Here is a 255,762-nt window from a genome sequence, read left to right on the forward strand (position 1 = left end):
TGTGGAAGTTGCCTGGCTGAGTTTGCAGCTGATGTTCTCCATTTCCAGGCTCTTGTGTTAGCAAAGTCTGAAGGTGATTTATCCAGCACAAGCATCGCTGATGGCTCTCTGGTCCCAAATGAAAACATCTGTCATCTCCTCCTTTTGTTTGCCTGTTGTTAAGGATATTTCTTGCTGGAAAGCTTATTTCCATGGTGCTAGAGCACCAGCGTCAAGCCCTCATTAGATGATATTTACAGCCCCTTTGGTGGGGCTTCGTACCTGCAACCCTTCAATTCAAATGGAGGGAGAACATCACATCCATCTTCTGGCTGATGCTGCATGTCGCGGTGCAAGGCTGTGATCCTTCCTGCCTTCCACCTCGTAACAGCCATTCTTTCTGCTGCCAGGCATGTGTGAAATGGTACCGCTCTCAATCTCTGCCTCATTTTTCTTCTGCACTTGTCATGCATCACATGTGCATTCGCGGTCTTCAGCAGCAAGCTGGAGAACACAGGTTCTGCCCTGCAAAGCCTCTGCTGTGCAGGGGTTGTGCTCTGCCCTGGGGACAGGCTGCAGTGTTGCACCAAAGGTCTGCACTGGTAAATCCGCCCAACGCATTGTGCTGCCAGCGGTGACACTTTATTACCCCAGGATCACCCTGGGTCAATGTGTGTGCTCCAGGTGCATGGTGTCTTCAGCCTGCGTCTGGGCAGAGACATCCTGCTCCCTCGGGCCATCCCCTCTGTGGGCTTCTTGGTAGAAAACAGGCAAGCCGCTTTCTTGCTGGTAAAGCAAATAAATCGCTCGTGTGCAGGTTGTGTGGATGTGAGCCTGTGACTGACAGAGTGTCACTTGTTGAGGTCTGCAAAGAGCGGTCTGCCATAGCTCCCCTCCAGCCTGGCATTGCCTCTGTTTATGCTGCCTGGTACGTCTCCCCGCCAGCAGCTCCTTACTTTCTTGCTCCTCTTGTACGATCCCACTTTCCCTGCTTAACGAACCATTTCCCACAGGGCGCCCTAGCAAATGCTGTGCTGAAATCCAGCTTGATGCCAATATAAGCGGGAGTGTTGTCTGGGGCTCTCGTAATAAAGTCCACGATTGCAGGTAAACACATCCCCACCTGGATCTGGTTGTCACATCTCCTAAGTCCAAATTCATCAAGATGCTGCTGAAATACAGTTATCTGCTGGCTGCCAGAGGGATGTGTGGGTCCCTGGGGTCCGGCAGGAGGAATCAGTCAACCTGGTCCGTCCCCTCCTCATCTGACCCTACTTGGAGCAGCAGGTTAGACACTTGGCTCCCAGAGGTCCCTTCCCACCCAAATCCGGCAGTGATTCAAGCAGTGGCATGAGCCATTAGCTGCACGAATGCTCGGTGTGCAAAGCACCCTTCTGCTGCGTGGACAAGCAATGGCTTCATTTCACTGGGAGATGTCAGGGTTAATGCCCGCACATGCCCAGCATATTTTATCTCATTCCTGTTTCTGTGCCTGCGCTTCTTTTAAAATGATGGCTGCCCCAAACCTTTCTTAGAGCCCTACCGCCATAGCCTGTACACCCACTCACAGGGAAATGCCAGGCAGTTGGTTGCTCCCGGAATAAGCGTCGCTACAGGCAGATCCCACAGCAGAGATGAAGTGCAGGGTTTCGCTGGCACGTGAAGTCCTCGCAGTTGCAGAGGTCGCAGCCCACCGTACCCCCTGCGCTGCTCCCAGCAGCCTCGGGAACCGGACCTGCCAGGAGGCAGAGCTGACCTGTGTAATTTGCCTTGCTTAACTACCTCCATGTTAATAACCCCTGGAGACATCCCCTGTGGTACTCTCTTATGCTGTCCCCTTCTTTTTTCCTCCCCTCCAAGGATGGGATTCTTGGTTTCCTCTTGCTTCCTTGTGACTGTTTCATCCTTTCTGTCTGTATGTGATCGCTGCCTTATTGCTTGTTTTGATGTAAAAGCCGAAAATGCATGTGGGAAATAACCGGGTGAGGAACATACTCGGGTACGAGGAGCATTGCAAACCAGGCGGTGTGCGGGGGGGTGAGGAAGGCAAGTCGCTTCTGGCCCTTTGCCCGGGTCACCCAGGAGCCTGATGCCGACTGCTGGCAAAGCAGATGTCAACTGGCAGTTACTGGCTGGGGAGGTTGTGGAGGGAGTTAATGAAAGCGTTAACCCGCAACTGGGAGGAGAGAGGACTTGTGCATTGGATCGGGGGCAGATCAGAGCCACCGAGCCGGCTGGGAGGTAACACTGGGTGCAGGCAGGGGCACAGGCAGGAATGCAGGCAGGGGCGCAGGCAGGGCCATGGCTCTCTGCAAACGGCAGTTGTGACTTTCTCTTCCATCTGCTCTTACAGCTGCTCCTGTAGACATGCGCTTGCTTGGGACCAGGCTGTAATTATGGCTCTAACGCATCTTTCCTGGTGTTTGCACTCCGTCGTCTGCGGATCCTAAAACGATAATTATCTACTGGCTCTTGCTGTGCTTCCTGGCGTTCTCCTTTTCCCCAGCGTGCTGGAGGGTGCAGAACTGCTCCCGTGCCTGTGTCCAGCTGGAATCGGGACCAGCACATGTAGCCTCACTGCGCTACTGTCAGCTCAGTCCTCTTCGTGGGGTTTTAAAATTTGTGGGTAGCGACAGACACCTCCAAAACACCCACTTACACCTGATGCTGCAGATACACCAGGGCTGGGTGCAGGCACTGCCAGCCCTTCCACGGGACTGGGACCGTGCGGGTGCCAGACAAGGGCACAGCCATGTTCCTGGTGAGGCACCGGCTGCGAGAGGAGTCAGCTGAAATCCTGCGTGTCTGATTCACATCATCGGGTGCAAAGTCTCGTCTCGAAGGAGTGCTAGCAGAAGGTGATCATGATCACAAATGAAAATAAGTGCTGGTGCAGAAACAAAAATAGTTCCCATGGAGCTCCCCGGGAGGTCTGATCGCACACACAGGCATGTGTCAGTCCTCCAGACCTTGAACAACGCCTGGCTGGTGTTTCTGGAGGTGCTCTCCATGCCTGACCCTGTCTCCTCCATTGGCAGCGATACCTGCCTTCCCAGTTCCCCAGGGCACTGGAGGGAATCCTCCGTCTTCTCAGGGATTCAGGCAGAGCTGGATGTGGAGGGGGAAGGCTTGTCTCTGCATTGTGAAACCTCCAGGAAGGCCACATGGGTAGCAGCAGAAGTGGCCCCAGCTAGAGGTTTCTGGCTGAAGAAGGTAATGGTTTTAGTACTGGGAAGGTCGGCGTCTTGCATGTCTCAGTGTTGCAGAGGAAGCCGGTAACTGCAATACCCAGTGCAGCCGGTGCACATTCGGAGATGTGCATGATGTCATTTTAACTCTTGAAAACCCTTAGAAGACACCAGTGATAGACGGGGCTTTGTGGCGCTGGTCGGTGGACAGTCCCCGTGTTGCTGCTGTGACTCGTGCTCTGCAGTAGTGTCCAGCCCAGGAGCGTACCAGGGAGGACCTACTGCACTAGATCGAGTGTTAAAACAAAGAAGTAGCCCTCCCGAACAAGTTCACTCTCTACAAACCAGTGACACAGCCTAGTCCTGTTGGAGAGCCCCCGTGTCCCTTGGTGCCAGCACTGCACGGCCCCAGAGCTTGTCCCTGAGCATCCCTCTGGCTCCCCACAGTGCGGCTCCGAATTAATCTGTTGGGAGCTGCTCTTTCATCTCCGGTCTTTCAACTTCCAAACGCTGCTGTCTCCAGGAAAGCGCATTTTTGAGTGAGAAACTCCTGACTGAGGCTTGCTCCTCGAGCACGGGCGGGCAGCGCTCCCCGCTGCCATGGCATTTGCTCCCCAAGGACCCGGCGGTGGGAACACTGCAGCAGTGCAGCGTCTGGAGATGCGGTTCAGCATCTCCTACACCGAGACCCGGGGACCACTACCCACCACCCTCACCACATACTGGTCACCACGTACTGCCATACCTCAGGCATTCATCTTCCTGTGTCCACATTCAGGGGTTGGGTCTGCTTCCCCCAACGGGGGGCAGCTGCTGGCAAAGCCCCATTATAACAGAGCTGGGGAGCTAGAAAACATCTCTGTCCCTGAGGATGACCTTTGGGGAATAAGCCCCAGAGGTCTTGTTTAACACCGATGACAAGTGGATTATCCGAAGGGGAAGTGAAAATACATATGCAGAGGTTTGGGGTGGTTTTGGTGGCAGGCATTAGCTGTATTCAGCAAAAAGGGGCAGTTGTATTCGTCTGTAATTCGGGAAAGGAGAGCCTGGATGGTCCTGGCTGGAGGTTGCGTTGCTGTGATGGCAGTTCAAGGGCTCAAGCACGGCCAGGCGGACAAAAGCATCCGCTGCTCGGGAAGCCCCAGGCCCCATCGTGCAAGAGAAAGAGAGGAGGATGTGTTTTCTTAAACTGCATTTATTCTGAATGAAAGGTGAGATGTGCGATGAGCCCTGTAACTCTCGCACTGAATGTGGATGCACGCGTGCGCTTTATATCGTACTTAGGAACAACTGGCAAGATAAAGGGGAATAAAGGAAGCTTCTTTCCTCTCCCTGCAGTCAGACTGTGCTTTGCAGCCGGCTGCCCCGTGGGACCGGCAGTGTGGCTGCTCATACTGATGTGCTAATCATCCTTGAGAAGATGCTGGGTAGCTCAGCATCCCCACGTGCAGTGACACCCAGAATGGGCGGGTTGGGGGGAGCTTTCTGCTGGGGACGCTCGGGAAAGCTGGAGACCCTTAAAGCAGCATCACGGAAGGCTCCGGGTTCTGCAGCTCTTCTTCCCAGCGCTGGAAAGCATCACTGCTCCTTACACTGGGGGCTTATGGCTTGCTTCTTGACTGTTTTCTGAGCTCTTTGGCACCAGGCAGTGCTGTTGGCTGGTGATTGAATTAGGGGAGCTGCAGCCCTATCTTACTTGGCCAGCTTTGGTTCCAGTAAGGAATAATCACCAGAGTGTTTTTGCTCAGTCCCGCAGAGCCCAGAGAGGCTGAAAACAGGAGCGCAGTCAGCGGAGGGCGGCAGGGACGAGCCGGGCTCTCTCACGTGAAGCCCCCGTGCCTCTCGGCTCCGCGGGCAGCCCCGCTGCCTCCCTGCCCTGGGCACGGCGCACGGCGAGGACTTGCTCGTTTGCTGCGCTCCTGGGATGCACTGACGTCCCCGGGTCACTCGTGTGACCCCCGTGTTTGACGCAGGGGTTAATCACAGCCTGTCCATATTCCTTGGTGAAAGGGTGATCGTTCCTTGCCTTTTTTTAAGCTCCCCGGCTGTGTCCGTGGACCAAGGCGTAGCCCACCGTGGAACAGCTGTAAAGCGTCTCCTGCATCAGCTGAGCAGCCTGGTGCTGCTCCCAGGAGTGCAGGCTTCTTCCTGGGTGAGGTTTGCAGTATCCAGCCCAAAGATTCTAAGAGCTGGTGGTGTCCAGGGAACAGAGGGAACGGTGGGTCAACACACTGGGGTGCTGGAACTGAGTTGGTAGCGCCTTGGCGCCTGCAAGCGAGCTGAAATCCCTGTGTCCACGGTGAGGACCCAGTGGGCAAAGAGGGTGTGCTGTCCCTGTAGGTCTTTGAGATCAGGTTGAGATGTAGGTGAGCTAAACTTCAGGCAAGCAACACACTGGGTGACCCTTCAAGGTTCCTTCCATTCCTGTTTTTCAGGACCTCTCCTCAATAGCTTTGAACCTCTCCTCAAATAGCTCTCTTTGAGCCACAGCACGGGCCAAGGCACCCAGGATCATTGTTGCTGTTTGAAAATCTTGATGGCAGCGTGTTTGTGCATCAGCAAAGTCCCTGCAGCAGAGGAGGTGATGGGCAGGGACAGCACTGACCAGCTCTGCTCTCTTTCAGGTTTCTTGTCCTTCCTGTGGTTTGTAGCCTTCTGCTTCCTAGCAAACCAGTGGCAACAGACGACGATGAGCACAGGGGTTTTGCAAGGAGCAGACGCCGCCCGGGCAGCAATCACCTTCTCCTTCTTCTCCATCATCGTCTGGGTAAGTTCAGCTTCGGAGCTAAGGTGGGAAGAGGAGAAATGAAACCTGTCCTGGGCTCAGCGTTGAGCTGGGAGGAGGAATCTGGGGCACGGTTTGGAGAAGTGAATCCTGGTGGGCAGCAAGGGGCTCTACTGAGGAAACCCGCAGTCCGTCCAAGTAGAGATGAAACTTGTGGTTCCTTACCCAGAAGCGTCAGCTCTGGTCCCCTCTCGCTGGGGAATTCCAGACTTCCCCTTCTCCAGTGGCTGGAAAGTTGCGTTCCCATCGAAAACGTGTTGCCAGCCACGAGCTGCCCTCATTTCACGGCCTCATTAGACCCCCAGGAATGGTTTGGTTGGAAGCGAATGAGTCCCCAGGAGCAGATCACCGCCATGAGCCGGTCTCCTGGGATGGCAGGGGGATTTTGGGAGCTCTCAGGCTCATCAGCTCACCCTCGGGGAAGCCAGGCTGGCTCCTCTGCTGCCCACCCCGGAGGCAGGGGCTTGCAGAAACCCCCTTTACTCCTGCTTTTAGGCTCTGTGCACCCCTGGAGCTGCACAGTGGCAGAGGGACATCTGCCAGGGGTGTGCAAACCCCACGGGGCCCCTTGCCCACAGCTGCTGGACCCCACATGTATCTGGGGGTGCCTGCACCACTTGGGGGGCTCCTGCTCCGGAGGCTGTGCGTGGAGGAGCAGGGATGGCCCCTGTGTCACCTCCACCACCCCACTCCAGCTTTTGTGGGCAGATGGCACCCAATTCCATATTGCCTTAAAAGAATTGGGGCAAAAGACAGTCTGGGGCTTTCCAGCATCAGGTCTGCCTCCAGTTACTCGCCAGTTTAACTGCTCCCTGCTCTATGATTATCCAAATAAATCTCTTTTAATCCCAGCTCCCTCACAGCTCTTCTCCAGCGCTCTGTTGCCCAACTGCCCGTTTAATGCAGCCACCGGGGAAGGGAGCTGGGTGGGATGCTCTGCCCCATCCCATCAGCATCTGCTCCCACCCCAGGGAGGACAGTGGGGACGCCGGTCCCCTGCCACCGGCACGGAGCCTGGCCGGGCTGTGGGGTTGCACCGGCAGCCCCTCCACTGGTACCAGTAATACCAGAGGCTCTTCATGATGGGCACGCAACCAGCGCCGGGGAGCGGGCGCTGGGCAGTGGCTGGGAAGCCATTCTCAGTGTCTGCGGACGTTTGGTTTTTTTTTTTTTCCCCCTGAGCCTGTCATTTATAAACTAATTGAATTGTTAATGAAACCTCCTCAAATAAGAGCGAGCGTGGTGTGCTCACAGCTCTGCCACCTGCATTCCCCACGGTTTGCGACCTGAATACTGGCAACCTGGAAGAGGGTGAAGGAGTCTCGGCAGAACTGACCTATTTTGCTGGCCTGGGACTTGGCAGCTTTCCCTCCCCGCAGCAGATGGGTTTATTGGTGCCAAATCTGCATGGATGGGGACCCGAGCCCAGGCTGTGACCCACACTCCAGACAGAGATTTTGCGGGGGTGTCAACCTGTCACGTGGAAATGGCATCTTTAGCATTAGGTGTGGTGGTTCGGGGTTGTTTTAGCTCTTGGCTGTAATGGAGAAGGGTCAGCAGAGGCTGGGGATGCTGCAATGTGCTTGGTGCTTTGCAGTGAGCTGGGGGGACACGGGGTCCTGGCGAGACATGAGGTCCTAGGGGGACATGGGGTCCTGGGGGGAGGCAGAGTCCTGGGGGGATATGGGGTTCTGGGGGTACACGAGGTCCTGGGGGGACATGGGGTCTTGGGGGGACACAGGGTCTGTCTGTGGCGTTGCCGTCCCCCCCTAACCCTCCTCCATCGGGCGGCAGGTCGCGCTGGCGGTGAAGGCGCTGCAGAGATACCGCCTGGGGACGGACATGTCGCTCTTTGCCACCGATCAGTTCGCTGCCGACCCCAACGCGGCGTACCCCGGCTACCCCACCGGCAGCGGCATCGAGAGCACAGAGACCTACCAGAGTCCCCCCTTCACCGAGACCTTAGACGCCAACCCGAAAGGGTACCAAGTGCCAGCGTACTGAGGGGCGAGGGCCGTGTACCAAGAGACGGAGTCCTACGGTGCAGTACACTTAACCGGTTGATCGCAAATGTATTCAGTCCCATTTCCTTAATGTGGCAAGTCAGTGCTGGGTTCCTTACTATTAGCTAGTTGTGCAGTGAATTCTGTACAGTGGTATTGGTTCTTGTCTTACCTGTCCAAGGGTTTTTATAAAAGCAGTGTTCCCTCTAAGTTGGAAGGAAGGAAGGAAGGTTGCTACCACATCACCTGCGCGTGGCGAAAGACGAATAAATGCCCTCTTTGAGGCTTGACACCGGGCAATCGGTGGTTGGATTCTGCTGAGCGCCCATGAAAGCCCAGAAAATAACCTTTTCCTGTTAGAAAACACAGTAGCTGAGGGGTTGTTACTTATCTCGTTCTTCCAGAGCTAACACAGAATCGGTCTCGCGGTGGCGAGGGTGGGTGGGCAGCGCGGGGGAGTTCAGCCCCGTGCCGCTCCCGCTGCAGAGCTTTCCTGTACACGTTCCATGGAAAGTGCCAAATTCACAAAGAAATAAGTGGCATCTGTGTTACTTTTATTTGTATATATTTACTGTACAAAAGAAAAAAAAAAAATCCAAACAGGTGTTTCAAACTTAGCTTAGGATGCAAGCGGCATGGGGGGGGCGGCACAGCGGGCTGGGGGTTATGTTAAATATCCGAATTGCTTCTGGGCTTCAACAGGATTCTGGTTGAGGATGTAAAAAAGTTACCGTTTGAGACTGGAAACCAGTTCAGCAGCAGTTGGCTGCTAATTAGGAATAGCCTTTTATCAGCGGAAAGTACGGCGCGTTGCAGTTCCACTTCTTCACCGGGGCGGGGGGTGGGGGGGGGTGGGGTTGGGAAAGTTTGCAAATTTACAAGTAGTTTCTGGTTGGCAATGCTGAGCACTTACTCACGCTCAAACTCCGAGCTGCCAACACAAAAAGGGTGGGTGTCTCAGCGGCTCAAAGTCCAAGTCAATTAGGAGTGGCACCGAACTCGTGTGTTTATACTGGGAGCAGCCGCCATCTGTCGTCGGCTGCAGCAGAACCTCAGGTGCGGATGTACGTTTTACCCCGCGGTCTCTAGAAATGAGGAATTCAGCGACTTTTTAGCGGCCGTTGAAGTCCATCATGTGGGGGCTCACAGCCCCGTGTTTGCAAATAGAAGAAGAGAGTGAATGAGAAACGCCCGGGAAAGAGGCTGCGTTTCGGTTTTCGGCGGCAAAATTCCTGCCTTCTCAAAAACAACTCGACGGGCAAAATCCGGTAGGTCCTTGTCAGCGGCCTGCCTGTTTTCCCCGCCCGTCTGCCTGCGCGGCGGCAGCCATCGGAGCTGTTTGTCACTAAGCACTGAGCAAAGGAGCTGAAACTTGAATTCCCGACCACCTCGGTGGCGGCTCCATCCTTAGAGGCCCCCGGCTCTCCCGGCTCCCGGTGGCTGTTGAGTCGGGGTTTCGCCTTCCCGGTTTAACGCCGGCAAAAGTTGGGTGCTGCCTTCTGACCTCGTGACAAGCAATAGTTACCGGGCTGCCCCAGCTCTCCTTGTAGCAAAACCATCCAGCAGGTTTTTTTTGTTTGTTTTTGGTCATCATTAACACAGCTCATTTCTGCTGCTAAATTGCAAATAAATGCATGAATTCAGAAGCAGCAAATCTCATCACGAGCAGTGACAAAGTGCATTACCCGACTCCCCTACGATTCAGGCCGGGTTAAATTGTGGATTTGCAGCGCGGGCGAGTTTGCTGGCGCTGAGCTCCTCCCGCTCTCCTGGCAGCACCGCAGCCACTGGAGCTGGACGGGGATTTTTTTTACGGCAGCGTTTCCCAACACCGAGACCTGCCGTCCCCCCCGCGGTCCCCACCATGGACTTGCCCAACAGCGACAGCAGAGGCGATGTCTCGCCCTCTGGACACCTTTGCACCCACTTGGAGGTCCAAACGCTATCAGGGTACGTAGCGCTCAGCTGCCTGGTCCTGCTGCCCGCAGCGGCGGCAGGAGCATGAGCAGGAGGTGTCACTTGCTCAACTAATGCAAGGAGCAAGGAAGAGGTGACCCAGGGGCATCTGCCGGTGGCCTGTGCCAGCTGGGCTTGGTAAACAGCGAGACATCCTTGCATTAAGTAGACCAGGGACACCCCAACCCCAGTCGGGTATAAGCCTAAATTAATTACGTGACCCTTGCGATTTTTCTAGAGTCTTGCTGGGAAAAAAAGGCAAAGGATTTTAACACAGGGTACGGTAGAACTGTAGCAATATTTTCCTTAGAGGGAACACTGAAATTTTAGCAGCACAAACAGTACTTGTGTTAATATTTTAGCAAAATTATAATCAATTTAAATGTTTAAATTGATTGTATGTGAGATAATGTTTGTTCGGTACATTGTATTTTTTCTAACTATATAACTGTTCCAGAGTTTCCTTGTAACCGTAAAGAACTAAAGCTCTGTCTGACTGCGGGACGTGTCCTGACCCCTGGTGTAACCATGCTGAATATTACAACATCTGAATGTACGCACCGAGGCCTGCATTGCCTTTCTTTCCTCCCCACCCTCCCACCCGCCGGCGGTGGGACGCAGAAGGGACACACACGCACCCCCCACGCACACTCTCACGCCGGCCCCCACCTTAAGAGCCGCAGCGGTGAAACGGGGACGACTTCAGCACGTCTTCATCCCCCTGCCCAGCCGAGGCACCCTCCTTGTTCTTCTCAAGGTCAGCGGCTTTTTACAGCTCCCCAAAAGTCAGTATTAGCTTTAACTTACAGTGGGCACGGCGAGCGTGCAAGGACCTGGCTGCGTTTTGCTGGGCAGGAGAGAAGGAGGAGGAGGAGGAGGAGGAGGAAGGGGCTTGGGCGCCTGAGAGGTTTCCTGGCAGCGGGAAGGCAGGACAGATTGCTCCTTGATTAAACTGGAGCCAGGAATAACGTGTCCAGCCGCGCCAACAGACGCCTCAAGGAAGCTTAACCCTGCTCCCTCTGCCACCAAAAAGGCCGGTCCCCGTCGGTGGAGGGGAGGACGTCCCCGCCGGGGCGGCGCTGGGAAGGACGGGGGCTGCAGGGGCAGGCAGCACCTACGGGCAGGCAGCCCACAGTTGTCGTCTTTTTTCCAGGCACTAGTGATGGGTTTCTGTATGTAGCCGCCCCGCCGGGGCTGCGTCAGCCATGCAGGATGGGACAAGCCCTAATTAATGTGGTACCGCACCGTCTGAGACACACACGCCTCGCAATGAGCATTTCCCCATCTCGAACTAAACCCATTTTCTGCTTTGTTGGCGAGGCCGTTGCCGAATGCCCGTGTAGCTCCCCAGCCGGCAGCCGTCGAGGCTGAATTAAAACGTGCTCGGAGGCAGGGCGAGAGGCCCCCAGCCCGGCCCGCGATGCCACGTGCTGCCCGCTGTAGGAAGCCCTCTCTTTGCCAGCCCGCGCCGCGTCCCCGCCGGCTGTTGGGTGCCAGCGGTGCCCTGCGTTAACTGTCGTGGCACATCGGCGCGTCCGTGGCTCGTCAGGCAGACTAGCGTGTACAGGTATGGACTGTAGCTAAATATAACCGTGCGGGCTTATGGTTAGAGAATTAGATCCATCGGTGTAATAAGTGTAGTATATTATTTGGGGTTCAAGTATTCGTAACATCATCCTTCGTACTTCTTTCTCCCACATTTTTTTCCTCCCCACGCATTCGCTGCGGTACGGTAGCACTAGCAGCTTTCCTTGTCACCCTCCGCACCACGTCCCGAAAAGCATGCCAGGATTGTGCCGTGACTTTGTGCCACGCCAGCTGCTCCCCCCATGCTGTCCTTGCAAGCTGTTTAATATCTCCTCTGTTCTCCTAGAGATCGCAGAAGCCCAGCAGCTCGCTGGAGCTTGCGGAGGGCAGGAGCCTGCTGCTCTCAGGCTAGCGTGCCGAACGCTTCTGCGTAGCGTCAGCACTGAATTTGGGTGTAAAGAACAGAATTCAAACAACCCTGGACCTTTCCTGGAGATGTATTCTGCCAAATCACCTGGCTCCGGGAGGTTCTCTGGCGACAATAGATATTTCTCAGCACTGAAGTTAACCACATCATGGGTTTCGCATATTTATTTTAAGCATGTTAAAAGATTTGAAAGAATTGGGATTTTTTTTTTTCTTCCAACATTTTAAGCTATTCCTAGCAAAGCTGAAGTTTTGCTTAACTGATACTTAGTAAAAACATCTCCCCAGTTACGCGCTTCTGTATCTCACGCAGCTTGAGCGGAGCCCTCCCGCTCAGTCACCTCTACGAGCAGTTGGGATCTCACTGGCTGTTCTGCATGGATGCTGTAGGACGAGTTTCCCATCAGTTCATGCTACAGCAGCAAGTGACAACTGTGGCATTTCTTTGCTACTTCTGTCAACCAGCAATTGCCTCCAGGGGTAACTCGCACCCTTCTCTCTCCCCGCAACCAGCCCCCCAAAGGGCAGATGGCTGGCTCTTGGTTCCGCCTGCTGCGGAATGTCACTGATGTTGTGAATGCTGATGTCACTTAAACAAAACTAAGCTAACTGTGGTCATTGTCTACTCATTATTAAATGACATTATTACATTTTGTGGGATCAGTATTTCTCCTGATACAGGCTACTGTACATAGTTGCAGAGTTTCTTTCGGCCACCTTTGTGTTCCCCGAGGGATGGGTCTAGTTCCACTCCGGTTTATTCCTGGTACTTTTCTAGGAAGCACGTGGAGGCCGCGCGTGTCAGAAGACCCTCTCCCACGACCAGTGAGGCTCGAAACCAGCCTTCACTCTATCAACTTGAAACCCAAGTTCAGCTGCCTGTATTTTGTTGCAATATGCATTTAAACCTCAGATTCTTTAAGAGTTTTAATATCAAACCAATACCAAACTTAAGTTTTTTTTGCAGATACCTCTGTATAAGCAGACCGCTTCAAAGAGTTGCAGTTGTCACTAATCATCTTACGTGCATTGTAGTATAAAGTGGACTGTGTATGGAAATAAGTTAAAAATGTTTACAACTTTTGTATATATTATATATATAAAAATATCTTTTGAGAGAACAATCTGTGACTATGTATTTTCGGTGTCTGTGTACCAGCTGCAACTTATTTTCAATAAAGAGTTAAAAAATGAATAGAAGCGGCCTGGAAAAAATTTGGTAATACTTTATTTAATCAGGTGAGCACAAGGGACAAAGAAACTGCATCATCAGGCCAGAGAGATCGATCGCCTCGAGGAAACTTACAGCAGCACCCGCCCGGTGGGAACTACATATCTGCTAACACAGAAGAAATTAACTGAAAATCATGGGAAGACGTAAGATGCTCCTGCAGAGAATATGCATTTCATTGCCCCCGAACTTTACAAACCGAAGGAAGAGCCAGGGAAAAGAGCTGGCAGCGTAGATCAGTTGCTGACTGGAAGTATTGGGGGCAGCTGGCATCAAACCAAAGCGCTGCTGCCGTGGGTCGTATCACGGCGGTGTCACGGGCAACTACACCCCGCTCTGCTCCGGAGGAACCTGACTCGAAGCAGGAACACGGAAGCGTTACTACTTGTCACGTACTCATGCATTTTACAAACAGCCATGCAGCCAAATAATCCTCCCCATCCCCATTTTTTTCAGGGCGTGCAGCCTGGCCCCTGTGCTGAACACAACACGTTCAGGTATTCAAAAAACCCCAGTCTTAATTATTTGGAAAAAGAAATCAAAAAGCACTTTGCAGCCTGACAGCAAGCGAAAATAAGAAGTGTAAGGCAAGGAAAACTTTCTGTAGCCAGCACTAGCTCTTCAGCACTACTCTGAGCTCAATTTCATAGAAATGATGCTTATATAAAAGCAGTGTTTTTGTCACTAAAAATTACATAAATTAATTTCAACTTTATTCCCACACGTTAAAAATAACTAAACCTGGTCTGCCAGGATGGGAGAGAATCAGACACTGAATTCCAGCCATGAAAGTGCACTGCAGGGAGGACTCTTGTCACTCCGTCCCGTCACAGCTGCTGCTGGAGGAGTCGCTTCAAACCGAGGAACAGATTCCCCTCTTGCGTCCGAGAGGTGGAATTTAGAGATGCCGAGCAACGTAAGCAAAGCTACTTCAGACCGGTATCACCAAGGGAGGGACAGGATGTCAACGCTCCGTACAGTCTGAACAAATCATCCTTGTTAGCGCAGACCACTGTAAACAGATAAATGCACTTCAAGGCACTGCAGATAAACACGGTCAATGATCAGCAGCATTTAATGTCCCAAGATGATGCTGTCTGGAGCTACCACCATTAATACATCCAAGAAATTAGAAACATGGCAGTCATTAAATAAAATTACTGTGAAGTGTGCTTTACAGAAAGTAAAGCCTTACTGTTATTATTCTACATGCAGTGCTACAAAATAAGTTTCTTTAAAGAGCACGTTACATAAAAGGTCAGAGGCAACTTCAAATCTCACGTTCAACTCATCGCACAGATCAGTCCAATTCTTCAAGTAGTAGAATTAATTCCGTTTTCAGACAGGAATTTTCTTTGCTGTGTGAGCAGCCCAACGTTTACAGACACGCAGCTGTAACGGTCTTACTCACCAGTGAGTAGCATCTTTTCCTGTTCTGCACCTTTGTACCCCTGACTACTGTGATCTTCGTGGTCACAGAAATAGCACAAAAAAAAATTAAAATAATCAGAATATTATAAGGGAAGCCATTTGTGCTTCCTTTCATTTCAGTGATTCTTAATCTTCCCCCACCCCCCAAAAAAAGAAAGAACGAACCCAAAGCAGATGCTTATTCCCCTATTGTGTCCCCGTCAGTTTTCAGATCAGAAAGTATTTTCTCAGCTATTGCATGTTACAGGAGAAAGGTGGCCCCCTGCCTGCCCACCCTGCCACTTCAGCCTAATTCTACTCAGGCATTTCGGAAGCTCAGACTTTGGATGTTAATTAGCTATGGCGCAGTCCAGTGATCCCTTTGCACAGTATTTATGAACAGCACGGAGAGGGCTCTCTAACGGTTACCCGACTACTCAACTGGCACCGGCTCTCAGCCACACTACACTGCCAAACCTCATTCCAAAAAGTGCATATTCATAGACAGACTCTTTTATTGGTCTTCAGGAAAGCTAACTGATGATTCTGCTGATTGCTTGTAAGGAAGGGAACTCCTCATCCTCAATATGCAAAGCTTTATGGGTGACAACGTCCTGCTGAGTCAGTACTTGCTTACACGTTGGGCAGATATAGCAGTCGAGATCAGAGTTGGAGTCCGTCTGCCAAACGTTCTTTTTGTTCTTTTTGGATTTGTTTGAGCTTTGTTTTTCTTTGATTCTGAAATCGTTGTGAGCAGAAAGCAGTTCTTGTTGCTTAACTGTGTCCGGCAACAACACCAACAACTCGTTAAAAATTTTCTTGAAGTTATCTCCAAGCAGTTCTCGGCAACTTTTGTAATACTGTGCAGCAGAAATCAGACCCTTCAGTGAAAAGAGAATTGGAATAATTAGAAACAAATAAATAAATATATATTTAAGAAAATCCCACTGGGATTCACTTTCTCCCAGGCCACATCATCCTCACTGCTTTCACTCCATCCTCACGGCTTTTTTGCTACCTTAGCACTAGGGAAGAGCTACAGTGGGGCTCACAGGAGGGGAAAAAAAAAAAATATATATATAATCTCTATCTAGTCCACTCACTGACAGCAAAGAGTGAGAGATCACTACATGAACCGAACATAGAAAGGTTTCGGGAATCCGAAGGTTCTTGCCCACTCACCTGTCTGAATTGCCCAGAATGAGTTTTAAATTTATTGAACTTGGACTCATCGCTTTGAAGATATTCTTTAATGGATTGTATTAGCTGAATGTTCCTTTGCTGAAAGTTTTCAGGAATCAAGTATGATCCGTGAGAGGATTTTGGCCTGCATTTGAAAAGATCAAAAGTGACTCCGACATTGCTTCGTGGCATACAAAGATGCTGTGGGATATATATATTATATGGCTACTTTCTTCTATAGGATGCACTCCCTTTCCCCACCCAACTACACATGCAATTACGATAAGCAGCAAACAGGTATGTTGACAGGAGGATGAAACGCGTCCTGTGGGATTCCCGCTTTACCTAGGCAGAATATTTAAAATGCAAGTTTAACATAGTCTTGACGAGCTGTTTTGTAAGCTAGGTTCACTAAAAAGACGTGAGCAACAAAGACTGCACCATGAGTAAAGCTGAACAGATTAATACAGATGCCTGTATTAAAACTTACACAAATTTTCCCCTCCCTTTTTTCTCATAAACTCATCTCTCTCGACCCGAAGGGCCCCAGCCAGAGGCCAGCTACTGGAAAGATCAGAGCAACGAAAGCATTTGGAGGTCACCAAGGAAAACATGCTTCCGCACCTTGCTTCTGGGACTCAGACAGAATCAATGGAAGGGTTAAGAAATATGCCGAAGCTGCAGATTTCCAAATAAATCTAGAAGAGACAGCAGCCCGCAACGGCCACGGGACCCCCCAACAGTGGGGAAGTGGCTGGCCTCTGCGGCAGCACCTGCTTAAAATAATCCCCTAGGAGTATTTCATGCATTGTTTAATGCCCGTGTGACATAACTGAGATGTAATGCGTACAGTAACTCCAACTCAAACGACTTTTACTTACTCTTTCAAAGATGTAGTGACAGGTTCAGAGATATTGGTGGATGGAATAACAGCAAAACCTGGAGGGGGTTTACTAACAGGCACCGACAGTCCCGGAGGCGGAGGAGGACTCTTTAATAGCACCGCAGTGTTAAAGCCTAAACGAAAGCAGGGAAGGGGCAGGAAGTCAGAGCACATATCTGTGGCACCCACATACCACTGTCCAAAATTAACACCAGCGGTGTGACGTACTCTCCAGATGCACTAAGAAGTAAGAGTCAGCAGTGCGGACATCACTATACTGGAAAAAACCTAAAAATTAGAGAGGTGGAAATCTGTTGCCTGAACACTCGGGTCAAGAAACGCTTCATAGTGGCTGACGTTACTCTACAGAGAAAGCCCTTTAACTATTAATTTACTTTTTCAATAGAAAATAATTAAAAAAACCCCCCAACACTCCAACTCACAACGAAAAACACTTTTACGTTATTAAGGTGAACAGAAGTCACTCCAGAACTCACAACAGCACCAGGCATCGTATTTCTAGCACACTCCACCCAGCTGTATCTGCAGAGCAGCACAGAACAAAATAGCTAGGCAAGAATCTCCTGACGCGATGCTACTTTCATTAAAACCACTGTAAGTCACGTTTGTTGCCATGTTACTCCAGTTTTACAAGATTATGGCACCGCTAAAAGCAAGGGCATTAAATCTCTGCAAACACAGAACAAAAGGGACCCATCAAGCCAACTGACAAGTACCAGCAGGCACAGGTCACAGCTAAAGAGAGACTCCCTTTGCCCGCGGGGGCTCCCAAACTAGACCTTAACGCACAAAAGCGGATACGTGTCAGCCATGACTCAGAAAAGCAGCGACAGGTAAAGACCAGCTGCTCGTCTGTGAGCCACCCCCAGAGAGCAGACACCTGCAGCCGCACAGAGCAGAGGTCCCCCAACATTTCCACCACTTCAACCGTGATTTACAGAGGACATTCGAGCCTATCTGTGTCCCCCAGACTGTCTTTTTAAACGTCAAAGGCTAACCTAGCACGTGGTGGCAGAACTGCTACTCCCATGAGAGCCAGAAGGAGCAGTTTCTACATCTCATCCAAGCTACCTCCAAGCAAAGCTGGCCGTGCCCTGCAGTGCTCACCTGGTGGCGGGGGCATTCTAGCTGATCCTGAGCTCCCAAGAGCTGGGAAGTCTTCCTGAGGTAAAGGGCATTTGTTAGTCACTGTGGGCTTTTTAAGGCCAGGGGGCTCTTTGGGTGTACTACAGATCGCTAATGATTTTTCCGAATGACCATTCACGACAGTTGTGGATCTGTCAGGGGCGTGAAGAGCAGAGGATGCGTTTGATGTCCGCTCTGCTTCTGGCAGCTTTTCAGTAGATGACCTGGGAAACGATGTCTCCTGTAAGAGGTGTGGGGACGACGGCCTCTGCTTCTCAACACCCATCTTCTTTTTCTTGCTCACTTTTGTAAAAGTTTGTGAGGTAGAAGCTGCCAGCAAGGACGAGACATCAAACATTGTTGGTGTGTTTCTGATCTCCTGGGTTGTCAAGCCACTACCGCCATCTTCATCGTCTGACTGAGAGAGTTTATTGCTCTTCTTACTTCCTTTAGTGCTATTCAAGGAGGATGGTTTTTTGGCTATCTGGTTTACACAGGGGTTGCTAATGGCTTTGACCACATTTTTACTGGAACCGTTGTTCCATGCAGATGTGATGTTAGTTACTGTTTTATTGTTAGGCCTCATTTTGGACACTAGAGCTGGAAAATCCTCTTCTTGGAAAGCTGTTTTCTTTGCAGTCGCTGTATATGTCAAAGACATCCCAGAAGAGATGGTGGGCGCTGCAGAGGACGACAAGCTTGGGAAATCTTCTTCTTTAAGCTTAACCGCTGCGAGCTGGGCAGAGCTGCGAGAAAGGAAAAGCACAGCCCGTTACACCGGCGCTGCAGAGGCAGCACAACTCCGACAGGCAGAACGAGCTGCATACCTGTCTGCACTCTTCCTCAAACCATCGCTTAGGGTGGCACAACTGACCCAACTGTTAACAGGATGCAAATGCACTCAGGCTTGTAAACTGTGTCTGGAATGGGTCTCCTCAAAGAAGGCACACGAGCCTTGCTGTGTTGTCTCTACTGTCTTAGTACACCTCACTTTGACCAGCAAGCTGTACACACACATTCTGGCTGCCAGAGCCTGCAAGGACATTATTCTAATCATCACCAATTTCAGGAGATGATGAATTTTAAAACTCACAGTATACAGCTCCTTCAAGGTAAGCTATCAAGTTACAAATAGCTAAAATGGAGGACATCGAGGACTTCCCTGAAATTACACCACCAAAAGATCAAGCCGTGAACTGAAGCAACAACTAAAGCCGTTCATGCAGGTGACGAGCACAGAAACAGCTTGAGGAACAAGGGGGCCAGGGCAGGGAGGAAGCATTTGTAGTTTAAGTGATCTGTAAAACTATTTTCTCCAGAAATGCAGAACATAACTAAGTTTCTAAAGGTGCTTTCTCATTGCTGCAGCCTTGCACAAACTTACCCTTGTAGAGGTCCCACTGCTGAACCAATTGCTGGAAAGTCATCTTGGCTTAAAGCACCATTAGCAGCTGCTTCTTTTGGAGTATGGACAAAGAGAGCAAAGAAATGTTTTCAACTAAAATCCATTCATTTCAGAGTGGAAGCTATCAATGAACACGACAGCAGCATTAACAAGTCCTATTTTCAGCAGATGATGATGTCATTAACAGTGACACTCCAAAAGGACAATTTAAAACATGCATCACCCTTTCCTTCAATTAACTGCGTTCATCATTATGTCATCGCGTGCTGGCTGTAGCATACAGGAAATTCACACCACTTAACATGAGCAAAACATTAAGCACTTTGTGAGGGAACCCTCTAGAGACCGAGATGCCTTTGCCCCCAGCTGTCTGCTCCATGCTTCTACCAGAGGTTAGCGCTCAACTGCCTGCACAGCGTCAGGATGCTTTTCAGAGCCTCAGTGCTCTGACTGACGTATGCTGCTGCTTCACTTGGAAAGCTGCTCCTCCGAGCCGCCCATCACACCTCTGCTGCACGGATGCCCAAGCTGCTCAGCAATTAGCTCCTGGGCAGTCATTTTACATTGAAACATAACTCATTCCCTGTTTAGAGTTGCCTTAAAATCCAAATCCAGTGCTGCGGACCGCAGCATTTCAGGGACAGATTGGTAACAGCTTTGGCATGCGTGCAGCAAAAGCTGGGCAGGCAGCTGGGGGAGATAACCTTGCCCATCATCCCCAACTGAGCCGTACCCATTAACCAGAGCTCTCAGCAGCTCTCAGTTCATAATGAAAGCATATAATCTTTAAGTGGGAAACCTGTTGTAGGAGCAATAAATCAGTGGAAAATGGATTTGAAGCAACACTAATATCAAAACACCACTGCATCATATTTATTTGCCCCGAAGTGGACACGGTTCAAAACAATTAAAGGTTTGCTTTCACCCAGTATTGCCTTTACTGGGAATACTTTTGTTCCCCAAAAAGGGGAAAAGCAGCTCACGCATCACAATAAATCAGTTCTTGCATGCTAGAGTAGGAAATGGCACATTCTTAGATTATATTGATTTGGATGGAACATCACATACTGTTGTATGTTAACTGCATTTGATATTTCTACCCGGCTGCATTTCAAGTATAACCTGCTGCAGGAGCCTCAGCCCACTCAGACACGTTTTAGTGCAAATCCGTGTTGCTGGATTACGATTCTGCATAGCTCTATCCACATCCACCAGCCTTTGAGAGCAACGCACGGCCATCCCCACTTTTGCCGGGCTCATCTCCAGACCCACCATGTCTCCCTGCAGCTGCAGAACGTGTTCAACACTAACCTGTAACATCATTTGAAGACCTGGGCACACGTTTGGAGCTGAGCACTTCAGAATCCCTCAAGTCCTCCTTTTTACCTCTACTGCTGCTGTCATCTTTGTCTTCTACCCGTTTTTTCTCTTCTTGCCGTTTAGCTGCTACAGACGCCCTGACTGCTGCCGCAACATCTCTGTCTTCTTCCTCCCTATAGGACAAGGCAGACTTTCTTGGTCAAACAGTAAGGATTACCGAGCAGCTTTGCCTCACTCCAGCTCCCACCTCTCCAGTGTCAGCTCCGATGACTGTCCCTGATCTTGTGCTGCCACCTGCTGAGAAGGCTAAAGCAAACCCACCACTCCAATACACCCTGGCGCCGGCTGGTGAGACAGGCAGCATTCACCCCCTGGATTTGCAAGTTCTACAGGTGGTAATAACAATCCAAGGCAGAAGAAACCAGGATGAACTGGGAGAGACAGTACCAAGGATGCATGGCGACACCTGTCTCTCCCATTCATTTTCAAACATATGAAATCATACTTTTAGGCCACAGTAATTCTTTGAAACATGGTTTGTCATGAACTCTCAACACATGCACGATCCACATGCGACACCAACATATAAGTGTTTAGAGATGGACTTTTTCCCCCCCGTGATATCACCAGTAATGAACCAGCTGACCGTCCGGCGAAAAAAAGAAGAAAAATAGATGTGCAGTATGTACAAAGCGCTCAGGTCTTGTGTGGATGAAGAGACATATAAATGCAAAGTTTCATTTCAATACTTAACCCTCTTCTTTTTCCAAAGCACTCAGTCTGGCCACACAGAGATCTGTTAGTTCAATGAAAAGCATGGTCCTTAGAATAGGAACTTCACGGTTACCCAGACCAAAGAGTCCATTAAACCTTCAAAGACTTGGCACTTACTTCAGAAAATCCTACTCAGAAAAGTTAGCATAAAAACAGTTGCTGATATTAATTTAGGATTCTGAGTTTACTTAACTCACAAGTTGAAGATTACATTGTTTGCTTCCTGCGTCAAGTCCAGAGAGCTGAAACTTCACATAAAATAATTTCACTTTGATCAAGCATGGAGTCAGCACCCAGGCTTAGACTGAAAGCTGGTTTTACTCTCAACCAAGGATTCACTATGGAAGCTTCCAAATTTTGTACTGACTTCCTTCCTTCCTACTGATCCACTGAAACATTGGTAATTGGCAAGTAAAAACCAACACTAAGCAGCAGTAAAAAATCCACAAAATGTTGTGCTACTCACCTCTTATATCTCCAGCTGCCTCTTCTGTTTTGCTGACTCCCTCGGCCACCCAATCTGCCTGACCTCCCTTGCCTGTTATACCTGTCAACTTCTTCATAGTCCTCTCCACCTATAACACCTAAACAGGAGGGATGGTTGATTACTCTCAAAGTTATTTCTCTAATCTGGGCATCACATTATACCTGAAAAAAGCAAAAATATACCAGTACAAACAAAACTGCCTTGATTTCTCCCTGATGATTAAGCAGTCTATGTAACCTTGCTACATTAAAATCCATTTTACAGTACATGGATTTGATGTATTGTAACCCGTGAGTTTTGAGTAATTTTGTATTTATGCAGAGAGATTTCTACATACAGTTCCACACAGAAGAAAAGTTCCTCTGTATGTTCATCTCTGCACTCCTACGTGGACATGCTACTGTGGTCTCATGCTCCACGCTCATCTCTACTTTGTACTAACTGTAATATAAGTCATTTGCATAAGTACAAATCGGAGAAGAAAGTCAGCAGTTTTCCTAAAATTATGTACCATCATTAAATCCATACATGGGGGAAAAGATTGTAAAACAACTTAAATAGGAAGAGACCTCTGGATGTCATCTGTTTTATCTCCTCACTCAAACAAGGCCAGCTCTGAAACTATATTAGGTTGCCCAGGGCCCTGTTTGGTCAAATTCTGGTTATCTTCATGGACAAACTACAACCTCTCAGGGTCCTGTTCCAGGGCTTGTCCGCTCTCTTCATAAAGAATTTCTTCCTGGATAGGAAACGTCCACCAGATGTTCTCAAAACCCTCAAAGCAGTAAGAATGAATATGTTTCGGTCCACGTCAGCCCCCAACCACACTTACCCTCGTTCCTCCTCTGGTGCCTAGGAGCATAGTTAAACTGAAGGTCTATCTGTCGGTTCTGCCTGGCCTCTGCCCTGTTCTTGCTGTGGAAGGCCGTTTTGTGTGCTTTATAGTCTATTTCTGTGCGGAAAGCATGGGTAAACTGTTCTGTGCTGCACCGACCCTCTTCGCAAAGGAAGTGCTTTTCGCGGAAGTGTTCACGAAGGTATTCATAATCACTGGAAAGAGAAAAGAGGCTAAGCCGCGACCTTTCCAACAGATCTTACTAATGGTACAGGGCTACTTTTAGAAGATGAAGTGAAGACAAGCCTAGGCAGTTGGTTCTTTCTTTATCCCCAGACAAGCTTTCCAGCTGAAACCACTTGTGTACAGTCAACGTAGCCCTTAATGCATGATCCCAGATGTTAAAAGAAGCCTATTGCCTGATACTCGTCACATCCAGCTGTACATAAGACATGTATTTTACAAAAGCAACTTTACTTCTATCTGCTTTGCACATGAACTTTGGAGTCTTAGTCAAACACACTAGACATCTGCTGTCATGCTGCAAAAATGTAATTTTTAACATTTAACATTAATGAAGACTTTAAAATACAAACTAGTCAGAAAGTGATTATTGTGGCTGTTGGTTTGAGGAACAAAAGAGGCTGCAGCCAACCTGCTCACATCCTTGCCCTCTGTCTTCAAGCACTACTTTCCCCAAAATTCAAAGCAGATTCAAACAATTGTTCTTAAAATTAAAGGTACGGAAACAGAAATAAACTGCTTTCACAAACCTGTAGTATTCCTGAGCACCGTCAGAGTCACAGAAATGACAAAAATAATGATCTCGTCTTAGGTGTTTCAGTAACTCATCATTATCCAAATAACGCTCGTCACAAAATTTACACAGGGGATGCCCACGATGGGAGGTGTCATCTGGATCTCCATGGATTCGATGACGGGCGAGGTCCTTACGAGAATACCATTTCCGTTCATAAGTAAAAATCTGAAGAGAAAAAATAAGAAGTGTATTACTTCTTGTGAACAGAGAACGAAATGGAGTAAGATGGGTTGCGCACAACTTGTTCGTTTGTAGGAGTGGAAGACTTGCTTCAGAAAGATGCAATTTTATAACCGACACCTAGTATTTTCAGTGAATAGGAAACAAAATTCAGGTGATAGGTCCAAATTAATTTTAACTTGCATTTCACTCAGTCTGAACACTGAAAACAGATCTAATTCACCTTTTTCCCTTTCACATTTTTTTTTTGTGTATTAACATAATGCAACAAACTTTAAATTACAATCTGTGGTAGGGAAAAAAAATCCTAAATATGTATTTATGAACATATAGTTTTTGCCTACTCGAACTGAAAAAGCCCATAAACCAGAAGTGAGCCATTTTACTTTCCTCGGATAGCAACTACCCCAAGATAGCTACACACAAGGGATACAGTTCAGAGAACAAATTCTGCATTGTAAGACAATCTTCTGTCCCTACTAATACGCGAGCTACTTCGGTAGGAAGAGTTCTGAAGATGCCAAAAAGATACACAGCCTCGAGAACAGAACATCCTTTATTTCTCGCCTAGACAAGGAGTGTTAACTCCTTCTGGGAACAGGTTCATTTGGCTCAGCTAGGGTTCTGCAAGTTTAAGAACTTCTTTTCAGTAGGCACTAGTAACACGGAACCTTTTCCTGTGCAAAAAAAGTCTCTGCAGTGTTCTGAAATTAAAAGCCAAGAAATTCTACTACTGTTTGTGAGTTCTCCAGGAGGGACAGTGACAAACAAGCTCCTGCAGTGGTGGCTACTTAAGCTGACCGTGGAAACACCTCTTTACCAGAACTCAAAGGAAACAGCAACCAAAAGAAGTGGTCTCGCCCTCCCCTGACTGCTTCCCTTGAATTCGCTCTGGCGATTGCACGAGCACAGGCGGAAAAAGAAAAAAAAAAAAAAAGCATTAGTGTTCACTCAGGCCAAGGTGACGACTTCTGGATCCTGTCCCTATCGGCAGTAAACTACAGTTCAGTTGGCATAAACCAACTGGCACCACAGGATAAATGCATTTCTCTGATTTGATACTTAACTGGTTTCAGAGAAAACAAACACACATACAAACCCATGTGTAACGAGTTCTAAAAACATGCATTTGTGCACTAAATTCCCTCCTACAACAATAAGGAATGCTGACAGCTATCAGACACAGAGGTTAGCAGCCCTAGAATTCATTTAACAGTAACTGCTGATTTTGTTTGATGTGTAATTCAGAAATACAAAACCCACTCTAGCTCCAGGGAAAGGTGGAATTCTGACTTTCAGACTGTGAAAAAGCATCACCTGACTGACACAACACCAGCCCTTCTAAGTGAAATTTGGGTGGGATTAAAAAAAAAAAACAACAAAAGATGATGGTGGTGAAGGTAGTTTTAAACGCTCAATACACATCGCCTTTTCAGACCTAGACAACTCAGCTTTCCAGTAACCGTTTTATCTTTAGTGGGTTGTAAAATACATTTTAAAACAGCCCCGGTCACGTTCTACATGTGTACATCAAACACAGCAGCCTCAACTGCAGGCAACAGTGAGTTTCGTTTTCCAATCGAGTCAACAACCCACAGGAAATTTGCTCTGAACAAATATTATGGTTTCAGCTGGGACAAAGCTGACTTACTTTCTTACTAGCAGCTGGTACAGTGCTATGCTTTGGATTTGGGATGAAAATCGTGTGGGTAAAACACTGATGTTTTGGGTTGGTGCTAAGCAATCAAGGCTTTTTCTGCTCCTCATATCGCCCTGACAGTGAGAAGGCTGGAGGACACAAGAAGTTGGGAGGAGGCACGGCCAGGACAGCTGACCCCAAATGACCAAAGAAATATTCCACGTTATATGATGTCACGCTCAGTATATAAAGCTGGAGGAAGAAGGAGGAAGGCAGAGACATTCGAAGTTATGGCGTTTGTCTTCCCAAGCACATGTTACACATGATGAAGCCCTGCTTTCCTGGAGATGGCTGAACACTTGCCTGTCGATGGGAAGCAGTGAATGAATTCCTTGTTTTGCTTTGCTTGTGTGTGTGGCTTTTGCTCTACCCATTCAATCGTCTTCATCTCAACTCACAAATTTTTCCTCACTTTTACTCTTCTGATTCTCTCCCATGTCCAAACCTGGGGGGTGGGTGGGGTGTGAACCAGCAGCTGCTTGATTCTAGTTGCTGGCTGGGGTTAAGCCATGACAACAAATAAACAAGGTAATGAAATATAATTATATTTCATTAAACCAGGAAGATGGATTCTCATCCCGTACAAGTTCCAACTGTAAATGCTATGCTGACTCTGATCTGAGAAATAAATCCATCACTCCATGATACATTCTGCTTTGTGAACTGGAACCAAATTATTTTCTTAAGTTACAGTTTTAGCTCATAAAGTCATTACGAGTATAAGTCTTAATAGACTTCGGGTCTCTACCGTTACAGGTGTAACAAAGTCTGCCTACAACTCAGGATTAACTTCCTATCAGACAGTTAGGGTTTGGTATTACACACGTTGTGGCAGAGGAGCTAACATCTGAAGGTTATTAATATGGTCATGCTTAATTTAAAGTATAATCCACTAAGAACCTTCAGGCCTCCTTCATTAATCAGTTTACAGAAGAAGAAAGACAAAGCAACTGGCCTCACTGCTGGCAGAAAGAGGAAACTTAAAAAAACCCAAACACATCAGTGCTGTTCAGCCACCCCCTTCTTCCCACCTCCCCAGGTACTCTTGCAGGTCATATTAAGAAGCACCCCTCCTTCCCACACACTGAAGCAGAGAACTAAGCTCACCTTTAAGTGTTTAACACAGAGCTTGCAACAGAAGAGTTCATGCTGCTTCCTCATGTGCTGTTCCAGATCTGCAAAGGTATTGAATGGCTTCGCATCTGGACACAAAGAGCACTCATGCTGCAGCAGCTTCCTAAGGGAAAAGAAAGATTTCCTAAAAATTATCCGATTCCCTCTCAGCAACCCAATACCTTTATCGAAAAACAAATGTTCCGTCACTGGCAGAAGGCTGCATTTTTATAGCTCCCCCAGCAATTTGTAATGAGGTTAGCCTCCTGTTTATTCCAAGAATACTTTGTCATCTGTCACGAACAGAACAGAACCAAATTACACAGACGCTTCAACTGTAAGACAAGAGCTGAACAACCACAGTGTAAGTAATACACTGCCACTATAAAATTTTGAGTGGACTGTAACATGTCCGTGCAACAAATCCCCTTCTTATTGAAGATTCAGCTGATATGCGCAACACTCGCATGCAATTTAATTACATTTTCTACTGTCAGAAACTGAAGAATGTGGTGAGGGAGATAAAAAATTGTAATAGAAAAGTAGGGAGGGAAGAATAAAACAAACAACCCTCCCCACAATGATTCCCAACAAGAGCTGAGGACAGAGCACTGGTCTCAGTGGGAGACCCCGCTCCCTCGCACTTGATTGCTGCCCGCGGAACTGTAATCTCAGCAACTCTCCAGAAATCGTATCATCAAAAGCAATTCCCAGAGCTGGTGTATAATTAATCAGAACATGCTTCCAACTGATTCTGCTCACTGAACCCACTGCCCAATTCCTTAAATATGAAGTCATACAAAACCAGAAATGTATCAGCAGAGCTACATTCTCAGCCCAAATCAGGTTGGACACAATTTGCAGTTCTCTAAGAAAGAGGTACCATTGCCTGCATGGTTTCATCTTTTTTCGCTCTCCTTTCCTTTTAACTGCTTTTAATTATCTTAAAGCCTCTCAATTAAGCACGTTATGAAAAATATTTTTAGAACATTATGCTGATGCCACGTTTTTTACTCTGCATTGGTTTTTTACTTCACCCTTTTCCTCTCCCATTTAGAATCAAGATCTTTGTGGGCAGACAAGGTTGCTCTTCTTTTCATACAATGTTTGGTACAATTGGTTTTGATTAGTCCTTATGCAGGAGGGCAATAAATACAATTATAATAGTAATTCAGTCTTTACCAATTTCCAGAGCAGCTATGCAATGGATGAAAAGCCTTTCAGCAAGTTTGCTGTTGATAAAGAAGCAAAAAGCAACTTTTATTGGCAGAGCAACGCTTCTGTATTATGCATCGGTGAATCTCACACTCCTGCCTTGAGGAGCTGCTCCCTTTGCCGACCGTGGTACTAAGCATCCACGCCAACCGCGCTGCTCCAGGCTCTCATGCTACCAAAGCCACCTGCATTGCACGGTGACTAACGTACACAGCATGGCAGCCACTCTATTCCCACAGAACAAAACCACGCTGTTGTACTAAAGCATGCATTTCCTGCCACGTAACACAGATAAGAATATGCTGGATATGTGCCCACCTGTACAGTGCATAAACCTCTCCATCCATAAAATAAATGTCATATTTCTTCTCATGCTGCAACTGGTTAAGTGCTATCGTCGAGAAAGACGTAAGCTTCCGTCCGAAGACAACCTGCAGGCAACACAACACAAGAATCAGCAAGAGCACACTGAGGCCACACAGCCTTTGGGATTCCAGCTGAACTCCTCAGCACAAACTTTGTCTGCCAGGGAACTCGCCATAGCCTGAAGCTTGGACAACACTTGCCGAGCTCTTTGTTCAGTCCCAGCTGCTCATCACCACCCCCAGTTACTGCCCCCACAACTGTCAGCAAAGCCACTGGGACTGCTCCTTATCAACTTCCAGCAGGTGAGCCAGCTTAGACAAAGGTGGACTGGACTAGCCTGGTCTTTGGATTTTGAACTAGATTAGGAAGCTTTTATGGTATGTTTTGCTACCACAGCTGTGCTATGAGTAAATATCTTCAACCCTCTCTGTAGCAAATGCCTGTCAAGAGCCCTGCTCTCAGCTCCCTCCTGTCTCCTGGTAGATCACACAGAAACTTAGTCTGTAAGTGGAAAGTGACATTACTCAGAGTCTGACTGGGAAACCACTGTTTCTTCTTTCCTTAACTACCAGGAAAGCAAGAAATAAAATACTACATCACTTCCCAAATTATATGTACCACATATCCCTTCTAAGGGAACCTGCTTCCTCACCGTTGCTCCCCCTGACCTCCAAGCAGCCTGGGTCTCACACAGCAGCCATTTACGATATTACATCCTTCTTCAGAAGCCACCTACCACCGGTCTGCTCTGGCACACACTCCCAGTTTGGGAAGTGCTGGGGTAGCAGCGACATTTATGAAACAGCCAGAGCTACCTGCACCAGCTCAGAAAGGCTGAGACACAAACACAATAATCACCTGTTCATCTAGAAATACTTACAACCTTAATAAAACCGTTCAATTATATAATACACATGAAGTATAGTCTTGTTAAATCACTCCTCTTCCCTTATTGGGGTGAAATACCATGGAATAAGTCTTTTGTGTCTGGTACTGTGGGTTTTTTTTTTAAAGCTTTCTTTACAGTGGGGCTACTGTTAAACAAAACAAAAAATATAGACAACTTGCTGAAATACCAAGCTTAAAATAAAGAGAATACAAGTTTAAGTTTGTTGGATCAATGACAACTATGTCCAATTTCAATTATTTTAAAAAAGTTTGTTTTGGTGAAATTGTAATGACATTTCATTTCAGCCTAAAGTGAGTTTTAGAAGAGAGGAATGGACTGCTGAAAAGCAGATTTTATCACAGGAGTCCATCACAGTTTCCTACAGCAATTCCAAGAACAATCTCACACGTATATATAAGAAGTACACTGACAGATCCACCAAGCCTGAACCAAGTATATGTCAGGGTTAGTTTACAGGTCAACAGGTAATCTTTCCTTAACTTCACTGCAGCAATTATGCATCACTGAAAGCACATATTACCATAACAAGTATATCCTGCTTTCTCCTCCGTCATGTCCTGTGATGCCACTCATCTTTATAGTTATATTTCCTTGTACATTCTGCTGTGACGCGTACCAGTTCGGTCTACGCTACTCTGTACAACACCATCTGAGATTTGGTAGTGTTGTGCTTGTCTCCGCTAATTCCACGCACAGCATGCAAATTAAGAGACCCAGTTTTAGGTCCTACATATATGTTCAGTTCATTCAACAGCAGTTTTGATGTGATTTATGCACCTCAGTATCTTTTTTTTCTTTCCTTGGGGCATCTGGGTGAAGAAGCAGAACAGTATTATAGTGGCACTTAAAGACAAGGTGGGGAAAAAAAGTACAGCCATTAAAAATGACCTCTCAGTCAATTATAATAAAAGGATCATTTTAAATGGTTAATAAAGGAGGAAGAAAGATGGCTGAATGAACCAAAGTTCAGGCCACAAAATATACCAATATTACAATATTAAAAAGCCTGTGAGATTAACAGTCCATTGGTGACCCTAAAACAAGCAGGTTTATGGACAAAGAGCAACATCACAGCTTGGTTCTTCCTAAGACAGGAGAAACGGAGCAGCATTTCCTCAGAGGATGATCAGAGATAAAATTACTTTCACAGAGTCTTTTTCTGTACACGGAAGCTACTCATGTGCCAGTAAGCGCAGTCTAAAAACCACATCGACCTTCCCAGCCTCCAGAAAGTATGAGGATCCTCAGCACACAGCCTAAGATCTTCAATTCCTCCAACCATCTGAACAACTTCAAAAGCAGCCAAAGCAAACAGTTTAGTTGGGGCGGGGGGCTCTCCTTTCACCAAGGGGAGAGCCCCCTCCCCCTGATATATTTGTTTTATTTCATTTCCTAAACCATCTCAGAGCATTTCTTTCAGTGCCAGTACCAATTCTTTCCTTCTTAAAGGGTTTGGTTTTGCCTGCATCACTTCTGCAAAAAACAAATTCACGTATGAGGACTCGTTTTTATAAACATCCTCGAACAACTTTTCTTCATGCAGCTCACCACTGCAGCGAATCCTCAGCTGCCTCCGCGCAGCCCAGCCACAGCATCAGAGCGACTTCCCCTGAACTCCACAACGGGGCCCGGCACCACACCAGCAGGCCGTGTGGAAAACAGAAATCTATCAGAAAAATTAAAACTGAGAGGAAATTACTTTTTAAGTATATGCCCAAGAGATGGCTCACGCCAAAAGGAACTGGGGGCAAAGGCAGCATGGTGTGCTGTAACCTAAGGCATGAGCAAGCCCTGAAAGAATACAAAATATGTCCTCCCCCAAGCGTAAAACCAAGCCAGGAATTCGGCAGGAAGACAGAGTCATCTGAGATCATGCAATACCAACTCTGAAAAGCAAGCCCTGCTGGTTCAAAAACTCAAAAAAAATATTCCCTTTAAACTCCATTTTCTTCATATTTTGTTTCCAACACCCCTCCCGTCTCCTCTGAGCAGCACTCGCCCCACCGGGAGCGAGACAGACGGCAGATAAACCCGGAGAGCCGCCGGCTGGGGGACGTCTCCCCGCCCCGGCTCCACTCAGCAGATTCCACGAGTCGCTCCGTGCCCGGCTCCTGCCCCGGCCCGGCCCGAGGCCTCCCCCCGCCCAACGCCCAGCTCCCCGCGGCAGCCGGCCCGAGCCCCAGCCCCAGCCCCGCGGGGCGCTGACAGACCCCGGCAGCGGACGCGGGGGCGCCGGTCCCGGCCTCACCTGGCCCAGCTCCTCCCGGCACACCGCGCAGTACCGCACGCCGCACAGCGCCCGCATCCGCACCGAGCACCGGTAGCAGATGGGGTGGTCGCAGCGGCCCAGGGCCACCACATCCAGCTCCCCGCAGCACAGCACGCACGACCCGTCCGCGGGCCCCGCCGCCGCCGCGCCGGAGGCCGAGGCGGCCATGGCGGCGCCGACCCGCCGCGGCCTAGGCCCCGCACCGCCTAGCAACAGCCCACACCATAGAGAGGCGGCCTAGAGCGCCGCCCGCACCGGCCTGCGACTCTCCGCCCGGCTCTTCACCATAGAGACCCGTCCTCGCAGATCCCCAACAAAGCCACCATCGAGTCTCCCGCCTAGAGCGGCGCCTCACGCCCCGAAGTACCTCCCACCACCGCCAGGGCGCCACGCCCCCCCCGACGTCACCCCGCGTCCTCCAGCGCCCGACCATAGAGACATAACCCAGAGCGTCCCCCTGCCGCGCTAGCCCGGCTTCGGCTGGCCTCTGACCATAGAGAAGGGCTGCCCGGAGCGTCTACGCGGCGTAGCCCCTCTAGGCGCCTCTCGCTGGTGTCCCCTCAGGTGGAGGCGGCCCGCGGGAACCATTTGGTGGCCCCTTGCCCTGTAGCTACTGAGCAGGCCTCGGGAGAGTCTGGGCAGTGCCGGGCGGCTGCGGCCTGCGCTGTTGCACCTCGGGACCTGTCCCTGTGGATCTGGAGACCCTGGCTGTGGGCAGACTGGGGACCCCAGGCCCCTGGCTGTGGGGAGGCTAGGGAGCCCGAACCCCTGTCCCGGTGCCCCTGGCCGTGGGGAGGCTGGGAACACCAGGCCCTTGCCCCGGCACCCCGTCCATGGGGAGACTGGGGACTCCAGGCCCCTGCCCCAGCGTCCCTGGCCATGGGGAGACCAGGGACCCCAGGCCCCTGGCCTGGCGCCCCTGGCTGTGGGGAGACTGGGGACTCCAGGCCCCTGCCCCAGCGTTCCGGGTGCTGCCCTCCGCCTCCGCAGCCACCGGGTGGGCGGCTGTGTGGCAGCACAGCACTGGCTTTCCCCTGGACAAGGCATTTTGGCCACTACGTGTGCAGTAGTGGTGTCCCACAGACGTGGCAGTGTGGTGGTGACCTGCCAAGCAGCGGAGGAGACAGGATTGTGATTTCTGTGGGATTTTTCCAGGGCAAACACCTACCCTGGTGGTGCAAACAGCACCAGAATGTATACATCGGGGGCAGCTCTGCCTCTTGATGTGATTTTATAACACAGGTGTCCTGCGGCCTGTGTAAACTAGGTGTGATTGGGAAAAAAAAAGTGTTAAAAAGTGTACACTGTGTAAAACAGGATATTGCATCCATGAGGACAGTACCACAAATGGGCTCTGTTGGTGTCAGTATGTTAAGAGCACAGTGTGTTAAAGAAATCTTTGTGTATGTGCTGCAGGGTGTGATTCATGTATTCAGCGTGTGAGCATGTGACAGCTGTCCGGGGTTGCAGAGTGAGTTAAGGTGAACTCGAGTTAATCATTGATATGCCTGGTTGGTTGGTAAAGAAATGTATGTTCCCGCACTTGCTTTGAGGGCTGATTGCATATTTTAAAGGTCTGTGCTGCTGAGGCTCAGAGGTAAGAATTGCAGCTCCTCAAACAGAAGAGGGTGCTCCAGGAGCACGGAGAGTAGTGTTGACGGGCTCAGCAGCCATGTTCCTCTGGAAGTAAATTAAAAAAGCATAAAAGCTTGTTTGGGGGCAGCACTGAGGAAGAGAAAGAAGCAGTTTTTCAAACTTTAGGATCTCCCACCTTTTTTTCTCCCAGATTACCACTAAATGACCAACGTGGGGTCACTTCCCTTTCCATGTGTGAAAAATCAGAGCTGATCCCTGTAAAACACGGACACTCTGCTTCCAGATCCACCCAAAAAGCCTCAAGAAACCCCAAGATCTTGGCATGAGGCGCTCGTTCTGCCACATCATCGTATGTGTCACCCGATGAGCAGCACGTCACTCTGCTCGGCAAACATTCCTGGAGTCCTGTCCCCTGAGTCAAGGGCTGCCATCTGTCCCAGAAATGACAAAATGGCCCGATTATTCACGGGCCTCTCTCGTCACCCGCAGAGCTGGTATTAGAGGGTGATGGAAGAATGATTCCAGGGCACACCGTGCCTCGATGAAGCAGGTCAATGCTGGGGTTACTCACTGGCACAATATGATAACCCTTAAAGACAAAACATCTCCAATTAAACTAAATTTTCTAGGAAAGGAAACGGAGGCAAACCACGCTAAATTACACATTGAAATGTACCGTAAATTCCTAGGATCTACTTGTGTGCATCATGGCTAGCTGGAAAACTGGACAAGCAGCATCCTTATCGTTCAGCTCTGCTTTCTTTTCACGGAATTTCCTGTCATTTGACTCGAAAGGTGCTTCTTGAAAGATATTAGTGGTTTAGCTTAAATAAGTGAGTTTTAATTAGAATAAATTATTTGGGGCTATAATATGGTGTGATTTATGCTGTTTGCCTAGCATTACTTGGCATGATTTGCTGAAGCCTTTAGGCCGCAAGAATTTTCTTAGTAACTTTCCTAGCAGCTGGTACAGTGCTGCATTTAGTGGTTTAGTATGAGGAAAATGTCGGTAACACACTGAAGTTTTGGTAGTGTTTTCCCTAAGTCTGGGACTTCTCAGCTCCCCACGTTCTGCCAGCGAGTGCACAAGAAGTATAAACTAGAAGATAAGGAGGGGACAACCCTCAGCAGAGACTGCGAATCATCCAGATATGAGCAGTCACTGGCCGGCCTGCCTGGACACAGAAGAAGAATCCAAGAAGGTGTGAGAAGACCCCAGACCAAAAATCACCATTAGACTAAAAGACGCATGAAGAGCGTGTGAGGGGCGGGTGTAGAGATCACAAGGGTATCGTTGCCCGGGGATTTCTTTGTACAACATCAGCCCGGGCTGACCCTGCTGTTGAATCTTTCACTTAAATTACTTATTTTTATAAAATCTGATGCCTGAGACTCTGCTGCGGGAAACCTAGGGTTGAGCCTGAAAGAGGGAGCACACCCAAGAGTAAATATATATGTGTGTGTGTGTGTGAGGAGTGGAAAGGGGCACCCATGGGCTCCCCGGGGTCACCCGCTGGGAAGGGACCCTGGTCCGAGCAGTGACAGATTGGGGTGGTGTGTGCGACTCCTTGGGTGGGAGGTGAATGCTCGGGCAGCGACTTCTCCTTCCACATTTTCTTTGAGACATAAATGATCATTTTAGGACAAAGGAGTATATAAAACATAGTGAGTTCGTTAAAATGTGTCATGATGTTATCTAGTCCAACACCAGCATCATTTAACAACATCTGTGCCATAAAATCAATTAAGTTTTAGGTTTGATAAGTATTTTGGAAAACAGCGAAATTAAGTATTTCAACGTTTTGCATCATTGCCTACAACAGGTAATATTTACTTTCTCCTAAAGAGACCCATTTATCACACTTCAAAGTAGAGTAGATAATACATGTCTTTCTGATAATCAACATTAAAGTGTGTTTGGGTGGGGCTGTATTAAATAATTAGGAATAACTAAGGATGTTGGCTGTAATTACTTCAGGAAATGTTCCCCCACCCGATCCCCCCCGAATTAATGATACTGTTGAAAATGTTTTTGTGTCAAAACTGCATCACACAATTTTGGAGAGCAATTAGCATGAAATGAGATGGAAGCTGCTGACAGTAATGTACTGTCTTAAGTGTCACTCGTCTGTGAAATTACGCCAGTACCCCAGCGCTATGGCCGAGCATAGGATAATAAATATACCTGCATAATTAGGCTTAAAAGTGACATTACTCATCACAAGGGACATGGTGACAAAGCAACTGGGCAGAACTGGAGTTTGTACTTTCCATGTTTCAGTTGTGTGGGTCGGAGCGGGTCGGTGGCACCGCTGCCCGCGGGTCCCAGAGCGCCGAGGACCTGATCCTGCAAAGCGTGTTCCTGCCAGCGTGTTTTCCCCAGCGGCAGCACGGGCGATATTCCCGGGGAAAGGAAGCACTGGCTCTTTTCCAGGGTGCTGCAGGCAGGCAGCGTTGCTGGCGACGCGTCAGCTGGGGCATTTTCTGCGTCTTGGATAATATTTACTGTAGTCGGCGTCTGAAGGGGGAACCGCTGAGGGTTTTGGGTCCCTTTGTGGTGCAGCTAAACTCCCGTCGGCAGCGAAAGCTCACACCAGTCAGATTTCTCACAGATTTAAACTAGACCCAGGAAGTTTATTTGGAATAAAGAACACGTAAGCTTATAAATCCTTCCAGTGCAGGCTGGGAGGCCACATCCAGCCCTGTCCTCTACCTGCAACCATACGATGCCCCAAACCAACCCAGTCCCCCAGGTCCTGGCCTGCTGCCGAGGCAGAGGTTGGGTTTCCGTAACTCCTGCCTCTTGCTCGCCCTCCGTGGCACGCCAGGTAGCGGGTCTGAACAGTCCTGCAAACTCCTCTGCCTAAAACACGCCTTTTCCAGTGGTGTGCCAGGTTTTACACGGGTGTAAAATGCCAAAAAACCCCCTCTGTGCCATTTTGATGTCATCACGAGACTTGATGCCTGCACCTTCAGGAAGCCGAACAAAGAATTGCTAAAAAGCCAATATTCCAACTATTCAGCAACGCCTGTTTCCAACTCATCGCTCTGAAAAACCATCCTGCCGGTATAAGTGAGTCATGGGCTTAGATTCATTTATTTCGTGGTGCAAAGAGGTTTTTATAATACTCTTTCAATGGATTGAATCATTCTCTGCTGATGACTTAAGGATGCTGTTTTATTTCTCTAGTGATTGCAAATGGAAGCTGGATCTTAGCACTAAGTGTGACCCCAAAACATAAAGAAATATAATCATATATAATTAACTAGGCTCCAGCATGTGTTGTAAATATCTTCGTTGGTACTTAGTTCTGGGCGTTGGCAGACAGGAAATTTTTTCTTCCCAAGCTAAAGGGTTAATATTGATGGTCGGGATAGTTAATTTCCATGTTTGCTCGCTAAATATCACATAATAACACCAGAAGAAAACGGCACTTTTCAAGTCATTTAATCAGCAATAAATATACTTTGGAATAATTGATAACCCTGCAGATGAGCACCACAAATCCATTTTACTCAGAAGAGCAACAGATCAAATATTTATAGTTCAGCACTAAAACATTGTCAAAGTGTAGAGCTAAAGGTTATGCCTTAGATTAATTTCATATTCACAGCTTGACGCGGATGCAGCTCATTTGCAGCCAAGATACTTTGTGCGTAATAGCAAAATTTGCTTTCATTTGACAAAGTTTCTGTTAAAAGCGATCATTTTCTCAGGGCTCCTTACTTAATATTTATTAAAATAAGTCTCAGACACTCTTAATAGCTGTGGCTTCATACCTTTGAGGGCAGGTTTATACTTACAGCCTTGACCATCCGTAGTCTTTAGAGGCCAGAGTTCATTAGTCTAAGGCTGAAAATAGCATTTTAGGTTGCTATAAGCATTGTTTGTCCCAGAGACGCTGCCTTCCTCCGTGGCCTCCCTTCCTCTGCTGCGCTGTGCACCATCAAACCCGCCTGCGGCGTTTCAGGCCGCCCAGGGGTTGGGGTTTGCACCCCAGGTTTTGCATCGAATACACTTGACCGGCCCCTCCGTGGGACTGGAAGGAAAGTGGTCTGTTATTTTCCTGCCTTTAAGAAATATTCCAGTCTGCGATTACGAATCACATTAATTGTTCGCCTTTTTTTTGTAACCGAGAGCATGTTTTTCTATTTACAAGTTCAGTTGCAGAGAGGCGTACGCATCCTGCAGTTCTTTGGCTTACCAACAGGCACGATGCGCTTTGCACAGCGCACAACTCCAGACTTGATGAGAGAATTTTCCTCCAAGATCTTTATTTGTGGGAAAAAAAAAAAAAAAAAGGTAATTTGGTGCTACAAGCTTTTCTGAAAAGCAGCGATTCCTCAAAGAGGGGGAGGATGAACAGGGAGGGGCAGGATCCTTAAAGGCTAAAGAGAGACGCACGCTGGGAAGCAGAGTGGTATTTTAAGGCATTCATAAACAGCAGTCAAGTGATAGAGTTTTCTTTAGCAACGGCTTGTTGGAGGATGAGAGCAGGGTAAGTGCAGCTAACAGAAAGTATAGCACCTAGACGGGAATTCAAAGGAACAGTGCGGGGAAAGAAACGGCGTTAGGCTTCCAGGGTGCAGCGCCGATGTGCAGATTCCCAGAACAGGATGAGGACCTCGAGAGAGCTCGGTTTTCAAATAACATTACGGGAGCTCACGTCAATGGACAGAAGCGAAGCAGCTCGGCAGTGAGAGCTCCCTCGCTGCTCCTGCCCCAGTTTTCGTCCGGGGGAGGAGAGCTCGTGCTGGGGGACGTCAGAGGGGACGGGGCAGCCGACGCGGGGCACGGCGTGATGCTCTGGGCAGGGTGGGAGCCTCCGTGGAGCCAGGCTGGGATCAAGCCTTAACCACGCTTAATCCAACCCAGCCCGGCGTCAGACTTGTCAAACACAAGGTGATGAGGGTGTGCTTTTCAAACGGCAAGATACAGTTTCATCCCCATTTCTGTATTCAGCAATACTAAGGCTGAAGAGATCAGATAGCAAATAACCGATAACTTCGGGAGTGCAGCTCAGAGCTCCTGACTCCCCGTTCGGTGCCCTGCAAACCCAACCACTCTGCTTTCAATAATTTGATTTTTTTTTGTGTCTGCTGCTAGATTTTTTCGGGGGTGTCAATCCCCCACCTGCAGAGACTGCACAAACAGCAGTAAGAATTGCATGCGGTCAGTGTGGGAAATTGGCCTTCTTGTCGTAGCGTCGTGCCTTCTCGCAACACAGTTGTAGCATATTTAATTCTGGCTGTAGCGCTGGTCCAGAAATAGGACCGCTAATGCGCCTCCTGTTTGCTATCTCGGAGGGTTTTACAAATCTAGCTCTTAATCTGGCAAAGCGTTCATGCCAAGCAAAACATACTCTACCTGTGCAGATTTGCTTGAAGGCAAATGTCGTTCTCATCGACACGCCTTAGAGCCCTCTGCTCCAATTATCTTCCACGTATATGATTGTGTGTACAATGTAGCCTCACCTAATTAAATTTCAAGAAAATAGGAGAGCACTTCGGGGTTGTGTGGGATTTGGTTAAGAGATCTCAGAGCTGTCAAAGAAAAGATTCATCTCACAACTCTTCCTCCTTACAGTAAACACGCTTCAGATCAGAGCCAAATATACTCTGTACTTCACACATCTGGGTATTAGCTGGCTTTCATTATTGTAAATTACTTCCAGGAGAAAGACTGAATCATGGACCGGAGGGGACTGAGAAATCTGCTTGCATTAGAGACAGCCATCCGATGGCGTCTTTTTGCCCTGCTCTTTTACCTGCATTTCAGATTTTTGTGTTTGCGGCTTCCTTGCTGCTTTTCTAAGGCACCGCTGTCATGCCCTATCCTTGTGATTTTTTCATCACGATTCTTTGGTGGTGTGATGTCCTGTTCAAGCCACTCTCTGATGACATTGCTCCATCCTTTGAGATGCTTAGAGATGTTCTCTAAATATTCTGCCAACCACAGCTGGTAGAGGCAAAATACAGGGTCGGATGGATGGGCGATGCGATGGTTTCTGACAGTTCGTCCTTTCACCCAAGCAGCCCCATCAGAGTCAGGTTCTCAAGTTGATGAGTCATGTAAGAAGTGACGGATCATGCCTGTTGCTTGGAAGATGATGGACTACTTCATTAAGCGTGGATAGGTGAGGACCGATTAGTGGAGTTTGGTGGGTAGGGCTCGGGTCTGTACCTCGGCTCAGTTTTGGTCTCCAATCGGTGATTCAGTTATTCCCTCTCCATACCTCAGTTTTAAGCAGAAATAATTCCACTGACTCAGCTGGGTGCGATGGGGCTTAATTATTGCCTACAAAGGGCTTTGAAATCCTAAGTGATCGATGCCTTGAGAGTGTGCGTGATTAGTAAGCTGGGTGCCACGTTGTGAGCTCAGCTGCAGAATTCGAGTGAACAAACAAGTTCATTTGGCTCGGAGCGGCAACCTCTGCGAAACCGTGCAAAAGTATCGCGAGTCCGTGTTGTTTTTTTTTTTTTAAACTTAGTGCTAATGGATCCATTGTTTCGTGTAAAGGTTTCCACCACTCTTGTTATATCGTGTGTGACATTTACAGTACTCTTTGTTCCATTAGCAAAGTAATTTGAGATAGTTTATTATCCTTTGGAGACTTCGCTGCTTGCTGTTTAACTTCCATGTGACTGGACCCTGGAAAAAAAAAACAATCCTCTTAAAATAGTACACGCGGCTAAAAATAGTGAGGAATTTGTCATTTCTTAGGAGTAAAATAATTAATTTAGTGCACATTAATAAGAAGATCTGCGACATTAGGAAGCACCACTTATTGTTTCCTCTTTCTCTTCAGAGCCACCAAAATACGAAGCAGCTTTATTGTGGAGTCAAGGTGTGTCTTGCCTCACAGTTTGAAACCGTAATTTGTTTGTGTCAGCTACAGTTCCTTTATTTCAGAGGAACAAAGAAATAGCATTTAATCAGCATGTTCTGAATCACTGGTGAAAGGAATCGCTCCGTAATCTGAATTTATTACACGAGGACACACTCTAGATGCAAGAAAATGGCAAAGGTTGTTATTTCTGGGAGTACCTGCCCGGGGGGGCTGTCACTGCGGCACCCGAGGGACCGAGCTTGCTTGGGTCCCGCTCGCTAAGTGGCTCATCCCCACTCCTGAGCAAAACACACTCGTTCTGATTCACCGAGAAAACTCAGTGGTGGGTTGTGTGTTGGAAAGCATCAGGGTTTGCTGAGCCACATGAGTGGGAATATTTTTTTTTTTTTCCTTGCCATTAAGACTTCACTCACTGCCGGGCTGAAGTAATGCAAGCGGCAGCAGGGGTGTGAACCTGCGAAAGTAGGTGAAGGGTAAACGGCAGAAATTCGGCGTGCAGGCATTGATGGAGCGGCGGGGACCCACACCACTGACCTCCTGGGCAGCCAGGCAGGGTATTTAACACGATCACCTTCTCACATGGGATCTTCTGTACCAGGTCGCTCAGATGCTGAGCTTCGAGCCTTATCCATCCCTGGAGGTGTTCACGGCCAGGTTGGACGGGGCTTTGAGCAGCCTGGTCTGGTGGGAGGTGTCCCTGCCCATGGCAGGGGGGTTGGAACTAGATGATCTTTAAGGTCCCTTCCAACCTGAACCATTCTGTGATTCTGTGTTTCTATCTAAAGGAGAACTGCCGGCAGCAGCACCAGGCTTTGCACCGGCTCAGGATGAGCGTGGCGCTGCCCGGTAAGGGATGGGCAGCAAAACTCATCCCTGGTGCAACCTCTGACTTCAGCTCCTTTGCCACTTTTTGTGCCTCCAGCAGATTTCACGGCAGTGCAGCCTCTTTTGCCTTTTGGCTCTTTTGTGCCCATCTCCCCGAGGCAAACCTGCGCCCTGCAGAGCCAGGCGGAGTCTCCAGGCAAGGGACCTCGGAGCAGGAGGCTCCGTTACTCGGCCAGACCTGCCATTCACTTACATGGTCTTTGGCAACTCACTTGAACTCTCTGGGCCTCAGTTTCCCAACCTGAAAACCAGGATGATCCCAATTAATGCAGGCGGTGTGAGTTTGCAGAGCGCCGCGTAGCCGAAGGAGGAGGAGGCAGGCTCTGTACCAGCCTGCATGAGGCTCTTCATCCAAAATGATGTTGACTCCATCCTCTCATCACACTCCCACGGGGACATGCTGTAGAGACCAAATGGCCAAGTGTCATGTCTAGAACGAGCATTAATGACCAAGCGTGCACAGACCCCATCACAGGGCTGGCCTCCTCAATTGCTTTGTTTTCATGCTCTGCTGAGTCGCTAACCTTCCAATAAACACCAGAGTCATTATAATAAAAATGTGGAAAATGCTATCATTAAACCACACCGGTTTATTTTTCAAGTGCCTCTTTCTGGGACATCAAATTCATTTAGATCATTCTCAAAAGCCACAAATCCTGAATGGGTGCAGTAATGCGTGTGGTGGGAGGCGAGAGCACAACACGCATTAAATCGGGTAGAGAGTCAGGGCTCTGACAAGAGGGCTCGGCTGGGTTTATTGCAGGGGTTTAAGACGTGATGCCTCCCGCTGCTCACCCCCCTCACCTCCCAGCTGTGCAGATTTTCACACTGAAACCCCAGTTCGTGCTCTGGCATCTCAGCTTAGAGCTGCGGTGGAGGTGGCTGGTCCAGCGGAGAGGAAGGAGATGACTCCCGGAGAGCCTGAGCATCCGTCGGGATGGGGAGCTACAGAGGCTGCAGCTGCCTCTTCGGCAACCGGGAGCCAGGGTCCTTCCAACAGCAGAGTCTTCCTCTTACAAAAAGATGAATTTTGTTCCAAAATAAAAGAAAAAGGCCTTAAATCCTTTCCGCAGTAGAGCCGTATGGTTAGATCCCACTCCCCTTCGCCGTGTCACATTCGGAATAACATCACTAAGGATTCCTCCAGTGATCACTAAGGATTTCTCCAGTGCTACTGGGGAACCTGAGCAAAGTCTCAGCTCAGTGTCCATGTAGTTGGCAAATGTGATGCTGGAGCTAATAATTGCATTTATTAAGTGAAAACATAAAAGTGGGGTTTTTGGAAGGGCTTGAGATCAGCTGCTCACAGACCTGCAGTTCACAGAAGTGATTCGAGAGGCTGAAATCTTAATCTCAGGGAAGTCTCTAGAAAACTTCCACAGGAGCCAGGATTTGTTCAAAAGCTTTTTATCTACCGAGAAGAACGAGGATTTTGTTCCTCTGGAGGCATTCCTGGCACAAAGACCACCTCGGAGCAGCACGGTGCAATGTGTCCGCTGATGTGCTACGGTGTTTGGGGGAACATCAGCTTCTGCAAGGGGAATAGGAATCCTAAAATTATATTTTAGTGACTGAGAACATAAATAGAAGACAAATTGCTTGTCAGCTGTTTCATTCGAAAGATATTTAAACATACTTGGGAGAGGAAACGTGCACTCTGCCTGAGATCCGGAGCCTTACTGTATCAGGCTGAAGGATCTCGAAGCGCCGTGCAGACACAACAGCCTGGCTGTAAGCAGGAATCATTCAATGCGCTGGGAGGAAAGAGTTCAATTCAGTTCCCGGAGAGTTTATCAGCGTGACAAGTTATTCAAGTCATGCCAAAAATACACGTAAAAGACACTTCAGGCAGATCTCTAGGAATGAGAAAATCTTCCACTCCTGGGTGGGAAGGTTGAGCCCACGTCGGCGTAGTGCTGCAGCGAGACACGAGCTGCAAAACCGCCTGTTTTCTTCGGAATGGGGGCAGAGGCAGGAACGAGCCCCCGCCTGCTGCAGGCTGAGCCTCAGGTCGTTCAGAATTGATCCGTCTCTCACGGGGAGAAGGAAGACTAATGGCTTTTTATTGAGTGAAATAAACCCGGCAGCGCGTGTGTCCCATCGTGAACTGGGGTTCGGTGAGGGAGGGATGCGATGTGATTGTCTGTGTGCTGTACCGATGCCATTCATTAATGGCTCTATTAAAACATCAAAGTGGTGACACCATTCACAATGTTCGGAGCACTCAAAGGGTGACGAAAATAGCTCACCCATCAATGATCTCCTCGGTGGGAGACGGGAGCCCGGCTTCATTTTCACTGTGAGTCTGGGTTCTTCCAAGAAGCAGGGCCATGGGTGAGTTGGACTCTCTGGGTCCAGTTCTTCAACAGCAACTAGTCAAGCTCTGCACAGACATAATTTCCAGCAGTCTGCTTGGGAAAAGGCCATGATCCCCTTCTTACCAACTGGGAATTTCACTCGCTCCAAGCTTTCCCAGAAGAGGAAAATCATAAGGCTCTGCCCTGACCTTTCTTCTCTCCTTCCCCAGCCCCACTCTCCCTGGCCCCTGCCTGGCCAAGGGGCTGGTTCCTACAGGAGGAAGTTGTTGCTTGGCCGAGATGAGCAGAACCTGCTCCCACACGCCGAGGGGTCCCCAGCATGGATCTGTCTCCTGCTTCAACGTGCCACCACGTCCCCATGCCTGAGCAGAGGGTCACAAAATGCTGGGGAGACTAACGGTGGGAGCATGTTAAAATAATATCAGCAAGGAGAAGGAGGCACACAGGAGCATGCAAAATGCTAAGAATAAAATTAATCAAGTTGCTGGGTGGCCTGAAAAAAAAAAATTATTTAGTCATAGTTCAGTGTATAAAGCCAAGAACTTGGCTAATAAACAAGAGGAACTGGAATTGCTCCCCGATGAGCATAAATTGGACCTGCTTGGTTTTATTAAGGAATCTGGGGGGGAAAGTCACCTGACTGGAACAGCAAAATTCATGGTAATATCCTATTTAAGAAGAACGGAGTTGCAGAAGAGGAGGGGAAACAGCCTGACAAATCCCCTGCAAATGGTCTTGAGCACTTTGCTGCAGGAGAAAGTGCAAAGCGGCTGCTTCCTCCTGTCCACTGCAGGCTCCCGAATCGCAGGAGGGAGGAGAATGACCGGCTCCTCACATCCCTCCAAAATATCCATCAGCAAAACATTGTGTAGTCACAAGATTTCGATCCAGGCAACATTAAGGGGCTCTCAGCAGGAGGCAGCGGGGATGGTGTTACTGAATCCCTAACCCTCCATTTCGTTAAGAGTGTCACCAGAGGGTGTTGGAAGGGGCTAGAAATACCAGGTCCTGTAATTTCTCTGGATTACGAAGGCAGTAGGCTTTGGTGAGAGGGAGACAAGTTGGCAGGTGTCCCATGGGAATCAGGTATTCATCTCCTGGGTCATCTCTCTTTTCCTAAAGAAGAGGTGAAAGAGCAGGAGTTACTGAAGCAGCTGTTTGGGTAGGAAGGAGGCAGCTGGCCGGTTTTAACTGTGATGGAATAGTGACCAAGAGCAGACAGAGATCCGGGGGTAGCATTCATGCAGGTGTGAGCTGTGCACGAGCACAGCAGCCGTCTGGGCCCCCCGCACGGGTTCGGTGTCTCATCTCTTCCTGTTGCTTTGCACCTCTGAAGCAGTCACAACGATGCCCTGCACCAAGGCATGTTCACAGGACCTCCGAACCGCAGGTGGGCTACTAGTCTGAGCTGAGAGAGAGGGGAGTGGAATCGGGGTCTCAACACTTGGTGGGCTCTGCAAAGGTGGAGAGGAGCCAGTCGAGCTCTGCGCAGCAGGACAGCCATGCTCCCTGGGACATGTGGGCCCTCTGCTCCCCCCCAGCAGTGGCATCGTCTCTGCATTGAGGCAGGTATCCAAAGCAGGACTTCAGTCCTCGTTGCCCACCTCCATCTGGTACCCCACTCAGGATGAATTTTGCTAAAAAAATCACTGTGATTTGTTCTTACTTAGGGTTCCTCCAGGGAATATTCCTGTGCTTGTAGTCGGTCTCTCTCTAGGCAGTGAGGCTGGGGGTCATACCTGAAGGAGAGAGGGGGTGTAGGTCCCCTCTGAAGGTCCTCACTTGCAGCCAGTTTACACCATCTCTTCCTCCAGCAGTAAATCCTGCAGATCCCGAGGGGCCGGGGAGGATGCTGGGCTGCGGGGAGGTTTGTGGGGCTGCAGGGGGATGTGCTGTGGGGGTTGCTTAGGGCCATGGGGAAGATACTCGGGGCTGCAAAGGGGACCACGGGGAGGTTGCTTGGGTCGTGAGGAGGGTGCTCAGGTTTGCAAGGAGGATGCTCAAGGATGCTCGGGACTGCAGGGGAGATGCTCGGGGAGGCAAGGGGGATGCCTAGGGCTGCAGGGGGATGCTCAAGGATGGGGGGGATGCTCAAGGGTGGGAGGGATGCTCGGGGCCACGGGGCGGATGCCGGTCCCCCGGGGGGAAAGGTTGCAGGGGGAGGGCGGGGGGCCGTTGGGGGCGGCGGGTAGGAGGTGCGGGGGCCCGGGGCTGGCAGCCGGGCGGCCGGGGGCTGCCGGGGCGGAGCCGCGGGGTGCCCCTCCCGACGGTGGTATAAACCGGCGGGGCGCGGGCGCGGGGCAGCCTTCGCTGGGGCGCCCGGGGCCGGGGTGCACCCCTGCCTGCACCCTGCCCGCCGCCTGCCCGCCGGGAGCCCGGAGCGATGGCGAGGGGGCAGCTGTCGGGGGGCGCCTGGGGAGCCCTGGTGCTGCTGGGGCTGATGCTGCCGGCGGCACCGGCGGGCGCTTGGTACAAGCACGTCGCCAGCCCGCGGTACCACACGGTGGGGCGCGCCTCGGGGCTACTCATGGGCGTCCGCCGCTCCCCCTACCTCTGGCGCCGGGAGCTGCCGGCCGAGCCCCCCCGCCGCCCCGGGGGAGCCGCCCCCGCCGCCGCCCCGCCGCCCCCTGACCGCCCCGACGGGGAGACCCCGCCGCCCGCCCCGCCGCCGCCGGCTGGTCCCGGCCGCCTCCTGCAGCGCCTGCTCCGGCGGGGCTGGGGATGGGGGGGTCCCCGCCCGGCCCCCGCCCGGCCGCCTCCCGGCCCCCGCGGAGCTCAGGTAACCCCGACGGGCGGGCGGGGGGGGGCGCAGTGGAGCCCGGGGGTGTCGCCGGGGCCGGGGGGCATGGTCTGTCCGCAGCGCAGCGGGGTGCTGGGGGGGTGACACCCTGCCTGGGGTGCAGGAGGCTCGCTGCGGTCTCTCTGCGGCACCCTGGGGTGCTGGGGGGGGTGTCTTCCCCTGTTGATGGGGGATGCACGGAGCCGTGGAGGGGTTTCACCGGGTAAATGGTGGGGCATGGAGCCTTGGAGGGGTTTTGCCAGGTTAACAGGGGTGCATGGAGCCATTGGGGGGGGCTACCAGGTAAATGGGGGTGCATAGAGGGGTTTTATCAGTCAACAGGGGTGCTCAGAGCCATGGAGGGGTTTTCCCAGGTAAATTGGGTGCGTGGAGGGGTTTTACAAAGTAATTGGGGGTGCACAGAGCCTTGGAGGGGTTTCACCAGGTAACAGGGGTGCACGGAGCCTTGCTGCGTTCTCCCATCCCGCAGGAACCAGGATTTCAGGGTGCCCCAAGCAGAGAGCTGGGCTGCCCCGTGGCATCACCCAGATGTGGGGAGCTGCCCCCCGACACCCGCACCGCCTTCTGCACCCCAGCCCCGGCTGGTCCAGGAGGGTGTGGGGGAGCACGGGGAGCTGTGATCCCACGGGACAGCCCCAGTCCCGGGGCGGGGGCAGTTTACAGCCCCGTCACCTCTCCTTGAGTGTGACCGCATGAGTTGAGTCTCTCTGGCATCTTTGAACTTGAACCACAAGGTCGGTTGCACCCAGCAAAGCGGGTCGGGGACGGTGGGGAGGGATGTTGTTCCTCCCCTCCATGGGCCATGTTTGGAGGAGCTGTGCTCTGGCTTTAGGGCAGAAAAAGGAGCCGGATGATTTCTGTGCCCCCTGTTTGGTGCATCTCAAACCTGCACCCAGGGGGGACTGAGTTCACGCCAGTGGTGTCCGTGGGGCTGGCAGGCTGGTGATGCCGAGGCTTTCCCGGCATGGCCCCTCGGCGGGACCCCCCTCCCTGCCCGCTCGGGGCTCAGCCAGGCTGCGTGGGACTGGCTCGGGGCTGGATCCAGACATTAAATCTCTTTCCTCTTATGTAAAGCTGGAGCCAACATCCAGCTGAAATCCATGGAGGCTTTTAGCTGTTGGATCAGCCCCTGAAACACGTAGCTGTATTCCTCCCCCTCCTTCCTTTTTTTGGAGGAAATCTGGGATTGGTATCTTTTTGGGAAAGCCCAGACAGGTCCCGTTACCACCCGCAGCCTGGCTGTGCGCAGGCAAAGCAGTCCTGGCACCGCGGTTGTGGCTCTGGACCCGCGTACGTGCGTGCATCCCTCTGATTTCACAGCAAAATTTCCATGAGAGCCTCTCAGGCAGGTCCAAGCCCAGCCTTTGGGTGCCTGCATGGGGTTTATCTGCGTGCAGAGGGGCAGAAAGGGAGGCTGCAGTCACCGCGGGTCAGATCTGAGCCCACGGAGGAGAATATTTCATAAATATATCATAAATGCAGCGGTGGTTTAAGTGCTGTACGGAGGGGAAATGCGGTCCCAGGTGGGAGGGAGGTGGTGGCGGAGCTCAGGTGCACGGCCAGATGCTCAGGTGAGGCCCCGGAATAACCCATGCCCTCGTCTCCTTTCAGCTTCTCCCGCTTGAAGATGTGGCTCTGTTCCGCTGAAGGGGCCCCACAGAGATGCTTCAAGCGCCGGAGGAGCATTGACTGCCCGAGGTGGAAACCGTTCACCCTAGCTGGCGAGGAAGAGTCTCATCGGCGGATTTCCTGGTACTCTGACCTCTCTGAAACCATATAGACAATTGCATTCCAAAAAATCTGATTTTTCATGGCCGCTGTCCAGGCGCAGTGGTAAATTCATCTTGTTTTCAGGTCAACCTAGTGCTATGAACTTGGGGAGAAATAAACAGGGAAGATATTTATTTTTGTTTATTTTTTTTAGATTTCTGTACTAGCTTGTTTGCAATATGATACAAACATGTACTGTTTGCTTCCTAGGAACCTGCCCTCATTAAAATGAGAATTGATCAAAGGAAACTTTGGCTTCGTTGTGCTGTGCTTTTTTTTTTTTTTAAAAAAAAAAAGCAAAACCTGGTACGGCTCTGCATGGGGCAGGCACTTCATCCGCCGGGTCACTCCCAGATTTTTCTGACATGATTTAACTCCTTAACACAGTTTCTTCTGCAGCTTTACAGTAAATCTCTTTTACTGCCCGTCGGGGAGTTAATGCCAGGCTAAGTGTCAATTAAGATGACGAAGTTAGAAATCTTTGCTGGACTGGGCTGAGTCTGTGCGAGTCCTCACTGCTCTGGTTGTTTATTTGCCTGCTTGGAGCTAAATTTTACATGTCTCTGCTGATGAAAATAAATGTTGTTCCCCATGAAAGCAGGGAGAAGCCTCGGGGCCGGGGAGGAGCAGGCGGTGAAGGTGTGCTGGAGCGGGTGGGATCTGGGCTTTAGAGAAAACTGAGATTTGGGGGCTGAGTCTGGCTCCCGTGAATTGCTGAGCTCGCACCCGCCAGCGCTAGAGGATTTTGCAGGAAATCTGGCAAAAAGAGCTGTTTCCACCCGCCTTGCATGAACCGCCTCCTCCTGCCAAGGCCCTGCGGCCGACCGTGGAGCGGGGACGGCAGGGTTTGCGCTGCCTTTGGTTGGGATCTGAAGGAAAAAAAACAAAGCATGGTGCTTGTCGGGGGAGCCGAGCCCTGCCCACCGCGCTGCCCCTTGCACCCGGGGTCTCAGGGAGGATTTCAGGTGCTGTAACACCCAAAGGATTGTTCTCTCCCAGCTTATTCCCAACCGGTCTCTCCTCCGTGTCCCCTCTTCCATCCCCACTATGACTTTCCAATTTCCGCTCTTCGTTAGTGCAGCGCGGGGCTCAGATGGGCCAAATGAGACATGATTGCCAATAACCCATTAGGCAGCTGCACTCGAAAGGGCCGTGTCCTGTCAGGGTGCCAGTCAGCCAGTGGAGGGGCCGCCGAGGCCGACTGCCGTTCTTGATGGAGGTAAGTGATAAAATGAGGTAGAAAATGTAAAGGTCAGCTTTGCGCAGGGGGAAGCACAGAGAGGGGGATGAAGGGTGATGTGATGAGAGACGTGACTCGAGTGTACGCTTCTGCTGCCGTCTGTCGGAAAGAAACACTGATATGTGCCAATTACTGGGGCAAAACCAGCGAGACACTCAGTTAACCACAAGCCCTTCACTTTTCACCTTGTAAAATAATTTTTCCGGCTGCTGTTGAGGAGCATGAGCTGATTAACCACCGGGGCTGTAAAATAATTTCCTCTGTGCTGACAGCTCTCTGGAGAGGTCTGGGCTTTCCCCGGGGGTCAACAAGCCAAATAAAACTGAAGAAAGCTTAAAAAGGTATTTAATTACCTCTCCTGCCTTGGGGCAGGACCCAGCCATCCCTGACGGACGTTAATCTAATCCCTTCTAAAAGACTGGTCCCTGAGGGACATGCTGCTCTCCCTATGGTCTGTCTCCCGTCCTCCTTGCTCCGGGGGGCTGCGTACCTGGACCACAGGGAACCCCTGTCCTGGCCCCGGGGGTTGCCCCGAGATGAAATGCAGCCCCAGGGATCACTGGGGAGGATGCTGGGTCCCTGCCCAGCATGGGCTGTGTTTGCAGCCAGGAGTAAAGTGGGGGGACAAAAGCTTTTGGGGGGGATCATGGACAGCAGCCGTAGCACCACATCAGCTCCTGGCCCTGTTCAGGGTCCTGGTGCCCCCTGACCCCCGCAGAGCAGCTCTGAGGAGTTACCTGCAGATGAGGAGGGTTATTTCTGGCACCTCTTTGGGATTTGGGAGACGTGGGGGGGTTAGAAAAACCCCAGGCGACAGTGGGACACATCACCCCTTCCCTCCCACCATGTCACTGAGGCTGTGGGGTGGTGGGCAGGGTTCAGGGGGTGCCGGGAGTGTGGTGGTAGCCGGGTGGCTTTGCCATGCCATCTTGTGGCCATGCCGATGCCAGGGGATGGAGAGGCACGGGGAGCTGCAACAGGGATGCGGACAAGCCCTGCCACCATGTCCCCATCCCTGCGTCCTTGCAGTGGGGGGAGCTGCCCCCATGGGTGCTCCTCTGTCTGCATAGCCCCGGCCAAGACCATGGGCCTACGAGGGGATGGGAGCTCTGGGCTAAAGCCTGTCCCACTGCTCTGGATTAAGGCCACCCAGGGACGAGGCTGCTCCTGGGCTCTGTATCCCTGTGCAGCACACCTGGGGTTTGGACCTGGATCCTGCCCCTGGTCCAAGTCTGTCCCCGAGGTGCTGCCTGGGATCTCTGAAGATCCATCACCGCCGGATGGGGCCGGGGCCGGCTGACGCAGCGAGGCTTTCCCGGACGGGGTGCGCCATCACCCAGCCTGCCGTGCCAGCGGATGCATTTTGTTCCAGTCCAAGAGGCGGGCGAATCCCAGGGGCTGCGGCGGGCAGGAAGACGTCCCACCCCGACCCGGTCTGAGCCCAGGGCGGCTCCCTTTCCTTCCCGGCTCCCCAGCCTCTCCCAGAGGACCAGCAGCATCCATGGAGGCAGTTGGGCACGCCGGGGCCAGGGGCTTTGGGTAGGGCAGCGTCTCGGACAGGAACCGGCAGCCCCGGGGGAGTCGGCGTGAGCTCACACCGGAGCTGTCCTGTGCAGATACAATGGCTGCAGGGCCCCTGCGTGCACCAGGAGGAAGAAAACTCCCCAAGGAATTTCCTCCATCGTCGGCTCTGCCCCGAAACTGTTCCTCGCCCCGCCGGGATGCAGGCGGCTGTGGCCGGGGTTGAGCTGGGCCAGGTCTGAGCCCCTCTTGGGTGGGTGGCCCTTGTTAGGTGCAGGGGTGGCTGGGGATGGAAAACCCTTGAGCAGTGCTGGGTATCCCAGATGGTCCCTCTGATGGCCCCGGACGTCCCTGCGGAGACCCCCGGGCTGCAGGACCCAGTGCGGAGCTGGGGTCTGCCCGGGGTCCCATCCCGCCAGGCTGTCCACACCTTCACGCTGATATCACCCAAGGGAATTGACCGAGGCTGGAGATAAGGGGTAAGCGCTGCAGAGAGCAGGAGATAACATTATGTCTGTGCCTGCTGCTTTCCCTATTTCCAAGCTGTCCAGAGCGCTGATAAGGTGACAGCGGCTTAGAGACACAGACAGATATCTTCCTGGCCAAGCTGCAGCAATGCAGGGCTATTCCTGGGGTGCCTGAGGGGAAACACTGGGTCAGGACCCTCCTGCAGCCCCCACATTCCCATCCCTGAGTCTCCCCCGAGGTGTCCTGAGGGCCATGCCAGCTCCTTCCTCCCCCATGTTGACTGTACACAGGGCTGTATTTGGGGAGTGCCTGGCTGCCTCGCCGGGGCAGCTCACCTGCCGTGGGCACGTGCCACCGGCAGTGGAGGTGACCCGTGCTGGAGCTGCCCTGCCCGCCCTGCCCGGCTCTGCCTGCTGCTGCCCCCGGGCATCCCGCCAGACCCCATGCGCCTCGCCTGGGGATGTGCACACACACCGCTGGGTCCGGCACAGGAGTGGCTGGTGGTGCAGCAAAGATAAAATGTCCTCTCCGTGTCCCCTCCAGCCCCACTTCACCCCCTCCCGGGTGATGAGACGCTGGGCTACAGGCACCTTCCCAGGCCTGAGCACTTCCCCTGTCTTATTTTCTGGTGGATATTCCTTCTAATGTGTGCAGGAGAGAGCAAAACCCAGCTGCAGCCCCGTCGGGCAGTGGAAGGAAGCCATCCTCCCCCAGCCCGGCCATGCAGCTGCGGCAAGAGAAGCAGCCCTTAATCAAACTGCACTCCCTGAACCCCATCAAGAGCTGCAAACACCTCGGGGGGGCAGCGAAGGTCCCTGGGGTTGTCCTAGCCCTTCTGCTCATACCAAGAAGATGTTGCAGCAATGGTCCCAGCCCTTCCAGGGTCCCCTGGATGCTGGGGGTGGCACCCAGGGCCAGACATGTCAGCAGAAGAGCTGATGCCTCCAAAACCCTTAGCCTGGGCCAGGACTTTCACAGCACGGTAGGATTAAACCCAGGCACCGTTGTTTGAAAACACCAGCACAGACCATCTGCACCCCCAGCCCCCCGGGGCTGCTGTGGCGGGGCTGGCCGAGGGGGTGTCCCAGCTGGGTGAAGCCAGAAGCCACCCCCCCATCTCCACCCACCTCCAGCCCTGCAAGAGCCTCTCGAGGTGCTTCTGCCGCTCCCTGCTCAGGCCACCACCGCCCCTGGGCTCGGGTCCAGCTCCCACGTCTGGCGGTGTGGGGCCTCCACTCTGCTTCTCTTGCTGGCAGGAGGGGAGGTGGCTGTGCTGGCATGTGGCGTGAACGAACACCGATGCTTTCCTTGGGCGGCAGCGCTGCCAGCCTGGCCGGGATCCGGCAGGGACCTCGCAGGTGCATTCCTGCCCAGGGAGGTCCCCTCCGCCCTGCTGGCACTTCGGTGGACGTGTTCACCTGCCCTGCTTTGCCACCAGCCTCACCTGGGGTGGGTGCTCCGGGGCGTGAGTGCTGCTGGGGATGGCTGCTACTGGAGATGGGCGCTGCCATGGATGGATGGTCCTGGGAATGGGTGCTACTGGGGATGCTGGAGATGGGTGCTTCCAGGGATGCTGGAGATGGGTGCTTCCAGGGATGGCTGCTGCTGGGGACGGGTGCTGCCATGGATGGGCGCTGCCATGGATGGATGGTCCTGGGAATGGGTGCTGCTGGGGATGCTGGAGATGGGTGCTTGCAGGGATGGCTGCTGATGGAGATGGGTGCTTCCAGGGGTGGATGGTCCTGCGAATGGTTGCTTCCGGGGATGCTGGAGATGGGTGCTTCCAGGGATGGCTGCTGCTGGGCATGGGTGCTGCCACGCATGGGTGCTGCCACAGATGGATGGTCCTGGGAATGGGTGCTGCTGGGGATGCTGGAGATGGGTGCTTGCAGGGATGGCTGCTGCTGGGCATGGGTGCTGCCAGGGATGGGTGGTCTCAGAGAAGGGGGCTTGCAGGGATGGGTGCTGCTGGGGATGGGTGCTCCCGAGGGTGGATGCTCCTGGGGACAGGGGCTCTAGAGCCAGCTGGAGGGCTCGGTGCTGCTCTTACATCCACGTCCTTGTTGCAGCAGGCACAGTGGCACACTGGCGTGGCACCGGCACCAGCCCCAGCTCGTGTCCAGTTCAGGAAATGAGCTGTGCCAACACCAGCCTCTCCAGGAGCAATCCCTTTGCATCACTGCTTGCACACTTGTCCGTGGGTGTGCTGGTGTGTGGGAGGTCTCGGGTGTGCCCAGCCTGGCTGGGGACCATCACCAGCTCCACGCTGGCTCAGCACCAAGTTGCCACCGGGCCCCTTGCGGCTCGGTACCTCTCACGCTACTATCTGTTGCAAATAATAAAGGACCTGGGTGGATTTCTACCTGCCAGCTTGTGCAAGAGGGATCTCCCAGCTCTCGGCAGCGTAACTGAACTTTCTGGATTTTCACAACCCATAAAGCATGTTATTAATCCTCCTAATGATCAGTTCTCCTTCTATCTCTATAAATCTAACCTGGAAAATGTTTACAGCTCAATAGTGCCACACACAGAGGCCTAAAGAAAAGGAAACTGCTTTTTATAAGTGCTCCTCCCATTCCCAGTTCCCCTGGCAGCGCAAATAAATCATCGTCCTTTCCCCACTCTGCGAGAGTCGCTGCTCCCCGAGAGCGGACGGGACCCAGCAGCCCCATGGTAAGTGATGGTGAAACGATGGAGGAATGCGTACGGCCGTGTCCATGCCAGGCGGAAAGCCCAAGACTTCATTTATTAATAGTCAGAGCCAATTACTGCAGTAGCAACGTCTCTCTGCAGCTCCCAGCGAGGACCATCAAGGCCTGACAAGGGTACGTCCCTGAGCTTGGGTAGAGGACCTGGGTCTTCTTCCACACCCAGGCAGAAGGTGACATGGGTGGCCAAGGTCTCCTGGAGGCAACCAGCCCAGCCAGCCCCGGCTCCGGGGTGGAAAGCTGGGTGTGGAGCAGGGGGCGGATAAACACCGGCCAAAGCGTGCTGACGGGGAGGAGGAGGCTGCGCAGGAGGAAGAGCATCTCCCTGCCAGCGGCTCCCACGGCTGAGGTGGAAACCAGTGTCCCACGAAAGCCGAAGGGAGGGGTGTCCGGCAGCGCCCAGCCTTTCCCTCGCCCTCCCCCTGCCTTTGGCAAAGCTCCCATTCCCGAGCAGGACAAGCACAGGGGAGTGACCCGCATCCCGGGAGAGGGCTGGGAGAATGGAGACACCACAAGATCTGCCCAGAGCCTTCCAGCAGGTGTGAGGTGGAGCCACGAGTGAGACATGGGGCTCCTGGTGTCTTGAAAACATGTGTCCTCTTTGGCAGAAGGTGGCCCAAAGGCACTTGTGAAACCTCTCTTTTGTCTGGAAGCACCCGCACAGCCCAGCGACTCCATCACCAGCAAACCATCCTCGCCCTCAAAAAGCCCCTCACCCTGACCCTCCACCCACCTTAGAAACAAGCCAGCCTGAACAGGTGTAAACTAGATGTAAGCAGATATAAACAAACCTAGATACAAGGAAGAATTTTTTTATGCTGAGGGTGGTGAAGCACTGGCCCAAGTTGCCCAGAGAGATGGGAGAAGCCCCGACCCTGGATACTTTCCAGGTCAGGTTGGATGGGGCTCTGAGAAACCTGATCTAACTGGAGATGTCCCTGCTCATTGCAGGGGGGTTGGACTAGATGGCCTTTAAAGGTCCCTTCCAACCCAGACCATTCTATGGTTCTATGAGTCTATGAACAGGTTCAGGTTATCAGCTGAGGTTTTGCCCGTTTCTGAATGAAGATGGACTTTATGGGCTCCAAAAATCCCTCCCTCCGACACACCAGGGAGCCTGCCAGGCGAGCCTAATTTCTGTAACTGTGAAACTTTTCACAGCATCTGTATGTTGCGTTAGTGATGCAACAGGATCAGGCCCAAAGCAAACAGGGTTCAGGACACAGGTGTAATTCTCTGTTGCTGCTCAACCAAGTGCAATGACGGAATTAGAAGCAGATGTCAAACAGAAAGGGCTTCAAACCCTTCCAAGCCGGTAAGCACACAGATCCCCTGAACTCCCTCAGCCTCCGGGCCGACCCAATTCAGACTTAAATATCTGCCGAAATCAAAACATGCAGAAATTTAAATGGAAAAACCTCGCCTGTGCAGTGTCTGCTGGATTTAATCACGGCTCTGTTAGACCAGTAAGTGCAAGAGACCTCCTGGGCTCCCTCTTTTTTTCCGACAACGGGCTACAGATGGGAAATGGCAGGATGGCCTTGAGAACTGAAGGAGTTTTGTATCGTGTGAGGATGAACCTTTGCACAGCGCATTTTCAAGTTCTTTCCAGCTCCTTTACACGAAGAAGCCTTCCCCATCAGCTGCAGTGGGGAAAAAAAAAAATACAGCATTTCTCTTGGAACCATGTCCGTGCCAAAGCAGGCACTGAGCTGTGCGTCCCAAGACAGGCAGGACATCCCAGACCCACGCACAATCACAGCATGGCTCCGTCAGTCCCCAGAGCGGTGGGATCATGAAATAAATGCTCCATTTTTGGCTCACAAGGTGTGTGACCAGCAGCAGGCAGGTAAAAATCCTGTGTTGAGTTGGGACTCTACCAAATCCCCTACGTGTCCCTGCAGGAGAGGGGACCCAGCAGCGGCTCATCGGGGGTCCCGATGCCCCAGGGAGCGAGTGCTGGGATGGTGCTGCCTCCTGTGCCCGGGGGAGACGGGCAGGGATGCTTGGGCACAGGAGGTTTGCTAAAGCCATCCCAGGAACGATTTGCAGATCCGGGCATCTCTGCTGGGTTACATCCTCTTGCTGGAGAGCTGACACTCAGTACCTGACCCTCCTTAATTCCTCTACAATAAGAGATGGTTTGGGGGGAAAAAAATGCCTTTTGGGAACACTGAGGTTGGAAAAAAAATCCACAAATTCAGGTCACACTTGAGCAAATGCTTGTACAATTTTTTTGTGCACAACAAGCATTTTTTTTACAAATTCAAACATCCCATTTTTGCCTTTTTAAAATGATATTTCCCCCTCTTTTTGTTTTGCAAACTACCAACACCTTTAAAAAGACGTTCAAAAGGGTTAAAACATTCTGTCTGACCACCCAAAAGATTTTCTCCCTCGTGTTTTTATTACGCTGAATAAAAAGAAAAACTTCTTTTGTTCAAATAAACTTGAAACAATTCCTTCTCCTCCCCGCCTCCCCTCCGGTTTTTTTTGGTTTAGCCAGTGAGTGGAAAAATCAATTATTCGCACTCCTCCAGCCTGATAAAAAGCTTCAGGGCTCCACAAAGAGGCTCAAGGGAGTGCTCGCCTTGTACAGCAAATAAAACAGTCTCCGAATTTCCCGGCTCTCTGGCCTCCTCTCGTGTCACCCAAGATTTTGTGCTGAGATGGGTGCCTCTGCAGCGCTGCAGAGGGTAAAGGAGTGTTGGAGCAAAGGCAGCCGGCGTCCTCCCTGGTGGGACCTCGCTCCGGGGCTCAGCCCGCTCCCGGCAGCGGGTGACAGCCACCTCGAGGGACAGCACCAAGCGTTCACAGGGCCGGTGCCCACCACCCAGCCACAGCCACGCTGCGCTCTCTCCTTGCAACGTCCAAACAGCCACATTGCCTTTGGAAATGAAAGGGGGAAGAATTGCCGGAGATAAATAATGCCATTTTTTACCAGCATAGCGACTCTCCTCTGAGACACATCACCACGCATCTTTTTGGTTCAAGCATCTTTCCTTTGAAGAATGACTTTATGTCTAACTGCAGTGGAAGTCTTTTTTTTTAAGAACAGACTACAAATTAAAAGCAAATCAATATTAATTTCTGGAGTCTTAGTTACTGCCTCAAGCTGGCCACTGCATTTGCTTCAGCTCTATAAAAATCTGTTAGGAAAACAGTTGAGGAAGGAGAAGTGCCACTGAGGAGGGCTAGAAAATCTGTGACACAGGAATGCGACACGCAGCACCAATGCTGTGACAACTAATCTGGGTCATTTCCTCCTTGTAAGAGATTTCAAGGAAATGAAGACCAGGAATGCAAAAGGGTGAAGGTGGGGATCTCCGTGTTCCATCAAAACAAGCTCATTTCAGGTGAAACCTGGATGGCCTGTCTGCAGGGGCACCCAGGATGGAGCAGAAGCTTTTCCCTGACGGGAACGTCTGGGACTGGAATGGCAGAGCTGCCCACTAATGAAACCTGTCCCCGACCTGGCATTCAGGGGGACACAAAACATTTCTGAGCTCCTCCCCCACATGAACGTATGAAGTGCATCAACCCAAGAGCTCCGTGTGTGCCAGGCTGGCTGGCTCAGCAGACACAAGGAACTCCGCATCTCCCCATGGTCATGGGCTGGGGCTGGGTGGGCAGAGGAGCTGCTGGGCTGCGTCCTCCCCTCTCCGGACTGGTGGAGGATATCCCAGCAGATCCCAGCAGTTCAGGATTAACTCTCTCTGGATGAGTGGCCTCTGCTCCAGGCCCCACTCCCCATCGCCTCCCCTTCACGGAGTGGTCCTTGCCCGTGTCCTGGAGAGCTGTGCTGCTGCCCCATGGATGTGCCTTGGCCTGGGTGCCCCTTCCCGGAGGGGAACGGGGATGGGGGGCCTGGCTGGCGGATGCAGGGGGGCACCCAGCTCAGGGGTTTTGTGCCGGCAGCGGTCCCCAGGCTGCCCTGGAGGGCGGTGGGCTCCGGCCAGCTGCCGGGGGGGCCTGCCCTGGCCCGGTGGGCTCCGGGGCTGCTCTGTGCTGCACCGGAGGCGGGGGAGCACGGCAAGGGGAGCCATAGCGGAGTCCGCAGAGCTCCGATCCGTGAGTCCGGGAGGCCGCAATCAGCCGTCGGCCCCGGGGCTCCATCGGCTCTGTCCGCCCGGTGCCGGCGTCAACCCCGGTATCGGTACTGGTGCCGGCGTCAGTCCCGGTGCCGGTGCCGGCTCCGCCCCCCCCGTCCCTCGGCCGTCCCCGTCCCCGTTCCGGGCTGCGGCTCCGCCCCGGCTCCGCCCGGCCCGTCCCATCCCAGTCCCCGTCCCCGCCCGCCGCGCTCCCGGCGCCGCGGGGCAGCGCGCAGCATGGCCGCTCCGCGCAGCGCCCCGGCCCCAGCCCCAGCGCCGGCCCCGGCCCGCCCCTCCGCGCCCCGCCGCTCCGCGCCCGCCCCGGGCCGCGCATAAAAGGGGCCCCGCGGCCGCCCGCCCCCGCCCGCCGCTCCGCTCCGCTCCGCCGCCCGCCGGGCGCCCCGGCCATGGCTAAGGACCAGCTGAAGCCGCGGCTGTGCCGCATGTTGAAGGGGGAGAGCGGCTACGGCTTCCACCTGCACGGCGAGAAGGGCAAGAGCGGGCAGTTCATCCGCAAAGTGGAGCCCGGCTCGCCGGCCGAGGCGGCGGGGCTGCGGGCCGGGGACCGCGTCGTCGAGGTGAACGGGCTCAACGTGGAGCAGGAGACGCACCACCAGGTGCGGGCGAGGGGTGGGAGGGCGGTGGGCTACCGGCCGCGGCACCCCTGGGCTGAGCACCCCGGCTCCGAGCCTCCCCGCTGGATTGGCTCTGCCCCGGCTCCAGCCTCCCCGAGGCTGGGGTTTGGATTTCTCCCAAAATATCTGTGCTGGAGCATCCTTGGTTTGGTCAATGCTGGTGGTCGGTGGGGTGGGATGGCTGCACCACCCAAAATCCTAGGCCTGGGCTGCAGGGGGACTTTGCATGCCGGGGACTCCAAGCTCCCATGAGAATGGTTGCGTGGTGTGGTCTGTCTCGTTGCTGGGGAAAGGATGTTGTAATTGTGTAGAGGTGGGAAAGCCGAAGGTGTTTTGGCATGGGCAGGGCAGCAGTGCGTTATGCAATCTGTGGTGGAAAGGAATGGGGAGACCCGGGCTTTATTTCTGGCTCTGCTGTGTGTTTTCTCGGCCGCTTTGGGTGAGCTGCTCCTGCCTATGCAGCCTAGAGTGTATAAGGATGCCTTAAAATCTACTGATAAAGCTCTGCAGATGTTCAGCAGTTGGGCTGGCTGAAGTGAGATAGGGCTTGTAGGGAAATAATGGCTGTTATTAGACCACGGCTGTGACTGGGGGGGATCCAAGTGAGCTGTTTCTCAGCTCTGTAACAGAAGCCGCACGCTTCAGGCCATGTCATTTTCTGCTTATAACACTGAAACTCGTGTTTGTTAAACAGTTTAGTCCAAAAAACCAAGCAATAAGATTCCAGCTGCTCCTGTCCTGCTGGAGACACGGAGCCTGGCAGGGGCACAGTGCCGAATGTGCCCATTTGCCTAATGGCTTGCGGGGCTCTGCAGGGCTTGGTGCTTTAGTAACTTAAAACATATGGCTGGTTCCCTGCTGCCAGCACTTTATTGGGGCAGAGCAGGGATGTGCCTCGTGTAGCTTGCGGACCCAGCAGTGTTTCGGGGGGTGTGGGCTCACAGGCAGGTGCGGATGCGCTCGTGCTCAAGGTGAGGCAGAACCTTCCAGGGCATCACGGCAAGCCAGGTAGCTCCAGTGAAACCTCATGGACCCCTTTCTGTGGGCTTGGTGGGTTTTCATTGCAAACTGAGCCTGTTTTGATGATCTGAGCCAGCTGTGTAAAAGTTACTGTTTGTCTTGAATGTGATTTCGAGACCCCTGAAGGAGGATCCACGTCTTTTATCTGGCTGGGCAGAAGGGAGGGCTGTGTTCCTGGAAGGAGCTGCGTTGTATTGGAAGCCATCAGAACTCCCTGCTGAAACTGGGATGCTGGGGATGGGTGATAGCGGAGCTGAGGCAGCCAGCTGTGTCTTTGAAATGTGCGGGGGTTTTCCAGTAGGTCAAGTAAAATGGGAGAAATTTTCCTGTCTTCCATTTTCTGCTGGTGGAGGCAGGATTCAGCCCTGGCACTCTGCAGAGCGGTGAAGGGGATGGAGTGTCCCATCTGGTGTGTTGCGGAGCTCACAGCCATGCTGTGTTCCTGCTGTGGTGGCATTAGTGGTGTGTGAGAAGGAGCAGCCCTGCCTCAGGACACCCTCTGGGGTCGCCCTTCCTCTCGCCTCAAAACAGGAGGAACCTTCTCCCCCCAGTAAAATACCCCGACCTTGAATAAGTAACGCTTCTCCATCTGCATCTGAAGCTGCGGTGGGACGGGGCCCGCAGCAAACAAGGCCTTGCTGTTTGGGTGTAACTGTGTTTCGAGCTGAAGCTGGCGGCATTTGTGTCTTTGTTCTCTGTTTTTTCCTGGCCTTACCCAAGGAGCGAAGGCAGAACGTGTTCTCAGGGCGTTTCATGTCTTGGATGCAGAATGACATCCTGGCTCCTCGGTTCCTCACCCGGGCGGGCAGTGGGTGCGTGGGGCAGAGCAGTGGGCTCCTGCCCTCCCGCTGTGCCCAGAACAAGGAATGCCACCCGGTCCTTGGCTGGCAGCACAGGCAAAGGCATCTCTCTTAGAGCAGGAGGGATGAACTGAGCTGTTCCCGGTGGCACCATGAGTCTCCTTCCCAGGCAGCTGTTGTTTGGCAAGGGTGGAAGGGTCCGGGACGGCTCTGCTGGGCTGGTGCTGGGGCAGCCGGGGGTGAAAGTCTGTTTGGGTGGAGCTGCGGAAATCATGCGACTGGGACCGGTGCTGAGAAGGTCCCAAGGTGCCGGATGCACAGGGAGGCTGTGTCGTCTTCAGAAAAGCTGTGGACTGGAGGCTGTGACCATGGCTCGGAAACGGGTAGGGTGCTGGGCTCTGCCCGCGTCGGGCAGGACCTCGCCATGTGCCTGGCTGCTGCTTTGCCTTTCACCTCGCTGCTCTGTCCCCAGAGCGACTTGCTGCCTGGGAAAGTTGTCACAGAAAGCCCCTTCTGCTTGTCCCTGCTAATGGGGAGAGGGTGAGGGGCTGCTCTGTGCCCCCTCTCCATCCCTGCCTGCCTCAGCCCCCAGCACTTGCGGGGCTGGGGGGACGCTTGCTCCATCACTGCTCTTGCCATGGCTTTTGGGGAGCTTGGCAGCGGGTTGAGTCCTAGCACCGTTTCCCGCTGGCCAGGGGGCAGCTCATCCGTTCTGCCATGCCATTGCTGTGCAGCACCATGGTGAGTCGAGGCGTTTCTATGATCCCTCTGTTTCGTTGTCATCTCTGGGACCCTGCCAGTGACTAACTGTGCTGCCCTAATACCTGGAGAACCCAAACTGTGGGGTCTGGGGAACATCGCTGTGCAGGACCCAGCATGTTTCTCCTGCACGTTCCCCGCAGGCATTGCCCATCTGCATCTCCCGCCACCGCTGCGTGTTGGCTGCCTGCTCCCAGGTCCCCTCCAGGAGAAGTGGCCTCGCACGGGCACTGCCTTGCCGGTATCGGTAGCCCCGTCTGATGCTGCTTGTAAATAGATCTGAAAGGGAACAGATGGATTTTCTGGGGCTTGATGGAATAGCATCCTTCAGGCTGGTTATGGATGGGAGCCCTCGGCATGCCGCTGCCCAGTGCGGCGCGTGGAGACCGAGGCTGCAGCCTGCAGTACATTAGTCGGTTCATGACAAGCAGCCTTGTCTGCAGTCTATAAATTTCTTGTTGGTTGTTTTCTTTTTTTTTTTCTTTCATTTGCAGATACTGGCTCTGTTGACCTTGAATGGAGCTTGCAGGGGAGTAAATAAATGCTAGCTAATTGCGCGTTAGGCTCGTTTGTCGCTTATAACCTTGGCGGTTGCAGCGTGTCTGGCCAGTGTGACCTAGATCAGAGCAGGAGCACTGTGAGGAAGCCCAGAGCTGCTTTGGGGGTTTCCCAGGACGCCTGGGTCTGTGATCTTCAGGGCCACCCCATGACGGGGGATGGCTGCTGAGCACCATTGCCAGCGATACCGCCCCTCCTTGTCGGAATGAAGGCCTGTGCAGGCAGAAGGTGGCCCAGCAGAGCCAGCCTTCGGAGGCTGCTGGCAGGGTGTCTGGAGGTGGTTTCCCTTTACCTGTCTCCTGTGTGTGCCCTGGGTCTGCCCCATTTCCATCACAGCCTGCCCTGGTGTGATTTACCCCCGCTGGGAGCTGGGATCGGCTCCTCCCGGCTCTCCACGCCGCGCGGACACCACAAGCTCCTTTCAGAGTCTCTGCCAGTCACCGAACCCTGGGAAGGAGCTGGGCAGTGGCAGGACAATGGTCCCCATTCAGCACTGCCTGGAGCTGGATCCCAGCAGGGACGGGCCCATCTCCTGCTCCCAGCACTGGTTTCCCTTATATCTGGTGGCCACTGGCACAGACCAGGGATGAATGCACAGATCGGGTTGTTTCTTTCATAAATCTGACTGGGGCGTGTGGTAGCTGGTACACGGGAGTGGTGGGGAGCACCCAGCAAAGGCAGCCCAGCCACTGAGTGCATGCATGGGTGCCTCCCTGTGCACCCTGCCTCTCCACCCTGCCCTGGGTATGGGGGAAGAAAGACCCCAGATCAAGGAAATGATCCCAGATCAAGGAAATAAGGGTGTATTAGACAGTTTGCTTGGTAGGACAGATTGTATTGTCCCTCAGAGGGGACAAAACCAGGCAGCAGGGTTTCCGGTGCTCGGGGGGCAATGAAGCAGCCGCTGTGAAAACTGCCATCTGAGCAGAGCGGGTGATCCCGGGTGGTCTGGGCAGAGCTGTCATGGGGGGCTGCAGGACATGGGGTGGAAAGAGCCATCACCATCATCACCTGGGGCTGCAGGCAACATGCACGCCATCCTGGGGGTCCCCTAAAGTCACGCTGTGCTCCTCTCCCCCATCACCGATGGCTGGAAGTGACCGGAAACTTGCACCCTGCAGCAAGACCGAAGCTGCAGGAGAGTGTGGGGGAGCTGATGGTTTTGGGGTTTGGCTCCTGCCACCACTGAGAGCTCTCTGGGTTTCTGCTCAGTTGTTGTTCTCCTTTCCAGGTCGTGCAGCGCATCAAAGCTGTGGAGACGGAGACCCGCTTGCTCGTGGTGGACAAGGAGACGGACGAATACCTGTGCAGCCTGCGCCTGACGTGCACGGAGGAGATGGTGCACAGCGGGATCCTGCTGAACTCCAACATTTCGCCCACCAAGTCGGTGGGCAGCGACAACGGGGAAGTCTGGAAGCCGCAGCTGGATCTGAGCGGGGACAGCCTCCAGCGGCACTCGCACAGCTTCTCCTCGCACGGCAGCAGGAAGGTGAGGGCAGAGCTGGGTGGCGTGCGGGGGCTGCTGGGTGCAGAGGAGGGGGGGAGTGGGTGAAACCACCCTGGGAGCACCTCCCTCTGCGAGCACGGCTTGCTTCCCATCGGAGGAAAACCTGTACGTGGCTGTCGGACCCTGCTGTGTCCCGAAGCAGTGGGCGAGCTGCCCCTTGGCCTCATGGCTCTTGCTTGAAGCAACATCAGCTGCTGCGGGCTGTGCTGCTCTCCCCCCTCCTGTGCCCCTTGAGGGTCTCCAGAGCCCTGGGAGCTGCTGGTGGGGGATGATCAGCCCTGGGCATGGGTGACCCTGGCTGGGTCTCCCTCCCCCACGGGGACAGGCTGCGCAGACCAGGGACGTGGTGAAGCTGGAGCTCATGAATGAGTTTCTCTCCCCTCCATTATTTGCAGGAGGGAGGGAACATCTGGGGCGAATGTTTTCTCAGCTTTTTGCTTAAATAGGAAGGAAATTAGCTCTTTTTCAAGTGGCCTGGGTCTGGACTGTGATTCTGCAGTAAGTGCCTTTTATTGGTAAACTCCTTTCCAAAAAGGAAAGAATTTGGGGTGGAAAACGTCCAGTTTCCATGGCTGCCTCACTGCTGAGGCCGGGCTGGCGGAGACGGCGCAGCCTTGCGCTCGGCAGATAGCGGAGCTGGGTCCTGGCGCTGCCCTTGCTCGGGGCGTGGATGTGGCAGGAGCCGTGCGGGTGTTGCGTGGCTGAGCTGGTGACTCCGGCACCTCTCTGCAGCCGTCTGTCCCCTTCCCTGCTGTGTCCCCACCCTGCGACCCTCCTGTGGGTGCTGGTGTGTCCTACTGGGCAGGGAGCAGCAGTGCTCAATCACCTCCTCCAGCATGGAGCTGCCATGGATGCACTCCTCCTCCTCCCTGGGGAGCTTGCAGGGGCTGCGGTGTCTGGTCGGCCTCTACCCCCTCGGAGGTGAGGTGGTCGCTGGATATTGGTCCCAAAATGGCTGTGGGGCTGCGGGGAAGACATAGGTGGGAAAGTTGGGAAGGCTTCGTGTCCTCAGGAGCTCCCACGGAGTAACAGCTGAAGAATTTCCCCAGAGCAGATAAGAGGTGATGCTGGTATGAGGCGGAGGCACGTGCATCTCCAGCGATAAGGACGGGGTCTCGTCTCCTGTCCTTCCTCCAGAGCTGTTTGGCATCTTGTAGAGGTTTTTCTGCCCTGGGAGGAACCCACCTTTTCTGGGGCTGGCAGGGGCAGGGTTGGAAGCAGTATTTTTTTTTTTTTTCTTTTTAACTTATTGCATGATTTGAAGCTGTTTGAAGGTCTGTGTGATGATGATGGGTACATTTCCCTTGGGGGTCAGTGCGGTAGGGGGGCTGGTCACCCCAGACACAACCGGTGGGAGAGGAGCCGTTCCTGGGAGGGGGTGGCTGGGCATGACCGGGGGCGGCTTTCCAAGCTGGGGATTTCCTATCCTGTCTCTGTTTCGTTTGCTGGGCGCAGTCCAACGGCGTGTGCTGACGGGAAGTCAGGCGAGGGGAACAGGACGGTCCTTTCCGGCCTTTGGGTTTCAGCTCCTCCAAGGAGAGGGTGGGACAGGGAGAGCCGGGCAGGGCTGGGGGGCAAAGGGGGAGAAGTGCCTGCACTTCCCCTCAGAGAGGCTTGGCTGGGGGCTTCGCCTGGGGCAGCCTGGCTGGGGCATCTGGGGAGTTGGGGCTGGTGTTCGGTGGAATCTGAGCTGGAACAGACTTTGGGGGCGATGCCCAGCATGTGAGGTGGGGGACGGGGGCTGCTGAGTGGGCAGAGCTGAGTGTGTTGGGTGTTTGCAGAGGCTCAGGTCAGCGGCTGGTTTGCTCCTGCCTCCTCTGGGCGGCAGCTCTTTGAAGAGCTGGGCGCTGCAGGCTTTCCTGGCCAAAGTCACTTCTCTGTGGCGGGGCAGTGAGTGACCCTGCCGCAGGGTCACGGGTGGCCAGAGCAGCAGGACTCGCATCCCGCTCCTGTGCCTGGCAGTCCTGCGTGCTTCAAGGCGGTGATGCCTGCTCCAGGCTCTTGGTCTGGGTGATGCGGCTGTCCTCCCGGGTCTGTGGTGGTTGGAAGCTGGGGGAGCAATGGTGCACCTTAGTTCCTGCAGTGTCCCTCCATGGGGCAGCTCCAGCCTGACCCTAATCCTGCAGATCACTGGCACTGGGTCGTCCTAAACACATGGGCTATTCAGGAGATTTCTGTCCCCGCAGTGGGGCTGTGGCATCTGGGGTCCAGTTAGAGGCTTGTCCCCAACCAGATTTGGGGCTTTCGTGTAGCTTCCCTGCAGGTATTTAGTGAAGGAGAAGAAAAGGCTGCTCCCTGCAGGCCCTTGGCCCCAACCTGCCCCTGTGGGAACTGGTGCCGACGCTCCAGGCTGCTCCCGGGGAGCAGCATTTCATTTTTGAGCAGCATTTGTTTATGTAAAGGCTGCAGTTTTCCTTGATTTGAGGCCGGGTTGCTCGGCGCAGCCCGAAGCAACGAGCAACTGAAACAAAGAGGAGGGAAATCTGGTGCCTGGGGTGGCCGTAGGGGTGGGCAGCGGGGGGGCAATGCAGCAGGCAGGGTGGGCAAGAGGAATGACTCTCCCCCTCTCTTATTTTGCAAAAGGAGTGACTCCCCCTCCCCACCCCGGTGAGCCGCCTTGGGTGGGGAGGTCAACACGCACCCCCGGCAGAGACCTGGTGTCCAGGACCTTATGCTCCAGGAACCACGGTAATGCCATGAATAATGCAGCACGTATTTAAAATGGGGCTGCCTGCCCCGAGAGCAGGCCGGCAGGGCTGGCTGCCAGCGGCTGCGCCCGTCACAGCACTGCCATCCCCGGCGCCCTGGGGACTCATGTCCTGCATGGCCGTGGTGACAACGGGCAGCAGGGTCTGCCTTGCCCTGTCCCACCCAGGTCTATGCCTGCCTGTGCTGAAGGCGTTTGCCTGCTTGCTGCCTGCCCCATGCTGTGTCCCCTGGGAGGGGACGCGGCAGGGCGCGTGTCCCCATGCCATCCACTTTCCTGTCCCAAACATGCCACCGGGCTGTTTTCTGTTTTTCCCTGGTGCTCTGGCACCCAACATCGAGTTCCCGGGGGTTTGGGAGGCAGCGGGCATGGCTGTGCTGGAGGGCAGGGGGTCTCGGCATGGTGGGGGCTGCCCCGGGTGCGTTGGGTGCCTGGTGGTGAGCTGCTTTTATTGCTAAGGTGCCTTTGGGGACAGCGGTGCGAGCCGGCGGTGGCTGTTAATTAAATGCCTGGCCTAAAAGCGTGTAAAAAGCTTTTGTGTTGCGGGGCCGGGCTGGTGCTGAGCGGCGCTGCTGGGCACTTGCCTGATGCTATTAGCCATCCTGGAAGTGTTCGTGGCGCACGGGCAGTGTGGCCCAGGGGGCTGGCAGCTCCTGGATGATACCAGCAATCCCGGCGGTCGGTGTTCATGGTGCATGGGCAGCGTGGCGCCGGGGCTGGCAGCGGCTGCAGCTCGGCTGCCCCCTACTCCTGCTGCATGGAGGGAGGGATGTGCTGTAACTGGACCCCCGTTACGGTCACTCAGGCTTCCTGAGCCGCGTTAGCGGTGTCCTTGGGACTTGCTGCCTCACTGCTTTCTCCAGGTGTGTTTGTAGGAGAAACAAGAACAACAGTAAAGTCACCGAGACGAGTTTGGGGTGATGCAATCCCCCTCCATCGCTGCCCCAGTCGCACCAAAGCGTGACTGCAGGGGGGTGGGTGTGCAAAGGGACCTTTGCAACCAGCATTTATTTTTTTTGGAAAACAAACCTATGGCTTGCTTAGTAGCTCCTGGATTCAAGCAGCCTGTTGGGTCCGGATATTTTATTGTGGGGGGGGAATTAGTGGCAGGTTGTTAATCAGCCCCTGCTCAGGGAGGGTGAGGGACGGTGTCGCCCCTAGAGTTGCTGCTGGCAAGAACCGAACAGCAGGAGAATGGGTGTCCCTCCGCTGACGCGGGGTTGTTTTTGCTGGCTCTTTGGTGTGACAGAGAGCAGCCGCTGAGCCTCCTGCGTGCCACCAGCCCATGCTTCAGAGGAGCTGGTGTGCCTGGGGACAGACATGTTATTTTTCTGGAAGAGGATGGATGAGCGCCTGGGTGCCTTTTGGGACCTGCAGGTGTGGGGGGCCAGTGCTGACATCGAGGTAGTAAATATTTACACTTCTGTTTGGGTCAGGAATAAGAACTTTTTCTGTTGCAAATAAAACTCCGCGTTGCAACATCTTCAGCCGCCAGCTTTCTGCCGGAGCGCTGGAAGGGGAGTAACACGGGACAGATGTTTTCGGAGAAGTTTGCCAACTCAGTTGAGGCCCAAAATTTAGGGCTTGTAGAATAACCACAAAGATGTAATAAAACCTAACATGAGCAGAAATGTCTGCAGTAATTATGCGATTTAAAAAAAAAAAGAAACCCAAAAAATAAGTGCATGGTTTAAATTAAAGCACTTCCCTGCAGCATCCTGCGCTCCCTGGGCCCCAGTGGCAGGCTCAGACCTGTGGGGAGAAGGGTGATGGGGGAGGACAGTTGGGTACAACCTGGGTGTGATGTTCCTGCTGTGCCAGCAGAGCCTTGGGGAAACCCTCCAGGACAGAGCCCCGGGAGCTGTGGCCGTGTCCTTGCAGCATTCCCCGCTTTTCCCCACAGCGGCTACTTTTGAGGATGCTGCCAGCTCGGCGGCGCTCGCGGCAGGTCTGAAAGGGCGAAGCCGAAAGGAAGCCGTGTGCGTGCCCCATCGGGGCAGGGATCTGTCACTGCCTGTGCTCTGTTTCTCTGCTCAAAAAACCCATCGCAAAGCCATTTCTGCACCCGCAGCGTGGAGCTGCACCAGGGCTGCCGGGAGCTGGGGCTGCCTGGCTGAGGGCATGGGATGGGAGCGCTGCTTCCCACATCCCTGCTGGGAAGGGGAAGAGGAAGATGCGGGAAGCAGGACAGTGGGGCTGGGGACGCCCTGCCTCCCCGCAAAGGGCAGTGTTGTAGTGGGCACCGGGCTCCCCGGGGATGGCGAGAGGTCTGGTTACTGCGGGAGCTCAGCCGAGGAGCGGCAGCAAAGCCGTGCTCGCTTTCGGGATTAGCGCTTCAATCCCGTCCTGGAGGCAGCAGTCGGGCTGGCGTGCGGCGGGGAAGCCGGCGGCCCTGTGCCGGTGCTGACCCTGCTGCATTATTGATAGCGCTGGGCTCGCCGGCATCGTGTGTCACGGGGCCGGGCGCAGTCGGTGCGGGTGGGCTCTGGAGCAGCTCCAGCTCGCAGCATCTTGGGGATGGAGGTTGGGGCATGTGGCAGCCAGAGAGACCCTCTCCGGGGGTGGTGGTTGTGACGCTTCTCCCTCTCCTGGAGCGGTGATGGGGTGGTGGACCGTGCTGATCCAGGTTGTGGGGGGCTGCTATGCCATGGGTTTTGCTTGGAGGAGCACGGAGTGTTTTTCCTGGGGGCCTGCCCCTTTCCCGTGCAGGCAGTAATAGACTAAATGGATAAAAATAACTGATTTTTCGGACCATTGGTCCCTCTGACAGCCCAGCGACTCGGCGCTTGTTTAGAAGGAGCAGGATGAGACCTGTTTTTGCAGAGCCCCCTTTGTGTGAGCATTGAGGTGTTTCAGGAGCAGTCCTGCCCCCCGGGGTGCGCAGGCGGCTGGGAGCAGCGGGGTCTGCGCCGCTCGAGGGGTGGCAGGCTGGGGGGCTCTGCATCCCACAGCCTTGTGCTGGGACCAAGGCAGCCCCAGCCTCGGCCCCCATCCAGTCCTGTCAGCCTGCCCCTTGCGCATCGGCAAGCTGTTAACTTCTGACTTCTGTTAGTTGGGTTTTGGTGTCAGTTCGGGGCTGGTATCGCCGTGCCGCAGTCTGCAGCGGGGTTTGCTGGACCCTCGGCTCGGGTTGTGATGGGCCCGCGGGGGACCAGCGTGTGCTGGGTGTTGCCACAGCACTTGGAGGAGGTGCCGGCAGGGATCTGAGCCTCCTCCTGCTGGATGCAATCCAGATACAAGATGGGACGCTTGTCCACGCTGTTGTAAGGTGAAGGGAACAGTGTGTTGCTTGCTGTACTGGAGCATGGTGGGGTCAGCCCTGGCTCCTGACCCCCCCAGGTCCCACACACATCCTCCCAGTGCTGTGGGAAGGGGGTTTGTATGCAAAACGCTGCCTTTTGTGTGGACTGTAGCTGTGTCCCGTCACCCAAAACTCCTGGGAGCTGCGGGTGGGCTGTGGGGACAGAGGGAGGGGGCTGAGCGGGTGCCCCCCAGCTACAGCTCACCTGCCCCAGCTCGGTGTGGGCAGTGGGTCCCACAGACCTTGGCTGGGGGGTTATTTTTGTGCCGGGGCAGTGCAGGAAGCCCCTCCCGGGGAGGAGAGCATCCACCCCGCAGCAGAAACTTCCTCCACCGCGATATTTTTAGTGAAACACAAAGCGAGTGGAAGGGAGCGGGAGGCAGGAGGCAGATTAACATCGGGAGGAGCTGCACCCTGCCAAGAGCCTTTGTTCCCAGGGCCATGCGCTCCCAAGGGACCGCCGGTCCTGTGAGGGGACAGTGGGGTCACCCCTGGGACCTGCCGCCTTCCTGGGAGCAGGGCAGGAGTGCAGGGGGGGTGTTTGCATCCCAGCCCATTGCCTGGCTGCGGAGCAGTGATGCTGCTGACACCAAGAGATGCTGCGTGTGGTCCAGCCGGTGATGTTCCCCTCTGCATCCTCAAGTAATCAAAAGCTTTCCCTCAAAATGATTGGAAAACTGATATTAAATGGAGCCATTCAAAATGCAGCTTGTTCCAGCACAGCCGGTCCCGGGCCCCTCTGCTCGCAGGGATGCGCTCAAGCAGCTTGCTTTAATAACAGCCCCGCTTACAAGTGGGCTCCTCGCCAGCTGTTTAATGGTTCTGTTCAATAGTGAAAATATTAAATGGTTTCAAATAAATTAAAAAATCTTCTGGCAGAATCAGGGCCTTCTGCATGTGCCCTGGCAGCTGCACAGAGCCTCTGCCGTGACTGTTCCGTGCCTTGGAGCGTCTCTGGGCTGGTTGGGCTCATGGTCCTGTCATGGTTGAGGAAACCTTAAAACAGTGTAGGTTTGGGCTTTTTTTTTTTTTTTTTGCATTCTCTGTTTACTCCCAACACCTAAATTAGTTGTGGAGAAGGGTGCATACCACGCATTTCCAGCTCTCTTTATCCAGGACTGTCCCTGGTGCCACCGTGCAGTGTGGCTGGATAAAACACCTCTGGGCGTTTCACCCCAGACCTGGTGATGCTGTGGGTGATGCTGTAGGTCTGAGTGAATCCCACCTCCTCCTCCCCAGCTTTGCGGGCATAGGGCTGCTCCCAGCCCGGGGAGAAGGTGCTGGCATTTACAGTATTGCTTGTCGGGAGTAGAAACACACGGAACAAAGGTGCTGTGCAAATGCTGACTTCGAGCGTGCGTTCCCAGGCTGGAGGGGGACAGGGCTTCCAACTGCCAGCTGGGCACATCTGACTTCCAAACCAGGTTTTAAGGAGCTCCTTTTAATCCATAAGGCAACATCGCTTTACTGCTTGCAGCCCTAGCACCATGCAAGTGTGATGTGATGGCCGTGGCATCGCCTCTCCTTCCTGCTTCATTCCTGCCCTTCGGATGGGGAAACTGAAGCAGTGAGGTTGAGTGATTTACCTCGCACTCTAGAAAAACTTGGTGTGTAAATTAAGGTCTGAATCAAGCTGGTTTTGGCTCCCAGTCCTTGGCTCTGTCTCTAGGTATGGAGATCTTACAGGCAGTGGTCTCGGGAGACTCCAGTTTGGGATATAAGGGAGAGAAAATTAAACTTGTAATCAGCAAAGGGTTTCTCCAGATCCACAGGTCTCTATAAATAAGGAATTAAAACCCAAGTTGTCGACATAATTATTTCTGGCAAGATCCATATCATTTAATTTCATTACAGCTTTTGCCTGGACTCCTGAGTGTTTTGGTTCCACTGCTGTGTACGTTTAAACCGTAACCAGACTTGGAGCTGGATTGTGTTGACTAAACGTCTCTCTTTTCCCACTAAAGCCTTGCAAGATTTTGTTACCAGGTGAAATGAGCCGGTGGTAGATGTCTGTTAGTGGTGAGCCTGGGAAAGCCAAATTGAAAAGTAGTTTTATGAGCAAGGGGAAGGTAAGAAAGATGATTCCCTACAGGTACCGGTGCCGCAGTAGCATACAGGGCTGCTTTGTGGGTATCTCGGGCTCTGGCTGCCTGGCAGGGGGTCTTTCCCTCGGTGGGGTGTCCATCCCCGACACTGAGCGCTGCTGCGTGGCCGGGGGCGCTCGAGAAAGGAGCGGGGCAGGGAGCAGCAGTGAGTTGGTGTCCGGATGCAGTCCCGGGCCCCTCCATCACCGTCTGCGCTAAACCCCGTTAAGTGATGCTCAGTGCTTGCATGGACCCGGCAGGAGCCCCGCTGCTCACCCCGTGGCGTTATGTGATTAAACCCTCTTACAGACTTACGGGGACTAATCCCGTTAAAGAAATGAGCAGCACAAAAGGCAGCAGGAGGGATAATCCCTCTGCTCCTGCCTTGGTGGGCCGGGCTCCCACCCTGGGCTGTGCGGTGGCAGCTCTTCCCACAGCCCTCGGGGACGGGGCCATACCACCCAGCTGGACTGGCCCCCCCGGGCTGTGATGCCCCGCCGTGGGGCAGGTCTACGGTGGCTCTTCCCAAACCCCGACAGCTCCTGCCTTGCCCTGTCTGCAGCCACCGTGGCCGGCACAGGGCTGCCTGGCTCGCAGGAGGTCCCTTGTGAGCGGCCAAAGGCCATCCCAGGTAAATCAGTTAATTCTGGCCCTGCGGTTGTTCATGGTTAGCAGGATTTAATTAAGACAAGCCCTAATTAGTTCTAAGCAGGGTGAATAGTCTGGTTTGCCTGGAAGAGTTCCCCGCTCTTGCCTGGCAGCTGTTAATGAGCGCAGGGCTCCCACTGACGTCGGGAAGCTGAGTCTGTCCTGGGGATGGGGGCACATGGGAGACCCCACAAGGTGCTTGGGGCAGCCCGAAACGGGGGATGAAAATTGCCTCGTGCCACTCCTAGAAGCATCTGCTGGGTTTTGCTGGGCACCCGGATCCATCTTTTTGTTTGGCAAGTGCCACGTTGGACACATTCCTGGATCAGCTGCTTTCCCTGTGGCTTTCTGCTTCTCTTCAGCCCTTCCCATGGGCACGGATCGCAGCGTGCTCGGGGCCCTGCAGCCGGCACCGGAGTATGCCCGGCACCGCGCACTTGCCTTTGCCCAGGGTTTATCAGCAGGAGCAGCCGGAGTCTGGTGCTGGCTCTAGGGGTTATCGTGGGAGATCCTCCCCCTCTGCATTGGAAACGCAGTTTGTGCTGGACCACCCACTGCTGCGCAGGGCTTTGGCAGAGCCACCTCCAGACCTCCTTATCTGCCCCAGCACGGAGGTGCCGTTTGGCTGCCCCGGTTGGAGATAAGCACCAGCCCGTCGCCCAGGGAGCAGCAGCTGGGAGGGTGCCTGGCTCCCCGCAGCCTTTAGCAAGGAAGGGGCATCTTCTGTGGTCTTCTCGTTTTTTTTTTTTTTATTTTTTTTTATTTTTTTATTTTTAAGGAGCTGGGTTTAAAACATGTCATATTTGGAGCTGAGCATCGCAGTGACATGGGCTGAGTGAGCGAGCCCTGCTGTTCCCCGATTGCATCAGGTCACACTTCGACCCCGTGTTCTCCAGCAGCGTTGTGGGATGGAGCTGGCGCCGGCATTTTGCAATGTTCGCTGTGGAAGGAGGGTTGAGTTATGGAGAGGAGGTTAAGGAAAGCCCCAGGCAGAGCTGGGGGCTTTGGGTGCTGTGTCTGGATCAGCTCTATGGGCAGATTTTGTGCAAAAGCTTTGAGGTGTGGGTTTTTTGGGAGGAAGAGGTAGCTCATGTGTCACACCGATGGCTGGGACCGGGGCCCCTCACTCCTCCTGCTTTTTGGAAAATTGCACCCCTGGATATTTTATTGCGGGATTTTTAAATACAAAAGGCCTTACATTGGGTTAACCCCAAGCGCGGGTGCCACAGCGCTGGCTTGACTTACGTTATAAGGAATGCAGAGGATGTTTGGAGCCCTCCCCCTGCCCCGTTTCCTCCAGCAAGCCGTGCCGCCCGGCCAAGACAAATATTGGTAGTAAACTATTGAACTTCCCTGGTCCCGATGCTCCCCGGCACTCACAGAGCAGCGCCTGTTCTCCCCCCTTCCCCGGGCAGGGGCCAGGCTGGGGAGGCACAGATGTGTCCCCATGCTGGGGACAGCCGGGGCAGCGAAACGCTGCTGAGCGGCGGTGGGAGCTGGAAGGCGCGTGGCGAGCGTGCAGCGCGCTCTGCGGAGCTGAAGCACCTGCGGGGCTGCACCCAGCTCCTCCTGCCCTGCGTCCATTGCACCCCTCGCCCCAGCCTGGGCATGCCGTGGGCTTGGTGGCAGAGCAGGGGGAGATCACCAGCCCCAAAGGGCCAGTACGATGGCTTGCCTGGTTTCTCTCCCACCCTGCGTGTGCTTTATTGGGCTCTGCGAGTCTAAATATAGCACCCATAAGTCTAAATATAGCACCCATGATCCCTTCCTCCAGGGTCAGGGGAGGCTGCGGGCGCTTGCGGGGAGGACCAGGAGCCGCATCCTTGCTGGCCCATGGTGCAGATCATGACTTTGGCGTCCCGTGTCAGACATCTCGGCAAACAGCTGGCTTTCTGTGGGGCTGGGGGTTATTTATTGACCTGCTGGGGACTGCACCCTGTCCCCAGAAAAATCAGTCTCTTGGGGCAGCTCTCAGGTCGGTGCTGGCCCCCATGGGAAGTGGATCGCAGTGGGCAGGAAGCAGCTGTAGGATGTGGGGTTTGGTCCATGGTCCTATGATGGTGTCCCCCAGGTCCCACACAGCCCTGGGACGGGTGCTGCAGCGGGGCCATGGGGCCCACAGGGTGAAAGCCAGGAGTTAAGAGCCTGAGCAACCTCAGCCCTTGAGAAACTACCGTTTCTTCCTTGGGTGTGTGGCTGAGAGCGCCCTGCGTGTAACGGGGTGTACGGTGTTCTCTGGGGAGGGAGCGGTGCCCGGTGCATCGCCTGAACCCCTGGTGCTCCCTGGCATGTCCCACAAGAGCCCCCACCTTCTCGAGGGGGATTTCCCTCAGCGTCGGTGGTGCCAAGCTAGCCGCTGCGGGAGCGCAGAGCTGGTACGACTGGATTCCTGCTAATGGCCCAGGGTTATTAAAGGCAACGGATGGGGCCAGCATTAATGAATGATTTGGTGATTGCCCAAGGCTTGGCCTTGGCGAGAAGCTGAAGAGTCCAAAGGGCAGGTTGATACGGCATGGTCAGCGGTTTTATGGTGCGTGGCTCTGGCCAGAGCCTCCAGCTGTGAGCGAGCGTGAGTTTGGTGTGCTTTGTGTCCTGCCCTGGGCAGGAGGGTCCATTTGGGATCCATCGCCTGTCCTTGGAGTGGTGCTGAGGATGTTGAGATGTGCTGCCATGGGTGGCAGTTGTGCCTCTGATTTGGGGCGCTGTAGAGCGGAGCCCGTCTCTCCCCCGGGGCTGTGAGCTCTCCGCTGCAGCACGATCCGGGAAACTCATTCCCAGCATCTCCTGCTGCCTTCCCATCGCCCGCAGCAATCCCTCCCCTCACCCAGGGGGGTCATGGTGAGCGTGGGAAGGACTCTTCCCCCTGTTCCAGCGGCTCGAGCTGTGGTTCCAGCCCTGCACAGAATGAGACTGATGTTCTTTGCCTCCTTTCCCTCCTACCCACCGGAAAACAGATCCCTCTGGGTCTGGTGAGATCCCTTTGCATCCAGAACGGAGATCCTGTGTTTCTTCTCTTGGACAAATCCCAGCCTGCCAGGACCCACGCTGCTGCCCTGTGTTGTCCCAGAGCTGATCCCCCGGAGCAGGGGAGCTCGCTGGCATCCCGGCTGCGTGTTCTCTTGGCAGATGGTGCTGGAAAAGTTGTCTCTCTTAAAGAAAACATATGCACGTGGCGGTTTCGGTCTCCTCCATCCTCCCTCCCTCCGTGTCTCTCCTTGGGCTGGGCCAGCTGCTCCCTGCTCCCAGCCAAGCCTGAGCTGCTGTTCCTGGCTCCAGCCCTGCCCGGGGGAGAGCGCGGCCGCCTTCGCTGTCTGAGTCTGCTCAAACGCCAGCAAAGCTGGGGGGGGGGGGGGGAAAGCTGCTCCTCGCTCGGCTTGCGGCTGAGAAATTCCCCAGCTGTAGGATTGCTGAGGAATGGCGGGGACAGCTCGGCTGGTGGCATCGCTGCTGGGGGGAGGCGGGTGGGATCAGACGGACCCCATGGAGCTGGACATCCCAGCGCCATCCAGCTGCCCTTGTGCGGGGGGTGTGCCTGTTGGGGACCCTCGCCCGGGGTTGTCCCCACTGGGGACGCATGGTCCTCATCAGGACGTGGCCCTGGACGCAGCCCCTCTCCTGAGAGGCTCCTTTGTGCTCAGGGATTTCTGTAATGCCGTGGCTGGAGCTGCGGCATGGTGTCGGGGATTTCGGAGAGGGGCAAATCTAGGCTTACCCCCTCGCCTTAGGCCATCAGCCGCTGATGAGGTCGGGCTCTAATTTCTTTGGCAGCAAATCACTTAAAGGTGGAACACCAGTGGGAGGCCATAAGCGGAATGCTTTTCCCATTACCCCGCTCCGGTGTGGGGTGCCCCCGGGGAGGGCAGGAGCTGTGCTGTCCCGTGGGGCAGCTCAGCCTGGCAGGCACTGTCACCGCGGGCTGGAGATCAGGCGTCCTCCCCACCCTTCACATCCTTCCTGCTCTTGTTTTCTCCTGCCCGGCAGTTTCTCGGGATAATAACCTTTTGTTGTGTGTGGGGCCGTGGCCGAGGTCTGTCTCTGCGGCGGGGTGCTGGCATGGCCACCCAGCTCTCCCAAAGGGTTTGTATCCCACAGTGCCTGCAAGGGACCTGGTTGGGGTACATGGGCTTGGAGGAGACGTGGACGCTTTGGTGCATGGCTCAGAGAGGGTGCGTACCTCTTCTTCGTGCTGCTCCTGCAGTGCCAAGGGACAGTGAAGAACCTCATTGATTTTTTGGTGTTTTTTTTTTTTTTTTTTTTTTCCTGATTGCTTTTGTGTTGACCTGGAAAGGGCTGCTGGGGGCTGAGGGTCACCAGCGATGTCGTGGTTTTGGACATGCCGTCCCCTCCGCTCTGTCTGAAATAGCTGCAGGGCTCAGGGTGAGTGTCCCCTGAGGATGGTGGGGCCCTGCCGAGGCTTGGTACCTGCTGTGGCAGTTTGTGGGCATCATCCTACCTCTCTGCTGCTGGAAGGAGCCATCCTGCGGGCGCAGGGTTTCCATTGCACGTCTAATCTGTCGGGCTGTGACTAAGGACAGAGCAGGAACCTGGCATCACCCCATCCAGCACAGCCAGCCCCCAACTCTGTTCTCCCATCCACTGCAGCAGACCCGGCAGGGGCTGGAGACTCACCCACTGAAAATATCCAAATTACCATATCAGCTGCGGTTTGGCTGTGGCTCCTGCTGAGTACCCGTGGCTGGATGCTTTCCACTGCTAATTGGGATCGCTCGGCTGTCTCCTGGCTCGCCTGCCATCCTCCATCGCTCCCTTTGTGCTGCGTGTTGGCAGGGAAAGTGGCGGGATGCATCCAAAGGGCGCTGGGTGTGCGTGCCGGTGCAGCCCCCGCTCCTCCAGCAGCCCCCCAGGTGGAGACACAGATGCCTGGAGGAGCCCCCTCCCCAGCCAGCGTGAGGATGCTGGGGCAGCAATGCTACAGCTGTTAGGGCAAACATCACAAATCTTAATGTCTTTTGTCCTTTTAAAAATATATATATTTTTTTTTTAATGATTCTATCACTCAAACCCAGCTGGAGCAATTTAAATAATTAGAGCAATTTGAATAATGGAAGCAATTTTAAATAGGCTACAAAAGGCCAGGCCTCGTGTTTGGGGCTGGCAGGCGAGGTGCCCGGCGCTTTGGGTCGGTGGAGACATGAAGCTTTGACACCGAGGAGAGGGACGGTGGCACCGCGGCACAGTTTGTGCCAGCGTCAGGAACCTGCAGCACCCCTCCTCTCCTCCCCGTGATCTTTAAGATGACTCTGCCCATTTCAGGGTGATCACAGGCTCTGCCAAAAGGTATTTCGTGGCAGCTCAGCCGTGTTTGTTTGAGCCCCTCCTTGTCTCTCGGGGCAGCGATGGCTGTGGGTGCTGCCGCGGTCCCTGCTCGTCCCTGGGGAGCACCCAGAACTTTCTCCCGGTTTGGGAGTTGCGGTTTGGCCACTGCCCAGGAGATGCTGTGAAGCAACAAGTGTCAGTCAGGCTGTTGGGTCTGTAATGGAAGAATGAAGTCAGGTTTTTCTATTGATGGCTGGTGTCTGAGCCGAAACACCTCCTTGGCTAACGGGGCGGGTGGTAATTAGAGTTGTGGCTGTATAAAAATGGAAGCAGGTTGTTTACTGAGCTGGTCCTGACCAAGGATTTATTCCTGGCCTGGCTGGTGGAAAAACCTCGGAATTGCCCCCTCCTTCTGCAGGTTCTTGGGGGGTTCTGGCCAGTCAGGGCACCTTTGGGTGCTGGAACTGCCACCTTTCTCCCCAGACACAGCTGCGGATGGGCGCAGCTCAGTCCTGCGAGGAAGGGGAACATCTGCTTGTGTTTCGGCGCGCCTGGCGTCCCACCAGCCGCCTCTCCCCTTCCCCCTCCTTTATTTATAGCATTTCACCAACATCTGGAGTTTGAGCCGATTCGGCGCTGGCTGACTCTGAGCTGGGGGACGGAGCTGGGTGAAACGTGTGCGGCCGGGGAGTAGGGGGGGAGCATTGAGCCCTTCCGAGCAGCGTAGCGGGGGGGGGGCCGCAGCATCCCGGTGTGGAGCTGAGGACCATCCGGGGGTTGGGAAGCCCCAGGAGCATCCTTGCTCTGCTTTTCCCAGCGATGGGAGGAGAGCTGCCGCGTCCTTGCCCTGTGGCGCAGACCTGGGGGTGCTCTGCCTCCCCCCTCGCAGCACTGCTGGCCCATGGTCCCACTTTCTGGCTGGGTTTCGAGGCTCCTTTGACATTTGCCATCAGCAGTCAGCACACACACACCCGCCCCCCTTCCCCAAAGTGTCACCAAGGTCCTCCTGGCCCCGGGGGATGCAGGGCTACAATAGCCCCCTTTCTGGTGCTGCGTTATTGGGAAAACTTGAGTCATTCCTGGGGGAAGGGGAATGAAAACCAGCCTGGCTGTAGCAGGCGGCAGCTCCCTGGCACGGCCGCCAGTGGAGGCAATAATCCCACTCCTGGCTGTGGTACCAGCCCAAAGCCTCCCCGGTTCTCACGGTGAGCAGGGCTGTGGGCAGCGCTGGCAGCCACGGTGAGGGTTCCTGCTTCTCCCAGCTTTCCTCATCTTTGTAGTGTGAAAGACAGCAGATTTTCACATCTGGGAGGTGAGGACCCTCCCTCCCCTTCCCAGATCAGGGTGATAAGCATCTGCTTAAAGTTAAGTGCATCCCAAAATCTGAGTGAAGGCAGCTGGCTTTGAGCTTCCAAAAAAATTGTAGTAATAATAGTGGCAATTAAAGCTTGCCTGCGGGTCAGCTCGGCTCCTAGTATAACCATTACTGACAAGGGAGGGTGCCTGTGTTAGGGCGGGTGTAAATGGGCCCCTTGTTCTGGCGGTGATGTGGCCCTGGGCCCCCTTCCTGCATGAGTTTCTCCCCCCATTCGGCTCTTTCCCGGCTCTCAGTGTTGCCCTTTGCTGCTCTGCCTGCTGGTGTTCGGGCTTTGGTCAGGGTCCTGCGCTGCTGGAGCTGCCCTTCTCTTCTGCAATTCCCAGAGGCAGCCCTGCATCCCTCCCCTGCATCCCTCCCCTGCATCCCTCCCCTGCATCCCTCCCCTGCATCCCTCCCCGGAGCAGAGAAGCCAAAGTGCAGGAGTTGGAGAGGTCCTGGCTGGAGGCAAGACAGCAGGGATGGACACCAAAGCCCTGAGCAGTGTCCTTTGTCCCCTAAGGACATCTTGGTGTCCCAAGGCGGCCATGGGGCAGGACAGGAGCCTGGTGTCTCCTCGCCCTGGCAGGCTTTGGCAGTGGTTTTCTTTGCAGGGAGCAGGTGAGCAAAGGAGCCATTTTCTGACTGAAAACACATGTGAGAGGAGAGGAAACACCACGGGAGCTGACTTAAAAGAAAATATGTTAACAATGTAAATTAGGCTCCTGCCTGTGCTTTCTCCAGCTTGGCTGAGCAGAGGCGGAAAGGCTTGACGTGTCGCAGGGTGATCTGGAGCCTGGAGTGTGTCCGGGAGGTGCAATTCCTGACAGGGCTGATTAGACCCTATTTAACTGCCCCCAGGGAATGGCAGAGCCCACGGGGCTGGGCCGTGGAGGCGATGCCGGGAGCAGCCCCGAAAGCGCCGGTGGGTGCAGAGTGCCAGGGGTGAGGTGGTCCCAGGCAGGGTTGAGCCGATTAGGTGACAAGCCCTGATCTCCGGTGATTACGCACTGTGACGGGGCCAAGGCGGCCATCAATGCCCCTGGCAGATAAGCTCAGCTTGGTTTGAGCAAATCCCCATTCCGAGGGGACAAGTGGGGCCAGAGCTCTTGTTCTCCTCACAGTGTGGCTGTGGGACGCTGTGCGCTTCCCGGCTGTGCCGAGAGCATCCCTTCAGCCTTGGAAGAGGTTCAGGGGTTGAATCCCCTTGCTGAGGTGCACAGCAGCATCGTGGCTTCGGCGCGCTGGTCTGCAGGAGCTGCTCCGCCCCGCGGTGTGCCAGGACCCACCGGGCTCCTGCAGCAGATGGTACCGACCTGGCTTCGGCTGCTAGACTAGCTCTGTGTCTGTGCATGTGTTCCTAGGATCGTAGAATGGTTCGGGTTGGAAGGGACCTTAAGGATCATCTAGTTCCAGCCCCCCTGCCCTGGGCAGGGTACACCTCCCACTAGACCAGGTTGCTCCAAGCCCCATCCAGCCTGGTCTTGAACACCTCCAGGGATGGGGCATCCACATCAGCCCTCCTCCTCCTCTCCTGGAAGACCCAGGAGAGGCAGATGTCCACACTGGCACTGGTGTTTTATTCCTGGAATAAACCCCCAAAGCCTGCCTTTTCAAGGGGTTTAGCCCGTCACAGTGTGTGCATTTGCTTGTGCGGTGCGGGGAGCTGTGGGGTGGAGGGGCTGGAGATGGTCCTGGGACTTGGCCGCCGCATCCTGGGTAGGGAGAGACCCACGGCTGCTGTGGCTGGGTCGGCCAGGGCTGGGCTGCTGGGGAGTTTGCATCGTGCTCAAAAGCCTGTGCTAACGCCCGTGTGATGGGGGTCTTTGAAAAGCCCTTTTTCATCCCCAGCCCTGCTCCGAGTCGGGCTCTGGGTGATGGTTTGGAGGCAGGGATTAGGCAGTGAGCTGGGGCTGGGGGGAGCAGGGGGGCAGCCCCATCCCAGAGCTTGGGGCTGGGTCAGCGGTGATGGCAAACAGGTCTGTGACACTGGTGGCCTCGCGGCGTTGAGCTGGGGCTGGTGTGTGGGTGCTGGAGCCAAGGAGGGGCTATTCGAGGGGCAGGTGGGTTTTGCATGGACAGTGGAGCGTGGGGGCCTTCCTTCCTGCCACTCAAAATCCAGGAGGTGATTTTGTTTCAGGAAACAGAAAAGACCAAAATGCCAACGATTTGGTGCTTCTGCAAGTGGATTCTGCTTGCATGGAGGTTGGTAGCTGCTAATTAATTGCATGGAAACCGCTCGTTAATCAGAGCCGGTGACATTTATGATACCGGCACCATGGTGGAGTGTGCCTGAAACATCCAGGTGTCCAAGACGGGAAGGGTCCTGGGCACTGGAGGGGGCTGCGCGGGGGTGGCACGAAGCCTGTGCTGTGGCATCCCAGTGAGCTGCGGGGGGTGTCCCCAGGGGACCCTGGATCCCAGCAGCAGCACTGGAAACTCTAAGGGGGGAAAAAAAACATCAGATGCTGCAGGAGTTGCAATGAGATTGTGAGAGCTGGTAACACCCAACCACTGTTTGGTTTTGATTTGTGTTTTTTGTTTTTTGGTTTTTTTTTTTTGAAAGTATTTCATTGTTATTTAATGTCTTGTTTGTGCATTTCTAAATGGACTGGCTTGAACAGCGTTTCCGAAACCTTTTTCCTTCTAAAATGACAATGATTTGCCTCAAGCAGCAGCTCGAGGGGTGGTGTGGCAATGCAGCTTATCGTCCGAGCAGCGTTTGTCTGCACACACACGTGTACCTGTGGATGGGTGTAGACACTGGATACTTGTAGGTGGAGTATGACATGGCCATGCTATTGCTTCTTAATACAATTTGTGAAATTAACGGCCACCGGTAGTATCTGGATACCTAGAGGGGAAAAAAAAAAAAAATTGCTGCTTTTGCAATTTTTTTTGCACGCAGTTTCTTCTGCACACAAACAGACAAAAAGGTACGGTTAATTTTTTTTTTTACTTTCTAGTATACATGTGAATCTAACTTACCTAAACTTAACTAAACTAAACAAAAAAGCTTTTGTGTTCTTGGCGTGTGAAAGGGCAGCAAAGCTGCCTCTGGAGCAATACCGAAGCCTTTCCATAGGGGTTTTTCTCTGCACGCAGGTGAGCGACGGTGGGTTTCTGGGAGCCCAGATAACGTGCCACCGTTACAGGGAACGCTTTGTCGCAGGGCTTGGGTTTCACAAAGGCAAAATCCCCCCAGGAGCTTAGGAAATATCTTCCCAGAACACAACCAGGGAAACGCTGGCACCGCTCGAAAAGAAAAATAAATAGCAGAGCTGGCAAAGAGACGCAGCAGCTCCGTGTCAACAGAGCATGTAAGGCGAAGTGTTTGAGCATGTACTCGGGGCTGGGTGAAGCGAAGGGAGCGTCGGTGTTTGCTTAATCCCAGAGAGGGGCTTTGCGGAGCTCTGGTCTAAGACCTATTTTTTTTTTTTTTTCCAGTGGCCGAGGATTGCGTTAGTCGGGAGGTTTAAGAGCCCTGCGAAAGCCCCGGATCATCTCTGTGGTGGGATAAGCAGTTTTGCCGGAGGATTTCTGCTCAGAACAGATGCTGAATGGGGATTATTTATTTATTTATTTATTCTAAAAACAAAGGTCTTGAATTCCTTTCGGTTAAGGCCCTCGAATTCAAGATTTTGTGGTGAAAGCGGAGCCCAGCCCGTGTGGGACATGGCACCGCTCGCCACCCTCGCAGCCAAAGGGATCCTGCAGACGAAGCTTCCCCCTGCGCGGTTTATTTGTTGAGGAATTTGATTTCACTGGCGATCCCGGGGGATCCCCCGACAGCAGAGGGACTGGCCCAGCTGGCGTGTCCCCCCCGCAGCCACTTGCTGAGCCCCGGGGATCCCCGTGATGGGACGGCAGCTACAGCGCGGCATTTTTGGGCGATTTTTCTCGGTGCTTTCCCATTGCTGCCTGAGCTCTGGCCCTGTAAAAATGATGCGAGAGGAAAATGGTTTAAAAAGGTGCTTTTTAAACCCAAATAGGTGATCCCGGATGGGTTCCCTTCTGCTTGTGAGATGTGCCCCCTTTTCCTAGCTGCGCCAAGCCCCGTGCATCCTTTAAGGTCGCGCGGATCCGACCCTCTTTGGCCAGTTGAATCATTTCCTGTTTTCTTCACTTTTTGAAGAACTCCAAGGCAAGCTGGAAATATTTGCAGATAGGGTGAACTAACTGCTCCGGGGCCATGGGAAAAATACAGGCGTGCTAAATCTGCGGAGGGAGAGGATGCGAGCGCGGGGTCGTGGCTTTTACTTACTTTTTAAAGTATGTCCTGAATTTTACTGAGCAGGTAGCTGAGGCGCTTTGGGAGCTGTTTTGGCAGGAGCTGGGTTTTATTGATCCGGTGAGCGTTGCACCAGTTGGTCTTGATGTCACACCGATGATTTAGATGTTGCATTGATGATTTTTTCCCTTTTAAGAACCAATCTGTCCACTGAGGTGTTGATGCCAAGAACATCTCCCGGGCAGGTATCTCTGGGTCTTTTTTCCCCCAGAACTTGTCCTGGCAGCATCCACGTGCCCCACAAGCTCAGCTGCAGTGTGTGAGCAGTTGGTAAGGCTTTTCTTGCAGCTCCCTCTGTGCTTTTTTTTAATCTCTGTGAATGTTCAGCTACAGTTTGCAGCTGGTCCAAGCAAGCCCCGAAGACTGCGATGGGTGCTGCTGATGGCGGCTCTCATTTTTAACTGCTTTTTTGAAGCATTTGGTGCTCTGCGCAAAGGAATCTGAGTGGCCAATGTGTCCCTCCTGCGCCCGGAGCGGCGGCATCCTGAGCGGCTCTGACCTGGCGTCCAGCAAGGGCTGGTCATCTCGCATCCCTCTTTTCTTCCCAGGTGCTGGGATTGGGCTGGTCAAGCTGGTCCTGGGTCCCGATCCACTTCTGTCTTCCCTGTGCATTGCATCCGTGGCCAAAATTCCCCCTGCTTTTTTGCCCCAGGACTCTAGCACCAGTCTCACGGCTCACCGTCAGAGAGCAGCAGTCGCCACGCACCCGTGGGAGCAGATGGGTGCAGCTTCAGCCCTTGCTTTGGCGGGGAGCGCTGATGCGCAGCCCTGGGGAAGGCTTTGCTGTCACCTCCCCGCCTTGGGGTTCGGTGGGGCTGGGGTCCCACGGGGGGTTCAGGCTGCCAGCCCCGCGGGGACTGTGTTTGGAAGAGCTCAGTGGGAGGCAGCAAGCTGCAGGGGCAATGGAGGAGGCGGTTCGGTGTGGTCAGCCGCCCTGGGGAGATGTGGCTGTAAGTGATGGGGGGGAAAATAGTGGCTTTTTTTTTTTTTTTTTTTTTTTTTGCATTTGTGTTCCCAAGAAAAGGGCTGTGTGGGGATGGAGGCTGCAGTCACGCCAGAGCCATCCCCTGAGCTCTTCCAACCCACCAGCTTGAGTATTTCATAAGCGGCTTGAGGAGAGCTGTGCTGGGATGTTTATTTACATCCCGTTGAGCCGGCGGGTGCCCGTGGGTTGGAGCAAGCGCCGGACGGGGCAAGGGGGAGATTCCCCCCACAGTGAAGCCATCGCGGTGGGTCTCTGCCTTCCCTTGCCCTGTCCCCAGGTCCCACCCCATCCCCAGGTCTCATCCCATTGCATTAGAGCCTGCGGTCGGTGCTGGAGGGTGTCCGGAGCCCCTGCTTGCCGGGTGGCCATGGTCACGGCTTGCAGTATGGGGACACGTGCTCTCCGTGGCATGAAGTGGGTATTTCTTGCTGGGATTATTTGGGTTTATCTCTCATCATCTGTGGCCTCTGTCCCCTGCCAGCGGCAGCAGTGTCACCCCGGATGGGTGTGTTTGTGTCACCAACGGTGCCCATGCTCGGTGCAGGTGACGGCTGATGCCCCGTGCGCCTGGGGATCCTCTGGCCCTGAGCTCTGCCCAGTGGGGAGCCCAGCTGGGGACAGGGACATGCATGGGTAATATTAGTCATGTTTTGCTGTTTGCATTAATGCGGTGCCCGTAGGTACGGAGCGAGGGGCGGTGCCCTGTGGCCGTGCCGAAGGAAAAAGGCAGCAGAGCCATCCCCCAGCACGGCAAATCCCTGCAGGTGACTGCTCTGCGTGTCCCTGCCTGGCGCTCCTCTGGGAATTTCCTTCTTTGAGGGGATGAAGGAGGTGGGATCAGCCCCTGAAGTGACTTAGCCGTGGTGGCCCCGGCAGCAGGAGCCGGCAGTGCCCAGCCGCCCGGTGATCGGCTTGGATGCTGTGCCCCTCCTGTGGGAATCAGGTATTCACCTCGGGGGTGCCATTGGCAGGTCACCGCTGTCCCCACGGGAGATCAGCAAGTGCTGGTGAATTAATTCAGCTCTTCACTGCCCTCCGTATTTGCCCCACCGTGACTTGCAGTGGCCAAAATCGCCTTGTATCATTGCAAATGGAGTTATTCCCTGTGATCATCGACACACGCAAGGACCCTGCGGATAGTCCGGCTCCACAGTGGCAGTGGGAAATGTCCTTTGGCTTGTTTGGCTCTTGCTGTACAGGGTCTATGTGCAGCTGGAGCCCCTTGGGCATTGGGGTTTTCCACGTGAGCGGTGGCCAGGCCAGGTCTGCTGGGCATCAGCCATGGCTGTCCTCAGCTCCCGCAGCCCTTCCTGGAGAGGAAGCAGCTTTTAAGCCATAATGAGGGTGTTTTGCAGAAATAACCCCAAGGTGCTGTGAGTGCAAGGAGCTGCCGGCACAGGCATTTCCAGCGAGAAGCCCGCATGGGGCACGTAGGAGCCCCAGAGCTGCCCGAGGAAGGGAGGGGGTGTAGGTTTGGTGTTTCATGGTGCCTTTTGGCAAAGACGGGAACGTGGAGGAAATTGCTGCGTGGGTTTTCAATTTGAAAGGAAGGGCTGTAAGAGATTTCATCGTAAATGCGATCTGAAAAAAAAAAAATTAAAGGTCTGATAGCAGGAGGGGAGCAGCATTTCTTTTAATGAAAGATTAAAACTCAGCCACAGGGGGTGTTTTCCTTAAACTACAGATGGAAATGAAAACCTCTGTCTCCAAAGCGGTTCTTGCCGGAGACGTGGTGCTGTGCCGTGAGCCGGTGCTGCCCAGCGTGTGGGCTGGAAGGGGCTGTGGAGAGGCTGGTGGGGGCAACGGCATCCGAGGGAGTGTAATGGGTCCAGCAGACCTGGAGAAAAGCTGGTGTTTGTTGCTCCCCAGCTGCCCCGAGGAGACGTAAAGCGTTTTCCATGGGATGGGGGGAAGGCGCTAACCTCTTCGCATGCTCCTGTACTGTTCATCCTACAGCAAGCTCAGCCTTTAGGATCTGCAGGGAGCCATCAGGCGTGGTGTTCGTCACCCCGGTCCCCAAAGCCCCTCCGCTGGGAGGTGACCAAACCTGCAGGCGATGCCAGTGTCACTGGGATCGAGAGCAAGGCACTGCCTTAAATAAATAACTAAGGTTAATGCGGTGTCTCGGTGGGCCTGTGTGCTTTGCCCGGGCTTTCGGGTTCAGTTCCTCCCTGCCCGGGGCTGTGGCCATGGGGCTCGGCCGTTGCCGGGGGGCGTCTTGGCTTATGGGTGGACTTTATCTGGGCTGCTTTTGATGAAGGAAATGCATTTTTTGTTTTGTTTTAATTTTTCTGGAATGGTTTCGGACAATTGATTTTCTAAAATAGACTCAATGAGAGGAAATTCATTTGTTAAGCTGTCCCCGTTCAGGGTAACGGGAGGACGGGGTGCAGATACAGTGCTTCCTTGGTAGCTTTATTTATGATTGCATCTACTTTAGAGCAAAACTAGACCTATAAATTAAATCTTTTGTCTCCCCCCCCCCAACCCCTCCTCTGTTAATCAGGATTTAAACGGGCAGAAGGAGCTGTGCCCACGTCTCTGCCACCTGAAGAAAGGTCCTAATGGCTACGGCTTCAACCTGCACAGCGAGAAGTCCCGGCCGGGGCAGTTCATCCGCTCGGTCGACCCCGACTCACCGGCCTCCAGAGCGGGGCTGCGGCCCCAGGACCGGCTGGTGGAGGTAACGGCGCGGGGGCTCGGCATCTCCTTTCCTGGGGAGCCTCTGGGGGTTTCCTCGGCGCATGCCATGCGGGGGTGTTCGATCCTGCCCAGCCTGGCAGGAGCAGCTGGGTCCTGTCCCCATTTCACGGGTGGGAAGAGGGACAGCAGAAGTGATGGGACCCTTGGGAAGCCTGAAGCTGAAACAAACCCCCATCTTGTGACCTTTTCCGTCACATCCCCCCTGTATTCCTCTGTAATACAGAGCTGTAAGACCCATGTGGGTGCTTAGGCAGTGGCTTTGTGGTCCTTTGGCAGCTCATTCAAAGCGGGCACTTGCGAGCGCTGAGATCTAGACGGTGCTGCTGACTCCGGCTGGAACAGCGGAGGGTCGGAGCAGGTGAACTGCGCCCCTGTGCCCATCCAGGTGGCTCGGGGGTGGCAGCGGGATCCTGTGGACAGATGGGGTGCTTGGTGGGTTCCCATCTTCCCCCTGCAGCACAGCGAGTCGCACGCTCAGTGGCATTGCCTGATGCCACTTGGTGCTGGAGCTGGAACTGCAGCAAAAGGGGTGTGGGGACATGTGTGACCCGTCCCACCACCAGTGCAGGGGACAGGGTGGCCTCCCACCCAGCCACACTCCAGTCTGACGTCCTGCTGCGGGCGTAGGGACACATTGGTGCTGCCTATCTGAGCTGATGCCTGCCAGGCAGGCGTTTGTAAAAAGAGGGGAAAAAACCTTTGCAGAGATTTTAAGATGGAAAATTGTGAAAGATGGGGAGAAACTGCTCTTGGAAGCAGCTTCCTGGTCACAGAGTACTGGACAACACAAGTTTTGATGGAATCGCATCTTATGTTTTTCCTGAAGAATGAGGCTCCCCCATCCAGAGCTGCCTGGGCTCTGGGCAGGGCTTGAGCAGGAAGAGGGACAGGCAGGGCTTGATCCGGCAGCTGGTGTCCCAGGCACGGCGGCCATCACCTCTTTGCCTTCTGCACCATGGGAGGACCCCCGCTCAGGGGCGGATGCGTGGCCCTTCCCCAGGAGGATGAACCCCAAAACCCTCCCGTGGGGACCAAGCCGTGGCCCTCGCTGCCGGCTCAGAGCGGGAATGGGGTTTGCATTCCCTGGAAGAAAACACTCTCAACCTGCAGAGCCGGGCGAGTCGGAGAAATAACTAAAACCAAAGCGCTCGCCTGCTTTCTAGCCCCGTGAATTATTGTCCCCTGGCCCATGGGAGCTGCTGCCTCTTCCCGGCACCTGAAAGTTTAATGCCGGGAGCAGTGTGGGGCCAGGAGCAGGGTGCCGGCGGCAGCGCGGTGTCACGGCGAGGGGTTGTGTTATTTATTTATCGGTGCTTGGCGGAGTGCCTGGCGCACACAAAGCGGTAAGGGGTGAGCTAGCGAGCTTGGAAACCTGATCCCCTCCGTACCTGCTCTTTGGGGCTTCGATAAATATTTGATGCCCCCCAGCCCTGCTGCCCTGGGTGGGCTGGGGGTGCTGGGGTGGGGGGAGAGCAGCCCCGAACCGCCTTGCCGAGCTCAACCAGGGGTGAGCATCGGGTGCAAATTGGGGTGACCTTTCCCCTGGGGGACACTGCTGGGGACAGAGAGGGGTCACAAGCCGGCAGCTGCGGTAGCCAGTGAGATGCAAAGCCTGGGAAGGGCTGGGGGAGGCGGGGGGTGGGGGGAGAGTGTGTTGTGTCCCTTTTCATCCCAGCCCTTGCAGCCATATCCTGGCCCTCAGGACCTGCTTCTGCCCCGGGGTTGTGTTCAGGCATCCGAAACGCAAAGGGGAACCCAAAGTTTGGAGCCTGCCCAGCTCAGGCTCTGCAGCGTTCACCTGCCTTGTCCCTTCGCAGTGGGAATGGGCAACTGCTGCCTCTGGGTCGTGTCCAGGCTGTTGGGGGGGCCGGAGACCCCAAAGGACCTCCAAAGGAGGGTCTCCAGCCCCCCGACAGCCTGGGCACGACCCAGGGGCGGTGTCTGCCTGTCCCCGCTGCGATGCAGCCATGACTCTGCAATGAGAGGGACCATGGCTGGGCCAGGACCAGGCTCATCCACTGTCCTGCTTCCCTGGGACGGGCTGCCACGTTCTGCTGATGCTGGGGCAATGCCGTGCCGGCGTAACTCAGCTCCCTGGGGGGCTGCTGGGATGGGGTTACCCCACTCCTGGGCTCAGTCCCCGGCTCTGGTGTTGGTGTGTTTCGGGGTCCAGCATGGGAGAAAGCAGCTGTCTGCCTGCAGGCGGAGGAGGAATAAAAAAGTGTCGATGGTGGTGATACCTGCTCTCCTGACGGCCCCACAGGAGAGCAGGCGTGTGCATCCAAAGCGTGCAGTTGTAATGTTATGTCCGCTTCTCCTAACAAAGGCTGGACAGATTTCTTTATAGAACATAGAATCATAGAATGGTTCGGGTTGGAAGGGACCTTAAAGACCATCTAGTTCCAACCTCCCTGCCATGGGCAGGGACACCTCCCACTAGACCAGACTAGAAAGCTGTAGTAATGGAGTAGCTATTTTTTAAAAGGAGGAGGTTATTCCGTTCCTGGTGATCTCTATCCCACCAGCGGTCTCTCCCCTTCTCCATCCAAGCTGAATTAGCCCATCGCTCTGCTCTCCTGTGGGCAGGCGCCTTCAGATGCCAAAGGCAGGATGGGCGGCGAAGGGTGGGTTGAGCTTTGCTGGAGACGGGCTGGAGCAGTGAAAAGAGTTTATCAAACAAAAGCGGGTCCAGCCGCGAGGGGCTGGGCGGCGCAGAGACCTTCCCCTGCGGGACAAAGGGTGATTCATTCCCCACCGCGAACAATGCCTTGAAATCACAATTGTCCCCTCGCTGTGGGGAACAACCGGGAGCAGAGGATCACATTCCCTGGTAGGTCCCGGCTCGCACGCAGGGAAGGGAGAAATGAATCTGTGCAGCAGGCACAGAGACTCGCCTGCCGGGGACATGGGAAATACACGTGTTTTTTCTGTCAGGGAGGGACGAACGATGGTGTGGTGATGCCACAGACAGCTGAGCAGGGACGGGGAGCTGGACACACCAGTGGCACCCAGCCTGCTGCCCGTGCACATGGTTGCACCCCGTAGGCAGCCTGAGATCCCTGGGGCACATCCAAGGTGAAGGCTGGCTTTGAAATCACTAAAGAGGGCAACCAGAGCGTTTTGGCAGGACCTGGGTGGGTGAGGCGATGGTGGAGTCTGGGGTCCGTGATTCCTGATGGATGTGTTTGGGATGCAGGCAGAGGCAGAGGTGTGCAGTAACATGAAGGATGCTCTGGCAGAGGCACCGGGTAGGTGGCCGGGTGGTAGGAGGCCATGGCTGGCTTGAGAGGGCAAAGGAACAAGCCTGTAGCCTTCCTGTCATCCCAACGGAAACTAATAAAAGGAAAATCCCATGACTCAGGGGATGAGAAGTCTGCTCCAGGGGTCTGTGAGCAGCGTCTCTGCTGTGGGGGGCACAGATTTAGGTTCTGATGCTGTCACTTTGCAGGTGAATGGCATAAACGTGGAAGGCCTGCGGCACTCAGAGGTGGTGTCCCACATTAAGTCCAGGGAGAACGAAGCCAGGCTCCTGGTGGTGGACCCTGAAACAGATGATTACTTCAAGAAGCTGGGGGTGACCCCCACGGAGGAGCACACTAAAGGTGAGACCTCGCTTTCCCTGGGTGACTCTACGCCGTTCCTGTGGCTCCCTGTGTCGTGGGTGGGATTTCAGAAGTGAGGGAGAGTCATGTTTCCCTTCTGTCTCATCCCTCTGTAGTTTCCTGAGCACCACCCAGCTATTTATAAATAGTGAGAATGCTCCCTATTCTAGCCATAAAACATTTATTTTTACACGGTGAATAATTAGCTTAGGAACTTGCTGCCATAAAGTGACTGAGGTAAAGCGTAGTGGGATTTGGGGGGAGCTGGGTGCCCGGTGAGGGATGCTCTGATGGGACCGGTCCATCTGGTTGGGGCTGGGAAGCCTCTCCCGATGGCAGTTCCTCCAGCCCCTCCGTTTCGGCTGCAGCACCCGTACCCTGGGAGACGGGGTGGCCCCGTGGGGTCGGGGGGAGCAGAGCGGTCCGCCCGGGGTGCTGAGCTGGGGTCTTGGGAGAGAAAGGGCAATAAATCCCCCGCTGCCCTTTGCTCCAGCGAAGGAGCCCGAGGGTGCATCGAGAAACACCAAAGCAAACACCGTGTGTGCGCAGAGGGAAGGGTTTCACGCTGGGGCGATCACAGGGGTGGCTGTTGCAGGAAATGCTTTCCTTGCTGTTGAAACCTGGCAGAGAAAGCTGCCCGTCCGCTCCCCAACCTGTTGTACTGCAGCTCCGGGATGGGGAGGGAGCAGGAGGCTCCCCGGCCCCTCCTGCCCCTCCCCGGCTGAATGGGGAGCTCTGTTTCCCAATACAGCTCTTCCTTATCTGATCCGCACCCTGGCTCCCTGGGATGCTCAATGGGGAGATTTTGTCCAAAGAAACGGGTCGAACAATGCAGAGAAGCGCACGGGGCGAAAGTGGTGTCAGATGCTGGGCATCGGTTCGAGGAGGAGCTGGGGCGAGAGCAGTCTGCTGGCAGGAGCGATAAAGGAGCCCTTGTTCCCCGGGGTGGGGACAGAGCCAGGGCCACTGCCACACCGGGGGGTGCGGGGGCGGGGGGTGCTCGAGCCCCTGCCTCGGCTCTGCAGCCCTCGCGGCCGTCTCGATGCGTTCGTCAGCGATCAAGAGATCAAGAATGGGGTCTGCCTGGCCGGTGACAGGGCAGTACGTGACAAAGTGCTCTGGTTAATTCTGTTGTTTGCAGGATAAGAGGAAATAATAATTGCGCTCTTTAATCAAACTGCTTTGACCTCAAGCTGACAATTTCCATGTCTTACCGCTGATCCTAAGCACCTCAGCGTTTTAGCCAATGAGTGTATTTTAAGAGCTATTTAAGAGCACCTTTCAGAATTAAGGAAATACAAAAATATTTCCAGACGTGCCAAATTTTGAAATTACTTTTTTAAGCGCAGTTCCACTTTAATATTGCTTGTGATTTGAAGCTTGCTTCTCACGTAAATAATTTTAGCATCATTTCTGCTGTGAGCTGACTTTCTTCTGATGACCGTTGCTCAGATCTTACCATACTGTAAACATGAGTCTGTATGATACAGTACTCAAGGATCCCAACACCATAACTGAGGCTTTTGCACCAGCGTGCTCTCAAAATGATGACTTGAGTTTGTTTTTTTTAAAGGCAAAGATGCCGTGATTTGCGTTAGGAATCCCTGCAGCTCGCACTGATGCAGCCCCCAAATCGACCCTTTGGAGATCCCAGCTGTATCCGTACGGGGCGCAGGGAGGCGATGGCTTTGGAGCTGTGCAACTAGCTGCCCTGGGTTTCTGCAGTTGCCAGCCGCCTTTGGCACCGTGCCGCCGCTCTTGCTTCACTGGATTTTGGGTTACAGAGTGATGTGCATCCACATCATTGTCTTCTGCTGGAGACACGCACAGAGTGAGGGCTTTGCCCCGAGTGGCGTTCATGCTCGACATAATTCAGTTATTAATCCTCTCACAATTAACACATCTGTTAGCCTGGGACAGATGAGACATGGTAATGCCTTTAGCAATGACTTGATCTTGGTGACTGGCAGCTTGTCTGCATAAAATTTGCCATTGTGTGGAATACTGTTGGTGTGAATTGTTGGAAGTGAGAAAAAAAAAAAAAAAAAAAAAGCCGTGGTCTCTGGGGAGCGGGTTGTTTGCCGCACGCTGTTGTGACGCCAACAAGATGCTGATTTCGGCACTGAGCGTTGGGTTGGTTTTTAAGGTTTCTGATTAAACAGCTTAACAGTCAAAAAATTTTGATTTAATTACTTAACAGTCAAAAAAATGGGAGCGCGCTGAATCTAGCGCTCATAGAAGGAAGTTACTTCGTCCCCTTCCTGGAAGGTGTTTTCTTCTAATGAAAGCAGGGTGAAATGAAATGGAGACCTTATTGTGGCCTGTCAGTGCTTAAAGGGGGCTTATAAGATAGATGAGGATGAACTTTTTAGCAGGGCCTGTTGCGATAGGACAAGGGGTAATAGTTTTAAACTAAAAGAGGGTAGATTTAGATGAGATATAAGGAAGAAATTTTTTACAGTGAGGGTGGTGAAGCACTGGCCCGGGTTGCCCAGAGAGGTGGGAGATGCCCCATCCCTGGAAACATTCCAGGTCAGGTTGGATGGGGCTCTGAGCAACCTGATCTAACTGGAGATGTCCCTGCTCATTGCAGGGGGGTTGGACTAGATGGCCTTTAAAGGTCTCTTCCAACCCAAACTATTTTATGATTCTATGAAGATGGAGGAACTGGAAAGAATTTGGTTCACAAAGGGCACAAGGGGGATGGACAGGCTTTTGTGTGGGCTCAGAAGCAGCACAGGACAAAGTCAAGAGACAAGACACGCTGAGCTGGTGGGGTGGGCAAGGGAGCAAACAGGCTCAGGATGGCCAGGTGGGCGATGCCGAGGGCTGCTTGCCTGGGACCTGAGGCCAACAATCCCAGCTGAGTGTATTTACCGCGTATTTTCTTTATGTGGTCTCTAGGTGTGGTACCTCAGCCCATGACAAATGGATCCGCACAGACTCAGGTGAGTACTTGCCTGCTTGAGGATGGCCGGGGGGGCTGGGCAGCATCCCGGGTTAGCTCAGTTTAGGGGAACATGTTGGAGTGACCAAGAGGGACCAGGGGTGAGAGGCCAGACTCCCGGCAAGCCGGTTTTCCTTGGCTCCGACCTGTGACACTGAGCCTGTCAGGATGACTTGCCAGCCTGCAGAGCAGAGAGGGATGCTCATAATGTCCCCAGGGCTCATTTAGCTCTGCTTAACTGCTGCGGGCTGATTTTAATTGCTTCCTGCTGCAGCTTTAATTTAGGCGTTGAACAAGGCTGGTTTCAGCCCCGTTTTACTCAGTGATCCCGGTGACAGAGGGACGAGGTGTGCGGTTGCCCGGTGCTGGCAGGACGGGGACCACGCTCTGCCCGGCGTGGGGGATGCGGGAGAGCAGGGAGCAAATCCCAGGGAGCTCCCGGGTGTGCACACAAGAGTGTGTGTGTGTGTACACATGTGCGTGCAAGGGTCCCTTCGGCAGGACCCTCCCCTCCGGGCTCTGTTCCCGTCCCTGCACAAGCCAGGCGTTGCTCTCAGCCTGGCAGGGTGACTGGGATGTCTGTCCCCACCGGGCTGGAGCATTTTTCTGCCTAGCTTTTTATTTTCTTTCTAATTCTGTCTTTGGGCAAACTGGACTAACGTTTTAATTTCCACCAGCTGAATGGAGGATCCACATCTTCATCTCACAGTGACCTTCAAAGTCCTGGGAAGGAATCGGAGGTAAAAGCCCCAAATATCCAACCCCCCCTTTTACATACTATTATAGGTACACACTTGCCTTACGATACTGTGTATACTGTGTAACAATGCTTTCCACTGCATTTTCAGTTTTGTCTCGTGGACTTGGGTACGCTTGTATCCATCCAGCAAGCGAAATCCAGAGTTTCCATCCATTCCTTGCACTGGGTATGTGCACGAAATGGAGATGGAGCTGTCAGCAGCTGCTGGTTCCAGCGTGGAGGTGGCCACGTTGCTGGGATGGATCAATAATTCCTTCAGCTGGCTGGTCGAGGGCTTGGGACCCTCAGGGTGACGTGTGCGGTGGCAGCATGAGCCGCTGTCACAGCGGTGTTCTTTCTCCTCTTTGTCCAGGGGACAGAAAAACTCATGGGGGTCGTGTGGCCTCTGCCATCAGCAACAGGTGTCCCCTATTAATGGATGAGTTTTGTGAGGGTGCAGATGGCATGCTCCATCCTGGCTCTGGGAGGACTCACGTGTGCTCGTCCCTTCGGGCATCGTGACCTCAGGGAGATGGCACTGCCCCAAACCGAGCAGAGGAGAACGTCAAGGGGTAACGGCAGCAAGTTAATTGGCGCCTCGTTGGGCAGTGACTTGAATAATTTGAAAGGAGGTGTAAGATGAAAGGATGTCTACAAGAGTTTTGGATCTTAAGTGTAATTATACTGAGGAGCTGCGAGGCTGGGAAGCCGGGAGGGCAGGAGGAGCAGAGCTGCGAGGTACAAGTGCTGCTAACAGGAACAAGGCAGGCTAAAATTTGAAAGAAAAAAAAACAAAACAAGCCAGATTGCTTTTAGCTTGGAGCACAGTGAATTTATCAGAGCGTTTATAGCAGATGCTCGAGATGGGAGGAGCGTGCATTTGGTGATCCGCGGGGCTGGGGCTGTTTCTCTGGTGCAGCCTGGCAGCAAAGGGCCAGAGCAGAGGCGGACCTCGCTGTGCAAGGTGAATCAGCCACCAAAAGGAAACACCAACGCATAGATTGGTATTATCTCGGTGTTGTTAATATAGCCGGTATTATCTTTTTCTTAAAATAATAAGTAGGGGATTTCTAAAGTGCTCAAAAAATTATCTTTAGCATGAGGCTCTGCTACAAATAGAGGAATGCCTCCGCGCAGGTGCTCTGTGGGCTCCCAGCTGGTTGTCAGTGCTTGTGCTGTCCCCTGTCCCGAGACGGCTGGGAGTGGGAGTCTGACGGCAGCAAGTGCTCACGCAGCCTCCGCTGCGCACCCAGAGCCTCTAAAACATCTCGAGCGCCAGCTGCGTCCGAGAGCTGTGGCCAAACGCCTGCAGTCTGGCATCTCCGTTTCTCTCTGACCATTAAATAATACATATCCCGATCCAATGGCTGCTGCCTTTGGAAAACCGGGCAGTGTCCTGCTGCCTGAACATTGCGGTTCCTCCCATGGAGTCAACCCGGAATTTTTCAGAGCTGGGAGGGACTTCTAGAGATCATCTTGTCCAACTCCCCTGCTAAAGCAGGATTGCCCAGAGCACATTACTCGGGACTGCATCCAGGCAGGTCTTGAGTCTTGAAAGTCTCCAGAGAAGGGACTCCCCAACCTCCCTGGGCAGCCTGTTCCAGTGCTCGGTCACCCTCACCGTAAAGAAATTTTTTCTCATATTTGATCGGAACTTCCTATGTTCCAGCTTGTGCCTGTTACCCCTCGTCCTGTTACTGGGAACCACTGAAAAGAGTCTGGCTCCATCCTCCTTAAACCCACCCTTTAGGTACTTGTAAACATTAATAAGGTCTCCCCTCAGCCTTCTCTTCTCCAGGCTGAAGAGTCCCAGCTCTCTCAGCCTTTCCTCATAAGGGAGATGCTCCAATCCCTCAGTCATCTTAGTTGCCCTACACTGGACTCTCTCCAGTAGTTCCCCGTCTCTCTTGAACTGGGGAGCCCAGAGCTGGACACAGTATTCCAGTTGTGGCCTCACCAGTGCAGGGCAGAGCGGGAGAATGACCTCCCTTGACCTGCTGGCCACACTCTTCCCTATGCAGCCCAGAATTCCATTGGCCTTCTTGGCGACAAGGGCACATGGCTTGCTCATGGATAATTTACTGTTTACCAAGACCCCCAGATCCTTTTCTTCAGAGCTGCTTTCCAGCAGGTCCACCCCTAACCTATACTGGTGCCTGACATTCTTCCTCCCCAGGTGCAGGACCCTACACTTGTCACCTTTGGGCTGTTTCAGAGATTGCTGTCCCACCTCTGTAGTAGAAACCGGAGTCCCTGAGGAGCGGTGGGGGGTTGCCTGTGGCTCTGCCCCCCAGCTCGTAGCCTGATGAGCTCATTCAGGCCACCGCCCCATTCAGTTTGCGTTCATAAGCAAAGCTGGAGCCATTATCTTGCAGCGCTGGTGGAAGACCTGCCCATGGTTATCAGCAGGGTTTGTGAAATCATTATTTGGGAGTTTCTCCTGTGTGGTAGGGCAGCAGTGTGAGTAGGCAGGCTTTAAAGTGTTTCCTTAGAACCGAAGGTCTTGATTCTGTATGTTTGTCCACTATTGACGCAAGCGTGGTGCTTGCTGAGCACGGCTGCGCAGCTCCAGGGTGCAGCCGCTTCTCCCCGAACTGGTCTCCTCGGGCACCTCCATCCTGCCTGGCACTGAGACCTGGCAAAGCCTCAGGAGAGATGTGATCCATGAAGCCGAAGCTTTAGATTGCACCTGCTATGGAGTGTGCTGCCTCCTAAAACCAGCTCTGGTGAACCAAGTCCTGCCAGGGACGATGCTTCTCAGACCTGTGGGGTTTGAGGGGCCCGGGAGACCCGGTGCTGGGTCCATCCCCAGCAGGGATGCAATGGAATGAAAGCATTTTGACCAGGATGTTAATTGTACCCTGAGGACGTGGTGGCCATCCTTCACCTACTGCAGGAACAAGAGGGTCAGGGCTAGCGGAGGGGGCACCTGGGGCTCCCGGCTTGAGGACACATTGCTGCGGTGTCAGTTACTTTAGAAAAGAAAGTTAATTTTCTTATTATAAAAGTACTTCTTTTAAGCAGATGGAAAGATGAGTTAGTTTGGTTTTTTTTTTTTCCTATACAATTCTCAAAGCAAATACTGCCTTGACTGGCGCGTGACGGTGGCCGTGCGGGGCATGGCCAGCTGGGCACACAGGCAGGATCTGCTGTCCTCCCACGCAGCCCCATCCCTGCCTCGGTCAGCCGTGGCTGCTCTTGGAGCAAACGGGTGCTCGGGTGGGCGAACACAGGGGACCCCTTGCCACAACCCCTCCCTGCGAGCCCCGAGGCTCACCCCGCTTGTTCCCTCATCCCTGCTTTTTGCCTTCACCAGGGGCTTATTTTTCATTTTCCCAGCAGACAAGCGGAGCAGCTTGTTTTCCCTCTGGCAGCAGCTTCTGTATTTCTGCTTTTCCACTTCCAGCCGTGGCAGCCACACATTCTTCAGGCGGGGGGGGAACCAACCACAAAACGCAATGTAGTAATTAACTTCGTGGCCACACGGATGCTGCCGCTGCCAGTGGAACCACAGACACGGCACGGGGGTGGGACTTTGACCTTCTGCTCCAAAAAAAGCCACCCCTGCGCATTTGCTTATCGTGCAGGCTGGAGGAAACGCCTCTCCCAGGGCCGTGCAGGGTGAAACGCTGCAGGACACCATGGCCGTGCTCGCGGCGCTGCGGGGGATGCTGCCAAGGGCTGACATCTTTTTTCCCTTCTCCACGCAGGACGGAGATGCGGAGAAGAAAGACCCGTTTGAGGAGAGCGGGCTGAGCCTGAGCCCAACGGCTGCCGAGGCCAAGGAGAAGGTGCGGGCCAAGCGGGTGAAGAAGAGAGCTCCGCAGATGGACTGGAACAAGAAGCGAGAGATTTTCAGCAATTTCTGAGCCTTGCTGGTGGCTGCCGTCTGCCGTTCTCCTGCCCCTGCCCCAGCTCGGACGTTTCTGAGGTGCCTACGCCCTGTCCTTCAGTGTCCATGTGAGATGCTTTGTGCTGTGCTCTTCACTGGTTGCTTTTACAAGGCGTATTTTAAAGTCCTTTTTTTTTTTATTTTTTATTATTATTATTATTATTATTGTTACTCACCAGCGATTCTCATACGACAAATGTGACCAAAGCTCCTTTTCTTGCTTGCTCTTCAGCCCGGCTCTGGCTGCCCACCATCCCCCGTTCCTATGAGAAAAGACTGGAAGAGTTTAACTCTTGTTTCTTACCTGCATCATTTAGGCTTCTATTACTTTTTTTTTTTTTTTTAATGGGGTGCTTGTTTTGGTTTTGCGGGTGTCCCAGACTGAGCCCCATGGGATGCTCTGTGCCCCTGTGCAAATGTCTGACGGCCTCGTCACCCCCCACCGTGGTGGGGGTCTGCAGGGTGGGGTGTACCTGGCACCCCCTCCCCGGCACCTCGTCTGCAGCGTTAACTACTCACACGATGGGAAAACGGGACAGTGGCTGTAAATCGCTCTTGTTGGCTTTGCTATTGAAACGAAGTAGTTTGGTTTGTTGTTTTTGTTTTTGGGTTTTCTTTTTTTTAATGAAGCCCCATATGTTTCCAGTTAGTTTAGGAACATCCCTCTCCACCAGTGACTTCTGCCCTGGCAATAAAAGCCCCATTTTCGTCCCCGACAGCTCTGCAGAGGGGAGAGGGCAGGATTTAAAAACAAAACCCAAACCCAACAGCCCAAATGCCGCAGCCCTCACCATTTGCAGCCGTCGATGCAGCCGGGGAAGGCAGGGAGCGGGGCCAGTCCTGCCCCATGGTGCGAGGAGCCATGCTGCTGGCCCGGCCCCGGCAGCCTCGCAAGAAGACAAGAGCCACAAGATGCTACAAAAACTCTTTGGATGGACTTGGAAGCGAGCACATCCCAGCTTCTGTTTCCAGCAGGGATCTATCTCCAGCTGGGGGCTTGGCGCTGGGGGAGCGGGGCTCAGCCGTGGCTGGGTGCTGGGTTCTGGAGCAGGGTCTGGGTCCCACCTGGTTTGTTACTTCTGGGCTGGCACATGATGCCTCCAGCCCCTGAGCATAACTGAGTCTGTCTCGCCATCGGGAGGGCGTCCTCCGAAGCCGTGGGGTCTCCGTGGGGCTGGCTACGAAGCAAGCAGCGGCGTGATGGAGCGGGCACTCGCTTTGGCTTTCTGTGGTCTCCTCTAAAAAAATCCTGCTCTTGGTATTAGAGCCTCAAAAATATATCTTTAAAATGTCACAAATTAAGCCCCTTTGAGGTCTTTATTACTTGCCTTTGGCTGTAAACGGGGGAAGATGACTAAGCTGAACTAGTGTGCTCTCAGAGGTTACAGACAGAGGTGTTTCACCAGGGCAGGGTACCGGCGGTGACGGGGCTGTCCCCGTCCCTCCTGCCCTCCAGCAGCCCCCCAGGCCCAGCCACGGTGGCTGCCCGGTATTTCAGCTCAAATGCCAAGGCAGCAGCGGGAAGGGACTGGGCACAACAGGACAGTCGAGTACAAACCCCCTTTCCCCAGCTAAAAGCGAATGGCAGCAATCACTGGGACGTCGATGGACCATTTTAAAAACAGGTGGTGATTTTTGCCCAGTGCGCTGCGGATACCGTAACGGGTCTGGGTGTATTTCCTAAGTATTGAGCTAAAAGGTGCCTTATAACATTTACTGCTCTCCTCAGCAGCAGGTCGGGGCTCAGCACGGTGGTGGGTTGGTGCAGGGCAGGGGACCTCAGCAACAGGGACCAGGACATTTGGCTTCACCCCAGGGAGCAGGTGATGCCCGTGGCTGTTAGCTGGCTTGCAGGAGAGCATGGGAAGCCTCAGGGGTGAAGGAGATGAGTTCTCTTTGATGAAAGTTATCTTTTAGGAATGTTGATGGGCTGAACAGGTTGAAAAATGATGACTTTGGAGAGGAACTGGTGCAGGTGTTTGGCTATTGGTGACGAGACTGGCAGCAGGACGATGGCTCAGGATGCGGAGAGCTTTGCTTCCCCTCCAGGACTCTGCCATTAACAAGACACCTCTTCCCTACCCCACTTCAAAGACAATTATCTGCTCTCTTTTTTTTGGCCCCCAAACTATCTGCTTCTATAAATCAGTAATCTTTTGAAGGAGCCCTTCTTTTTCATGGTATGCACGTTGCTTCCCGTGCCTCCATAGCCAAACACCAGGCAGCGCCCCGGTCTGCGCAGGGCAGAGCGTTCCCCATTACACTGACCTAAATGTCACACTCCCCGATGCATGTCAGAGAGCAAAGACCTGTTTGTAAATACCGCATTTCTCATACAGGACTGGACCACTGCAGTTGGCGGGGGAGGGGAAGAACATGTAGTTTTGAATGCAGATCAAAAGAAATCAGGTGTGCAAATCTGTACTGATAAGATTTTAAAATCTTAATCTCTGCTTCACCCATGGAAACTGCTCCTGGTTAAAGCACTTATCGTATTTCAGACATCTTGTAGCTCAGTAGCAATTATTCAGTTCCTGTACATTTAACTTGGAAAAAAAAAAAAATCAATAAAGTATAAGGCTGTCAGCTACATTGTAAAAACATAATGTACACTGTAATGTCAGTAATAAACTTCGTTTTTCCCATGTACCAAGTACTTATTTGCTCGTTCCTCATCTGTTTGGTAGGGAACTTCAGAGCGGAATTACAGCCTTCTTTAGCACATTATAAACTTTGCTTCCTCCCTTGCCTGGTTAAAAGAGTAGCTGAAATTATTCCTTTGAAGCTCTACAATGGTCAGCACTGCCCTTTCTTTGAAGAACAAAACAGAGATGGCGGTGGTGTCCCTTCCGTCAGCTTCTGAGGCGCACACTAGCCCGGCTCCTGTGGCCACTGTAACCCTTGCTGGCACACACTGAACAGAGCGCGATGCTGGCTTGTCTCCTGCACCCCTCTGCCCTGCATTACCCCCTGCTACCAGGACCCGGAGGTCACTTGTCCAGGTGGTGGCCTCTGATCCTGGCTTGTGAGGTCTTCAGTTGTACCTTACCCGTTGCAGTGCCCCTCGTTGCCCGGGCTCGGCAGGCGGCTTGGCAGGTCGCACGCTGCCTGCTCTCAGCTGGCAGGGCTGGTTGCTATGGTCTCACGCTTTGGTGAGATCACCCGACCTCTCCTCCCCCTGCCCTGTGTTGCACAGATGCCAGCAAAACTCACGGGTAGGAAAAAAACCAAAACAACCCACCACCTTTATTAAATGTGTATTCACAAGCAGCAGCAAGTCCCCTAGGACGAAGCATTTCTCTCCAGCTACTCCTGCCGCAGCACAGCCTGCTGCTCCGCCGGGGCATGCTCAGGCATTCACACGGGGGCTGGAGCCTTCAGTACTGACACAGCAGGACTGCTGCGCTTTGAAAGACCCTTTTTCCTCTCGAGAGCTCAGCCATTGCCAGCGGCTGCTCCCTCCCCAGAGATGCTGAGCTGGCTGCAGCAGTCTCCTGTTTCCCTGCAGTCACACAGCCAGCCCCGTGCAAAGCACAGCTTTACCGGGGCTCAGCTCCGGGCTGCTGCTGAGCCGAAGCAGCTTTGTTGCTCTACAAAGATGGGATGATCCCTCACTGTCTCTTAGCAGCTGGGCAAATGTCTTGATTGAGGCACTCATTGCAGCGAGGATGCACGGGCAGGCAGGTCTGCTGGCCAAAGCCCACCAAGAGCCAATTTATCTCCCTCCAGAGATCCCTGCAGTGAGAAGAAAACATGAGCTTTCGGATACAGCTGCTCAGAGGGATTAACGAACAGCACGTGCTTTTAAATGGATCCCTTTCGCCTACTGCCTGTTCTTCTTGGCTTCCCAAGACACCTGGAGGTGGGTCCCAGCCTCCTGCTAAGAACAGCCCTCCTAACCTTTCCTGATCCCTCTGAACTGGCGTGGGGAGCAGAGGACGGACACACAAAGTGCCTGTGGTGATTCTCTTGTGCCAAGGCATGTGCCAGATGTGGAGATGCAAAAGACTACCTGTCAGCTGTCATTTGGTACTGATGATTAAGCACCAGTGATGGCCAGAATCCAACCATGGTCTGATATTGCTGTAGCCGTTAGGCTCAGCAAGGGCCTGTGTAGAAAACCACCTGGCTTGGGTCATGGTAAATTTGTCACAGCAAGAATCAGGCATCAAGAGCTCCAGGTACCTGGCTGCACTAGTGGTGATTGATATATCTGATTGCCAGGAAACAACCAAGTAGCTGAGATGCTGCTGCTGCAGCTCTCTGGGAGAGGTGAAACACCTGCAGACTAGTCCCCCATAAAGAGGAGAGACGCAAAGTGCAGTCACTGAAAATGCTATAAGCAGGATTGTGTGCAGACATGACTCTGGCAGATAGCTCGAGGGGCTTGGTGTGGAGGAAGCAGGCTGGGGTCTCAGGCCTCACCTGGGCAGCCAGTCCTCCAGCGCTACCCGAGTTTCCTCGGGGTGTCTGGTCTCCTTCTTCACCCATTTCAGCCTGTTTGTGATCCTGTGCACGTGGGTGTCCACAGCTAGGAAGGGAGAGCCCAGAGTTTAGGTGGGGGCAGACACACCTGAACGGAGAGAGCACAGCCAAAAGCTGCCTGTCACAGCACACCAGGTACAGCGCCCTGCATGGGCTTCCTCCGCGGGCTGGCAGGAAAAGGCAGATGAAATAGGAGGGGAGGCTCACTCGCAGAACAAACGCGCTGCTTTCTTCCTAGGCCCAGAGCCAACAGCAAGACGGGATGGCTATCTCACACCACGCAGCTAGCGACACGCTCGCACGATCTGACCCAGCCCTCCTTCAAAGGTTTGCATGCTCTGATCTAGCAAGCACAGGGCAGCCTGTCCCAGGTTCTTTTCCTCCCTGTGTTTCAGCTGATGTTACGCAAGTTGCAATCTCTGCCCCTTAGTTTACCCAGATGGAAAACACATTTCATAATACCTACCAACACAAGAAGGTTTGTGAGGCTTAAACGAATGTTTATAAGTGCTTTGAGCTAAAAAGCTCTGAATGCAAAGTATATTATTGTTAGATCAGCAGCGATAAACCTGTCTCTATGGCTAATTGGGCAAAACCCAGGAAATTGCTGTAAACAGGAAGACTAAGCCTTGCCTCCTAAATCAAAACTGAGCACACAATTATTTGGAAAACAGTTGGCTAGTTTGGCTCCCTCTAGACTTCCCTCCCCCACAGCAGGGAGAGAACAACAGACCCCAAGCGCTGTCGAATCGAGCGCAAGAGCCACATTTTGTACCGCTGCTGGTCACCAGTGGGGCTGCGGGAGTCAGCTGCTGCCCGCACTGACCTTGGGCTGCGTGCTCGCCGCAGAGGCAGTCATTCATCAGGTGGCACCATTCCCTGTTTTCCCAGGGCTCCTCCATCAAGCAGTAAATACACTTGGAATATTAATCTGCCCCCAGGGGCCCCCAGGCTGGGCAGCCCGATGGCACCCTGCAGCTGATGGTCCAGCCCCATCTGCCGGCTGCTGCGGGCAGCTCTGCTGCCAGCCACGCTGCCCAAAGGAGCATCATGCAGGCGCGAACCTGCCCTGGGTCTGGCCTGGGCCCATTTCCACGGCAGACTTCCTCCCAGCCCATCACTGCGAAAGCACACAGCTCCACGGGGTACAGCTATGTGCTCTCCTAGGCTCTCTGTTCAATAAACACGGCAAATAAACAGATGTACCTATGGTCACCTATTGCCCAGCTGCAGGAACTAAAACAGAGCAGAAATTCTGGAGCTACAGATTGCCTGCGACCATTTCTTTCTACGACCCACCATGAATTACCGATTTCAAGTGGTAATTTTGACTAAGCCCTGCTTCTGCCCTCTTACGGCTTGCCAAACAAAAATCCCAAATAAGATTTGTTTGAACAGAAGCAACCCTGGAAAAAAATAACCTCAGACTATCCTGCAACTATCCCCAAATCACAAAATTACCCCCCACCTTCCTTTCGCTTGACACCAAAGAGATTTCAAAGCATTATTCTGCTAGCACATCTTTTTGGATGCCTACCCAATTAGGCAATATTTGCACTGTTTACCAGCATCTGAGGGGAGGGAATGACTGCCCTTGGGGATTTCTGCTATCAAATTTGAGGAAAAAGAGTAGCTGGATCCATGTTTAAATCCTATAGCAACTCATCTGCTGTGAGGGGTTGAGGGTCAGATCCTTCACCCACTCAAATACTCTGCAGATGACTAAACTGAAGTGATGCTATCAAGTTCCTGGGGCAGGCAGTTTGCCCAGCTGCAATGCTTCCCCTCTGCCTGGGGAATGGATTGGGCAGGATTTAGGAAAGGAACAGGGAAAACACGGTCCAACCTACCTATCCCAGACACACTGTCCCAGGCAATGTTCATGGCCAAGTGGGCCATTTTGGGCCCAACTCCTGGCAGCTGCACCAGCTCCTCCACAGTTCTTGGTATGTCACCCCCATATTTCTCCTTCAGGATGGCTGTCGTCTGCTTTATGTACTTCACCTTGTTCTGGAAAATCAAGGGGAAAGACAGAAAATCCAAGTTGCCCTCCAATACAGAGAAGCGACAAACAGCTCAGGAAACAAACCATTCCTGAGCGTATGTTACATGTGAGGCCACACAGTGGAGTCTGGGGAGGGGAGACAGAAGTCTTTGACTTCTTGAAAACAAAATGCTGAGACCTGATCAGCTCTAACCTCCCCTGCACACTCCAGGCACTGCAGCAAATGTTGCTGTGAATACAAATTGCTAAAACTGGCGTAAAATACAGCCTTCAGCTTGACTCCAGCGGAAAGATCACCCCAGGGCAGGGCAGCAGGCTGAATACCGGCTGGGGGTGCGTCTCTCAGGAGCAGGGCTGGTTCGCACCCACCTCCTGCCTTCATCACCTGCTTTCAGCTCAATGACTGGCCGTGAGTACAGCCTGCAAAGGACAAGCCTGCACCCGCCCTGCGCTCCTCTCCTGGGCCTCCGAGCTGTCTCAGACAGCTGCATGGGAACAGGGGACGGTGGAGTGGGTTCCTCTACATGCATGTCGGGTGCTGCCGCGATCCTGCACTCACCCTCCAGAATCCTACAGGGTAAATGATCTGCCCAAGCGTCGCATCATCCATCTGCAAAATACTGTCGACTGTGAGGCCATGCTGCCTCAGGCGCAGCATGGCAGCCGATGTCACCTGGTCCTTGGTCTGGCTGGAGAGCATCAGTGACAGCAGAACTTGGTAGCGCATAACCTGGGGAAAAGGAGACAGTGGTGAGACACCCCAAGATCTCTGAGAGGATCCAGCCACCTCTGGGTCTCGGTTCTGCCACCCAGCACCATCTTCAGTCCAATGCACAATATGGACCCACCTTGGTTCAGCCGCATCTGCCTACAACGGACTGGAAGGTTGCAAAAGAAATAATCCATAATCTTTTAATTCTACTGCACAATAAAGAGAGAAAAGAAACACCTTCAATCTAAGCAGTCAGCATGCATAAAAGGGTAGAGAGCAGCTACTCCCTGCTGGGATCTCACATCCATAGATGCCAGTGCTTAGCCGCAAAGGGACAGACAAAGCTTTTCCTGATTCTCAGGAGACCCCACAGGACGTAGAAGTACAAACGCCCAATAAGTTTTCATGCAACATGTTTTTCTGTTCTAAAGCAGCTTTTGAAAATCCTGTCCCTTTCCCACTAGGCTTCAGTAGGAACTGGGTATCTGGCTCCAGTGAGCTCCTTACAAAACTAAATCTAAAGAACTGGGATGACAGAGATTGCGAGATGAAGCACAAAACCCAGAAGTTCCTCTGATGCTGTCATGCAGGGTTTAGTCCAGACGGTTCACCTCCTATTTTTCAATCAATTTTTCCCAGATGCACCAGAATGAGGAGGATGATGCAACTAACCTGGACTGACCCAGGACAATGTGGGATACAATCCTTCCTCCAGCTTTCTCACAAAGTTTACAAAACCACAGGTGTACCAGGCAAAATCTCTGAGTGCATGAAGTATGGTAATCTCCGAGTGCATGGAAATTGTGTGAGGAGCGCTTGTGTGTGCTGAGGGTTACAACATCCACTTTTCCTTGGAAGCAACAACCCTGCTTCCCTAGGGAAGAAAAGATATTTCTGTATCGTGCACCGTGGTCCCCGTGGCCCCACAGCTGCACTCGGTGCCAACCCACATGGCTGCAGAGCATGTGATGCTGTCTGAATCCGGAGTCAAAGTTAACCGCTTTCCCCATGGATCCAAGCCAAAGACACGAGGCCAGCAATAAGGACAGTGTTACATGCGCCGAAGCTGTGCAGCTGTGTCTTCGAGACCCCTCCCTCAGAGCCCAGCAGGTCACTGTGGAGCACACGACTCCCGCTGCTCCGCCGAGCCTGCCTGCGGGATATCTCAGTGTTCCCACACCAGCACCGTGCATGGAGAATGCAGCCCTGTAGCCCTGGGTCCCAGCGCCGCACCACGGCCTCGCTCCGCTTTGTTTTTTGTACTGATGCGAATGGTCCCCTTGGAGGGAGGTGTCATCTGGGGCCTTTGATTGTGTTCCCAGGCTTGGGGAGCACAGTGCCATCCCAGCACGGCCCTTCCTTTCAACCAGTATCCCCTTAAAAGTGGACTGCAAGAGGGGAGGAAGCCAACCCACGCTTATGTGCTGCTCTGAGGAGCACAAAAGCAGCCTGGAAAGTTTTTTCTCGGCTCCCCTCGCCTTTTCTCCGTAACGTTTTTCCTCTGTATTACAGAGCCATCTTGCTGGATACTTTCCTTGGACTCTTACAGAGATTTTTAAGAAAAAAGGGACATGCCTTCATGTTCTGCCAGCCTGCCCCAGAAGACAGCACTGCCAAAATACTCTCTTCGGGTTCTCACTCACAATTCCAAAATCATCCTATTTTTCCCTCAGCTCCTACTCTTGGTTCAGCCTGTTAACTCTTCTGGCAGCAGTTTAAGCAGAGGACAAGGGCCTTTCACAGCTGTGTTTGCTAGCTGGTCTCCAATGTCCAGCATGGGCTGAATGCGAGCAGAGAACATCTCAGAAAACACCCACTGCCCTTTCACAAGGGCTGCCTGAAGCCAACAAGCCCCGTACTGGAGAGGCAGTGGCTGACTCTCCTCCTCTAGCAGGACAAAATGTTTCTCTCATTTGCACACTTCTGCAGCAACCTCTTGTGGGACCAATCCCAGCACAGAGTCCTGACACACCCTGCGTTTATTTTTCTGATCTCGAGATATCCAAAGTGGGACATATCCAGGGGCAACATGAGGATAAGGGAGGCTGGAGGGCTGTGGAAGTGGGGCTGTATTTTCACACGCACGCCTGACAGAGCAGGGCAGCAGGGCATTGTTACCTGTGGAGGTGCGCTGCTGTCGTAACACCTCTCCACTCCCATCTCATCGACGGGAGCATCTCTGCTCCTCCTCATTTCCCTGATGTGCTCCAGTTGCTGCCGCCAGTCCCTTGGCTCCCAGCGTGGTCTCTGGGGCTCAGATGTCCCCTGCTCGGCACCATCCCCCTGCCCAGATTCGTAGGCAATGGCAATGCTCTTTCTCCTCCTGCTGCGCCTCGGGAGGCCGGCTGTGCTATGGACCTGGCTCACTGCAAGGGATGGGAGAGAGATTTTCAGGCCTGAGGCCAGGGGAGAGAAGCCTTCATCTCCCACCAGAGCCCAGCATCAGCTCTGCATATTCGTAACCACCCCGAGGCACCCCGATGAGGGCTGAACTCGTCTTCTCCATAGACCCAACCCAGCAGCAACACCTCACATCCACCCAGCCCTAACCGGGGCCAGAAATGGCTGGGAAGGACCTGGGAAACAGGTGACAACAGCTGGGGACACATGTCGCGCTATGGGGATGTGTGTCCCAAACACACAGGAGGCCGCGGGAGGCCAAGACATGCCCCCAGGCCCTCGCGTAGTGCCACAGGCAAGACAGTCGCCGGGGTGCTGCCACATCCCGGGCTCCGAGGGGGACGTGACAGGGACACCATGCCCCTGTCCCCGGGCTGGGCTGGGCTGGGCTGGGCTGGGCCCTCGCTCCCCCCGCCAGCAGGTCCCCAGGCCCCCCGCCCCGTGCCAAGGCCAGGTCGGGCCGGGGCCGCACGCCACCCGACCAGCCCGGGAAGCACCGATCTCCCCGTACCTCCGGCCGTCGCCCGGGCCCTGCCGAGCCGTCGGGCCGCCGCCCGCCCACCGCCGGCGGAGACGGCCGCACACATGGCGGCCGCCCCGGAAACTACCGGTCCCAGCGTGCCCCGCGGCGTGCGCGGGCGCCGGAAGCGGCGGGACTTCCGGCGGGGGCGGGGCGCGGCGCGGGGGGGGCCGGCGCGGAGCGGGGAGCGGGCCGGGGGCGGCGGGGCCGGGCCGGGGGTCGGCGGGTGAGTGAGTGAGGGGGTGGGGGAGCGCAGGGCCCGCTGCCCGGCCCGGGGTGCGCGGGGGCCTGGCGGGGCCTAGCGGGAGTTGGGGCCTTGCCCCCGGGGTGTGTGTGTGTGGGGCTGCCGGCAGCCCCCGGATGGGGGGTGTCCCCCGGGTGTCTCCTGTCAGGGAGCCGGGGTGTGTTGGGGGGGGGGCCTGTGGCGTGTCCCCCCTTGTGTGTCCTCAAGGGGTTGTGGCATGTCCCGTGGTGGTGGGGGCGGGGGCTGTGGTATGGTCCCGACATTTTTGGGGGGGATCGGGGACACACTATGCCATGTCCTGGGCCGTATGAGGGGCTGTGGTGTGACCCCTGGGGCAGTTGGCTGGGGGCTGTGGTGTGTCCCCCGGGGCGGTGGACTGTAGTGTGTCCCCTGGGGTGGTGGGCTGGGGACTGCGGTGTGTCCCCCGAGGTCGTGGACTGGAGGCTGTGATGTGCCCCCCTAGAGCTGTGATGTGTCCCCCGGGGTGGTGGGCTGTGGTGTGTCCCCTGGTCATGTTGGGCTGGGGGCCGTGGCGTGTCCCCTGGGCTGGGGGCCATGGCATGTCCCCTGGGATGCTAGGACAGGATCTGTGGCCTGTCCCCCGGGAGCACAAGGGATTGCTGTGGCGTGTGCCTGGGATGTGGGGAAGGCTGTGGCATGTCCATGGGGGCCACGGGTCATAAACGGGGCCTGCTGGGTTTGGGCGGGAGCATGTGCACGGTGCTGGGGCTGCAGCAGCTTGCAAGGAGCTGGTGTCCTGCTCTGAGCTGGGTTCTGGGGTCCCCGAGGGGCAGTGGGTTGGCGCTGGATGTGGAGGCAGTTTCTGAAGGTTGTTGCTGTTGTTGTGGTGGTGTTGTAATGGGTGTGCTTGTTCTCGCTTCCCTCTCTCCTTGCCATGGTAGCATTTGGATGTTCCACCGCTTAGATTTGTAAGTCCTTTCTCATGTCTAGCTACTTTCAGCATCTAGTTTAGAGAGCTGTGTGCTTGTCCCTTGCTTTTGGACTGGGAACAAGTACTTCAGCTCACACCCGCCAAAAAGTGTGTGTGTGTGTGTTTATACTTCAGAAATCAGCTCATCGGTTTTAAAATGGTGGTTGCTCTGTGCAGGCTGTGGTGGTGCTGGGCATTTGGAGGTCCCAGAAAATGATAATCCTGAGCTCCCTGTTCCTCGGATAGCTGCAGGATGCAGGTGCTGAAGGCAGGAGCAGCACAGGTTCCTCATGTGTGTGGGCTCCTTGTTGTTTTGTCCTCAGCATTGGGCTTCTCCCATGTTTGAAATGGCTTGAAACGCCAGAGCTGTTTGTAAAAGCCACATTGTGATGGCTGTTACTGGTGTTTTCCTGCTTAAAGTTTCCCCTTTCCGCCTCCCTTAACAGAAATGCTGTTCTGTATTTGCAGGGCCTCAGTGCTGCTTGCTTGTCAGCAATGGCAAAGCCTCAGAGCAAGGATTCTGGACTGAAGGAGAAGTTCAGGAATCTCCTGGGGCTGGGAACATCCCGGGGAAGTTCAAAGTCATCGGAGGGCAAGCAGACGGAGTTTATCATCACTGCGGAAATACTTAAGGTGTGAGAACTGACCGTAGTAAAGATGGGGATAGTGCCTGGATTACCTGAGCTGAGAGGATTAGAAGGAGGGCTTGCTCATTCTCCTTTCTGTTTTGACATTCATTCCCTCTCTGATCATGCTTTTTTACCTTCTCTCTCAATTCATTCTCTAGTGAAATCGACGCAAAACTCACCTACTTTGAAGTTACAGCATTTTAGTTATTCAGTGTTTGAATATTTTTGAGATATTTGATAGGATGATGGTGTCTTATGTCAGGTTACATATGTTGCTTTTTTTTTTTTCTTTATAGTCTGAGCTTGATGAAGTTTATGTGGTGGCAGTTAGCACAAACTAGAAACTGTTTCTATTTTGTGAAAACCTTATGGTTTCGTGAAAATTAAAAAAAAAAAAAAAGTGATTCCAGTAATTGGTACAGCAAGTCTGTAAAGGGAATAGTTGGCACACAGGGAGGAAAACACATAAGATAGAGAAGGAGAGCAGAATCCCTTCCCGTCTGTGCTGGAGCAGCCAAGCTCTTACCTGCTGAAAGGCTGGAGAGCCAGACTTACTGTCCCTCCTTTCTCTGCCCTTCTCCCATGAACTGGGCGTGCGCCACAGCCAGCGAGTTATTAACTTTTCTGAAGAAAATTAGATGTTCTGTCCTGGAGGTGAAAAGCTGCTTGGCTCCAGTTCTGTGAAAGTTTGAGTTTTGACAAATCATTTGCTAATGGAAAAAAAGATTTTGGACAAATTCCTGAAACGCTCTGGTGATGACTAATGGTTAGATCATTTTGGACAAATGTGTAATTCATTTTTCGGTGGTTCATGATCCCCTTTGAGAAATGGCTAAGTGTTTCTAGTAAGATAAACTGTTAGCTTATTTCTACATTTCTTTCCAGGAACTGAGCATAGAATGCGGATTAAGTAATAGGATACGAGCAATCAGTCAAATTTGCGAAGTGGCAAAAACTAAAAAAATCGAAGAGGTAAGTTTCAAAGTGTTCAGTGAATATCTGAAGGATGAACATTTAAGCAAAACAGCTCTTAACCTATGGTAAGAGGCTCCTGTAGTTTAAACCGCCTTTTAAAATTGCTAATCCCAGAAGCTGTTTTGTGCTGTCCAGACCTGTAAAAGGATGGCTCACATGCCAAGGAAATTAGTCTTGTCCAAGCTACCAACAGTGGAGCAGACAGGATGTAGCTGACGGGCTTCCTGAACTGAATGGAAGGAGAACACTGCAAATATTCAGGCCTGTTCAGGACAGTTCACCGGAGATCATGTTAATCCTGTAGAAGATGGGTTTACTAGGTCATTCTGTCTTGTTAATGAGCAACCTCAAATTGGTTTTAAATTCATCTTGTATGTGGGTGAAGGTTTCTGCACAAATGTTCACACTGAAGTAAGTGTGTGAATGAGGAGCTTCAGTTACTGGGGTGCAAGTTGTCACATAGGATGGGATTTGGGGTGTCTCATGTCGTTCACCTGAGCTTGTGACTGGGCAGATGAGAGCGTCCTTCAGAAAAGAGAACTCTGGACATGAAATCCATGGAGATTTTGTTTGTTAACTTGCCATAATTAATGACTGACCTACTGGGTAAAGATCCCAGAAGAAGCTTAGCTACTACTACCTGTCTCCTCCGGTTTTTTTCAGCATGCAGTGGAAGCAATATGGAAAGTGGTAGCTGATATGCTCCAGCCAGAGCGCCCCGCCGAAGCCAGACATGCTGTTCTTCATCTGCTGAAGTCAATTGTTCAAGGACAGGTGAAAACAAACAAACTGTAGAAGAAACACTACACTTAAACTAGGGTTTGTGCGGAGTATGAATGTTTCTTATTTTGGTTGTGCCTAGTAAAAGGGAAGAGGAAGCATTTAAAATTAAGTCTTGGTTTGACCTCATAGCAAAACTTTTCATACAACTTCCAAAAAACTTTTCTGTTTTAGGGCAACGTTCTTGAAAAAGAGGAAATACTTGGGGTTTAGTTCAGCATAGTATAGCAAATTTTATATGGTCTTTGCCCAGACCTATTAGTCCTAGTCTGCAGCTGGTTTTGATGTTTCAGCATGTCAAGCATGCAAGCAGTTCTGTATCAGATACTTTTCTAGGCTGGCCAAGTTAAGCATACTATGAATTCTTCAGATTTCATAATAGGCTGTACAAACGTAAGACTGTATCAGACCAAAGTTCTAGTTTTCAGTATTCTGAACAAATAGGGGTAGATGCTTATGAAAAGAATAGGCATTGATTCTGGTTTGTTGGGTTGTTGTTTTGTAAATGCTATACTGGCAGCGCTGTTAGTTGCAGTTTCCATGGATTTCTTTGTGTATTGGATGCTGTCTGTGTGTTCCTGGACAAAACGCTTCCAGCCCTGAGTGCTGACATAACAGATTCAGAAGACCTGAGCCATTGTCAGTAGCCAGTAGAGGTTGGAGGTATTTTCAGGAGATTTTCATAGGCTGTAGGAAAAGAAAATGATTTCAAGCATAAAGATACAGTTATAGACCTTGATAAGGTCCAGGCCTTAATGTCTTTTTCCATTAGTGACACGTTATTCCTTCCCCTGGCCCCGTCTTTTTCTTTTTTTAAGGGTGAGAGATTAGGGATCCTCAGAGCACATTTTTTTAAGGTTATTAAGGACTATCCCTCCAATGAAGACTTGCATGAACGGCTTGAAGTGTTCAAAGCTCTAACAGAGAATGGACGATACATCACCTACTTAGAAGAAGAGTTAGGTGAGTATTGTCTCTACTCCTCTTCAGTTTGGCGGGAATAAGTCAAGGGACAGGCATGCAGTGATACGAGAAAAAGGTAGTGATAATAATTCTGGGTAGAAAGCATATTATAACAATTTGTTTTCCTTCTTTAGCTGACTTTGTACTACAGTGGATGGATGTTGGTTTGTCTTCTGAGTTCCTTCTGGTTTTAGTGAACCTCGTGAAATTCAATAGCTGCTATCTGGAAGACTATGTAGCTGACATGGTCCAGTAAGTTGGGTTTTTTTTTAGCTCGTACGTGCTTATTCTTGGTAAATTACGGGAGAGAGTTGCAGATCAATAAACAGATAAGTGGAGTCTCTTTCGTCCATTCTGGATTTGTTCCATTCCAGGTCATACCTCACATTTCTGACAAATACTTAATTTTCAGTTCTTATAACGAAGTTCAGATCTGTTTTAGTTCAACTGCATGTGCTTTCCCCATTTCACGTGATGGACCTGATTGCGTTGCTTAGTCTCACAAAGGGTCTCTGTTATTGTATTAGTGTAGGCATACTGAGTTGCAGTTAAGTGCAACTTTAAGCTGGCTTTGTAAAAGAGGTTGTAGTGTTCAGTGTCTCTAAGAGTGTTATCAACAATGCCACAGTAAGGGGAATGATGAGTAAAATAACATGCCGATTTACTTGCCTGCTTTCGCTCTTTGTTATTTGCCTAAAATAATATTAACCAAACAATTATAATTAAATGTTCTTTCCCAACAGCAAGATATGCCTCTTGTGCATTCAGACTTCATCATCTGTGGACATAGAGGTCAGTAATTTGAGTCTCTCTTAGTACTTTAGAGTTCTTTGAAATTTTTTGAAACCGTAACTTTTTACAAACAAAATCAAATCATCAGACTCTCCTCTCAGTTTATTTGCATCTTACAAGAGAGCTAATACAATGTTATGAAGTATTTGTAAGCCATTGGATCTCATACATCAATAATCATTTTATTCTAAAACAGAGCATCGACAAATTTCATAAGTGAATAATTTTTTAACAGTTCTTTTTATAGTTTTCTTTCCATCTTGCAATGATTTAAAAATTTAAATTAAAAAAACACATCCGTATCCCTTGTGACTTCCAGAAGATTTCCTGGTCTGCCAGGATAGGATTTGACCTGCTTTATTTGTAGAGAAGCGTTTAACTGTTTTGTCTTTCTCTTTCCCAAAGATTTCCTTGCAAGTCCTAGATGCAGTTGTTTGCTATAACTGTCTGCCATCAGAGAACCTGCCAGTATTTATCATCACTTTGTGCCGTACCATCAATGTGAAGGAGCTCTGCGAGCCGTGCTGGAAGGTCAGAACTTGTAGTTTTGTTTTGAATGAGGTCACTGTTTTGGCCTCAGAGATGAAGTGTCAGATGTCCCTGTGCACATCTGCCATAAATTTCAGTTTGGTTTTAAAAGTAAATTAAATTTCAAGTATTAAGGGATCAGCACATTGTTAGTGTAAGTCTTGTCATGTCCATGGAATTTACCCGTAGTTTCCTTTCAGCTGATGTGACAGGCTTCTGTTGTGGCACAGAAACAGCTTGGACACATTTAGTTACCATAAGCAGGCATGATCGGCCAGCTAACTGCATATTTAGGCTAATGAGTGTTTTAACAATTGTATATTTAAGTGTTCTCTTTGAATTTGCAGCTTATGCGCAACCTTTTGGGAACTCATTTGGGACATAGTGCCATCTACAACATGTGCAGGATCATGGAAGACAGGTAAATAAGATGTATCTAAAAAACCCAAGGGATTCAGTAGAGATCCTGTTGCGATAGATAGGGAGTCACTGACCTCATTAGAACAAACTGAAGGTTCTTATGCTTAGAAGTCAATTCCCTTCCTAGTCATGCTGCTGAAGTGCTCATTTTTTGGCTTTTCTGAACTTAATTTTCCTTTCTTTAAAGTTGTACTACATGTTTCTGCTTTTAATGTTTGTAAATTGCTGGGCAAAACTCTGATGTGTAACAGCTGGGAATTGCTGTTGTGACAGCATATATTCCTATTCACTCTTGTATGCTAAAATAACTGCAGCATGGTCTAAGACTTTCCTTCCATCTGTTCTTAGAGCTTACATGGCGGATGCAGCGCTGCTGAGAGGAGCTGTGTTCTTTGTTGGGATGGCTCTGTGGGGTGCTCATCGCCTCAATTCACTCAAGAATTCCCCAACTTCAGTGTTGCCTTCGTTCCTCAAGGTATGATGGGATGGTGGAAGAACTTTTATTCAGGTATACATCTGGACCTGCGCAAATTTAGAACAAAAACGTGGTCCCCTATACCACATGTATGCCTGAAAGATGAGAGACAGCAATTGGGTATGGGGTGGAGCATGGGGAAACAGTAAAACAACAGAGGATTTAAGTTTGAAACTGAGGCCTCCTTCTGGAATATCTGTGTTGGTCAGAAAAGCAAAGTCTGAATTCTTTTTATCAAATACCTACATTGTGGGTTCTACAGCTTGAAAAATAAAAATAAAGCAAAAACTTTCACTCTTTCTAGTGTGTGGTACAAAAACTCAGGGACTGTGTCTTCAGGGACAGCCTCAGAGCTCTCTCAAAATTTTCTCCTCGAAGTGCATCAAGCAGGAATTACCAGCTTTAACCTCATGTGTCTGCTCTGTTAGATGGGACTGTATTTGACATCTGATCTACAGCTGTTTGCAAGAGTGTGTAACTGCACTTTGTAAAATGGCTCTTTGCTTTGCCCTTTGTGTGCATAGACTTGAATATATATTTATCTCAGACCTTCAGGCTAAGTCCCTAATTAGTAAGGCGTGTTTCATTTGAATTTAAGAGGGTTTATGATCACCGCTTTCCAACTGTTAACTGACTGAAATGCTTTCTCTTCCAGGCCATGACGTGTCCCAATGCGGTTGTGTCTTATGAGATAGTTCTGTCCATAACACGTCTAATAAAGAAGTATGGGAAGGAGCTGCAAGCTGTAACGTGGGATATCCTTTTGGACATCATGGAGCGATTACTGCAACAGCTGCAGGTAAGTGTTGAGCCTGTTTTGATGTGCTTTCAATCAAAACACCTTGCCATAAATATTTGTGCAAATTGATCTCCTTTTTGTACACTCTAGTGAACTTTGAAGCTGAATGAAGGTTTAGCCTAATTCTCAGTACTGTGCTTCTCAGCCGAGTTTTCTGTTTGTATTTAAAAGTTCACACTTTCTGATAAGATAGAAGTCGTCTAGGAATGTTTGTGTCTCTGTTTCAGAGTCTGGAGAGCCAAGAACTTAAGTCCATTGTACATGATCTTTTGACTACAGTAGAAGAACTCTGTGACCAGAATGAATTCCATGGCTCTGAAGAGAGATTTTTTGAGCTGGTGGAAAGATGTGCTGATCAGAGACCAGTAAGATTTTACTTATTATTGTCTTCCTTAGTTGCCAGTTTAATCCATTTTGTTACTCAGTACAGTTGGAAGTTGAGAGTCCTAAAATAGCAAGTGGTCAGAAAATCACAGCAAGGACTTATATGAGCCTTTTTCTCAGGGTGGGGGGTGGGGGAATGGATATATTGTATTTGCTTATACACTAAAAAATAATTCTTGATCTTTCCATTAAAGGAATCTTCTGTATTAAACTTGATAACATACAGAGCTCAATCCATTCATCCCGCCAAAGATGGCTGGATTCACAACCTGCAGATGTTAATGGAGAGATTCTTCAGGTATGAAATCATTACTTTGTGAATACAAGTCACTTCCAAATGTTTCATGCCATGTTTTCATGTTAGGTGATTCTGTTTTCTGAAGTTTTAATGTTAGTAAATGACTGCTAAGTATGGTAGTTCCAGGGCACAGTACATAAAAGGATTTTGTTTAACAGAAGAAAAACTTTCCATTGGGTTATTTATGCTTCTTTGGTTTTTTTTCGTTATTTATTTCCATTGGATGGTGCTATTCCAGTTAGCTTAGGCAGTTGTGTGTTCCACCCCACAGCACTTTGTAATTCTGACGCCAAACAAGACTTTCTTGTTAACCATCAGGATTGCATATGATTATCCAGTATTAAAGTAGTTTGGTTTTGAATTGGTACTCCTAGAAGTATTCGTGTGCTCTAAAATATCAATGTACAGCAATAACAAACTTCTTTCTCATCTCTGAAATGCTGCCAAAGAGCAGCTCTTCCTCAGTGCCATATGTTTGGTTTTAAATTTGCTTACCAGAGCACTTGCTCTTCTGACATGTGCTTTCTAGTTTGGATTGGAACTGGGAAACCTGCAGTCACAGGTCTCCAGAATTAGTAAAAGCTGAATTGGGATTCCAGTTTCCAATTGTTCTTGAATCTGATTTTGCATGTAGAGTCATTAACTGAAGGCCCTCTAACTGTTATTGTTCTAATTCTTAAGAAATGTCTTAATTTACTTTAGTTTTACTTTCCTTTTCTCCTCTCCCCCCTTCCCTAAATATCAGCAACTGTATTTTATTCATCTTGAATTTGCTCTTCCCATTTTAGGAACGAAAGTCGTAGTGCTGTTCGTATTAAAGTTCTGGATGTCTTGTCCTTTGTCCTGAGTATTAACAGACAGTTCTATGAGGTTTGTGTTTATCTGTTTTTGATGATCACGTGTGAGATCTTAAGTGGGTGGGAGAGTCTTTGGTGAGGCATGTTTTATGGTGTGCTTCAGGTCATCTCTGCCACTGGGGAATGCACAGAACTGGGGAATGTACCGAACTGTGCTTCAGATGTTGCACACAATAGACATGTTCTTTAGGATGCTTGTAGGAGGACTTGCCTTTTAATTGTCCTTAGTTGGATACAGGTATGTGCAACTTGCAGTGGGAGCTGCTGTGTTTTGAAGACATACCTGGTTGTATAATTGCATCCCTGTTTTACGGTCATTAAATACATATACGTTTTGTTTTGGGAGAAAGGAATGTCAATGTGAGAGATACAGCATTTATTTAAAAGTTTTGTAAAAAGATGAGGTCTGGACATAATCTGACGTGAGCAGATTGACTTGGTGCTTGCAGTTTAATTGGAATCTAAGATGGAAGCTGTTTAAGAGAGGGGTTACAGAAGAGCTCTGGGGGTGTCTTCAGCTCCATGGAACGTACCCAGAGTGTCAGAGGACAGGAAGGGTCAGAGGTGCTTCTTGGATTCCTTCAAGATTTGTGAAAACATAATGTTCTCTCAAAAAAACAAGTCCTAGAAATCCCTTGTCAACAGTCTGTTTGAGCCTACGCTATCAACTCTGTAGGACAGGTGAAAACCAAAGCATTGAATCCAAGTTCACCCAAAGTCAAAAATATTTGGAGGGATGGTGTACAGAAATACTAATTGGATGGAAAAGGAAAGATCAAGGAACCAGTTAGTTGAGGAACAAGCCTGATAGCAGAGTATCAGTGTTCTTTTGTTTGTGATTATTTGTATCTTTAAGATGTTGATTGAACAACTGACAGCAAAATGCCAAGGCTTATTAAGATTTGTCCTCTTGCAGGAAGAGCTGATAAACTTGGTTGTGATCTCTCAGCTGGCTCACATTCCAGAGGATAAAGACCATCAAGTCCGAAAACTGGCCACTCAGCTACTCGTAGACCTGGCTGAAGGCTGCAACACACATCACTTCAACAGCTTGCTGGATATCATAGAAAAGGTGAGGCAGGGTTTGGTCAATTGTCGGTAGCATCACCACATCTTCTGCCAGATCCTCTTGCTGTGACTGCGGAGACTAACCTGTGGCTGTTACCAGTTGCGTGGCTCAGCAGGGTATTGTAACACGGCTTTGGAGCATGCAGATCTGAAGTGCAGAGCAGAAGGGTGCTTTAGAAACCCTGTCAATGCACATCACAAGCTCCCGGACAGGGCTAACAGAATTTCCAGCAAGGATGACTTGCTCTAGTCTTTCCTGACCTTCCAGGATGGAAATAAAGAAAAGATGTGTTGCAGATTTAAACCATGCACTGCTTTTCTTTTAAAAAGGTGGCTGCACATTCTCTCTCATCTCCTTCTGAACTGGAAGAGAGGGACTTGCTATCGTATTCAGCTTCTTTGGAGGATGTCAAGACAGCAGTTCTTGGACTCCTGATAATTCTTCAGGTAAATGCTGCAGAGCATTAAACATGTCTTCTTCAGAATAGTCTTCTGCTGGACTTGGCTTTTTAGCTAACCGTTCTCTCACTATTAAATATTCCAACTTTTTTTTTATTCACTTAATGTTTTCTTGATTTTGGTCATTCCTTTTGCTTTTGGGTACTGTATGAATTTGCTAAATGTTTTATTTTCTTAATTTTCCATTGTACAGTGAATAGGAGCACATTTTCACATGCTGGGGGCAGATGTGTTCATAAACTAGCAGAAACAGAGTGGTTCGTAACCTTGAATAGATCCGTTGTGTTTGGGTAGCGTGTCGTGAGATATGGTTAAGCAGTTGTGAAGGGCTGGTTGTTCCAGCCAGTGCCCTCCTGGAGCCAGGCAGAGTTGCTCTGGAGCCTTCACAGAGGTTCGGTCCAGAGCCATCTCTTCATCTTGCTTTCCAAAGCAAGTTTTTGCTTTGTTTTTCTTGACTTCTCAGTGCAGATACACATTTCCGAATAACAAGTGTCAGCCTACCTTTTGATTTGTGTTTCCGTTCCTCTGTAGACAAAACTCTACAGCTTACCCTCCAGCCACGCAATGCGAGTGTACGAGATGCTGATTCACCATGTCCAACGTCATTATATATACGCGTACAGCCTTGCTGTTGCTAGCAGCATCAGATTGCAGGTATGAGCAGTAACCTATGCTTTCAGCTCGAGAGCTGCATGCTGTGTTTGGAATTCTTGGCTGTCAGGTGGGGAATGTGGGCTCTAGAGCTTGGCAGAAGTAGAATTAAATGTTTCTTGGCTAATAAGAGTATGTATATGTATTGTAACACCAGAAGTGATCTCTCCTACAGAACTAGCCACAGCATCTATTAAAAATCCCTTTGTATTTCTAGAATCATAGAATCTTCATGGTTGGAAAGGACCTTTGAGATCATCGAGTTCAACCATACACACACACAAAAAAAAAATAAAAAAATTCTAGAAGTATCCCATAAGGAGATGGGAGAGTATTCCGCTGGCTTGGGTTTTGAGTGATTCCAGCATATTCTCTGTTGCAGGTATTTGATTTCCTGCTGATGCTTCGAGCTGACTCCCTCCACCGTCTTGGCCTTTCCAACAAGGATGGAGCAGTGAGGTTCAGCCCTTACTGTCTGTGTGATTTTGTGTAGGTTTCTCATTGCATTAAGCAAAAGCTGTTTTCCAGACTGCTTGGTATTTTTGCACGAGCTTAATGGCCCATCAGTAGCAATCTGCAGTTTTCTAAATCTTCCAAATCCTGCTGAATCAGTTGCTAGACAAGTCTGTAGTTACAGCCTAGGATTGTCTCAACTAATAACTCATTGGTGAATTGTTCTTACATATCACGTACCTACAGAGCTCTCAATCTGAGACATGAAATTTCTGTTCCTGCTCATGAAACTTCACAAAAATATTAGCAATTTCCTGCCTGAAACCAGTTTTCACATTGAGGTTTGATTCAATGATTTGTACAAATATGACTATTTTTGTTTTTATAGCTTGGTCTGAAGTTCTTGGTGTAGCGTGCCCCAGAAGATATCTTTCTGAATTTGCTAGGGCCTGGATAGAAAAATCCTTAACTTGACCAAACTGATTTATTGCTGTCTGTCTACTGGGCAATCCTGTGGTTTTTAATCGAAAATGCAATTTATATTCTTGTTCGGTTATTCAGCTGGCTAGGGTAGCACTGTAAGCCACGTGAATAGGCTGTTCTGATCTTGATTTTACATTACATGTATTTTTCTTCCTTTCTATGTTGTAGAGAAGCAGAGAAGAGGGCTTCTGAGAAAAAGCCGACTGGTACGCTCTCTCCGCCTTCAGGAAGTCCCAGTGTACCTTCCCAAAACGCCACCATTCGTATAGGACATCTGCCGTACTCGATGGTCTTTGGTGTCCTTCTGCAGTGTTTGAAGCAAGTATGTCCTCTCTTAATGACAGTTGTCGTCTTCATGTGAAATACATCAACTTAAACGAGCTGGCTGGAGAATTCTATCCCAGAGTATCTAAATGACATCTGAAAAGCAGTACGTAAATCCTCCCTCTTGGGCAGAATCTCTGTAATCGTGCAGCTCTACAACCACCAGTGGGAGCACCAGTTCAGCTCTGCAGAAACTAAGCAAAGCTTTCGTTTCACTCTGCTTCGGAGCAGCCAAGAGCAAAAAATGTGTTTGTTAAACAAAGATCAGATAAGTCATCCTTTCTGAAAGGGCATTTGGAACTAAAAAAAAAAGAAACCCTCTTACTGCAAGTTTTTGAAATATTTTGAAAATTGATAAATGTTTTGGTTGCTAATAAGCTGTAAATATAAATGGTTCAGTAGTGTTGTGTTGGACGTAGTTATGTGCTGAGGGGTTGTCTTGCTCTGGAGGTTAATTAGTGCTAGTGGCTGGGAGACTTGAATATTGGCTCTGTCTTTTTGAGCTCAGTCAGATGTGGATACAAGTTGTCTTCCAGTTTGCGGTGCCAATATTACACCTAGAGCTGATGACAGACGGGAAGTAACTTGTGATAGCTAAATGCCACTTCTTTTTATGTAGCTACCATGACAAGACATACATCTGCCTAGGAAATGGCACGTTGTCTGAAATTCGCTGGGTCTTACTTTCAAACTGACCTGAAATTGTAGAAAAATTTTCTACCTGAACTTTTTCTTTCTTTCCAGGAGACAGACTGGAAGGTGTTAAAGTTGGTCCTCAACAAATTACCTGAATCCCTTCGCTATAAAGTGCTATTTTTAACCTCTCCTTGTAATATAGACCTCCTGGCCTCTGCACTGAGCTACATGGTAATGCCATGCACCCTGATAACGTATAATCACCAGACCCTTAGTTTGCTTGAAAGTTGGGTGGTTTTGGGTGGTTTTGGGTGGTTTTTTATTTAGTTTTGGGCTTTTTTTCCTTGGGGGCTTTTTAAAGTTTTTTTTTTTTTCTTCGGTCTAGTATTTTGAAGATTAGCATACCGGTTGTTAATCCTCACTCACCTTCCCTTTTTGTGAGGATTGTTTTAGGTACAGAATTAGGTAATAATGAGTGTTTTTTCTCTATGTATGTATGTATACATTTGAAAACGGAGCTATGGGCGGTGGTTGTCTACTGCCTTTTAGAGGGTATTTTTAGTGTGAGGTGTTCTAACTTAGTGTGATGTGTCAGCTCACAGACAAAAAGACTACCGACAGGCTTCATGGTACCCCAGAAGGCTTTTCTCGCACTGATCTGCATCTGGCTGTAGTCCCAGTACTGACGGCATTAATATCTTATCATAATTATCTGGACAAAGCTAAACAGGTATGGGGAAAGTAAGAGGGTGTAGGGGGGGACGGGGCCTGAGCCTGAATGCTAGAGCATTTTCTCATACTCGCTGATTAGGAGACTTAAATGCAAAGTAGCACTGCCCTTTCCCGTTATAAAAAGCTGCATCTGCTGTATTTGGCGGGGGGGGGGGTCAGGGGTGAAAAAAGTACTTTGCTAACTTTGTGCAGGAGTAACTGTTCCATCAGTTGGGTTCGCTGTTCTCCGTCCAAACCTGATCCCGCTCACAGGTTGCTGAGTGACTTTGCCTTCTGCTGGAAGACCCCAATAAACATAAAAATCCTGTTTGATCAGAAACTTAAATATTAATTTCTAAAATGTTTAGTTGACTAAAGTCTCATCTTAATATTTTGGCCTAGAATACATGCAGCATTATTTAGGGTTCTGTCTTAGTGCATTTTGGACAAGAATTCATATGCATCATACAGGCCTTGCAGTAGCAGTACCTTGCAAGCCTTTCTGAAATGCTAACTGAAGTCAGGAGATGGCACATCAGAGGTTTTCTCTTTCCTTGTATTATGACTTTTTTTTCTTTTTTACTCTTCTAGCGCGAAATAGTGTATTGCCTGGAACATGGTCTTATTTATCGCTGTGCAAACCAGTGCGTCGTGGCACTCTCGGTCTGTAGTGTCGAGATGCCCGACATCATCATAAAGGCGCTTCCTGTCTTAATAGTCAAATTAACTCACATTTCCGCTACAGCCAATATGGCAATCCCTCTCTTAGAATTCCTTTCAAGTAAGTTGTAACGTTCTTTTACTTTTGTTCTTCTATAGTTGTACATGTATTGTTTGCACTGAATATGGGTATTTTGATTGTTAGTCACGTGGAATGCATTGTGACGGTTTTTTGGTTTTTGGTCGTGCCCTTGCACCATCTTCAAGATATAAATCTTTGCTTATCTCTTGTTTGTTACTGCTTTTCTTGCACACACTGAAGAAAGAGACGTACTTCGTGTAGTGCAGCCGTACAGTGATGGGAAATACGAAGCTGCTTTCTCCACCTTGCCGCTTATAACTGAAATAGCGTGAAATGATACCATGATGTTAACTTCCATGTCAGCTGATGATTTAGAAGAAACAAACCAATTAAAATTAAACTGAATGGTGATCTGGAATAGTTTGTGTCCGGACCTCACCTGTGTTGTTTTTTCTTCTTGAACTGTTCTAGCTCTTGCAAGGCTGCCTCACCTCTACAGGAACTTCGCAGCAGAGCAGTACGCCAGTGTGTTTGCCATCTCCCTGCCATACACAAACCCTTCCAAGTAAGTTCATAGTGAATGTGCTGCTTCTTCAGCTGTAAAATTAAGAGAATGAGACATGCTTCTTTTGTAGTACTTCTTTCATAGTACTTGGGTCAAGTTATTTATAGGATATTGCTCATTCTGGTATCTCCAGGCTTTTTCTGAAAAAGGGACGTATTCACTTTGGACAAAATATCTGTTTTTCTTGAACAGAACTTTTGAGTTGTTTTGTTGTTGTTGTTTTTTTTTTCTTTATACTTACAGTAGCTAAAGGAACAGTTCTGTTTCTCAGATTGAAAAGTCCTTCTGTTCAGTTCTGGAATGGCATCGTAATGCAGCATTAAACTCTGTAGAGATCTTTCTGCTGTTTTAGGTTTAACCAGTACATCGTTTGCCTGGCCCATCACGTGATAGCTATGTGGTTCATTCGGTGCCGCCTTCCCTTCCGAAAGGACTTTGTCCCCTATATTACAAAGGTAATGGACACTACTGAATCAAACAGTACTTAATAAAAATGATGACTTAAAAACCGGTTTGAGAAGTTTAAAGGTTCTGTTTGAAGCGAGAAAAATGCTACTTTTCTTGTCAACACCTTTTTCAAAACTGACAGTGAGTTCTTGTGCATTGGCCCCTGATTGCAGTCTTTCAGCTGCACGTCCTAGCCGTTCAAACTGTGATCTCTTTGTCTCAATTGACAGGGTTTGCGCTCAAATGTCCTCCTTTCCTTTGATGACACGCCTGAGAAGGACAGTTTCAGGGCTCGCAGTACAAGCCTGAATGAGAGGCCAAAAAGGTACATTATATTTGACTCCAGCAGGGTCCTTTGTTCCCTATTCTAGTGCTCACACCCTTCCCTGTGTTTTTCTGAAGGAGGCTGGGTCTAGTTATCCAAAATCTGTCAGTGCATTTAAGCAAGCAAAGTAAACCTCTTTAGGTCAAGGGATTGTTAAAAGACAAACTTAGGTTGGTAAGAAGCTGGAATCAAACCAAGCTGACAGTCTGATGGTACATATGAGGGCATCACTGGCTGTTCTGTAAGCCTTTGCAGTAAGGTGTGGGGCTTTTTGTTGTTAATTTTTGAAAATCAACAGTTCTTTCAGTTTGATGTGTGTCAGTACAATGCTACCAGAGATGGAGAAGTACAATGGTACTGGAGAAGTACCAGGTAATGGAGAAGGTAATACCAGAAGTAATAGAATACCATGTTCATATTGATAGTGTTAACTCCTTTTGATTACTGATCTGTAATGACTATTTAAATGATTGCCAGAGAAATCATTGTGAATAGCAACCTGTATAAATTGAGTGAGACAATGCTGTGTTTTTCCATAGAGTTATCTGTCAAGTCAGCGTGCCGGGTAGCAGACAGCTGCCTTCTGTGTATCTGGGTGTCCTGATCCTTTTTTTGAATCTTGCAGCCATTATGTCAGTTTTAAGCAAAGCCTAATGTCTTTAGAAGTCAGAACGGATCTTGCCAGCAGTCTTTCAAAGAAACATTTGCCGAGATAGGAAAATATTCCTTGGAAGGCATTCAGGGTTTCCCTAATGTCCTTTTACCTGCAGGGCTTACCTAAATTGGTTCACTTTAACTTGCTTCAGTGTTAATGTGCAGTAAGCATATGGTGGCATTTGAACCCTGGGGAAAGTGCCTCTACTTTTAACTGCAAGGCTCAATGAGTATCTTGCAATGAAGAAACACCATCCCTGCCCTAATGCTATAGCTGTAAACCCTGTTTTGTGTTTCATCTCTCCCATCTCCTCCTCTTTCATTCAGAAACTTGGAAGAGAAGCCTTTTGACACTCGTCTCTCAAATTAGAATTTCAACTAATCTTTTTTTCCCAAAATCTGTTAAATTCTACCAGGTTGGAATACTACTGTATCTAAAGGCTTTTGCTAACGCTGCTGGATCGCTCTCCACAGAAATCTCTGCTAAGGAGCGTGGGCTGTACTCGGGCAGCAACCCGAAACACCAGAATGGCAGGATGCCACTGCTTCTGAGTCTGTCTGAGCTTGGATTCTGGCCAAGTGAGAGAGGAAATAGCTTCGAGCAGATATCTGTTTCTTTGCTTGAGAAGCTTGTGTGCTTGCCTTTCACTCCTTGAGCCCAAAGAATAAGCATTTCTGTGCCCTAGTGAGGTGCTGGGTGTTCCAGCAGATCAAGATCCCAACAGTTCCCAAGGTTGCTGAATGGCATGACGTTGGTGTAGGTGTTTATCTCGGAGTATGAGCCTGTGCTCTCTGCAGTCACATCTCCAGTTGTGGCCAAAAGTGATCTGTCAGACGTTGTTAGGAGAAGGACAAATAAATTCTGATCCCTCTGGGTGGCTATCTGAAATGTAATAATTCATTGAAAGGAGGATAGCAAATAAATCATGGTTAGAAAGAGCTAGAAGGGTTAAATCGATATCTGCATTTTATGTATGGGGATGTGAACTGCTGGACCAACTGTTATGTCCAAATTAGTACTGGGCCAGACGTGCATCTCAGCTCTGACTAATTAAACTGCCTCTTAGATGTTAATTGCTGTCATCTCCTACATATGGTTGGCACCCAATAGTGTAAAGGCTTATCTTCCTTTCTGTTCCAGCTGAAAGTCAAGTGGGTTACCTCGAGGCACCTGAAATAAGATAGCTTGTTTGACAGAAAAAGCATCGTGCAATCAGCGACAGCCAAGAGGATGTTTGTTGTCTTGCCCTTCCGTGAGAGCAGAGAGCAGGATCAGTCTCCTATAGACGGGCTGAGTATCCCCCAGTGTCTTGAGCGGAGCTAAGGGGCACCTCGGACTGGCCCTGGGTGTTTTTGAGATTCAGGGGAGAAACTCAGATTTAGGCCAGGCCTAACAGAGGTAGAGATGGCTGACGTTCCTGTCTCTCGTAGAAAAATGTGCTGCTATCTGGTATTGGTAAAGCATTTTAGGATGTGGTCTCTGTGGAAGTAGTCAGGTTTTTAGCCATGCTGAAGTGGTGAGATGGGGTGGTTGAACTGCACAAAACTTCTCAGACTTGAGAAATTTGTGCCAAATTAGCATCAGGTGCTTTTGCCTTTGTTTAACAGCGCAGTATTCCAACTATCATTTCAATCAGTTTTTTGTTTTAACTTGTACTAATTTCATTTGTTTTGTAGCACGTTTAAAATCTTGTTTTCAAAATGTGGTTTGTCTTTTTAATGCTTTCAGCTCTGCTTGTTTGTACGTTTTAATTTTTGTTTTCCTTTTTTGGCATTTGTTTTATTTTACATCACCCTCCGGGATCCCCCAATATTGACCCTGTGACCTGTGACCTTTCAACCTACATCCCTACAATGATTTCCTCCCTTCCTGTGACCTCTTTTGGGGCTTGGTGCTTCTCCACCTAGTAGTTTAAGACTAGCCAAAAATGCAAAGCAAGGCTTGAATAACTCTCCTCCAGTGAAAGAGCTGAAAGAATCCTCTGCAGTTGATGCCTTCCGATCCCGCAGCATCAGTGTGTCTGAACATGTGGTCCGCAGGTAGAGGCACTTTAAATGGGGAGAATCCAAGAGCAACTCAGCACTTGGAAATTTTACTTCAAGGGTGGGTGGAAGCAGGGGGGATTTGCATGCGGGATGCTTGCATGACTTTGCTACGCAATAAAAAAACGGCCTTAGCCACAGTCAAAGGTTTTGGGAGAGTATCATGGATATCCCATGACTTCCCAACGCCCGGCTGTTGGGTTGTCGCATCACACCCTATGTTGCGTATGGTTACTTTGCCCTGTTCTCTGATGCCTTAGCAACAAAAAATTCTATTTGCAAAGTAAAGATGGTAAAGGGGGAAAAACAAAGAAACAGACACTAAAAAAAAAGGGGGGGGGAAAAAGGTTGCATTCTGTGCAAGTGAGAGTCCTGATTAAAAATCACTAAAACTTCAGCCTTCTAAGCAGTGACTTGCCCCAGGAGAGGCTTTTGATGCTCTGCAAACTTATGTACAAGCCCTCCTCCCAAGCTATGAGTTATAATAGTTCTGGCCTCAGTTTAGGATTTGTTCTTTGAGGCAAAGAGAGCTGATGGAAGTATCCTGGTCTAGAATATGATGCCGTGAAGACCTTAATTTGTCTTTCCGTAGGGGAGTGAAGTGTGTGCTCAGCCCATATGAAGCCATTGCTTTCACGACAAAAGAAAACAGGTTTTGATTGCAGACATTGATTTGCACACATGAAAGATGAAACAGTTTACGCTTGTTTTTAAAACATACTTCTCGATCGCTTCCCTTGACTGTTAAACTGCTGTGTTTAACATGTTTGTTTAAAATCTGAACCTGAAGATTTGTGCCTTAATCTGTAAGGATTGCTGTCAGTGGAACTTGATTTTCTGTGTTTTTATTTTTTACTATAACTATATGGTATTTGGGGGAAACACTGAAGTGACTGAATTGTGAATACAATTCTGGCACTTCATTCTCTGATAGCCCCATTAATCTGTTAGGTGATTTTCTTCTCTTGTATTTATATGTAAATGCTAGCAACTAGAAGTTCAGATAATTACCCTTAGTGAATGACAAAGAAGCTGCCATGTCATGAAAAATTTGGCTGTATCTCAGCTTAGTTTGTATTATGATGGTATAAGGAGTCGTCTTAATAAAATACTGCAATCTAGCCTGTTATTGCAATTGTTTTAAATTGCATTGCTAACTAACTTGGCTGATTTGAAGGCAGAGTTGCTGTCTATTCTTGTGCCAATTTCCTGTTCAGAGTGCAATTTTTTTCTACTTCAAGTTAAATTAGGTTTTACGTAGCTATTGAATTTGGAGGGGAAAAAAAAAATCAATATATGAAAGGGTTGCAACAGAGAAAAAAAGCAAATCAAATTATAAAGTTAAGCCTGGAGTGCCCCAATTTATGGCTCATGGGCAACATGTTGCCTGGGAAACTGCAGGTGACGGGACGCTTGCCCTCACTAGAGGTTAGCAAACTCAAAGCATGGTGCTACCGCTCACTATTTGCTTGGTGCACTTGCCCATGGGCCACCAACATCAGAGAGCACTGGCCTGACCTAGTCAGCTGGCAGACATTTAAATGTTTCTTGGTCTCTCAAGATAAAGTACACTTTCTGCAATGACGATCTATAAAGCACAACATGAGGCTGATCCAAAAATATTTTTATAATGGCCTGGGTTAATGTCTGGCCACCTCTCTCATGCGGCACATGCATGTATCGCAGGTTGTTCTGCGTCACACTGTCTTTCGGGTGACAGGGACAAACAAGCATTTTGCAATGTGATCTGTCAGTTGGAAACATTCTCTTCTAGTCGGATACAAACATCCATCACTAGTTCAAGCCTGGGCTCTGCGGATGAAAATTCAATGGCTCAGGCTGATGACAACTTAAAAAATCTTCACCTGGAACTCACTGAGACCTGTCTGGATATGATGGCTCGATACGTCTTTTCCAACTTCACTGCGGTGCCTAAGAGGTAGGAGTCAGTCGGTGACGATGGGAGAGATGGTTTTGTTTGAGGTTCATATTTCGCTTTATTAGTGGAAAATTACCATGACACATCTGAGATTCTGGCAAGCCCAGGCTCTGAAGCCATTCCTCGCAGATAAAATCTGGCTTGGCTAAATATGAAGTTAAATGAGAGAAGCCCGTTGGAGCCAGCCAGCTTTTGCCTCGTTCTTGGAACTGTCGAGAAGGAGATGCCTTGAAGGCATGCTGTCTGTGAACAGTGCTTTGCTCCTTGTCCTTGCTGGATAATCACAGTCTTTGCTGCAGAACCGAGTGTCGTGCCAGCTGGCTTCAAATGCAGGGCATTTACTTTTCTTGTTAGCCCTTCCCAGAAGGAGTCACACAGCTCAGATGTGGCTCGTTCCCTTCTGCTCTGTGATGTGTGTCCAGTAGTACTGCTATCAATCGATATTCAATCCGGCTCATCCCTTATCCGGGTGGATGTGTGTGTTGACGGCCAGGGGCTATGTTAAAAATGCTGTATAAAGAAGGAAAGCAGGCAGCACCTCCTACATAGTTACATGAAATAAGCCACCTGCGTAGGCTCTGTGCTCTGCGGTCTAAGAGCTCTGTTCATCACAAATGTGTTTTTAGGTCGCCCGTGGGTGAGTTTCTGTTGGCTGGAGGAAGGACAAAGACATGGCTCGTTGGTAACAAGCTGGTGACCATCACTACAAGCGTTGGAACAGGGACCAGGTCCCTGCTTGGCCTAGACTCTGGAGACCTCCAAAGCAGCACAGAATCAAGGTAATTTTTGCTCCTATTTCTAGAAATTTCCACCTAACAAAGTCACTTAAACCACTATTACAGTGTATCTTTTTAGGTTTTCCTCTTACCAAAAGAGGAACGTTTTATTTGTCCAGCATGGCTGATTCCTCTCTCAGTATCATCAATATCTTCTTCCACAGCTCAGACCCTGTTTTGCAAGTGAGACAAACTAAAGAAGCTCCAGCAAAACTGGAATCTCAAGCTGGGCAGCAGGTTTGCAGAAGCTCTCGCAACAGAGTCCGATCCATGTCTGGTAAATTCTGATCCTGGAGTCTTACTGCCATTTCTAGGTCTGTGTCACAGGTTTAAGTGTCCCAAGTGCCTACTGAAGAGATCTGTGTCTAAACTAATTTGAGAATGTGGGCCTGTCTGGTATTTAATAGTGGGCAAGTAGCAGCAGCTGTTGGCTTTAGGAGTGGTGGTGCTCCTCCTGCTTTTTCCTTGCAGGAAAGCTTTGGTGGTTGGTTAACTGGTGAGCACTTGCAGTGAGAATCGCCTATGTTTATCTAACCTCATGGTTTATAAGAAAAACATAAAAGGTAAAGGTCTCTTAGGTTCCCAATATTCTGTGTGCAGCTGCTAGAGGAGCTTAAAAGACTTATTACTTCTGAGATATTTTTAGTACTAAGCATGGTTCTCCCTTCTATTTTGTGTCTGTCTTGCTAGGTGGTCATGCCTTACGCGTTGGTGCCTTAGACAGCTCAGCCTCCCATTTTCCCAGTGGCTCGGCGTCACAGGGGACACAGGGTCCTCCTGCTCCTGCATCTCGACCAGAGAAGACTAATCCTGCTCCACAGACACCTCTGCAGAAAGAAAAAGCAAACTTGGCTGCATATGTCCCGCTGCTGACACAGGGATGGGCAGAAATCCTCGTGCGCAGACCCACAGGTATCTTCACCTGAGTGTGGAGTGAGCTCTCTTGACTTGCTAAGAAACCAGAGCCTGGATGAAGAAGAAAAATCCATGTTTACTTGCAAATGGATCTCTTTATTGCTTACTGCGTCTTGAAACTAATACGTCTGATACTTGATTCTTTGAAATCACTCTTTTTTAGTGTTTTAAATCTACAAAAGACCTGTGAAAAGACTGAAGCAAGGACATAAATTTGTATATTAAATACTGTTACAGAAATAGAGCCAGATACTATCAACCCTACTTTGCATTTCCTGTTTTCACACTGCTCTGTGGTCTTCCTTGAAAATCTGTCTATGCTGTGTTTTAGCTTCCCATGCTCCATTGGAGATGAGTGAAGCTTATGGCTAGAGTAGCTGCATAGTTGTGTCTGCTGTAAGGGGAGGAGTAATGACATGCTCAAGGTCAAAATTCTGGAATACTGGTATGTTACACAACATTGACAGGGAATTATCTATTTCAGCTGAAAGTTGCTTCATGAGAAAATAACCTGGTATCATTAATTACAGTATCTGAGCATTTTGGATGCCTTTGGGGAGTCTGCTTTAGTGATGAGTTACCAGGGATGTTTTTTGAAGAACTTGGGTTGAAGTATGGAGCACTGGGAGCTACTTACTGAAAGTAGGAAATTAATCAAGTGACTCTGCCAAATGTCAGGAGAACTGAGAACTTGATCTGTTTTGGTTTTTTACTTGCAAAATCCAAAACAATTTGTGCTTTTTTCGATGTGAGTTGTCAACTTTCTGGAGTTGGGGGTACTTAATACTCTTCCCTAATTTTCTCTTATCAGGTAACACAAGCTGGCTAATGAGTCTGGAGAACCCGCTCAGTCCATTTTCTTCAGATATTAACAATATGCCCCTGCAAGAGCTCTCTAATGCACTCATGGCTGCAGAGCGTTTTAAAGAACACCGAGAAACGGCTCTCTATAAATCCCTCTCTGTCCCCTCCTCCAGCTTGGCCACCGGGACAGCCAAGCCATCCCTTCTCCAGCGTTCCAACACAGGTGAGAGATGTGAAGCCAGTAGCGTGTCCAGCATAGCTGACACTAGCCTGTTTAAAGTCTGTTGAAATAAATGTAGGTCTTCTAGAACAGTAGCATGAGGAATAACGTAGCAATGAGAAGGGGAATCAGTTCTTGTTCTTAGAAATTTTCAGTGAAAAATTCCCTTCCTCCTTGCTTCTGACGTTCCATTGGAAAGTATCTCTCTCTTAAAGAGAAGAAAGAGAGGAGTAAGGGAGTTTCTTTGAAGGAGTGATGTGTTTCACGCTAACTGTTTCCCAAATGAAAATGAACAAAGTCATGGATCTTTTCGCTCTTCCACTTGTTTGGGTCTGATCTGGGCATCCCGCACGTGGATGGATCTTCCCATCCAGCGTTTCCATTTCCATTTGTCTTCAGTACGGGAGTTTGTGTTGGGCGCTGAGAGCACTGGGTTCCTGGGAGAACGGCCTGGTACGCACCTTGCCAGCCAGGGTCAGTTAATTGCTGCTGTCTTTTACAGCATGAGATAGCAGAATGCAAATCCTGTTTGCCGCAGATTTATTCACCTCTTGAACGGAGTGTTTAGCCTGCAGACTGGTGCGTCTGAATCACTTGAGTTTCTTTATGATGGCTTTATTTTAACATAGTGGCCAGGGCTTTTCGCTATATGTACTTTGGTGCTAGTTCACTTCTGAAGGAGCTGTTGATGTTGGGAGGTTTGTGTTGACCAGCAGCTGAAATGTGTAGAGCTTTGTATAATCCCTACTCAGAGCTCTTATCAACAACATCTAAGGCTGAGGCTTTCGGCACTGCTAGCACTATCAAAACTGAGCAGTGTAACAGCAGACGAGGCTTTTCTGGGGAGGTGGCATCAGTGGTATGAATTGTTTGGAAATCTGGTAAAAATGCTAGTTTTCTGGATTATTTTAAACAGGGAAAGGATATGATTTTAGGATTTCAGAATGTACAAACAGAAAATGAGAGTCAAAATCAAATTATCACCTTTTAAAAAAAAATATCAAGTCCTCATCCATGAACATTTTTATTGACTCCTATGAATGTGTGGTACATAGGTGCTAACTGATTAGTTGAAAGAAGGACCCACCAGAATGAGACAGTAATTTTGGCCACGTTCTCCACACAACTTCTGTAGTAGACTTGCTGGAGCTGGCTGGCGAATGAATATTTTGAGGAAGTTTTGCTGTCACATTCTCATATGCATATCCTTCTTCCTCTTTAGAGGTTAAAACTATGTGAATCTTTATCCGTGTTTCTGCTCTTCAGACTCTTCTGTGGGTTTAAAAATGATCTTTTGCCAAAAGCACGTGGCTCAGGAAAAGCTCAGACTGGTTTCCTGCGTGGGCTAGGATATCACGAAGGAATTTTCTGCATCTAAAACTCGCGAAGACGCGTTCTTCGAAGAGAGCAATTCGAGTCTGCATTGTTTGAATGTGTTTATGCCTCCTTATTCATGTTGAGACCTTGTACCCTCGAAGTATCCCTTTGGCATCTAGTGAGCTTATCCCAGCTTGTTCTTTCCTTTGTTTTTTATTTATTTATTTATTTATTTATTTTAAAATAGGCTCTTGGTTACATTTTAAACTCTGTGCTTTTTAATTTATATTTTGTTTTCATATAGTCTCTCCTTCCTTTTGATGTAGCTGCTCACTTGATTTCCCTTTGCAGTGGCCTCTTTCTCTTCCATGTACCAGTCCAGTTGTCAAGGGAAGTTGCACAGGAGCATATCCTGGGCAGGTATATTTATATATCTTTAAGGAAAAAAAAAAAAAAAAGTATTGCCATAGAAGAACACCTCTGATTCATAGAAAATGTATCCCTCATACTTCATTTTCCCCTTCCATGTCTCCTGTCTGTACCCAGTCTCATTACTCTCAACAAATGGGATCTTGACTAGCATGAAGAAGTCCAAGCCAGATCCAACATTTGCAAGTGCAGACAATTTCTTAAAGTAGCTTTAAATTTAGCTGGGGTGGATTGTGAGTCATGAGGCACAGTGTTAAATGACCTGTCAAAATTCCTGAGTGGCTTGATTAATTAAATTACTTATTTTCAGCCTCGTTTTACAATTGGCTTTGTGGTCTGCTAAACGTAAAAGCTCTCGCTTCTGAGAACAGCATAGTGTGCTCCAGGACAAGCTACCCTGAGATGAAGTCCTGTGCTACTCAGCCCACAGGGATCCATCACAATTGGACACAGAAAAGATAAAAGGAGTTGATATATATGTGTATATATATATATATCATAGATATATATATATTAAGTTTGACATTAAAACGGATGCTGGTTAAAAGTTTTTTTAAATAAAAAAAAGAAGAAATACATTTCAGGGGAAAACCTGCTAAATTCTAGCATTTTGGAGGCTCTATGGTAGTGTAAAAATCTTTCTCCACTCCGGTACAATTGGCTTCGTAATTAAATGAAGTGGAGGTCAAATTGCATACCTTATGAACACACCACCTCCATGGCTTTGATAATCTGTAATGCTCTGTGATTTTAATTAGAGGGTTGAAATGTCTTTCTGCCTTCTTTCCTTCACTGGAAAATTCTCTGTAGAGCAGCAGGGTGTTCTTAACTGCTGGGTGTTGTTGACAAAGGCCCCTTAAAGCAACACAAAGATGCTGCAGTAAAATATTTTTCTGTACCTGTCTCTGCTCATGTTATTCTCTTCCCACCTAAAGAATAATTAGGTGAGCGCTGGCATTATTTAAAAACACCAGCAGTCTCGGCAGTAGTGAAAGAGCTAGGGAAGCTTGGAAACCCTGGATATATGCAGGTGTGTTCTGGCTTGGACAGCTAACCAGATCAGCACGTTGTTTTGGGTTTTTTTTTTTGTTTTGATTTTTTTTTAGAAGGTTATGTGTGTGCAATGCTAACTCTCAATTGCTTCTTTGAAATAACTTTGGTCCTGCGAGCTGAAATCAATCCAGGAAAAGCTGCTTTAGTGATTTTTATTATTTTTTTTTTTAATTTTGATTATTTTCTTTATTTTTTGTGTGTGCTGATTTTTTTTTTTTTAATTTTACTTTGGAAAACAAATCTTGGCCTTTCAGATTGGTCTTCCAGTCCCTTGTGTGCGTAATGGGAAGCCTCCTGTTCTCCAGCCTTTTCCTCAGGACAAAAAAGCAAGGCCAAGAGGAGCCTTTGGTCAGACTCATCCCTGTGGTCAGGGTCACTGCCTGGAGTAGAGACAACGTTAAATGCTGCGATAACCTCCTCCACCGTAGGCAGGGCTTCCAAGGAGCTTTCTTGTCAGTGTGGTTTCATTGCCCGTTTGTCTGGTCAGATGCCACGTGCAGGTTTCCCAGTATTGCTGCAGTGCATGTATGACTCTTGCTCTCTTGTCCTTTCATATGTCTAGGGCTGAATTGTTTTGCTTCAACCGAGACATACTAGGAAAACTGCCAAACTGCAAGTAAATGGCTCCTAGTAAAATTTCTTATCTCCTTCTAGGCCACTACAAGGCACAGGAGCATTGCATTTCAATACAAGAAAAACTTACTTTTTTGCACACTTGCATAGAACTGACGTCTTCATTGCCTGGATAATGATGAACTTTTAATGCTAGTCTTGTACTTTCTTACATCTCTGTAGTTCCTGTCTGTCCTGATAACCGAGCATTGATGTACAAGGTCCCATTTCCTCATTCTGTCCCCTGCTTGTTCATCAGTAACAATTGGAAACAACTGCACTTATTTTGACCAAAGCAGACGCAGCCCTTTGCTGTGAGGGTAAGGTGATCAGTTATTCTATACAAAAGGGGAACCAGGAGCAAGTCTGACATGACAAGAAATCAAAGAACCAGAGCACTCATTCAATATGGCCTTCCATTGAAATCCCATAGGGAAAAGGCTGGTACTTCAGAGGAGAGGATGGGGGCCGGCCGGGCCGTTCCTCTCTGCAGGCTTCAGTTCTTCTGCCTTGTGTCTCGGTAGAATCAGCGGTGGTGCTGGAGGAAGGGAGCCCGTCGGAAATGGAGCTAAAGGAAACCGAGTCCCCAGCTGAGTCTCCAGAGAGTGAGGACATTGACACTTCATGTTCCGAACAAGTCCTGAGCGAGGAAAGGTTTGGTAAACCCCAGGAATCTTACAGCAGGGTAAGAAGAAAGAGGTTAACCAGTTCTGTCCTGTCTGACAGCCCCGTCTTTAGGGACAAGGGAGAATTGTCTGTGCTCAGATAAGTCCCTCTTGGCACCCTCTGAAACAACTCACTAATGATACCAAAATGCACACGCAGTCATAATTCAGAGTTTGCCGCAGAGCGGCAGCAGTAAATACCTGTTTTATTCAGGATCCTGGATCTGCATTGCTTTATACTTGGCACCTTTCTGCTCATCTTTCACTGGAAGTGTCAAGGGGTGCCTCGAGCATTACTGTCGTCAGCTCTTATTTTGCTTTTATCAGGAAAACTGTTCATCTTTGTTTCTCCCTTTTTAAGTCCTCCTCAACCTCCAGCCAAGAAGAAAAGTCTCTGAAGTCGGAAGACCTGGTGGAGGGTGGAATTCCCATCGGGAGAGTCCTGCCGTCGGAGGACGGCCGAACACTGGAGGAGCTTTCCTTCCAGCCATCCCAGCCGCTCAGCAAGTCGAGTTCTTCCCCCGAGCTACAGACGCTGCAGGAGGTCCTCAAAGATGCAAATGGCAGAGAAGTAACAAGGAGGCTGAGCACAGAAGTGAAATCAAAATCCCAGTCTGGGAACCTGGAAGGGGAAGGGCTGGGCAGTTGGCTGGGCAAGGGAGAGGACGCCAGAGTGACTGGGTCAGGCGGGTTGGATGGCACCGGTCCTGTCACCTCACCTCGCTCCCCCTCTGGGCACCGGCCCCGAGGATACACCATCTCTGACTCAGCCCCATCAAGGAGGGGAAAAAGGATCGAGAGAGATGCCTTCAAGAGCAGAACAGCAGCCTCCAATGCTGAGAAAGTACCCGGAATAAACCCGAGGTGGGTGGAGGGGCTTATCTGAAGCTAAAAATGGTGAGCTCAGAATTGCTGCAGCCGTGGCTGGATTCATTCGAAGTGGTCTGCTGGTTTTATGGGACCTATAAAACAGTATCTGATTAAAATGAAAGATTAATCACCTGGTTTTTTCAGGAGCTAATAACAGGCGTGTTGAACCCACTACCACCAAATTAACTTTGTGATTTAGGAAATGGATCTCCTAAATGGTGAAAGAAATGGATAAATAGTTTCCTCATATTCTTAATCTATCCTAAATTAGGGTCCAAATGCACGTGGGGCTTGAATGCAGGTCACCTGGAGTTAATTTTGCTGTGAAAAGGGTGAATTACTAGTCTTGCAGTTCAAGAAATATAATGTGCAAAATACTAAGAAAAAGGAAAATCAGGGGTTATAATAATTGCTTTTTGAACTTTAGATATTGGTAGTTGCCCAAAATTGCATTATGAGACAGTCTTCATCTTACTCTGAGGGCAGGTAAAACGCAAATGTCTGTAAAATCATTTATGTGCTAGCCTAGAAATACCGCCCGTAGCTGTGAGGCAGGAGTGCATTCCCGCTGCTCCGTTCAGTGTAAAGATCGCCTTTGGAACGGGGAATTTGTGGAGCTGCTGCTGTTGGACATAACCATTGGGTTTTATGACAGGGGTCTATTACAAACCGCAGGTAGTCCAGGCACCTAAAGCGTCTCTAGAAGATGAGAAATACTCTGTTAGCATTTTAATTGCTCCTCTTCCATACATAATGTTCTTACGTACAACAGGTCAAAATGGACTTAATTTTTATGGTAACAGGATTTCTCCCCCCCCCTCCCCCCTTAGCTTTGTGTTTTTACAGTTGTACCACTCCCCGTTCTTTGGCGATGAGAACAACAAGCCCCTTTTGTTGCCAAATGAGGTAGGCAAGGATTTTTATTTATTTTTTTTAATTATTGTCGTTAATTTTTCTAACCTCATTACTTTTTTTGAACATAAATGACGGTAATGAATGTCCAGCTCAGATGGTGCGATTTAAAGGTGGTTCCTACCAGCAGTGCTACAGATGGGAGATTTTCTGTTCCCACAGTCCTGGTGGCTCCCACTTTATGGCTCTGGATTGAATTTGAGATAGTGGGAGATTTTGCTGGTGCTGTTTCAGAATCCCAGCCAGGAGGCAGGATGATTTGTGGAGTTTTGGTTTTTGCTGGTAGGAGGAGTGCAGGAGGAAAACAGCAGTAGGTGATACTGGCAGAACGCCCCTAGACAAACCCGTCAGCCCCCCAGATAACGGGAAGTGGCCAAGAAGCTTTGTGCGGTCATATGAGAAATGAGTCATAAATTCCTGGAGAAATAGTGCTGGAACGGGGTTCTTGTGAACTGAGCACCCGAGACCTCCTGCTGATAGTTCCCCCTGGCTTTAGGGTAGGGCTGGTCAGGCAATAGGGAGCCCAAGTGAGATGAGGTGATGCCTTGTGCTAAAAACGTTCTTCAGAGCAAGAGACCTGAGAATTTTTCATGCCTGGAGCTGAAATGAAGGTACGATGTCATTTGTCACGGCAAGTGCATCTAACCCTTGCAGTTTGCCAGATTAATCTCATCTGAAGCATAAAACCAAGAAAGTGTGGTGAGAGATGCCACGTTCTGTGCCTTGGACTGTGCCCTTGCGGAACAGAGTAGGGCAGGATTCAGCAAGGGAGACATTAGTGAAGGTCAGGAATCTGTGCTCACGTTGTGCTGTCGTTGTCCTGGAGGGGTTTTAGAGGGGGCAGTGGGTGTGTGGAGATAAATTTTTAAAGGTGTGACCAACGTTTTGATTGTAGACGTTTGAAAGATCAGTGCAGCTCCTGGATCAAATTCCTTCTTACGACACGCACAAGATTGCCGTGCTCTACGTTGGAGAAGGCCAGGTGAGTTGTGCAGATTAATCCTTTAATGGTTACATCTCAACAGCAGGCTGGGCACCACGACTCCAGCTGTGAGATTTGTCCTGCTCCTGTGGTAGCCTTGCTTTTCTTTAGTTTCTTGCACTAAAAAATCAGCGCCTGCATGAAGCCCTTCTAGGAAGGTAATAACCCAATCCCTCCTGCCGATTGAGTGATTTCGCGTTCAGTGTGGGACTCCCATGTTCTTATTTCCTAGAGCAACAACGAAATTGCGATTCTGTCAAATGAACACGGATCCTATCGCTACACAGAGTTCCTGACGGGGTTAGGGAAGCTCATTGAGCTCAAAGACTGTCAGCCGGATAAAATTTACCTTGGTGGCCTGGACGTGTGTGGGGAGGATGGACAGTTTACCTACTGTTGGCACGATGACATTATGCAAGGTAAGGTGGCTCCAGAAGTTGGAAGTAGGGGGATGGTCTTTTCTCATCTAAAGACGGACCTGCCTTCTACAAATGGTTTCCTTTCCAGGGATGGAGTAGAGACGACCTGGGGCTCTGTTCTCCTCCCATTCTCTCTGTGGTATCTCTGCAAGTCATGTGTTAAAGTTTGTGAGAGGTGCATACCTGCCTTATTTAAGAAAAAAAATAAAATCACAGCACTTACTTTTGAAATAGTCTGCTCTATTAAAGGCTGATATGGTTTGGAGTAGAGATTTGTAGAAGCAGCTATTTGTTCTTAAGCTGCTGTGAAGGCTGTTAATTGCGGGTGACGTGAACGTGTCAAAACTCTGCTAATTGCTTCTCTGAAGAACAGCATTGAAAGCAGGAGGGTTGTCGTTACCGTGGTCATTGCTAATTGAACTGCAGTGTTACCCAGCTCCTGCGGCCGTGCAGATATCACCCAGGATCCAACAAGTTACGATGAACTTCCCAAATTTTTTGGTACAGCTCTGTGCATGCCAGTCATCTTCCTTAGCCTGGTTCCGTGGAGCAGCTGGAGGTTACTCACTGTGGCCCTGGTGCTCTGCAGAGCTCAGTCAGGGGAAGTGGCGCTTGCACCACTGGTTACCTGGCCCAGCCTAAGGGGTTTTCTGTTTCCTCTTCAGCCATTTTCCACATCGCTACTCTGATGCCCACAAAAGATTTGGATAAATACCGCTGCGACAAGAAAAGGCACCTTGGGAATGATTTTGTTTCTATTGTTTACAACGATTCTGGAGAAGAGTTTAAACTGGGAACAATAAAGGTACAAGATTTTACTTGCGGGTGTGTTATGAAAAGGCACGTGGCTGTTTGTAAAACCTTAATCTGATGTGTGTTATCTTCGCAAACAGTGTTGAAATCATGAATGGAGGTTATTGGCCTTGGTGGATTCACATGTGTTAGTTTATGGCATTCACAAGAATCACGACGGCTGCCAGGAAAATGTATATGACTATTTTATTCTTTTCTCATTAGGGTCAGTTCAATTTTGTGCACGTTATCATCACACCACTTGACTATGACTGTAACCTGGTGACGCTGCAGTGTCGGAAAGGTAGGAATCCCTCCAGCCTTTGTTCTCAGTCTTTCCTATATTGGTGGTGCAATAACTGCCTTCACTTTGCAGTGGTTTTTTGTTTCAAAAGTAAAAACTTCCAGGAGAAACTCTCTGAAACCAATTTGCTGCCTGGTTTTGTCTGGATATGTCCTGTTCCTCTGTCTTCCCCAAGATAAGAGGTATCTTCCCATTGTACCACTCATACTGTCTTCAAGCTTAAGACAAAGTGCGAGCAGAGGAGAGCGGGTCCCTCCAACAATGGCTTGGGAATACGGGAGGAGATACGTGGTGGAGGTCCCCGTGGCTTTGGCCTCTGCTGTCCTTCCCAGCACTGCGCGACCTGGTACTTGGAAACTGGTCGTGGCTCTGTGCGAGTTCAGCAGTGCTGGCGCAGTGATCTGCTGGGGCGTTTGCTTTCCTTTTACCAAAAGGGCACTTCTGGGGTGGTTTTTGCTCACACTTCCGTTCGTGTGATAAAGAGCCCAGCAGGCTCTCCTCAAACCGTTACGGAGCAGCCAGAATTTGAGAGCCAGTTGTGTTAAGTTGGAGTGCAAATGCTGTTACAGTTGGAGCTGTAGAGCTCGCTGGGAACTTTTGAGATTCTGTGGTGCAGTTCCTCAGGTTTGTATCACTTGTCCAATTAGTTACTGGCAACTTTTGCATTGTTCTTAACTGTCTCGCAAGATTTTTTTTCTTCTTCCTTTATAATGAAGACATGGAGGGCCTCGTGGACACGAGTGTCGCTAAGATCATCTCTGACAAGAACCTGCCGTTTGTAGCCCGTCAGATGGCCCTGCACGCTAACGTGAGTACTCCTGAGCTCCCCCAGACCTTCTGTCTTTCACCTGGTGTCTTGGTCCGTCACCAGCTTCCAAGGAATTGAGTAGGGCTTGCTAAAGCAAATGAATGAGCTTTCTGCTTCAGTTATTTCTGTCAACACTTAAGTCAGAGTTAGCACATGAACAGTTGTAACTTAGAGCTGTATTACAGTCGCTGTCAAACGGTACTGAAGCATTCTATTAATTTTATTGCCATGTAATGTGTCTCCTCTCTTTCTCTGCTTCTCCTCACCCTTCCCAAATTAGATGGCTTCCCAGGTTCATCATAGTCGATCAAACCCTACTGACACCTACCCATCCAAATGGATTGCAAGGCTGCGTCATATCAAGAGGTTAAGGCACCGGGTAAGTAAAGCCGTCTGTTCATAGTATTTAGAACTGGGCTCTACCTTAGAGCCTTACAACAAATAAGGCCCCTAAAATCAGCTATCAAAATATGCTGAATATGAGGAGGAATATGTGGATGAAGGTTAGAATCCAGCTCTTGTGGGAGTGACAAGTGTAGCCGTGTACGTCTGGACTTGCGAGCTTCCGAACAGCTTCCTTGGCGGCAAGGGGTTTGGGAACCCTAATACCCGGACCCAGGACTGCATCCCCTCGGCACCGTGCTAGGGATGGTAGGACAAGCTGTCCTGATCAACCTGTCTGGTCCTGCCCACGTGGAGAGTGAAAAGTGTGTCAGAGAGAATGGAGCTCATCTGTTCTCGTTTGACTTTCAGCTACGTGAAGAAACCCAGTACCAGACTCCTGCCCTTCCCCTGCAGATGCATCCACCTGCTCCGGCAAAGGCCCCTCCCCAGATCCCTCAGGACCCTCCACCCACCTACGAGACCGGACAGAGGAAGCGGCTGATCTCCTCGGTGGACGACTTCACGGAGTTCGTGTAGATCCCGGTGGGTCGGTGTGTCTGTTCTGGGACGGACGAGGCAGCGAGAGCGTTTTACCGGCCTGCTGACCCCGTGCGGCTGCATGGACGTAGCAGAGAAGGTTTGGCGGGCGCAGCGTGACTGCGCTGCTGCATGCGGACTGGGCACTGAACCGCACCGGGGGGCTTGAATGTTCCTCCGTCTCGGCCTGACACTCTCTGATGAGGACGCTGTATTCCCAGCAGATGCTCCAAGAGAGGACCAACTCTACGTATTTTGTTTTTATTTGGTTTGAGCTATTTCAAAGCTTCCATCTCTGATGGGAACTTCCTTGCAGAACCTTTCTTTGGACTCCTTCCACACCAGCGTCTGGTGGAAGCAGACAAAGTGTGATACTCTGCCGTTCATCACGTAGTTGGAAGGTGCAGGAACTGTGGGGATTTTGATGACTTTGTTGGGAATGAAGTATGAAGTACTGAAAATCCAGTCGTTATTTCTAAGCACCCTGGAATCCCAGCTCCTCTCCAGGCCTCCGCGTCTCTCAGCACTTGAACTCTTCAGGCTCTCAGACTTGTTCTGCTGCTGGCTCTGGTAAGAGTTAATTTGGGTTCTCAAGTGACCTGCCAAAACATGCTGCTTAAATTCCCATGGATTTGTCTCCATTTTGAGAGATTCACAGCAAACCCTCCCTCATTCAGCAGAAATTATTTTGCTCCCGGCAGTAACGCAAAACAGGGGGGCGGATGCCACTCGCCGGAGCAGCAGAACGGCAGAGACCTGGGCCACAAATTATTTGGGATGAACAGTCTGACCCATGGGGCTGCCTGCAGGGATTTAGCCAGAGGCCAGACCTGATATCTAGGTTTGGCTGCAGAATTCCTGCTGGTTGCAGCGAGGCTGGGGGTAACTCTTTTTGAAAGACTGTTGACATGTCTTGGGGCATCATCTCTGAGTGAGTTTTGCCTGTTGCACTAACGCATAGTGACAGTCCCTCCTGCTGGACCCTCGGCTGTTGAAGGCGTTACGAGCGGTCCTTTCAGCGCACGCGTGGACAGGTGGAATTGGGATTATGTAGCCCATCTTGTGGTAAGATGGTCATCAGACACTACACTACCAAACTGGGAGAAACCATGTAAGCTGGACTATACTGTGAGTACTTTATCTCCTGCTTTGTAAATAAAGGGGGGAGCGTGGCTTTTTGGTAACAGCTAACGGCAGCGCCCTTGCAGTGGAGATGAAGACAAGTGCAATCTGCACACGGAACTGTGAAGTGACAGGTGAGGGGACAAAAGTGATGCTACTAGCTTGTGCAGGGCTGTTTGGGAACTCTAAGTGTATGTTGTGTTTTGAGTGTTTATAAGTCATAAAGGAAATAAAATATTCGTATGGTCGGTGGGTTCTTGCTGGCCTGGGAAGATTCAAACTGTGTTTCATAATAACGTAAATTCCTTCCCTCCTTTCCCCTTTCAGTTTTTTGATCCGTATCACTCATATTTCAGTAACCACCAGCCGCGCCTCGTGGTGCGATACCTGGCTGCGTTCCAGTCCCTGCACTGGGGATATTCCCTCTGCCGCAGCTTCACGTCACCTCTGCCGCGGGGCGCTTTTCTCTCAGCGTCTCCCACCAGAGCAGCTCGACTGCTGCCGCGGGTGTTTGTGCAGTGGCAGCTGGGGACGAGCGAGCCCTTGTGCCGTCCTCTGCCTTGGTGGAGTCTCCTTTACCTTGACGGCAGACCCTTCACTGACACGCTGATGTCGTTAATTACAGCCCAGAGCTGCCCTAGTAGGTTGGCTGATGTAAGGAAGTGCCTTGTTTTGTCCAGGAGACCTGAAATTCTGGTTACAGACAAAGAGAATGACAATGCGGGGGGAGGGATGGCTCTGGACTAGCTCTGGCTGGTGCTGCTTTGCCCCTGCCATGCCTTTGCCGAACTCTCGCTGGGAGCCGGGAGGGGGCTGGAGTGAGCGGAACAAAAGCATCGGAGCCGGGGCGTAGCAGTCATCTTTTATTTGACCTTGTCATTTTTTAAGAAACATCCCCACAGTTACAAAATACGATACGTTTGTTTGCAGTGAAATGCTGACCAGACAGTAACAGTTGGCATATTGGTCACAATCATCTGTTCTTTTTTTTTTTTTTTTTTTTTTTTTTGAAAATAAAAAAGCACTTACATAAGTCCCTCCCTCTCCCTTTTAAACTAATGGATAGAGTTTTTGATTTAAGCAGCTTGATACTGTTGCATCTTTGTGAGACTTAAGACAATAAATAAGAAACCATCTCTGGGTGACTACAAACACAGAAATATACATTCAGGAGTATTTATTGGCTAGGGCTGCAAGTCAAGTTTATCGCTGTCGAGGGCGTAACTCCATGACTAGTAACTCTGGCTGCAGCTCAGCGCACGTATACGCGGTACCTTAGCTGGGACAGTGAAGGAACCCTGTGAGTGTTGCTATAGTTTGTACAAATAAATGCTGCGATGAGAACTACGATTGCCCGAAAGCTGTCAGTGGTGCCCATCACGCACGTGGGCCCTCGTGGAGGTTTTTGGCTTTTCAAGAAACAACTGTGGGTTCCAGAGCTGCTCTCCGTACTTCAAGTGAAGGGAAGAAGTAGGGCAGTTGTCTTATCCTGTTTCTGCTCCTCTTTGATTAGAAGAAGCACTTGGTAAGTCACACGCATCAAGTCACATTCACACACACGCAGAGCACGCTTGGTGAGAAACAGGCACTTGGGAACAAAAATCCTGACGTTTCACTCGGGGAGCATCCTTCTTAGAGCCCCCCGCTCCCCTCCCGTTAGCTTATTACAGGCTGTTCGGAGCAGCCGGGTCCCTGCTCGCCCCTGCCTCTCGCCTTCCTGCGCTTAACTCCTACGGCCACTCTCGCTCACGTGAGCATATTCGAGCTGTGGGGGTTGGGAAGGGGCTGAGAACGGAACTGCGCATCTTGAACTGAACTTTTTGCCTCTTGAAGATGCAAGAGATTTCCAAGACCTGCTTGGTTCGTTTTGCTCACTCAGGGGTGGCTGGATCTACGCACGCTGCTCCACTGCAGCAGGGAAGGGATGCCCAGGTGCGGAGATAGAGATTAAAAGTGGCTGTTCCGGTGCAGTTGTGCTTGGGAGATCTCCCATGTAAGAACCCTAAAGCGAGTAAGAGCTGGTGGCCCACCCGGCAGCACGTGCCAGCGAGTGCTGCCCTACAGGTGCTCTCCTTTTTCCATCTCTCTGTTGGCCAAAAAAACTCCTGCATGTGTAGGCAGCAGTGTTAGAAGCTGAGCACCTTGCTTTTGTCTTTGCGGGCAGCTGCTGTTTATGCATCTAACTACTTCTCCGGTGCCTTTCCTTTTGAGGCGTAGCCAAAGAGGCAGAAACTTTGGCTTTAAGGACAGAAGTAGAATAGAATTCCTGAGTTTCACCCAGGGCCTGTGCTTACCTCACCGAACAGGATTTTGCTTTATAACTATGTCCTTCCGTAGCCCCGGGGAGGACACACCGGAGGGGCAAGGAGCTTAGCGACTGGATGCAGAGGTGTGCCCAGCACCACTATCGGAGCTGCAGTGCCACAGCCCAGCTATCCCGGCACATCTCACAGCTGCTCGTTTTACTGCCTTAAGGGATTTGGGACGTGGTTTGCAGGCACCTGCACCAGCATTGTACCTGTCCCCCCCACAAAAAAGGTCATGGGCACGTACCAGAGGTGAGCCTGGAGGCTGTGCTGCTCGGCTAAGTAAAAGGAACCGAAAAATGAAAGGCCAATAGTTTTAAATCTCTGGCTTGAAAGCCAGTTTTAGACACCAGAAGTGTTCTGGGGAAGAGAGAGCTGTTAGTAAAAGGAGTAATGAATCACTCGTGTACACCAGCACCGGAGCCAGCACTGGGCCCCATCCCTGGGCTCTGTGGACCTCGCCGCTGGTCCTACCTGCTCCAGGCACCTGCTGCCTCCAGGCTGGAGCCCTCTATCTCCGACTACTGCTACTGAACTCTAGGCACTTCTCTGTCGTCTCCTCTTCTACCTGCCTTTCCTTCCTGCTATGGAAGCTTTGTGGTTACTAGTATTAGTTTTCTCCCCTCTGCACTCTACTTCTCTCTGTGCAATCTGCTCTTTCAACCACCTCTACGGTGACCAACCACCACCTCACTTTAAGTAATCTTCAAGCTACAGCACCCTTGTCTTCTCCTGCCCACATCCTTCTGCAACCTTTCCACAGTGTCTGGCCTTCATATCAACTGAGTTTTTCAAAGGTAAATTAACACCAATCCCAAAGCCATCACAAAGAACACCCCTGTGCCCTCCTGTATCCTCCTTCAGTCACCCGTAAGGGACGTGGGCAGGCACCTGGAGCCAAGGAAACACGCGGATAGCTGGAGTGAAATCTTCCTTATAAGTCTCTAACACAGTGCGGCAGCAGTGCTGGGAGCTGGATGGGGAGACTCGGGTGATGTGATCAGCAATGGAAGTGTCTGAGAAGACCCCTCTCTCTGCCTGGAAAGGTCTCCCCGGCCTGGGCACGGGAAGGCTGCTTCCAGGACCATCAGCATCAGAGGCAAGATGCGTTCGAACCCGAGGCACCCTCCCCTGCAGCGCTGCCTGCCTGGTCTTGCTGCCTAAGGCTTCCCCTTCGATCCCCTCACGTTTCCGAAGCATGGAGCAAGTTCTGGGAAGACACCAAGCCGTGCGCTACCGGGCTTCCCCTCCCCTGCCACGCTCCGCTCCGCCTGCAGCGACTGGCCCAGAGCCAGCCTGGCCGAACCTCAGCGGGGAGGAGAGCACGCGCACCACATGCACACAGACACCTAATACTTATATACACGGGACATTCCCAGGAAGAAGCACTTAATACATCCTTTAAATAACTCTGACAATAGTATTCTGTCTCCTATCTACATGTTTCAAACACGTTACCGATGCTATGAAAATATAGCAAACATACAAAAATATATACATTTTAAAAAAAAAAAACAAAACCAAACCATATAAATTACATACAATATACATAACGTGAAATGGTGATGATGAGGTGAATGCAGGCCCCGGGGAGGCTTCAGCCGCTGCTCAGCACCCCCCTGCGCTGGGAGCAGGGGGTGCCCCGGGCGCAGCCCCTCCCTGGCCGGGCACGGCGAGCACAGGCCAGCTGTAGCCCAGCGCACGGCGAGTCCCGGGGAGCTGCGGGGCGGCAGGGCTGGAGGGAGACCCCAACAAAAGCTCCCTTAGGGCTTTACCAGCCTCCCCCAACGCCTTTGTGCTTCTCTTAGGAGGTACCGGCACGGCTGGGGCATGCTGGGGGCTGCGTTCACTTCATCAGCTCATTTCAGTTTATGATTTAAACAAACAAACAAAAAAATACTGCTTTTGTGATATATTATCCCATTCTTGTTATGTCGCATGTGTCATTGTTAGCCGAGGAAAGCATTGTTTAAAGTGCTGGGCAGTACATACGAACAAGTAAACCAAAAAAAATACATATACTTACGTCAATACATTCCTTGGATTAGAAAAGCCAAGCAGCCAGCAGCGCCCGCACCCCGTGGGCCACTGTGCCGGGGGGCAAGCGCTGGGGGGCAGGGGGTGGGTGGGGGACCGCAGCGAAGCCAGCACGTCGGCAACCCCACGCTCAGAGACGGCTGAAAGCAGCCCGAGGTCTCCATGAGCTGCAGCTCATTATCCCCTCCGAGCCTGGCCGGGTAGCAGGGCTGGCAGCTCGCTGCAGCTTGCAATGTCATTTGTTTTAAATATTGGGTTTCTTTAAATACAAGCAATAGTACCAATTTCTGGAGGATAAAAGTAGCCAATACTGGAAATTAACTGATCTGGGTGTAGATATCATTTATCTATATCTATATATATTTACGCTTAAAAAAAAAAAAAAATTGGTTAAATATCTTCTTGAAACCTGTAGCTTTCCTCCACAGTGTGTGTGGTCAACAAAATCCAAGACTCAGTTCAAACCTTCAAGGCCTGGGGCTCTCCTCTCCCCCTTTCCATCCGGCACAGCCAGCAGGGAAGGGAGGTGAGCCTTGTACCAGCCACCCTGTGCCAGTCCCCAGTAAAGTGTCCATGTGACAGTCGCCATATGCAGCCGTTTGCAGATGGGGCCATTTAACAAAATAAATGACTTTTCAATACTGCCCTACCCTAACAGGGATTTTCTGCACGCTGACTGTACCCCGCGCACCCTTCCCCAGCTGTCCCCGAGGGAAAGGCTCAGCCTTCTCCAACCAACCCTTAATGCTGGAAGCCACCAGTAAGGAAGTCGGCCCATCCGCTGGGGATGCTCAGGTCCACGGAGGATGGCAGCTGTGCCAGCCCCGTTGCAGGCAGCAGCCCCGTGTGCCCCGGCAGGCACAGCCGCCGCGGCGGGAGCTTTCAGAAGCAGCAGCTCCTGAGGCTCCAGGTCTGCACGGCAGGCACAGCCCACCCTTCGCAAACCCCTTTCCAGGCGCTCTCTGCCCTCCGAGGGCATTGCTCCCCGTGCTGCACTGTTATTTGACAGTGGGGTGCACCCTGTTCTTGGCCCGGAGGGGCCGTTTCTTCTTCACCGCCGGAGCGACAGCAGCGTAGGGTTTGTGCGGGGGCAGCACAGAAGCCGCCACGCTGACGCCTCTGCTAGCTCGAAGGAGCCGGCTGGGGACAGAGCCCCTGCTGCCTGGCAGGGCGGCAGGAGAGTGGGGGGACAGCGGGGCATCCCGCGGGGGCTGCAGGTCCGTGTCGGAGGAGATCTCGGGTGAGGGCCCCTGCTCTGTGCTGCCTGCACAGTACCTGCTCAGGACATCCTCCGACATCTGGGTGTACCTCCTCCTGGAGCGGCGGCTCTGAGAGCCCTCCAGCTGGTGCTCAATGCGGTACACGTCCTCCGTCACCTGGTTGACCCGGTCAAATTGGGCAAGCAGCATCTCAAAGAGGGAAAGGAGGCGCTGGATGTCAGCGTCCACTTCCAAGCTGTCCCGGGTGCTCAGCATGAGACTCAGCCCGTCCAGCTGGCTGGAGGAGGTGGAAGCCCTGGAGCTGTCGGAGGCAGCGCTGGGAGTGGGGCCCCGGAAGGACTTGGAGTCACTGGAGTCTCGGGACGGCAGTGGCTCCATCCCTTCGAACCTCACCTTGTGCCGGAACTGGAAGAGAAGAGGGGTGCAGGGGGGAGAGTTATTTCAGGAGCTGGTACGTGGGAATGCTGTGCTGTGGCACTGTGTCCCGCTTCATACAGCCCCAGGGCTGCTCCCAGCCACTCCTAGTGGGCCAGGTCACAGCACGGACCTGGGGACAGATCCCAGATAAAAACACGTGGAGCTGTGGGACTGAGAACTTGCCCCTACAACAGCCCACCACTAAACTCTTGGGCCTCCAGGAACAGCCACTGCTCCAGCCCTCATGTGCCAGAGGAACTTGACTGTGAACGGCAGCGGGAAGTAGCCAAAGGAAAGTGAAGGCTAAGGATGGTGGGCATTGATTCTCTGCAAATGTCTGCAGCCTGCTACCGGGCCCCTTCTCCACGGAGGCTCCCATGCTGCACTCACCTCCTTGGCTTTGCTGAAGCCCATCCACATTTTCAGCCTGCGCACGAAGAGCTCCACCATCTCGTAGTCCTGGGGCTCAAAGGCGGGGCGGTACAGCTCGAAGTGCATTTCCCGGTAGCTGTAGACAAGCACCACGGTGAACAGCCTCAGCACGATCCACACCTCCAGGATGATGTAGCTGGTGCAGAACAGGTAGTAGAGGCCCGAGGACTCGGGCGGGCGGAGGTTCACGCTGCCCCGCAGCATGGCAAAGAGCAGCAGGAGGCTGCTGCCAACACTGCGGAAGGACTCCGAGGAGGAGGAGAAGAGCTACAACGGGGGGACATTGGAGATGTAATGAGAAGGGATCAGTGGCAAAATGTTCCCCTGACGCCCAGTACTCACTACCCCACCTTACAAAGCATGAGCCCTGAGGAGCGGCCCACAAATTGGCTGTGACACGGACAGGCCACAAACACAGCCCATGGCCAAAGCCGCTTGGCCTGTGGCAGACAAGAGCACCCTGCACATGCTTAGCACTGGAGCACCCAGAGGACCCGTTGGGCTTTGCTCAGTGTCATGGCGTGGTGAGGGACGAGGGGCAACACAACCCTGCGCAGCCCTTGCTGACAACCAGCCCCTCTGCAAGACAACGCGGGGACAGCAGGTAGTTACCAGGAAGCCAAGCTGGGCGTAGGCCAGGATGAGGACGGTGAACGCCAGCCCCGCAGCAGTCAGCTCCTTTGCAGACTTCTGAAAGGTCTTCCCAAACACAGACCACTGCCTGACAAACCGCAGCTGCTGGGCAGCCTACGACCAAGAGAGAGGATGGTGTTACAACATGGGCCATCGGAGAGGCTGCTGCAAGATCCTTCCAGCCCCTGGAAGGGTCTTTCAAACATCTCTACAATTCTGAGAAATGCAAACTCTGGCAGAGCAAAGGACATCCTAGTCAACAGGCTCCTTGCAGACAAAAATCATCCCATCAGCCACATTAGTCTGAATTCCTCAAGGGAATCGAGGGTCCAGAAGTTTGAGAGACCCGAAGTGCTACAGCAGAGATGCATGTGGAATCACTGCCCACCACCTCTGTCCTGGAGTCTGGGTGTGGCAGCAGCCCCATTGCATTTGATCAGTGCCTGGCACAGCAGGACCACAGTCTTATATTTGCTTTTACTTCAGGGCCCTTTGCTGCCCCTGCCATGGGACTGTGCACGGACAACAAGCTGGCACAGGAAGACCAATGCACACATCCCTGCCCACATGCTGCCCCCACCCAACCCTCTCGATACCTGCACAGTCAGGAGGAAGAGGAGGGATGCAGCCAAGGTGCTGAAGACGGTGTTGAGAAAGGCCACCTGGTAGAAGTTGGTGAAACCCTTGCGGTTGTTGAGGTACTTGAGCCACTGCTGGTCGGCAAGGGTGGCTTGGCTGAGGTGCACCACCACGGTGCAGGTGGTGAGGAGGATGAAGACCCACTGGCCATAGTTGCCCCACAGGGTAAAGTAGGCCCTGCCTTCCTTCTTGATGGACAGTGACTCAGACACCACGAAGTAGACCACAAACATCATGAGGAAGACCTTGGGGAGGAATGGAGAGGTTACCAGGGAAGGAGAGGGTAACATTTGACTGCTGGGCTGCACCAGGAGACCCTGCAGCACCCCGGGACAGCAAAAGCCCCAGGTACCAGGCTGATTTCTACCTACAGCTGGAGCACACCCTCAAGTTCTTTCATGCCTTCCTCGCTCACTCAGTACCTCGCTCCCTTCTGCCCTAGCAGTGAACCTCCCCAAACCGCATCCAATGCACTTGTGGCAGGCTGGCAGTGACCAGGGGAAGAGGACCCAGGCATGGTCTCCAGGGACATATCTCAGCTGGCTGATGTCCCCACTAAGAACAAACGCCTCAAGTTTCCACAGTAACAGGTACGAGTTCAAGGAAGCAAAAAGGCTGAGACAAGACCAACAAATGCTGCCAGACAGAAGGAATCTCCTTCCCCTCAGTGATGCCAGGGATGTTTTCTGTGTGCTGTCCAGGCCTGGAAGCAGGGTGGTGACATGCATGGGGACATGTGGCCTCAGGCAGCAGAGCTTTAATTCACAGTGACCAATGCTGCCAGAGCTGTCCGTGAAGTGACCGAGAGGGAAAAGGAACACTGAAGGGAAGTAGCACACTGACCATCATGAGAAGCTGCAGCGTGACACCGCCGCTGAGCCGCAGCAGTGGGAAGGGGCTGATGGTGACCGTGGCAATGGCCTGGCCGGCTCCCAGGAACTCCAGCTGGAGGGTGATGGCAGCATGAAGGTCCACACTGGGGTTATACTGCATCAGCTCCACAAAGACTGCCCGGCTCCTGTGGAGGGGAGAAGAGCAGCTCAGGGCACTTGGACAACACCAGCCCTGGGTTTTGGAGCTGTTGTTTTGTAGGATCATAGACCCTCCTGCCCCTGTGACACCCCAGCAGCACCCTTAAAGAACCTGGGTGTCAGCAGACTATTCCCTTTGCCCATGCCACACTTACATGTTGTCGATCCAAGTGTGCTGCTGAAGGAAATTCAGTTGAGCCCTGCTTTCCTCTAGCGAAGCCCCCAGCTCCTGGACGTAACCGCTGCTATCGTAGAAAGAGATGTAACCCCAATACCAGACCCTGCAGAAGAAGAGAAGCCATGGGGTGAGAGATGGAGGACAGAGCAGCCACTGGCATGCTCTCCTACATGGCAGGCCAGGACCAGGCGTGCAGATGCAGACCCCTGTGGTTTCTGTGGGCAGCTGGGTTACCTTGTTCTGCAGATTGTCTCTGCCCTGGAAGCTGGAAAGTTGAACCCTCTGCCCCAGGCCCCTGAGAACAGCACTACGCTGCCGTTGAGACAGCTCAAGGTGACATGCACATCTCCAGGGAAGCTGGGTAAGAGGCAGCTATATGCCTCCCACCATTCGCACTGCCAGTGCGGACAGCTTCAGAGAAGGCTTTCAGCATTTTGGTGTTTATTTGCACTTTGCCAGCCTCAGGGGCTGCAGTTGGCCTCACTGAGGTGAGGACTGGGAACCACCCTCAATCAAGTGGGCACTGAATCAAGCGTAAAGATGCAATATCTTTAGCAGATGGAGCAGGTGGTGTAGGTGCAGGCTGGGCAGCTCCTTACCCCGTCAGGTCGGGTGGCGAGTAGGACCACGCAGCCGTCACGTTCGCAGCTGCCCTTTCCCAGCCAGCTGCGTAGTCAGCGGTAGAAAAGCTGTGTGAGTCAGTGCAGTTCCTCCTGGCAGCTGTGCCCATGCTGTGGAGGACATCCTGGGCACTGCGTTGGCACTCAGCTGGAATGAGACCAACACTGTCACCCCATGGGGAGCCCAACACAGCCAAACAGTGCTGGGGCACACAGCTGAGCTTTCACACTTAGCTTCTCCCTTCTTCCCAAGCCCCCGCCCCCTCCACCTCCTCAGTCACACCTCCAGAAATAAAGTCAGCCTCTCTCTTTAGTGTAAATCCCCATGATCGACTGCCTCAGTTCATCTCTGCAGGAGCAGAACCAGACACTGCAAAGAAAAACCTGCCTCCGTAATCTCCGCCTTGCTTCATTTAGCCCCTGCCGCATCCAGACCTGGCCACTTCGTCCCTTCAGGAATGTCACCACCCACCCCATGACAACAGAGTCACGGGCCCTTGCCCACCTACCTTCCTGCAGCCTGAGCTGGCGCAGCCGGGCTGTCCCCAGCGTGGTGCTGTAGCTCTCCTGACCCGACTGGTTGTTGTAGAGGTAAGGGAGGAAGACCTGTGACATCCAGACCCAGAACTGATCCGACCTGCAATGGGGAAAAGGCGTGGAGGCTTAGCCCCTGGGGCAGCTCTGCTAGCACAGTCTCTGCATGTCTCACCCATGACCACCTGTGTTTCACCTGGAGGATGGGAACAAGTTTTGGAGAGCTAACCTGGGCTGCTCTCCTCCTGGGTGCCTGGCTGCAGGCAGAGGCAGCGTTTCCATCCATTCCAAGAGCTGGGCTGGGGTCAGGAAAATGTTTATTTGACATGCAAGACCTAAAGGTGATTGAATCCACTTGGCACATGGACGAGGATCAGACCAGTGGGTCTGTGGCAGCGCGGTGGAAAAGAGATGATATTTAGGACCAGATTCTGCTTTGTTCTGCCCCTTTACAGCACTTTCACCCCAGGAACTCCACTGACTTCACTGGAATAATTCCTGATTTATATTGTGGTGAATCAAAGTTCCTGTGACTTTGCATGGCATGGACAAGCCACGCCTATTTGCACAGAAGAATCAAGGGGTCTGTAGTGAGACGGGTACAAAGACGCTGTTAATCCCAGGCAGCCGTTCCGATGTCAGTCTGGACTGCCGGAGTTTGTAGCGGTGTGGAAACTCAGCTGGGAAAATTTAATCTAGTTAAACCATATGTGCAGAGCAGGGAAGGGAAGGACTCTGTATTTATACTAGATGTTATTTTTGGTTCTCGTGACCCTGTTTATGGCTAAACCTTACAGTTGTAAATTTTGGAGACAGAGCAAACTTGTGTCCTTTTAACCAGATACAGAAAGATAAACATCTGTAATTCACACAGTCTCTTCCCGCTAAGGAATTAATTAAAATTCAAAGAAATTAAAGCTCTCAACCCCTACAGGTCCCTCTGTTCTCCAGGGGAGAAGCAGAAAGACAGGGACAAAAAAGGACCTGCTCACTGCCATGCCATGCTCGTATGTGAGTGCCCAGCTCCACAGAGGCACCAGTGCTCCCCATAGACTCGAGAACCTCTAATGGGAGTGACTGTGGAGCATGAGCCCAACAGCCAGCCCCAGCCTGCTCCCCAACTACTCGCTGCAGCCCTGCACAGCTTCTCTGATAGAAAGCAACACCTTGTTCCTCCCCATCCCCAGGGCCTTCACAGTTACCTCTTGATGCGGAGGAATTCGTTGCTGCCCAGTTGCTGCTTGATTGAGCTCTGCAAAAGGAAGGCCCTGCTGTTGCGGGAGGCATCTCCATAGTTAGTGAGCAGGATCACCAGCAAGAACATCATGTAGATGAGGAAATTCTGGCAAGCAGAGAGTAGAAAGGGATTGCATCCAAGCACAGGGGAGTTGGTTCCCAATCCTGCAGCAAATCAGTGCTTTCCACTGACTGCTGCCTGCCATGCAGCAGGATCAGGACCCAGAGCATGCTGTTCTTTCTTTTTCCATATGGGAAACAGCTTAAAATGAAACCCAGACCACAGGCTTGTAACCATATTCTTTGTTCAAGGCGGCCAGTCCGGCACCACATGTTTCAGTTGATATGCATTGCACAACTTCCCTGTACAAGCTCCTATACGCTGGCAGCTCAGCTTATACAATAGTTATGGGGGTTTCCATCCTTTAAAGGGAAATCACTCAGTTAAAAATAACTTGACTCCATTGAAGCAGCTGTGTATTCCCAGCACAAGTGTGGAGGATTAGTACTGAATGAGCTACAAAGAGACTGAAACTTCTCCTCCTAGATAGGGAGTTCGGTGTTTCACAAGACTCAACTAATGAATTTTCTTGTGCAAGTTGTTGTCTACTCCACGCTGCAAACCTTGCCCTAAACTAGAACACCTGAGTTATGGAGTCAAACACACCAGCTGCTCCAAATCAACCCCCTTATGGTTCTGCTTTCCAGCCACCTCAGATCTCAGAGCTTTACAGAGAAGATGAATGTCACTGCCAGTCTTTTACAGATGGGGAAACTGAGGCAGAAACTGGAGGCATGCACCTACTAGCTCACGAGATCACAGCTGGATTAGGAGGACCCATACAAGGATGTATCTCAGCTCACAGAGCCAGCACTCTGCCTCTGTCCTGGACACCACAGGTATCATGAGATGTCTCACCTTCAGCATCCTGTGCAGCAGTTTGACCTTCCTGGCCTCCTCCTTGGCCTGGAAAAGGGCAAACCCCTGTGGGGGTCGGACTTTGCTGATCTTTTCCGAAACGTGCTCAACAAATGGATGCTCCACCAAGGTATCATCTTCCTCTGGGTGCAGGCGCTTGGCAACCAGTGAGAAATAGAGGGCTTCCAGCAGAACCTGGGGAGACAAGCAGTGTTGTGAACCTGCAGGGAGAGCTATGCCACCAGAACCACCATGGGCAGCAGCTCCTGTGAGCCTTTCAGCACAGACAGCGAGCACAGCACAGCTGCTGAGCACTCCCTTGGAGCAGTTAAAAGACTTCTAAAACAATTTGCCACCAGCCTTGCCTCTCCTACTGCTGCTGGTGTGCACATCCCTCCCCTCCTGCAGGGATATGAAGATGGGAGAGAGTATCCAATCCATGCAGTGTCCAGTATGACTTGATTAGTATCTGGGCAAGATGTTAATTACAACTAATACATACACATGTACGGATGCGTGCTTGTGTACTCATGTTATCCTTACCTTCAGGGGCTCCCAGACCAAGAAGGATGCCAGAAAGCTGAATATCCCTGAGATGAGCCACATGAGGGCAACGCTGGAGGAAAAGCCCACCCCGATCCACACGGAGACCCCCGTGGATGTGGCAAAGAGGAGGAGACTGATACCATGAGCCAGATAGGAGCACCAGGGTGGCAGCAAGCGCTTCCTGAACGTCTGGTCTGCAACTGAGAGGAGGGAAAACAAGCGTAAATGTTACTGTAAAAGAGTCCCAATGGGCACAGGAAGGGCTGAGCACACCACTCATCCCAGCAGAGCGCTCCCCACCAGTCCTGGGCGAGTTTGGAGGGATTGTCCAAGACATCTCCCACTAAGCAGCAACACGGACAGCACACTGAAACACAGCCAGCCTCAGAAGAGCAGCCTCCCATCTGCAGACAACAGGGTAGGCAGGAGGAGATGGGATCCTGATTTAGGTAGTGGGATGGATTCCCTACTTTCTCTCAGAGCCCCAGGACATCGGGCATGCCCAGCCTGGCTGGAGATGCTGCTGTCAAACTCATGAAAAGCCACGCAGATTTGGTGCTCTGGCTGCCTTCAGACTGCCAAGCCACCCTGCCCTGGGGCTCACTCAGCACAGCTTCTTTCACCCACTCATGCAAATCAATGCCTGCATAAAGATACTACAACCATTCATCAACCAAGACGAAATGATGGATTTTAACGGACCCAAGAGGATTGCTGCTGTGTCCAATTTTCCATGCTGCAGCCTGCCCCAGGGAAGCTGTGCCTTGGGAAGCCAAGAGCTCATGCTAAGAGAACCGATGCTGAGCTTCTCCGCAGGGCACCCAGGCACTTATCACCCCCAAGTCCTTGCGGGGCCTGACAACTTGTTCCCTGCCTTGTGCAAGCCCAGCTGGCTGGCTGTCACGTTGCATGACCCAGTAGGAAGCATCTCTTCGCTTCTTTGCTTTGTTTATTGATTTGAACTTTCCTTGGCATATGACTCCCTTTCCCCTCTGGTTATGTACAGAGACTCTCACACTCTCGTGATGGACGGATGAAGGGACTGATGGCTGTAGAAGGGTGCAGAGAGCACAGTAAATGGGGAAGCAGTGAGCAGAGCTTCCCTAGGGTGTAAGGACTGTCACAGCACAAGTGGTGGCCCCAGGCTTACTGAGATTCAGGCTCTGAGAGAAGCTGGAAGGAAACAGCAAATACATCCCAAGCAGGGGGGCAGCCTTTCGTAAGGCTCCTTTTCTGTTTATCTCCCTGTACCTCACAAGTGCTGCTGTGTGCAAAAAAATGCACTCTTCCTCCACATCCCCACCTTCCCTGCCCCGATGCTGACACAGCCCTGCAGCCCTGGTACCTGTCCACGTTGATTTGGCTGATCGGCTCACTTCCCTGGGAGGAGCTGCCATGCTCTGGCCTTTGTCATTCAGCTTCTGCATCATGACAGTCTCCACCTTCTCCCCAAACACGCTGGACCTGCCAAGGCAAAGGGGCGATATTGGTGAGCCATGTCACTGCTGGCTCTGTGGTAAGCAGACTGGCACCGAGGTGGACTGAACTCCAGTGCTAATGCCAGTGCAGCAGCCCCAGACCAGTTAGAAGCATTTCCTTCTAGAGCAGTGGGCCCAGGCTGCCAAGGCACGCAGACACTCTGCTCTGCATTGAGGTGAGCTGAAAGTCTTTCCCCTCCCTTGATCTGCCACTTTGCACCGTCTACCCAGTGACAAGCTGCCAGCCCGGCTGGGCGGTGGTCAGGGTCCCAAAGCAGGGTGCTTTGGGCATGATAACACAACAGAGATTCAACTCCCTTTCTCCCTCCCCTCAGTGCCATGAAGCGAACCCATGTCCCGGCACTTTGTCAGCAGCCCACAAAGCTCTGGAGACACATCTTCAGCTGGGGCCTTAAGGGGATATTCCAGGTGGCTCCTGGAAGGATGGCAGTGCCCTCCTGGAGCTCTTGCTGTGGGGGCTGCAGGAATCATAGTCAGCAAGAACATAGTGACTCGTGACAAGGCTGTCCCAGGCATTTGCAATGTCTCAAAATCCAGCTTAGCTCAGCTCACTGTGGCTGGATGCAGCAAAGCTGGCTGGCGCAACACCGTCCACCACAGAGCTGGGTGGGAGGGCAAGGGACAGGAGGCACTGGCTCAGTGGGGAACTTTGCTCCCCAGATACTTACAGGCCTGAGATCAGATCCGTTTCAGCCCTCATGTACGGCCCTAGGTCCTGGGAATGGGAGATGCCACTAGCTCCATCTGCCAGGATCTGCCGGATCAGATCCTCATCTGGGGAAAGAGAGAGTGCAAACAACATTGGCAAGAGCACAGCACCCAGCACTGCACTGGGGGACGGTTCTGCACTGCTCGGGCTCAGCCACATTTATGGAACTGGGGAGGAGGAGGGCCAGGGTGAGGTCCTTCTCCATGGGACAGCCCTCCTCTCCTCCCTGTCTTCTAACTCCTGTCCCCAGCTTGGCTGCAGAGCCTGGCATGAAACTGCTAATCTAAGAGGCCAAGTCCTTCCCCTTCTTCATTCATTTACAGGCATTCAGAGACACACTGTGGCTTTGAAACCAGTGAAGAAGTGTTGGTGCTTAGACCGTTCAGGTCCCACGGGAACACATCTCTCTTTGCTCCTAGTCTGCTGGCGGTGTGGTGACCACTCACTTCAGACTGATCCCCATCAGGATTTCTGCTTTCCCCACACTGAAATGCCCATTAAGAAAATATGATTCCGCTCCTCTGCCCTTCACATTGAAGTCAGTGGTGATGGTGGCAGGCTCTGCTATCCTGCCTTCTTCAGAGCTAAGCCAGGGCTCCCAAGGACCAGATTGCTCCTCCTGCACTTCCCTGGGTTATTCAAACCCTGGTACAGAGCAATACTACTCACATACCCACCTGAGGCAGAGAAATATCGAGGCTGTCCCTGGTGAACACCAAGTGACAAGCTGTCCTCCTCAGTCGCCAGTGGGGCCTCAAGTCCAAGGTGGCGGCTGGCCCGGCCTCTCTTCAGCTTCTGGATGGTGTTGCCCATGATGGAGGGGTCGCTGAGGAGGTCTGGCCAGCTGAGCAGGGCCTCGCTGGAGGGCCACCGCACAAGGCTGAAGGAAAACAGAGGAATGGGTGCAATCAGGTATGCGTGGGGAATGGAATGCATAAGAAAAGCAACTGTGCTAGCAACTGTCTAGAAGGAAAACAGCCACGGGAGCACAGCCCCAGTCTACCAAAGCAGAAAACTACACTAAACTCCTACTTGCTCCATCCCCAAAAACCTACTTACCTTTTGGAGTCCTCCAAGAACAGATCTGTTTTGGTTTGCTCAGAGAAGGCCTGTGGAGGAACCAGAGGCATTTCAGGCACATGACACTGGTTGTGCCTGGTTAAAACAGCTCGTTGTTAACATCAGGGGTCACTAGAAACCTGGAGCTGGACCTGCTATTAGCCCTGCGTCCACACCTCCAGGAGTCTGCTCTCCTCCAGAGATCACACCCAGGCACGCTGGGAAGATCCATGCTCACAGACACAGAGCAGTAGCTGGAGACAGCTTGTGCTCAGTACCTGGGACTGGCCTGGGCAGAGCTGCAGGTGAGAAATGAAGGGCTGTGGCTCCCCCCGTCACTAGTATTTGCCAGAGGCACTTGAGTGCATCAGTTCTTGCACTGACAGCTGTGGATAGACACTGTGTCCATGCACAGGAGCACACAGATCCATGCAGCCTGTCCAGCTTTCGGGTGTAAAGCAGGTTACCTCTGCCCTGAGCCCAGGGAAGGTGGGGAAGGAGCTGTCAAGGATTGAGGAGTCCAGGTAGTTGTCGATTTCCAAGGACTGCTGGTCTGAGTGAGTCAGGGTGTGATTGATGGAGACCTGCAGAAGACGGGAAGGCTTGAGTAGAAAAGGGAGGGATGGAGGTAACAATGTCACAGTGGCTCAGAGCGCTGCTGCTCAGTGGCTCCCGTCAGCTCCCTACTGTGCTGGGGAGCTCCATGCTTGTGCAGGGGCTGGGAACAGGCACAGGCACATCCTCCGCTGCCTCCCAGGCACCTTGGGCACCTGTATCCACATGTACCACAGCCCAGTGCCATCTAGGCTGCTCCATGTACAAGCTCCCAGGAAGCCACATGAGTTTGCAACTTCCTGCAAAGCAGGGAGTGCTTACAGGAACAAGAAATATCAGACACATTTGCTGCTCATTAGTCACTGAGCAGCTGGCTGCAGTACTTAATGGGGCTGCTAATTGTGTCTAACTAGTCATTAAATCCCCAGCTAATCCTTTCACAGCTGCCTAACCACAGTTCTGCTCAGACAGTTGAATTTGTACCCAGGGTAGGCATTTCATTAGCAATGCTCCACTGAGCATCTCTCAGGCTCCTGCCAATGCAGCAAAGGGTCATACCTTTAAATGGCATTTGGGTACCTATCACATACTGAAATCAAGAGGGTGTAAGTGCCTAAACAGCTTTTAAAATCTGCTCTTTTCATCTCTGTCTCGGCAGTGTCAAAATCCAGGTAGTGATCTGTCCCTAAAAGGTCAGGGGCTGCTCCCAGCTCAAGAGGGAGACAGAGACTTGCTAAGGGCAGGGGTCTGGCCCTGGTGCAGGGCAGCACAGAGGTACAACCAGGTAAGTGCAGAGACCAGCTGGAAAAGTGATGTACGACAAAGGGCAGAATCTAACCTCAGAGGAGCAAACCTGATGGCATCACACCCATCTGGGCAGCCTGCAACTACTTCTCATTACCTTGCCACGAGCCATCCGGAAGAGAAATAAAATGACCAGGTAGAGAGGGTAGACCACCATGCTGGAGACCAAACCAACAGCCACTGTGTCCACGTTAACAGGGATCAGGTTGGAAACGGCCCCGTTGCTGGAGAGAATTGAAAAAGATCAAAGACCAGTGTTAGCAGGAGCGCTCAGGGCTGCTAGCTAAGCAAGGAGTGAGACAAAATTGCACAACCAAGCATTTCAGATGTGCAGAGAACAAAGTGGGCATGGGCAGTGCTAAGAAGACACAGCAAAATCAGGTAAGGGGAAAAGCTGATCAGATTGTCCTTGGTCATCCGCGTCCTGGTCCCAGATTCTTTGGAGCAGGAAGGGCAGACTCAGGGCCACAAGCAAGGCACCTATTCCCAGCAGACATAACGTCTGTCCTGCCCTATGCAAAGGGAAGCACAGGAGGGGCACTGAGGAGGTAAGGGACTGGCCAGAGCACCAAGGGACACAGCTCACCTGAGGTGTACATTCCCCACCACGCCGTACCACACAGCATTGGCACAGAGGAAGAGGAAGATGAGGAGGGAGCAGCAAGTGGCTCTCTGGACACGGGTGAAGCGGCTGCGAGGCGGGCGGTCCCACATGGACAGCCAGACATGCTTCTCAAAGAAACCTCGCTGCAACTCTGCTATGAAGATCCGGGAGAAGCTCCTCAGCTCTGTCTCACCTGAGCACAAAAAGAGAAGAGACTCTCAGGACCAGCTGCACCACAGAGGGGACCTGGCTGGGCCTGCCATGGTCCCTCCTTGCAGACTAATATTCAAGGAAGTATCCACACTGCATCTATATGGTCGCTCCTGCACAGCTGTGTCCTTGCCATGCCTTGTCCCCTAGCACATGGACCCAGCAGAGCACTTGGCTGCACAAGGCATCAAATGCAATGAGGAAGAGCCAGTGTGCAGGCTCTATGGTCCCTCTGCAGTCTGCTGCTGTGGAACCTTCCTCAACACAACGATAACCTGCATGCTACTCGGCCATCCCAGCCCCACACCCCAGGGGCTGAGCACTCACTGGCAGCATAAACCTCCTTCTCCACCATGCCATCATTCTCTTCACTCTCCACCGACAGCCAGTCATTCACCAGGAAGAAGTAGCTCTTGCTGCTCTGCAGGTCCCGGACTATGACGTGCTGCAGGTACCAAGAGGGGCTGAGTCCTAAAAGTTAAGAAATGAGGAAATGTGTTTCATGGCAGACATTCCCTCTGTGGACTTGCAAAGCTGAGAGGGCAACACAAGAGCCCCTCAGTGGGACAGCAGCAGTTACCCTGTGACACTATCTTCATCGGTAGGAATTGCACAGTCCCCAAGAGAAATGTCCATACACCTCCTAGGCTGTATGGACATTTACAGACACTGTCACAGCACATTGCATTGTATTTGTACAGGATTACAGCTGACCAGTCTGCAGACTTCCCCATGATGGAGACCCCACGTACCCTCTCCCCCCGACAACAAACTTCCCCCAAGCCAATGGGTCACCATGGTCTCCCATCAGTGCGAGTCCAGACTGCAGGCTCAAGTACTTCTCTCCTGGCCCAGGCACCAGGCGGAGCAGAGCCTGGTTCTGACCTGGGATGTGTGATGGCTGCCTCAGGCCTGCACACCCGCTTACGTCTCACCTTTATTGTCATGCCAAATGCGGATGCGCCAGATGCTCCCCAGACTCCGCTCTGTTGCAATCTGAAACACGTCAAGGCTGTTGCGGTGGAAAGCGTTCTCTCCATCCAGATGTCTGTGACCACTTTTATTGTCCACACCATACAGGGCGATCCCCACATGAGCTGTAGTACCTGGCAGAGTTAATGGAGCTCAGTTAGGCAAGTCTACCCAAGGTTGGGCTGTTCCCCAGCTCTGCCTTCCTGCTAGTGACCTGGTACCAGATGCAATGGCCCTTCAGAAGGGCCACCTGGAGATTCGGAGGAAGGAATGTGCTCAACAGCCATCCCACACCCAGGGATAGTGTTACACACAGCCTGGAGGGCAGCTGCTCAGATTGGCCTGGTGCATGGACCTTGGCATGCTCATGGTTTTCCTCTTTGGAGGGGACTGAATCTGACATTCCTTGCCTTGCTAACACCCTCATGGGAGGAGATGTTTATTCTGGATGTTTTTTCCACCAAGTAGCTGAAAGACTTGTTTTCTTTGACTTCTCTCTGGTACCAATTGCCAGATGCTCCTTGGTCCACCTGCTCAACCTGGATGGTCCTTGGGGTGGCTTCAGGTGAAACCTGCTGCCAGTGAAACCAGTGGTTACACTAAGATTAATGGGAGCATGTTTCTGGCAGTGACACAGTGGCACTTCACCTCTGTCCTTGCTTCGAGCTTCCATATCCCAGCTGCCTGGATTTCCAAATCCAGGATGATGTTTCTGGCAGCTCTAGCTACAAACCCAGCCCCAGATCAGAAAGCCAAGCTTTCTGCCTTCATGCTGCTGAGAAAGACTCAGACGGCAGAAAAAAGTGATGGATGCTGGATGACAGCAAAATGGTCCACCTAAAGGGCCCACAACGCCTGGATGCTTCTGCAGGAGAGGGCCAGAAGTGAGGAACAATTGCTGCCTCTTGGCTGTTCCTGCAACCACAGCCCAGTCAGGGAAAGCAGGGTGGGGGTATTTCTATACTGGGTGGTTCCTTCCAGCAGCAGTTGCTTGTACCACCCCAACAGCAAGCACTGGGGTAGCATGCTCTTCTGCACAGCTCTTGCTTGACCTGCCCCATCAACACACAATAAAATCTGTGAATGCTGTGGGAAGCCCTGAACTCACTGTCTGATCAGTGCTGCTCCAAACACCAGGTCAGCTCTGGGCCCTGCAGGGGAACATTTGGTGCATGATGTGCTGAGGTGAGATCTCAGGAGAACTACGCAGATGTCTAGGAATCAAGCACAGGAGTAGACTATGGGCTAACCTGATCCTCTGCCCCAGCCAGTTTTCACCAGGATTTCGTATTTGTACAGCCCGTTCTTCCCGCAGAAGGGAATCACTCCCACTCGGTTAATGTCAATCATGTCCAGCTTGTGCACGATCAGTGCAGCCACTGAGTAGGTCACAAAACAGACGGCACACGTCAGCAGAACGATGTAGTTGAGACCTGGGCCTGGAGCCTAAGAGAAAAGAAGCATGTTGCGAGGCACTCTCCTTCCCCAGGAGGACCTCCCCCATTCCCCACGAGTCATGCTGTCTTCTTCCTGGCTATAATCACCGTTCACACACATGATTACCACATGCAAACAGAGAAAGACCTGTCCCTGCACAGACTGTGTGCTCACAGCCCTGTGGAGCGACTGCAGCAGCCGGATGAAGTTGCTGTAGCAGCTGCCGAGAGCTCTCTGCTCCCACTTACGTCACGCTGACAGCCAGAAAGAGCCTGAACACCCCTGGGAGGCAGGGAGCAGCTGGCAGGTGCAAGCTCGCTGGGATAAAACAGTGCTGGGTGACAGCTGGGAGGAGCATTTGGCATCTCACTAAGAGGTGAACACACTGTGAGGTGTACCGAATAGGGAATAAAGCCATCTGCAAAAGTCTGCTTTTAGCAGCAGCAGCCAGGACTCATGATCAGAGGATACAGCCCCTCTGTGAGCTGTGCCCATCTGCAGCTCCCAAAGGCTCTCAGGTACTTGTGCTGGTCTGCCAGCTGGGCACGGGTCAGTCATAACCCAGCTTGAATGTGAAGCCAACGGGAGCCCGAGGCTTTCCTCCAGGTGACAACAATCTGTTCAGAGCGTGGCAACGCTGCACAGCCTCTACTTTGTTTTACTCACGGGAAAGATGAACTGGACAGAGTTTGGGGGGACAAACAGACTGGCCCCAAAGGCAGTGAGGTGCTGGGTTAAGCACACAGCCTGGTCTGGCCTGGTGTCTTCCAGCGGGATGATGCCTTCTGTCTTCCACCGTTTCTCCTGCTCGCTGAAGTACTGGCACAGGGAGGTGTACAGCCCCAGAGTCACCTCCACTGGGGACCAGCTAAAATGGTTTGTGATGTTAAAGTAGTATTTCTGGATGGTGTCATCAGTTCTGGAAAAGGCAAAGAAAGCAAGGAGACATTATTAACGTGCTTGCTGAAGGGACACAAACCCTGTTCTGATGGATGTGTGCCCATGGAAAGCACCCTGCTAAAGGAACAGGTAAGCACACAATGAGGAGAAAAAGCCCAGCGAATGTGGTGTAATTTACACCATCCCTTGGTTGTACAGAAAGTCTGGGGTTCTACAAACCACCTGAATTCTTCTTTATCTTTGTATTAGTTCAGCACTTGGAGCATTATGTTGCACATCCTCTTCTCTGCGCTGGCAGCCTTGCGCAGCCTTCCCACCCACCCTTCCCTGTGTCCCACTGACCCACACGACACTTCCATACCAACTCTATGATTCTTGGCTGGGAGCAGATTTGCTCATTAGGATGATCAGTCCCTCTTTGAGCATCCTGTTACCAAAAGCCATGGAAGCTGTGTCAACTTACACAACAGTGGCTCTACTCTTGCCCCACCTATTCCCAAGCTGCCTATCTTTTCTTTTCATCCCTAGGAATGGCTCGTAAATAACACAAGGCATGAACTCACACACTCCCAGGCAAGGAAGCAAGTCAGCAACTGAAGTTGCAAGAATGACTGCTCTGATAAGAAGAAGAGAGCATTGCTGCAAAACCCAACAGCACAACAGCAGTGCTTAATGAGCCCTGGCACACTCCAAGCAGCAGCCAAGCAGGGTGGATGGGAGCCCACGAGTGAATCTGCTTTCCCCTCCAGTCACACAGTGGGAAGATGAGCTCTGAGGAGAGAGCTGCTTTTGTGAAGGTTACACCGCAGTTCAGGAACCAGGGTAACATGTGTGGTGCTTTGCTGCGGGAAATGGTTTCATGACCTGCATGGAGCAAGCCCTGAATCTGAAAAGGTCAGTGTGAGCCCCTTGGGGAAGAAGTCCTGGTAAAGATGGGCAGCTCTGGGGTTGCTAGTGCACAGAGGATGAAAGTCTGGACAAGTATCAGACAAACAAACTACAGCAGCTATCAGGCAAGTGAGCAAAGGGCAGCAGGGGGAGACATCACCAGGAGAGGCCCTGCGTGAGGGTCATGATACTCACAGGGAATGTGATTTACAGCTCTAGAAAGGGGACTCTCCCTCACCTAGATCAGAAAGGCAAATCACAGAGAGCTGAGCTGCTTTTGCACCAGCAGCAGATGTTTGGGAAAGAGGGAGTGCCAGGGTAGAAGAGGTGCCAACGCTGAGGTGTAGGAATGGCATCTTGCAGCTGCCTGCCCAGGAGAGCTTCCTCCTTCCAGGACAGAGCAGCACTGTGGGTAGCTACAACAGCACCAGCCCTTGCAAAGCAGCCTGGCAAGTCATGGTCAGGCCCTGAGCGTCCCTCACGCACATCCACGGGACAGCCCAGGAGTGACAGGGATTACAAGGGAGGCTTCTCTTACCTGGGTGAGGTGAAAAAGGTGTAGAGCTTGTGGTCACTTCCAGCCAGGGCATCCAGGCCAATTTTCTTAGAGGCACTGCAGTTGTGCTCATTGGGCTCTGGTTCATGATGGAGATAAGCCATGATGAATGGCTCAGGCTCGCTCGCAATGTAGTGATCTGTGTGGGGAGGGGGAGAAAGAAAAGAAAGTACTTTATAAACACCAGGGAGAGACTGACCACAAACCTGATGCCAGCAGTAGATGTCCAGGGAGGAGTATCAGGATCACAGAAAGTCAAGAGAGATGCTTTTCCAGACTGCACTCTCTCAGTCTGCAGCTCAGAGGATCCCTGAACAAGAGACTCTGGATACCATTGTACCTGACCAAGAGAGAGACAGGACAAACTCCCACCAGTGCTAATGTGGCTCAACAAAAGGGCTGGAAAAAGCAAAAGGCCTCTCAGTGCCAGAATCTCCACAAGCAAGGATTACACTGAGGACTGGACGATGCCCATGACAGCTGGAACCTCAACCATGCAGTGTGGAACTTGCTGGCTACACCTGACATCCCCTCCCACACACCAGTTACCTCTTGACATAGCTCTCCTTTGCTGCAACACCCAGCCCTCCTCTCCCACGGGAAGAAATAGCAAAGAGCATAAAGAGTTGGATGTGTCTGCACTACCGTTCAGGACTCTGTAAGTGAGCTGGAAGTGCAGTCCTGCTTCTCTGTTGTTGCTCTCCATAGTCACAATGAGGTTCACAGATGTTCTTGCCTCGATGACTTCAGTGCCAGCAGAGAGATTGTCTGCATCCGTGTTGTTTGACACCATTACGGTGATGGCTTTCTCTGAGTCCAGGCTCCCAATGGGGATCTGCACCCCGTTGTGTGTCTGAAACTCCATGGAGGCGACCTTTGTGGACACGGTGTAGTTGCTGATGTAACCAAAAGGGAAAGGATTGGAGTCTACTTGGAACATGACTTGAATGACATCCGTCAGGTTGGAAAGGGTGGTGTTGAAAGCCTGGGGAATGGAGAACTGGCAGTTTGGTGTGTTTTCGTAGCAAAGCAAGTTAAAGGGATCAGACCGCTTGCCTGTGGCCTTAATTTCTCCTCCCACCAGCTCAAGGGGCTCTTCATTCAGCACTCGAGACTTCATGAGGATGCGCATCAGGCTGGAAGACAGGTTGTAGGCTTTGGGAGCTAGCAGCAAATTGTGGGAATCAGACAGCAGTTCCTGGGGCTTAGATTCTTGTGAAACCGTATTAACAAGGTGAATTAGGTCACCTGCCAGGAGAGAAATAAAGGTGTAAGCAGATGAAGTGGTAAATAGCCTAGATAACATCTGACACCTTCCCAAAACAATCAGACAAGCCTTTCCTTACTGTCTTCTCACTGTAACTCTACCTGTGCACATGACCTCCCGCACTGGAAGTCCTCAGTAGCACATAGCTAAAAATAAAGCTGTTAGCAATTCCTGCAGGCTCTTGGCTAATCTACAAAGTTTGGCGGTAAATACTTAATCACAACAGGTTTTATTTTCCTCCTGTGAAATGACTAGATGACAGATTGGGAAACAGGGAAAGAATGGATAAATCAAACATACGTTACTAAGTTTTTGCACTACAAAGCACAGAACACTTCGAAATATGTAACAAGGAGTGCAAAGAAGGTGCCTCTGTTTCCTCCCAGAGCAACCAGGTGGGAATTTCTGCACAGTGTTCGTGGGTGCCCCAGTGAAGTTTGGCACGCTCCTCAGATGGCAACCAGGAAGGCAAGCATCTGGAAATCATAGCTGTTACTCGTTGTTTACTAAAAAGACAATTCCCTGAAGTATTAGTGAGTTTATTAATAACTGTCATATTTAAACGTCTGCAGAGACAGCTGCCAATGACAGGACAACCTTGGAAAAAGTGCGGGGAGAAGAAAGTACTGGGGTGCCACACTCTAATTGTCAGATGCAATCTCCCTAGCAGCTTGAAAAGGCATGAACCAAGCCCCTAACGGTACAGGAGAAAGCCTGCAACGCTTCCCTCAGTCTACTTCTGCCCAGGACCCTACACAGGGAGACCTGTGCCCTCAGCAGTGCCCCGTCAAATGTCACCTGTTCCTGCAGGAACAAAACTGACCTGTGATGTTGAGGATGTTGTCGGCGATACCAGTCGGTGTCACAGTGCCTTGGGTCGTTTCCCCTTGCAGAATGGTCATCATGGTCTCCAGCTTGTTCAAGGTCCTTGTCAGGCATGACTTGCAAACCAGCTCCTTGCTCACCACCTGCAAAGGGGAACACAGTCTCATACAGTAGGAACATCCCCAGGGAAAGACAAAAGTAGCTGTGGGCAAGTTCAGCTGGCTCCGTTCTGCAAAGACCTAAGCACATTTGTTCAAACACCATTTGCATGCTGAAAGTCACCTCTGCTCTTTCCATCCCCAGGGAGGTGACTGCAGAGACCATGGCTGCTCTGCTCACACTGAGAGATGCCAAGAAGTTGTTGGTATCTTCACGACTCTTCCATCCACCTCCCCTGATGTTACAATCTGACAGCGTACATGCAGGCATGCCGGGAGTCTAATGGAGGATGCATTAGGGTTGGAAAGAGCATTAAAGGGCAGCATATTCATGTTCCCTGGAGTTCACTTGTAAGGACCAAGCATGTCTTCTGCTGTTGCATCTCATGAGTACCCCTTGGGGACCACACACTATTCCTACAGAAATCAACCAGAAGGAGCTGGATAGGATTCCTCCATCCACTCCGCTATCTTCACTGGGAGCAAGATTTAGCCCTAACTGAATCCATTTCAATGTCCAAATACTCCTGAAAGCTGTGGGAGGGATCCTGCCACTCAGGCATGATGGATGTCCCTCCCTCTGCTCCCAGATGTGTCCAAGAAACAGAATGTTCTAGCCATGGCCCGGAGCTCCCCGCACTCATGAGGGCTGGATGGGAGGGACTGAGGCAACACATGGAAGCTGTTACCACAACCCAGTTCCTAGCTCTTATTCATCTTTCTTCTTTTAATCATCATAGGATTCAGACATGATTCACCATATGTTTTGGTGAAGAATCAAAACAGCATCTGCAGGTCTAGAATTCCCCCTTTTCTGCTTTTATTTGTAAGCTATGAAAAGCGAGGACATACTGTGTAAATCAGAGTCCACAAGGCACAGTCAGGTATTAAGGAGGTGGGGAATAAAAAGGGTTATGGGGAGGAACCACCCAAGGAACTACTGCTTAGGAAGGAGAATCTACTAAGACGACTGAGATTCTTTTTTTCCCCTCCAGGAGAAATTCATTCTGATTTGTCCTCTCCCCTGTAGGTAAAATCCAAAAAGTATCAGCACTGATTGACACTTCTACAGGAAAGGAAATGTGTGAACTCCGCGCTAGTCTCAACCACTTGGGAATTTCTAGATTACTGTTTTTCTAAGCTTTTCATTCCAATCCAGAGCACAAACTAATCCTGGAATGTCAGCTTTTCCCGTGGAACAAAAATTCTATTTCTAGACCTAAACTTCCACAGCAAGATCAACTTGCAAGGCAAGAGCATGTGGGAGAGACAGAAAGAAACCAATCCAGCATCAGAAGGGGATGTGCCGAACCCCAAATCCCTGACTAAAGATGAACAGAAAGAAGTGATTTTTGAGGTTTGCACACTCTGAAGCAGAGAAAGAAGCAGCAGAAGAAGGACTCTGTGGGTGGGATGCAGTAGTCTGTCCATCATTTCAACGACAGCCTCTTCCTGCTGAGCGAGGCTGCTGACCTGGCTGGGCAGGCGATGCGTGGACAAGGCTGGGGTACCCGACTCCAGTCGCAAAAGCAAAGATTTGGGAAGGGGGGAAGGAAGAGCATGCCAGAGCAGACTGGCTGACCACCAAACCCCAAGCGCATTATATAACTGGGCTCTCTTCCCTTTGCCCATCTGACAAAACACATAAAGGCACTCCTAAATCCACCAGGCAGCAGCCCCAGCACCAGGGAGCTGAAACTGAGAGCTGGCCGGGGAACACAGCGCTTCCAATCAGCAGGGAAGCAGAGCAGTGTTTCTAATCCTGTATGGTAGAAATAAGGCTGGAAGGAACGTCAGTCCTTGGCGCTGTCCCCTGGCTCAAGGCAGGTCCAGCTCTACTTGTGTTACTCCTGATGGGAGTCCAGCCTGTCCTTGGAGATTCTGCGACTCCCCCAGCAATTTATTCCAGTGCTTCTCCAGTCTGTCGAGGCCTGTCCTACAGTATCCATCTGCAAGTGAAGGAACTTACTTGCTAACAAGCTGCCACACCAGGGCTGGTACCAGAAAAGCAGCGTAGAATTCTTAGGTGCTGTCTTCCAGCACATGAACACACCATCTTATCCATGCCTGCTAGATCAGTGGCATGGTGAGAGGCAGAGCTGACAACACTTAACAACATCACCACAGAAACCCCAATGATGTCAACAAGTGATACCTGTTCTCCCTGGGTGGTATGTGTGTGGGGAGACAGAGATGGGGAAGCAGAACAAGAATTGAAGAGGATCTAAGCTGCACCTGGAAGAGCAGGAGGCTGGAGATGGATGGGGAACATACCGTGCACTGCGCCAAGGCAGCTGAGATTTGCTGGATATCATCAACTGTGTTCACCTTCAATGAGTTCAGGATTTCTGTGATATTATTGCGAGTCCAGGTCCGGAGTTCAAATTCATTCCCAGTCTCAGGTTCCAGAAGCACGGACCGCTCATACTGGGGGCAATAAAATCAGGTAGAGTGAGGAAAAGTATCAAGCTGTTTCAGAGGATGACGAGCTGTGCTGAAGTCACCTCTTCCCTGCACTCTGTATCTCCCTGCCTGTGCTTTTCCCCAGAGGGTGACCTAATGAGCTGGTTTTTCAGTAGAACTTCCTCAATTTCACTTGTGCTCTCCAAGCAATTATCTTAACAGCCTTGCACTTGACAGCTAAGTAGTGCATCAATGTGCAGTCCTTATCCAGCTAAGCACAGTGCCTGTGCTCAGGGGGATTGCCCCTGCCTGGCTTACAGGCGTGCAGGAGGCTCTTATGGGGGAGGAAAGCATGAGTATAGATGGAAATTCCTGCCCTGCCTACAGGGATGCACCTGGAGGGACCGGACCCTACTTTAGGTAGGCATGAAAGTGAATGCTGCCAGGAGGATGGTGCTCCTACACTGTGGATTAAGAGCCTTTGTATGCAGGCAGAAGATCTTTCTGCAGCACTAGCTCAGCAGTCAGAACAAGGAGGTCTTAGCACCCAGAGCATCACCTGTGCAGCTACAGGGAGTTTCCAGCCCTGCTGAGATGGAGTAGGGTGGCTGGCTTAGGGGAAGCATGAAGGAGCTGGGTAGGTTTCTGTTTCTAAATTCAGCGTTTAGACTTGAATACGAGGGCAAAAACGCAGGCTGCATGTGAGACACTCGGGCTACTGCCTTCTCTGGGACCTCTGTTTTATTTTGCAACCTCTCTGCTTTCCCTGGTCATTGTGTAGTGTGTCTGGAGTTTGTTACTCTTTCTGATGCATGAAAATAGCTCCAGCTCAGCTCCCAGCATGCACGTACACTGATTTACATGAAAAACAAGCATTAAGTCATTTCCCTACATTGCTGTACAAAACTTGGCCAAATAACATTATTGGCGATTGCAAGGCCTTCTGGAGGCCCCTCTTGGGCAGAGAGTGCTGCTTTACCTCATTTAAGATGGTGATGAGGGCCAGAGAGTACTCAATGACCTGTTGAGGGTCCCTTTGTTTCACTAAGCCCCGGAGCACAGTGTCAGTTTGATTGTAGAGCCAGTGGGAGAGGCTGGGGAACCCCTCAGGTAAGCCGATTTCCATGGAGCTGCCAAGGGAAAGAGGTATTTGGGTTAAGTGCAGACTATCAAATGGGGCTGGGGCAAGGGGGCAGAATCTGCCCTTCAGCTGGGAAGGATACAGAGGGGAAGCAGGTGGTTAAACACGGATGACAGCACTACTGACGCCCTGGTACCCAGTTTGCACCAACTGCATGTAGGAACATCACGGACCTGAAATTTGATTCTTCACTGGTCCAACTCTGTGAAGCTGCAGGTGTAGGACGCACACAGGTGCATTGAACCCAGAGGAGAAAATCCAGGTTTGGTTTGATGGAGTACAAAGAGCACTTAAAAACAGGGTCGGTGTGCTGGGAGGAGCTGCACTGCTTTTGGCATTGTTCCCTGGGGTCTGAGGAACAGCTGGGACACAGATTCTCCTCCGCAGGCACTGCAGGACCATAAAACCCCAGCCTGGGAGGCCGGGACCACATGTACAGTGTGGGGAGCTGCAAATCAGCCTTAAGAAGAAGCAGTCCTGCAGCTTGGCCAGGCAGCAGAGACCTGCTCAGAATGCTCAGAACCTGTGGGCACCTGTCACCTGCATGGCACACACTGGAAACCAAGGGGCATTTGCAGAAGAGATAACTGGGCTTTCATGGTACTGGCCCTGCTGAGACTCAAGCTGCAATCCCTTCCACCCTATTCCACCCTAATGCACGTGCTCTCCACCTTGGCTACATAAGATCTCCCTGTCTCTCAGCAGCAGGACACCAGGCAACCCCCAGCCCCAGAGCCTGGTGCTGTCAACTCTCCTTTGAGGTCTCCTGATGCAGAGAAGGTGGTGGAACACAGAGCATAGAGATCTGAGAAAGTGACACTGTGCCTTCAAAGCAAGTTGTCACCAGGGAATTAAGGAAGTGGCCAGGAAAGTAGTAACGTATGCGAAAGTCTCCTCCTTGAGCAATGATCCACAAAGCCTGGAATTCTCTGTATTGCACTTCTGATGAGCCTCCCCTTGCCTTCCTGCCAACAGCCTCTTACAGGAGGCAAACACTTCACCCAGGATCTGCCAAGCCCTTCAGGACTGGGACCCCGTGATCAAACCATAAGACTGTGATTCAGGAGCCTAGGCTGGACACTGGCGCTGCCGTGTAAGCTCAGCCTGTGAGCAGTGGGTCTTACCGGTTAATGGCCACCACGGTCGCTCCCAGCTGGTCCTGAACAAGGACTGACACAGACACCATGAAGCCGCTCTCGTGAAAGCCCGGGGGCAGGAAGGCGCTGTGCTCGGCACGGCTACCCTTGTACACACAGAACTCATGGTAGTGCCCGGCCCTGCGGCGGGATGCCAGGAGAATGTACACCAGTGGGCCCTCCGCGTCCTCCGTGTCTCGCCAGCCTGCAAAACAAACCCAAACAGGGGGTCTGACAGGGGCAAGGGCATAGGGGGGCTGTAGCCACCATCCCAAAGCCCAGCTCATCCATCAGAGCTGGCAGTGCCTGGCAGTGGCACTTCCCTTCCCTGGTGCGTCCCACCCCGCTCATCCCTTCAGCATGGCATCTTCACCGCTGCCGCCAGCAAGGGGTCACCCTGCTCTGGCAGAGGGACAGGTCATCCCCACCATTAGGGGACAGCTTAAGGGCTCTGCTGGTCTAGAGGGATGTCTTCAGGGCCTGCAATGTAAAGCTCTGACCCTCTTTGAATTTTACTGATGTTTAGGGGTTTTCTGCCTAGGTGTTTGGGTCATGTAACGTTTAAAGGTATTTGTGAAGAGTTCATGAGCAAAATAAAAATTGAAATAACTTTACTTGGGCTGGGAACAGCACTGACCCAAGGTTGCACTTCTATACAAGCCCTGCAAAGCCTGACATTAGACAGAGGCTCAGCGCAGACCTCAGGTAGTTCAACATCTCAGGAACAACTGAATCTAGGATAAAGCCTGCACAAAGGTTTCCTTGGACCTCCCAGGAATTATGGGGAGTCTTGTGGGAGCCGGGCAGTTCGGAAATTCACTGTGCATTTGCCAGTGAGCATCAGTGAAGGTGCTGGCTCTGCCAGGGCTTGCTGTACTGGACATCGACCAGTTGCTCTGTATCCTGCGTTTCACTTCAGCTTAAAAACAATCACTAAGAGCTAAAATTCCCACCGCTACAAAGAGGTATTGATTTCATAATTATTCTGGGTAGCTCAAAATATAGCAAAGTTACAATCGTATCATGCTGAATACACTTCTGCTTCTCTCCCAGCTTAAGCTGGGTTTTGGTGATCAGCCTCCCCGAGAACCAGCAGAATTCATCATCTCCTCCGCAGCGTGGCTTCCCAGCATTTGTGCACAGACAGCATTAATCTCCAACACTAATCATTTGGGGAAATATGGTTTTCAAAGGCACTTATTCCTTGGCCCAAGGCTACAGGACGTCAGCCAGGCCACTTTTCCAAAGCTACACTCATTGTTGCTGTCTCTGCAGCTGGTTGAGAAGGTAACTGCCTACGGCAACATCCAGCCCACATGGCAGAGAAGGCCCCAGTGCTTTGTCTTTTGACTCTTCCCACATATGTGTGACTCAGTTTTGGGCACCTATCTTCTTTTTCCTGCATCGAAATACCAGTTTCTTCTGCAAGTACTGTCCCGGCCTGGATACCACCATTAAACTACATGAATTAGGATTTTTAAAAGTGCCTGCCTGCTACCATGAATTTTAGAGCTCCATAATTTGAGCACACAAAGCTGCTCATGGTCCAAGCTTTGGGGATCAGAAATGGAAAGTTCCACTTCTCAACTCAGGCCTGGCAAACGGTGTCCTGGGGTAGGAGCTCAGGGTAAAGAAAACATCTGTGGGAAGAAGGGCAGCTGGCAACACACTGGATAGGAAACCTTTGCCCATGAGGAGCAGAGAGGGCTGGGAAGTGTCCAGCACCATTGTCCACAGGCTCTCACCTGCACACTCAAAGTGGACCTTCGTCATCAGTGCCCTGAGGGGTCCTTTGGGAGACAGCTGACAGGATCCTCCAACGGGCGGCTGGTTTGGGAGCAGATCGATGGAGGCGAATCCTTCCTCTCCTGTTGTGAGGTCTGTGATGTGAAGGGTAAAAGTATATCCCTCCCCATCCTTCAGTGCCCCTTGCCTCAAGACCAGGTTCATTCCTGTGTTGCCAGTGGAGGTAGTTTTTTTGTCCAGGATGAGCGACTTGTTTTTAAAGCTGTGTGCTGCCCATCTCTATAGAGACGAAGAGGGGAAAGACAGGAGAGGTTTTGTTTAAATCTTTAGTTATGTCCTTAAAATGTTTTCAGATTGAGTCTCTTATAAAAAGTAACAGATTTCTAGTAGGACCGTCTGCCAAATTTGCAGTTGATAATTCAGCTTTAGTCTTGTGTGCTACAGTAACAAGAACTGGAACCATTCCAAAATGTCTGGTGGGAATATTTCCACTGTGAGATCTACTTTAGTCTCTGGGATTACATCACCCTCCGACAGAATATTTCATAATACAGAATACAAAACACAGGAAATAAATTAAGTACTGGTGGAGTCTCCGTGGGATACCATGTTTTATATGCTTCAAGCTGAACGTGTCCTGAATGGTTACTGTTAATAGCACAAATGTACAATTGCGATAACAAGAGGAACAAAGAGATAGCCAGCCAGAAAATGCCATGCAAGTACATGCTGGGCTCACTGGGAGCGATACAGACTAGCTCTCGCAACAGGACTTCTATTTCTGAGACCTGCTTAATTCAACAGGTTGCAGAGATGCTGCATAATGGAATCTGTAATTAGAAGAGGGCATGCGGGACTTGGGGGATCAGAAGAGACTGAACAACCTCTGCTTGAGCCACCAAAATATCGGGCAAAATGCCAATCAGCAGGGAGAAAACACTTTACAAACCTCTTCTGGGAAAAAAAGTGGCTTTTGTGTGAAAAGAGCTAGTCATTCATGGACTTGGTTTGAAAATGACGCATCAAGGACTTGCCCTCGGGTAGGCTGAGACACACTGATGAAGGACTGACAGGCCATGTATCCCGCAGCCTGCAGGCACAACCCAGGGCAAAGGAAAGCTCTGGACATCTCACAGGTGTTCCAGCGGTTACAGGACATGGGGAAGCTGCTTCACAGGCTCTCCTAGCCTCCTCCATGCTGCCGAGGTACGGCACGCCACACAGGAGCCCCATATCGCACCAGGCAATATGGTTTTAAAATTCTGACTCTGCAAGCCAGTCCTGCAGCCAGTTCCAGGGGCTGTGATGAAGAGACCAGTACCAGCCAGCCTCCATCCCCTCAGCCAGACCCAGCCTGCCACTGCAATTATGGTCTGAGATTGTTTCCCCTCCTTGCCCCTACGGCAGTTCAGGTCCAGGACTTTACTTCTCACACAGCTCTTTCTAGCCTGTCCTCTCTGATTCCACCCTTCTCCTTGAAGTCCACCAAAAGCGAAGCAAAGACCAGCGTTGCTAATGACTTTACCCCAAGCTTGGAGTCGTTGTGACAGTTCTGGCAGGTCCCCTCCAGGTAGATGTAGGAGCTCTTGCTAACTTCATAGACAGACTGAGCCTTGCAGGAAACGCACTCCAGGGACACGATAGGGACTCCACCCCTCTTGATGAACACCTGGGAAAGCAAGAGGCTTCATCAGGAGATCTGAGACAAAAATGCAGACATCTAACAGGTAAGCAGACAGCCCAGCACCTGGTTCTGCAAGGAGAAATTGCTCTGCACCAGCCCAGTCAGTGCTAAGGAAACAGCAGACAGGGATTTCCAAAGGATTTCAGGTCAGGCTTAAGCTACATCACTCTTCTTACACTGGCCAGGGCAAGTTCTTCTGTCACTGATTTTCAAGAGCCACGCAATGCCAAGCTGGGCTAATCTAGGTAATTCTGGATTTACTTTATTTACACTTTTTAACAACATACATCACTTTCAAAATGTCCCTCTGGTACCCTGTGCTGAATTCCCAGCAAGTCCTGCTTGTGCTGTCAGATGGGGATGACACTAACTGAAGCACTTTGCTGTACTGACCATCTCAGGACAGCTGTTACACCCCTACAAAAATGGGATCTGCATTAGAGTTTGGAAAAGAAGAGCAGTCTAACTGGGAGAAGGAAAGCCTCCACTGCAGCACAGATCAAACATCTGGTGAGCACCTGCTCTGGGAAGCAACTGCAGCTCTCCTTTGTTTTCTGTGGGCCAAACTCTTGGCCCTGCCTCTGTAGCTGTGAAGTGCCTGACACGGTGGGGTCACAGCAGATCTGCCGTGGACACAGGCTATGGGTCCCTGTCCTCAACTAAATGAGTAGTGTTTACCATCCAGAGTAACAGAGGGCTTGGGTGAGCCAGGGAGCCCGGGTTTACTGTGCTCCCTTGTGCAAAGCCAGGGCACGGTCCTGCTGTCTCCCCCATCCCTGCTTTGATCTACAGAGATTGGACTGGAACCACATGCCACATATCAGGGCCTGACACACGGGCTCTCGAGTGCACTGCCTGTGCAGAGCCATCATCATTTCTGACACTACCTATGTGCCTGAGAGACAGGAATGACGATAAAAATAGCCAGAAAACACAGCTCTCACTGTGCATCAAATGCATTTTGCTTTGCAGCCTGAAAGAATCACCTTTCCCAGAGTGCGGCATGTTTTTCCAGGCTTTTTGCTCAGATCTAAGCTGCGCATCTCAAGATGTCTACCACACCTCCCTGGCAAACCACTCAGAGAGAGGAGAGCTTTAGAAGCACCGGTGGCTCAGACACAACTGTTATTGAGCTCTGACCCCTGTACTTTGTCTAAATTCCTTTAATCCCCGAGGAAATGGGGTTGTCCAGCATTTGACAGAGTCCTCTGCCCTGGCATAATGAATATTCTGAATTCAAAGAAAGACAGTAATGAAGACATTGTTTAATATGGCAGACTTTTAAAAGAGGATAAATATTCCACAGCACTAAGCCGGAGCGCATTGAAGCTTCATTCATTCCTACAGTATTTGCAAATTTCCTGCGACACTGGAATCATTGTTTTGCGCTCATGCATGGAAACCAGATAGTACGGAATGTCCTTGAAAGACTATCAATTTAATTTTTTTCTTTTTATCCTCCAGCTTTGGTTTAAAACCCAGGCAGTAAGAGTTTCCACTTTCAGGCTAACTATATCTCTAATTGCCAAACGCACCACGATGAATGTTTCTGACATAAACCATAACTGCTGTCGGACTGCAGTTGCATTCAGCGTTAGGCTTAATTTGACATAAACAACATGCACTTAAAAAAATCCACCCTTAAAAAAAATCATGAGAGAAGAGAGAAACAGGAAGAAGGAGAAAGTAAAATTAACTACCAGCTCTTAGGAAGGTCTCTCTGGGCAAAAATCAGGGAAGAGCCTGATGCTGTGACAAGTGAAGAGCCCGGGACTGCCCACAATGCTGGAATTGCTACCGACCACGGGCTCCTTTGCCATCCTCCTATGGCAGATCTGTGGTTGCAGGCTCTCAGTCCCAGGAATAGCAGCCAGTACTGTCCAGGGCTGGGTCTCTAACACAGAGAGGGACTAACACAAGGTCTAAAGGAAGGAAGAAACTAAAAGGACTTGGCAGGACAAGCAAAAAGTGCTGCCCAAGGCAGCTTAAGATGAATAGATCACAGAAATACCAGTGTTTGTTCCTGCCAATGACCTGGACAGGATTGTTTATGGAGCCCCAACGATGCCCTGAAATCTGCTTTCCCTGCTTTCCCGTGCTGGCTGTTGCAGGTAGATAGCGGTTACTTCCCCACCCCCAGCTGAACTGGGCTCTCAAATGGGGCCAGGGGAAGAAGCCTGGGGAATCACCTATGGCTGGGCACGGTCCTGAGCCAGCAACGCTCTCCTACAGAAAATTCCTTAGAAAAAGGGCTGTGGACTCCCAGCTCAGCTGTGTCCAGCAGCAGGCACACAAGGAAAGAAAACGACAGTTGTCTGTGGTACGTACGGTTTGATTTGTTGCCTCAGGACTCATACCCTCCTTCCTGACGGTGAGGTCGAACGTATACTCCACATCTGCTTCTAATACAGCTTTGGAAATTGTGACAATTCCTTCCTTGGCACTGAAATTCAGAGAGCACCCTGCAGCCGAGCTCTGCTTGCAAGGAGAAAAGAACTTTCAAACCCTCCTTGTTACGGGTGCACATCGGGTTAGTCCACAGCCAAAACATTCAGGTCCACACAAATTCCCTGTTACAGATCTTACTGTGCAATGCCACCACTGGGGTGGGAGAAACGGGGTGGTGTGTGGACAATAAAGCACATTATCCTGTTCTTCACGTTAGTAAGCAGTATTTGGAACACTCCTGCATTTCATCTGAGCTTCAAATTCTTATTTTATAGTAATTAATTCTTCATTAAGTAGCTTATAAACATTGCCAAACAACACGAAGAGCTCACATTAAACTCAAAAGTCTAATCCATACACACTCTGCGTCTTTCTGTTTTGAGGTAAAGATAGAAAACAATGACGTTTTACAAGGAAAAGAATCCCACACTCAATCAAAAAATGCTCCTGAAGTGGTTCTCCCATAAGAATTTGAAGGGCAGTTCTCCCTTGCCCTTCTATTACTGTAGGGTCAGACCATTTCAGTGTCTGAGGACAGTGATCTGCTTGCGACCACAGTGACCATGACTTGTCACTTGACTCCTCCAAAGTCTAACTTTGGCCCCTGCTGGAATTAGAGACATTTAACTGTTAATGGGAGAGGGACCTGAGCTCTCAGCGCCCTGGGCGCTCTGTAATGCCTTCAGGTTATGGAACCAGCTACACTGAAACCACGAACCAGAGGCCAAACAGAAGGGAAGCAGCTATGTGAATGCCTCAGCTTCCAGTGCCAACACTTCTGTCCTGCCCAAGGACACTGTGCAGCACCAGACTGCAGCAGGCTGCATGGCACAACTCTTCACACCAATTTTTTTACCACCACCCTGAGCTAGGAATTGGGAAACATTTGTAATCCTCCTTCCAGAGCAGCTTTGTTAAAGATGCTCACAAAAGCTCCCCTCAACACCGCTTTAACCCAGACACATGTTTGTAGTGGAGCTGCTGTGCAGTTGGAGCTCCTAAATGATCACCCTCTCTGTCTGTGCAAAACTGCTCTTACCTTGGAGGAGTATGTACAAGACCAATCGTATAACAAGGGAGTCTGTTCACCATCATCCAAGTTTGGGTCATAGGATTTCTCCCCATCCAAGATTAAGTCCTGAGTGTTGGACCATACACGGTATGATCCCCCATCAATGATTGGGACCAGCTTACTTGGTATCACAGTTACATTGGCAAAGATGCTTTTGGACAGTGGGGTATCTCCAAAGGAGACAATAAAGATGAAGCAATAGTTCCCAACTTCCAGGGCAAGCTTTGGTATAACTAGCTGGGGTCTGTTCACATCAACATTCGGCAGACGGATCCTGCTGGAGTTATCCAAGTTCATGCAGCTAGGTGCTCGGTAGATCTCCCATAGGTGCTCTGTCTGGTACTTGATGCATCCTCGGAGGTCAATCTGTGCCTCTAGGTAGTTCCTTTGGGACCGCTTCATGACTACCTGAGGGGGCAAGGCTAACTCCACCTCTGGCTCCTCACACTCCAGGACTTTGACAGTCACAGTGAGCTGGGCTATGAAGAAGCTGATGAGATTGGTGGCATTCACTTCCACTAGGTAATCCCCAGGGCTCAGGTAAGAATAGTTGGCCACTGCAACCCTGGTCCTTTGAGTGGAAGAGCCATCCCCAAAGGTCCACAGGAACTCAACACTCCTACTGCTGGGCACCACTGCTGCTTCAAATAGTGCTGTCCTGTTGACAAAGACATTGGAGGCAGTGAGGGAGACTTGGACTATTGGGTCTTGGACCTGGATGGTTCTGGTGATATTGATACCTCCCAAGTCATTGAAGGCATTGAGGTGAATCTCGAGCAGGCCGGCAGCTTCTGGAGTGTAGGAAACACTTTCTCCTGCCATAGTGACCACAGATCGACCTTGTTCTTTCCACAGGGAGAATTGCCAGGAGAATGACACACGGGTGCCACTTCCCACCTGGGCACTGAAGCTCTTCTCCATGCCCGTGGGTATACCTTCCTCACAGCAATTCAGGAGCCTGACATCATGGATGGCCTCTAGGACAGAGATAAGCACCTGGGCATGTGCGATGCTGATTTGGTTCTGCACTGTCACTGTCACCAAATAATCACCACTCTTGGTGAATTCATGTGTGTACTTGGACCCATTGAGCACCACAGAGTAGTCCCCACTTATGCTCACCAGGTAACTCACAGAGGTACCTGACAACATCCTGATCACAAAGGTGACCTGTTCCCCTGGCTCCACCACCTTCTTGCTGGCAAGAACTTCCAGTCCTTGAATCCTGTCCAGCACTGAGATATTCCTGCTGGCTAGAGCCCAGCTGACGTCATTTGATGCATTCAGATAGACCGTATAAAGCCCTGCTGTGGGGAACATAACTGCCACGGACTGTCCAGTCAACGTGCCATTTGGCACCTCCCAAAGCCATGTCACTTCAGTTCCTTTCTGCAGCTCCCCCTCAAAGACCACTGTAGAGCCCGATGAAACATACCTACAGTCCAGTTCTGCAGTCCCTATACTCAGCCCCTCTACGACCTCTTCTACAGTGATATAAATTGTTGCATTGGTTGAATCCAGTTTGTTTTCTGCTCCAATGACAACCTCTATCACTCCAGGGCTTTGGAAGGAGTGTACAATAAAGGGTTCAGAGGTAACAGGAGAGAAGCCATCACCTAGGTACCAAACATATGTGATGCCAGTACCACTGGTTATGGTGGTACTTATGTTAACAGAGGCATTAATAGCAACTGGGTTGGGGAAGGCATAAGGCTTTAAAAGACCAATGCTCTCAATGAACTCCAGTGTCCTGTTAGCAGTTGCGCATCCCAGCATATTTGTTGCTTTCAGATAAACAGTGTAGTTTCCGGCTTCTAGGATGGTCAAGGAGAAGGTTTTCCCAGTGAAGGTCTGCACAGCATTGCCATCCCTTTGGGCTACCCAGCTGTAAGAGATGTTTGTTCCCTCTCTCACCACTGCCTGCAAATGGAGTGTTTTGTTAGTTGGGAAATAGATGTCCTCCACCAGGTCACTGCTAGCCACCTGCAGGCCTTCAATTTGCTCCAGGACATAGACATAGATGCTGTCCTGCAATGAGCTGATCTTATTCTCTGCTGTCACAATGACATTGAATGTGCCCACAGACCGGAAAGTATAGGAAATTGTGGAGGAGCCTTGGATAGGAGTGCACCGGTCACAGAGGATCCACGAGTAGCGGATGGCACTGCCAGCTACAAGAGTGGCTACAAAACTCACTGAACCATTTAATGGCACCACTGTCCTGCTGGCATTGATGGTCAGCCCGTGGAGCCGACGTTTCACTGTGATGTCGATGGTGGTCTCATTAAAGCTCACATCATTCTGGCCCATCACACTAATAGTGTAATGGCCTGTGTTGTTGTAGGAGTGGGTAGCAATTTGGCCAGGCTGGGTAGTGCCATCTCCGAAGTCCCAACAGTAACTCACTTTCGTTCCATTCATGCTGGCAGAGAACAGGTAGATCTGGTTCAGCTCCAAAACATCTGTCCCGTTATATTCAATCTTTGCTACCCCAACTGGCTCCTGGACTTCCACAAATGCCGTGTCATTGTTGAAAGAGACATTGTTGGAGACAGTCACTGTGACCAGGAAGATCCCTGTGTTCTTGTAGGTGTACGTCACTTCAGTCCCACTCGATCTAGTGGACTCGTTGTTCCCGAAATCCCAGCGGTAGCGGTACTGGTAGAGAGGTATGGCACTGACCTGGAAGCTGCTCTCTTCACCAAGCCTCACAAACTGCTTGGAAGGGAGAAGGGTGACATTAACTATCTCTGGCTCCACACAGACGCTGGTGAAATAGTGAGCCTTGTTAAAACTGCTTGAGAGAGTCAGGGAGAGGGGGAATGTCCCACTTCGGGTGAAGTTGTGCATCACCACAGGGTCCCCACTGATAGTGACATTGGACGAGCCGTCTCCAAAAGTCCAGTCAAAGATGTATTCACCAGGATTCCCCGTCACATACGCAGTGAGCTGCACATCCGGGTGCTCAAGGATGCAAGAAGTAGGCTCTATTTTGAGTACTTCCAGGACAAATATCCGAACAGGCACAGTTTGGGAGACAGAGTTCACAGGATTCATAGCTGTCACGTTCACAGTGCAGTTGATGTCCTTTATGTACACGTGTTCTACCACTGGCACGTGACTCCTCAGCACCGTCCCGTCCCCCATATCGAATATCCAGGTGATACTGTCCCCTGTCTGCACTGAAGCATTAAGGGTCACAGATGCTCCCAGCTCTGCTGCCTCATCTGCAGAAACATGGAGCCCCGTTATCTCTTCAAACACTTGGTAGCATTCAACTGTCTCCACGCTACTTATGGTATTATTCGCCATCACGGTGATGTTGTATACCCCTCTTCTAGGGTAGCTGTATGTCACTGTAGACTGGCTCTCTGTGAACAGCGAGGACCCATCCCCAAAGTCCCAGGTGTACACAACGCCGTAAGCAGACGGCAATGGACTGGCTCTGAAGGTGACCGGACGGCTCACAACTAAAACATCCTCCTCTACTTCCATCTTCACATCAATCAGATAACTGTGGACGTGAACTGGGGTCAAGTGGGTGAGGTTCTCAAACTGGTTTGACACAAGAACCACCAGGGCGTATTCGCCTGCATAGGAAGAGAGCAGAAAAAGACCAGTCATAAGCACATACTGGTGCAACAGCTTCCTCAGTGCTGCAGCAGCGTGGGGAGCGTGATAGGGGACTGCAAGGTGATACTCCGCTCCTGCACTGAGCACACGCTGGACTTCCCTCCTCCGGTCCAAGACAAGCGAGAATTACAACCAGGCCACGCATGTGAGGAGGAACCATTGAGTAAGAAGCCAGTCCAACATACACAGAGAAAAGATTTTCTTTCTGTTCGCTCACAAAATAGACCACCTTCCTGCTGCCCACAGTGGTGCTCCCTACCCCCATCAGCATGGAGCTTGCCTGCCACTTGTCTATCTGCTGAGGCTGCCCAAAAGGGGACTGTGTGTGGTGGGCCTGCTTCTTACAGCACGGACAAACTTCTCCTAGGAACAGAATTACAGAGGATGGCAATGGCTGGAGACTTCCAGTCACTCGGCTGTTCACTTAGGAACAAAGTAATTACATTCAAGCCTTTTTTTTAATTGGAAGGTGCCTTGTAAACCCCATGCTACAAAAATGCCTGAGCCCTTTCTTCCCCAAAGAACCATCCTGAGCATACCTGGGTCTTGATAGATGTGTGAAACATTGTGTTCAATTACAACCTCATGGACACTGGGATCAGGAACAAGGAAAGACTTGTTGTAGGGAGGTTTGAACAGGTATGTCTCCTGGACACCATCTCCAAAATCCCACCTGGAGAAACAAGCAAACCAAGTTACACTGTTCAACAGGAGAATCATGGAAATCCCAGAGGAACCCTAGCCTGGCCTAGGGCTGTCTTTCAGGCTCAGGGCTGGGGTTTCCAGAAAAAACATGGGAAGCATAATGCCAAGTATCAAAGCAGTAGCTGCGCCCAACGCTGCAGAACTGTCGCCATGAGAGGAGTACAGCACTGGTAAGAAGAGAAAGAACCCAATACTAAAGCAACGCTGCAATCCTTTAAAAGAAAAGTATTTCACCCTGAACTATAGCTCCCAGCCAGTGTGACTGAGCCACACTTGGAGGATTTTCAAATTAACTAGACAGCAGCTGAGAAATGGGCCGTTTGACATCAGCTGGCCCTCAGCAGAGAAATAGTGCAGGCAAGACTGGCAAGCTATGCACAGTAAGATCCTAAGTTCAGGCAACTTGCAAAGGACTCACAGGAACATAGCATCCACAGCTGAATCAACCTGAACTCTTGCTGTAAGCTCCACGGTGCTGTTCTGAGGGAGGACCGGCAGGACACCCAACACAGTCAGGTTCTTCATCTTATTCATCATCTCCACCGTGACATTGTAATTGACTGTAAAGTTACTGACGTGGTTGGAAGCGGTGAGCTGGGAAGGACAGTGGGACAAAGAATGCATCTGGGATCACCTTGCCATGTTGCCCTCTCCTGAGAGTGGGCTTTCACTGTACTGAAGAGGTCCCCCCCAGGCAGGCAAGCAGGTTAGGTGCGAGAAAAGTAGCCTCTGGGACAGGGAGGCAGGGGCAATAGTCTGAGTGGGCACTGGAAAGCAGCATAGACTGGAAGGCCACCAACTTGGCAAAGCCACCTGTTGCTGGAACCACCACATCTCCATTACTAAAGTCAGCCCAAGGAAGGACTGGTTCTACAGCAAGAGGACAAGCAGAACAGCTTCTCATCCTGAGACTCCTCTGGCTCTGAACTTGCCAGTTACTCTTTGGCCTGCTTCGACGTGACCTGCACACAGTCTCCAGCTGCTGAGCCCAGGCACTTGCTGCCACCAAGGGGGCAACAGCCACCCAGTTTCCTTAGGACAGTGGCAGATGAGGGACTCCAAGCACAGAGAGTGGGCATGGGAGACACTCATAAAACCAAGCACGCCAAGTGCATCTCCAGCATCCTAGGCGTAGTGGGCACAGAGGGGGAGAGCAAAGTTTGGCAGAGGAGGAAAAGGGAGAATGGATGGGCGAGACACTGAAGAGACATGAAGACAGAAGTAGCGCGGGATCCTCAAAATTATCTAGGCATGTAACACTGACATGGCACCTAATGATGAAGCGTCTTGCCACCTCCTCACCTGCAAGAGAGCTGAGCTGCTGACAGAAGTGATCTTTCAAATGCAGTTGAACAGAGACCTCCCACCTCAGCAGATAAAAGAAGTTTGTGTCTAGGCTTTTGTGGATCTGTTACGCTGAACCCTGTGGACCCCAGACTAATGCCACCTTGTCAACTCTGGAAGTAAAAGCAATCCAGGCTTGTCAGCACAGTGCTTCCCCCAGCCAATTAGTGCTACTCAGCATAGTGCTGCACCAAGCAAATTAGTGCTAGCATGCCTTTGGAGCTAGGGCTGGTGTCTCTTTAGGAAGCCAGCAGTTACCCTGCAAACAGATAAAGCAGCTTGGAGCCAGACACGGACCCTGCATGGCAGTACAGGGCACGATACTGAAAAACGTTCTGGCCAGAGATAAACTCCTATTCCACAACAGATACCTCCCTCTGCCCAGACACTCTGCTCTGTCCTTCTTCGGGGGTCATGACAAAATCCAGTGTTCTAGTCTGCACCAGCAGAAAGAGAACAGGACAGAGACCAGAACAGCTTGCAGCAGAAGCTCTGTCCTGCCTATGAAAGTCTTATGTTTGCATCCTGCCTCTGCACGGTTATGAATCCACATCTCTGGTCTGCCAAAGCAGCAGCCAGCACCCCGCAGTGGGGCTCCCTGCCACATTCCTGCTGGGGAGGAGTAAGGACAGACTCTCCATGAACAGAAAGGAGAACATGGAGAAAAAAGGAGAAAGCAAAGACAAGGAAAACAGCAAAGTCAGCTGTAAGGGAAGAATACAAAGAAACTTACTATTTGCATTTGCAAGAGCAGCTCAGTGAGAAATAGCAGACGAGCTCGTTAGGAGCACAGTGAAAACCTCCTCAACTCAACTCTGCCTTCTCCTATCCCTGCTGCTTTTCCTGCTTAGTTTATGGGATGAAATGGAAACCCAGGACTGAAATGGTATCATGGGAAAGGCCTTGGCTTACCGAAAGCTTGTACACAGCTGGGCTTTGGTAGATAACGTTGAAGACAACATTGTAAAAAGTGAAAGATGGCTTATCATCTACTGTCCATCGGAAAGTCACATCTGACCCAGCTTCCATCACAGGGACGTAGCTCTGAAAGGCATGAGGACACTTTATACTAGTGCAAGAGAAAAGCATGCAGAGCACTTCCCAGATCTCCAGTTAAACCGGAGAGGGAGCAGAGCCAGACTGGGAGCCATCACAAACCTGTAAGGCATCACCCTCAGAGCATGACACAGAGGTGCAAGATCACCTGTGGCTTTGTTGCTGATAGAGAAATGCAGACCCTGATGCCATAAATCAATAGCAGAGCAAGGAGCAGAACCCATACTGCCTGCTCCCACACCTGAGTGCTCTGCTCTTGTGATCAGGTCTGTCTTGCTGGCTAAAAAACTTTACGACGTCTTTGTGGAAACAACTCAGCTTTAGCTACACCTGTAAGCTGAGTCTCTCACCCTTGTCCATTGATAGTGCTTGACCCAAAGGCTAAAATGGTTGACCTGCACTGGACAGGGTAGGCTCCCTCCTCATTCCTACAGCACCTCCTGAGCAGACCATGGCAGCCAGGAAGGGTGAGACCAACAGGCATTGCAGGCGCAGCGTTCTGCCATAAGCAGCCAGAGGTTGAACAGAGCATTTCATAGATACCAATGGGCAGTTACTGAACAGGTTTCCAGGGCTCAGATGTAGCTCTGGCAACAGGGGACTGGAGAAAAAAAAAGACTGCAAACACCAGAGTAACTCCAAGACTTTGATGGATGGATGGACGAGACATTTTTATAGCTTCACCCAGCTGATATAACGATTTAGCAGAGCAAATCTAAACACTAAAGGAATAACTATCTTGACAAGTCAAAGGAAGGTAAATACTGGCCTTTCATAATGCCTCCAGTTTTCTGTGGAACTGGAAAGACAGTATTCCCCTCACAGGAGGTGCTGCCTCACCTCTGAGGGAATTAAAAGTGAACAAACAACTGAGCCGCCTTCCTGCTGGAGAGCACCTTTCTGCTTTCTGCCACATGCCTGTGTCTGCAGCAGCGCTGTCTGCGTGGCCTGGGAGCTGGCGCTTAGCAGCAAGCAGTGCTACACCTGACCAGTGTGGAGCTGAGCCCCAGCCGCCCTCAGGAGCCAAACACACATTGTTAGCAGTAAAGGCTAAAAACACTACTGATGAATTAAAAGCAGCAGTAATCACTCACCACTCGTGTATTTAGCAGCACTCTGCTCTCAGGGTCAGGGGTGGCCCGCAGTCCGCGGATGGGTTCCTCCACTTTCACTGTGATGGTGATGTTCTGGGAGCTCACAGTGTTTTCTGCAACAAGCACGTGGGTGCTCACCCCCTCCCTCAGGCTGCTCAGGCTGACCACAGCAAACCAGGTGTCGTTGGTCTCCCTGGCACACTCTGCCGTCAGCGGTGCAACAGCCACTGGGCAGGACCCCTCGAAGGGGAAGGTGTGGTTGTCTCCCAACCAGCGAGCTGTCGCATTCACCCCTGAGGAGAGTTTGACAACCAGGGTAGTGTGGTTGGATGGCAGGTAGACTCTGCCGCCCTGAGGAGTAGGGTGGATGACATGCAGGCCTGACACCCAGGAAGTCACCCAGAAACTACAAGACAGATTGGCGCTGAAGACCCCGTTGTCCACACTGGCTCTGACTGTGTAGCGACCTGGATGCTCCAGTCCTGTGTTGTGGGGGCTGATCACTGGGACCAGCTGTTCCTCAGCATAGTGAACTCGGAGAGAGCAAACAGTGCCATTTATCCAGGTGGCACCAATGGAGCTGTCGGACAGGCCTAGTGCCCACTCTGAAGAGTTAATGCTTAAGACGTTGGTTCTGTAAGGGGATGTGGTACTTGGTTGGCACTGGAGGAGTGAGCCCAAACCTGCATTGTGCTGGATACTGAAGACATCCTCAGCCCTGACAAAAATATCTTCTTTTCTGAATGTGACCTGCAGAGAAAGAAGAAGTTTTTGGATTGATGCCTCAAGGTAAGAGCAGTCAGCACCCAACTCTTGCCTGACAAGACAGCTGGATTCACTGCCAAGTGGAAACCAAAAGCCACAGATCCAAACACAGCATGGGGAGACATTTCACCACCCTGCTCTCTTTGGCCACTCTGAATCAAATGTGCTAACATGGAAGTCAGCTTTATGCTCTATCTCCACTTCCTAGGTGCAATGGGAATAGCCCAGGAACTCTGCACAGCCTGTTGACCAACTGTGCTATTGCCACAGGTTACTGCAAGAAGTCCATGGCTCAGAGCTGGGAAGACAGAAAGTGGTGGCATGTGTGACACTGGGCAAGTAATTTCATTTGAATGGACTTCAGTATCTCCATCTGCAAATTGGGAACAAATCTTTATTTACCCAAAGCATTCAAGAGAAAAGCGCCCCACCTACTCACTGGTTACAGCAGCTAATGAATACTGACCAGATACTGAGAAGAAGGGCCAGCTGGTATCGTAAAGAGAAATTCCTTGATGAGTCCATAGCTGAGCTGGCTTTCATTGTGCTGAAGGGAAACGGGGGTAGGGCTGCTGGCAAGAGAACTGTTGTCACACTCGGTCGCATTGCAGCAGTTGTTTAGTGATGAGCACAAATTAGTCAAATGACACCACTGGAAACCAGGAGGACATTCAAGTAGAGTCCAGTTCCTGTCATCCTGAGCAGTGGGGAATGGTTCGGTAGCATTTTCTCCCTCCTGGTGGTCTGGAAGAAGTGAAAGAGAAAGCAACATTTCTAGCGCACTTTGCTCCAAATTCACCATTTTTCTCCGCTCTTAGTAAAAGCTGCAACTGCAATGCATCCTGGTACTACCTAAGACAAGTGTCCTGTTTTATGGGAAAGTTTCACAAAGGCACGAAGATTGTTCAAAACAAACTTAGTCTCTTTTCCAGTGAGAATGCACCAATTTGCAAACTAAGAGATCTATGTTCAAGCAAAAGTGAGTCCAAGCAAAAGCAGAGCTGGCTTGACACTGAAAACACATTAAGCAACTTTTCTTAAGTTAATGTTTCCCTGTCAAAGTATCAGCTTTTCAGTGTCAAAAAATATCCTTTTGTAACCAGCCAACCCTATGGCTATAGCAAACATTCTGCTGCAAAATTAATCGTTGCCAAAACTGTGACTATCAAGCTGTTGTACAAGGAATAAAAGCCTTATTAGATTATCTCATCCATCAGGAAGAAACAGACTCAGGAAAATGTTCTCCCTTGTTAACCTGTGGGGCCAGATGGACCAGAAGACATTCCTGTTTGACATGTCATGTCTTCCCAAAGTATAAAAGCATAACTCAGAAGATTAATTCACTTTTACTCATGTTCCTCACATTCACATTTTCTTCACACATTGAGACAGGTTTCTCCGTCTATTAATTTTTCCAGGACAACCACTTCTCCAAGGTAACCTCAGGCTGTTCCATCATACCTGCAGATTTTGCACTTGAGTCTGCTCAAAAAATTGAACCACATCTCTGGGCCTTTAAGGCTGCAAACCTTCTGCCTTGAAGACAGAGGGTCTACAAGAAGGCCACACACACTCAGTTTGAGATAGCCCTGATGGCGTCAGCTCTAACAATACCAAAAGTGTTGAGAGGAGATGCCTCACCTTCCCCATCTATTGGTCTATGCACCTGGAACCTCACTTGAACAGGCTGATGCAGTTCCTGTGTCACAAACTCCAGGGCAGTCAAATATCCCTCGTGCCTGAATGCCAGCTCAGGGAACGCCATCACCTGCAAAACATACAAGGCTCTCACCTGCTTGTGTCTCCCTGGGCTCCCTCTGCAGCAGCAGGACGAGCAAACCCTTCTTACCTCCACAGCTTCCCATGGAGCTGACAGCACATCTTCCGTCACATTTTTCACAGCCTCATGCGTGTCAAACACAGGGTCTCCCACAAAGAAGTTTTCGGCATTTAAGAGAACTGCTGTTTACAAAGGAAATATTTGAACAAAGCCCATGAGACTCAACAAGGCCTGAAGCTATCCCCTGACCCTGCTCATGCTTGCTCACACCATGCAGCAGAGCTGTAGCAGGGCTTGGACCACTCCGGAATCTGTAACTCCAGCTTTACTGGAGAAGTAGCTGTTGTAATCCTGTAGTTCCCTTCTTCTTCTTAGAAGTGTTTTGCTTTCTTTCTCATCCTGCACAAGTAATGTTTGCATTTGCAGTTCTCAGTAATTTTGACTTCTAGGAACTCTGCATATACTTCACCCTTCCAACACCTCGTGATTTGCTTTGAATTTTTGAGCACAAGATCCACTCCCCACCCTCCCTGTCCCCCTGGACTTCGTGAGAAATGTGGCCAGGACCAGCTCGTTTCCACCAGTGGCAAACACCTCTGTCTCATTATTCACAGACAGGTCAGGCACTGGGGACTAAAAACAACCAACACACCAGGGACAGTGAGTTCTGTTCCTAGCGCTGGCTTTTCCTTCTTACATAAATCTTCTCCCATATTTCATGTGCTTTCTGCTTCTCTTTCTTACTCCCTACACTGCTTTGGGAGATCTGGGAGGGTGCATAAACACAGACCTGCAGAGCACACAGCACGTAAAAGCTCATCCAATGATCTCCAAGACCCTATAGTCTTTTAAGTCACGAGAACCCAACATCTCACAAACTACAAGATGCCACAGAAGGACAGCAAGAGTCACCAAGGCAGCACCATGGCCTCATCCTGGCAGCAGCAGAGACTGCTCAAATAAGACAGAAAAGCTATATTCAAAGCTCTGTCTCGCAGCTTCGTCCCTCTCTACTTCTATTGATGGCAAAGATTGGAGTGGGCCAAATTCTCCCCTTTGGGCTGAGGCCAGGTTTCTGAAAGTTTCCCAGTCAAGCCTCTGTTGGGAATATTGTGGTTGTTGTCAGTCCCGCTTGATCTGGGATGATGCTCTGGATGACCCCTGCCATGCATCTCTATTTTGCCTTGGCACACACTAGTGAGCAGGATGCCCACCTGCCCACAACGCCAGTACATAGTATAAGAAAAGCAGAGCCCACCTTTTGGCTTGTACTCGCAAACGTAGCTGTGCTTGGCCATGCACAGGTCTGTGTTACACTGGCCTGTTGGGCCCATCCGGACACAGTGGTCAGCGTTTGACGGATGCGGTTCTCCTGGCAGCCAGTTCTGACAGCTCTCCAGATTAAATCCTTCGCCTCTTTGCTGCGCTCCAGTGCTTGCAAAATCATTGAATCCAATCCAGACATCGAGGCTCCTTCAAAAAAAAAAAAGAAGGGGGGGGAGGATTTCAGGAAATCATGAGTATTAGAAAGATCTGGGACAGATGCCATCTATGGTTCTCTATGAAAATAATAATAACAACAGCTTCATCCGGGTGTCACGGCCTGCATTTAATAGAGCCTTTTAGTTACTAAAGGATTTCAGTATCCATTCTACCACCAGAACCTGGCTCTTCAATAACAGCTCTTTCACAGCACACCATCCTGCTGTCTACCAGCCCTTCAAACCTCTGTCCTATGGTCTACAGAAAGCCACCTGCCCTCTGGTATACTGAGGGGACAGCTGAGCCAAAAGGATCTAGATAGAGCAATCAACACCAACACTACAGTGCAGCGGAGCTGGGAGGGAGAAGCAGCTCAGGGAGTCACTGTGTACAGCTGAGTCAGATCCTTGATGATCGTTGTCCCACAACTTGAGTCAGCCCATTCCCAAAATGCCAGTCTCTCTCGCTCAAGTTACAAGAGGACCCCGTTGAAGGCTCTGTCAGCACCACAGAGCTCGTGACATACTGGTAAGCACTGATTCATACCAGCCACAAATGGTACAGCACAAAGATATCAGGGAGGGTAATGAGATGACACTGGCTGGAGAGGAGAACCACGAGGTTTTATTGCTTTCAGAAATTCCCAGCAGTCCCTCCAATTGTACATCTTCTGCTTCCCCAGGCTGAAGTTGCTTCCTTCATGTCCATATGTTTATTTATATCACCATGCTGCCTGGCTTACCCTCCCAAAACTTTCACTTTATTTCTGCAGACCTGTGGAATTTGCCACTAGTCAATTGTCCACTGCAAGTGAAACTGGCACCAGTGCAGGATTAAACCTCAGATGGTGACAGATACAGGAGCTCTTGTTCAAATCTTTGATGCAGCTGCTGGGAGAGCATCAACTCCTCAGCCACCACCGAAAGGCAGCAGCCGTAGCCGGGCCAAGACACTGGCAGCAGAGGCCAAAGCACTGTAGGCAGATGAATCCCACATACACAAGAAACTGCCAGGATCATTTTAGGAAGATGAAATGTCCCTTCCACATTTGGAAACTGGTTGAATCCCAGCAGCGATTCTGGTGGAAAGTGCAGAGCGGTCTTTCATAGCCACAAACAGCCTGGACAACTGTTTCTAATCGCACCCAGCAGAAAGTGAGGCATTTGTTCCATATTAACTTCGGGTGGCGGGGGGAGCAACCTCATCATGCACCCTCGAAATCCCCAGCTCCTTCTCCATGCTCCCTCCTGCAGGTTGGAATCAATTCTGCTACGGCCTTGCCCCTCCACTCCAGTGTGCTCCCGGGGTGGTACAACTGTTCTGCAAAAAGCAGAGGAGGGAGATAACTGGTGTCTCTCCACCACTAGGCTCACACCAGATGAAATGATTCATGAGGTCATGCTGAAAAACGATGACAAAAATAACTGTTCCGTGAATGAGTAGTTTTCATAGCAAATAAGATTAAAAAATAAATAACCGCTGCGTTCTGCTCCCGAACCACTGGCAGGGGATTAGGGAGAACAGGCTAAGAAACTGCCTGTTTGCTGCCATCAGTAAAACTTTGATAGAGATTTTCCTTTTCTAATTCCAGCTATGATCTAACTACAAGTCATCAAAAAAAAAAAGAAAAAAAAAAAGAAGGCAGCTGGCTGGCTTTCTTCCCACTCCTGCCCCACTGCTTGGCCCGTTACCTTTCAGAAAGGAAAAAGAGGACTCTAGACATCCTTTTTTGAAGCAAGGTGTGAGCATCCCTCTGCCTCTAAGGAAGGACCAGGCTGCCTTGCTCAGGGCAGCAGGAGCAGAACGAAGCCTGAGGACGTTTGGAAGGGGAGAGGGGCTCCCTGCGCTGCCTCAGAGGGGAAAGTGGGGTCCCCTGGAACGGGTGTGGGTTGGAGCACTCTGCTTCTGGAGGCAGGGAGGGGACCAGCCCAGTGCATACTGCTCCTGGGGAGGCCATCAAACGGCAGGAGTGAAGGAGAGGAGAGAGCAGTCCTCGCTGATGCATGCTCTAATAGGAAACAGATTTCTGCTTCTGTCATTTTCCCACACGAAACTATGGAGGCTGCGTGTTCCAAAAACCTGCGGCTTCGTTGATTTGTCTTTTATCGCCAGGGAAATCGCATCCTGGAACTGCCTCATTCATGTTTATCTGAATGGATTAATAAAATAAATACATGAAATAAAGGGGACTAAAGAGCAACGTGGGGCAGCAGCTGGGAAACAGCTTGGGCGGCTCGTTCCCTTCTGAGGTCTCATGATTTCCTTGTGCTGCAGTCCATCAAAAGCCCTGCACGCAAAGTCTGATAAATCAGTGCACCAAGTGACCAGTCCCTAACCCGCAGGAAGGGACAGACTCCTCTTCCCTGGAGCAGGGACCACATGTTTGCAATCTCAGGATAAATCCCAGTGTGAAGGGAACAGGGTAAGGATACAAATTTGGGAAGAAGGGGCTGTGAGACCTTCAGCAGGACTGTTCAAAGCCTATGTTACCAGCAGCTGCTCCCTTCGCATGTCCTTCCTGGGTCGTGTTTATTAAGAGGCCATCTCCAACATCTGCATCTGGGAGAGCTGACAAGAGCTGTCAGGCCCCTGAAAGCTCTCCTGGTCATCCTCCCCCCAAGACGGCTGGTTGTGGAAAGGGCACTTAGAGGGGCGGATTTAATCAAAGGCTGACACTTTCAGTGCTCTCTGTTTATAAAGCCCAAGTCCTGAGGTGGAACAGATGGTGCTGGAGCCTGACACTCGGAGAGGAGCGCTGCTCCTTCTCAGGAGGCGAAAGAACAGTGGAAGAGGTCTGGGTTTCAGTTTGCAGCCATGTCTGGGAGGGTGCAGGATCCCAGCTGGGAAGGAGGATTGCAGCACCGGCCTGGGCTTTGCTAGAGCGGCTGCCGGATGCCACAGTGTCATGCATGGGATTATCCAGCTGTAATTCTGCTGATGGAGGGAGCTGGTTGGAAGGTCACCTTCAGGCCCTGTCTGGCAGCCAAACACCCTCTGGACACGAGCACCTGACCCTCTCCACCATCCTACCCAAGTCTGCATATTTTGCTGAACTCCAAGGTGGAAGGTCTAGTCAGCCCAGCCCCGTTTGCTCCTGACCCTGCACCACTCCGCACCATTTCAGATGCACCCACAGGCACAAATGTAGGGTACAACATGCCCACCAGCAACAATTCCACAATTCCCAGCTCTGACTTCCAGCCTTTCTGCCCCATTCCTCTTCTTCCCTCCTCAGCCTTTAAGCAACGAAGCCAAGTTCATCAAGGGCTCAAGCTCTCCTTATTCCTCCTCTTTGTTCAGCAGCCTCACGTGTACCATCTCCCTGTACTCAGCCTGGACCCGTGTGTCTCTCCAGCCTGACTGGCTGCACAGGGCTACCTGCTGCCACGCTCAGCAGGACCCCCCCCATCCTAGCCCCTCTGCAGATGTGACCCCAGGAACACAAGACCTGTCCCTAGGAAATCTTAACCCTTACCATCCTCGCTTACCTGATGACATGAGCAACCAAGAAGCTCTGGATCTCAGGGCTGCTCACAAAAGCCAGCTCTCCGTTGTCATGCTCCTGGCAGTGCTGCTGGGCCTCCAGCCACTCAGCCTTCTCCACCACCAGCTGATAGCAGTGGTTATTGCCCGGAAAAACCAAGCCATCGGGAGGACACATGGGGTGAACTGCTGCATGAGGTAGAACACAAGCATGATGTCCTTTCTATGGGCCCACACACCCCAACCCAATCTGGGGAGCGAGGCTCCAGGAATGTCCCATTCTTCATGAAGCCCATAAATCCCCTTTGCTGTTGAACTGCACTCTGTGCAGTCACCTTCTTGGCGCAGGACAATGCAAAACACTGCCTGGTTAGTCAGGGGAGCAAGGAGTGCCCAAAGGAGTCATCCCTTTACTCCTCATTGAGAAGGAATGGAAAGGGAAGGCCCAGGACTCAGTGCCACCCCTTCCTTACCCAGCACTCACCCAGCCAACCCTGCTTACCTTTGCTCAGCTCTCCAGCCTCTGCGGTGACACCATACAACACCGTGAGGCCAGTGCCGCCTCTGTTGCGGATCCATATGTCCAGACTCTCATTCGTCTTGACTAAGGAAGGACACTGCAGTTCTAACTGTTGGGGTGAAGCCACCACCTCAATTTCTGCCTGCGCATATGAGACCTTGGTGCCCACAAAGATGGTGGCAGTAACATTGTACTGCCCAGGTAAGGCATACATGTGGACAGCTGCGTTTCCAGTGGTGTTGAGAACCTCTGTCTGGTCCCCAAATTCCCACAGTAAAGTGCTGACAGCAATGGGAATACTGACATTGAAGAGCACAGCCTGGTGTAGGCTGTACCGGGGTTGGAGTCCTGTGAAAGACACAGGCAGCTGTGCCTGGAAGTGGGAGGGAACGAGTGATGGGCCACCACAGGTCTGCCCGGACAAATGCTCAGTGCAAAATGGCAAACAACCGGAGGAAGAGTTTGTTTCATGGGCAGTGCCACACAAACACTGCCCCTGGGTGCTGAAACCTCCATATTCCTGGTCTTCAGCATAACAGAGGGCACTGCAGGTCTCCTCGGTGAGGTTCCCAGGGTGAACAGATGTGAAGAGGATGACAAGTTCAGCCCCTTCTGTATGGTTGCTTGTCAGACACGTTATGTATTGAGCTCCTGGGGAAAGAACATAAGATCCTCTTGCAAATTGACACTGTGAAGCCATGGTTTGGTGAAACCCTCCAAGAGACACCACCCCACACCCTTGGGAATGGACTTCTCCTGGGCGGCTCCTACTCCAAGCATTGCCTTTTTGAGACTTGCCTGGGAAGTCTTTAATCCCTCAGAAACAATTTCCAAACTCTTAGTGCTAATTAATGATGACAGAAATAACAAGCCAGTTGCACATATTTATGGAGCAGCAACACTCAGCAAACAAAAGGGGTCTTTGGAAAGCCTGGCAGTCTCATGGGACATGGGGCTGCTGAGTCTGACCCTCAAAGGAGCCCAAAGGACTAGCCACCAAGTAAGACTGAGACAAAAGGTTGTCCCTTGGCTGTACCTTTGTTTGGTCTGGTGCAGCATGTTTCGCTGCATGCTGCCTGGGGCTTCCAGCAACAAGTCTATAACCACAGTTGGACAGAGTGGCACATCAGGGGCATGGGGGAAACGCCACCAGGCTCTCCATCAGGCCCACGCTGGAGCTGCGCAGACACTGCAGCCACCTTCCTCCTTGGGGAGAGCCAAGAGCTTCCCACCTACCTGGAGGCAAAATCTGGTACTAGAAAAGAGGGCAATGCCACACATACAGCCTGCACCCGAGGGGTGTGGAAGGATGCACGTGTATGCATTCATGAGAAGGATGCACAGAAACAACACATGCCTGGCTACAGGGAGCACAAACACATATATGCATGGACTCGCAGGCACGTACAACGATGGCAGCCACAACAGACCCGTTCTCAGAGCAACAGTTCATTCCCTTGAGTTTACTTCCCCCTCGCTGGCTTGCAAGGGGTGGGACATTTCTCTGCCACAAAGACACAGGCAGGGCCTCTGCCGCGTGCACAGCCGCAGCCCAGCTGGGACTGCCTGGCCTCCTCTCCAGCTCTGCCCACGCAACCGAGCCATGTTTGCTCCTCTGTTTCTGCTGGTTGCTACAACATCTCCCCCCAAACATCTCAACAGCTCCAGCCTTGCATGATCTTCCCATATCGAATCCATCCAACTGTCCGGCTTTCTCCATGGCCTTCCTGCAAATGCTAAGCCACTTTTCTTACGAAAGTCCCGTGAAGAGGACCACAGCATGAGAACTACTTTGCTTTTTAACACCAGCCTAGTCATACTTCTTCGCTCCCTGCTGGTCAGTAACAACTGTCAGTAGCTGGCAGGCTGTCCCCAGCCTACTCCCATTACACTGAATTACCCAGAAGACAGCTTTACATTATTGTTTCTACACTAACTTAAAGTAGTTCAAGAGGCGAACAACTAATTATCCAGGGGAATAACAGTGCCAGTGTTATCCCTCTTGATAATTCCAGCACCAGGCAACCTATGCACTAGTGAGGTGCTGCAAGGCTGGGTTAACTTTGTTGGGGAAAGCGGAGCAATCACCACCCAGGTTTTGGCCCTGGGAGAGCACTGCTCTTCACCAGGCAGCTCAGCTGGCTCCCACCAGCTCTGGTTCCCTCAGCACTCATCGCTGCATCCTCCCATCATGCATTAAAGGAGATGCCCAATCCTATCGTGGGGAGCACTCACTCTCCCTCCCTCTCTCTTACTCAAACAGAGCTGAGCATCCGGGCAGGATTAGTTCTCTTAGGGCTCCCCCTTCCCACCCTCCACTTAAACACTGCCTGATGCTTCTGCTAGCCAAGGCAGTCAGAAAAATGCACCTGGAGCAGGCAACGGGCTGTAGACCAGGGCATTGTTCATTCAACTCTCCTGCCATGGAGCCCTGTCACCTGCAAAGATTCAACTTAGCATATCCTCGGGTCCCATCAACTCCAATGAGATTTCACTGCTTAAAGTGAGACTGTTAAAAGCTTGAGAGAATGAAGGCCTGAAGCCGGCGGTTATGGAGCTAGTGTCATCTGATGGCTGGCTGAAGTTTAGTCTATGATAAGTCTGCTGATCTCAGCCCTGGTGTGACCAACTCAATCCTTAAGGCAGCAAGGTACAGTCATATGCTACCATTATTTGCTTAATTAGATTAGAATTGGTGACATGAGATCTAAAGAGGTCTAGATGTGATCCCCAGCTGCCCTTGGGCCCATCATTTCTACTCCTTTAGTCATCTCCCCCACCACAGCCCGCAGCATTTCCTTACCACAAGTAGCATTGACGAACAAGACATCGAAGAGAGAAAGGTTTGCCACCTCAGGAGGGTGAGTGCATCTCGTGTCTGACGCTTGAATAACTTTCACTTTTCTGTCTTCCACCCAACGGGGCAACCAGGAAAGTTTGCAGTCACAAACAAATGGATTCCAACTTAAGTTTCTGTAACAGGGAGATAAGACAAAAGTTAGGCATTAACTTGACATGTGCTCAGTGTTAATTACAGCAGTGTGCAGATCCCTCACTGTTCCCATCTGTGCCACTCCACTGAGATGCTTCAGAAAGAACCGCGAGGGGAGTTAATGAATAGGGAATCAAGCAATAATTAACATGATTTTTCTAGAGGCTAGAATTAGGCAAGTACTCCAAGTACTTTTTTCACTCTACAAATAATTGTTGCAATTAGACACAAATTACAGACACAATCTTATATTTAAAATAGTCTGCCATCTAACAGCCATTGGATGTAATGGCAGCCTCTCCAGCTAAGGGAGACTATTTACAGCTCCATTAAAAAATAGCTAAGAGAATAAAATTGATCTGTCAAAAAAGAAATGCAAAGTCAATGATAATCTTTCCATGTGGCAGTTTAATGAAAAGATGGAAACTTTAATTGCAGCTAAGCTTGATCCAAATTACAGCCTTTGGCATTCAGCTGCGAACAGGACAGAGATGGAAAGCTGTTTGTTTAGCTGACGCCAGCTGGGCTGGGCTGCCGCAGGGGCTGAACCCAGGATTTTTATACTGAAAGCACTACTTTGCCGGTCAGCCTTAGCAGGGACAGACTCACTTAGACCTAGCCTGGATCCTTTGTGTCTTTTCAGTGCCACTTGTAAGCAAAAATGCAGAGCTGAAAATGCCCTTTGTGTCTTGTCTTCAGGGAGAATGTGTGGTTGAGCTTTTTTCTTGCTTGCCAAGAGTGACTGCATGGGGTTAATCCTTTGGCCCATTCAGATACAGAACGGCCATTCTGTGGTGTGACTTCACATATCTCTCCTGGAAATGTGTGGCTTCCCCTCATCTCCCTTCACATAATAGCACAGATTTTAATTACTTCAATTAAAAACCACTATAAACCTAAGAACTTGAACCACTTAGGGAGAACATCTTCAAGTGTCTTCAAGTGACTTAAACACCTCACTCAAGGTCTCCTGGGTTGCAGGTCAGTGCCCTTTTCATTGGATCCCCTGATCCCATGGTGTGACTGTACAAACAGGAACAGTAACTGTGACCCCGAGAATGGTCAGAGACAAGAACCTCAGCAGAGGTGTGAGAGGTGTGAGATGAGAAGCAGGGAAGCCAAGAAGGCAGTGGCAGAAGTTGGAGGTATCCAGGCGACAGAAGCAAAGTCTAGGAAGAGATTAGGCTTGAAGGCCACCAACGGGAGCCAGGAGCAGGACACAGCTTGAGGAAGAAACCGGAGAGTCCAAAAGGCAGCTGCTTGGTTGGGTACGTGCCGCAGATCTCCCCAAGAGAGTGTTGCATCCCACCCAACCAGGAAGGGAAGAGCTGTTTCAAGGAAAGGTCTAAATAAAGAACTGGGAGACAAAGAAGATGAACTTACATTTCACTTAAATTAAATAAATTATCAAATATTCCATCTTCTAATGTAGAAATCTTGTTGTGGCTTATATCTCTGCAAAAAGAGGGAAAATTAAAAGGAAAGTTCATCATGCTGGTAACAACTTCCTGGCCAACATACAGGATCACCCTCTGTCCCTAGCTCTGCTTGGGTACTAGTTACCCTCTGAACACCTTGAGTCTCAAAAGCCACATACATATAACAGCAAAATGGCCAGCCAGGCATTAAGTCATGGAATCACAGTGTGGTTGAGGTTGGAAGGGACCTCTGGAAGTCATCTGGTCCAAATCCCCTGCTCAAGCAGGGTCACCTAGAGTGGGCTGCCCAGGACCACGTCCAGACTGCTTTTGTGTATCTCCAAGGACGGAGACTCCACAACCTCTCTAGGTGGCCTGTTCCCGTGCTCAAGTCCAGTTCCAGTGCTCCAAGTCCTTCCATAAGGCCTCCTAAAAGGATATTTTTGAAATGTAAACATGGCAGGTTGTCCAGGCTGCCAGCTACTCAGCTTGAACCACCAAAGCAGGTTTTGCTTTTGGTTTTTGGCTGTATTGGTGCCTTTTTTGATCTGTCAGTCCAATTTTTCTTCAAAAAACAGTTGATCTTCTCTACGAACCATCAGCAGTTAACAGTGCAAACTCAACTGATCAGCAGCTGAACCAGTGAGTTTGCTAATGGTCAAAGTTCTCTTCTTCTCCTGGTCCACACAGAGTCTGGGCAGTTTTTGGGACAGATCAGGGTGTGGTGAGCAATGGGACATCGGGCCTTTGCCCCATTAGTGCTGGGCTCCTCAAAGGACCCTCAGACTCAGTACCCAATTCCCTCAGAAGATAAGTGGGATTTGGACACGACAGCTTTATCATAATTTTCCATGTACTAGCACACATCTTGTGACAAATCGCATTCCCTTGCATTGATCTCCTCTCCATCTATCAGTACAGCAGGTCAAATACTGCCCGATTCTCTGAATGCCAATAAGCAAATCACTGGACTGTGCAGCTAAACGCCTTGAGGAAGGAGTCCATGGACACATCTATCTGGTGCTCAACATATGAGGGTCGAGCAAGAAAGCGGCTAATTTATGGAACACAAGCATACATTCTAGGTACCAGCTCAAACGTGCAGTAAGGGGCACAGTGTGTACTTACAGTTTTGCCAGAGAAGTCAGACTTTCAAATATCTGAACATCTAAACCACCGATCTTGTTATTGGAAAGATCCCTAGAGAAAGAAAACACAATTTTCAGCTTTCATTCAACTTCATTTTGTCATTCCTCCATTACTAGACCTTAGAGGAGCCCCTCTCCAAACTCCATACAACTCCAGCCTGGAAGGTTTTGGTGCGTTGAAGTGGAGCTTTTCTCCCAGCTGAACAAAACACCTTTCCCAGCTGTAAAGAATTTGCTGCTCAAAGCTTTGTATAATGTGTAGATAGAGTTTAGGACTATCATTATACACATACCATTCTGCAGCGTATCTAGAGTAATTACAGCCATGACAAATGTATCACTAAATTTGACGTATCCTTCTAAAAAAAATTCAAGTCTAATGTATGTTCAAAGAAGTAATTAAGAAATAATTTAGCCTAAAGTAGTAATTAACTTAGAGAAAAAATTATGAGGAACTTCCAAGTCCATTTCTAGTGCCAAAGAACTGATCATTAATTACACAATTGATGCGTTCAACTTTTACATTTTAAAGATCTCTCTGTCTCTCTTTGGAAAAACTTAAAAGGAAAGAAGAAGTAACAAAGAATATTTTCCACTTAAAATCAGGTTAGATTGTCCTTATAAAAAGAACACTGTTTTAAAAAATCTCTAATCGCCAATAGTCTTCAACTCATCCAAAACAAAATTGTTTCTGTCCTCTAGTCCAGCTCTCTCTCCTCACCCCATGCCCTCTTTTTCAATTTTAAAATGTCACTCAGCTAAGAAGTGAAAGTTTCACTGATCAGTCTCCACTTGTTCGCAATAAACTTCACTCTTTGGTTTCAGATGAATCTCCTTTGGCCAAAACCTTCTTTTAGCAGCATCAAAATACTTATTCCGAGCCCATGCAATGGTTATTATCCTTCAAGGATTTCTGGCAGAGCTCTATGGAGGCGGACAGGGCTGGATTCACTACAGCCGCAGCCGTGCCATGTCAACAGAGACGTTCCCCTGCCCACCTCCTTTCTCACCTTTTTTCCTAAAAGCATCTCCCATAATTTCTCCTTGCTGTCTCACCTCTTAATTTTATCCCCTAATCAATAAATTCTTGGTTTGATCTGACATTTAAACTTAATTTACCCGAATGAAAAGAATTCTGCCAAACTGGCAGGAAAATTACATATGATTCCAGGAATCTCTGGGGATAAGTAAGAGGGATGGATGTCTCTTTAAAAGTTTGAGCTTATTTTCCCTGATTTTGCTGTCCAGGAGTTCTTTGCCAAGTTGAGAGTGGATTCAGAAGAGTTCACCAGCAACATCAATAAAGAAGTCCAAGAAATGTGCAAAATAAAAGCTCAACAAATACATTTAAAAAAAAGGATGCTAGCAAAAGTATCTGACCAAGCCAATGTTCTTTTCTCTCGAGGTAGCTGGGACAATAGTTAAAAGAATACAGAGCATCCTTTGCTGAAGGGACACAGACCACACAGGAGTCACATTCTGCACAGGAGACATGAAAGTCACCTCTAAACCCGTTTCCAGCTCCCACTTGCAAGACAAACACGGAAGACCAGCTTGGGCTGGAATCCAACTACTGCCAGCCAGGTCAGATCCTTCCTCAGGGAGGCTCCTGCTCCACCTTTCCTTGAGCATTTTCTATAAACTGTACTCCCCCGCCTCTGCACCTCCTTCCGTTACTTGACCAGTTTTGGAAAGGACCAGACCACCAACCAGTTACCTTATGGGGAGACCAGTAAAACCATTTCTCTTCTTTTAAATACCTGGAAATAACCCATTTATTTTTTAGGCAGCACCCCAAGCCCAAGACAGAAGGAAATGGTGTTTCAGCTCTGATGCCTTCTTGCTCCTTACCCAGACAAGAGAGACCTCCAAAACAAACCATTCTGCTGCTAGAAAATCAGGGCTTTGGCATTTCAAAGAGCCTCTTCCAAAGTGCTGCTTGGCTGCACGGAGAAGAGTGCGCGCAGGGCAGGGTGAAGCTCTCAGCATCACAGACGGCACAATCAGTAAGCAGGCATCCAAGCCACACAGGGTACTGGGACAGTCAGCCCCAAGCCCAGCCGCCTCCTCTGCAGCTTTTTCTCCATCTCTCCCATCCTGCTGCTTCCCAAGTAGGAAGGGAAGAACTCCAGCAGGGCAGGTCTGCTCTTCTCCATCCCTCTGCCACAGGGCCAGGCACAGAGGGGTTGGTCCTGAGCCTTCCCCAGCCCTTTACAAATATTGACATTTCATCTCAGAGAAGGCTTTTAAACTTCAGATAAGTGAAGGCTAAGATGCCAAATCCTCAACTCCCAGGGGACAGCCAGCTCCATTCCTACCCGAGCGCAGGACCAGGAATGACTGTGACCTCGTACCTGCTCCAGGAAGACGCAGAGTGGCAGAGCTGCTCCCACCAGCCTCAACAAACATGTAAAATGCAAGTACAGGCAGTAATTCCCCACGCAGTGCTGCTTTTACACAGTGTGCTGGACTGACACTAGATGTCACTGCCTGCTGAGCGGCACGCATGGGGGAAGGAGCTCCTGGTGAACACCAGTGATCCGGCGGGGACTCAAGGGGTACAGGATGCCTGTTGCTTTGCCTGCGGCCAGTGGGTTTTGTTCAGGAAGGGCCAGGAAGAGCTGTCCCCCATAAACTAATAAGTGACAAGCCTCAACCTTCTGATTTGCTCAAGGGACTGTGCTGCTTTGTACGGCCAGGACAGCTGGTGAGGGTGTCTCTGCACTGTCCTGCCCCAGTGACACTCCACAGCATCACAGCAGAAGGGCTGAAGAGGGCTCCTGTGCCTTTTTCCTCTTCTCCTGACAGTACAATTTGGCTGTCATTCTGCACACTGCATCACCAAGCTGATGCTGCCAGATATTATCATCTGAGCTCACCCATCTATCTGGCACCCACTACTGTCATCCAAAGTAACACTGACCCCACAGCCCAGCACACAGACAAGCTCCACAAGTGGGCTTCAGAGAAGAAAGCTGGGGCTCAGTTCCCAGGTAAGGCTGCTTCAGAGACGCTCTGAACCCCCGGAGGTTATAATTAATCCAAGCTCTGTCTATACCCTGACACTATGTCACTTAACTACAATTCATGTGCTCTGCAAGGGATCCCAAGACCTTGGCTCCCACCTTCTGTCTTCCACAGCCTGAACTCCCGTTCAGGACCTGCAGAGAAGCTGCTGTCCTCCATCCAGACCAGGCACTGGATGGCAACCCACGGGTACATAAAACCAGAGCACAATTCCCTTGCTGTTTTCTACCCCTGCCTTCATGATCTGATGAGGAACCGGTATAAAACCTCCCAGCTTTCAACATCCCTAGAACATTTTGGTGCAGAGTCTGCAAGGGGAGCAAAGCTCCTATTGACAGGACACCTTGGAGAAGCGAGGAATTGTGGCAGATGCCAGCGCCTGCCACCTCCAGCCACGAGTCAGCGAGCTGGGCTCCCAGCCGCCTGCTTGCCTTCTCCCACTGGTCCCTCTCCAACTTGTATGGAAAATCATATTATGCCTTCCTGGCATGGGAAAGATGGCTGTGAACCAAGCTAGGCTGCAGAAAAAAAATAATCAGGAAATACTGAGCAATAAAACCCAATGCAAAAGCTGTGGGACAGAGCTCAGGCTCTTGGTGCCACAAACTGCCACGACTGTATTTTCCCAGCCCACTGCCAGGCTGGAGGAAATTCGGAGCAGGTTCAAAGCAGAGCTGAAGCCAGCAGAAAACAAGGCTCTCCATTGAAATGCACTGCACACACAGACTGCTGCCCTCTCCATGAGAAGAAAGAAAAATTTAGCTTATTTGTGCCATGGGGAATATTGAGAACACACTGTGCTGCCTGGAAAAGGGCAGCTATGGGCAAGTCACAACTTCTTGATCCTGCCTCAGTTTCCACACCTGTAAAATGGAGCTGTTTAATGCCAGAGGAGGCTGGGAGGGCTGGCCCACTTCTCCATAGATCTCTGTGGGACAAGGGGCACCAAAACCCACCAACTTTGGCATAGAACAAGCACGTGAAAGATGCGTTACAGAGAGCTCCCCTTGCAGCTCCCTAAGTGCCCCAACAAACACTCAGATGTTTAACTTACATGCCTAGCACAAGAAGTTTTACAAAAACTTCTGGAAGTGGAGCTGGTCATTGGGGGAAGGTGAAGTTTTGGATAAGGAAACGTTTGGTAATGAGAGCACCAACCTGAGCCTTGGGAGCCTTCTGCTCCATCCCAGCTCTGCTACCACCTCCCTGTGTGATGCTGGGTGTACCACTGAACCTCTCCAGAACTATGCGTACCGCAGGGCTAACAGCGGCCCATCTCACGGAGAGTGTTGAGGATGGATCAGTCACAAACACCGCCAGTGAGATCTCCTGCCGATGGAATCAGATAACTTCTGGGGTTAAAAAGCATCGAGCTCTGGCGTGCTCTCGCCTAGCTGCTGCCCTCCACCAGCTGCTGATGGAAGCAGGCAGGAGAGTTTTGTCCCTTCACGATGCTCAGATGGGCTCCACGGCCCCACAGCTGCGAGCCCAGGGCAGCCAGGGGTTTATTTCTGCAGCGCTGTGGTGGACAGGCTTTTTTTGGTGCACTGCTGTTTTTTACTTAATTCCACAGAACATATAATGTTGAGCAGAGTATAGCACGCCTCCGCCTGCCAAGCCTGATGTCATGCTCTCATTATGTCATTTGTGGGCCCGCTCTGCCTTCATTTCACAAAAAAGGGAGGGAAGGGAAGGGGGGGCAGTGCTGGCTTGTGCCTTCCCCAGCCCTTTTGGTGCATGGAGCCCAGCCAGAACAGTAATGGGAAAAGCATCCACAGACGGAGAGAAGCGTCTGTGCAGAGAGGAGAGCTGCAGTAGTTCAGTAGAAAAGAACCTCCAGGTCTGTAAGACACAATAAAAGCTAAAATTTTTGTGGGTCAGTGAAGCTCCAGAGGTGCTAGGGAAAGATGGTGGCTTGGGTACAGTCATATTTCCATCCCGAGTCTGCACAGGAGCCTCTACAGTGGCTACTAAGGGGCCTGCAGCAGTGCAGCAGGGATAAAGCATCCACCCTCCAGGCTGCTGGGTGCAGTTTGTCGGCAGGGGAAAAGCTTTTCTACCTCCCAGCCCACCTTCCTGAGCTGGTCTGGCCCAACAGGACACACAGGGTGAGTACATGGAGCATCTGCAATGGAGAGACCCTGTCCTTTGCGGAAAATCACTTTCTCCCTGCAGATCGGCCAGCCTAGGCTCTCCCCACAAGCCTCCACCAGTCACACAGTCTTCCCTCATCCAGGACAGAACCCCCAGAAATGGAGTCTGCCTCATGTTCGTGTGACCAAACTATGAGTCCTGGGGACACGGATGGGTCCCATTTTGGTCCAGAAACTGTGTTTTAACAGCAGGAGTGGATGCAGGGCCATAGGAACAGCTCTGTCCCTGGGACTAAGGGTCCATCCTGCCCCACATCCCATCCCCAATGGTGGTCAGTATCAGGTGTTGGGGGAGATGCAAGAGCAAAGCTCCCAGTGAGCGATCCTTCCCCAACACACTTCCCAGCTCTTGGCAGCCAGCAACAGAGGATGTTCAGAGCCAGAGACAGCATCAGACTGTTGGATTTAACAGTCACCAACAAACTGATCTTCCATGACACCGTCCACCCCTTCCTGAGCCAGCCTGGGCTCCACAAAAACCTACAGCAACAAGCTCTGTAATTCACGTGCTTTACAAAAAAAGTACTTTCTTTGGTTTGTTGAAACCTGTTAGAGGCATCACTTCATTGGATACTGCCTAATTTTCTGCACTGTGAACACTGACTAATTGTTCTTATTTATCTCCTCTGCCCCACTAATGACTCCAGAGACTCTCCCAGATTGCCTGAGTCCTCTCCTTCCCAAGTACATCTTCCAGTGGAAACAGTTCCCCCTTTCTGATCTCAACAAACTCCACAAGTTTCGTCCAAACACGCACCGAAGAATACGAAGGTGCACTGACCCTGGCAGTGCTCATGGCTAAAGCCTTGCAGCAGCCAGGGAGGAGAGGCAACGACCGAAGTGAGCAGCAAACTGAGGCACAGAAAACACCCAGGCAGCAGCGGGTGCCCAGCGATGCTCCGAGCAAAGCCCAGCAATGCTCCCATTTCTCACCCTCACCAAAAGCCAGGCTGCACCATTCCACACTTTGCAACCAAGAGAGGACAAGTGACAGAGGGACATGTAAGATGGCTTGTGAGACACAACGAAGCCCACTGCTTCCAGAGCCCTGGATGCTCTCAGCAGACTGCTTGAGAGGTCGCCTGCACAGCCAAAACGCTGTCTTATGAGTTACCATGGCAAATACTTTTCTAGTCTCCAGGAATAAATGGCAGCACGGTGCCTCATGCAGCAGTGCTGTGCTGATACTGCTTGACGTACATAATAGACTTTCCAGAAAAGAGGAGGAAAAACCCTATGTGTTTTTGCATGCTTGAGCCAGGAAAAATTACAGGTTTTTGCTGATCTGATTCCTTTTTTTCTTTGTCTTTTGGCTTGCACCTCTCCTAGGAAGCACAGTAGAAGTAACAGTGCTTGTGTGCAGAGGGGGGAATAGAGATTCTTGCCACAGTGGCTACAGAAACCTGAAAAACCACAGATTTTTCTGTGTGCTGGGTGTGTGGAGCAACGCCATCGTCCTGCACTAGGTGCAGGGACACCCTGGCTGGCAGGCTGGGAGGAACAGTCTCAACAGCTCTCCTACACAATGAGCTCTCAGGCTTTCGGCACAGACAGGAGGGCAACAGCATATGGAGACCTTCATCACCAGCTACTGGTTTCAATCACACTGAAGCAGGGATTTTCCAAGGCAAAGGGATTCCAGCTCCGCCACACATCACCTCCAAGAGCTGCAGCACAACACAAAGAGGGGCCTTTTGCTGGTGGGTTTCACCCCTTTCTTTCCCAGAGCCATGTAGCAGTGGGTCACTGTGAACTGATGCATCCCAGCCCAGAGGAGGCTGCATTTCATCCGTGTGGCCGGGGACGCCACTGCAGAGATCAGTTTCCAAAAAACAGCAAGGCTGTCAGGGAGCAAACGCACAGATGGAGGGTTGTCCAGGGAAAGGCTCAACCAGAGACACCGGCAGCTGCTGAGAGCAAGTCCCGAGCAGAGAACTGCACGCTGGGGCTGGCAGATGGTGGCAAGCACCCTAGTCTCCCCCAGGCTGTCACAGCACGATGACAATTTATTTGTTCATTTTGAATTTATGAGTTTCAAATGCTGGCCCAAATCTTAGCTCGCTCTAAGGAATTTGCCCCAAAAGACTTTCACAAATATTCATCTAAAAACTAAAGTGTTTTTCTTCCCACAGCAAAATCATAATTGTTGATATGAAAATATAAGGCAAGGATACAAGCATTTTTGCAATGTTCTGTACACTTTGTGCTCTCCTGGGAGAACTACAAAGCACTTTCTCATATGCCCTTGCAAGGCAGCTGTGCCAGGAGACAGTTGGGTTTGACACAAAGCAGACCCAGATGTAACTCCAAGCTCCAATGCAGGATCATGAGCAGGTCACTCCATCACGGGCTCCCCTCTGAGCAATGGGAGTGAAGCAATGCTCCTTCCCCATCCCACTGCCTTGCACTGTCCTGCCACAAGCCTCTCTTGGAGCACCAGCACAAAGTGACCCTCAGATTTGTAGGAGTAAATCCTATTATTCTTGCTGGGTTGGGGCCACAGGTTCTTCACGACTCCTCTGAAAGGCAGGTGGCTGCCCACAGGGAGGTGTAAAACACTCCCTTAGCTCTTGGCAGAGCGGGTGAGCTCAGGGTTGAAGCTGGGCAGTGGGTGTCTACATCCCTGCTGGTGCCTGAGCAAACAGGGCTGTGAGAACCTGTGGTTCAAGAAATGTGGGAAAGACTGATCCCTGAACCCTGCAGGAGACTGACCTGAGAGCTTGGGACACTCCAGGTGACATGGCAGTCCCTACCGAGCTGCTGCTAGCCCACACTCCCTCTGCTCCTGTACCCGTGGCCCATCCCCAGAGCAGACAGAGGAGGTGAGGCTGTGTGAATCTGCAGGATGCACGGCCAGGGCATCCCCACGGTGGCCAGGGCATCCCTACCATAGCCAGGGCATCCCTACCATAGCCAGGACATCCCAGCCTCGGCCAGGGCATCCCCACTGCAGCCACGGCATCCCCACCATGGCCACAGCATCCCAACCACGGCCAGGGAGTCACAACCCTCCAGGTGGGAGCTGTCTGCAGTGCAGCTGAGACTCAAAGAGCAGCTCCTTGGATCCCCGCAGCCAGCAGCTTTTTGCAGACTTTCCCAAATATGGTTATAAAGTCAGACCAGGGATGAAGCCACTCGAACAAAGGGGACGTGTTACCTCATGAAGTGACGTCATGTTCTGGCAGGGCTGGCTCATAGGCAATGGCATCATGCGCTCCATCCCACTCCTCCCCAGCCAGGAGGGCTGGGTGGGGGCTTTTTCACACAAGAGGCTCCCAGGAACCGGAGCACTGCTGTCTGCGCAGGGACCCGCAGCACGGCTCATTTTACAAGTTATTCTTAGACTGCCACTGACTTCATCTCCTCATTCCCACCACCAAAACAATGGAGCCAAAGGCGAGGAGGGCACTAGGGAGTCACCAGGGGCCTCCTGTGCTTGTGGAGGTCAGCAAGAGCTTCTGCAGGGCACTCCAGGGGGCCAAGGAGCTGGCTACGGAGATGGCCACCATTATCAGAGAGGCTTTTCAGCCCAGGTCCTACCTTCCGAGCCACTAGAGCAACCAGGAGCCAGCATTGACTTGAGCTGGCGCTGGACATGGTCCTCCCCTCCATTGCCAAGAGATGATTTCATGTGGAATAAAATAAGGCTTCAAACATCAGGCATCACCCAGCTCTGCTCTGCCTCTGCAACATCACACTAAAAGATGAGAACAGGGAAGACCTTCAGCCTAGGAAAGCAGCAACCCAAATATTTAAATAAAGTTAATGTCCATAATTAGGGCTGCACATAAACAAGCTGTCTGCAGTTTCATCCAGCTAAATGTCAGCCCTGCAAATATACATTTGTTTCATGGAAAGTTCGCAAAGAAACCAAAGACGCTATAAAAGCAAGTATCTTCCCAGCACACATGGCAGAGCTCAAGCAGACCATATTAGATGCCTGTAGCCCAAATCCAACCACTTTACATGCAGATATCCACTTTTCCCCCAAAAAAGCATCTGTCCAGGGAGCCCCCAGGTCCTGTGGCACTGCATGCCGACACACAGCTCTTTCAATGCCCAGCTCTGGCCTCTTGAAAACCCAGAGTGTTTCCAAGTCAGCATGTTCAGAGCCCAGTGATATTTTATTTTACCACGAAAAGTGAGCCCTCTGTAAACTGTAATTTAGGAATTACACAGCTGAGCTACTAAGCATTTAATCTTTGTCACAGAAAGTAAAGAGTTTTCAATAAATGTTTAGGGATTGTTGATATTAATTCATGGCTTGGGCACGGGATGGAGTAGATAATCTTCAGGTTCTGTTTTTTTATTATTCTATTTGTATTTATTTTAATAAGCCAATAATCCAAGCCCTTTGCTTGGATAGCTGTCCTCTAGGGATACCATTTCTCTGTGAGAAATAATAAAAGCACAATGCCATTTTTCCCCAGCACCGTAAGTTCTGCTATACACAACAAACGAGAGCCACAGGCAATGTTCACAGGATGCAGGGGGCTCTGGATGCTGTTGAACCAACAGCAGCGATACGTTGCTAAGCTGATACAGGAGCTGAAGCCAAGAGATGCAGAGAACTCCAGGAAAGTCTTCTCCAAAGCACACGTCCAGTTTGCAAACACTGACACAGTATGACAAAATATTTGCATAGCATGTTCCCTGGAAACCTTCTGGGGCATCCGTGTTTTGTATCCCAAAAGGAACAGTGGAACAACTTGGGCATCCATACAGCACAAGAGCTGTGAACCAGGGACTGCCTGATCATCTGAAATGCCCTGAGGAGATTGGTAAAAAACTTAATGCCATTTCCTAGTTGAATTCAGGGTGCACGCCAGCTGAGAGAGAGTGAGACTGATAAGGAAGTATCAGATCAAAAGTAATTTTTTCAAACAGTTAGGAAATTCTTCTCTCATTTCTCCGACTGGGAGAACAGTTAGTACGTTGTCAGGCACTACACGGCACTGTCAGCGCACAAACAAGAGGAAAACAAAGCCCCGAGGCAGCAAAACACTGCCTTTATGGGGGTTCATGAAGGCTTGAGGATTTAGGAGTAACATCATCAACCAGCCAAAGCCACACACGCATGGCAGGTAAAGTGGACATGAATGGGGCACCCTGGATCAACAGTGTGAGAACAGATGGGGAAGGTCTCATGGCCAAACGCCACGAGGCGGCTGAGGGACAGTGTCACCGTGTCCCTTTATCCCTCCAGGTGTCGGAGCAGTCTTGGGTGAGCACAACACGCTCCCTGCTTCAGACCTTCTGCTGTCAGAGCAGCACAAAGGCGAGCGGATCTAACAGAAAGATTTTGTACCCATTTCCTCCTCAGTCATTTGCAAAGTTTGAGCTCCAGCCCCCCAAGTCCTGCTCCAAAATTCGCCAGCCTGTACCTCCTGCAGGACATGGGCAGCGGAGATGACCTGGGGGTGCCACCAGCCTGGCTCCGTAGGCTCCAACACCTTGGTGCCGGAATGGACCCAACTTTCTACCCACCCCTGGTAAAGCTGGCCCCATAGCTAGATCTCAACAGTCACTTCCCACGGGTGATAACACTCCCTCAAACGCTTTCCCTTTTGGAGTTGACAGTACAAATTTGTCTGACCTTTAGCTAACAGCAATCTCTAACAGATGAGCAAGTTTTCCAAGTTCCTGGGTGGTTGCTTAAGAAAAACATTTTTATGTGTATTTTTGCCCTGTCTGTCAAGTGATTTTCATCTCCGGATATGTTACACCAACAACATTTCTTTTTATTTAAGAGATTCCCTGTTCCAGGCTCTCACCGACACCCTTCAGCTCAAAGCATGGGCTGCTAACTAAAAATAGCAGAAACGGGGAAAAGGACAAATAAAGACCAGGAAGACTCAACTAAGTCCAGGTCTGGCAGCACGTTATTAGCAATGGAGAGCAACTTTCAGCAACATTTTGCAGCACAGCCTGTGCTGGAGAGATGCTGAGCCCCTTACTTATTTTCTTCTTCTCCAGAGAGAAAACTCTGGGATTTGCAGCAGTCACATTAGCACTTGATAAGCTTAAAAATAGCACAAAGTAAATGGTCTCGCTCTGTGAAAACAACGATGCTGAGCACAACCACAGAGTTCACAGCCCACTGCCTGCGACAGAAAATCCACAAACCAGGGGAGCCTGGAGCAAAAAGAAAAGTGCATCATGTTCAGGACCCAAGACCTGGCCAAACCACGGCTGCAGCACAATCCGGTTTGTGTTTTCCTTGCAATCCTGATGTTATGTCTGCTTTCTGTGGTCTCCTTAGTGAGGAACAGGCTCTCCAGATGTTCTGAAGCCCTGGGACCTACCCAGTACATGAGCCAGTTTGGAAAAAGGGGGGACAGGACACAAAGCTACTAACCTTTCCCTTTTGGCAGTCTGCTTCTTGCACTAACAAAGACTAAGGAGAATAACTCACAGATTTTTAACACGATCATTCATCCCAACAAATCCCATGCTGCAAGCCATAGGGCTCGTCACAGTTGGGTCCTGCATGAAGCCTAAGCAAGCAGTTCCCCATCCTTCTAGAGAACGTTCCCATCTCCATGTAAAGACTCCCAGGGATGGGATGGCCATCGCTGGCCTTGGTAAGCTGTTGCAGGGTTAGTCAGGCTTATTTCTAGTCTGAACTTGCCTAGCTTGAGTTCCCACGTGTAGGATTCACTCCACCTGTCCAATAAACTAAGGGTCCTTCTATTATGTTTCCTAGTTTTAACCAGAAATACTCCCCACACTGCAGTCACCTACCACCTTCTCGCTGATGCACCAGCTGCCTCACAGGAGGCAGACCTTCCGATACGCTTTTGGTTGGATTCTTTAGGGCATCCCTATCTCCATGAAGCGAGGACACCAGGAAATACAACCCCTCTGCTCCACAGTCCCCTGCTTACACATCCCTGGGTTGCACTAATCATTTTGGTGGCCATATCCTTCATCGCACACTCAACTACAACACCTCCCCTAGCCAAGTCTTTGCCTTCCAGGAGAAGGTTCTCATCCTACACAGCAGGCCAGCCTCCCTTGGTCCCAGATGTACGATCTTACACTGGGCAGCAGCGTTGTTCCTTTCTATAACCAAGTCTCCAACCAAAGCAGAACTCTGTTTCCTCCTCTGTGCTTTGGCGCTCTCAGTACAGCATCACTAATGTTTTTTGTTTTCCTCCAATCTGTTGACAAATACACTAGGGAGGCAGTCAGCAATCAATCTTCAAGACTTCACTGCAACACAGCTCTTTATGGTGACTCCAGTTTATTCGTATATTCTGAAGCCAGTATTTAATCGCTTTAGTATATGTAGTGCTGATTTTTTTCATTCCAATTTCTGACAAATATATGTGACATTGAGTCAAATACCTTACAGAAGTCATATGTGTATTACATCAACTTCAACATCTTCATCTACTCCATCTGTAAACTTACTTAAAATGCAGAGGTTCATGAGATCTATTTTCCGTAAGTGAATTTTCCACGTTGATTGCCACTAATTACACTATTTCCGTTAACTTCTAGCTAATGTCCATGCCATGCACTGTATTGTTTCTCCTTGGGCTAGAAAATCTGGACACCAGGCTAACAAACATTTGTACCATCCCATTTACCTTCTGTTAACACTGGCACCACGTTCATTTTGATCCCGTCCTCGGGAATTTCCCTACTGCCCAAAGACCCACTAAAAGTGAACATTAATAGCCCAGAGGGCTCTTCAGCCAGAGCTTTTAAAATTCTTGGATGCAAAATATCTGAACTTGCTAGTTTAAGAAGGTCTAACATTAATAGCAGCTGTTTAACATCCTCTTCAGTTACTGTTGGAGTGGAAAGTGTTTCATCATCCTCATATGATACAAATACATCACCTGGCTTTTTTCCAAATAGAAAGCAGAAATATTTACTGAACAGTCCTGCATTTTCTGTATTTTCATTGATAAATTGACCATGTCCATCTATTAACAGACCAGTACCATTTAATTCCTTTTGTTACCAATACTTGAAAAACTCTTTATTCTTCTCAACTTTGCTAGCCACACTTTTCCTTGCATTCTTTTGCTTATCAGTGTTTGATGGGCTGGAGCTCTCAGTCCATACTCATCACTATCAACGTTGCCCTGTACTGTATCTTGTATATTTATTTTCCATAACTGCCTTCATTGCTCCTCCAGGCCCCACTTGGTTTTTATGCAGGGGATAAGTCAAGGTAGCCCTGTACATTGATTAATACATCAGGATCAAGGCAGACCCCACCACCAAAATCTATCTAGCACCTCAAATGAGGTTCTCCCTAGAGATGTTATGGGCCCAAAATGCTCTCACAACACCAGAGGCAGGTTTGCAAGCAACACAGCTTGACACAGATTAAGACAGTCCAGATATACCACCTGGAGCTGCAGAAAGACAGCACCCATCCCCAAAAGACTGGGCATCCTGACCTGCAGACATAGGAACAGCTGTGCAGGAGGCACAAGGCTCAGAGCGGAGGGGAGCAGGCAGAGTGGGAGGACTCCAGGAGCACTTAACAGCAAATCTGCTCTGGGCACTTATCCCTGCATGCAAGACAGACAACCCCTTTAAAGGGTCCTCTTTAAGGACCTGCTGTCCCTAACAGCTTTGTTCTCCCATCACCTGCAGTAATGATGACACTGAAAGAGAAATTTACACAAGTGGAAAAAAAAGAGCCATCTCCTGGATCCTCCTACAAGAACAGGACCAGCCCCGTACGGTATTCCTCAGGGAGGGCTACAGTCTTAATCTGAAGTCCCAACTGCTGGGGCTCCCATCTGTTCCATAAACTGACTGTTCCATAAAAAACATATTTCAGTGTTCTCCGCACTCTATGCAAACTTTTTTTTTGTTCAATTAAATCCCATTTCTCCATTTTCTCTAACTCTGGCGCATCTACAGCACTCATCTTTGTCCTTGGCATGCACAACCCTTGGATACCTGCAGGATGTTATTTTGCACCCAGTAAGCCAAAGTTTTCATAGTTCTTCCAATCCGTCTCCAGAAAACAGCAATATGTGGCACTGTCTAAAAGCCGACTGCAATAACAACATGCACAGCTCCCGTGGGCTGCAGAGTGGGACCTCTCTGCGACCAGCACATGTGTCCCTGCAGCCCAACAGCAGCCCAGACCAAAGCTCTTCTGCAGCTCCAGCCGAGACGTTGGGCTTTTTACATCAACAGGGCTTTGAGCAACATGCCCGGCCCGGGTGCAGCTCTACAGGGCTCTGTGTGTGTGTGTGTGTGTGTTTGTTTGTGATTTTGTGAATAGGGCTGCTTAGCACGTTGAGTCCTCCCCGTGGGGATGATGTGTTAGTGCGGATTGGCTCGCTATTCCCCGAAGGAAACATCTGCACATTCCAGACACATTTTGTAACGGGAGTGAAACCCATCCTTGAAGTGAAATTTTACAGCCTCCACAGCGCAAAATAACGATTGCTGGCAAGGACCAGTGGAAAAGTAATGTTTAAAATATTATTACAGGGAAGCGGCTGCCAGAGTCTCCAATTAATCATTTGAACGTGTCTCTGGAGCAGAGCGGTGCGTTATGTAACGCTCGTCCGGCTCCAGCCCAGAGCGCGGCTCTGCTCCGGCCCCGTCCCGGTGCCCCGCTCCCCTTCCCACCCCGACAGCCCACAGAGACCGGGGGACCCACACCCCTGCCACGCTGACGCTGGCCACGAGAACAAGCGTTCCCCTCTATGAGGTCTCTTTCAAGAGATTTTGTCTGGGCTTGGGGTCTACATTTCTTCCAGGTGCCCAATTTATTCTTGTATTAAAGAAAATCCCAGGAGATACAAGGACAAGGGCCGCTTCTCACAGTCGCCTCTGAAAAGCGGCATTTGCCACAGCTCTCCACAGCAAAATGAGCACCAGAGAAGCCGGAGGGAGGCTTGGCTGCTTCCCACCATGGCCTGCAGAAGAGGGGAAGCTACAGGTCTGCTGGTTAAACCCTTTGGGCACTGGTCTTCAGCCAACCTGGTCTGCTCTTGACGGCAGTGGGGCTGGTGACTAAACAGGGATGTTTTCCACGCAGCGTCCTCCCCCTCGCCCCGCGCTGTGCAGTGATCCCTTGCTCACAGGATCCAAATATGATAAAAATGCAACTGACGTTCAACAAAAAAAAGCCTCTAAAGGAAAGCAGGAACACAAACAGCAGTGGATGCAGACACATCTACGGGGGAGGAAGAAACAAAACGTTTGGCAGCCTGTACCAGCAGCAGGAAGCAAAGAAGTGAAATGAGTACGTAAGGGAAACAAGTCTTGTGCTACAGCAACCAGAGAAAAGCCTGCAGGCCCTCAGGAAGGGACATTCTCTTAGCATTAACAAGGGCAAAGCTCTTGTTATTCATCAGTCTGAAGATTCCACAATGGCCCAAAGAAAGGTGCTACCAGGCTGCTGTGACCCGTGTGCCAGCAGGGGTCCCATCGGGTGCTGAGCCCAGCAGAAGGGTCTGCAGATGACAGCTCCTGAAACCCTGATCTCCTCTCTGTTTCAGGCTGGGTGTGCAACATCAGGGATGACTTCTGAAATGCTAGCCAAGGTTTTAGGTTTGCAGCATCTCTTCTACTTCCAAGGGTTGCTGCAGTATCCACCAACAAGTATCATCTATGCTAGTTCCTAAAGCACATCCCCTTTCCTTTCCCGGCTCACTTCCATGCTCCCTGGATCCCTGGGTGTTACTGTATTCTGGGTATGAAATTAGATAGACAGGCAGACAGACACAGACACACATACAGACAAACAGATATTTTGCCTCCAAATGGACTTTCTTCTTCAAATACATTTTATCAAGTACAGAAACAAACTGGGACTGTTGTTTTAAATGTCTAAATATGTGTTTCATTAAAGGATCCAGGCAGCAGTTCTGCACGAGTTGCGGTGTCTATTAGCTAAATAAAACACTTTCAGAGAAACTACCTAAATGTGTAGTTCACATTCTGGTCTGCTGGGCAATAACAGAGATTTAGAATCAACAATAACAGAGATTTAGAATCAAACCTAGAGGCTTCCTCTATTTAAGGGGCAGGGGGGGGAAGCAAACCTGATTAACTAAGCAGCCTAAACCAAATGGAGGCGTGCAGTCTGACCAGAGGCAGAGGTGCCCTGGTGGCAGGTGGGCCTGCATCTCGGGTGGTCTCCATGCATCACAGTTCCTTCTGAAGCTTTAGATAACAGTATTTCCATGATTCCCAGGGAAAAAGGGCTTCCAATCTACTGTTCCGTTGTAAACATCTCTCTAGCACAAGGGCACCATAATTCAAAGTCAGGCCCATGAATCCCTATTGGAACAGAAATGCTCAAGGAATTCATTAAACAGCAGCTTTGGCTGACGTTATATGCCATAAATCACAGGGCATGGTAAAAAAACAGAGGCAGTCTGCTCTGCAACTGGACAGACAGACAGAGAGAGAAAATGGAAATGGTTTACAAGATACCGAAGGACAGGCCTTTCCTTAATCCCCGTGTTCCAGTGCTGATACTGATACGAGTTCCCCCATATTTTTTCAAATATGGCTGTTTGGGTTGGAGGGCTCTGCTCTGAATGTTTTTGGAATATGTTCAATATAGATCCTTAAACATCTTCCTTTTGAAAACAAAAAACAATTAGAATCCAATACAGACCTGCTGGTTCCAGTACAAAATGCATTTGCATGTTTCTGGCATTAATAATCCATGTGGTTGGGTTGCTTCCTTTTAGCATTAGAAAGTCTCTGTGATGCAGTCAGAATATTTCTGCTCTAAAAAATGCTGATGTTCAGAGGCCCCAAAGTAGGTACAAAGGGAAACAAGCAGCTTGCTTGGGCCTCAGCAGGGCCCCGAGCTCTGCAGCAGACCTGCCCCCTCTAGAAGACCTTGTGAACAGGCATGGGAAACAGTAACCCATTTGTCCCCTGCACAAGATCCCCAGAAGAATGTGTCTTTGCTGTTGCAGTGAAAGAGCTGACAGTTCCTTCTGCTGCTTTAGCAAGAGGGGACACAGGCACCACAAGCATAGGAGGAAAACTGTACAAGGCTGCTCCTCTCCCGAGCACTGCCTCCATTGCTGGGATCAGAGTACATATGCGCTGAGGAATCCCTGCCATTCTCCTTATCCTCCATCACTCAACTGATCCTGGTTTAGGTACAAGCACAGAGCCTTCAGCAGAGACAGCTGACCACACACTCCACAGAAACTGTCCACCCTTCCCTCTTTGGAGTTTCAAAGAAAAGCATGAAGATGGAAACCTCCTTTCTCTTGATGCTTCTCCAGCAGCCAGGTCAGACACATCACCCAGAAGCCATCAGAGGAGGTCTGCTCTGGTCACTGGCCATGTTTTGTGCTTCTTCAGTGGGCTGTCAGGCTCAGTGTCTGACAATATTGCTGCCAGCACGATGGAGGTCATCAAGTCAGACTGTGTGCCAGATGATGGACATTTCTGGTTCTTTTCTGGACCACTGTGCACAGGAGTCTGCTCAGTGTCCTCCTCCGAACCCATCCTGTTTTTAGTACTCTTTGCATCCCTATCAGCTAGACTCTGGGTTTTAGTCATATCACCTCATCAGAGAAGATGGGCCTTTCCCTGCTCAACCCATCAAAACAGCCAACAAATGATCCTGCTAAGAAAGGCAAAGGACAAAACCACAAGAATTACAGGGAATCTTAGGACAAAACTTGTCAAGCAGCGATGGGACAAATTCATCCCTGAAACCAACAGATGTACCCCAGGGATCCACTTGTTTCCATGTGTTGTACATTAAGAGATGCCAAGAGCTCAACATGCAAAGGGTGCAGATGGCACAACTGACATGTTAAGCAGTGAAACAGCTGGAACGATACGAGCCTGAGGCTACAGAATGGAAGGGTTTGGATCTCACAGGTTAAACAGGACTTGAACATCTAACTCTCTACCCATTGCTTGGAAAATTTAAACTCCAGATAGGAGACAGCCGAAATTTGAACACGATCTGCCTGGGACGAAAAACTGTCCACAGTTCTGCCAAATACTAATGGCTGATAAATCCACTATGCAACATATCTGGAGGTACGGGGTGGAGACCAAAGAACAGATCCCTGGAAAGAGCTCTGGAAGAATGCTCCAGTAAAGTCATCAGCTTATCCTGGAAAGATGCAGCTGACCTCAAGATAACCTGCTTTTACATTGCTCTCCTCAGCTCAACTCTCCCCCTTGACATGGACTGACCTCCACCTGTCCAGAGCAATGAAAACTATTTACCTCTGACCTCTGGCTCAGTCAAAGACCCTCTTGGGCTTGCCTCTGCTGGCTGTAACACAGCTTCTGTGCTGTTTTATCGCAGCCCACGAGACCTTCAGCAACTGCAGACTTTTCCTACTACCTGCTGCCTAGAAGGCCTCATGCTGCAGTCCCAATGTGGTGAAGCTGGGGCTGCATTCAAAAGCCACCACAGGCTGAGAAAGCAGAAGGTGTGTGATTCTTTGGGAGAATTTCCATGCTTCCTTGGGGAAAGATACCCTGATCCTTCACAGCTTCCACAGTTTAATGCCAGACATCATCCCCTGTCCTGGCATATATATTATCCATATATGTTCATAAGCCACAAATGCTCTCAGGTCAAGAATACATTATCTCTAGAGCATCCATTGCAACTCAGCCTGAGGAAAAATAGGAAAACATCACAGCAGCAATTCAATAGCCTACAGGATTGAGGCTCAGAGGTCCCAGTCAGCTTCCTAGAGAACGGTTATCCCAACCGCAGTGGGCACAGAGCTGGTGCGACAGGCTGGCTGTACCCACATCCTCACAAGGAGGTGCGTGTTTCTGCAGACTCCTTTCTTTGATCAACTTTGGGAAAGGGATGTCTCTCCCTCAAATTAAACACATATTGGAGACACGCTTAGCCTTATTTTGTTGTGAGAGAATCACATAAAGGATAATTTCATTCACTCCAGACTACAGGTCACGTCAGTGATCTGTTAAACAGAGGATCACTGCAGTGTCTGCTCCTTTCTCCCACAGGACCAACGCCTATAATCCTGTTTTAAAAACATCATTATGTGGAATAAACTGTCTAGGGGGGGGAAAAAAAGGCCTTACAACTCTGCTAATCTTTCTAATGATTTAATACCTGCAAATACTAGCGGGAGGTATTCCTTTCCTGATCGCATTAAAAGCTGTCGTATTAAACATCTCGCCACACTTCAGCATCCTACTGTGGATTTTTTTTTTTTTTTTAAACAAAGCCAGTTTCTCTGGAGACTGAGTAGGGGTTTTAGCTCCCACTGCCCCCTCCCTAATTTTAAAAGACCTTCTAAATGCCTGCCTGGGGGATTCCAATAAGTTCTGGCACAGATCCTCCAAATAGTAGCAAAGCTAAACAGGGTATGGCTGTTATTATAGAGATCACTCACTGCCAGCACAAATACACAGACTGGACCATTCAACCTTTTACAGCGGGAAAGTCACGGACAGTTGATGATTCACAATCAGCATTTTTTCTTCTACTACAGCCACCTTTTTGCTTTAATTATTCTTTCTTTCTGGCAAGCATCCCTTCCCTGCAGCTTTTGCGATGCTTTCCCCCCAACATCTTAATCATATTAGCAGGAACAGGCAGGGGACATCCCAGAGTCCGCAGTTTGATTTCTGCATCTGCTCAGGACGCCGTGTGCTGCAGTGCTGGTGAGAAGTCCCAGGCAAAGACTGCTGCGGTTCAGCTAGCCAGGGTTAAGCATTCCCCCGCGTACAAGACCAGAACAAGGCCTGCAAAACACTCCTGTCCCCCTCAAAACCTCAGAATAAGGCTGAAGTGGTTTCATGGGCCGTGTTTGTGCTGGCTCTGTGCCCAGGGGTGAACCTCACCAACAGCAGCCTATACTGTGTACTTTTTTCCTATGCAAAGCTAAGAGACATTTCTTTCCCAGGTCAATATGTACAGGCACACCAAACTGTAAAATCTGCCAAATTATTGTCTCCTCCCCATGCAAGCACATGCTGGGACTGACACAGTGGCTCAGGGGCTCAGCACCCCCGTGGTGCTCCCACCTGCCCCCCTCACCAAAGCAACCCAGTGCGGAGCCAAGGTGCCGAAGGCTCACAGGGAGCAGAGCGTGGGTAGACGAAGGTCTGCCCCAGCGCAGCCTGCCCAGTCTCTCCTCTGCTCCAGATTCAAACAGCTGCAGCAAAGGGGCTTTTCCCCAGGAGATGATTCTTCCTCTCGGAAATCTTTTCTTGGATTAGTCAGCTTAAATCTTCCTCAATTCATGTTTTCTTCAAAGTTCCCAGGCACAGGTCCTCTGACAATTCACCTAAACGACAGGTGTTTGCTGACGTCTAACACCCACAGCCACTGCACATCACACAGTTGACAAAGCACACACCAAGAAAGGAGAAATGAACCCTCAGAGATTCAACAGGGCAGATGTCACTGGAGCAGACACAGACAATTTAAAAAAAAAAAAAATCACACCCTTTCCACTTCACAGATTTTTTTTCTACTGTAAACAGATTGATTTTGTTGTTGTTTCATTTTTTGTTGAGCAAAACAGAAACCCAAAGTTGAGTCCCCTCTCTGGCACAGCGCTGCTCAAAATGAAACACTGACAGTGCTGGCTGAGGAGTCTTTGGGGGGGCTGATGCTTCACTTCAGGTTCAGGCAACTGCCTCAGACTATGTCTCAATTTAATGATTAAATACAAAATTACTCTACCCTATTCTTCATAAGCTGAAGATAAAAAAACCATGAGAATGATTGTGTAAGAGGGTGTTAGCGGTAAATACAAACCACCAGTAAATTTGCTTTGTTTAAAATGGAAAGAAGAGCGTGAACCCATGCAATGCCAAGCCAAATAAAATACTATGGACAGAATGCCCCCAGCAAGCAGAGGCATGCAGCCCGCTCTCCTGTGCTGTGTGGCAGCAGAAGTAGGCACCACCGTGCTCTGCGCCCTGCTAGCACCGTTCACTGCCTCTGCTCCGAGTACCGCAGAAACTGGAAGATTACCAAGAGCAGGCTTGGCACAGCAGGACATGCAAATTCAGTCTGATCCCTTCTTAGGCTCCATACGGAGAACTCTGGAGGGTTTCGGTAAACATCCTTGGTAATCTTTGGACACCGCAGCAATGTCAAGAAGTATCACGTTCATAAATCAGACCTTACATCAGCCAGCTCTGCTGGCAGAAAGAACATTTGCCTGGTTCTCAAGGCACATCGAGCCTCAGACGGCATCATCGTTTCTCAGGATTTATGATAGACACTGAGTTAAGCTGCATCTTTGGTCTTATGTTAAATCACCTTCTTGCCAAGGCTAAAAATTGCTCTGTGGTGTAATCACAAACTGAGGCAGAAGAGCGAAATAACAAATTTCATTCCCCTGTAATAATAACAAGTTACGTTTCCATAGCACCCCTCTTCCTCTCAGATCCAAAAGGACATTACCAACTTAACTCACTGAAGCACACTCTGTGCACAGGGACTGCGTAACTCACTGCTGAAATCAGCCACCATCTATAAGGGTGCAATCCAGCACTAAAGCAGAGTTTAAGAGGGAAAGAAGAATTGCCAGTGTACTAGGAGAGGGATGCCACGGAGCGAGAACTGACGCCTCCGTCATGCTGCTGATGCGGGGATAGGTAGACTCTGATCCATGGTCTACTCTCTGCAGATCTGGCAGGGGAGAGGTGCTGCTTTCTGATGACAAGACTAAACCCAGACCTCTCTCGGACAATGAAAAATGCTGGAGTTCCCTCTCTTTAGCAGCAGCCAACAGGGCTGTGCTGCCTCCCACTTAGCTCGGGGCCACACTGCCCCGACCGCCTGCCAGGCACCCTGTGCATGCCTAGGAGGGCAGAGCTGCTGGGAATGCTGCTTTCCAGCAGACGGGAAAATCACGGCCCAGGCACCTGTGGTCAGAAAAGGTCCTGGGTCATGTACTAAAAGACAAAAACGGTCCCTTATTCAGCCAAGTCATGCTGGGATCATTGCCCAGTCATGCCTATTCAAACAGCGTCAACCCACGCTGATTGCACCCCTCTCTCTGTCTCTCAATACAAATAGCAGCTTAGACTTGCTGGAAGCTGTGCTTTGTGTTAAGTCGGTGGGTTCAGGAAGACAAAGACCCCAAGGCTTTTCCCGATAAGTAGTCTGTCTGTCCCAACTTATCCCTTGGAAGGCTATCAAAGAGCTACTGTTTCCCTCAAAAGAAAAAAAAAAAATAAATAGGAGCATATAGGAATTATAAGTATAGCAGTGAATGAAGAGGGATTTCATAAGGGCAGGGGGACCGGGTATGATGCAGAGGTCCGAAGCCTTGCACACACGTCTGATCTCGACGCAGACTGAGCTACAGACTGCCTTTGCTCCATTTTTCCTTTCCAACATTTTCCACACCCTCCTGCCAAGAAAACTCCGAGAGCTGCCTGCCATGTCTGGCAAACGCTTCCTACTGCAGAGTCCTCCCCGTTAGCACACGCGTGCACACACACACATGGAGGGACCCACACCAGGGCTGGCTGCTGCTGCACGGCTCAGAGATGCAGAGAGACGTCCACAAAGCTCTATCCTCGCTCCTCAACAAGGGGCTGAGACTCCTGGAAAGGAGAGACTCGGGGAGAGTGAAGAGTGACTGGAGTTTATTAGGCTTTTTGGGTCCTTCATAGGAGGCCCAGCTCCCCAGCCCCTACAGGATTTGGAAGCCTTCTAAGATAGAGGGATCATGCTGAGGTTTACAGCAGATGAACTGAAGAGGGAAGGCAACACACTACGAGCGAGATAACCCTTACTTGCACATGCTCAGGCCTGGGTTGTAAATGCAGAAAGGGGTTTGTACCTGTGACCAGTCTTCTGATATATCATACAAAGGCAGATCTCCTGGCCTCAGATGTCTGAGCATGGATTTCATCTATTTTTATTACATTCAGAATCATCAAATATTATGGCATTTTTGTGAAGCTACCTGGAGTCACAGCTCCTACATTCAGCATAATTTGTGGAAATAAAACTTTGCATCTGAGGTGTCTTGAGTGTTTGGGTTTTTTGTTAATTTCCTGCTGTGTGAAATAGAAGAAGCAATAAAATCAAATCCTTGGAAACAAATGACAATTGTTTAATGGATTAAAAAAAACCCAACACCTTCGTAGCCAGCTTGTGCCACAGCTACTACACATGACTGCTTACACAGGTAGAAGAACAGGCTCCAAGTCCGGACTTCCTCACTTTTATGGGTTTAAATTGGATCCCACTAGGTGTTTAAGGCCATTGTTAAACTGCTAACGCATTCTGTAGCATGACTAACACCAACTGAGTTATTTTTCATTCTCATTTGGCTTTTTTTGGCTCCATCTGCTTGCCATTGCCGACAAGAGAGCTAAACAGAGCAGCTGAGTAACAGGTGAGTGATAAACAGTGTGCTGGACGTGTGCAGAGCAGGGATAAGAGTTCACTGGCAAATCTGTGATTGCAGAGACGTAGGGACAAGCTGCTGTTTCCTGACTCAGTGCGCAAAAGCAATGTGCAAATACGACTTTCTCTCAGATGTGTCAGGGTAAGACAGGGCAGAAGGAAAACCACAAAGAGCTACAAGTCACTACTGCAGAAGTTAAAGGAGGGAGGTGACTCTCCCCACAAGACTGCCTTCAGCCTTCAGCAAAGAGCTGCAGGACCTCTCCTGACTCAGCCGGGCTCTTCTGCATTTGTACCAATGCTTTTGAAAGCAGTATTTTGCCCTGTGCTTCTAAGAGGTTGGGGATTTTCTTTCCCCTATTTTTTTTTTTTTCTGAAAAGTGACCAGCAGACCCTGGCCAGAATCTGGCAGCAGGGAGAGAGACAGGCCCAGGAAGCAGGCAGCAGGCAGTGGTTTATGAAACACCCTGTGGAACCAACACTTTCCCCTACCAGGAAAAATCTTTCGCAACTGAATGTCTGTGAACGATGGATTCGGATGATTTCTGACATCTCCCTCCATGACCTCTCACCCCCCTCGCCAGTCTGTGGCTTCATCTTAATGGAGGAGGCAAACTGGGTTGGGAACATCACTAATGGCATGGAGAGAAATGGGAGAGACTTCCCAAGAAATGCAACCACAGAACCAGTTCCAGGAGCCCCTCCCTGCACAACAGCAGCTCCCAGACGATCCTGGAAACAGTCAGTATGCTCATCCTACCTAGGATCTTAAAAGTCTCAAAAAAAACCATGCAAGAAACTGTCAATAAATTAAATCCATACTTTTCTTGTAATAACCTACATTTCTTGATGCGAGAACAGCCCCAACCCTACAACTGCTGCCTTAGAAGTGGGGAATCTAACTACAGCAAGATTTCCCCATCTAATGGCATCTGTATTCTTAGACAAATCTTCCTTAGTTCAACATACCATCAAGCACACTTTAAAAAGCTCCCTCTGCTCTCCCATTAACTATGCTGTCTAATGGGATTCCACATGGGGAGTCCTGGTAACTTACAGTGAGCAATTAGGGGGTGTAGTTTCAAATTGGAAACAATCAGCTACACAAGCAATCCGTCCGCATCTGTGTGCAGACACCCCAGGGGCTGGCACGAGCCGTTAGACTTGGCATTCAAAGGCTCACAAGCTCTACCAGCACAGGAAAACTCTGAATCTGCTCTCCCACCTATGTACTCCTGGTGTGGGTTTACACTACTCTGCTGAACAACACTGTGATCTTCTTTGCTATGAGACAGGTCAGAAACAGGCTCCAAGTCATGATTTTTCACCGATGTCCAGAGAAAGCATGAGAAACTATCAGTAAGGTATCTCTGTTGAACATGTGGAGAAGGTGAGGCTGTAAGAACAGAAGAGACCTCTGAAATCAAAGAGAGAGCTGGAGCAACTTGCCCTTCCCATTTAAATACTTCCCAGTACTTGAATTTGGTGCTACCCACTAAACACATTTGAACCATCAGGTCCCAATCACAGTAACACCTCTTGGGCCCAGTCAGCACTCCTGAGGAAGAAAGTAATCTGTCACAGTCAGGCACATCACATCCCCAACTCTGCAACCACCCTGTAACCACCATCCCCAACTCTACAACCACTCTTTTCTCTCAGAAAGAGACAAAAGCCAGAAGCTCAGGGATAACATTTCCCAAGGTCTGAGTGGTGTTTTGGAGGTGAATCAGGGCTGGGATGGAGAGGAAGGCAGACTCAGATTTCCTGGATCGAAGGCTAGCTCCATCTGGCACAGTGTTCGGTTCAGCTTTGGGCTACCTACAGATTAAATATTTACCTCTAAACAGCAGAAATGTTGTACAATCCATCTGATCACATGATAAATCCTCTAAAAATGACTCTTTAGCCACCTCAAAGCCTGGATCAACCTCTCTTGAATCCTAACCAACTCCTGTATCTGGTCCCATGGTACGTGGCTCTAGATGACGTGCTTTTAGCTCAAAAAGGGAATTAGAAGATACACTCAGCCGCACCATAAAAGAAGTGGTGGGTTCCCTAAAGCTGTCTCTTGGAATCATGACATTAAATTATAATCTCTACTTTTGTCCTTCCCTTTATTTTGCTGATGCCTCCAAATGTCTCCAACGTGGGAACTTCACGCTCAAAACCCAGAAGGCAACAACATTTGGCCTTTTTTGGTTTATTTTTAATCTTAAGATTTATGAGAGGTAGCTGACTCATGTTTTGGCTGGCAGGGCTGGACTCTTGTAAGTAATTGCATCCTCGCTATTCTGTTAATTAAGTTTTCCCACTTCTGTTTGAGTTGTTGATGATGCCACTGAATGATGCAAGGAAAATACAGATCTTTGCCTTGCATCTCAGGCAGGTGAAAGGCCAGGCACTTCCTTCTTCAGTCTCTGGCCCAGGCATCCAAAGAGAAAGGTATAGATATATCAAATTTCCCAGCACTACTCAGCTCTATCAGATCATTCAAGCATCTCCTGCCACAGGGGAGCTCCACCCTCAGCAAAAGGCAAGAAATCCTACACACACCAGGGCTACTGTGACTTGTTAAGTATGGTTTTGCTTCACATACCCCGATTTCCTTTCCAGCAATGCACTAGAAAAAAATTACTGAGGAGAGAGTTTGTAGCTAAGGAATTCAGTGAATGATTAACTCCATCCTACCTATTAACCATTGCTCTCCATTCCCTCATGCCTCGCAGAAACCCAAGTTCCGGGTAGCAAAGCCATGCCAAAATCTGATACCTCATTGGTTTTGCTTGCAGAGTCGTCAGGTGATGCAGATGGTTCTAGCTTTGAGTCAAAACCCATTAAGTGCAGTAATGATTAATCCAGAACCCCGGCACAAATTCATGATGAAATGTTGTTCCTCTTGTCACACCAAATTTATATAAATGAGTCCTATTTCCTGGAGGTGACCATGGAGGAAAGGTCTCTACACAGGCCTGCAGAGGCAGGACCTTCATGCACACCTGGAGCAGGGGCTCGTGCAAGGACAGCTCTTTACAAGGCAGCAATGACTAGATGTTGCTGACCCCACTCTGAAATGAACCACATCTAAGCCACGCTGTGCTGCCTTTGGGACTAGGACAAGACAACGAATGCAGCTCGGCCAGTCTGAAGATGCTTCAGACCAGTGGCAGCTGGATGCACGTGCACCCCCAGCAAGTCATCTCACACTGCAAGATCATCATGTCAGATTGGCCCCGTGTGCACATGCAAGCCCACGTGTTTATCACACTCAGCTGCACCTCAGAAGACTGGGAGGGCTCAGTGCCGGGCTCGGACACAAACTCGCTGTATGACCTCAGGCAACTCCCTTACTCTCTATGAGCATAAAGCTTTTACAGCCTTACCCAGCCGAAAAACAGGAAGACTTCCTTTTTCTTTTGCCTTGTCTATTTTTATTGCAAGATCTTGATGATAAGGTCTGTTATGCAGTATGCTTGTGTACAGTACCAGCACTACAAGGTCCCAATCCTGCCCAGGGCTCACAGCACAACACATGTAAAAAACAATTCCTAGAGCTTTGGGTCTTTTTTGCAAACCCACGCATACCATGGTACCACGCAACAGAAATACAACCGAATATCCGCATTTTGAATTAGGATTTCTGGTACCTTTACATACAAAAAGATGCCAGCGCTACTGATACGTCAGGAATTTACTCCCCAGCTGCTTCTTCATCACCCAAGGACTAGCAGTAGGCAAGCGGCCTGAAAGCTCTGCTCTCCTGTCAGGACAGAAAGTCTTTTGGTCCAACATTAAAAGTGCAGAATTTCTTCCCACTAGAGGACTGTACAATTTCACAGGCATCTGCTGAAAGCCACTTACCACCATGGCCTGTCACCAAAGTCCCTAGCATGGAGAGCAACACGTGAGTAAATGGCTCTTGCACTCCCATTGCCATGCCTGGGTTTCATCAATTAGTGATGCTGAGCCACCCCTGCAACCACAACAGGTGTCTGCTTAGACTGTTCAACACCAGGACCCTCACAGCACACACTCGGGGCAGGGAGACACCAGCTAAAACTGTATATGGAGACTCAAAATATGTGGATACCCAGTATCCCAAGACCCAGAAACCTGTCCTTGCAGTATGAGCACCAGAGTATTTCATGGCCTCCACAAACTGATGGCCAAGTGGGATTTAAGAGCAGCCCTTCCTCGGCACAACATGGTGCATCTGAAAGAGTAGGTGGGAAGGATTAAAACACTCCTCTGCAGAAGCCAGAACCTCATGCTGCAACAGCAAGACTCTCATGCTCTAATTCAGCAATATAAACCTGACGGCACTGTTCTCATGGTCACACCAGGCACGCACACTTGCCTCTGTGCTGATCCTCTGCCACCCATACTACTGTGACTATAAACTCTTATTTTCCCTATAGATGTCCAACGATGGTTTTGCTACTGCCAGACAGCTCGTGAGCCGGCAAGAATTAGGACCCCAAGAAGTTAAAAGAAACAAGTGTAAAAGTTGAGTTGCAGCCAGAAGGAGAATTGGGACCCATCCCTGCCACAGTCCTGTGTCTCATCCCAACAGTAAGTTCAAGCTCCTGCTGCGGGCTTTTTTGCTCTAGATTCAATAAAAAAAAAAAATGCTGCTGCTGAAATGTGTTTTGTATTGTAAAAGATAGAATCCCTCCCTCTGGAAGGCCGTGCTCCAGGCTGCGGTGGCAGCAGCGCAGCGGAGACATGGCTCTTCGTGCCCTGCACTGAGTTTGATTAGGCAGAGGATCAAGACATCCTCAAACTCCCAGTCGGAATACCGAAACGCACCCCCTAAGGAGGAGGAAAGGGCCAGTCTCCTCTCCCCCTAATCAGCCATCATTAAACAAACATCTAACAGCGGGGATCTTGTAGTATGCGCTACAGCCAAGAGCTACCGACTGCCTGATGCTGAAGCCGCACGGCGGCGGTGTCAGCAGGTCCAACTCCGCAGCCCCGAGGCAGGGCAGGGGGCTCAGCCCGGCCTGGGACACAGAATCACAGAATCATAGAATCATCTAGGTTGGAAGGGACCTTTAAGATCATCAGCTCCAGCCGTTAACCTAACACTGACAAAACCACCACTAAACCATGTCCCTCAGCACCATGTCTCCCCATCTTTTAAACACCTCCAGGGATGGCGACTCCACCACTTCCCTGGGCGGCCTGTTCCAACATTCGATAACCTTTTCTGTGAAGAATTTTTTCCTAATACCTATCTTAAACCTTCCCTGGTGCAATCTGGGGCCATTTCCTCTTGTCTTATCACTTGTTACTTGGGAGAAGACCCTTTCAGGTAGCTGTAGAGAGCGATAAGGTCTCCCCTCAGCCTCCTTTTCTCCTGAACAACCCCAGTTCCCTCAGACGCTCCTCATAAGATTTGTTCTCTAGACCCCTCACCAGCTTTATTGCGCTCCAGCACCTCAATGTTTTTCTTGTACCAATGGGCCCAAAACCGAACACAGTATTCAAGGTGTGGCTCACCAGTGCTGAGTACAGGGGGTCTCACAGAGACTGCCCATCTGCTGCCGTGCGCCATGACAGCCCCCTGCCACAGCGACTGCAACAGGCTGCCTGCTGCAGGCCTGCTGGGTGAAGGCAGCCAGGAGGGCTGCCTGGGGCTGAGAAAGAGTCGGATTGCTAACACCACACAGACCTGCCTGCCAGATCCCCTGAGCTGTGGGCTGGCTGACCTCGGGGGGGAGCGGGGGGAAATGGCACTGGAGAGCAAAAGCTGCCCCAAAGCTGAAGTAATATGGCAGCTGGTGAGATTAAAATGGCACCTGGCTGAGGTAAAGTGGCACCTGGTTGAAGTAAAATGGCGCCCGGCTGATGTAAACTGGTTCCTAGCTGAAGTAGGATGCTTTTGGGAGAAAGACTGCAGGTGCTGGCAGCATTGGAGAGCCGCCCTGCTGAGGGGAGTAAGACCCACAAGCATGGCCACAGGCCTGCAGTGGGGAACCAGCCTGTCCCAGCAGCACGGCTCAGGCCTTGCACATCCATCTCTGTACCTGCAGCCTGGGGCTACACCATTCCTTTCCCCAGGCTGCTCCTGGTGAGGAAAATGTTCCCAGTCCCCTGTCCTTCTGCCCTGAGGAGCCCACAGGGAGCTGCCACGTTTCTCTAAGGAGCTGAGCCCCTGGGCAGAGTCAGCGCTGACCCCCCATTTGGGGCTGGCATGTCTCTGTTTGGGAAACTGATGGCACTGCCTTGAAACAAAAAATAAAGATGGGCAGAAAACAAAGCTTCTCTTTTTTTAGATGCGTTAAAAGAAAAACGAATGGTTCTCCAACTACGATAGCGCAGTGAGATCCTGCTGGCTCCAGTACCTGCCACATGTTACGTACCAGTGAAGCACAAGGTTGTGTGTTTAGTTTGAAGGATGATGGCAAGAAGAGGTTGAAGCAAAAGCAGGGGCAGGAAGGCAGGACTAGGGTTACCAATAAGCTTGTCAAAACAAGTACGCATGTGTGTTTTGCTGCCCTGCCATTTACCTTGCACAGAGTGGAGATTCAGCTTCCGGAGAGTTGGTATAGGATAATGTTTTGCTGCCTTCTCACGAGGATGGCATGGCACCAAGCAAGTAGGAATTAGAAATCCAGGGCATTTATCCAGCAGCCAAGCGTTTAAGCCCTCCACAAGCATTTAATTCCCATAAATAACCACTACAATGCTCCCGTGAGGCAAGGAAGCTCAGCCAGGAGAGACTGAGTGCAGATGAATCAAGGACAGCCCAGCCCACACAACCAGGGTCGGAACTAAAAACAAAACCAAGAAGTCCGGCTTTCCCCTCTGTGTTCCAGCTGTTAGACAACACTGCCCCCAGTAGCTCGGCATTCTTCCCAAACGAAGGTATGCACTTCAATTCCCTGATTGCGGAGGGGAGAAGGACAGAGGGGGAAGCAAATCCTGGCCTTAAGCACACTGCACACAGCCTCCATGGCTGCTGCAGAATTTAACAACTTCCAGGAACTGCATGGAAAGCCAATAAACACAACGCTGGCTCCACTGCCATCTCCCCTCTCTATGGCAATGAACAGGAGTTGTGGACAGTGTGCACAGGGAGAAAAAGGCACTCCATGCTGCTGACAGACCATCGACCTGCAAGAGGAGAGGATCTGGAGTAGGGCTGCATGCCCTCAAAAGATCCAGGGCTCTCCAATGACTTATGAAACGTCTTTCCCAAGCAGCTAGAGAGTGCATCAACTTCAGGGGAAGCTTTAGCATTCTGTGGGAGCGGGGGTGTTAGGGATTAATTTCCAAACATAGTCTTTTCTCCCAGTTCTCTCTGAAGTTATGCGATCAAGCTACAGACTTGGATGTGTCACAGCTAATCCACAGGAAGACAGAATGCAGCAGCGGGCTTTGCTGGCTTGTTTTAGAGATCTGATGGCTAGCTGTAATTAACCCTTTAAATGCTGCAAATTCTAAACTATGCCAGAGAGTAATACTTCAGTCTGACTGGCTGCATAACACGGGTCACTACACTCAGCACAAGGTAATGCAACTTAAATTGGTGGCTGTATCAGATGCAATCAATGCATGTAATCAGAAACTAATTTGTCCAAGGACAGTGACATTGCTACCTTGACAGTTCACTCTCCTGCAAGCACTGGAAAGGTAGAAAGCTTTTCAAGAAATGGCTAATTGCTAGATGCAATGAGTGACAACAGGGCAGCAGTGAGGGCCAAGGGTCTCAGAGTTCAGGGTCCGGCTGTTGGACTACTGAAGTTATTTTGTATTGTATGAAACAGAATCAAGAACCAGTGATGCTCCTGGCACTCCCTCCAAAAAATGGGGTGTGTCTTCTCTCTAAATTAAAACTTGGGAATTGTGTTGTGTCAGTCTCGCAGAGCCTCGAGTACCACCCAGACAGCTTAAGCTTTGTTTCCATGGTGCTGTCCTACTATGTGCTATGCCCTACAACCGCTTTACTGCACACAGGGGCAGCAGGTTTTTTTTCTTTTCTTAAGTAAAGCCATTACTTACTGCCGCTATGAACCCAAGCCACCACATATATTAGCTACAGCGAATTTTCTTAATGCAACTGAAAGACTAACATAGTCTAACCCTTGGCCTCTTCTAGCTTTTGTCTTACCACCTCAGTTTTGTCTACACTAATTTTTTAAGACTTCTGATGCAAACTTTGCACTGATCCATGCAATCAGGGGCTGCAAATCTAGGCAGAGTTCAGTTCATAAAGCCAGTGACTTCATGTTTTCCCTCTGTAGGAGTAAAATAACGTTCCCACACTCTGATAGAAACCTTTGATCTGCACAGATTTAATTCATTACTTATGAATCTCTGGCCAACATCACTTTGTTCATTTCAGTGGCTCTCTACTTGCAGTTGCCTCCTCTTTCCGGGAAGACAGGGAACCTTTTTTTTACCATGTAGTGAAGTAGCTGAGAAGGGATCCTGACTAATGGCTTCACCAACTTGTTGCTTATCTAACAGTCCCTTTCTAAAAAATCACCCAGGTAGCAATAATGAGCCGCCCTCTGCAACTGCTTTACAGAGGGTTGGTCAGGAGCCAAGATATTTTCCAATGGAAACTCTTCTCCCAGGGAATCACCCTGCATCGTATTTCAGATGAGTGCTTTGTTTTACTTTAGGAAATGGGAGAAGATTTCTTTTTAATTGTGCTATGCTTCAGTGCAAGGGCTGTTTTCATGAAACAAATCAACTGAGGAATCACTATATGGTCTGCTGGAATCATTTATGAGATCGGAATGGCAGCAGCTCTAACACCTCAAAGGCAAGTGCCCATATTCCAAGCTTACGCTTTTGCAGGATTGTTTGGACCACCTGCAGGTCTTGGGTAAGAGCTGTCTCTTTGCTGTGTCTGCATTGTGCCTGAGCTATGAGACCCCAGAGGTGGTACAGCAATACAAAATATTAAAGGTGCCAGTTGATTGCTCTTTCCATATCCAAACTCCTCCTTTTGAAAACTCAGTCTTTCCAGAAGGCTTTCCAATCCTTTTCATCTGGGGAGGGGTGAAACACAACTCCCTGCCGAGGGCCAGCTCCACACTCCAGGCAGTACACAATGCTGTCTGCACAGACCCCAGCAGAGCACAGACCCTTTCACAAGGTCTCCACAATGCTCCTGTGCAAGCATCTGTCTGTGGGTGACAAGGCAAGACACTCTCCCAAAAACCCTGTCGCACTCCTCTTTCTGAGGAAGAAAGCTTAAACAGAGGTGTCTGAGGCAGTAAAAAAGTGGCTAAGTGGAGGGAATGTGGCTGCAACGCTTTTCTCAGAGACTGTCTACTCTGCATCTCATTGCGGTTTCCAACTGTTCCCTCAGCTCTCTAAGCCCCAGGAGAGGAAACGCAGCACACACTCTGCACTGGGAGCACGCGTCACAGGATGGGGACCACGATTATTATTCTTATCACCCCGCAGACTGCCTGGCACTGGCTGAAGAGTGTGGCTCAGACGGTACTCTCTGCTCGCAAACAGCTCCGCAGCCTCTGCATGTGAAAGCCATTAAGCAAGAGCACAGAAGCAACCCATGAGGCAAAACCCATGAACATTTCCATACTGACAGCGCCGATCCCCACTGCCAGCAAGACGCCAGGGGTGCACTGGGCTGCACACAGGTGCTGACGAGGAGCCATGTGCTTCCCCTCGCAGTTAACACTTGTGTGGCCAGCTCTCCTGACAGCTCCACTGACAGCACGCACACACGGGAGAGCTGAAGGGCCTCCCCTGTGCACAGTCCAGGGCCTGTGTGCCAGCACTGATGTCCTGCTCTTGGAAATGTGGCATATGGGAGCATCGGCAGTGGAGACAGGAACTGAAACATCTGTTTTTTCCGAGCCACACTTGGAAAGGCTAAGCCGTATTCCACCCCTGAAACACAACCAGCCCAGCTGTGAGGCAAACAGATGAACAGAGAAGTACAAAAATAGCCACTTCTGTAGTGCTCTTTCAAGCGACGCGAGGTTGCCCTACCAAAATAAATACACAAAAAGGAACAATCTTGGGTTTTATTCAGCTGTGAGCGGGACCCATGTGCTCACATCACTGCAGCACAGTAAAAGGATGCATCCCCTCACCTGTTCACAGCATATTCCTGCCACCCGCCAGCTAACCACCTTGGCTCTGTTTGCAGGGCAGCAAGAATCACACGCAGCTTCCACACACGGCCCCTGATGGGACTAGACACAGATCCTTTCACCAACCTGACGGAAAACAAAATCTGCAGGCTTCAGGCTGGACTCACTCCACCCCCTTCCCGAGGCGTGGCTTTGAGAGAGAAACTAACAACTTTGGCCAACACAATTGGTCTGGGCTCTGCTTTCCCAGGCTTAGCTGTTCCTCGGGTTCCTCCCTCAGGAGGACTCAACCCACACCCTAGATCCTCTTTTTAGAGAGCCACTCCCACCTCTCCCTGACGATGAAGCACGATGAAGCATTTGCTGTAGCAGAACCTATTTAACCCGTTCCCAGCAGGACCTCTGTCCCCTGACCCAGCAGGGAAAGGGGTTTACAGAATCCCGTATCAGGGAGAGGAAGGAGAGGCTTCACTGCCTGTCTCAACCAATGCTGCAGGGACAACTGCTCTTTTGCTTCTGGACCTGCGTAAGTCCTCCTCCCTGCTAGAGGAGCCCAGAGCAGCCCAGATCCTGCGGGAGCCAGGGCCGAGGTCCTGCCAGGGGATGTTGCAATGGAGTTGTGAAGAGGCCATTGCTGGGGATCTGCAAGTACCATTAGTGATGTCTGCCCAAGGAGGTGGGCACAGGCTCCAGCCAGGGCTACAAACTCCACCCTGGAAATCTGAGTTTCAAACCAGTGATTAGACCTCATGACTTCATCACAAACATGCAAAACATTATTGCACAGAGCCAAATGTGTTTCTTGATACAAGGAGCTGTCTGTATAGGCGGGCAGAATACAAGTTGCCCAGGTGTCACTAGAACAAAAAAGAGGCATGGTATGGTGTCCAGGTACAATTTCAAATGAATAGGAACAGGCTGGCTGAGTGTCCTGGCTTGGATCCAGAATTCATGTCACTACAGATCATCCCGCAGGCTCGTCAAAAGCGAGAGCTGCTGCAGACTGTGTCTGCAGTCAGAGTGAGTACAGCCTTCTCCTGGTGATGCTCAAGAGCATATGCCAGCACGACTGCAGCAGGAAGAGTCTCATCGCCTCTCAACACCGCGCTGTCTGTGGGGAGCCCCTAGACCCCAGACTGGAGGTAAAGCAGGGCCACAGGGTTAAGGCACATGCACCGCGACCGAAAAATGCCAGAGGTGGGAGATTCATTACCACAAAGTAAACATGATCATTTCCTTCCATCAAGTACTGTTACCAAACCAGCGTATCACACTATCTTAACAAGGATTGCTAATTAAATTAAAAATTATGCTGGGTTAAACATAATAACACAAGACCGTATGCCACATCTGAAGCTCTCCGATCTCAGCTTATTGAAGTTTTTACTAGGTCTGATGCCAGGAAGCCAAAGAGATGTACTCATTCCTAACCTGAGAGGAACTATTTTTACTGTTAGACCGTCAGAAACAGCTGACAGACAAATATTACACTTTGTTTTGATTGTCTCTGTTTAAATCCAGTGGTAGCACATCATCAAAATGGATGCAATCTTTTGACGGAAAGGGAGGAGCTGGAAAGTGAGGACAGAATCTTTTTACTGGTCACAGATCCCATAATATACTGCAAATGCTACAGATGGTCAACTTGCACGTTGTTGATGCTCCTCCTGATGATAGCTACCCTTTGAAAAAATAGGAATGGCTGTAATCACATGGTTTTGCTCTTTGTGCCCTTTGCAAAGCAAAAACTATCGTTATATTTCAATTTGACATTTTTAGTTTTGGCAAACGGAGATGCCAACTTAGCTTCAGTGTCTGAGTAAACAACAGTCCTTCGATACAAAAAACAAGCTAATTCTCTACTGCAAAGGCAGGTTAAGAAATAAGGGCTGGGGAGGTCTGATTTGATGCCCTCATCCTCCTGTTGGGACAGGCAGCGACCTTCAGCAGAGCACGTTCCATGTAGGTGGCAGAAGCTACAAGGGGAGTGTGGTCAGTAGCACTGCAGCCCTGATGCGGGGTGAGAGAAGGCTGGGCTGATGTGGGGGCCAGAGAAAGCTGGGCTGATGTGGGGTGAGAGAAGAGTAGGCTGATATGGGGTGAGAAAAGGCTGGGCTGATGTGGGGCGAGAAAAGGCTGGGCTGATGTGGGGTAGCAGCCATTCCTCCGACCAGCAATAGCACCATTAAGTGCAGCCCACGAGCAGAGCTGCCAACTTTCCACTGTGGAAGAGACAGAACTTTTCCTTTGAGCCTGACAGCGACTGCTTAAATCGTGCTGTTGGCCATGGAGGGACTAATTCACAAGTGTCATGTCCTCCACACTCCCATGTCCCCCCCACTCCCCCATGCACTCTCCTCACGGTAAGAGCAAGCACCTCTGACTGTGCAGCTCCTGGCGCGCTCCACTCTGGCAGCGGAAAGCACTTTTTTGCTCCTGAGCTGTCCTTCTTCCCTCCCGCTTGCTTTCATACTCACTTATTACAACTTAGAGAAATGTTTGGGGACATATGGAGCAAATAAGATACAAGATGATACAAAATCGAGCTGAACTGCAACGATCAATCAAAGGGCAACAAAGCTTGAAGAAATGGAGAGAGGATGACGCAGAAACGCATTATGGAAACCACAGTGTGGAAACCGCGGCATGAGGAGATAAAACAAGGAATCCCGTTAAATGGCAAACAGGGAGAGAAGCACTAACAAACCAGATGAGTCTGTTTCACCCTACCTTCTCATTGAGTGATTTTCTTTTTAAAACCCCCTCTTGTGAGAGCAGAATGAAAGCAGCTGGGGGAAATGCCAGAGAGACCCGTCAGGGGCGTGCCAGCAGGAGAACAACAGGATCGAGCCCACACTTTCACTCCAACAGGGAAAAAGCCACAAGCAGAAAGACACCACCAGTAAAATTAAAATTTGCAGGAAACACTGGGAAAAATCAACGCAAATAGTACCTGGTAAAAAATACACCAGATGTCAAGGAATCCCAAAAGATGGGGTGAGCAGAGACACGATATTGCTTTCTCCTAACGTCTGACAAGGGTCAGGAGCAGGCATTCAGACAGCAGGTCTTCACTCTGCCCGATGGGGCTGCGAGATATTTAGCTACAGTTTCTCAATGTGTGGTTTTCTGACACTACCAGGGTTTGTAGGTTTGGCTGCACTGAATTGCAAACCACAAAATCTTTAAATGCTGGGCTGGTGTCAAGGAAGTGAGACACCTTGATGCTGCTCGGGATTATTTAATTGCAACATTTGCCACGGAGCAGGAACACCTTCAAAAGCCACCTCTTTTCTTACCTAGCAGGACATTTTTGTTAGGACATTTTTAAACACCACCCAAAAAGCCCCAAAGTTTTAATTTTAAAAAGGGTAAATTTCTCACTTGTGAGAACAGCACTCAAATTTCTCTGAAGCTTTAGGAAGGAGCACAATAAACAACCCAGACCACCTGCTCATGCCACTGCTGTAATGGCATTACGGTGACACTTCACTAACACCACAGACCATTATGCTCTGACAGAATAATGCAGAATTGCCTCCTTGTTTGGTGCTTAAACTATAGTTACAGTTTGCTTATGTGATTGGTCCCTTCCACAGGCTGAATGCATCTCATTTGCAAAATATTTATCTAGCACCTCATTTGGACCTTTTTCCCCTTCCAAAACTTCTTACAAAAGAGAAATACAGCCTTGTTTCCACTGGGGATATGGCTTCTTATAAAAATGACATTCCAGGCTGTTTAAGTTTTTTCTAGGAACAGAAGTAAAGCTATTTTGCCTTTGTGGACTGGACACTACTGTACAGACACTGCTCTGCTTGTGGTTTTACCTGAATTGGATTTTAGTTTAAATTGGATTTTTTTCCCCTCCGATAGCTTCTGAAGACGTTGAGCCTTGAAAAGGCTTTTACCGCATCACATAATACCAAAATCTACCAATCGTTGCCATCTCTTGAAATTTAAAATATCACAGACTGTAGGTTCCTGAATCATAAAATCTGTTTATTTTAAGAAGGTTTGCTTAGGTGAAGTCACCGGCTAGGCAGTGTAACCCCAGGGCTCACTGCCAAAGCCACAAAAAACCCCCGCTGGGTTTTAGATGAAAGTTATGACACCCAAATCTGCAGAGCTTCTGCTTCTGCAGGAGTGTGGTGATAGCAGAGCTCCTCTGATTTCAGCTTCTCCTTTTACCCCTCCACAAATAGTGTTCCACGTTAAAGATGGAAAAACAAGGGAGTTTAACTCTAGTCTTTTAAATTGAGATTCTAATCTCCACTTCTAAACTACCACGATACTAAAGCTGTGGCAGAAATAGTCAATATTTGCAAGGGGAAGTCAGAAAATCTTTTTTTCCAGTTGAGGAACGAAAGAAATGATACCAGCTCATGAAACAGCTAAGTCTCAAAGTAAATGCGAACAAAATCCGGTAGCTCTGAAAGCAGAGCACTTGAAAAGAGATCAGATCAGAGCATTTCTCACAGAGAAACTCAGAAGTGCAAATGCTGCCACTTGAAGCGTGCTGCTCTTGAAGTATAGGGGTTTTTTTATGTTGCGCACTGCAGATTATTTGGAAAAACAGACTTTGCTCTTGATTCCAGCCAGACTTTGCATTACACTTCAAGAACCTGACTCTGGCGATGGGAGGGGGCCAATATTCCCATTCGGTCTGCCTGGAGACTGCTTCCAGCTAGGTATGTAGCGTCTGCAAGCAGTGGAGCTTATTTCCTTAGTGATTCTTTGGATGGGGCATTTCTTCTGTACTCCTAGTAACAGCACTGCCGAAGTTGGCACGTATTTCTTCAAAGTTGCTATGTCTATAACATCGGATATGAGAGGAATTAATTTCCTAGGCCTTACTTCTACAGCTAGGGGTACGGTATCGCATTCGCTGAGCACAACTGCTAGCACACATGCCTGCCGCAGAATTAGGGAGCTTTGGCGCTAGTAATTTTCTGAACTTGGCCTTCTTAAAGGCTGGTTTTGTTCCAGATTAATTAAAAAAAGTTTTGTTGAGATATTAAAAAGAAGCTTTCCTCTAATGACAGAATAGACAGCAATCATTAAAAGCATTATTTACTTTATCTGTCAGCGTTCAATAAAGGGAACATGAAATGAATAGACAAAACCACTTGCATAACTTCACTGTGTCATGAGCCGGAGTCCCTCTCATCCCAACAGAAATTAATCTGTAAATCTTTCATGGTTATACTGACAACGTAAGTTCACATGCCTTCTTTCCCATCATCAGGAGGTCAAACAGGGCAGTAAACTTCTCCCCAAAGGAAATCCATGTGCCACGGCAGACCGCTTCAGCACATCTTATACCAGTCATCAGAATATTACCAGCACACACTTTTTCAGCTGAGTCGTGACTGTGCACAGAATATGATCTGCTGGCTGACAACGATGACTCTACAGTCTAAATTCCAAAGACAATCATCCCTCAGCGGAGCAAAGCTCTTCCCCTTACCACACTGCTCTCAACAGTGCTGTAAACAAACATTTCTCCATCGAAATCAGAGGAAGATGTCAGTAACACTATCCTGCCTTTTCAGTCCATTGGCTTTAGTAGATTTCCCCTTCCCACATTCCGGGCACTTTGTTTTGTTGACCTGCAAGAGCTTTATGTCCAACTCCAATTTGTCATCGCATAATAGGATCTAATCCAAAACGTTCTGGGAGCTTTTACAACTCAACGCCTCTAAACAACAATAATATAAACAGTCTCAAACACTTACTACCAAAATTAATAATCCTAGAAACACACTGTAATAACCCCAAATCCTTAAAAAGCCAAATGAAGGACTTATCATCACAGTCTTCAGGAGGCTGCTCTACAAATGACCAGCGAAGCGCTGGCACATTCCACCTCTGTCGCAACGGCACATTCAGTCTCCAGAGCTGTAGATCCCTGTGTCTAACTGACAACAGATAACGCAACATCAGAAACCCACTAATAAAAATCAGTTGTTCCCACTTAGGGACTTTCGGCAACAAACAATGGCTAGTTTGTTTGGAAAAGCCTAAACATATCTTGTAAGAAAACAGTTGGAAAACACCTTGTCTGCTGGATTTAGAGAAGTGCACGTATTTCCTAAGTTAGTCTAGACAGATTTTGCAGACCTACAATTTAATGTTTACTGTGGTCCTTCACAACTTCTGCAATATCTCTTCATCTATATTGACGTGGAAACTTAGTTAAGAGTATCCAAATAGGAAAGCGGACCCTTAACGTGTTGAAATACCAGTAGAAATTAGTTCATGTGAGGTTTTTCTACTGTGCCGGGCCCCACGTCATCTCTCCTACATGAATCACTCGATGCTTTTGTCTCCTCAAGAATAGAAAAGTTATTCCCTAAGGAAAACAAATTTAGGTTCAAAAATAAATTAAAAAAAAACAACACCACACTATTCCCCTAAATCTGTTTTTTTGCATCATACAGTAACTTTATTTAAGTGACTGAGCATACGGACCGTTCTAATGCATCTCCAAGAAACATAGCTTTCTGACTGATTTTCCCAAAACAACAAAATCAGGATCTGGACGCAAACAACACTGTCATCCCATCCTAGCACTTTTCATGGCGAAATCTTTCATTTGAACTTGTTACTTGAGTCTTTTGGATTTGCCGTTAACAGAACAGTATTTAACCCACATTCAGCTGCTCATTTCCTGACATCATTCTCCTCCTGCGATTTCCTCCAGAACCTCAGAAATTAAACCCTCGGCACAAAACCCCTCCGCGCAGCATTCCCCAGTCCTCTTTAACGACCCATGGGGAATGTTACGTTATCCTACAGTTTGCCCAACTGCCGGGCTGTGCTGGATCTCGCACCCCGGTGTATCCTACGTGCCCCGCGTGTAGCCAACTCTTGGCAAGACACGAGCAGCGTTAGGACGTGACCCGTTTGGGGCTGAATCCTGAAAACGCTGCTCCAGGTGCAGAGTCGAGCGCATCCCCAGGGCAGGGACTTTTGGGGGGCCATCAGCCCTGCCACGCTAGCCAAAGCCAGCGAGCCCGAGCAGTGCTGCCAGGCTGGGCCCGCACACTTCACCTACTGAAGCCATTGTCCCTTTTCTTTCTCTGGGGCCACTCCTGCCCGTCTCTGACCCCGCAGGCCGAAGGCAAACTTTCCGCGACGTCTCTCCATCTTTGTCCCTGCTGTCACGCGTCCCACCTCCACCACGGCCCGACGCGCAACGACGCTCAAGGAAACACTCGAGGACAAATTAAACTGCCGGGCAGCCGAGCTGCCAGCGCTCGCCCACGGCACAACCAGCCCGCCCGCCCCGGGCCGGCCGCGCCCCGCGGTACTCACAGCGCCGTGGCGGCGGGAGGGATGCCGGTCCCCGGGCGCTCCATCCCGCGGGCAGAGCAGTTGACGAGGCAGGCGGGGCCGGTGCAGTTACAATCGGCGGCGCAGGGCTGGCAGGCGGGGGCCGGGGGCGCCCGGGCCGCCGCCAGCCCCCCGCACAGCAGGGAGCAGAGCAGGCACCAGCCCGAGAGGGGCAGCCGCGCCGCGGGGACGCCATGTTTGCGCTGTGATCCAGTGTCTCCATTTCCAAAAGGCATCTCTCCCCTACGGGCATGGCATGGCCCCGGCCCGCCGCTCTCCCGGCCGGCCGGCCGGGCCCGGCCGCGCCCCGCCCCGCTACCGCCGCTCCGCTCCGCGCCCCTCCGCGCCCCCTCCGCGCCTCAGCGCCCGCCCGGCATGGCGGCCTCCCCGCGCTCCCCGCAGGGCTGGCGGTGCGCGCTGCTCGGCGGCGGCGCCCGGCCCGGCCCGGCCCGGCCCGCTGGGCTCCCGCTCGCCGCGCTGACAGCCCCGGCCCGGCGCCGCTCGGCTCTGCGCTCCGCCCGGGCCGCGGCCGCCGCCTCCCCCGCTCCGCCTCCCGCCCGGCGGAAACCCGGCGCCGCTCCAGCCCCGCCGCCCGCCCGGGCCGCCCCCGCCGCGCGGCCGCCCACCGGACGGCGGAGAGGGCCGGGGCGAGGGGAGCGATCCGCTCCCGGGCGCGGCGGCCGCCCCGGGGATCCCGGCTTCGCTCCTGGTCCGGGGCCGGCCCGCGGATCTCGGCCCCTGCTCGGCAATGGGGGATCAGGCGGATCCCGGGGGCAGCGGGACCTCGGGGGCAGGGGCATTCCTGGGAGCAGGGGGGTCCCGGGGGCAGGGGGATCCTGGGGGGCAGGGGCGTCCCGGGAGCAGGAGGATCCCAGAGGGCAGTGGGATCCCGGGGGCAGGGGGATCCCAGAGGGCAGGGGGATCCCAGAGGGCAGGGGCGTCCGGAGGGCAGGGGCATTCCTGGGGAGCAGGGGGATCCCCGGGAGTCCCGGGGGATAGGGACGTCCTGGGATCAGGGGGAATCCCGGGATCAGGGGGGTCCCGGGAGCAGGGGAGTCCACGGGGCAGGGGTGTCCCGGCGGGCAAGGGGTATCCTGGTGGGAGCATGTCGGAAAGCGGGTAGGGCAGACAACGCAGCGCGGAGTTCTGCTGGATGCTGGATAGGTGTCTCAAAATGACGGGGGAGGGCTTCCCCTCCCCTGCACACTCGGGCGACGGGCAGAGGGGAGCACTAGCCCTCGTCTGTGCCCTCCCTGATGGCTTTTGGTGCTCAGTTCCCGCGGCTGGTGGCCGTTCCTGAGCCAGTTCAGCACCGCAAGCCTGCTGAATCCAGTAAGCATTGCAGGGTATATACAGTGTGTGTTACACGTCTATAGCACAGCAGGTAATTCAGATATCTTGGAGAGAGATGAAGAACGTACTTTTCAGTGCATTTTTTAAATGCTAACCATAGTAAAGTCATCGGGCTTCAATGCCACTTGCACCCTGCACTGGTCTGGGGCACTGGTCATGAGGTCAATCCTGTCATTCTGTGATGGTTTCTCAGGGATCTGAACTGTTTCTAGTTTAAAGTGACTGAAGAACATCACTGCAATAAAGTATCTATGCAGTCAAAGGAAGAGGACATCTCTCCAAAACCAAACCCAGCCCTGTTTAAAAGCGGTGGAGAAGAAGGTGTGGTAGCTAATAATTTTACAGGGACCCTAATTTGTTCATGTTTAATACGTGCTGCGTTACTGCATTATGGTATGTATGGAACATGGCCCCAGCCATCAGCCCAGGGGAGGATACAAGAAAGCTCAAATCAAACATGGAACTTGTTCCGTGCCGGATCACTTAACTCTGCAAACCAGAGCTGGTGGTTCCTGTCCGGCCGAGCAGGGATTTTTCACCATGAACACAGCAAAGGTGTATGTGTGTGGTTGTCTGTGCAAGAGGTGAAAGCCTAGCATCAATCTGGAGACTGACTGACCCCCAGAAAGATGGAGGAGACTTGGGGGAAGCAGTGGACGGGTGCACAGTGCCCAATGCTTCCCTGCAGCAAGTGGCCTGGGGAGGGACACTTGGGAGGCAAGGACCGAAAGACAGAGCAGTAAATCCTGCACATCCTCCAGAGACAGGGGCTCAGTGGGGGCTAATACCCGAAGTGCCAACCAAAGGCGCTTTCTCCTGAGATTTGCTGATCCGGACAAAACTTTCAGCAGGGTTTTTCGTAAATGAGAACAAGAGCATCTTGCTCTTAATTTATCCAATTCCATTAATTCTTGCAGCCATTCACACCCTTTAAAATATTATTCCTGTGTAACATTTAAGTTCAGTGCAGCAAATCGCTCCAGCTGAGCCTTGGTGTCAAGCACACAAGCGTCCCCGGGAGTCCCCAGGACTGCCCACATGCTAAACTGAAGCCACGGTCTGTTCAATCACGGCTCTTGCAGCAATTACTGTCTTTATGAAAACCTCTGGAAGTTCTGGCAGCTACCTCTGTGAGACGGGCTGCTGCCTCCCCTGTACAGGTGAGTCGCCCACCCTCAGAGAGGTTGCACCCCTTGAACAGCCGCCCCGATGCCAGGGTGAGAGGCATTTTGTACTTGTCAGAAGCAGCTTGCACAGCCGAGCAGATCTGCCTTCTATCCAGAGCTCCTGACGCCTTTCAGGGCTGCACCCTGAAAGGGTGCCTCCACCGGCTTTTGCTGCTCCTTCAAGTGTTACCCAGTGTTCCCCAGTGCCCCCCAGTGCTCCGACGGCGAGCGTGCTGGGGAGCTGCCGTCCTGACACTCTACAGCAGGCATTGTGTTAGTGGGGCCCTGTCAACTGGCGGGCTCAGGAAATCTGCCTGGCAGCTTTCAAGGGAGAAACCACAACAAAAAGGGGTGGGAGAGAGACATGCTAGCTGTCCGCAAGCATCCAAAGAGTGCAAGCAGCAGGGAGGCAGAACAATTGTTCGGGGTGGTACCAGACAAACGACGGGAGCCTCAGAGCCTACTACCCCCGCTGTTCCTCTTCTGTGAATAGACCTGGGGGAGTGGAGGGCCGTGGGGGCATGTTTGCCTCTCTCGGTGGCTGGCCTTGCCTAAAACTTGTCTCTTTGTTGGTGTAAAACACCCTTGCTGGAGTCGTCCTGTGTGTGCACACTCACTTTGGGGCCAGGTCATGGGTTTTCACCATGCGCTGCATGATGGCTGCTGCGGTCCTGCATGCCCCAGCTCCTGCAAGCAGGTGGAACGCAGGTATCTTTCCTTTGCCTAAGAGAAAACAGCTGATTATCGCTGAGCTCCCTCCATCTCAGGCACACTGTAACCTTCAAAAGCTCAGGAAAGAGGAGGATGACTAGCCAAAGGTGACAGTGAACTTGCTTTTTAACCGTGTAGGATTTTTTGAAGCCTCTTGTGATTGCAGGCACGTACGATTCTCTAGGGAACAAGGGACGGACCCACCAGCACTGGGGGTACACCCACTGTGGGTTATGAAGCCTGTGCTACACCTCCAGAGCTGCTCACCGCCTCCCTGCTCTAGCGGGTGTGCTTTGATCCAGGACGGTCCTGATCCAACAAAGTCCGTAAGCACCTGCGTGGTTTCAGGTCTGTGCATTGTCCCGCTGAAACCAACAGAGCGATGTCAGTTTATATCAGCTGGGGCTCTGGCTTTCCTTATCCAAATGCTGTTACAAACCTTAAATAAGATGACTGACAGCATCTGATTTCACTCCTTGGCATGGTACGTAAGGTATATGAGAATTTACTTTACGAAAACATTTTGTGCCTTTTGGACTTCAAATCTGCTTGAAAGACACATCGTCTTTTGCATGATGTATTGTGCCCAAAATAGCTCAGCAGTTACTACTTCCTCATGTGACTACGATGTATTTATTTCCGCTGCTTTAATTGTAAATTGCTTTTTGGTTTTTTTTTTTTCCATTTCTTCTGTACTGATGCCCGTATTTCTTCAGATAACAGCAAGGAGAAAATATCCTGTGTATGGATTGTAATAAGCAGATTAGATCACTAATGTAATCCAGCAGATGTAATGAAGTTAAGGGCTCTGCCCCAAAAGCCAGGGCTGCCAAACTGTAATGAGGGCAACAAACAAGGAAATAATTGAGTGAGTGGGAAAGGAGACAGCAAATCTCGATACAGCTGCAAGAGAATAATTTGTTCACATTGTATCACAATTTTTGATCTTGGAGGAAGGTCTCGTTGCTGAGTCGGGGCAGATTTTAAAACACAAACTGCAGAAAATGATGGAAGTGGAAAATGTACTCTGGGGCTGGGAGGCTGTTGCTCACTGCGAGGCTGGGAATGGCTTGTTGTGGGGAAGGGATTCTTCTGGTTCCTCCTACTGGCAAGCAAATGGAGAGTTTCTCAACACTGTTTACTTGAAGTAGAATTAAAACCCCAACTAAGAGAGTGTTAATTCTCCCTGTCCCACCAGTCCCGCAGGCTGAACGCACCCAGAACATCAGCAGTGGCAGATACACTGTGGTCAGCAAAACGTGACAGAGCTGTGGCCGGCCGGGAATGTCGCTGCTGCCTCCAGGCCCCTCCGGCCAGATCCTGAAAGCGCTGCAGATGTCTTCAGCGGCGACCGGGCAGCCCTGAAATCCCACTGTGCACGGCCGGACCCCGCAGAACCCCCTCTCCAGCAGTGTATTTCTATACATTAAAGCTCTGCCATGGCCTGGTGCAGAAAGCAGCTCATGAGGAGAGGGCTGTGCTCCCCACAGCCTTGTGCTGCAGCCATCGTGCTCTGCAAAAATCCTCTGCACAAGCAACTGCGCTGGACTTCACATAAGATGTGATGGCAGCTGCTTTTTAAACACACTCTGGGAGCAAGTCTCTTCACTGCATTGCCCTCCCACACTGCTGCATTTTCTCTTGCTCAGGGATCCTCCGTCACATTTACCCACGGGGCAGTGGGTGGGCAGGAGCAGTGGGGACATCTTGTCACCCAGGTGGGTCCGTGGCCCATGGAGGGGAAGCTCTGCGCAGATGGAAGTTAGTTTTGGAGCTGGCATAGCTGGGCCAGCACTGGGAGCCTTCTGCCTCCAGCAGCACATGTCTACTGTACCTTCTGTGTGGTTTGAAGAAGGCAGGAAAAAATACCTCTCTTGAACTTTCTGAGCCCTTGCCATGGGCTTTGGTCTGTTTGGAGGGCAGCCGTATTCATGTATGGCCATAGTGCTCGGTTTGCTGTTATTTCGCTGTTTAAAAAGTACTCCTGCTTGATCGAAGGAGCAGAGCTTGCCCTCAGCAGGTGTCCAGGGGGAGAGAACCGTCCCTGGGATAAGGGTACCCCAGAGGAGGTGAAGACCTCCATTTCTCCTGGAAGGAAGCGGTTGCTCTCTGGATGTATTTCGTGTGCCCCTCACTCTGCAGATGCCCCACGTGTGTGTGATGGGACAGCCCGTCCTGCAAAGGGGCTACCTGAAGAGTGACCCCCACAGGAGCCGTCTCCTTCCACCCAGGCCTGGCTTCTGCCTTGCCTCCCGCTACGAGCGCTCCCCGGCTGTAACCCACCACCCAGACCCCCACTCAGATCCAGAAACCCCCCATCGTCCCCCAAGCCCCCCACCGTAGCGGCAGGACGTCACCGGGGGCACAGACCGGCCCTGTCGGGGGTTGCGGGGAGAAAGCTGGGGTGGGGATGGGGCTTCCCCGGCCCCGGGCACAGGGACCCGGCGGGACGGGGCAGGACGAGACGGGCGGGCTCAGCCCCTCACCGCGGCCGCCGGGCGCTGCGGAGCCGGTCCGCGGGCCCCTGGCGCCCTCTAGCACCGCCTCCCCGCGCTCCTCCGGAGTGAAAACCGCGGGGAAAGGCTTGAGCAGCCCCGCAAAGCAAACGTGGCCTGAACTGGGATGCAAATGGAGCCAGCCGGGTGCAGCAAGCCCCGGGCAGCCCGGGCTGTCCCTGCCGCCGGTGACGGACACCGCTGGGGGGTGAGGATGATCCCAACTCCTGCCCTCGGCCTCCCACTCGCACATGTGTGCACGCACCAAGAGCGGCACAGAATCCATATAGTCAGTGTTATCCACCTGTGACGGACCGATGGCTGTGCAGGGCAATTATCCTGGCTCAACCATAAAGAGCAGAGCCGTCTCATACCACGTCCCAAACAGATTTCATCTGCGCTGCATGAATTAAGCAGCAATTTGCCCACCAAATGGCTCCCAGCTGCACGTCTGCACTCACTGGGCACAGGATGCTGTGGACAAGGCAAGGAGGCATCGGCTGGACACAGCTGTCCCAGCAGCGCGGGGTGCCCACAGCCAGGTGGGACGGATGCTACCACCTGGCAAAGGGACCCCCCCCTCCCCAGAGTGTGCTTGGGGTCCGTGCTCTCCAGCGAGGCACGTGGTTGTCTTTTAGTGCTGGGTTTTCAACTGCTCGGGGCTGAGCTGAGTCAGCACAAGCCCCTCTTGGGCTTTTTCTGGATGATTTTTGTGGACAATTTCAGCTCAGGAAGTGAATTTATTCATGCTGATCGTTTTCATCCGTTTGACATAGTGTGAATGCAAAAGAGAGCCAAGCGGTTTTGGTGACAACACTTCCTGCTCGGTAACTAATTGGTGGCAATTCTGTTTTTATTTACCAAACACCCTTTCAAAGCAAACAAAACTTTATGATTTCTCTCATAATATTTTCCAACTTTCAGGGCTTTCAGGGGTCTTTGGCTGATGGAGGGACACTCCCATCAGGTTGAACTTGCAAATTTTTGGTTTCTGGCTGTGGGTGCTCTCCGGCTGTTCCCACTCAGTTCTCCCCCCCATCAGCTCCCTGGAGAGCACGGTGCACACCAGAAGGGTTTAAAGGTACTTGGGATTTTCCTATATGCAGGTCCCTGCCTGCCAGCAAAGGCAAGGTCAGAGGGTTGCTGTGACTGGAGACAGGATAGAGAAGTGGTTTGTCCTGGGGCACTTGTTAATCAGAAGCTTCCCGGGGAGCATGCTTGGAGCTGTGAGGCCCACCCGAGAGCCGGCCACATGCTGGCAGCGCCCAGAGGATGCCACATGCTCTGCCTGCACAGGCTGTACCACACATCGCTGCTCGGGGAGGATGTGAGCTTTGGGACAGGGGCCAGGTGGCAGGGCCAGCATGGTAGGGGGCTTTCAGCCACGAGGCTGGCTTTATGTCACCTTTGGCCGTCACATACCCCAGTCGCGCCGAGAGCTCACGCTGCTGAAATCCCCTCTGCTGGCTGCAGGTGCATCAGTGCTGGCAGCAGGGACAAACCAGCCCCAGTTTCTTACTTCTTGTGTTGCTGGAAAAGTCCAAAGCGCAGGGAGGGAATAACGAATTCAGCTGGGAAGATGCTGATGAACACTGGCTGCCGGAGCCAGTAGGAGGGCTGCTCTGCATGGTGGGTGCCCCCCAGGGGTCCAGCCTCACTGCACCAGGGCTGACCGTAGGATGTGACCGGCCAGGGCAGTGGGCAGTGAGGGGGCAGCGGCACCCGTCCGGCCACAGCACGGTCCCCCCGAATTGCTGCTGCTCTGGGCCTGTTGCTATAGCAATGCTGATGTCGCAGCGCCGTCAGGAGGCATTGCAGTGCTGGAGTTGGCATCTTTCACTGAGGCGAGTTGAAGCCATCGTGGGTTTTAGCTGCATAAAAAGTCAGGGAGCAGACAGAACTGCTCATTTCCCCACCGCGGGGGCTTCAGGAAGCCGTATTTCCTCACCCTCAGCTTTTGCGCACACTATTGTGGCATCACCCTGCCCTGCACAAGGGGAAGGCTCCCAGGCTGCTGCAGAGAGCCCAGCAGAAGCATTGCCTGTACCAAGCCTGGGGTGTAATGGTCCCGTCTCCACTGCAGATGCCATCGAGAGAGCAGGTGAAGGCTGGGGCTTCCCCTCCCCTCGGCAAAGGGACCCCTGTGACCATTCACACCCAGCAAGCGGGGTGCAGTAAGCATGCCGATCAAGCTGAAGCCAGAGGGCAGCCGCCAAGAGGCACAGCAGCAGAAATGTGTGTTCAAAACCTTTAGGACAGGCTGAGTTTAAGGCTTCTTCCACCCTCCTCCAGCTTGGTAAAGCCTGGGGTACCAGCACGCTGGCAGAGAGAGAGGGTGTTCCCAGAAACGCTGGTACCGTCGCACCACAATACATCTGCTTTTGAGAAGCCGGCTTGGAAAAGTCACTTGCCAGCAGTTTTTTGGCTTTGAATTGGCTGTAGCTGGTTGCATGTGGCTGTGCCTCGCTCCCTGCCTTCCCCAGGCAGAACGGATCGCTTCCACGTGTGCTCAACTGGTCAGATGCAATTAGTCCCTCTGATCGCAGAAGGACTACTAATGCAAAGCAGGCAAAATGTTTGCAGGGCTGGGACAAACCTTAACTGCACTAGGGAAGGGGCTGTTTCCAGCAATAAAGAAGAAACGCTTTTAAACAGACCAGGAAATTGTAAAATTGCGGAAAAAGAAAGCAAGAGAAGGCTGCCTGAGGGGATCTACCGAAGCTGATGGCATTTCAGAGCGCAGGGTGCCCGGAAACATCAGGCTCTGGGTTGGTCATGCTGCTCACGCAGTGTCATCTTGAAGAAAAAAGTAATTGCCCAAACTTACTAGAGTTCTGTTAAGACAATATGTTCAGCCTGCCTTGGAAAATGTTAACAAACACCATTAATACACTAAGCTGCATCTTCATCGTCCAGATTATTAATTACCTGGAGCAGTGCCACTTGCAAACAGCTCAGGTGTCATTGCAGGTGTGTCAGAGGACGAGCGGAAGGAGAGAAGCTATTGATCGTTAGGCTGAGAAATACCGCCTGGTGCTGCCCGTGTCTAATCAGCGATCTGCCACCAATTTCCTCTGATGAATGGCTGAACAAGCCACGGGCACGCATCTGCATCTGCCCTGGCAAGCAGGAGCCCAGCTTTTCATCTGCCAGCTCTGTGACAGCCAAAAATGGGGGGTCCCTGCTGCTCCCCAGCACCTGTGGCTTTCTCAGGGGCTGGATTTGGTTTTCCCCCCCAGAGATCTGCCCGTGGAGCAGGATGCCTGTCCGGCGGGGGACTGGCATACGCTGCCGCAGGGGAAGGTGCAGGCGAGCCCAGTGCAGGCAGCGATGCAACGACTCGCTCCGGAGGGCACCTCTTTCCAGCCTGGCCCTCCTCAGTGGTTGACTTATTCCCTGGGGCAGCAGCTTTATGAGCCTTTGCACATTTCCATGCTCGCTCATTACTGCCGCTTATTATTTTACAGGGCCACAGAACGCTGCAAGCATCCCGGCGCTGGGGCTGGCCCATGGAACTCTCTAACTCTGCAGTGCCGAACTCGCCATTTCCAAAAAGGAGGGGTTTTTTGGAGGGTTTATCTGCTCAAGCTTCCTGGGCTCTGCTGCGGTGACTCTGCAGGCAACGCCCCGGGAAGAAGGTAGGCTCGAGGCCACCAGCCGGGCTCGTGCTCCCTGACATGGTCTGGCTGGTGTGAACCTATCTGGGATGGCAACGGCTGAGTGTGCACAAATAATGGACGCACCCCGTGACATTTATACGCTTGCTTTTGAAACCGTAACCACGCTCTAACCCTTCCCACTATCAGGATGTGTCTGTATATGGCTACAAAATATCTTGGATGGTTTTAAGGGGAGATGTTATATTTCTAAAGTATTTGATGCTGCTGAGGCATGTCTGAAAAGCATTTAAAATTTACAAAATAGCCTGAAAATATCTCATATTTGGGAGGCTGAGAGTTTGTTGCTCGGCCCTCCCTCTATCTCAGCAGGACACATTTCAAAGGCCCTTTGAACATCCAACTCTTTATCACGTTTGAAAGCTCTCGTGGGTGACTGCTGGAGCTGGGGACTTTTCTGCACTCGATCCTCTGCTGGCTGAAACCTTGGCTCCTTTCAATCTTGGCACAAGGAAAATTAATTTCCTGGCCTCAGTCCAGTGCAGGCTCATTAGGAACTGGCACGATCACCCCTTCGTGTGCAGGAGGGGATGGCGGGGGCCCGGGGCAGCACCATGGTTCCCTGGGGATGCCCATGGGGAAATGCCAGGGACAGAAGAGGTGCCAGGCGGGGCCCGTGTCCCGCCACACTGCTGGCAGGGAGGTGGGATGCTGACCTGCAGGGAGCAAAACCCTTCAGGGGAAAGGGGGGGTTCCCTGTGTTTGCTGGGGTTTGTTTTATTTTACGGTGTCAGGAGCCACACTGTGCCCTGCTCAGCCCTGGCTACTGCTGCCACCTCCCAGTGCCATGGGTGATACTGGGGTGCCGACCCTGGAGCAGGGCAGAGGGGGAAGCCATGCCCAATGTCTCATTTGCCAGCTCGAGCCCAGGACAGCCAGCCGGTTACACCAAAGGGCTCTCGCTCTGCTCCGGAGGAGGGGACCGAGCCACTTGGGCTCGGCAGCTCTGCCAGACTCAGGAGCAGGGGAGGGGACTCAGACCCACAGGGCTGCACTTGGGGCAGAGACCCTGTCCCGTCCTCCTGCCACCCCTGGAAATGGTGTCTTGGCAGTGATTTGGGTGGTGCTTTTGTGGCTGGTGTAGGTCCTCCTCTTGAACACTGACAGAGGGTTGCAGAGTGCTGGGAAAGATGTTTCCTTTGCTTGACTTTGCTTTTTGGAGAGGGAGAAGGGACTAATGGGGGCAGTTTGGCTGGTGAAGGAGTGCTCAGGTTTGCCCCTGGCCTGCACGTCCTGAAACGGGGCCACAGACAGATAACAGAATCTAACCAGCTCCGGGGTTTACAAACCCCCTTGGGGAGCTGTTTGCTGTTATTATCATAAGTTGCTCCAAAAGCAGCAAATTCAGCAATGCATTAATGTGCCAGCCTTGCGGGGCTGGTTTGCAGCATGCCGGAGCTGCTGTCCCTGCCTGTGGGCTGCACCCTCCTGACCCCCAAAACTCCTGGGGTCCCACCAGCATTGCAGGGCATACGGAGCCCTCCAGCATCGTTGGGCGAGCTGGATCTGCTGGGTGAGACCGCTGGTGAGAGCCCCATGGCACGGCACATTCAGCAGGACTGACCTTGCGAATAAATTAACTCAAAGACTTAGTGACAAACTGGGCTCTCCAAACCTCCTCGGTGCTATGCAGGGAAAATGATGCTGGTGAAAGGCTGGAGGGAGCCACAGGTGGAAACTGCCCTTTAGGAGGGATCAGAGAAGCTGAGGAGCCCAAGATAGAAACAGAGGGATTGGGCACAGCAGAGACCGAAAATGAAATAACCAGACAAAAAGAAGGAGGGTTGCAAGGTAAGACTTGACTTGGCAATGTAAGAAAGGGAAGAGACAAAAGCAGTCTCCCAGCAAAACGCTGCAACTTAACTTTCACAGCTGCAAAAGGAAAACAATCGCTTCCCACACAAAAATAACTGATGGGCTGCGTTGATGAGAAGATGTCTGAGGAATTTCAATTAAAAGCCAGTGACACTGACAAAGGCAACGAGATTGAAGTGTTCAAAGGTAAGTGAGCAATGGGGAGGGAAGAACAATAAGTGGCGAGGGAGGGAACAGTGCCTGCTCAGCGCTGCGTGGGCTGGGCCCTTCCCAAGGCGGCAGAGAGAAAGTCTTTGCCCGCTGAACGTGGCAGGGTGCTGGGATCCACCTCCCGCACGCGTCCCGTGCCCCGTGCACGCTCCCTCCGCCTCCCCACGCCCCCGCACACCCCTGCGCCTCCCGCACGGGCTCGGCTCCGCAGGGGGATGCTCGCTGCAGCAGGGCTGGCCCTCTGTCTGACATCTCCGGTGTTCGGATGTGTGATGTCTGCTCATGTGCAACGTGAAACCGAGCTCTCTGTGTCTTGCCCAGGTGACGTGTCAGCCCCATCTGTGCAATGTCACCTTTGTCCCCAGCTGCCCTCCTGCGCCTCCCATCCAGGTGGTGACCACTGCCTTCAGGCCCTTTCTCCACAACGTCTCTAGGATTTTGGAGTCAGAGCCGTGTGTGTCCTTGGCAAATGGCCCATAGCAGAACAGAGAGCGGGAAGTGCTGGCAGGTTTGTAGGCGAAGAGGAGAAAAGTCCCCTGAACCTTCGCTGGTGGCACCACAATAGGTGACGGCAGAGGCAAGCTGAGCCGTATTACCAGCAGCACATGGAAAGAGCCTGGTTTTCCTGCAGCCACCAGGCAAAGAAGATGAATATCTTCCAAGACGGCACAGCTGACATCGTCTCTGATGGGAATAGCTCGTCCTTGCAGCCTGCCTGCTGAAGAGACAGCTCTGCTCCATCTGAGCTGGCAACAAGAGCTGGGAGCAGGAGGGCAGCAGGCTCGGCACACTCCCGGGATGCCAGGAGAGGCATTGCCACAGCCTGGCCAGGACAAGGACAAGGTCCCTGCACGGGGGACAGAGCAGTGAGGAGCAGCTGAGGCCAGGGGAGCACGGGGGCAGCTGGGGCTTGAGCCAGCGATGGAGCAACCTGGGCCAGCGGGAGGAAGGAGGGATGGCCTCCCACCAAAATATCTCATTTGGCTCTGAGCATGGCATGCAACTTCTGGCACAGAGAGAACCCTGCAACTGTCCATGCGGAAGAAAACAGCTAGATTTAAAATCTTGGAGCACACTGTTTGTGCGGAGCAGCTGGCCAGGGCCCAGTGCTCAGCCCCAGGCAGGCTCTCCGTGTCTCCAGCCCTGTGTGGAGCTGTGTCCCCAGGCGGGAACGGCCGAGCCAAGGACTGGTGCCATCTCCCGCGAGCCTTAGGCTGCCGCTCAGCCATTGGCATAGGCAGAAGGAGCTGGTGGTGAGATGCCTCTTAGTGCTTGCATTGAGAGTCCCTCATACACTGCAATTCAACAGACCTCTTGGGTTGACGGCCCCAATGGGAGCGGGCTGATTTTCTGCCTTTAAAAACAAATCTGCTTATGTGTAGATGTAGCAGAGTAACAGATAGCCACAGTCACGGCCGGTCCCGCTCAGAGCCCTGCCAGATACCGCAATCCTGCTTCCCCAAGGCACGCCGTATCTTCAGGCATCTGTTGTTCCATTAATCTATTTTTAGCAAATATATCCCCCTTAGTTCAGCTGCAGTTATCTGATTAGTTCCTGTAACTATACGAGGAGCAACATCTCCAGGCGTGACTGCGAATTCTGAGCAGACTGTGTTTCTGCACACACGTTTTCTGAAAGAGAGAAACTTGCTGAAGATGCTTTTCCCTGCGGCGCTCATGGACGCGGAGCTCTGAGCTCCGGCACTGCACGAGGTTGAGTTTCAGGGGCTGGGGGCAGCGGGGCTCAGCACTGCTGCAGGCGCTGGAGCACACGACCTTTGATAAAGGCAGAATTAACGAGCCACGCTTCCCCGCTGCTGCCCGTGATAAGGGGCCATCCTCCTCCGGCGTTGCCCTGATGCGGTGGCGATAAGCAGCTGGCTTTGTTTGCTTCTGAACACGAGGATGTTGATGGAGATTTCCATCATCATCGACTGTAGCTGAGAGAGGGGAAAAGTCCCTGTGCGTCAGCGGTTACAGCCTGCACGGAGGTGCCAGGGCTATGTAACTCCTTCCCTGGGGCAGGTAGCACCAGGGAAAAGCTCCACTGTGGCTTTGTTGCTGCACAGGGACTAGTTAAAAACCCTACAGACACACAGATGGCTCCAGCATCGCACTTTGCTCCGAGGCCTCCTCCTCTGTTGACTGCAGCTGTCCTGGAAAATCAGATTATAGTGCAAAACTCTGGCATCGAGTCTGCTCTGACGAGTCAGGTCTTCCATCTCCTGGACAGAGTGTCAGGATGAAGAACACACGAAGGGGAGTGAGGGGATAAGCCTCCACTGTGACAGCTTTTCCTCTGGTCTCAGCTGTGTCTGAGGAGCTGCAAACCCAGAGCTCCTTGGCATTCCCTGGGGCCCATGATGGCCATGGCCATGCCCGAGGCTTGGGGTGGGAGAAAGGGTGTCTCACCCAGGAGCTCACTGACCTGGCTTGTCTCCCTTGTCTGTGGCCAAAGCCTCCAGAGCTCTATTGCCCGCTCGCACTCCTTCCTCTGGAGTGCTTTAGGGCTGTTGAACAGGGATTAACTATAGATTTAAATGCTCCCAGGGCAGCAAAGGGAAAAGCTCATCCGTGCCCACAGTGAGAGCAACCCCTCAGTGTCACCACGGTTGACACCCGAGCTCCAGTATTGGCACCTCAGTGTCACCGTGGCTGGCACTTGAGCTCCGGCGCTGGCCCTGGATTTGCTGGGCTGCCTGAGCCCTGCCATGCTGGCCATCACCTCCCTCTTGTGCAAGCCCTGCTACTTACTCGCATCTTCATTGTGTGCCTGCCTGGCTTCTCACCAGAGCAATTTATTTCCCACTCCTGCTTCGATGTGACTGTTCAAGCCTCCTTTTCCAGTCAGGATGCGGCCGCACCACTGGAAATATGTCACACAGCTAAAGACATTTATTTCAGTCGAGAGACCCGCAAGCGCCTCAGGTCACACTTCATTTGCAGTCAGAAAGAAAGATGCCAAGCGCTGCTCGCTGAAACCAGTTGCTGAGGCAGACCGGGGACAACGCGGGTTTCCATCTTAGAAAAACTCGAGCCTGCCGCCCCCGCAGCCCACGCTCCCTCCACCCCACAGGCTCTGCCCTGCTCCGCGCCTGCCCTCGGACCCGACATCTCCCAGGGATGCTGCCGCCAGCAGATGGGCCCTGTCTGCCTCGAGTGAACCCCCCCACCGTGGGGCAAACCAGGAGCAGGGCCATCTCCAGCTGCTGGGGGTCGGACCCCAAACCTGACTGGAGGGCTGCACCCAAACCCCGCACGGGACGGGCCTCCCACGCTGCTTCCCGGGGTGCGAATACCCTCGTGGGTGCGTGTGAGCACCCTCAGAGCCGCCAGCTCCCGTGCGTGCGCAGGTGCC

General features: G+C 50.9%; 7 protein-coding genes across 24 annotated transcripts in view; 4 read left to right on the top strand and 3 right to left on the bottom strand.

Annotated features, from left to right (window-relative positions):
* Positions 1–8,788, top strand: part of SYNGR3 (synaptogyrin 3) — a 20,715-nt gene extending 11,927 nt beyond the window's left edge. The window contains exons 3-4 of the mRNA XM_054211114.1: positions 5,792–5,934; positions 7,747–8,788. Coding sequence (XP_054067089.1) covers positions 5,792–5,934; positions 7,747–7,956 — 353 coding nt within the window. The 3' untranslated portion in view covers positions 7,957–8,788. The remainder of the gene's footprint in view (positions 1–5,791; positions 5,935–7,746) is intronic.
* Positions 8,789–13,070: 4,282 nt separating this feature from the next.
* Positions 13,071–31,433, bottom strand: ZNF598 (zinc finger protein 598, E3 ubiquitin ligase). Of its 5 annotated transcripts, none has more exons than XR_008467958.1 (13): positions 31,089–31,432; positions 27,883–27,995; positions 26,344–26,473; positions 23,311–23,522; positions 22,535–22,752; positions 21,682–21,799; positions 20,433–20,614; positions 19,101–19,173; positions 17,699–18,462; positions 16,569–16,704; positions 15,688–15,832; positions 13,837–15,386; positions 13,071–13,446 (listed from the first exon to the last, which is right to left on the bottom strand). XR_008467958.1 is itself a non-coding variant. In XM_054211112.1 (13 exons), exons 1-13 carry the CDS (start codon positions 31,275–31,277, stop codon positions 14,022–14,024), a joined length of 2,610 nt encoding a protein of 869 aa, XP_054067087.1. In that variant the 5' UTR covers positions 31,278–31,433; the 3' UTR covers positions 13,071–14,021. The 5 variants fall into 5 exon arrangements, 4 of the variants coding, with proteins under 4 accessions (XP_054067087.1, XP_054067088.1, XP_054067085.1 ...); XM_054211112.1 differs by having other exon boundaries at positions 13,071–14,107; positions 15,143–15,386; positions 31,089–31,433; XM_054211113.1 differs by having other exon boundaries at positions 13,071–14,560; positions 15,143–15,386; positions 31,089–31,433.
* Positions 31,434–45,142: 13,709 nt separating this feature from the next.
* On the top strand, positions 45,143–47,572 carry NPW (neuropeptide W). Its single transcript, XM_054213015.1, has 2 exons — positions 45,143–45,538; positions 47,171–47,572. Exons 1-2 carry the CDS (start codon positions 45,143–45,145, stop codon positions 47,204–47,206), a joined length of 432 nt encoding a protein of 143 aa, XP_054068990.1. The 3' UTR covers positions 47,207–47,572.
* A 10,119-nt stretch (positions 47,573–57,691) lies between these two features.
* Positions 57,692–99,738, top strand: NHERF2 (NHERF family PDZ scaffold protein 2). Of its 3 annotated transcripts, XR_008467987.1 has the most exons (8): positions 57,693–57,974; positions 62,361–62,618; positions 85,790–85,966; positions 89,435–89,588; positions 92,493–92,536; positions 93,213–93,275; positions 96,985–97,205; positions 97,813–99,738. XR_008467987.1 is itself a non-coding variant. In XM_054211164.1 (7 exons), the coding sequence occupies exons 1-7, from the start codon at positions 57,765–57,767 to the stop codon at positions 97,141–97,143; spliced, it is 1,065 nt and encodes a 354-aa protein (XP_054067139.1). In that variant the 5' UTR covers positions 57,694–57,764; the 3' UTR covers positions 97,144–99,738. The 3 variants fall into 3 exon arrangements, 2 of the variants coding, with proteins under 2 accessions (XP_054067140.1, XP_054067139.1); XM_054211164.1 differs by having other exon boundaries at positions 57,694–57,974; positions 96,985–99,738; XM_054211165.1 differs by lacking the exon at positions 93,213–93,275 and having other exon boundaries at positions 57,692–57,974; positions 96,985–99,738.
* On the bottom strand, positions 97,521–107,389 carry NTHL1 (nth like DNA glycosylase 1). Its single transcript, XM_054211166.1, has 6 exons — positions 107,280–107,389; positions 106,487–106,734; positions 104,216–104,386; positions 103,502–103,661; positions 101,592–101,697; positions 97,521–100,901 (listed from the first exon to the last, which is right to left on the bottom strand). The coding sequence occupies exons 1-6, from the start codon at positions 107,353–107,355 to the stop codon at positions 100,778–100,780; spliced, it is 885 nt and encodes a 294-aa protein (XP_054067141.1). The 5' UTR covers positions 107,356–107,389; the 3' UTR covers positions 97,521–100,777.
* A 108-nt stretch (positions 107,390–107,497) lies between these two features.
* On the top strand, positions 107,498–142,064 carry TSC2 (TSC complex subunit 2). Of its 10 annotated transcripts, none has more exons than XM_054210494.1 (42): positions 107,498–107,514; positions 108,932–109,096; positions 109,978–110,064; positions 110,731–110,841; positions 111,666–111,810; positions 111,945–112,062; positions 112,554–112,602; positions 113,008–113,133; positions 113,478–113,551; positions 113,899–114,025; positions 114,681–114,824; positions 115,052–115,189; positions 115,403–115,506; positions 116,295–116,376; positions 117,280–117,435; positions 117,762–117,878; positions 118,422–118,544; positions 118,924–119,030; positions 119,646–119,799; positions 120,546–120,668; positions 121,033–121,167; positions 121,740–121,929; positions 122,362–122,455; positions 122,808–122,910; positions 123,133–123,227; positions 125,790–125,921; positions 127,699–127,863; positions 128,490–128,642; positions 128,804–128,916; positions 129,330–129,551; positions 130,366–130,581; positions 132,247–132,315; positions 134,514–134,674; positions 135,016–135,518; positions 136,355–136,430; positions 137,332–137,418; positions 137,651–137,837; positions 138,503–138,642; positions 138,855–138,933; positions 139,650–139,741; positions 140,022–140,120; positions 140,495–142,064. In XM_054210494.1, the coding sequence occupies exons 2-42, from the start codon at positions 108,959–108,961 to the stop codon at positions 140,660–140,662; spliced, it is 5,502 nt and encodes a 1,833-aa protein (XP_054066469.1). In that variant the 5' UTR covers positions 107,498–107,514; positions 108,932–108,958; the 3' UTR covers positions 140,663–142,064. The 10 variants fall into 10 exon arrangements, with proteins under 10 accessions (XP_054066469.1, XP_054066465.1, XP_054066468.1 ...); XM_054210490.1 differs by lacking the exon at positions 107,498–107,514 and adding an exon at positions 107,842–108,746; XM_054210493.1 differs by lacking the exon at positions 107,498–107,514 and adding an exon at positions 107,842–108,461.
* Positions 142,065–142,634: 570 nt separating this feature from the next.
* On the bottom strand, positions 142,635–241,323 carry PKD1 (polycystin 1, transient receptor potential channel interacting). Of its 3 annotated transcripts, none has more exons than XM_054210486.1 (46): positions 240,960–241,322; positions 200,006–200,077; positions 198,843–198,914; positions 197,271–197,440; positions 194,450–195,118; positions 193,953–194,136; positions 190,241–190,455; positions 189,052–189,161; positions 188,844–188,970; positions 187,669–187,946; positions 186,438–187,187; positions 185,200–185,331; positions 183,362–183,537; positions 182,778–182,911; positions 178,573–182,195; positions 177,414–177,560; positions 174,927–175,070; positions 173,401–173,680; positions 171,644–171,860; positions 170,358–170,508; positions 169,250–169,402; positions 166,816–166,960; positions 165,371–165,973; positions 164,708–164,864; positions 163,048–163,300; positions 162,195–162,390; positions 160,908–161,078; positions 160,300–160,443; positions 159,745–159,955; positions 159,256–159,382; positions 158,267–158,383; positions 157,800–157,849; positions 157,418–157,620; positions 156,700–156,805; positions 155,878–155,996; positions 154,530–154,732; positions 153,987–154,181; positions 153,034–153,173; positions 151,807–151,934; positions 151,277–151,445; positions 150,655–150,780; positions 150,312–150,486; positions 149,426–149,713; positions 148,809–148,943; positions 148,155–148,463; positions 142,635–147,752 (listed from the first exon to the last, which is right to left on the bottom strand). In XM_054210486.1, the coding sequence occupies exons 1-46, from the start codon at positions 241,211–241,213 to the stop codon at positions 147,126–147,128; spliced, it is 13,155 nt and encodes a 4,384-aa protein (XP_054066461.1). In that variant the 5' UTR covers positions 241,214–241,322; the 3' UTR covers positions 142,635–147,125. The 3 variants fall into 3 exon arrangements, with proteins under 3 accessions (XP_054066461.1, XP_054066460.1, XP_054066463.1); XM_054210485.1 differs by having other exon boundaries at positions 189,052–189,164; XM_054210488.1 differs by lacking the exon at positions 185,200–185,331 and having other exon boundaries at positions 189,052–189,164; positions 240,960–241,323.
* Between the last annotated feature and the right edge of the window lie 14,439 nt (positions 241,324–255,762).

Source organism: Rissa tridactyla, chromosome 8, assembly GCF_028500815.1.
Source record: "Rissa tridactyla isolate bRisTri1 chromosome 8, bRisTri1.patW.cur.20221130, whole genome shotgun sequence".
Lineage (NCBI taxonomy): Eukaryota > Metazoa > Chordata > Aves > Charadriiformes > Laridae > Rissa > Rissa tridactyla.

Bases quoted from the DNA above. Each gene is read 5' to 3' on its own strand.
- ZNF598 (XM_054211109.1), bottom strand. From the start codon at position 31,277: ATGGCCGCCTCGGCCTCCGGCGCGGCGGCGGCGGGGCCCGCGGACGGG. The intron at 26,474-27,882 runs GTGGGCACATAT...CTTTTCCCTTAG, and splicing joins GAGGTTTATGCACTGTACAG to GAAGCTGCTGCAGCATGAGT. The intron at 16,705-17,698 runs GTGAGCACTGCA...GCTTTCGTTTAG, and splicing joins TAGAATGCCCCCGCCACCAG to GCTTTAACACTGCGGTGCTA.
- NPW (XM_054213015.1), top strand. From the start codon at position 45,143: ATGGCGAGGGGGCAGCTGTCGGGGGGCGCCTGGGGAGCCCTGGTGCTG. The intron at 45,539-47,170 runs GTAACCCCGACG...GTCTCCTTTCAG, and splicing joins CCGGCCCCCGCGGAGCTCAG to CTTCTCCCGCTTGAAGATGT.
- NHERF2 (XM_054211164.1), top strand. From the start codon at position 57,765: ATGGCTAAGGACCAGCTGAAGCCGCGGCTGTGCCGCATGTTGAAGGGG. The intron at 85,967-89,434 runs GTAACGGCGCGG...GTCACTTTGCAG, and splicing joins CCCAGGACCGGCTGGTGGAG to GTGAATGGCATAAACGTGGA. The intron at 93,276-96,984 runs GTAAAAGCCCCA...TTCTCCACGCAG, and splicing joins GTCCTGGGAAGGAATCGGAG to GACGGAGATGCGGAGAAGAA.
- NTHL1 (XM_054211166.1), bottom strand. From the start codon at position 107,355: ATGTGTGCGGCCGTCTCCGCCGGCGGTGGGCGGGCGGCGGCCCGACGG. The intron at 106,735-107,279 runs GTACGGGGAGAT...CATCCCTTGCAG, and splicing joins GGCCCGGGCGACGGCCGGAG to TGAGCCAGGTCCATAGCACA. The intron at 101,698-103,501 runs GTAGGTTGGACC...CTCCCTTCCTAG, and splicing joins GGACAGTGTGTCTGGGATAG to CTGTGGACACCCACGTGCAC.
- TSC2 (XM_054210490.1), top strand. From the start codon at position 108,717: ATGCAGGTGCTGAAGGCAGGAGCAGCACAG. The intron at 110,842-111,665 runs GTGAAAACAAAC...TCTTTTTTTAAG, and splicing joins AGTCAATTGTTCAAGGACAG to GGTGAGAGATTAGGGATCCT. The intron at 114,825-115,051 runs GTAAGTGTTGAG...TCTCTGTTTCAG, and splicing joins GATTACTGCAACAGCTGCAG to AGTCTGGAGAGCCAAGAACT.
- PKD1 (XM_054210485.1), bottom strand. From the start codon at position 241,213: ATGCCTTTTGGAAATGGAGACACTGGATCACAGCGCAAACATGGCGTC. The intron at 159,383-159,744 runs GTGAGCTGTGTC...AATTCTCTCCAG, and splicing joins GTGGGGAATGTACACCTCAG to CAACGGGGCCGTTTCCAACC. The intron at 151,935-153,033 runs GTAACTGTGAAG...TCCCCATTGCAG, and splicing joins GAATTCCTCCGCATCAAGAG to GTCGGATCAGTTCTGGGTCT.